At 40.6% G+C, this 258,565-nt stretch overlaps 4 protein-coding genes across 5 annotated transcripts in view; all 4 read right to left on the bottom strand.

Moving 5' to 3' along the window:
- Nucleotides 1–4,659, bottom strand: part of CYBB (cytochrome b-245 beta chain) — a 38,528-nt gene extending 33,869 nt beyond the window's left edge. For both annotated transcript variants that reach the window (XM_084790342.1, XM_084790343.1), the window contains exons 1-3: nt 4,430–4,659; nt 2,199–2,294; nt 482–592 (exon numbers count right to left, since the gene is read on the bottom strand). In XM_084790342.1, the coding sequence (XP_084646468.1) occupies nt 482–592; nt 2,199–2,294; nt 4,430–4,474 (252 nt within the window). In that variant the 5' untranslated portion in view covers nt 4,475–4,659. The remainder of the gene's footprint in view (nt 1–481; nt 593–2,198; nt 2,295–4,429) is intronic.
- Nucleotides 4,660–51,277: 46,618 nt separating this feature from the next.
- On the bottom strand, nt 51,278–88,143 carry XK (X-linked Kx blood group antigen, Kell and VPS13A binding protein). Its single transcript, XM_084790344.1, has 3 exons — nt 87,647–88,143; nt 80,458–80,720; nt 51,278–55,484 (listed from the first exon to the last, which is right to left on the bottom strand). Exons 1-3 carry the CDS (start codon nt 87,889–87,891, stop codon nt 54,652–54,654), a joined length of 1,341 nt encoding a protein of 446 aa, XP_084646470.1. The 5' UTR covers nt 87,892–88,143; the 3' UTR covers nt 51,278–54,651.
- On the bottom strand, nt 74,770–75,318 carry LOC311601561 (histone H2A-Bbd type 1-like). Its single transcript, XM_084789051.1, has one exon. The coding sequence runs from the start codon at nt 75,212–75,214 to the stop codon at nt 74,885–74,887; it is 330 nt and encodes a 109-aa protein (XP_084645177.1). The 5' UTR covers nt 75,215–75,318; the 3' UTR covers nt 74,770–74,884.
- A 1,701-nt stretch (nt 88,144–89,844) lies between the features above and the next one.
- Nucleotides 89,845–200,154, bottom strand: LANCL3 (LanC like family member 3). The gene is made up of 5 exons (XM_084790774.1): nt 199,243–200,154; nt 113,712–113,835; nt 109,868–110,065; nt 102,934–103,141; nt 89,845–97,897 (listed from the first exon to the last, which is right to left on the bottom strand). Exons 1-5 carry the CDS (start codon nt 199,813–199,815, stop codon nt 97,738–97,740), a joined length of 1,263 nt encoding a protein of 420 aa, XP_084646900.1. The 5' UTR covers nt 199,816–200,154; the 3' UTR covers nt 89,845–97,737.
- Between the last annotated feature and the right edge of the window lie 58,411 nt (nt 200,155–258,565).

The raw sequence follows: 258,565 nt of genomic DNA, 5'->3' as shown, positions 1-258,565 counted from the left end.
CATTGATTGTGCTTGAGATATTACACAGAAAATATGTTTTCTCTGACATAATTTTAAAAACATTCCTGAACACTTAGTTCCTAAATGTCATATGTCTGGCCCATATACTCCTACACATATATATTTAGTTCCTAAATGTCATATGTCTGGCCCATATACTCCTACACATATATATTTAGTTCATTACTATTGTTTATGCATAGTTTCATTAGCTGCTTTTCAAAATTTCCAAGTTAAATGATTGTTCCAGAAAACTCTACCCTCAAATAGTATAATATATATGTATGTATGTATGTACATTTGTATATGTATAAGTAGATGTAGATGCAGATGTCTATAATGTATATCACGGCACGGGGACGCTTATGGATATTCTACACAAGCGGAGCATCACAAAGCATTACTTGGCTCTTCCTTAGAAAGAGCATTTGGCATGATAGATTTGAAAAGGTGAGGCACGCAACAGAATGTTCACTCTTACCGCACTGGAACCCCTGAGGAAGGAGAGCAGGTTTCGACACACTGGCAACAGGATCAGCATGCAGTTGAAATTGAGGCAGGCTGCCGGTGCCCGGGCCAGAGCCAGTGCTGACTAGAAGGGAGGAGAAAAGACTCTGGTGAGGAAAATAAACATACTCCTCTTGCCTGGGACCCCAGAAAGCTCCTCCAAGGTTTCAGGAAAGGAATTTGCTTTGTAGCATAAGACTTTCTCTTGGGATCTATTTGTATGCTTTGTTTTAACCCAAAACTGCCTTTTGACCCCAACTCCACATTTGAAAGTTTCAAACATCAAGAGAAGTGGAACAAATTGACTTTGAGTTCTTGTTTATCCATCTCCCAGACTACACCTTTGAAATTTTACTATGCTTTATCACATATCTATCTCCCTCCCCCCTTGCCCCCCCCCCCCCGCCTTTCTCCATCAGAGGACATCAGCTGTCCTCCTATGTTTCGATTGCTCTCCACCTTACTCCTTTGAGACAAGGTCTCACCTTGAACCGAGAGCAAACTGTCTTTTGTATAGTCTGATGTTCAGTAAGCTCCAGACATGCTACTGTCTCAGCTACTCCCTTCTCTATCCAGTAGTGGGTATACAGGTATAGGTAGCATGTAGTATATAGTGTATAGTGTATAGTATATAGTATATGCTATAGGTACATGTGCTCATACTTGGCTTTTTACACGGGAGCTGGGGAACGAAACTCTTCTCCCCATACTTGTGCAATAAGAACTCCTATCCTTTGAGTCGCCCCCTGCCTCTTATATATTTGATACCTTTTAAAGTAAGTTGTATGCATCACTTTATTTCCTTGTAAACCTTTGAGCATGCCATACCATTAGCATGAGGATGGTATCAAAACTAGGTCTTTGGTTTGAAACAAAGTTCCCACACTTAGACCTTTACTGTAACTTAAGTTGGTATGATGTAATACTTGGGCAAAATTGGTGTAGCGATATCTAAAGATGTTGCCTATTATGCAGAGAGAACAGATCAGCATGAATACCCTAGAGACAATTTTAATAATGTCATATGCTTGTTTGATGATATTTATACATATGATTATAGCATTATTAATGTAAATAATTAATATTTTCAGCATTGGATAATAAATGGTGTGCTCTGGGAGTGGCTGCTGTTGTAATTATTTTCATTTGTGATGAAGAGAGCTGACAGTTCAAGGAAATAGATATTACTTAAGGAAACTCAAGGACCTCCACTCTGCTGGCCTACTGAAATGATGTAGTGCATGAACAAGTTCCTCAAAGTCTACAGCTGTAGCTCGAGCTTGACCTTCTCAAAATCATTTCACATGTCATTAGGAGGACAGCTTCCCCATGGGAAAAAAGTGATATGAACCACAACGCTTAGACAAAAGCACAGAGAATTTCACTTGCCACATCAGTGTCATCCTTGTATGGATGGCTCCCAGTAGGCTTTCCATCCTACAGATTCTATGTTAAGCTCAGCACATACTGGTGGAGAGGTATGTGGCTAGACCCTCTACCTTACTTCAGCTTGTTACACTGGCAGGCCCTAACAGACTCTTGCCAAGGAATTTGCAGTTGGGTGAGTAAAGCTGGTGGTGGTGTCTTAGTTGATCAGAATATTTACTTCAGATCTTAAAAGGAATAAACATAAGTACAACTGACCACAGTGGGAGCTGGACAATACTGCATGAGGTAGAAGGTATACTCACCCCAAGGAGTTTTCGGGTATAATTGTACTTAGGTCCATCATCATAAACTTTGTAGTAATTGATAAAGAGGAAGACGTTCAACCCCAACCACACCAACTGCACAAACAGAAAAGGTTGTATGAGGTTTATATCTCCCAAGAGGTACATTCCATATGACACCGGAGTCAAATCAAGGACAGGACTTCCCCAAGTTCAGACTTTGGCAAAGGTCTGCGTGCAACTGGCTTAGTGTCAAGTCTTTCCTGGTCCAGTAATTGACTTGTTTTGTGCAATTGCTTTACTACCTGGTCAACACACTAAATTAATAGCAGTCTTGTCTCTTTTCTCTTTCCTCTTCTTTTCATATTAACCCCAGACAAACAGGTAACAGTGGTTGCTAAGTAACATAAGAACGGATAGAAATAAGGTATAATTGCTGTCTCCCATCTTGAAGGCAAGGGGATGAAGGTTATGGAATTTAAAAATGAATATTCTAGATTTTAAGCTCACGTTTGATCCCACCAACAACTTTATCAAGGAATGATACTGTTCAATCTTCTACCTTCAGCTCCACTATGGCTTTTCTTCAATATTAAATTTTTAGTTATTAATAGTAGCTATTAAATACTCATGGATGCTTCATAGCAGTCTCTCTGTACAAAGAAGGTGCTACAGAAACTTCATTTCTTACTTGCCATTTTCCTTAACTCTGGATTTCTAAGCCATGTCTTTGCTTTCATGCATATGCATACATAATTTAAAAGATTACCTCCTGGGGAAACTATAATTAGAATGAAAAATATTTCAATTTGTTTCTTTTTTGTTTGTTTTTTTTCACCGAGACAGGGTTTCTCTGTGAAACAGTTCTGACTGTCCTAGACTCACTTTGTAGATCAGGCTGGCCTTGAACTCACATCAATTGACCTGCCTCTGCCTGGTCTGCTGGGATTAAAGGCATGTGCCACTACACCTGGCTCAATTTGTTTCTTAAGTAAGTAATCTTCTCTTAAAATGGTACTACATAGTCAAGACTACAGCTTCTAATCTTCATGTTTCTATCCTGCATTAGGATGTTGGTTTGGCATGAACTATGTTTCAATAAAGTATTTGATATTTTAATTTTAACTGTGCTAGTAATGTATTAATATCTCCAGAACTCAAAGAGTCCATGTATTACATGGTAAATCTTTACAAAACTTCTATTCATAAGTGATATTTGGTTTGCTTTTTGTTTTGTTTTGTTTTTTGTTTTTGTTTTTTGAAGACAGGGTTTCTCTGTGTAGCCTTGGCTATCCTGTACTCACTCTGTAGACCAGGCTGGCCTTGAACTCACAGAGATCTGCCTGCTTCTGCCTCCTTAAGTGCTGGGATTACAGGTGTACACCACTGTGTCTGGCTCTCTCATAAGTGATTTTTAATATCATGCTTCATTGGCTGTTTGCAAGGGTATTTAGATATCACATTTCTTCCTATTCAATTCATCCATAATTGCTTTGTTGAGAACACTAAGTGTTCAGAACAGAAATCAATGTGTAGCCAAATATTAGCTACAATCTTACTTCCAAAACTGTTTCTCAAGATACATTAATAGGCTTAGATATAGTTGAGTATTATATACATACTTTATATGTCCATAAACTAATATAATATTTAGTCTGCATATGTATGATTCTAGAAAACTTATTTCAATTATTTCATCTTGATTTGTTGTAAAAATTCACAAACAACTACATTTCATACCTCATAAGGGGGAAAATGTACTTGTTTTAAAAAGAAATATGAGAACTCTAATTTTTCAGTGTTATGCCTGAAATAAAGACACGTTTCCTATCCAAGTAATCCATAAGAATAAATGTTATTCAGAAAAGAGTACAATTTTACTTGACCATTTTAAGTAGTTAACATAAAAACTGGAGAAATTTAACTCTGAATAGTCAAGAAAAAAACATTCTCAGAATTAGAGATCTTTAGTATGAGCTATCTTTTATGCTGTCTGCTAAATGCTAGCTAACCTCATAGTCTTAGGAAATCAGAAATAAACAGGGAGAAATGGGAGCTACTGATGCATATTTTTAATTAAGAAGCTTTGGATGGGAGAACTAACTCAATCTACTTACAAATACATGTTTGTTCACAGAGCAAATACATTTCTTAAGCAAATCACAATAATAAAATCAATCGCTCTATTTGAGCTTCTAACCGAACCCAACATGTCCAAAAAGCCTTGTAATGGATCTGGTTTTGGTACTTACAATGACAAAGATGGAGAGCCCCTCATTCACAGCCCAGTTCCCCATGGCAGCGAGGCTTATGTGTGCTGGGCCTGCCTTTCTCCTCTGCTGGGCTGCTTCTTTGCAGGAGGAAATGAAAACAGTGGCCTTGGGGCAATAGGTTTCCTTTTCTAGTATCAGAAATTAGCTAATCATTGGTCAACTGCAAGCCTGTTTCCATAACAAATTTACATCTTCAAACCACACAAAAACTACAGAAAGAAAAAAAAAAGAGATCCCATGATTCGATCACAAGTAAATACACTGGAAAAGGCAACCAACCAGGTTTTACATTTTGTTTTATTATTTGCCAGATTATTTGTGTAGTTTATGGATGTATTGTACACAGTGAATTATTATTTTTTAACTAACTAGTCACTTACTAGCAATTTTCAAGTTATCCAGCTAGCCATGTCTTGGTGCTGGGTAAAACATATTAAACACATATGACATCTTTGACAGGCTTTACAACCATATTTATTCTCATTGGGTAAAGTAAAAAAAAATTATATTTTAAATTATATTGTGTTTGCGAGTTGGAGCATACATATACATACACATGTATGCACATACAGAAACATTCTTGTGTACACATACACATGTAAAGTAGGTTCCATTTTGTGATTACATTTACAGATGAGGAAACTGAGACCCTGAACAAGTGAACTTACTTGGACCCAGTTACAGTGCCAAGGAATAATGCAGCTGGTTATTTGAAGTCCAAACAATCGACGTCACCTGTAAAGAAAGATACCAGAAAAAAAGCTAAGTGTGTAAACATGGTCAGATCAAAGGCATGTCAGCGTGTGGCAGATGCTAAAGCTAGTCTGTCTTCAAGACATGAAACACAAGGTTCTGATGGTGAAAGTTGACTGACTGTACAAACATGGCTGTTCACTAGTTACAGCTGATAGAGAACTTCCAGAAGCAAAGTGGAGCAGTGGAAGAGGACGAAGGAACAAAAAAACACAGGTAGAAACTCTCTCAGTTGCTGTCTACAAACTACATGAACAGCTCCTGGGATTGTGGCAATTAGTAAAACAGTGTTTTTTGTTTTTTGTTTTTCACTGCATGATAGTTCAAGAAAGGTATTCTGACCTTCTCCGTGGCAAGTAAAACATGTAAAACCCACAGAAAAGCAAACTGACCTCCTGGGCTCATTCCCACAGTCGAGAGATTCCAAGAAGCACAGTTAGAAAATCAGACCGTGGGCAACTTTTGTGTTTCCGTGTTTCCTGATCTGTGGGCCTACTCTCTCCAGCACTGCTGTCTGTCAGAGGGAACTATATTTGTCAGCCAGGTTAGATTGACGTCTTCTGGTTGGTTTTGCTAAACTGGAGTAGAGGAGAGGCCACACTCTCCTCCTGCGGAAGAGGCATTTACCAGGTGGACTCACTTGCTGCCGCCTTCAGCTTCGCCGAGTTAGACCTCCTTCAGTGTACTGAACACCTGCTAGGCAGTGGCACTGCAGGGCTCCACGCTGCCAGATGGCCCTGGCGCTGAGTGGGGGTGGGGGGTAGGGTTAGACAACCTCCTCCCAGTTCCTCTCTCGCTGAGAAGCAACCACTTCCTGTAGTGGCTCGCTCTCGCTCTCTCTTGCTCGCTATCTCTCTCTCTCTCTCTCTCTCTCTCTCTCTCTCTCTCTCTCTCTCTCTCTCTCTCTCTCTCTCTCTCTCCCTCCCTCCCTCCCTCCCTCCTCTCTCTCTCTCTCTCTCTCTCTCTCTCTAAATGTTGCCTCTTGACCCCTGCTGGGATTCTCCACTTTTCCATCATTCATGTAACACTTTCCTGCTATGAAAGTCCCGCTGTTGAAATAGAGTAGTTTCTGGCTTTGAATTGGATTTTGAAATAAACCAATTCAGTTGAGGACTTATATTTGTTCATGTAACTAAGGAAGTGGAGTCATATATGCCTAAACAATAATAAAAGATCATAAACCCGAGTTCTCTTTATCTTCGCCGCTCTCTAGACTCCTTCTTCAGGATGAATGCTGATCCTTCCAGCTTTTCAAAATGTAACAAGGTCTTCTCTCCTGTACCATCCCCATCTTTTCTCTTTCCCTACCTAATGGTTCACCGTCCCTTGCTCTAAGGCTTCACGCTTTCCCTACCATTTTTCCTCTGCTTCCTGAAGCCTGTGCTCCTCCTGAAGAAGACATGAGAGCACCATGAACGTTCGCATACGAAGAAACAGGATTTTCTATTTCTTATAAACACATTTCTTGAACAACTCCCCCCCCCCTTTCCTTCCCTCTAAAAATTCAGAAGAAATTTCAGAAAAAGGAAGTATTTTTCCAGGGGTAAGCAGCCATTCCCTTCTACTACTGTCCTTCCCCTTAGGAAAATAATCACAAATCTCTGAGTAGCATTTTCATGAGTGCTTAAGGGCCTCAATCAGGTTCACAGCTGGAGAAGATCACTTGCAAGGAAAAGTAAAAATCTTTCTTCCATGGAAACTAACTTCCCTCTTGAGAAGACTTTAAGAAAGCTGCATTGAGGGAAGGGTGATAAAGGAGCAATGGGATTAACTGTGTAGCACTGACTACACAAGGAGAGAACGGAAAAAGTAGAAAAAGTAAACCTCTGTATTAGCTAATGGGTGGTAGCTAACGGCTCATCTTGTCCCAATCCCTTCAGCTTCCATGGGCTCTTGAAACTGTTGGCCTTCAGTTGCACTGTGGAAAACGTAAGCATAAACTCACAATCCCCTTGAGACCAAGAAGAGAGGCAGTCCCAAGTTTCAGAATATTCCCTGATTTCGCCTCCTGGACACAGTTCTGTCTTTTCTGTCTTGATAGCTCAATTTGCAAATTAGGTTTCCCACAATTTCAAGAAGAGCAATTCCTATAGAAAGGGAGAAATGTAACTACACCAAAAGTCCGGATGAATTGTGTTCCTGGTGCTGCTGACACTTCTTTTGTAGCTAGCTTGTGTATGCTAGATTTTCCAGAATTGTCATGTTCTGGCAAAATCTGCAACTATGAGCTATGGTTGTTGGCATATAACCAACCTGCCTCTAGGTTGCTTAGCAACCTCTGATGTCACCTGCCAGGGGCCCAGGATAAAAAGGACAAACCTGCCACTCCAACTCTCTTTTACTTTGTCTCTTGCCCTTTCTTGAAGGGGCAACCCCATTCCCCTTTCTCTCTCTCTCTCTCCCATTGTCTCTCTGTCTCTGTGTCTCTCTATACTCATGGCCCACTCAGGTTGTAACTCCCTCCCACTTCCTTTCCCTCAAATAAATCTCTCCATATCAGATCTGTTGCATGTCGCTCTTTTTATTTTATATCCTAACAGTGGTTCCATATTCCTTGCATAAGGTTTTGCTACTGAGAAGTCCCTTTGGACACAGTCATTGTCCTATGTGTGAGCACTTGATAGAAACAAAACCATTCAGTGTTTGTTTGTTTTCATCCTCTGGTGGACTTTTTATTCTGGAGAAACAAAAACAAAACCTCTTGCCTCTTCCTCTTTGTCAGTGATGTATGCCTGGTGTAACCACAGTCTGTCTCTACTATCATGTGCTAAAACTCTGGATTAGAATTTTACCAGGTCATGGAGGAACTGAGTTAGAACCTCACCCCTAAGGACTAGCTCGCACAGTATCAGAAGGCACTATGAAGCTTCTGAGGGTGAAAAGCAATCGAAACTCCTACCCAGATGTAAAGCCTACAAACCACAGCAGTGAGTGGCCAGGCAAGATATCCTCAATTGTGCAATTATGGCACTTTTATCTTTGGGTAATCAACCTCATTAGGAAGGAACTCATGTCTAGTACCATGAGCCTAACCAACTACTAGCGACTGGGCTGGTCATGGACTCTAGAGGAGAACCTCATATTGTCATTTTCCTGACCCAGTGCATTTCTAACTATATTCCAATCCACTTATCATTATATCAAGAGATTAAGTGTGGCTCTCTCCCCTCAGCCAAAGAAGCTTCTCTTTTGCAGCAATGGCTACTACAGAGATCCTCAACTGGGATGCCTGCTGCTAGATAGCATCTTCTAAACTTGACAAGGATGCTGTACTCATAAAATCTCAATAATACAGTTGCCTAAATAAGACTCACATAATCGCTAGGCATGGTGGTGCATGCCTTTAATCGCAGCACTCAGGAGGCAGAGGCAGCCCCAAGAGGAGGGGTTGGTGGTTGGTGGTCATTTAGGGAGGTTGGTTGAGGTATGTTAGTAGTGCTCAAAGAAGAAACTAGATTCAGGGGTCTCTATCTCTATCTCTCTCTCCTCTATCCTTTCTCTACCTAGTGAAAGGGGGTGAAATAGGGGTGGGAGATAAAGGATGAGAAAAAGAAGAACCCACAAAGTAGCCAAGCTACAAGGCAGAGTTCTTGGAGGTAAATATTCAAGGAAGGAAGGAAAGGCTAAGAAAACAGGAGTGGGCCACAGAAGAAAAGCATTCTCATGCAGCAACATCAACACCTCAGCAATCAAGTGGGGAGATGTGAAACTGGAGTGACCCTGAATAACCTTGAGGAATATGACTCCAGAGTTTAGTGGTTTGGTTTGGTTTGGTTTGAGAGAAAGTCTTGTAACTATAGCCAAACAAGCCTGAAGCTCACAATGCCTCTCAGCCTTGTGAGTGCTAGGACTCCCAGCATGGGACACCACACCTGGCAAAGATGGTTTTCTCTGAGACAATCTACTCTGTGAGAAATTACACTGCACACTTAAAGCTGAAGGAAAAGCTCCTTACTAAAGTACCTGCCCTACTAGGTTCATGCTCAAATAACTCTCAACTGTGACTAGAAGATGCCTCTAGCTTACATACCCCTTAGGCTTATGAATTTAACAAACTAGTATTCCCTGGCATCTTTAAATCTCTTTTAGGTCCACTTTGAACAATTTAAACAGAGACAAAAGTCTGCAAATCTGGACATTTGGTACACAGCAAAGACATTGCCAGAATTATTTCTTAAGTACACCAATTTCAGAGTAGTTGTTGCCCAGGTGTTTCCTGCTAAGCTTTATAGTGCTTGATTATCATGTGTAGCATCTTAGTTCAACCTCCAGTTCCCTGACAAGTAGAGGAAGAGATACAAAAAGTCTCCACATGTAACTTATGTGAGCACATAGCAACTGACGATGTAGATACCTCTAACCAAGAAGAAACCAATGCTGACAATTCTTTGATCTTAGTATATAAACTTTTGGTTTTCTAAGTCATCCAGTCTATGTAAATTTATTGACAAAGTTAACAGCTAGGTGGAGTAGGAAAATCCAGAAGATCCCACATAAGTCTGAGACAGGATACATGTCCAGGAAAGACCTGAGATCACAAGGGCTGACCTCTGACTGATTTCTAAGCCCAGACCAAGCAGAATGATGATGATAAGGCAGGAGGCCAGTTCTGGGAAGGACTGATCAATGGGACCCCCAAATAGGACGTTCAGAACAATATACAATGCTGATAATTCCAGATGGCCCTACAAACAGGGCATAAAGAACAGTAATAGGTGTGATAGAACATTCTTACTGAAGGTGAACCACTCCCAATAGCTTCAGCAACTTCCTTAACAGGAAAACATATAGATAATGCTGTTGCCCTTTTCCCCAGTGACTTTTTAAATTAGGCACTTATGCATATTCTTGTATCTTGTATATCCACTTAGAATGAATTTTTGGTAAAAATAGGGCTCAGAGAAATGTATGCCCTTTTCCTGGATGCAGCCACTCAGGAGGGGGGCAAAAGGAGGGAATAACACAGGAAAAGAAATATAAGCCCCATCTGCCACTGTAGTTCAAAAGAATCCAATACCCTCTTCTGGTCTCCAAGGACACTAGGCATACATGTGAGGCACAAATATACTTGCAGGCAAAGCTTTCCTATCTATAAAATAAAATAAAGAAGCTCTCCCCAAAAGAAAAGCAGCTAATACAGAAGAAAATATATGACGAAATAGTGGTAAAAAGGACTCTCCAAATGTGGCAACCGGCATGAAGACGTTTAGCTCAACAATCCCCACATAGGGTGATGCAAGAAAAAAAATTCTATTCATAGAAGACCCATAGTGAGTTTGAGGTCAGCCTAGGTTCCATAAAACCATGTCTCAAAACCCCAAAACTAAAATGGAGAGATAAAATCATTAACAGATAATGGCAAACTGAAGGAGGGAAACTCTAGTAGGACCTACCTTATAAGAAGAATAGCTACAATGACACCTTCAGGCTGAAATGAAAGGTTGTTAAATACGATTGGGAAAAAAAACAAAAAGAAAAAATATGATTGGAAGGTAAACAAAGAAAGAAAAACTATTAATACAAGTGAGTATTGATTACTTACTTTTTGTATGTTTTGCTCCATATTTTATTACCTAAAGTTGTGTTTTTAATCCGTGCATACGTTTCATTTTAGCTATTAATTTAAAAATTGTAAGTTAAATGGAGAAACATACACACATTTATATGTGCACAAGCACATATAGATAGCAAATGTGTTAACATTTATCTAAGAAAAGGATTTGAATCATATCTTGGTTTTTCGATCATGCATTGTTTTATGGATTTGACTTGGAAAATATGAAATCTTTCATGTAGTTGCCACTCGATACAATTTTATAGTTGAAAGACTATTTCTAAAAGTCAAAATGAAACTAATGAATCTACAGAATGGAACTTTCCTTTGATTAGCAAATAAAAAGACCTTGTTTGTTTTCACAAAAACCCTGCCATCAAATGCAGTTTCTTTTACTTTTGTCACAAGAAAAGAAAACAGACCTATTTTCTGCCAAACAACACAAGGACACCAAATCTGGTCAGTCTCTCATTAGAAGTCCAGGTGTTAAGAAAATATAGCCATTATGACACTCTTTCTTGCTAGATCAAAGGATAATTGCAGTGGCTTTTTCAAAATATAAAGTTGCCTAAGAGTTTAGGAACCAAAGATAACCAGTCAGAGGAACAGCTAGGAAATATTCATCTCACTCCTGGAGAGGACTGATTTTTCCCTCTTTCATCAGCCACTGCCTCACAGCAGCTCTTCACGCTGGGGGTGGGGGGCAGAACCATGTGACTTTCTCCTGTTGACGCTGGCATGACAACTGAGGCTACCGTTATGCCAGTCTTTTTCAGACAACCACGTTGTTGAGATGTCATGGGTGTAGGGGACAGTATCTTAGCAGCACATGTCCCGGTCCATTGGCTTTTAAAATCTTTTCAACACCTTTTCCTCAAAGTCCACTGAGCCTCATGTGCAGGGGTTGTGTTGCAAGATGTTTCAGTTGGGGTTGAGGACCCCACAGTGACTTTTTCTTTGTACTCTGATAAGGTGTATATCTTTGTAATTAATGAAGAGAACAGGGGCACATCAGGAGTTGAAGGAAGATGGAGGTGAGGGAGGGAGGTAGATTCGGTATGTATAAAGTTCTCAAAAGGAAGGAAGGAAGACAGACAGACAGACGTCTCCTTTTACTCAGTAAGGGAGGTAAAAAAAACAGATCAAAACTAGTTAGAATACTATCTGCCTCATCTGTGTCAGTATTAATAACAAGCTCTTCCTCTAAGTCATATCCTTTTTTTTTTTTTAGTATAGCACAGTTTACACTTTTGACTCAAGTTGCATAAACGAAGAGTTCTAATATCACAGAAAAAGGTGTCACTGCAGGTGAAAGTCAGCTGCACTCCTTTCAGCTGAATTGATCCCTTAGTGGAAGTCTGACAACACAGGCACCAGGATGGATGGCAGGCCAATGTGTGCTCCATTACTCTGCACCCTCATGCATTTCTCAGTACACTGCTTGCTCCAAACAGCTACTGCAACTAACAGAAACTGCCTTTGAGTAACATCATCACAACATAATCTATAGCCGGGTCTGCTGGTACAGAACTGTAATCCCAAATACTTTGCAAGGCTAAGGCAGAAAAATCTTACATTCAAGATTCATGTGGAACACTTAGTTAGCTCCTGTATCGTAATAAACAACTAAAAAATAAAAAGTGATAGGGCATCACTTGGTGATAGATCACTTGCCTAGAATGAGGAAGGACTTGGATTTGACCCCCAGTATCGCAAAAACAAATAAAATTTGTGGAAAATGTATACAATGCCTTATAGAATCGATAGGGAGGCTAGATAGGTTAAGTGAAAGAAAAGGTAAGAACAAGCTATGCTAAAATGATGCCAAAGGACAATGTTTGGGTAAGGGGTGGCAGCCACTAACACTGACAGCAGCATAGGTTTTACACTCTTTGGATTCCTCTTCTTGTCAACTCCAGATGCAAGGCAGGTCCTACGCACACCTCTCTATGTTTATGCTCTTGCTCAAGCTAACAGGGATCAAAGGGAATATGTCTTTCATCTTTTCATCTACTAATAAAATGGTGCGTTTTTCAAGAAATTGGGCTTGTAGATTGGGTGTCAGAAAAATGACATATTTCCATTATAGCAATAATGAGACCATATATGTCATTTTTTAACTTAAGAAAATACCATCTATAGAAATAGTGTTTAGAAATTTGTATGTCCATAGGAGACATTGTTTTTCTGACTCACTTTAGCACCCTAACCAGGTGGTACATTGGCTTATCAAATAGAAGATGAGAGAATAAAATAATAAAATATAAAAACTATAGATAGAAAGGCCTGCCCACTGTCATTCAGTGTGAGCAGACAGAGGACACCCAAAGGCCAGCTGCCATGTGGTGCATGTGGGCTAGTGGGTGCCAGTACAATGAGCAAGTATGTGCTAAAGAGATGAGAGAGAAAGAGAAGAACAGTTTCTGCACTATGATGAGAGGAGGAACTGGAAACATGAGGGTGGTAAGGATCAGCCTAATGTGAGTACCCTGTGCTTCCACCTGAGGTCATGGTAATATCCTGCCCCACAGTGCTACTGAGGGACATATCTGGGACCATGGCCCTATGGTAGCATTGGTCTGTGTCAATATCTGTGGCCCATGTTACCACCAAAGGCGATGTGGACATCTCTAGTTTGGGCCTCTGCCTGTGGCCATGTTGATGTCCAAGAGCTGCACAGGGCTGACCCTACCCCTCACAGGCTATAGCACTCAGAAGAGTGCCTCTTCCACCTGGGGGATATGTACAGGTAAGTAGGCCCCTAGGATGAACACTTGGGAGAGCTGGACCCTTCCCTTGCTGGAGCCATGCTAGAGAGCTGGCACTGATGGTATGAGTGCAGGAGAGCTTACCCTGTTCTTTGCCAGCTGCTACAGGCAGGAGAGCTGACCCTACCCTTCCTTGGGCAAAGTGCGAGAACTGGCCCCAGTGACACAGGCACAAGTCAGCTACCACCCAGATCCAGATGCAGGGCTTTAAGTTGGCCTACCCCAAAATCTACCCCATCTATGAACTGCTGAAGCATGTGAAGATCCTGCACAGCCAAAGCTTCAGGATCTCCATGACACAAGGAAAAACAGAATACCTGTGAGGAGTTCCAGGACTCCTGGTGAGGCTCTAGTATTGATAGTGGAGAAGAAGCCAGAAGCCTCGGATCAGACCAATAGCTCATTGCAATGAACATCTGCAAATAAAACTGTTTGGGCAAAGGTCATGGTAATGGGATATACTGTGTGACACACCGCAGCTTCAACAGTGAGATTTTTTTCTTTTCTTTTGATGAGAAAGTTGCAAGGATATAGGTTGGATATGGAGGGATGGGGAGATCCATGAGATGGGGGTGCATGATGTGAAATTCACAAAGACTCAATAAAAAGTTTTTTTTTAACCTTTCATTTTGTGGCGATTTGAATGAGAATGGGCCCCGCCTATAAGCTCATATGTTTGAATGTTTTGTCCCCAGTGAAAACAATTTGGGATGGATTAGGAGGTATAGCCTTTTGGAAATAGGCATGGCCTTGTTGGAGGATGGGCTTTGAGTGTCTCTCTGTCTGCTGCCAATAGATCAAGATGGACAGCTCTCAGCTACTACTACAGTGTTATGCCTGTCTGTTTCCTGCTATGATGATCATGGACTAACCCCCTGCCCCCAAATCTGCAAGCAAGCCTCCAGTTAAATGCTTTTATTTATAAACTTTGATCGTGGTGTCTCCTCACAGGAACAGAACAAGGGCAACTCTCTGGCATGAAGGACAAATGGCTACAAGAACATAGAATCTTAGTTCTGTTTAAACCAGTCATGCTTTGTGTCTCCCTTGTATCAAGAAAAGTTTGGGTGCCAGATAGCTAATATTCATGAGGGTGCAGTACCTGGCCCTACAACAGACTCAGAGGAAGACCCATGTTTGGGTCTTCAATGAACCTGTCAGAGGGGGGAATGCAAGGACCAAACTAATGCCATGTTCTGTATTTTCTGTGAGAACTTGTTCTCTAGGTGGCCCTTACTTCTCCCTGCATTCTGGGAATGACCACAAACTGCTGTAAACTGCACCTGCCAGCAGTCTCCAGAGAACTCCACCTGAACAATTAGAAACAATCAGCATCCAATGTTCCTCTAAGATAAAAAAAAAAAACTTCCTCTTGAGAATCAGCCTCCACCAAACCTACCTGAAGTTCAACACCCCTGTGTCCCACAACTCTCCCCCGGCCCTCTGCTTACAGTTTTTCCCTTTTATAAACCCATTGCCCTTGAAGCTCCAGTGTCACTCTCCTATCCTGTTGCATCAGGGAGGATCATGACCCGAGCTCAAGCCCATAATACAAGACCCTGTGTATGTTGCATTGGTATCGAGTCCTGGTGGTCCTTTGGGGGGGGTTGTCTCATGATCTGGGTGATCTGGATATGACAAAAGTAGTTGGAGATCTGAAGAGCACTTTGACACCAGACATGGAGATGCAGAGTTTGGAGTTTTCCCAGCTGGTTTTAGGTCTTGCTTTGGCCTAGCATTTCATCACTATGCCCCCTTTTACTCTCTTTTGAAATGGAGTGTATAAACTGTGCCATTGTATACTGGAAGAATATGGTCTACTTTTTTACTTTGATTTTACAGGTGATTACAGTTATGAGACTGCCCTGAGAGATAAATGTTGTTTTTATCTTTTCAGATGAGATACGATGAGAGCCATACCCAAGCTTTATAAGTACATGGCTTGGGAGGAGCCCGGAGTGTTTCTAGCTAATTATCCCTAAAGCATAGGTCTGAAAGCTTCTGGCCTTGATACAATATAATCTTTGGAAGGCCCTGGCCTTGGTTCAGCTTCTAGCCTTCATCTGCTAACCTAGACCTAGAATGTTTTCAGCCTCCAAGACTTACTTCTGAAAAAGCTCACCCTTTCTAGTTCTTTCTGAACTCTGGCTGGCTGGTTCAACTCAGCTGGTGTAGCTCAAAACTCCTCTGCAAGCCGATTGATTCAAAATGGCTTCTCTCTGCTTCTCATTGAATTTCTCTGCTTGGAAAAACTGACTCTGAACTCCATGAACTAAACCACACAAATTCAACTGCATTCAACTGAACTGCATCAAACTGTACTGTACTCCCAAACTCTACTGTAATGTCTTCACAAACTTCACTGTATTGCTGTACTGTACTCTCTTTCTATCTCTGTACTGTTTGTCTAACTCCTTCTCTGTGTTGCTCTTACGTAGCACAGAGGGCATATCCTACCTCTGATTCATGCTGTCAAATCTTTCCCTGATTCATCATTTTGTCTGTCCTTCAATTAGACATCATTGTTTGGAACTAAAAGTGTGTACTAAATTCCATCCAGAGAGATTAAAGGTGTATTCATGTCTATATTGCAGCCAGATCACACTGACCTATGTCTTTTGATCCCTTGTCAGAGCAACCATGTTGCTTGATTAAAATTCCTCTACATTGAGTCTCAAAAGAGACTTTGGACTTTTAAGCATAGAATGAAAGAATATGGAAACTTTTGAAGCTGGACTGAATGCATTTTGCATTGTGAAATGACTATAAACTTATGAGATTAAAGAGTTTAATGTGTTGATTTATATGGGAATGGCCCCAATAAGCTCATAGGCTCGAATGTTTAAAACACAATTAGTGGAATTGTTTGGGAAGTATTATAAGGCATATTCCTGTTGTGATAGGTGTAGCCTTGTTGGAGGAGTATGCAACTCGAGATGGGTTTGAGGTTTCTGAACCGTGTACTAGTCTCTCCCCCCTCCTCTCTCTCTCTCTCCCTCCCTCCCTCCCTCTTAGCATTATTGGGACAATGATTCAGAACACAATATGGTGCTTGGCAAAAAAAAAAAAAATCAAGCATGTGCGGATGCAACTTTAAGGCTACTGTCTTATTAGTACTTTTAATATTAAGTAGGAAAAGTTAGCCGGTTACATAATCACTGTACAATGAGTACCATTTCATTTGAGGTATGGTTCAAATCACAATTTATTAAATCCCATCCTTAAGGAGCCATTATCATTCACATTTTCACAGAAATGTGCCCTTAAAATGTAAGTCTTAAATATATCCACCCTATGATAGGCCAATTAGTCAATAGTTTAAGACTAACCTAAGCTATGCCAACTAGATTATTTCATCCTGGATTTGAGGAGCAGGGAATATCTTTCCCATAGAGTGGCTGAACCAGTAATACCTAAACTTGGAGGTACTGACATGGCCATAAATTTGTAAGTAAGAAGAAGCAAAAAAAAAAATTACTGATTGGATTTGGAAAAACAAATATTTCTGATGTACAGAGTGAAATAGATATGAGAAATTGACTGGAAGTCATGAATTGTTTTAACTTCTAGTTCAAGTATGCTTAATGACATAGGCAAAATCACTAGGCAATATCACATCTTGGTGTGTGCATCACAATTACATTCACAACAAAGGAAAATCCCATTAATTTGAAAGCTACAGAATCAATGTGTTTCAAGTTATTTTTTTCTGTAAGTATCATATCTATACAACAGAGTGACCCTTAACCAGGTCTAGGAGATAAGGAAATATTTCCTAGGAGAACTGATATTAAGAATGATGTCTGATAAATGACTAGGATTAGCAGCCAGAAATAGCCTATCAGAAATGAATGCTGCACTGAATAGAACTGTGTCTCCCTCAAAAATAGATCAACCTATCCTAAATACCAATACCTCAGAATATGAACTTGTTTTTAAACAGTGGAACTAGAGGTGTAATTAGTTGATTTTAGGTCATACTGGAGTCAGAAGGAACCTTAATCTAACAGGTGTGAAAGCCTAAGATGAGAACTGCACAAGAGGGCTGCAGCTGAAGTGCTGTTGCTGCAAATCCAGGGTTGCTAGAAATTTCTAGAAACTAGAAGGAAGGAAAGATGACTGCTTACTTCAGAGCAAACATGGCCCTACTGACACCTCGAGTTCAAACTTCCATCCTCTAGAAATCTGAGCTCATAATTTCTGTGATTTAAAACCACCCAGTGTTTGACTGTTTGTTAAAAGTACTTTCCCCGTCTGGTAAGGAAAGTACTATGTTCAAAGATGTACAATGAGAAGGAGATTCAGAACAGCTCATCTGGGGCAGGCAAGCAACTCAACTGTGAAATCAGGAGACAGAGAGTGGCAGGTGGTGCCAAGAAATGAGGCTGGCCAGAAGAAGGAGCAGGGGATAGATTATGCAGAAGCTATGATTTAAAGGTCAAGTTCTTTGAATAATTTAAGAAGGAAAGTCAATGACTGAGTGCTCAGTTTTGTGCCGTAGAAACGTACTATGCTGCACTAAAAATAGATTACATGGGTCTGGGAGGACAATTCAGACCATGAAGTGCTTGCTGGGCAAGTTTGAGGTCTGGAGTTTGGACACCAAGCACCCACATAAAAGCTATAAGTACCAAATGTGTGTGGCTTCCTACCTATAATGCCAGTGTTTAGAAGGGGAGAAGGGAATCCCTGGAGCAAGGTGACTAGCTAGACTAGCCCATATTAGTGAGCTCTGGGTTCAATTGGGAGATTCTAACTCAATGAGTTAGGTAAAGGTGGAGGAAGAAAACTTCTAGTGTCAACCTTGGGCCTCTATACATACCTGCATACATGTAGACCTCTAAATGTGGAGCCCTATGCATGAGAATATGTACATATACATGTATATGCACATCACACAGACACTTAAAAAGAAAGACATAGAGAATATGTTGGATAAGAGAAAAAGCTAAGAGGTAAAAGATTCTATCTGGTTGAGCATGTAAATTGATTATTACCATTTGAGAAGAGACTCAAAGCTTAGTGGCTTGAAACCAACATCCAAAAATGTCTCCTCAGAGGGTAGTTAAGATAGATGATTAATGTAAACGGTTTCTTCCTAGGCACCTGCAGTAAGCTGAGAGGAAGGATCGGGCTTGTCTGGGACTAGCTCTACACATTATTTTACCTTCTCTTTGGGAACAGTGAACAAATATGGGTAAGTCTTTATTATAAAGATAGAAGACCAACAAGAAGATATGGCTAACATGTAAATATTCCCTCAAGTCTATACAAGCACAGTACCTCCTGCTCCCATTAGCCAAAGCATATCACAAGGCTGAGTATAATTTCAAAGGCCAGGAAAAAGTATTCTGCCACTTGATGGGAGGAGCTCTAAAGTCATATAGCAAACGGTATGCATATAGTGAAAAGGTAAAGAATTAAGGTCATTGAGGCAATAAATCCACCTATTACATGGGAAATTACCTCCAAGTACATTTACGAAGTAAGCCATCCCAGAGGTCAAGGAAAATACCTAAAAAACAGTAATGTTGAATAGTTTATTATTGGCATTTTGAACTTCTAACTTCGAGAGCGGTGAGAAACACATTTTAAGCCACACTATAGTGTTTTATTATGGTAGCACAGGAAAACACCATAGTAAGAAAGGAGGCATCTCCAGAGAGGAACACTCTTGGAGATTTTGAGTTGAAGAACAACAAGAGAGGAGGACTTTGAAATGCAGGGGATGAACAGCTGTCATAAAAGAGCACATAAGCCTGGAGGGACAGGGCTTAGCATCCATGAGAGATGCCAAAACCAGTTATTTGATGCCAGGAGTTAAGTAGTAAACAGATTAGCAATTGATACCTGGGATAAGCAATCGGAAGCTATTAGTGACCTCAGTAAGAGCTTTCACTAGAGAGCATGAGGGGAGCCAGAAGCTGTGGATGGATGGAAGCCAAGCACTGAGTCCCCCCAAGATGGCCAAGAGTGTGATAAGGAAGAGAGAGCTTGGTTGCCATGGAGAAGAGATGTGCACAACAGAAGGATTTAGTTTCCTTAGTGAGGTTTGTAAATGCTGTGTAACTGGAACATGGACAAAAGAAGGAGGCTGAACAGAGAAAAGTTTGGCTAGTGTAGGTTTCTAAGCACAGGGGAGAAAGGAAATGGAGAGTCCATGGGAAGAGGTACCTGTTTGGTGAAAGCAGGGAAAGAGGGTACAGATACAGGAGGGTTTCCAGGGCTGGTGGCAGGAGAGTGAGACTCTTCCTCTTTGTGGTCCCCATTTGCTTTGTGAAAGAAAGGGCAGGGTCATCTGTTGAAAGTTAAGTGGTGAAGAGATATTTCAGAACATAGACACTAGCTTTCAATACTATAGTTGCACCTCAGAAGGGGAGATATTTGACTGGAGAAATAGAAACCGATTTGCAGGCTGAGTTAAATAACCCCACTTGAGCCTGGAGGTTATAAATCAGTAGAGCCTATGTACAAATGCAAATGAAGAAAGATGCATGGATACCAGTTGGGTCTTACCTGACAAGCTGTTCAGGAGGATCCAGCATGAAGGAAACACACACACATACACAGACACATTCACACACACATACACACACACATTCACACACACATACACACACACATTCACACACACATACACAGACATATTCCCACACACATACACAGACACAGACACATTCACACACACACACATACATATTCACACACACATACACAGACACATTCCCACACACATACACACACACATATTCACACACACATACACAGACACATTCCCACACACATATTCACACACACAGACACAGACACATTCCCACACACATACACACACACACATACCCAGACACATTCCCACACACATACACACATTCCCACACACATACACAGACACAGACACATTCACACACACACATACATATTCACACACACATACACAGACACATTCCCACACACATACACACATTCCCACACACATACACAGACACAGACACATTCACATACACACATACATATTCACAGACACATTCCCACACACACACACACATACATATTCACACACACATACACAGACACATTCCCACACACATACACACATTCCCACACACATACACAGACACATTCACATACACACATACATATTCACACACACATACACAGACACATTCCCACACACATACACACACACATATTCACACACACATACACAGACACATTCCCACACACATACACACACACATATTCACAGACACATTCCCACACACACATTCCCACACACATACACATACACAGACACTTTCACACACACACACATACACAGACACTTTCACACACACACATACATATTCACACACACATACACAGACACATTCACACACACACACACACACACACACACAAACGCACACGAGCTGGGAGTGGTGGGCAGATTTCTGAGGTTGCTTGGGCAAATGCAATCCCAATTCCCATTCCTACAGCCATCGCCTGTGGGTGGAGCCATTCCTGGAACTGAGTTGTCTTTCTTTACTGTGTACATTTACAAAGCGCTTAGGCTTCCTTCTGCACCATGGGATAAGAAGTCCAGACATGTATACAGTGGAAAGTGTTGGAGGGTTGGGAAGCCAAAGAGCCATGGCATCTAGTAGGTTGCTCCAATGCATTGGGAGACTGGGAAGAGGTGGTGTGTGTATTCAACCCTATTCCATTGTCACCCCAGGAGACCCATAAACATATTACGACAGAGCCTGCCTCTGTTCTTTTTATTCAGATTGAACAGATGGCTAGTGCGATGTTCCCAGATGGCTCAGTAGCTAAACACCTCTTGCTCTGCTTACCCTATTTCAATTGTGAAGTTGGTGGAGTATGTAAGCTCTCTTATTGCTTTGGCAAAATACATGAAAAAAAATCAATTTGAGGAAGGAAGCACCACCGCTACCGCTACCGCTACCACCACCACCACCACCACCACCATCATTTGGCTTAGAGTTCCACAAGATACAGTCCATTCTATCTGGGAGGCATGCTAGCAGGAGCTTGAAGCAGCTGATGATAGTGCAGGCACAGAAAGGAGGTCTGTGTGGTGGGGGATTCTGGTGCTCTGCTGCTTAGCTCATTTCTCTCTGTCTCTCTCTTTTTTTTTTTATTCACTCTAGAACCCTACTCTGTGGAATGATGGTGCCTACAGTTATAATGGGTCTGCCTATCTCAATTATCACAGTCTATGGGAAGGATTGTAAGCTTTGTCACAGGTAAAAACAGTCTTGGCGGGCTTTGCCCTTGGACACACCACGGATACTCCCTGAGATTAACCTTGAGATAGACTGGGTGGAGCCATCCTGGGCCTGGAATTCAAGAAGGGGACCAAGGGACTCCACCTGGACTATTGTGTTTCTAATCAACTCTCAATAGGACAAGGAGACCGCCCCTTGCACGTGAGAGACAGGCAGGCAAAGAGGACAGAGAGGAGCAGCAGGTTCAGACCTGCTCCAGCGCACTTATCGGGAAGAGGATCAGCGAACAGGCCAGACCAGCGCACAGGCCAGAGACACCTAGGGACCCATCCCATGGAACGGATACCGAAGGTTCACTCTTGTTTCCCTTTAACCTTTTTCCCCTTTTGTGTAAGCTAGTTGGGTTGTATAATAGAGTTTAATTGATAAGAAACAGAACCAACACACAGTCTGAAACCCCCCTCATAGGCATGCCCACTGGGTATCCCTCTTATGTGATCCGATAGTCTGTCAAGTTAAATCAATAGTAACCATCATATGAAGTTATGCATAACTTGTTTGGCTCCTAACCCCTGCCTGCGCTTACTAGTTTTGTGACCTTGGACAAACCTCTTTTCACCTCCTTCTTTTAGTCTCCTTATCTGAAAAATATGAGGTTAATATAAAAACTTTGCTGGATTGATGGGAAGCTTAGAATTAAGAAAGGTTTCTAGGTATGATCTGACTGGTCAATGCTGAAGTGAAATCTTGACTTCCTGTGTTGTGGAAACCACAAGTCAATGGTGAAATTCCACCCCAACTGTGCTACCATTCTTGCCTCACTTTATTGGCTCATACACAAGTGTGCAATCAAGTACAGCTTCATGGTGGGGTTATTTTATTAGTTTTGTGGGGCTGCCATACCAAAGTACTTCAGGCTTACATAACAGAAATTTAGTTTTTCAAGATTAAGGGTTTAGCACACGTGCTTTCATTCTCCTTGTTTTTGTTTTATGGTAATCTTCTCTCCTCCTCCCCCACCATGGCATTTTTCCTGCCCAAAACTCTTGTTCCTTGTTAAGTCAAGAACCACATTGGATCAGAGCTCCATCTATTTCTCACATTTTCACACACATTAGAAGCACTCCAAAAGCTCAAAAGCTAAAAGAAAAAAAATGTACATTGCATTTTGGTAACATAATAAGGGATTGACACTCTTTGTAACAAAAGAATACATCTTTGAGTAAAGAGGTAAGCAAAACAGTCATCATCTTTACCAAAACTTTTAAAAAAATATGAACTGGTGAGAGTCTAAGGAGCTGAAGAATATAAGTAAGCAAAGAAGAAAAGAAGAAGAAGAAGAAGAAGAAGAAGAAGAAGAAGAAGAAGAAGAAGAAGAAGAAGGGGAAGAGGAAGGCTGGCTTGGGGGCATGTTCTTCCCGCTGGAAAGTGAGCATTAGAGCATAAGTATATTTTGGGGTTTTATTTCTGGAAGAATCTCTGCTCAAGAACCACAAAGTACTGCTGGTGCCCTGTAGGTTATGCACATGGATGTCCTCTTAGACATGTTGAAGAGATTACACAAAATCATCTAAATTTTCACCAGCTCTCTTTTAAGTTAGAAACACTTTTGAGTTGAGCACTTACTATATGGAAGGGAAAAGCTGTTTTTTGAACATTAACTACTAGCAGGTAGTGTAATAACTGCATTGTGTTTATTAATTCTAATATATGTATTTTTTCTTGTTCCCCACTACACAGTAATACGTTCATAAAAACCAAGTAACATGTAAAGGTTCAGAGTGGTGGACATACAGGTATGCTTTAAATATGGATTTGTCTAAACATAAATAATTAGTACCTTTGATTTGATTATACATTACGAATGGTCTTCAACCAGCATTGCCTAACTGGTATTCACTAGGTATAAGTGATTCTGTATATTTAAATTAGTTTAGATAAAAAATACCAGACTAGGAAGATTGCTCAGTGTGTAAAAGCTCTTACCATGAAAGTCTGAGGAATAGAACTGAAAACCAAGATTCCACAGAGTAACACCAGATATGCCTATAATTCAGTGCTCCTGTAGTGAGACGAAAAGCAGCTACTGGAAACTCTCTAGAAAGCCATGGGCCAGCTATCCTGGTTTACACACCGTGCACAATAAAGAGATCCTGTCCTCAAAGTAAGGTGGAAGGCAAGAACCCACACTTGAGATTGTTCTCTGACCTCCATCCTCACGCCATTGCACACCCCCCCCAATCTCACAGACAAAAATTAGTACACAGGGCGAGGGGGGAATGGGGCAGGGAGAAAGGGAGTGAGGAAGGGAGAAACCATACACACATGTGCAAAAGATAAAAGGCAATTAACATTGTAGTTCTTCAGCTGCATTGGATGCATTTCAAATGCTCAGTTACCCGGTGTGAATAGTAGCTCCCATAGTGGACACATAGAGAACTTTGCCATCATCGCTAAAAGTTGTGTTGATGTAGAATTACGTGGTCCCAACATGGTTAAATTGTATAATTACATCCTTGAAGTTCTCACTGACAAGATGTTTTACTGCAACTAATAAAGATGGAGAACCAGCTGTGGTGGTGCACGCCTTTAATCCCAGCACTCGGGAGGCAGAGGCAGGCAGATCGCTGTAAGTTCGAGGCCAGCCTGGTTTACAAAGCAAACCCAGGACAGTCAAGGCTACACAGAGAAACCCTGTCTCAAAAAACAAAAACAAAACCAAACAACTAAACAAGATGGAGAGTTGCAATTTCACATTTCATACCAAGGGACCTCAACCAATTTGGGGTAAAAATTATTGTTGAACACATGTACACACCTTAGAATCATACTCTCCTAATGAGATCTATTTTCTTTCCTTTCTTTTTCTTTCTCTCTGAGACTTAGTACTTGTGATTCCTCATACATGTGAAATCCTTGTTTGCCCTTCTGTGTCTGGCTTATTCGAGTTACTCTAATGCACTCTACGTTCATATTGTCCAGATGGCAGTTTCCTTTTTAAGACAATAATACCCCATTATATATGCGCATCTATATAGCTATGTCCATGTATGCCACTTCTTCTTTATTCAGCTATCTGTTAATGGACATTTTGGTTGTTTTCTCTGTGCCTTGTCTGTTGTGAATCATGATACAACAAACATGGGAGTTTAGATACCTCTTCAAAATCTCAAGTCCAATAGTTTTGCATAAACACCTTAAAGTAAAATTGCACCATTTGTAATTCTAATTTTAACCTTTCTAGAAGCCCTGCTTCTGTTTCCCATGGTGGCTGTATTATTTTACGTGTCATCAGCAGTGTACCAGTTTCCCTATTTTTTCCTATTCTAGATACCACACATTACCATTTGGGTTTTTTTTAAATTCAGTAACAACAACCCTATCGAGTATTCAGCATCTATGTATCTGTTTGTTGGTCATTTGAATGCCATCTTTGAGAAATGTTAAGTCTTTTTTTATTCTTTATTTTCTATAAAGTTTCATTTAATTTTTCATTTTTTACATTTTTGTGCATGGTTTCTTTTTTCCCCTTGAGTTGTGAAACGTTTAGAATTTGACTGCTATGATGTCTTCAGTGTTGAGGGAATGGATGTAGGACTTGGCATACGGTAAGCAAGTACTCTACACTCTCTTTTCTCTTTTACAAAATTTTTGCTGTTGAGTTATAGCCATCCCTTATAGATTTCAGACAATAATTACTCATCAGATATGGGTCTCCCACTTCATACTGTCTGTATTAGTCAATTTTCCACTATTGTACTTATTATCTGAGATAATGTCAATTCAGGAAAAAAAAGTTCTGTTTTGGCTCATCATTATGGAAACACTGCCCCTTAGTTGGTTGGTCCTATTGCTTTTAGGTGGGAATGTGTGGTAGAGGAAAATGTTAACTTTAATGCAGGAAGGAGGAGGAGGAAGAGAAGAAGGAGAGATGTGTGTGGTGTGTGGGGGGGAAGGTAGGGAGGGAGAGGGAGATAATTTTTCTCCATTTATCAATAGCTCTACACTGAAAAGCAAGCTCATAACACCTGAGCACTTGGAGGGTAGCAATGGATACAAACTATATTGCCATTTAACTTCATTTTTGCTTCTTTTGGTATGCAGATTTTTGTTTGATGTAGTCATATTTGTCTGGTTTTGCTTTTGTTGTTTCTTCTTCTTCTTCTTCTTCTTCTTCTTCTTCTTCTTCTTCTTCTTCTTCTTCTTCTTCTTCTTCTATTACAATTTATTTACATTTCATCCCTATTGGAATCCCCTCGCTCTTAATTTCCTGTTCCCACCCTCCCTCCCTCTTCTGCCCTATTCCCCTCCCCTAGACCTCTGACAGAAGGGGACCTCCTTCCCCACCATATGACCACAGCCAATCAGGTCTCATCCCGATAGCCTGCATCACCCTCCACCTTCCTTTGTGTTCTCACAGGTCTTCTCCACCAAGTGATCAAATCTCAAGGTATCAGAAATCCTGTCAGAGGTACTCCCCTGATTTTCCCCGCTTCCCCACATGGAGAATGAGCATTCCACGTGCTACATCTGAATAGGGGGTCTCCGTTCTCCACTTGCAATGTCCTTGGTTGGTGCATCACTTTGTGCAGGCCCCCCTGGGCCCATATCTGACATCCTTGATAGTCCCCTTGTGGTGCTTCTGACACCCTGTCCTCCTTCCTTCCATACCACATCTCTTCCATACAACCTACAGCACTTCACCCAGAATCCAGCTGCAAGTCCCTATATCTGTCCCAATCCCCCTCATGGTGGAGTCTCTCAGGGGACATCTATGTTGGGCTAATATCTGGGTAGGGTTACCTAACTCAGGATAATCATTTCTTTTATTTTTTATTAATTCATTCATATTACATCTCAATTGTTCTCCCATCCCTTGTATCCTCCCATTCCTCCCTCCCTCCCATTTTCCCCTTATTTCCCTCCCCTATGACTGTGACTGAGGGGGACCTCCTCCCCCTGTATATGCTCATAGGGTATCAAGTCTCTTCTTGGTAGCCTGTTATCCTTCCTCTGAGTGCCACCAGGCCTCCCCCTCCAGGGGACATGAAGATAATCATTTCTATTTTCATCCATTTACCTGAAAATTTCAAAATGTCCTTGGTTTTGATTTGCTTTTGTTTCTTATGCTTTGGCTTCATATTGAATAAATTACTCATTACAAAGCCATTGGGGAATTCCATTATTTTATATTTATATTACGTCATTAGCTTAGTAGAAGTTATGCTACCTTGCTTATAAAATCAACCACACAATGAAGTAGAACTCTCACCATAAGCTGCCCCTGTCTCTTCCTCAGAATTTGGGACTGTAGCCCAATGGCAGCAGCAGGAGGGGGCAGTTGGTCATGGTGCTCTACAGGAAAACAAGGCCAGTGTATGAAGGATCTCACCCAAGTAGGCAAAGGCCATCCACATGCTTCTCCACAGCTGTAGGAGTACTAGCTCCTTTCTTCATCTCCAGAGTCATTGGTGTCACAATTTATTTCCTCATGGATCCTTTGCAGAGTTGTTCTTCCTTGGAGTGAGGAGAACAACCAAGGACTCAGAGGAGACACACCCTAGCTCTGAATCAGGAGACCAGACACCACTAAGCTCCCTTCCTGTTCCTCCCTGGACATCAAACCCACTCAGCCCCAGGCTACCCTGTAGACAGAGCAGATTTTGTTGGCCATTTGCCCCCGGGCTGAGGTAACTTCCTGGGTATTGTTAGGCCTCTTTCTCATGTTACTGCAGATGGAGCTGAAGTAAAGGGCCTCAGCCCTTCTGGGATGCCAGATCAAGTGGGCAGGCTTGATTTCCTCTGCATAACTGTGAGCTTGTGGGAGTTCAGGCAGAAGGTGGTGATAGCATCATTGAAGTTTAGGCTCTGAAACCAGAACATGTGATAGCCTGGAGGACTCCAGGGAGTGGGAGACTAAAAGTGTGATGTTGAAAGAGAGCCTGGATGTAATCCTGGCTCTTCCTCTTACTGAGCACATGACCCTTTTTTTTTATTATTGTTTTTCCAGACAGGGTTTCTCTGTGTAGCCTTGGCTGTCCTGGACTCGCTTTGTAGACCAGGCTGGCCTTGAACTCACAGCGATCCACATGCCTCCTGAGTGCTGGGATTAAAGGCGTGTGGACCCTTTTTAAACCAAACTGTGGTTGCCACGTATAAAACAGCATCTGCCTGCTCTGAGGATTACATGACGGGTGACGCATATGGATGTGTAGCTTCCCAACTCGTAGCATGGGTTCGTTAATGGTAGCTGCTGTAGTTATAACATTGTTATTCTTCTCACAGTGGGGCAGAGGAGCTGGTGATAAGACAGTGCCTTCAGGAGGGCAGCTAAATGCATCATGGAGCATCTGAGCGTGTGCTAACCCAGAAACATGTATTCCTGGGCAAGCCAGTGGGTTTTCTCTTGTTATATATTAGGCACAAGCCTCTGGGATAAATGTGCTTAAAAGGACCCTGAAGTCAGGGCAAATGCCAGTGTAGTGGGGGACCATTCTTGCCTACACTGGATTCATAGGGGGTGTGGCAAACTAGCTTGGACTTTAGCTTTCCTAGTCTTTCAGGGCATAATATTTACTTTTTCATGTTTCACAGACTGGCTTATTTTAAACCCCGAATTCTTGTTAGCATCTCAGTAGATAGATGGGTAAGGGATTAGGAAGTTAAATCTCCAGCTCCTTTATGGAGGGCTACAGTATATAAAGCACACATTCAGGGGAATGGTTAGATGGATTTTTAGAGATAAGTGAAGCAGAGAAGTGGAGAGAAATCAACAGCCAGTCAGAATAAGAAGACTGACAAAACTGTTAGAACCTGGGCAACTTCCAAACAGTCTAAGCTCTTGTGGCCAGAGTGCTAATGCCAGAAGGGCCTAGGCCTGGATGGGCAAACACTGCCACCTGCTGGCCATGGAGAATACAACTGTTGAGGGATTATTTGCAAAACAGCACACATGAAAAACATAGAACAGGGATGAATAAAGAGAAAAAAGAAAGCATTTAAAGACGTAATGTTTTTCCATGTATGTGTAAACCATGTGTGTGGTTGATATATCCAAACCATATAGCAGAGGCAGTAGGATAATAGGTAATTTTCTAATGTGCATCCATTTGTTGTTGCTGTTCCTTCTGAAGAAAATTTGGACAAGTGCATGCCACTGCAACCGGCAATCACATTCTAATTTTTAGCAGCTGATACGTAGTAAATAATGACAATGTGAAAACAAGTAGTCTGACTTTTGCATGTATTGTATTCAATACATTTTAGATCCATGCAAACACACACAGGATGGATTGGTGACTAGTTCTAGACAAAGTCGATCACCAGAGAACTGAATCCATCAGCTATCAACCCACATAGGGTAGTTCTGAGCCAAAAACTACAGGAAAAATAGAAAAGAAGCAAGGGATTGAATGCAAATACCAGAGGCGAAGAGAGTATGCATGTTGGGCAAAGAGAGAAATTAAGAGAACACAGGAAAACCATTTCATCTTCCCATAAGAATCAATCCACAAATATATACTGAGCAGCTCCTATGTGTATAGCGTGCTGTGTCCTGGAATGTGGGCCTCCAAACCTGACACAGGATATGGTCCTTGTCTTCAGGGAGGTCTGAGTCTCCTTGGGGGGCAGTCAGATATATGCAGTAGATATAAAGGCACCATAGTAGTGTACAGGACTGTGGCAAAGTGTATAGGGCGGGTAGGTGACAGGCAGAGGGAATTGCCAGGTAGCAAGGAGTGAATTTCTAACCGATGGAGCCTTTTACCATAAGTAACACTAGGTAAATGGAAGAGTCTGGAATTCCAAAGGGCCTAGAGGAAAGGATTAGGATTTCACAGTATCAGGCTAGAGACTATCTAAAGAGGAGGAGCTTTACTGATGAGTAACCAGTTAGCATAGTCTCCCGACACATGCATTTGGCTTAAACATAGGGTAGATCTCTTGAGCCTCCCATGCCTAAATGCTATATTCCTGCAGCACTTTATCTTTGTGTCACTCTAGAAGCACATCGGGGCTAGAGAAGAGCTCCGAGGGTTCTGGAAGCCAGGCTACAGTCGTGTCCTTGCTTGGCATTTAGCAGCTGTGTGACTTTGGGCAAGTTACTTAATGTCACTGGGCCTACCTTCTCATTACATTGGATTCAGGACTAAGATGGCTTCATTCCTGTGAAGCACGTAGGACAGAACCTTGCAGTCAGGGACCAGTCTCTCTGTGGTTGTGCTAAGAGCAATAATCTTAAGATACATTTAAGTGAGCTCTTCTCTTCTTCGTTGTTTGATCCAGCCTCTTAGTCACTGTGAGTTATCATCAACCTGGGAGTGGGGAATGGAAAGATTGGGTTTAGAGTATTTGAAGGAAAGTAAAAGGTTTCCTTCCATTCAATGGAAGTCATGACCTTGAAGTTCAAGCTTTGTTGTGAACAAGAACCCTTGTCCAACTTCCCATGGCTCTGGCTTGACATACCAAGGTCAACCACCTAGGAATGAGGCTACGTTGCTCCACAGTGAGAAAGAACACTCCTCTCCTCCAGAATGGGAGGGGGCATAGAGAAAGGAGAACCTAAGAGACAAGAGGTCAGTGTGTGTGTGTGTGTGTGTGTGTGTGTGTGTGTGTGTGTCTGTCTGTCTGTCTGTCTGTCTGTCTGTCTGTCTCTGTCCCTCCGTTGTCTGTGTGTATATTTAAGGATCACATGAGGTCCACCCATCCCTAAGGAGGTACTAAAAGTTAATGATTCCCTAGGGAAAGGGTGTCATTTTTCTCAGGTGTTGTAGTCACTGGTAAGTCTTTCATGGTTTTGTAAAACAACTCCCTATGCATGCTGATACAAGCTACTCTCATTAAACTTACCCCTTGGAGAAGAGTCATGAAAGTAGAAAGGAATAGAGAAAAAGAAAGGCAGTAGTAGGAAGAGGATGAGAAGGAGGATGGGGAGCAGATATAATCATAGTACACGTACAAAATCAAGATATTCCTTTAAAAAATAACAAAATAAGAAAAATGACTTGAGATGACAGAAGACTAAATTAGTGATATTGATGGAAAGTTCTTTGTGCCTTAATGGACTCTCCCAGAACTGTATCTGAGAAGAGACAATATCCAATTTGGGGGCTTTTGTGTCACTTTCTGTTAGTGACTCTCTACTGGATGCTTCTCAGCCCCCTCTAGATCCTGAATCCTCATGAAGGAAGGTAAGCCAGCCCTTTGGTGAGGCTGCATGGGATCCAAAAGCCCAGCATTACCCAGGGAGGATAGGATGTAAAGCTGCAGGCTGAAAATTGTCTGTGGTGCCCTCTTCTAGGAAGAATTGAGTCCGTGGGTCAGAAGAAGGATGGAGGGTACACAAAACAAAGGAGTTAAGAGAGAGAAAGCAGACCCTCACCAGTACCTGAGCTGAGGGCTGGGAGTGTGTGTGTGTGTGTGTGTGTGTGTGTGTGTGTGTGTGTGTGTGTGTGTGTGTGTTAGAGAGAGGGGGGAGACAGGGGGAGGGACAGACAGAGAAAGAAGAGAGAGAAAAGAAAGAGAGAGGGGAAGGACAGAGGGAAGGACAGAGAGAGAAGAGAAGGGGGAAGGGGAGACAAGAGAGAAGAGGAGAGGAAAGGAGAGGAGAGAGAAGAGAGAGTTGAAGTTTCTTGCTGAAGAGGATTTATGTGTTCTCTGCTGTGAGTTCACAATGTCTTCCATATTCACGGTGGCTGCCTTCTCAGTGAGAGGTAAAGGTATCTGGTTCTTTTTTCTTTAACTGTTGTTTATAAATTAGCTTACAAAGTATCAGGTTTCCTTATGACTTTTCCATGAGCACTTAGTTTTGGTTGACCCTCTCCCATCGCCCTCTACTTTCCCATCTCCCTGCTCCCATCCTTGGTCATATTCTTCCACGCCCAGTATTTTCCATACCACTTCTAGATCATATGTATACTATTACCCTCCCTACTTATATTGTTTAAAGCCTCTTTTTGCCCCTCTCACGGACCTTTTTCTGTTTTCCTGGCCTCTATGCATACTCACTGTTATATACACATATATAAAACTTAGAAGCTAAGATTCCCATGTGTGAGAGAAGATGCTGTTGATCTTTCTGAGTCACATTACCTCACTCGGTATAATACTTTTCACCTCTAGCCATTTCCTGCAAACTTTATCATTTCATTTTTCTTTGCAGCTTAGTGAAATTCCACTGTATATAGGAATCACATTTTCATTATCCATTCATTGGCTGATGGACATCTATACTGTTTCCATTACAATAGAACAGCAACAAACAGAGATGAACAAGTATCTCTATATTAGGATGTAGAGTCCTTTAGGTATATACCCAGAAGTGGTAGAGCTGGATGGTATAGTAAATCTATCTATTGATAGCTTCTTGAGAAACATGCACCTTGACTTCCATAGTGGCTTCCTTAGTTTGTACTTCTACCAGCCTCCTGCCCAGCATTCATGGTCAGCTGTTTGTGGAGGAATGTTAAGTGAATGTATCAACCATCAATAAAGCGCTGTTTAGCCAATCAGCTGGGCAGAAGGACAGGAAGTGGAAGGCGGAACTTCCTGGAGGAGGCGAGAAAAGTTTGACGGTTGGAGAGGGAAGAGGATTTTTGGACAGTTGGAGGAGGACGGTGGGAACCGCACATGGACCAGCCCAGGGGTCATAGTGGCAAGTGTTTGGAATATATATATGTTATAAGGTTTAGAGTAGTTTGTTTAGTTTATGAGTAGATTAGAATCAGTTCAGACTCTGCCCGGCGAAGTGCTGGCAGCTTTAAAATACATTTTAGTCTCTCTGTGTCAGTTATTTGCTTTGTAGGCCAAATGGATACAAAATACAGTGACAGCTGTTTTCTTGCTCTTATGTCTGGGCTGAGAGAAATCTCAAAGTACTTTTATTTACATTTCCCTGATAATTTAGGATATTGAACACTTTAAAAATATGCATTGGTCATTTGTATTTCGTCTTTGGAGAACTCCCTGTTCAGTTTACTAGACTATTTTACAAATTGGGTTTTGTATTTTTTTTTAATGGGCCAAGCAAGATGGCAGCTGAGTAAATCTGCAGGCAATCTCTTCCCAGACATACCAAGCAGAACAGCTATTCTTACACCAAAATAACTTTACAAGGACTAAGGAAATCAGGTAAGAGAATGCCATCTCTCTTGTACCATAAAAAAAAAATTGAAAGACTTGCTGAAGAAAGTGGGAGGAAAAAAATGTTTCCCCATTGCTCCCTTTGTAGTAGTTACTTTTCTGTTTGATCAAATGCCATGACTAAAGGAACTTAGAAGGAAGGATTTATTTGAGCTTCTGGTTTCAGAGGCATAAGAGTCCATGGGGGGAGGGGGGAGCAGCACATAGCAGCTACAGGCATGGTAGCAGGAGCAGGGAGCCAAGGGCTCACATTTTCAAACACAAGCATGAAGCAGAGTAAATCAGATGTTTGAGGCTTTTCATTTCAAAGCCTGGCCTTCAGTACCTCAGTAACATGCCTTCTCCAGCAAGGCTGCATCACTTAAACCTCCTCAAAAATGGCAAGGACCAGGGACCAATTATTGGTCTGTGTTAAGCATTTCTCATTCAGACTCTTAAAACTTTCCTCCATCTCTATGAAAACCCCAGAGAGAAACACACATGTGTGTGTGCGTGGTGAAATAAGTCTAGGCCTTGGACTTGAAATCCAGGATTAGCACAGTGACGCTCTGCTGGGAGAAGTCCCATGATACCTGCTGTTAGGTTAGTACTTGAAACCTGAGCCTCTGTAACTGTTTGTGGCAGGCAGTAAAGACTCCGCTAATTAGTCCCCCTCTGTAACCTCAGGCAGTGGGGGGGGGGGGGGGGCAGAATTGCATGAGCTAAGGAACATGGTAGGGAATCTAGGATAGGGATTTGTCTGAGAGTCTAGTAGCAGGCTCAATGTGATCCCGAGGCTTAAGTAAAAACTGAAGGTTGTAAACCAATGATCAGATGGAAATCTGTGTGCCTGTATGATAGGCCTTCAGTTTTACCCAAAAAGTAGGCTTGGGAAAACCTGGCCTACATCGGAGAAAAATCCAACCCTCTGTGGTTGATATATAGATGTGAGTGACCCAGCTTAGCACCAGCTTTTGTGGCCAGGGGACTGTCTCCACCGTGTGTACCCCCAACTTTAGCTAGTACAGCTATTAGCAGAGCAGTACTCATATACAAGAATCTTGAGCTGCCCCAGAACTAACTCCAGAACCACTCCATGTATCAAGTGGGACTGATTTGTAATTTGGCCTGCATCACTGCTACCTGCAGAGTCTAACATGAGATTCAGGTGCAACCCAGCTTAGGCAAGGTTCCACTCATTGATGAGTAGCACAGAGGAATAAAGCATACAAGTCTTTGCCCTGGAACCTGCTTAGGTTGGGCAGTGGTCTCAGGAAGTAACACAGAATACGGCTCTGGTGGACATTGGAGCTTAGGGCTGGTCCATTCACAATGATTCTTAAGGGTCTAGCCACAAGCCATTAACTGTAAACAAGGCTCCAGGACCACTGCTGTAGGGACAGACAACTCTCTCTAAGTACTCTACTGCTTGATTTTTAATGGAAAATTTGGGGAAAGCTCAAATTTGCCCACAGTACTGAAATAATGACAACACACCATTAGCAGACTTCCGACAGATCTGTACCTTGGCACTATATAGTGCTTGGATAAAGCAGGTGACTAAGATTCCTTATAATTTCTTGAAAGACAGGCATATACAATGCCTTATTTTTCAGTGCCAGATGACGTCATATGCCAACAAGCATCACATGCTTTTGGAAAACCATGACCTCATCTAGTACATACAATGACAGAAACTGACCAGGCAGTAGCCAGTGTGAGAGTCATCTCAGAGAACTTAAAACAGTTGTTTAGAGGAAGCCAGCTTTATAAGCTTGAAGAAAAAAAGAGAAATATGTCAATAATATAACTAAGAAACTTAGGGCTGGAGATATAGCACAGTAGTAGAGCACTTGCCTAGCATGCTTGAGGCCCTAGGTTTAATCCCAGCACTGCAAAACAAAGCACAACTAGGAAACTTAAGAAAATATTGGAACAATTTAATATTCAAATAAAAAGTATTCAGATGAAAGATATACTTAGGAAAATTTTAAATGTGGTGTAAGATCTAAATAGAATAGACAAAAACCAGAGTAAATGGGCTAGAATATAAAGCATTTGAAAATATAGTTTGAGAAGAAAAAAAGAGGAATAAAGAATACCTTACTGGTACTTTAGAATCAAATATTTATGATACTGGGGTTTACACAAGAAGCACTCCAGAATGGAAACGGATCAAAAACCTTGTTAACGGATTAGAAGAATCACTACTGTTTAAATGCCTCCACTTCCCCAAACAATTACGGACTGAATACAACTTCTATAAAATTTACATTAGCTTTCTTCACAAATGTAGTAAAAATCTTCTAAAACTTATATGAAACCACAATAACTCCCAATAGCCAATAACATTTTAAGCAACAAGAACAAAGCAGGAGACAGTGGGCTACCTGACTTTAAAAGATGTTATAACACTATCATAGTCAAATCAGTGAAGTAAACATGGACACACAGTACACTGGGAAAGAATAGACAGCCTAGAAGTAAACTCACTGATCACCAAATGACTTCTGAACAAAAGTGCCAAAAATATACCGTGGAGAAGAAACAGCTCCTTTAACAAATGGTGTTAGAAAAACTGCATATCCACATACAGATGAATGTTTAAGACCGTAATATAAGGTACAACTTCAACAAACTACTCGAATACAGCCTAAGGGAAATGCTTCACAATATTGAAATGGGCAAGATTTTTAGGACAAGATTCTGCCCTCCAATGCATACAATGAAAGCAAAAGTATACAAAGGGGATTGCATCAAATGTAAAAGCTTTAATACAACAAAGGAAACTTTCTACAAAGTGCAAAGATAACCTACAGAATGAGGCCACATTTTTATTTTTGACTATATCTAAAAACATGCTGACATCCAAAATGCATAAGCAATCCTAAAAACTCAACAGCAATTAGATAACCCAATGTCAAATGAGCATAGATCTAAACAGATAATTCTCAAAAAGCGTGCAAATGGACAATAGGTTCATGAGGAAATAACATCAATAATAAACAGGGAAAATGCAAACCAAAACTACTACAATGAATTTCACTTCACTTTAATAAGAATGAATAATACATTTTTAAAAAGATATTAAGTATTGGCTAGGATATGGAGAAAGGGTAATCCTTATACACTATTGCTGGTAATGTAAATTAGCTCAGCCACTATGGAAAACAATATAGAGCTTTCCCAAGTTAAAAAAAATGAAATAAAACTACAAGGAGAGGATCCAAGATGGTGGCGCTGATCCTGCACACTATCTGAACAGCAGAACAACAGATATTGCAGAATGACCCCCAGGCCATGTTCTGGACCCCAAAACTCCAGCATCTGTGTTTCCCAGGTGATAGGAGAGCCCATGGAGAGGAAAAAGAGTGGGTCCAACCTCAGGTTACCCAGCTAATCCTGAAAAAAGTCCCCAGGCTCCCTCCAGAGCTCAGTCTCAGCCTCTGACCACCAGCAGACTCTCCCTGTCCAGTGGGTGGATACCATCCAGTTACCTGGGCATGGGTTCCAACCTTGGGCCTCCTGACACCCAGGATCCAAGGAGACAGCCCCAGCTGCTGCTCCAAAGAGACAGGCCAGACCTCTGAGCTCACAGGTTTCCAAATTGGCTGCACCCAGTGAGCACAGTGTCTCAGCACAAAAAGTGCCTGGGCAGCTGGAGCTCATTAACCTCAGAGCAAGAAATCCAGTGGTGGTACAGCTGACTCTCAGGCTTCCTCTGGTGAAAGGAGGGGCCCCAGGCTCCTGAGGAGCATAGTTGGTCCTGAGGATCATACAGCTAAAGAAAGCCACAGGTAATTCCCTGAGAACTACCTGCCAGTCCAAGACCCATTACCACCAATTTGCAGGAACATCCAGCTTCTTGCCTAGGGCTCTTCCCATACCCTCAAGAACTCTAGCAGGCAACAGGAGCTACCAGCCAATGCCAGAGACAACTAAAGGCCAGCATGAAAACACAATCAACAAAATCCAGAGAAATATGGGATCTCCAGAATTCAGTTATCCAATGGCAAGCAGCCCTGGATACCATAACACAACTGAAACACAAGAAAATGACATTAAAGATATGCTAATAAAGATGATAACAGCCGTTAAAGAGGAAACCCTTCAAGAAATACAGCAAGATATAGTCAAACAGATTGAGGCCTTAAAAGAAGAAATGAATAAATCACTCAAAGAAATACAGAGAAATACAAACAGGGAAAGGAAAGCAATAAAGCAACTCAAGATCTAAAGATAGAAATAGAAACAGTAAAGAAAGCACAAACTGAAGAAATCCTGGAAATAGGGAACTTAGGAAATAAAACAGGAACTACAGAGGTGAACATTGCCAACAGAATACAAGATATGGAGGAAAGAATCTCAAGTGTAGAAGATACAATCGAAGAAAATGTTAAGTCTAAAATTTCCTGACACAAAAAATCATGAACACTAAGAAAAGACAAAACCTAAGACTAAGAAGAACAGAAGAAAGAGAAGATTCCCAGCTCCAAGGCTCAGAAAATATTTTCAGCAAAATCACAGAAGAAAATTTCCCCAACCTAAAGAGAGATGCTTATAAGCATACAAGTGGCCTACTTAACACCAAATAGAGTAAACCAGAAAAGAAAATCTCCCTGCCACATTATAATCAAAACATTAAATGTACAAAACAAAGAAAAAATAAGTTGCAAGGGGAAAAAGCCAAGTAACATATAATGGCAAACCTAACAGAATCACACCTGATTCTCCACAGAACATAAAAGCCTGGGCACACATCTTACAAATGCTAACAGACCATGGATGCCAATCTGGACTACTATACCCAGCAAAACATTCAATAACCATAGATGGAGAAAACAACATATCCACGACAGAATCAAATTTAAACAATATCTATGCACAAACCCAGCTCTACAGAAGATACTAGAAGGAAACCTCCCACCAGAGGAGGTTAACTACACCAAAACAAACACAAGATATAAATAACTTCACTACAGCAAAACCAAAAGAAGACAAGCACACAAACACACTACCACAACCAACATAAAAATAAAAGAAACTAACAGTCACTGGTCATTAATATATATTAACATCAATGGACTCAACTCTACAATACAAAGACACAGACTAACAGAATGGATGCATAAACAGGACCCATCATTCTGATGCATACAAGAAACATACCTCAGCCTCAAAGCTAGATATTATCTGAGAGTAAAGGGCTGGAAAAAGGTTTTCTGAGCAAGTGGACACAAGAAGCAAGCTGGAGTAGCCTTTCTAGTATCTAATAACATAGACTTTCAACCAAAATTAATCAAAAGAGATGAAGAAGGACACTTCATACTCATTAAAGGAAAAAAATCTACGAAGATGACATTTCAATTCTGAACACCAATGGCAAATGCAAGGGTACCCACATTTGTAAAAAAAAGAAGAAGAAGAAGAAGAAGAAGAAGAAGAAGAAGAAGAAGAAGAAGAAGAAGAAGAAGAAGAAGAAGAAGCATTGATAAAGATTAAACCATATATTGAACCACTCACATTAATAGTGGGAGACTTCAACACACCACTCTTACCAAAGGACAGGTCAACAAAACAGAAACTAAACAGAGAAATAATGACATTAACAGATGTCATGAATCAAATGGACCTGACAGACATTTAAAGAACTTTTCACTCAAGCACAAAAGAATATACCTTCTCATCACCTCATAGAACCTTCTCCAAAATTAACCAGATAGTAGGTCACAAAGCAAGCCTCAACAGATACAAGAAGACTGAAACAATCCCTTGTATTTTATCGGACCACCATGGACTAAAGCTGGACCTCAACAACAACAGAAGTAACAAAAAGCCTACACGTGCATTGAAACTGAACAACTATCTACTCAACAACAAGTGGGCAGGGAAGAACTTAAAGAAAGAAATTAAAGACTTGCTAAAATTCAGTGAAAGTGAAGGCACAACGTACCCAAACTTATAGACACCATGAAAGCAGTGCTAAGAAGAAAGTTCTTAGCACTAAGTGCCCTCATAAAGAAATTGGAGACATCTCACACAAGCAATTTAATGGCATATCTGGAAGCCCTAGAAAAAAGAAGCAGACACACCCAAGAGGAGTAGTAGATGGCTGGAAATAATCAAACAAGGAGCTGTAACACATTGGTATCATCATGGGCTTGTGGGGCTCCTGATTCTCCACTGCTATCTGAGACCTGCAGCCTCATTCTGAAAGAGCTAAAGTGTAATGCTCCATGGAAAACTCATTTTCCTCCTTCCCCAGTGAGACCAGGAACCTGGCCAATTGCCCAGTCCTCATGCATCACCCTGAGTGCTCTGAGCTGTCCCTGAGCAAGAAACAGGACCTTGAAACTTTTGATCTTAAAGTCTGTCCATTCTTATCCTGAGGCAAGCAGCACATGGACCAGCCCGCCAGACATGGGACCTAGGATACCCATAGGATGCTGAATGACAATTCAAATAAACAAAATCAAAAATGAAAAGGGGGATAAAACAGACACCAAGGAAATCCAAAGAAATGTTAAGTCTTACTTCAAAAGCCTATATGCAACAAAATTTGAAAATCTAAATGAAATGGACAATTTTCTTAATAGATTCTACTTGCCAAAATTGAATCAAGATAGGGTAAACAAATTAAATAGTCCTATATCCCCTAAAGAAATAGAAGCAGTCACCAAAAGTCTCCCAACACCACCCCCAAAAGGCAGCCCAGGGCCAGTATTTGAAGAGCTAATACCAAGACTTTTCAAACTATTCCACAAAATAGAAGCAGAAGGAACATTACCAAACTCATTCTATGAGCCTATAGTCATCTATGAGCCTATAGGAGTGATACCTAAACCACACAAAGACCCAATAAAGAAGGCAAATTTCAGACAAAATTCTCTTATGAACATTGACACAAAAAATACTCAATAAAACACTCACAAAGTGAATCCAAGAACACATAAAAAAAAAAGTAGGCTTCATCCCAGGCATGCAGAGGTGGTTCAATATATGGAAACCCATCAATGTAATCCACCATATAAACAAATTGAAAGAAAAAAACCACATGATCATCTCCTTAGATGCTAAAAAAGATTTTACAAAATCCAACATCCATTCATGTTAAAAGTCTTGGAAATATCAAGGATATCAGGCACATACCTAAATAGTAAAGGCAATATACAGCAAGCAGATAGCCAATATCGAATTAAATGGAAAGAAACTCAAAGCAATCCTACTGAAATCAGGGACAAGAAAAGGCTACCCACTCTCTCTATATCTCTTCAATATAGTACTTGAAGTCTTAGCTACAGCAATAAGACAAGTAAAGGAGATCAAGGGATACAAATTGAAAAGGAAGAAGTCAAAGTATCACTATTGCAAATGATATGATTGTATAAATAAGTGACCCCCAAATACTCTACCAGAAAACACCCACAGTTGAGAAACACCTTCAGCAAAGTGCTTGGATACAAAATTAACTAAAAAACAATCAGTAGCCTGTTGGCTCTGTTTCTTAACAATTAAACTTTATTATACAACCCAACTATCTTACATAAGAGGGAAACAAGGTTAAAGGGAAACAAGAGTGAACCGTCCAGTATCCATTCCACAGGACAGGTTCCTAGGTGTCTCTGGCCTGCGCACTGGTCCGGCCTGTTCGCTGATCCTTTTCCCCGATCCATGTGAGCTCGAGCTCGGTCCGCACCTGCTGCCTCCTCTAGTCCTCGCTGCCTGTCTCTCATGTGCAAGGGCGGGTCTCCTCCTCCCATTGAGGGTCGATTAGAAACACAATAATCCAGGTAGAGTCCCCAGGTCTGCTTCCTGAATTCCTGGCCCAGGATGGCTCCACCCAGTCTATCTCAAGGTTAATCTCAGGGAGTATCCATGGTGTGTCCAAGGGCAAAGCCCGCCAAAAATGCTTTCACCTGTGACAAAGCTTACAATCCTTCCTACAGTACCCCTCTTTTATACAAACAATAAACAGGCTAAGAAAAAATTAGGGAAACAATACCTGTTGAAATTATTTTTATAAAACTGTGTTTGTTTCTTTTAGCTTATTTCTTAACCTGGCTACTACACAAATAATTGAGACTCTTTTATAATACAAGGCTTCACAACACAATCTGAGCAGTTTATGTCTGTTCTTAACCCTCTATGCTATTTGCTCTTACTCCCAGAAAACATCTCAGTGATAATTGCACTTTTGTAGCTTTCCAGGGCTCCAGCTCCTTCCTCATCTTCCTCTACCCATGGCTGAATGCCCTAGCTGAATCTCCTAACACCTCTTCCCCTGGCTGGCAAGAAGTAGTGCTCTATTCTTTGCCCTGATCATTGATTGGCTGTAAACTGCTTTATTGACATAACAGGGGGTTGATTGGGGAGCAGAATTTATACAACATTTAGACAGGAAATCAGAATTTGAACTACACAAATAGCAATAGCCACAAAAAATAAATATATTGGTGTAACTCTAACTAAGCAAGTGATTTGTATGAAAATAATATTCAAGTCTCTGAAGAAAGAAATTGAAGAAGACATCAGAAGATGGAAAGATCTCTCATGATTATGGATCTGGAGAATCAACATAGTAAAAATGACCATCTTATCAAAAGCAATTTGCAGATTCAACACAATCTCTATCAAAATACCTACACAATTCTTTACAGACATTGAAAGAACAATTCTCAATTTCATATAAAAAAAAACTAAACTAAACCCCCAGAATTGCTAAAAAAAAAAAATCCTGTACAATAAAAGATCTTCTGGAGGTATCTGTATCCCTGATCTTAAGCTGTACTACAGAGCAATAGCAATAAAAAAAACCCACATGGTATTGGCATAAAACCAGACTGGTGGGTCATTGGAATTGAATCGAAGACCCAGAAATAAATCCACATACCTATGGACACTTGATTTTTGACAAAGTAGCAAAAAAACCATACAATGGGGGAAAAGATGGCATCCTGACAAATGGTGCTGGTCTAACTGGATATCTACATATAGAAAAAGGCAAATAGATCCATATTTATCACCCTGCACAAGACTCAAGCCCAAGTTGATCTAGGACCTTAATATAAAACCAGAAACACTAAACCAATTAGAAGATAAAGTGGGGAAGAGCCTTGAACTCATTGGCACATGAGACAATCTCCTGAACAGAACACCAACAGCTCAGGCCCTAAGATCAACCATTAATAAATGGGACCTCATGAAACTGAAAAGCTTCTGTAAAGCAAAGGACTTTGTCAAGAGAACAAAATGACAACCTACAGACTGGGAAAAGATCTTCACCAACCCTATATCTGACAAAGGGCTAATATTTAATATATGTATATAAGGAACTAAAGAAATTCAACACCAACAAACTAAATAACCCAATTAAAAAATTAGTTACAGAGATAAACAGAATTCGTTACAGAAGAATATCCAATGGCTGAGAAACACTTAAAGAAATGATCAACGTCCCTAGTTATCAGGGAAATGCAAATCAAAACTACTCTGAGACTCTACCTTACACTTGTCAGAATGACTAAAACTCAGGTGACAGCACATACTGGCAGGGATGTGGAGAAGGCGGAAAATGCCTCCATGGCTGGCGGGAGTGAAAACTTGTACAACCACTTTGAAATCAGTCTGGTGCTTTCTCAGAAAATTGGTAACAGCTCTATCTCAAGACCCAGCTATACCACTCCTGGACATATACCAAAAGATGCCCCATCATACAACAAGGACATTTGCTCAACTATGTTCATAGTAATAGCCAGAAACTAGACACAACCCAGATGTCCCTCAACAGAAGAATGGATAAGGAAAGTGTGGTGCATCTATACAATGGAATACTATTCTGCTATTTCAAACATGGACACCATGAAATTTACAGGCAAATGGATGGAACTAGTAATCCTGAGTGAGGCAGCCCAGACCAAGAAGGACACGCATGGTATATATTCACTTATAAGCAGATATTAACCATATAATACAGGATAGTTACACTACAATACACAGACCTAAGGAAGCTCAGTAACGAGGACTCTAGGGAGGATGCTTAATTCTCACTCAGAAGGGCAAATATAATAGACCCTGGAAGCGGTTAAAGAGAGGGAACAGGATGGGAGCCTACCATACATGTTCTCCGAAAGACTCCACCCAGCAGGGCATTGAAGCAGATGCTGAATATCACAGCCAAACTTTGTGCAGAGTGCAAGGAGTCTTGGAAAAGAGTGAGAGGATAGAATGACCAGAGGATATGGCAGCTCCACAAGGAGATGAACAAAGCCAAGAAATATGTGCCCAAGGGGGCCATCAGAGACTGATGCACCAACCAAGGACCATGCGTACATGGAGAGGACCTAGGCCCCCTGCTCAGATGTAGCCTATAGGCAGCTCAGTCTCCATGTGAGTCCTCTAATATGGGGAGCAGGAGCTGTCTCTTCCATGCACTCTGTTGTCTGCTCTTTGATCACTTCCTCCTTCTGGGTGCCTTACCAGGCCACAGAAAAAGAGGATACAGGCAGTCCTGATGAGACCTGACAGGCTAGGGTCAGTTAGTAGGGCGGAGGGCTCCCCTTTTCTGTGGACTATGGGAGGGGCATGGAGGGAAAGGGAAGGAGAGTGGGACTGTAAGGAGATGAGGCTACAATCATGATGTAAAGTGAATACACTTTTTAAAAATAAATTTAAATTAAAATCAATAAACAAAACTACCATATTGTCTCACAATTCCACTACTGTATATATAACAAAGGAATGGAAATCAGTAAATCAAAGGGATCTCTACATTCTCAAGTTCACTATAGCACTATTCACAATATCCAAGAAATGGTAAAAAGTCAAGTAAGTGCCTGTCAACTGATGAATGGATGAAGTGATACATATATACAATAAAATACTGTCCAGTCATGCAAAGGATGAAACATTATTGTTTGTGACACTACCATCAGTTACTTCAGTCAGACCTTATATCCAGATGAGGTTAATTGGGGCGTGAAATCTGAGAGGCACTGTAGAGAACACCATTTACTCCCCGGCTCAAAACACTCTGTGGGAACAGAGAAGTGACAAATTAAGATGACAAGTCCCTGTTCCTATTGGAAACACTTTCTGATTCAAAAAGAGGAAAATATCATATGAAGAACAGATCTTACCTGAATTGGTACTTTTGAATGAGTTTTGCATTTGTTATTTTGAAAAATAGGTCTCGTACACTCGGGAGTAGTGGTACATTCTTATGGTCCTGGCACTCAAGGGTAGAGGTAGGAGGCTCATTATAAGTTTCATGCCAGTTCAGTGCACATAAGAGTTCAAAGACTGTCAAGGTTACATAGTAAAACCCCTTTCCAAAAGAAAGAGATCAGGATTTCTGGTAAGGCCATACGGAAACATATATTAGAAGCTTCTTAAATTATATATATATATATACCAAAGAGTGCTTCAAGCAATGGAGTAAATACTGTTCTCTACAGTAGTTCATTTTTTTCTTTTTTCTCTTTATTCTTCTCTCATACAATATAGCTCAACTACAGTTTTCCCTCCCTCCACTCCTCGCAGTTCCCCCTCTACCTCCTCTCCCTTAGATCCACTGCTCCTGTTTCCCTTCAGAAAACAGCAGGCCTCCCAGAGATATTTACCAAACATGGTATAACAAGATGCAATAAGACTAGGCACAAACCCTCATATCAAGCCTAGACAAAGCAACACAGTAGGAGTAAAAGGATCCCAAGAGCAGGCAAAAGAGTCAGAGACACCTCTACTTCTACTTTTAGGAGTCCTGCAAAAGTTCCAAGCTAAAAAACCACAGCATGTGTGTGGAGAATGTAGCTCAGATCAGTGCAGGCTCTTTAACTGCCGCTTGAGTCTCTGTGAGCCCCTATGAACCCAGCTTAGTTGCCCAATGATCATCAGAGGGGCTTTATCTGGCAGCTGATGGGAGAAGATGCAGAGACCCACACTCAAACATGAGATGGAGCTTGGAGAACCCCCATGGAAGAAGGGAAGGACTGTAGGAGCCAGAGGGGTCAAGGACACCAGGAGAACACAATCCACAGAATCTACAGTGGATTGGGTCTATTCTTTACATAGACAATTATATATATATATATATATATATATATAATATATATGCCTCTTTTACAAGTCATAGGCTAACAGAGAAAAAGCCTTATGCCAAATGTGTATTATTCCTCTTCTAGTTGTTGGTCAGAGGAATCCCACAGTCTATCAAAATAATGCAGACTATTACCAATGCTCTTGGGTACCAACCACAACTTAAAGGTAAGAGGCTATTGCTGATGACACTACATACTTGAATCATAAGACAGAAACTTCAAGCTGGTATACCAGCCTGGACATTTCATCACTACTGGCTAGCTTTCACAGTTCCACAAGGTATTATGCAAGCACCTATGGAAGAAAAGTCATCCACAGTCTTACCCAGTTATGAATGCTGCAAGCTACAATAGCAACCAACCTGGTGAAATCTTCCCACAGGCGTAATAGTGGCATAAATGTTATAGAGGTAACTAAACCACTTTCCAATTGGATTTAAGTGCTACTCTACAGGATAAAACTCATGTCTGGTATTGTAAATCTAGTCAAGAGCCTACTACCACTAGTTTGCTAACTGGTATCAAACTGCCCTTTAAACACATATCCTTATACCCATAGATTAGTATATCTCTCAACCTTCTTTAGAGTTTTTTTTTTTTGTAGTAGATGCTGGCAATATATGGATCAGTGATAAGAATAAGGAATTATGGAGTGCTCAACTCTAAATGGGACAACCTGTCATGCCTCTTCCTCCAAAGGCTGGGAGCTCATTGCAGATATAGTAGCAGCAAGATTCTGAGAGCCAGAAGTTGTGGGGGAGTGCTGCAAAGGTGTTTGAAAATGATAGGGCTTCACATAGGAACTTACAGTTTCTATGACTGCATGCACAGTTCCACATCTGGCCTGCACACAGTCAATCCAGATCAACTTTATAGCATAGATGAGGGAGAAGTGGTAGTGGTTATAAGAGGCATTGGAGGGGAGGGAGTGGGTGATAGATTTGACCAAAAACACCTTGAAAGCATGTATTAAATTCCATCCCCCAAATGAAAAATAATTAATAAGAGAAATACAACAGGTTTTTCAGGACAGCATTCATCAGGCTACATGTTTGAAGCAGCTCTGTCTATTTCAACACAGGCCACAGAAGGGAGTCCAGTGAGCAATTCTAAATGCCCTAGCAGCTACAATATATAGGAATTTGGAAGACGGATTAAAGCAATTTTATTAAATGATGTAAAGTTAATTGTATTTCTGTTATTCAGACCAGTAAACTCCAAATATTTGACTTCATCATGTCATCCAATGTAAAGGTAATTGTTGTTAATATTCCATTACTTTGTTTTGGTACTAAGATTTTAAGATATTCATGTTTTCTATTTGCACATTTTAATTTGAAGTAGATACATTTCATATGTTTAGTAATCATAAGTGCTTAGTGGATGCCGTATGTGACAGTATTGGTGCAGACATAATAGCATTCATTAATATTAGATGCCAAATATGAGTGCTATCTAAGGACATGACATTCTAGCATATAATTAATTTCCCATTGGAAATGTGTACATAATATCAGGGCCTTAATAATATTAGTTTTATCCTATAATTCCAGGCAACTCTGTCAGGGTACAAACAGCTCTGCATACCTGAATAATTCTTTGGGGCTTAATAGAAACCTTGCTTATCTTTTTTCCTTCAGAATCAGTTCTCCAGAGAAAGGAGAAAATGAATTCAATGTGAAAGGTAGAAAATGGGATATAAAGGAATTCTAAGGAGCTCTAAAAACTAGGAAACGAGGTCAACATTCAGGCAGAGGAATTAGAAATTTGTTTTCAATGTAACCCTGGATGAAAAATATAACTCTGGTAGGTGAAGACCACTCTGCCTCCTAGACTTCCTAAGCCCTTTCTCTTCCTTTTTTTTTTCTTTTAAAATATATTTACTAGAGGAGAGAGCAAACAGTCTCCCACTACCAGAAATTATGCATTTGACTTTCCCACATTCAGGGACACTACAGGGATCAACACAACTGGAGTGCAACGAATAAGCCTCATCCTTGGGAAAACATGGTATTACTTCTGCTGCTCCTGGACCCTAGACATATGCATACAAATAAAGAGAAGCTCAGGGTCAAGATCAGGTTTGAAATCCAGGATTAGGTAACAAAACACCTTTTACAGGAGAATGATTTGCCCTCTGGTAGAAGTGGCTGAACCTCCACCCCCACTCCCCCCACTAATCTTTTAAGTCCAAAAATTGACAGAAGAATACATATATGGAATACTTTTAAGAAATATAAGTGCAGGTCATATAGCCAGCTTTTAAACACAGAAATTTCTTGAATCTTTCTAAACTGGTGAAGAATCCTTCTGTATGTGTCAAACCACCTAACTAGATGTTCCGTGGAGGTAGGAGGAAACAATAAAATATTTTGTTTCTCTTTTGCAATTTTTTTTTGTTCTTAGGAACACTGAAGCTCCCTTGATGGTCTAGGTAGGTACTGAATTATTTTGGGGGCCTGTGAACTGATACTAAAATATGGCTGACTATAAACCCCTTAACCAAAGGATTTTTTTTCACACTGGGAGCTCTTAGTAGACAGAAGAAACCATCCCAACTGAGAAATTGCCTCAGAGAATAATAGTCCCATAGTTTCACATTGTCTTTTAGGTTTAGCTGCCATGAGAGTGGCTCCATTTTCCAAGTTTTAATTCTTGTTTATGGTACATGCTGAGAAAACTATGACGATTAGTTTGACTACAGTGACAGTTTTCATCTATCACTCAAAATAGCATCTCCATTGGCTTGAAAATAACTGTACAAGTGTGTGCTAGATGTTTCTGGTTACTAGAGTGGATGGCAATTCTTCCACTCCATTTAAGAAGCCCTCTTGGTAGGAAAAGCACATTTCAATGTGCTGGTAGTGGTGGTAGTGGGGGATGGTCTTGAAACCTTGCTCTGAAATATAAAATATCCTGTTTTGTTTCTTGAGTGCTATCACTCCTAAAAGTGACTCATTAACTGTAGACTTGAGGTGATTAAGATCAGAAGCAAACTGTTAACAAATGAAGCCAGTATGCATAGTGAAGATATATAAAGAGGGTGGTATGACCAGTATTCTGGGAAGTAGGCTAATCAGCTTTCAACCAGAAACTCATCATTGGGAGAGAAAATTAATTCAGGATGAGAGGCAGGCAGGGAGGAAAGGCACACACAGAATCTTTAAATGTGTCTGCACACATCTTTGCTCTTTGAAGGGCATCAAGACTTCGAAGGTGTTGACATACTCTAGTCATTGCTGAAAGGTTTATCATCTGCAGTAGAGATGCTGCTGTGTGCAGTTATACATGCCTCGAAGATGTTCTTGGTTCCAAACCCTGCTCAAACCAACACTGCTGGAAACCTAATGATTTGCAAAGAAAATACAATGAGGTTAAAATAAGGCATTTCCTAGCAATTGTGCCCAACCTTTAGACATTGTACAACACTGTCATCTATAAAGTCCATGCCTTTGAGTCATGCAATCAATTAAAAAAGATTGCAAAAACACAAATCATAATGCTTTAAATAAGTTTATGATTCTTTGTAGGACCTCCTGCATTGGTATCTTTCCTGTAGTGATGAGCACATTGGAAACACCTGGGGTCTAGAGGGCATGGTTCTGCAGAAAACTCACCATCTTAGCATATCGGGACAGGGCTGGTTATATACCGGAAAAGGAGAGATTAAGGGTTTTTGGATTATACACTAGGTTTTAATGCTATAAACTATCTCTTCCTGAAAAAGAAAACCTGCTAAGAATGTTATTCATTAATTACAATGTATGGTTGGCATGTCTGAGTGCTTTTTCAGTTGCAAAGACATTCATAAAATAGATATGCCCATTAAGTTATAGTTAGATATGAAAAGTAATTTCTGGTGTTCTATTGCACCAGTGGGTAACTATAGATGGTGACACTGTACTATGTTTTATGAAATATCTAGGGAAAAATAGATTATGAATGCTCTCATCATAAGAAAATGACAAATGTTTGAGGAGATAAAACTGGTTACTTCTGATCTGAACATTACACAATGAGTACAGATATTAAAATATCACATACCTCCTCGTAAGGATGCATAATATTTTGTCCCACTATGCATCCTTGGGTAGCCCGGAACTCACTATGTAGCCCAGAGCCTGCCTCTGCCTCCTGAATGCTGAGATTAAAGACATATGCCACCATACCCAGCAGCCTGTATATCTTTTGTTACTTATAAAAAACACCACCTTCTATGATAAGGACACGAAGAAATATGGTCATAGAAGAATAGCTATAATATCTACTCCCTTCACCTCATTACCCTAGTTGGGCGGTGGTGGCACACTTCTGTAATCCCAGCACTCGGGAGGCTGAGACAGGTCAGATCTCTGTGAGTTTCAGGCCAGCCTGGTCTACAGAGTGAGTCTAGGACATCCAGGGCTACACACATAGAAACCCTGTCTTAGAAAAAAAAAAAGAAGTAAAAGGAAAAAAAAGAAAATAAATCCCCCTTGCCCAACTCTCTCACAGATCCTCCTTTTTCTCTCTCTTTAGAAAAACAAACAAAAAACAATTAAAAATACAAGATACACACACACACACACACACAGAGAGAGAGAGAGAGAGAGAGAGAGAGAGAGAGAGAGAGAGAGAGAGAGAACCTATAAAAAACACAAAATTGGAAGCCATAATACACAAGCAAAAGACCAGTAAGACAAAAATGAAGTGCACAAACAAAGCAATATAAGACAAAGTCTACAAAAATCCCATTGAGTTTGTTTTGTATTGGTTCCCTACAAAGCATAGGTGGGGGGTTATTGAGAGGGGTGTAGTAGGCACTACTCCCTCAGCCTACTGCACCTGGAAGGCATTACCAGCATGGATGAGGGCTTCCCCTTGGCTGCATATAAAGAACCCTGTAGATATATACACATACAAGCTACTCCTCCCCTGCCCAGGACACAAGCAGTTGCCAGTTGATAAGAAGCAGTTGGTAAGGAGCAGTTGGTCTGGGGGTGGGGGTATCAACTGTCAATAAGCCCAGCTGGGAAGATCTTATGCAAGGGGCACAGTTGAATGCCTTAAGATGGCAGCTTCTTGGCTTGGAGGTCAGTCAACATAGCCCCTAAAGTTAAAAAAAAAAAAAAGAACTACCATATGATCTTTCTGGTAATATGGACTAAATAAATAAAATTGAGATGCTTAGGTGACAACTGCACTTCAATGCTCATTATAATAGCATTCCCAAGTCACAATAGGAAAAGAATAAAGAAAACATAGTATATACAAATAGAATATTCTTCCAGATAAATAACTTTCAAAAGAAGGAAGCTAATACTTCTGTCAACACAAAAATCTGGAAGACATTATATTAATCAAAATAATTCAGACATAGAACAAATACTTTGTGGCTGTACTTAAATGAGGTATCTAAAATCATTAGACTCACAGACACAGACAGATAGCAGCGGTTGCCAATGACTATGGAGCAAACCATTGTTACTAGATCCATATGAAAGTTCAACTTTATACAGTTATAGGTTCTAGAGATCTGCTACATGACAGACCTAGTGCGTAAATGTTGCTAAAAGAGTATTATGAACTTTAATAGAGTATTGTTTGTGTTGCGCTCTTCCAAAAAAGAGCAATAAAAATGAAACACAGTGAAACCTTTTGAGGTGTGGCACCTTGCTTGTGGCGATAGTATCACCACAAGCAAGTGGTGTTTGTAAATGTCTGAACTCTAAACTGTACACATTCAATGTGTGTGCTTTTATGCAGCAATTATACTTCAATAAATCTATTTTAATAGAAAGATATGCTATGGCTACACCTTTGCATACTGAAAGGACGCCATCAAAAACAAAGGAAGTATTAAAACAAACCATATCTAACTCATGTTCTTCAATGGCCCCTTTCAATGAGTGACATGTTTCCTAACTCATTTTATTTATATGCTTATGTTCAAACAAAACCAACGTCATGTCATCCTACTTGTATTTTATATTTATCAATTATCATAACTCATGTTTATCTAATAGTTGTATGTATCTCTGTGCCATATGCAACTGAGATAAGTCAGCAGAACTTTAGTAGCAATACCCAGCAGCACAGCTTCAATACATTGAGCAAATTCGTACAAGAAAGCGGTGTTTTCACGGACAAATGTTGTACTATACGGCTGAATCTTAGCATTCTTCAATTTCTCATCCTATTGAATGAATTTCCATTTTACATTAAAATATAATCATAACAAACCACTATTAAATTTGTCTTTTAATTAGACATAAGTTTAAAAAAAGATGTCATTTAAGGACTATAGAAGAAATAAAATGCAAGAGAAATTTGAAAAAAAATTAATTTATTATATGAAGAAACATGAACAACATTTGAGTCAATTACTCAAGAGAAACAGTCCACAAAAGTTCATATCCACAATCCACTGGCTGAGATGTACTGGCGCATACAACCATACTAATGCTATAAGATAAATACCAAGAAAATGCTTGTTGTCAAGACAATCAATGCTAATGCTTATTTTCCCATTTATAATATTGAACAGATTACATTCACATTTAATTAATGCTTCAAATCATCCATTTAAGTTGTAATGTACAATCATCAAAAGATGCTGCTACATTCCTTATGAAAGATAATATCAAGACAATAAACTTACCTGCCATCAGAAGCATTTTTTTAGATTCACTATGTCTTTTTTTCCAACCAAGTACTCAGGGGCTTGGAGGCTATTTTTAAAATATGTAGTGTGTGTGTGTGTGTGTGTGTGTGTGTGTGTGTGTGTGTGTGTGTGTGTGTGTGTACACGCACCATGGTGTGCTTGTGGAAACTATTTCTCTCCTTCTACCGTGTAGGTCCCAAGGATGGAACTTGGGTTGTTGAGATTGGTGGCAAGCACCTTTCCCTGCTGAGCCATCTCACATGTCCTGAGTACTAAATTTTGTAATCACCTGATAGTAAGAGAGGGCAACTGCAGAGAAGACCAAAGACCTATATGTTCACTCAAGACACTCATGTGGATGGAACTATTTATTTCATTTCAGACAGTAAAATAACAAAACACAACCACAAACAATAACCTGTTTATGGACTTGAATAATATAATAACTCTTGCACTTTGAAAATATTTTCAAAATATTTTTGTACCTATTACTTAATGAAATCTTTCCAACAGGTTTGTGAGGTAAGTTGGACAAGTGTATCATGTTAACTTGGTGAGTTAGGAAACTGAGGCATAGAATAATTAAGCTTGTGGAACTGCACAGATTGAATGCCTATATACCAAGACAGTGAATTTAGATCTAATTTGCTAAAATAAAATAAAAATAAAAATAAAATGTCTTTTTAAAGCATGAACTGCCCCTCAGTGTCTAACAGTTTATCACTGCTAATTTGGTTTGAGGTCATTCAAGATGCTTATCAACTGTCTAAAGTAAAATGGCTTACAATATATTTGAAAATTAAGAACTTAAAAATATTTTTGAGTCATGTTTCCAAACCAAGGATGGAAAAATACAAGGGTCTTCACCCTTGTCTACTTCTGAGCCTGCTTAGGAAGTGACAGGTAGCTGACTCTAGTCTCACTCCCAAGGCCCTGCAAAACTTCAAGAAAAGGATGTACTTCACATTAAAAACTGAAAGCATCTGCTTCTGTAAACATAATGAAATGATTTGACAGAGAAGAACATTTTGGGATGGCTTAGGAATGGTCTTCCTACTCTTTTAATCATTTTGAACTTCTTAAATTATGAAATAACCAAAACAGGAGTACTTTAACATCTGAACTTTCTTTTACCTGTTGTTGTTATATATTTTCAAAGACATTTTCCCTGTATTATAGTTTTGTACCTCTGAACATGAAAAGTACAAAGAAATGTCTATAATATAGAGTATAATTTTGATGATGTCTGCTAGCTATGTCTAGGTCTATTAAAAACAGGAAAAGTGGTGTGTGGGTCAACAGAGAACAGAGACAACCTTCAGCTTCATTTCTATATGTTAAAAATAGTCAAAAGGGATGTACTGCCTGCACATTCTCATAGAATTAAACCACAAATACTGACAAACCAGGAGAATTATAAATGAAGAAAAAGACCTCATGAAAATAAAAAGGTCGTTCTGTAGTTTAGGACCTTACTGATGTCTATGCATACAAAATAGTATAAATTTTAACAGTGTGAATGATATGTCAAAGAATATTTATGATTTTAAGAATCTTCTAGTATAGTAAAATTTATTTACCAAATTGAATTTTTATCAGTTTATGAAATTACTCATCAATTTGATACCAAAAAGAGTTAAAAAGCAATTATTAGACATATGATGGTGAGATAAACGTGTTTTACGAATTTATGTAGTCAGAAAAGTAGATGTCTATTTTACACTTTAGAATCACAAATAGAGGTACCTTTGAAATTTTCTTAAATTTTATTACAATTCTCATTTTAAATTGGTATGAAGTTTATGGTTGGTCACCTGCTTCTAGACATTTCATTATCCAAATTTTAGTTGTAGAAATAATAGCATTGATATAGGCATTTTTGTCAGACTATTGACAAAATTCTACTTAGCCCCTTTAAATGAAAATAAATAGTTCCAGATTAAAGAGAAATTATACAGAAGATGAAATGGTGTTGAGGACAACACTGAAGATCTTATGAAAGTTAATTTATAATTATGTCAAATCAAAATATATTTCATGAAGAACAAAACCTTCTGATCATTTCATTATTTTCTGTAACTTAAAAGTTTTCAGAAGTCAAACTTCCTAACGAGGGGGTGGTAATGAGGAAACCACTTATTTTTCTTACAAAAACGAAAACTAAAGCATCCTATACACTTGCATTGGCGAAGAGCTTTCTCTAGGGCTTTCTAGAAACAACAGTACATAAACTGATGTGAGTCTTGCTGAAAACTTTCCTGACAGGCAAGGAAGCAGGGGATAGAAATGAAGAATATTAATTCTTTCTTAAAATATTGGTCTGAGAATATTCTATGAGAATTTTCCCAGAACTATAGGATACTGTTATTTGTATAAGCTTCCATCATTTTGATGTTCAAACAATTATCCCAGTCCATCCTGGCCCCTAATGTCTTCAACATGTAGAATGAAACATAGCTTTCTTAAATAACTGTACCAATAGATCCTAGGGAATAAAGTCCCCAAATCCAGGCCTTTGAAACCAATTGCAGATTACATGCCAGAGACTACAGTTGGTTATGTACAAAAAGTCTTAATGAGGTGAAAAATGGAACAAACTAATAAAACAGACTTAAACAGCTCTCCCTGAAAGATATGACTGAAATGAGGCTGTAAAATCCCTAGTAGCCTATTCTGGCTTTCATGGTGACTTCTGTATAAAGCTATATTCAGTAGTCGTAAAGCATCGGGCTACTGAGACAACAGTCTAGGAAACTAGAAAACAAGCATTTTTCTTCATTATACTTGATGAGGATGACCAGCTCAACTGGAATTTCAGGGGTATTGTGTCAATCAATGAAATGACCAGCAAGGCCAGAAGATTTCACTAAGTGCTCCCAAAGCTGCTTCGAAACCAAGAGCTTTATAAACAGCAGCAGCGCACAGGGAGTTGACAGATAACTTCCAGCCTTATCCCTGTGCAGGGCTCATTACTTGCATGAAGAATAGTTATTAACCCAGAACACAATATCCCCGCCTTGTAAGAAGCCTCAGGTTCCATTAAGCAGAGCACAGGTCAACAGCACTCCACATCTCAGTGGGCTCAGGACTCATTTTACTGGTAGAAGGTGTTGCATCTTGCTCTGTGCTTGACTTAAAGTCTGTATCTGTCTTTGTTACTGTCTTGGTGGGCTTTCCCCTTAAGCAGGACAAGCAGACACACCTGAGACATGACATAAAGCTTTCAGAAACGCTGGAAGAGAAGAGCTTTTTGCAAGGATGGAAGAACTGATAGAACACAAGCATGAAAAGAATGCCGGTGCAGTATGCAATGAGCAGCTGCACAATCAACAGAGGCGCACACACATACATGTATATGTCAGTTTTGAAAAAATACCACAGGAGCAGGAGGACAGCATTCTCGATGAATCGCACCATGTAGTAGATCAGCAGCCGGTACCAATTCTGAGACTTGCTGATGAGGTCAGGATTGTCAATTTCCAGCTGTACAGCTGACCAGCAGAACATGTTGATGCCAGCATAGAGGAAAGTGAGGAAACAGAGCACGATGGTGGTACCCACCCTACTTAGGGCCTTCTCTATGTTCTCAGGGAATGGGGAGCCGCTGCACCAAAAAAGGATCCAGGGGTAGAAGAAGAAGCTGAAGAAGTTGACAAGTATGATTACCAACACCCAGATCTTCAGGACAGAGGTAAAGAGGACCAGGACGATGACCCGTGTGGCGATCTCAAAGCTTCTCCAGAGGAAGATACAGATATAGGCCAGGGGCTTGACTTTGACCTCATACTCATCATACTTGATTTTGATGGCTAAGATGTTGCAACGTAAGGCTCCATACACAATGGACAACAGGGACAAGGTCATGATGACGCCTGAAGAGAGAAGAGAAAGAGCACTGTCAAATCTCAACCTCCACCAGGAATCCTTTGGCCAATGCTCTGTCATCTCCCTCCCACAGGCCTTGGACTCCTCAGTATTACCTGTGCAGGCTAACTTCCACCTGGTGGTATCTGAGACTACTTGAAGACTTTTTCCAGAATTACAGAAGGCTGCTATGCACACATTCCTGGCAGGCTGAAGCATCAGGGAATGAAGAGCCATGGGTGAACCATTTGATAACCCAATTCTAGCAACTGTAAGAGCTAGTTTCCTCATTTGTTATGCAGAATAGGTCTGAGAGATGTGTTCCAGTGTTTACTCCGAGGCTTTAACTTCTAGTCGCCTACTGTGATTTTTGTCTTATAATGACCCATCTCATCCCCTTTGGTTCCAGTCCTTTCAAATGCATGGCCTCTAATCCTCTCAGGGTCTGCTTCAGAGGTAACTCAGACTGAAACTCGTTCCTGATGCCAGTCTTGGTCAACGGGAATAGATGAGTCCTTCACATTGTTTGTTTTGTCTTGTCGGTTGGTCTATCAGGTTCTGCAGAACCAAGACTGTGTCTAGCATTTCTTCAGTTTTTCCTTTTTCTTTTTTTTGTGATGTTACACATACAAAGCCATCACCAAATCTTAAACCCTTGAGATTCTCCCATACAGCATTCATACTATTTTGTACTATACATTTAGGTTTCTTATCTACTTTGAGTTCATCTTTATAATGAGTGAAAGCTTTGTGTTTAGTCACATGTTGCAGTTATTCCATAGGGGGATATGTACCAGTTGTTGCAAACATTCTTTTCCAATTGTGTAGTCTTTGCTCTTTTGTTGAAGATCAAATAATGCTGACTCTAAATGGATCTATTTCTGAATAATATATTTTCTTCAACTGATCTATTAGTCGGTTTTGCCAATATTATACCACCTTAAGTACAGTAGCTTTATCCATGCCTGCCTCTTAAAATGCACATCCACGTATGTCCATACATGTTCTAAAACTATCTATTTCTAAATGATACATAAAGGAAGGTGGCAAGAGTCCTCAGTAGGTAACGACGTGTACCACTAAAGTCTGACAACCTGAGTTTGGGACCCACATACTAGGAGTGAACCAACTTTGGCCAAGTTGTCCTCTGGCCTACATATATGCATCATGATACACACAAAAATAATTTAAAATGACAAATGAGTACGTCTTTCCACTCAAGTGGAGTGGAAAAGCATATACTTGATGAACCTAAAGACTCATCTGCCTTGGTTTTAAATTTGTCCAAGGGAGGCTGGCATCTACTAATGACATCTAAAAGCTACAAACACCAGAGCAGACTAGGAAGTAGCTGGACTGAGTTCTTTTTCTTGAGAGGATAATTCAGTGAATGCTGCAATGCAGAATATTTGTGCGGTAGTGTTTATATGTGTAATTATAGATGCTCACATCCTAAGGACCTAGTATTGAAGCCTTTTCTTTCAGTACTATATTTTTCCACTACAAAAATACTTTATATGCAAAAATACTAGTCATGCATAGTGAAAATAGAAATTATACGATCATACACATATATTTGTAATGTTATATTTATGATATTTTGACTTGAAAATATAGTGCATTAAACAATACAAGAGTCCTAATAATTTGTAGAATCAACTAATTTGTTTTCTTGTAAGGTCAATTATTTCCAAATAATATCCTTTTCTAGGTCAAGAGAATTATACAATTATTACCCACTTGGTCCTAAGTAATCAAGCACAGAACTTTGAAAATGCAAAGAAATTATCTTTAAATCAGATGCTTCAACAATACAACTATAAATGGCAGATGCTTATTGTAAAATATAAAAATTGGAGCAAGAATGGTAATGCCCTCAGGCAGTGGCTCTCAACCTTCCTAATGTGTGTGTCAGTTGTACCTAAAAAGTATCCTTCGTTCAAAAAAACAGAAAAATGTTTTGGGAGATTTCTGTAATAATAAGGAATAGAAGTGGAGAACAGAGGGAAAGGAAAATGAAGAGAAATGGGAACAGAGATAAGCAGATGAAAGGAGGTCACCCCTTTTGTAAAAGTAACTTTTATTCGCCTGATTCAATTGTCATCTTGGAGGTTTGATGCCTCTGTCTGCTATCCTAGACCTAGGCCTAGGCCTGGAAGCTTTTACTCTCTGTACAATCTAACCTAGGCCTAGATAGAATGCTTTCAGCCTCTGAAATTTACTGCTGAATAAGCTCACCCTTTCTATTTCTTTCTGAGCTCTGACCGGCTGGTTGAACTCCACTGTTCTGGCTTCAACTGCTCTCCCAGCTGACTGATTCAATCTGGCTTCTCTCATATTCTGACTGAATAGCTCTGCTTGGCCTCAAACTATCTCTAGTAATCTGTCCTAATTGGCTAGCTTCTTCTCATTGTCTGGCTCATTGTGTCTTCACCTATGTCTGTCTAACATGTTCCTTCTTTCTCTCTGGAACCTGTCTTGGTATAACTGTCCCAGTAAAACTGCCTCCTCTCTCCCTCTCCCCCTCCCTCTGAGCTGCTCCCTTTTAAGTCCTCTCCTTCCCCTCTGCTCTCATGAAAGTTGGGCATCTCCTATTCTGTCAGATCTTTCTCTGATTCATTACTTTCTCTGCCTCTCAATTAGACATCGCTTTCAAACATGGCTGCTTCCTTTTACAAACTAACTTTACCTTCACTGTTTGTGATTAAAGGTGTGTACTAAGGGCATGTCTGTATTCCAGCCAGAGTAGCCTTGTTGCTGGATTAAAATTCCTCTACACCTTTTTACACTGTTTTTCTTTTACCTGCTACTATATATACCCTTGGACACTTCAGGCAATCCCCCTAAGTGGTTTCTAACCAAAACACTCACTTCTTAACCCTCCACTCCTTGCTGTCTGAACCAGTTTTGAATTCCTTCAAGATGTATCTTTTGGTGTTTAGTATCATCTTCTTCCAATTCCGCCTATTAACATCAGCCACAGTGTTTTCTATTGATTACCTTCTCACTTTCATGGTATGCCATATTGAGCACATCTATTTTCTTTTCACTCAGGGAACAGTCTCATTTTTTTCCCTCCTATGCCTGTTTTATTTCTCTTGCTAGATACCCTGTAGGTGACTCAAAAAACAAAATACTCCTTCAAAACACACAAAGAAAAACTTTTATTTCCCTAACAGTCTCTTACATCTCACCACATACATCATCCTATTCATATATCTGCATTAGCTGGGACTCTTCTACCTTCCCCCTTTATTATACCCAGATAGAGAGCTCAGTTCTTACTATTCAGAATAGCTATGAGCCAACAGCTTTGGCATAAGGGCTTTGCTAGAAGGATCCCAGCTCTTGACGCTGAGCTACAATTTGTTTTCACGGCATTTTCCAAGTGACTTATAGGAACATTCAAGTTTTAAGATGTCTGGTTCAGGAGATTGGGACAGATGTGAGGACATCCCAGGGGACTTTAGGTAAGACAAATAAAGGAGATGGGGAAATAGAAGGACATAGAGGGTCCTAGAAACCTACAAGAAGAACATTGTGATGGGTAGATCAGGGCCCAGGAGGGTCTGCTCAAACTATTGCACTAACCAAGGACAATACAATAGTAAACATCGAACCCCTACTCTGATCTACCCAATGGACAGGACATTCTCCACAGTTATGTGAAGAGCAGGGACTGACTCTGACATGAACTCTGGTGCCCCATATTTGACCGCCACCCCTTGGTGGGGAGGCCTGGTGGCACTCAAAGAAAGAATAAGCAGGCTACCAAGATGAGACTTGATAGCCTATGACCACATAGAGGGGGAGGAGGTCCCCCTCAGTCTTAGACCTAGGGAAGGGGAATAGGGTGAAAGCGGGAGGGAGGGAGGAACAGGAGGGTACAAGTGATGGGATAACAATTGAGTTGTAATCTGAATAAATTAACAAAATAAAAAAAGATGTCTGGTTCTCAGATTTTTATCTCCTTTTCTCATTCTATCATATGTATCATATGGCTTTTGCCATGTGCTCCTATATTTCTATACCACTCGCCATCTTCTACCTCTTCTATCTGCCTAACTAAACCTTATTTATCCTTTTTTTTTGAGGGGAGGATGTAGTGTCTCATGTAGTCCCAGCTGGTTTTGAACAGGTTATATAGTCATGGATAACACCAAATTTCTGGTTCTACTATCTCTACTTCCCTAATGCTGGCATTACAGGAATATGCCACCATGCCTGGCTTTCCTCATTTATTCTTGCTATCATCTTCTCAGTGATGCCTTCTTCAGCCATCATTCAACTACACATGTCTAGGTGTGCTAAATGCTTCTAAGACTTTCCCAAGCTCAAATAACTATTTATTGAGCATTCACAGCCTTTATCTCAACTACCTGACTTGTGTAAGTTACTTTCTTTGCTATTAAAATGCAATTGCATCAAGGTAGCTACTCTTTCATACAGACTTTTATCACTAACACCTAGAGCAGTGGCTGGTACAAAAAGGCAACAAATCTATGTGAGCATAATAAATGAATAACTAATTGCACGTAATACAAATAATCTCTTTTCACTGCTGATGGTATCCTTGAGCGTCAACATTCCCAAGGAAATAGTTGGAGAAAACAATAAGAACTCTCAACTCCCTTTACCATATGGTTATTTATGGGGTTATGGATTTCTTATGTGAATCCAACTGCCTCCATGTATTTCCCTAAGTTAAAAAGTTGTACCTTTCTGCAACATTTCCAGAGAATTCGAATTCAAATTGGAAAAGATATTTGAGGTTTAAGCCCAATAATCTAAAGATGCTATTTGAAGTAAATGAGAAGCCTATTACATAGGAATATTTGGGAGCAAGGTAGTCTCTTCTGACCTTGAGAGTAATTAAAGAAGCCAAGTAAGTGTTGCTTCAGGATATGGAGCCCAGTCAAGGGCTAAAACAAGACTGAAATATCTTGGTAGTGTTGTGGTTTCCTGGCCAGGTAACTGATTACTGTTCTTGCTGGAGTCCACTACCTGCATTTTGGTGTTAGCTTTGAATACTTATTTAGAGTCCAGTGTTATTCTAATTTAATCCCCAGACTGACCCTGAAGCCCTGAGCAAACTGAGGAAGCCATGGTTGAAAACAAGAGGGGAGATCATCATCATCATCATCATCATCATCATCATCATCATCATCATCATCTTGTTCAAACTTTTGCCAACATTCCTCATGGTTGTATTGCAAATTATTCTTTAGTCCTCCTATCATGGACCAATGCTCTGCCAGCTTTAAGCAACAATCAATCTATTTTCTGTTTTATATATTTCTTTATTCTGGAATTTCATATTAATGGAATAATATAATATGCTGACACTGAACGACTTTTTTTTTTTTGCTTAGTTAATGGTTTTAAAGTTCATCCACGTAATAGCATGTATCAACTCTTCATTCCTTTCTATGGCCGAGAAACATCTGAGTTGTTTCCAATCTAAAGCTACTGTAAATAGTGCTGCTTTAAATAATTATGTAAAACTCTTTCCATATACACATCTCCCCCTCTGACTGGATAGGAGGAGAGTTATTGGATGGTATAGTAATTTTATATGTTTTTTTTTTCAAAACTGCCAGCCCATTTTCCAAAGCAGTTACAGTATTTTATATCACAACAGAGTATAAAGATTCCAATTTCTTTATATTTTCACTAACATTGTTTATTAACTAAATTTTGATTTTAACCATTCTAGAGAATGTGAAGGTTTTCTTGAGATTTTTATTTTCATTCCCTGATATCTTAAGGGTATTTTTATGTGCTAACTAGACATTTGTATATTTTCTTTGGTTGTTTTTTTTTCTGAACTATGGATCAAATTCATAAATTTTTATCTTGTCAGATCTGTATAGACTGATAAACTAGAGAATAAAACGTGATATTTATACATACCTGTCAGTTAGTACTTATATAAATGAAAGGGGAATAAAACCAAAAACAAGAAGGGATTTTCATGACAGCAAAAAGCAGATAAATGTTTTACTCCAATATTCCTGCCAAGTACAACTAATTGGTCATGTGTTCAAATGCATCAGAAACTGATCAAAGCAATGAATACTTCTGGGGTTTAAGATATTAGAAAGAAGAAAGATCCCTAAGGAAAAATTTGAAGCTGCTTTTTTTCCCCACAAAATATTTACTCAAATGAAAGTGGACAATAAGAGATTAAAACTTGGAACAAAACTTTTAGCAGTCTCTCAAACCTGTTGAGTGTGTGAGTAAATATTGACATTCTGCCTCGAAATGGCCCTGGTAGATATCACAAGGCTTCTGGCAGCAGCATAAAGGACATTAGGAGCAAATATGACTGAAAAATGCACTGAGCCCTCATAAAAACTGAAGAACAGATTTTAATTGACTGAGGTTTTGATTTACCCAGGTTTGCTATAGTTCAAGGCCTTGACCTGAACAAAGTAAAATAACTTATCCAGAGCTTCAAACTATCTCTACTTCTGTATATACATATCTAGAGTAAGTTAAATCTAACATGACCTGTCAATAACAAAGTCGAAAAGTACCTATATCCAAGTATCATGGATAAAACACAAACCTAGAAGAGATGTACATTTAGAATTATATAATACAACATAAAACTATAATATGTCTGTGAACTTATATGGTAAAATGTGATTTTATCAGATGCTAGAGGCTATTTTATAAACTCAAATGGAAATTTTAGAACTGAAGAATATACTTAAACTTAAGGAATCATGGGCTGGCAATGCGACTTAGTGGATACAGGCCCTTGCTGCCAACTAGATCCCTGGAGCCTGTGTGGTGGGAGGACAGAAGTGAGTCATCCAAGTTCTCTTCCGACTTCCACACATGCACTATGGCACACATATGCAATCTACATAAAAATAAATGTAATAAAAGTAACCAATAGGCAGATTATATATATATATATTTTATATACAATTTATGGTAATTAGAAGGAAAGTTAGAGGTAAGTTTTCAAATGAAAAAAAAAAAATCAATGACCATGTAAAATAAAGGAGAAAGGACAGGAAAGAGAGAGGGGTAGGAAGTGAAAAGAGAAAAAGGAGAGAGAAGGGTAATATTTGAATCAATAAAAGCTAAAAATTTCCTAACTTGCTAAAATACCAAATCAGGCTCAGGAAATATAATAGAATAAACACAAAAATATGCATATTATGTTAAAATGGTTGAACAAGAAATCTAAAGAGAAAAGCAGTCAGAAATAAAATAAAACATGGCCCATCTCAACAGAAATAATGAAAATAAAAATGAGAACAGAAAAGAATGATAAAGTCAAAGTGACAAGCAAATCACTTCTCACCTAGACATTCATGTCCAAAGATGAAGAGAATGTTACCTTATGAGAAGAAGAAAAACAAAACAAGGAGAGGGACTGCATTACCAGCAGATTTGTTGTAAAAGAGATAGTATTTCAGGCTCACAGATAGTGACCCACAGGAAAACACTGTATGAACAGGACCAGAAGGATAAATACAACCCAATTTAGAAATATTATTTCCTTTATTTCTGAGATTGTATAGTGATTACATCATTTCCCCCTTCCCTTCTCTCCCTCCAAACATTCCCATATACCCTTCATTACTCTCTTTCAAATTCATGGCCTCTTTTTTCATTAATATTTATTACATGTGTATATATGTATGTGCGTGTATGTATGCATGGAGTACGTATAATGTAGTATTTGCACACACACATGCACACGCGTGTGCACACACCTGCGTGCACATCCCCATAGTGCTACTTGTATGTATGTTTTCAGAGCTGACCATTTGGTATTGGATACCAATTGGTATGCTCACCTCTGGGGAAGAATATTTCTAGCTCAGTATGCCTTAATTAACTGTAGCTCTCTCTCTCTCTCTCTCTCTCTCTCTCTCTCTCTGTGTGTGTGTGTGTGTGTGTGTGTGTGTGTGTGTGTGTGTGTGTGTATGAATGCCTGGTGCCGCAGAGGCCGGAAGAGGACATTGGATCTCCTTCCCTGGAGTTATAAATGGTTGTGAGTTGCTATGTGGGTGCTGGGACCCAAATTTGGGCCTTAAAATGGTATAAAAGACTAAAGTCACTTCACAGAGGAGTGGGGAGAGAGATCACAATAGCAACTATATGTGAAAATGAAATCAAATTCATCTGTCATTACAAAACAAAACTATCACAGGCACTAAAATGCACAAAGAAGAATAAAACCATAGCATTTGCAGAAAAGGGGATGGGACTGGTCATCGTTGTGTTAAACAAAGTAATGCAGACTCCGAAAGACAAATACTGCATGATAACTCTCATATGTATGCAAAACACTAAACATTTACTAAATTGAAAATTTAAAGACAAAAAAAAAAAACTATTCCCATTGCCATTATAAAGCTGCTGCAGAGGCATTTTCTGAGGCCTCTATCCTGGCACATGCCAAATAGAAAATAAACACAGTAGCAAGGTCACATTACATTATTGCAGCAAAGCCGAGTGGTGGTGGCATACACCTTTAATCCCAGCACTCGGGAGGCAGAGGCAGGTGGATCGCTGTGAGTTCGAGGCCAGCCTGGTCTACAAAGTGCGTCCTGGACAATCAAGGCTACACAGAGAAACCCTGTCTCAAAACAAACAAATAAACAAGCCCCCCCCAAAAAAATTACTGCAGCAAAACTTGTTTTACAGCTATACCAGTAGATATCCTAGCCAGTCAAAATATTCAAGTCTTAGTGATAAAGATATTACTTTTTACCATTTTTTTGGTCTTGAATATAAATTACTTTAACAGATGTTTACTCAGAAATTGAAGAGTGTTTTTTTTTTCCGGAAATACAAACTTTTATTTTATTGAGTTGTCAGACTGCCAGAACAAATATTTTGGCCCATCAGTTACAACCCACATGATGTCAGCATAGCTGTACACTGTACATTCCCTGGAGATCCTGCATCATTTTGCTCTTTTCCTCGCCAGACACACTTCAATTTCTTGCCTAAGGACTTCCATAAGACTGCCTCCTCCTAGTCTTTTTGTGCTCAAAAATATTGTACTTATTTCATGCCAAAGACTTATATTGTAAGAATTTTACAGGCGGTAATCACTTAATTCTACCACTGCTATAACCTCCCTCATACTGCTCAACTCAGTGAACAGTGCTTGAAACTTCACCAGTCTTGTTCTAAGAGTTTGGTCTCAACCAGTAGGCTTTCCTACCTAAATAAACATAACTGGGTCTATTTCTCAGTTTCTCCTCTTAAGTCTCTTTCATCAATAAGAGACAAGAAAGAGTCTGTTATCCTTACAACTACCCCGAGTCCCACTGGGAGTAGAGAACTTTCCCTGACTCTTGTCAAGTTGATCACACTTGTTTCCCCTGAGCCCACATTTCTACCTGTTTTTCTAGTATATGAATAATCCATATCCAAAGACCTTTTTGCAACTATACTGCCCATGCCCATAAAATGGATAAGCCTTACTTCACTAATCTCGTTTCTAGGAATCAGCTCTCAGGATACAAGCAATGCCCAGAAAGAAGTAGGGCAGGGGCACACTCCTCTATCTGTCCTGCCAACTTGTCTCCCTCCTTCCTTATCGTCTTGTCTCAGGCAGAGAGAAGCAGCATCAGTGAGTTGAACTGGACAAGAAAACTCTTTGGCTTTGATAGTCAAATGAAGAAGGAAGTTCCCACACTCCTGTACGGGACCCTCTAATATGCTGTCTCACAACCATTCCGAATGCAATGCAGAGGTTCTCCATTCAGTTGCATACTTACAGCTAGATCAAGGCATGGCAAACCCTCATAAATGCAATGTCCCATGGACAGTGAACTTTATAAACAATCAGCTATGGCCATTGGACCTACTGGAGCTAAAATAAGCTATTGCATTTTCCATCTTTGCTAACAAGACAGACATTCTAACCTCTACTAATCATCTCAGTGCCCAAATTTCTTTTTACCTTTCTCCGTTTTCAAATGCATTGTTCTGTGCTTTCTATGGTTAAAAAAAAAAAAAAAGACTTGGTAACTGAAAATTTCAATAGCCACAGCCTTCAATTAGCTCTTATTTTATCATTGTACCAAAACTCTATTTTTAGATAAAAAGAGGTATGTTAAACTGATACACCTATTGGTGGACAAAAGCAAAGATCTTGTATTATTCACTGATGTATGGTTATAATAAAGCATCTGAAACAATCAACTGTAAAAAATAAAAAGGTTTATTCTGGAGTCTGTGGCACAGCTGGGAAAATGTGGTGAAAGGGTCAACTTTCCTCATGGCAGAAAGCAAAGAGACAGAAAGGGATCAAGGACCCAATATCTCATTCAAGGGCATGCGCCTATGGTGTAAATTGGGAAACTGGGCATAATGGAATGTACTTTTTCCAGTAATGCCATAGGTTGGCAATCACATCTTAAATATAATGTCCAAACTATCTGTAGGTATCCAATGATTATTTATTGAGTAAGTTAATAACATTGATTTATTATTAAACCAATAAACATCATAGGTGAAACAATATTAATCTTCTCATGTACTAGTCCATCATCCGTGTATAGCTGTAGACACAGAATCATTCCCTCTAATTATGTTAATATTTGGATCCTGATCTACATGCACAATATGACACAGAAAATATCCATAGAAGTAGATAGTACCAGTCGCTCCATGTCTGGAAGTATAACCCAAAGGAAACTAATTCTCAGAGACCTAATGGCATAAACTTACTGTCTTAATTTCCTGTAACATAATGAATACCTAAAAAGGAAAAAAGAAACATATGTCTAAAGCAAACATGTGATGAGAAGATTTTATTAATAAGGCAAAAAGGTAGGTAGTTATTTTCTGATCCTATTTGATGATATATTGCAAATATTTTGTCTAAAAAAGGTACCTGTGATTATTATAGTCATTTGTGTATTATTATCAGCGAGGCCTCCAGCAAACAAAACAAACATTGTAGCTTGAGATTGTAATCCCAGGATTCTGGAAATCAGAGGCAGGAGGATTGCTGGGAGTTCTGGGCCACGCTGGACTACAAAGTGAGACCCTGTCTCTGGAAAATCCCCCTTCCCTAAATTAAGATGAAAAAACAAAATCAGATCAATAGATCATCTCCTCATAGTAACTTTATGGACAAGTTAAGAAACTGGAAAGATGCTAATATAAGCAGAACTTATATTACTATAACTAATATAAGCAGATATAACTAATATAAGCAGAACTTATGGGTTCAGAAGCAGTTAAACAATGTTTTTCAGGCTAAGGCATTTCTAGAAGTTGCAGAGCTTTTGACATTTGTATTTCATAATATCAAAGTTGTCAACTTTTGGATGAAGATAGACTGATAGCCTGGACAAAACTTAGAAGTTGTCAAATAAACTTAGAAGGCCTACGAATGTCATGATTCAAACTTTTATTTCAGTAATATCTTCCCTTGAACATGAATCCAAGAAAAGATAACATAACAAGAAAAATATCGAGTCTTTCATTTAAGTATTTAAAATTATACTATAAATGAGTACATCTATTTTAGAAAGCAATGAGGACACTCAAAAAGTGAACATAAATACGTTGGTTGATCAATGGAATTGAATTGACGACCCAAAAATAAACCCACACACCTACAGACATTTGATTTGTAACAAAGGAGCCAAAACTATAGAATGGAAAAAGGAAAGCATCTTCAACAAATGGATGTCTACATGTAGAAAATTGCAATTAGATCCATATTTATAACCCTGCATGAAACTCAAGTCCAAGTAGATCAAAGACCTCAACATAAAACCAGATACAATAAACCTGTTAGAAGAGAAAGTGGGGAAGAGCCTTGAACTCATTGTCACAGGAGATGACTTCCCGAACAGAACACCAACAGCCCAGGCTGTAAGGTCAAGAATTAATAAATGGGACCTCATTAAACTGAAAAGCTTCTGTAAGACAAAGAACATTGTCAACAGAACAAAACTTCAGCCTACAGAATGGAAAAAGATCTTCACTAACCCTACATATGACAGAGGACTAATATCCAAAATATATAAACAACCCAAAAAATTAAACACCAACAAACCAAATAACCCAATTAAGAATGGCACTCGCCAAACTCTAAAATCCAAGAATCAGCATTTTTTTTTACTAGATTGTAACATGTCATTATCAATTATACTGCCTTAAACCAAAAGAAGAAGTGGTATACGCAGTTATTTGCTGCCATCTCCAAATTCTTGGGCAATGTATCTCCTATGGTTGTCTAAGGCCCTACTGCTTACCGTTTCTGGGCTATATGCTGTCATGTCACTGATATAAACAGAGAATGCAATGTACATTGAAATTTCAATATTTTCCCTGCAACAATATAATAAAACAAAAATTATTTCTAATTATACAATTATTTTAGTATTTCTAGCCAACATTCTTCTACTGAACTGGCTATATCTGCCATTTCCCTTGTGAATAAATAAAGAACATATATACAGGTAACATGATTTTACCCTTCCTAAAAAAGTATCTTTTAAACACTTTGCAACACAGGAAAAGATGACTATATAACCACATTGAAGACAGGTTTTGTTGACAAGTACACATTATGCATAGTGAAAGCCTACCCAGAAAGTTTCTCCTTGACTTGTGTGGATGAATCCAGAGTGCCAATAGGACACTCCTACTGACTAAATTTTTAATGTTTTTACGCCAACTTTCTGTTTATATTTGTTTTGTTTTGGGGAGGGTAGTTTTGGTTTTGTTTGTTTGTTTTGTTTTGTTTTGTTGAGTCAGGGTCTTACATACTCATGTTGGCCTCAAAACTCACTATGTACCTATGGACAGTCAAACTCCTTGGTCCTCCTGCCTTCACCTCCCAAGTGTTGAGATTATAGTCATACACAGCCATGGCTATTAACATGATTTCCTATGACTGGCAGAATGAGGTGAGGATTTGACTTTAGGATCTGGGCATTTTTATAATTGTAACCATAGTTTACAGAAAATCTAGTCATTAGGTGAAAGCCAACAGAAATTTGGTCTGTTAGTCTTTTTATTCATTTGTGGATCGGTTAATACATTTAAATTTCAAGTCAACTAATAATTTCATGACATTCAGGAGGACAGCTATTTAGATCTTAACTAGGGAGGTTTCTGATTTTAAAAATATTTATAAATAGGATTAGATTTAAGAGTTTGATATTACTGGACGCTAGCCCAAGGGTCTTGTCCCATGAAAGTCTCCACTTTCTAGGAAAGTGGGACAGAGGGGAGGACATTCTATTGGGACTCTAGGTGAGAGAAACATGGGAGAATTGGGAAATAGAAGGATCCAGAGGGTCATAGAAACCTACAAGAAGAACATTATGATGCGCAGATCTGGGCCCAGGGGTCCTGCTCAAACTATGGCACCAGCCAAGGACAATACAGGTCGTAAACTTCAAACCCCTACCCAGATCTAGCCAATGGACAGGACATTCTCCACAGTTGAGTGGAGAGTGGGGACTGACTTTCACATGAACTCTGGTGCTCCATATTTGACTACGTCCCCTGGAGGGGAGGCCTGGTGGCACTCAGAGGAAGGACAGCAGGCTACCAAGAAGAGACTTGATACCCTATGAGCATATACAGGGGGAGGAAATCCCCCTCAGGAACAGTCATAGGGGAGGGGAGTAGGGGGAAAGCAGGAGGGAGGGAGGAAAGGGAGGATACAAGGGATGGGGTAACAATTGAGATGTAATATGAATAAATTAATTAAAAAAGAGTTTGATATAAATATCTCTTCTCTGAATTACCAACCAATGTTACATATAATAATACAAGCATACATTTAAAGTTTCTTGGAAATGTTTTCCTAAAGATATACATGTTCATGATGAAATGAGTTAGAATTACTCATAACAAATATTTAAGATTATAAAAATCCTAAATATATGTTAAAAATGAATCATTGTTCTGTTGAGTTACTATAAGATATTATAGTAGGCTATTTTGATCAGTATTTCTGAGGTTCTTAGAAAAGTAAAGATCAGATATTCAGTGTGTTTTTGAAGATAATTTCCAAGTAAAAACGGACTGGTAAGCATAACACCTACACTACAGAGAGGTTATACCCTTGGGTCTGTAAATGAATACAATAATTTTTTTTCCACACTATGCAAGTGGATAATGGAAGCAAGTGGTGTAGGGACATATTAGGTGTGCCTATGAGACCTACTAAGTCTGCTGAAAGGACAGAAATTCATAATTACCCACTACTCTTCTTTACTTCAGGAACCACAAGAAGCTACTTAAAAGTAATATGACTGAAATTCTACTAGGAACCTCAACATAAGGCTTAGCATCATTTGAGACAGTCACACACTGTAGCTCAGGCTGACCTGGAATTATGTCTCCCAGACTGGCCATGAAATAGTGGCAACAACTTAGGCATTCAAACTCGTAAGTGCATGGAAGGTTTGTTTGTTTGTTTGTTTTTTAAAGACAAAAAAGATAATGTGTCTGCCCTAAAGTACAGTGATTTGCTGCTCTACAATGGAAAAGGGGGAAAATGGTAAATGACAAATTTGAGCATTATAGAAAACTGCAAAAGCCCAACAGAAAAAGAATATAAAAGAAGAACATAGTCACAAAATTTTTGCCGTGTGTGTGTGTGTGTGTGTGTGTGTGTGTGTGTGTGTGTGCGTGTACACCAAAGAATTAAGAGTCATTTGTGGTTCCACAGGGTTAACTCACAAGTACTTAAACTACTGAAGTAACTGACTTCTCAGTCCCCAGCAACAGTTAACTGCCAGTATTTCCAGAGAGTGGAAGGTAACTGTAGCTACCTACCTTCTACAGTTGTATTGCTGGGCTACTGGATTCTTCTCTCATCTTGCTCAACTGCCTGTTAACTGTCTATAAGACCTCAGGGAGAGGACAGGCCTCTTGTCCTCTCCAATGAGGAATTGGTGATGGCCTAAGCTTATTCAAGGCTTGTATAGATAATCACAGCTGCTAATTTATTGGGTTTATTAGTAAGACAGTGAAAAGGCATATGTGGCTTCTTTATCAAAGCAAATCTAGAACCTGATTTCTTTCCATGAAAATGACAGCTATGGGGGTACTAATCTGCTCTTATCATGAGATCCTAAAACATTACTTATATTGCTTTTCTATGACTATTGTAACAAATTACCATAAATTTGGTAGATAAACACAACACATTTATTTTCTTATACTTCTGAAAGTAAGTAACTATGCTCCCAGCCTGGACTCTAGTGGAGAATCCACTTCCTTTATTTTTCCAGATTCTGCATCTATATTCTCTGGCTTCTGCTCCTTTCCTTCATCATCAAGGCCAGCAGTGCTGCATCTTGCTTCTTCAGTTACTCACACTATACTCTTTTTCATAACCTTAAGGTCTTACCCGGGCGTTATAATAAACAGAGGCAGTCTCATTATCCATAAATTCTTTTGCCATAGGAAGTGATAGTCACAAATTCAAGAAGACAGAACGTGAATTCAGACTAACATAGTATCTATGTCATCCTAGCCAAACAGCAAAGATTGAATATCTGCTCCCAGCGAGGGTTTCCCCCTAACATGACTATGCCCAGGACTACTCTCTTTAAAACGAAAGAAGCAGCACAAAGCCTACGTTTATAAATGTGCTAAGGTATTCCTTTTTACATTTCCCTAAAAAATTTTCACTTTAATTAATAGATAGCCAAGGTCAAACCTTCAAGAAACTGTTTAATTTTGTCTTTCAAAGTCAAAGTGGAAAATACAGTAAAAGAAATTTAAAAATTCATGTTATGTTTCATGGCTAACCTTGTCTTTAAGATTTCCAAAGAAACCTTGGAAACAAAGGATTTATTTTTTCAACTTATAAGAGGTGATACTCAGTTTTGTTTGCTATATCAGTATTGACAAGTCACATGGGGAGAGTCAACGCAGAAGAGGTGCTTAGCCTTGTCTATATTAACACCAGTGGGAAATGGTGTTAATGCAAGCATGGTTGGGACTCTTTATGTGCAGGCTCTCCATCTACAATTCAACAAACTGCAGACCAAAAATGTTGGAAAAATATATCTGTACTGAAGAAGTATAATTCTTATCTTTTCCTGAAAAATTGAGAATAAAAGCTATTTACATGTGACTTACACTGTGTTGTTTATAAGTGACCTAGACATGAATTAGAGGGAAGAGCCAAGTGTGGTGGTGGATGCCTTGTTGTCCCAGATACTTAGGAAGCTGAGGTAGGAGGATCACTTGAGCTCCCAAATATGAGATCAATCTAGATAATATAGCGAGGTCCTGCTCAAATAAAACTTTGAGATAAAGCCAGGTACGGTGGCGCATGCCTATAATCCCAGCACTAGGAGAGCACAGGCAGGTTGATCTCTGTGAGTTCGAGGCTAGCCCGGTCTACAAAGTGAGTCTAGGACAGCCAAGGCTACACAGAAAAACCCTGTCTCAAAGAAAACCAACCAAACAAACAAAAAATATTGAGATAAAACTTAGGGGACTATGGGTACATACGTAATATATATAACACCACTCTATTTAATGGACTTAAGCATGAGTCTGATCTTCATATCCACAAGGGTCCAGGAACCAATATCAGATACTGGGGGAGAGAAGTTTTGTACTTTACAAGTTCTAGGTTGTATAGGAAATTTCTAGAGCCCTACTTATAATTATTAGGGTCCATTGGTGCTAGGGTCCCTCAAGATACTAGGCAATAAAATTACAGGGTTATCAGTTGTTATTTTAGTAAGCTTTAAAAAAAACTCAAATATTCCTTTTTAAAATTTTGTTAGGTATAAAAGTAATTTTTGAATGAGGATGCATATCATACCTTTCTATAAAGCTTTATTAAAGCATACACACCTAGAAATTCTTATATGCATCTTTGAAATATGCTTAGTCATTAAAATTAGAGCTATTTTGGCCAAAATAATCTTTTCATATTAGTTTTAATATCTTATTTCACATATCACATTTTCTATTACTACTTCTACTATTATGTACAGCTGTATTATATTTATTATACACTCCCACCTGATTGTTCACTTGTGAAAATTATTACAAGTCACTAGTGAACTACAGGGACTTATGTTTCAGTTATTTCTGGCTATTTTTTTTTTATCTATAACACATCAACAAGTGTCTTAAATTCCAGTGAAAAGGGCCTTCAGTGACTTGAGAGTAGGATCTTAGGCACAGGCTCCTCATGCCATAATGTAAGTCCTTTTCAGATCATGTAAGTGGTCACTTTAAGAACCAGGGGCTGGAGAGATGACTCATTGGTTAAGAGCTCTTCCAGAGGATCAGGTTCAAATCCCAGCACCCACGTGGCAGATCACAACCAGCTGTAACTCTAATCCCAGAGGATACGACACCCCTTTCTCACCTCCAGGAGAAAGGCACACACGGCGCACAGACATACATGTAGCCAAAACACTCATACGTATAAAAATAAAACTTTTTTTAAAAAAAATTACAGAACAGTTTAATACTGGAAAGTTAGCCAATATCCAGTAGAACAAGACTTTGGTTAACAAAGCCTAACTCAGTCCCCTTTTCCTAACCTGTATGGCCTGCCCCAAGTAAGATACAACAAATGGCTGTCCTTCAGGGGGAGCTGTTGAGTACTTTCCTATCTCACCCCATGACAGGAGAGGGTGGTGGTTGACAGTTAGTAGCCCCAGTACCCAACATTCACCTGGGCACCAGACAGAGCTAACTGCTCTTTGGAAAAGAAGCCTGAGCATATGTGAACAAGGAAGGAGAAAGATGCAGCTATTTATAGGAAATCAAAGATGGGGGATTCTTACCTTCCAAGCTATACATTAAGAAGTCACTGCTCCAAGGAAACTGGGACTGTTGAAGCTCATGTGGAAAGGAAGTGGGGCATTGGGACCTGAAACTAAAGTTTTCTGATTCTGTTGTGAAAGCTGACTGGAGAGCATCTGAGAAGGTTCTTCCTAAAAGGCCAGCGGCAGTGGATAGGGGAACTCCAGGACCTGATAAAAAGTATAGACTTTGGTGCGGCTTCATGTGCTGAGGTGGGTTGGTAGGGGCTCCCCTTTTCTGAGGAGCGGGGGAGGGGGAAGGGAGAGAGAGGGAGGGTTAGGACCAGGAGGAGAGGAGGGAGGGGGACCACAATCAGGATGTAAAGTGAATACATAAATGCATGTTTTTCAGATGTGGACATTCACAGGCAGGGGCACAGATTGTCAGCTCACTTGATGTGTGCTGTACAGGCAGCACTTGAGAGCGTTATCCCATGCCTGTTCCAGGAACCCGAATTTATACAGAATACATGAAAATTCTCCGTGTACAGGCTCAGCTGTTTCCCGGAACATGCATGGGGCAACTGAGGATGTTCATAAGTTCATTAGTGTTCTGTAATTGTGTAGACCTGCTTGAATTACATAGCGGGCCGACGGTGAAATCTATATACTATTGTTATTTAGTTTACCAGTGTGCCCAAGACTGGTGGCACATAACTTAATTCTAGCACTTGGAAGACAGAAACAGTCAGATCTCTGTGAGTTCCAGGCCAGCCTGGTCTACAGAGTGAGTTTCAGGACAGCCAAGACTAGAGAGAGAAACCCTGATTCAAAAATAAAAAATAAAAAAATAGAATAAAAAGAATAAAAAGAAACGAAGAATATAAAAGTGTATATTCCACACAGCAGCATGGCACTATATACCTACTACTCCTTGTATAGATCATTTTATAATGAGGCAGAAAACTTAAAGATTGTAAAGGGAAATACAGACTACATTTCCTATTTTGTGTATTTACTTCTGGTCTCACCATCACTACCTAAGTGCTCTGTGAATGCTCCTGACCTTTGAACCTCACTCCAACAGTGTGCCACTCCCCATGCTCTCCCCCACTTAACTGCCATCATCTTCTAACCTAAGACGTAACCTCCAAGGAAGCCTCTTTCCTACCACAGTCCATGTCTTTATCCGCCCCTCTCACAGGGGGCGGCATCTCACAGGGAATCCGATGTGCCTGGGAGACCAAAGTCAAATTCCTGGCCTCCCAAGGCCCTTCCATAGTCACAGACTACCAGGACATCTTCTCTGCCCTCCTCCTCAGCCACCTCCTTCCTCCAGGGCAACCTGAGTTCACACTTGACCAGGACCTCCTCTCATCCATCTCGTCCCACCAAGACCAACTGCCCACACAGGCCCCATTAGAAATTTACCCTGGAAATCAAATCCCCTGTGGTGACCACAGCTCCAAACCCACGACCACCCCTTCCTGGATGTTCCCAAGGCACCTCTAGCTCAAAATGACAACGCAAAAGGAGTCAGAACCACTGCTTTCAGTTTAGACGCTTTATTGGCATGACTTATAAGCTGCCCTAGCTAGTAGGACGCTAGGGCTGGCTGAGCCTGAAGAGGCGGTAGCTCTCCAGCCTCCGAGACCCAGGTATTTTCAGTTGTCGTCATCTGGTGTTTCATCAAACAGAGTATTGGCGGTGGTTTTGAAGAGATGGTGGAGCTGTTCATTGTTTTTTACAACTCGGATGACGTGTTCTGGAGCTATGCGCTTCTTGCCGTTGGTATGGGCTTCCTCCCCAGCCAGCTCAAGGAGGTTGGAGGTCACGTACTCAAGTACACCAGCGAAGAACACGGGTGCAGAGGAGCTCAGGCGCCGGGAGTAGTTCCCCTCTCTCAGGAAACGGTCCACACGGCTAACCGGAAACTGAAGCTCGGCTCTTGAGGAGCGGGATACGTGTTTTCTTCCCCTTCTTCTCCCAGCCATGCTGCTCGATGGATGGATTCGGCAGAGCTTCACTTCCCTTGTGGCCTGAGACTCTCAAAATGATCAACTTTCTAACTGCTCATGTGCTTATCTTGGCTCCTCAAGAGAGGACTTTGTTACAACACAGACATTATGATGTCACTGATATCCACTGAGCTCTGATGTTCAGTGTAGAAATGCCCATATTAGGAAATTGCTCACCTTAGTGAATATATCCCCATTTTTCTTTTCCTATTTTCATGTGTATGAGTATATGTTTACATGTGCTCACGTGTGGGCATGCACATAAAGGTCTGAAGTCGATATCTGGAATCTTCCTTGGTCACTCTTCTATCTTATTTACTGAGAAAAGATCTTTCAAGCCTAGCCAGAGCTCACCAATATAGTCTCACTAGCCCCTTTGCTTTGGAGATCCTGCCGTAGCCTTCCATGGGAAGTCTGGAGTTACAAGCAGGCCAGCAAGTCCACCTAGTTACATCTACCTCTTTTTTTTTAAGATTTATTTATTATTATGTATACAGTGCTCTGCCTGCATGTACACCCACAAGCCAGAAGAGGGCACCAGATCACATTATAGATGGCTGTGAGCCACCATGTGGTTGTTGGGAATTGAACTCAGGACCTCTGGAGGAGCAGTCAGTGCTCTTAACCGCTGAGCCATCTTTCCAGCCCTACTCTTTTTTTTTTTGTTACATTTTTTCTCCTTTATTAATTTATTCTTGTTACATCTCAATGGCTATCCCATCCCTTGTATCCTCCCATTCTTCCCTCCCTCCCAATTTCCCCTTATTCCCCTCCCCTATGACTGTTCCTGAGGGGGATTACCTCCCCCTTTATATGATCATAGGGTATCAAGTCTCTTCTTGGTAACTTGCTGTCCTTCCTCTGATTGCCACCAGGTCTCCCCGTCCAGGGGACATGGTCAAAGGTGAGGCACCAGAGTATGTGAGAAAGTCATATCCCACGAAAGCCTTCACTTACCAGGAAACTGAGACAGAGGGGAGGACATTCCAGTGGGACTCTAGATGAGAGAATCATGGGAGAAAGGCAAAGTAGAAGGACCCAGAGGGTCCTAGAAGCCTACAAGTAGAACATTATGATAGGCAGATTTGGGCCCAGGGGTCCCGCTCAAACTAGGGCACCAGCCAAGGACAATACAGGCGGTAAACCTTAAGCCCCTATCCAGCCCTACTCTTATGGGAACCTTTTCTGTTTGATTTTTACATTCTGACCAGATCACAATAGAAAACTTCTGTCCATGGGATGCAATGTCTGGTTATTTATGCATCAAACTTTAGTTTTGCCTCAATTTACATAGTCATCTTAGGGCTCCTAATCAATGTTCCTGTTTCCATTGTTTACTCTTCTTTGAAGTTCTCATCACATTTGCCACTTTATTTAACATCTGCCAGCTATTCACATTACAAGTATTTAGTAGGTGTTCTTCTGTCTTTGAGTATTATGAGTTTACAGTTTTAGATCATCTATACCCATTTTAGGACTCCTTTTATGCTATAAACTTTACAACCATTTCAAGTTCGGTGACAGAAATGTAGTCCCAAGCCTATCCTTTTTAGCATTTCACATGAATCCCATACATTAATAGAGAACTTTGAAAAGTTACTTTTATTGTTGTTTTGTTTTTGTTTTTCAAGACAGGGTTTCTCTCTGTAGCTTTGGCTGTCCTGGACTTGCTCTGTAGACCAGGCTGGCCTCCAACTCACAGCAACCCACCTGCCTCTGGCTCCTGAGTGCTGGGATTAAAGGCATGCACCACCATGCCCAGCCTTAAAGTTACTTTACCACATATTAATTGTATAAGTCAATATATTTTATTATGATTTTCCATTCATATATATACATATATAAAGTCTTTCTTTGATTTATTCTTTTAATTTTTTCAACATTTATTTATGGGAGAGCATGAATGGGATGGCTTGCATGTGGGAGTCAGGGGACAACTTTCTGAAGTTGGTACTCTCTTTCCACCATGCAGAGGCCATTAGGTATGGAGATGAGTGTTCATAATGGTTAAGTCATCTCTCCAGCAGTGGTGTGATGTTCTTTCTGGCTCTGTTTTTATTATTTTGTTTTCCTGATTTCTATTTTAATGTTACTGGGGTTTGTTTGTTTGCTATCCCATTATTTTCCATTTTCTGTCCTGTTCTTCTCCATTGTTAACAATAGTGGTTGAGATTTTTCTGGCTCTTATTTTCTATTAAGATAAAATTTACATAACATAAAATTTACCATCTTAGCCACTTATAAAATTTGGTGTCCACTTGTGATGTCATGAAACTATTAGGACTCCATCACAGTCTCTACCTATACTATTGCCACTGGAAACTGCTTCCTGGAAATCAGATTCAAATGCCTCATGCAACTAAAACTCCCATACCTCCAATCCTTTACAGAGTAGGCTTTAGGTATTGTGAGGTCTGATGCCCCAGTCTGGCTTCAAACTCTTACAGAGACATGAATTACCTTGAACTTCTGATACTCCTGCCTCTGCCTCCCAAATGTTTAGTTACAGGCATATGCCACAATGCCTGGCTTATTCAATGCTACAGCAAGGGATCAAACCCAGAGCTTCAGGCACATTAGGCAAGCAGTCTATCACCTAAGCCACATTCAAGAACCCCATCGTCTTTTAAACAGGGTAACTGTCATGAACAGCAGGCTGGTACCAAGGCACCTTAGACTTCTGATCTTCCTATCCCAAGTGCTGTGGTATAAGTATGCACCACCACACTTGGCTTGTGTGGTAGTGGGGATTGAGCTCAGGCTCAGGTTTGCAGGATAAGTAAGCACTCTACCAGTTGGGCTACAATACATTCCTATCCCCTTTTGTGTTTCTTCCCTTTTTTTTTTTTGTCTTTCTTTTTATGTGGTAATGAGAGCTGAATTGAAGGTCATGAGCATGCTAGGTGAGCAGTCTTCTATTGACCCACATCCTTAGTCCTACCTTCTGACAGCCATTGAAAAAAGATTTACCTCCCTTCATGCACCCATTTCAATATTCCTTGTTATATCTCCATGTCTCTTCTTTGGTCTATCTTTTGAAGTAGTTTTACTATCGTTTTCTCTCATAATCTAAATATAAACTTTCAATCTGTTCATTTTGTAAACATTCCAAATCCTAAATTTAAAAAAAATATACCACAGAAAACTGTTCCTTGTCTAGACAGCTTCCATGACTGTAACATTTCGTGACAGAGGTCTGGAAACAGTCTTGGCATCTCTTCTGCTTTGCCTTCGTATATAATTAATCATCAGTCATTCATTCCTTTTCCATATCTTTACTACTGGTTCCAAGAACCCATTCTGACTATTCTTTTCCAACATTATCACCGTCACTTCAGCAGCTGGAACAACCCACTTACTGTCCTTCCTATTCATTCCTGTACCATCTTCAAATTCATTTCCTAGTGTAGTCATTTTCTAACACTAAACCTGCTTATTGCACTGTGTTGCTTAAAACTCATCAGTGGCTTCCAACTGCATGCAGATTAGTACTTCAAATCCTAAGATGCCTGTCTTAGGGTTTCATTGCTGTGAAGAGACACCATGACCACGGCAACTGTTAGAAAGGAAAACATTTACTTGGGGCTGCCTTACAGTTTCGGAGGCTCAGTCTATTCTCATCATGACGGGCAGCACGTCAGCATGCAGGCAAACATGGCGCTGGAGAAAGAGTCAAGCGTTCTACATCTTGATCCAAAGTCTAAAGGGAGAGACTGTGTTCCTCACTAAGCACAGGCTGAGCATAGAAGACCTCAAAGCCCACCCCCACAGTGACACACCTACTCCAACAAGGCCACACCTCCTAACAGTGCCACTCCCTATGGGCCAAGCAATCAAAGACAGCAGTCTAGGGGCCATTGCTATTCAAACCACCACAATGCTCTATATTGATTTTCCTTCATCTAGCTTCTCTGCCTCATAGGCAATTTTCCAATATAAATATATGCCCTGGAAAACTTTGCCTCATTTCCAGGCTTGGCTAGGATCCACACAGTCTCCTTACCTTATACTTTGTAGGACTTATCTAAAGTAAAATAAATACATGATTGATCATTCGATTTATGTCTGTCACTTTTCTTCTAAGATGACAGGAGCCTGTCCACTTCATTAACACTTTATTCTCAGAGACCGGTACAGAGAGTGAGCATATTCAACACAGAGCATATTCAACAAGTCTTCATTACATTCCTGAATGAAACCACACAAATCTCATCTTAGCCCATGGTCGCTTTAGTACACTGTAGGTAGCACATGCTATGAGGTTCATCATACTACCTGGCATAAAATAAGTGTTCATGGGACAATCATTACAGCCAACTTCACCTCCTATAGTAAAATACAGGATATTCTCAAGGCTGAGCAAGGCAAATGGTAAGTTGCCTGGACTTTCCCAGAGCAGAACAATCTTAGAATTTGATCCTGGGTTTAAGCCCAATACATCTTCGAAGATGACAGTGAGTGGAAGAAGCTCACAGGGACAAGATTTGTTATTTATGAGCCATATGAAAAGTTTCCAGTAGGACACAATGCTACTCACATACGTTAGACACAATAGAAAGCCATACAAAACAGCAAGATTTGAGGTTGTCAAGGTCTCGTTGGCAAGGAAAACAGTGACTGATAATGTGTAGGTTTTTTTCTTGACATGATGAAAATGTTCTAAATTTTAGAGTCTAATATGACAGGTAATGGTTATCTTCATACAACGCTGTAAATATACAAAAACTATCGAATTTCTGCTATGAATTAGACTGCATTTTTTTTAAAAAAAGAAAGAAAATAATCCTTCATCTGGCTCCCATGATTCTTAAGACAAGGCCATAGAAGATGGCACAGTTTCACACTTGGAAGCAATGCCATTCTATAAAGAAGCATAAACTCTTTCCATGTGGAAATGAGATGAGACTCCAAAAACATGTCAGTAAATGGGTCTGCAATGAATTCAGGCTCAAATTCACACATCTGAGGCACCTCAGCTGGTCTACACTAGAGTATAGGTGAATTTTTTCCTTTGAGCCCTGGCTAAATAGAGATTCATAAGACCCCTTCCCCCACAAAAATGTTATAATTTTAACTCACTGGAATTTTAGGTTAGCAAACGGAACATAAACTCAGAACAGTAAACATATAAATCGATTTCACCTGAAGCAAAGAATGTTGCTTCTGAATTTGAACCTTAAATGTAAGCAGAAATTGAAAAGAAAAGGATGCATACATACATCTTCCGGTGCTGATGCTCTGCTGCAAGATGGTAATATACAGCTGGAGGGTCAGTTGTGGGGCAGAACCTAGGAAAGCCTGGATCACTGATGCCCGGCTGAATGCAGAACGGTGGGTAAACAGCTTGCCTTCTGCCTGACCCACCTCCTTCTCGATCTCCTCTGAGAGGCCATCTTTTGGCATCTGTCGTTTCTTAGTGATGCTTACATAAGGTTCCTCATTTTGGCTGGATTGACAGTAGAGGCAAAACACTTCAAAACACCTAGAATCAAATTAATGAGTCATAGAAATTAGTGACTGGCAGAATTCCATCCTTTCCCAGTCATCCTGTTTTCACTTAGCCAGATTCTCAAACCCCTGCCTGGCTATTCTACATCTCTCCAAGGCATTCACTCTCAGGATCAGTTCTAAGGAGTTGGTGTTCTGCAAGCCTCTAGTAGACCAGTATGAATTGAGTGAGACTCAAGCAAAGTTGACATTGAAAGCTACCAAGGCAAAGAAAACTAGCGAATGGGGAGTAATCCACACTCTGGAGCCCCACAAAAATGCCTAGTTTTTCTTCCTGATACATATTAACTATGTGACTTATATTCTGAACTTTTCCCCTCAATCATAAAATAGAGAAAACACTTTGTCCTCCTGCTGTGAAAGAGAACGAGAGAGGTGTAAGGCTGTTTGTGTGTGCATGTTCCACATTAAACCAAGGCCACAAACCACCTTAGTTTAAAAAAAATGTGCAGCATCACTCCTATAACCTCACCACTCTCTAGATTCTGGAGTTTAGAGGCCAGGGCAGAATGATTGTCAAGAGTCCAAGGCCAGCTTGGGCTACACAGTGAGCTGCAGATGAGCCTGGGCTATATAGTAAGGTTGGGTGTGGGGATGAAGAACATGAAGATGAAAGTTGGCTAAGTGTACAGCCCAGAGTTGCTAGGCATATAGAATTTCACTGGAAGACCACAACATATTACCTATTTCTTTGTCCTGATAAGCCCATATAGGCCACAACTAAACTCCAACATGTCCAGCGCTTGGCAGACATATTATTTAGGGAATCCTAAGCCTGTTCTAGGGACAGATCTTTAACTAGTGACTAAAATTCCTCCCTCTCGATAAATAGATACTGACAGAAAGAAAAAAGACAGATGGATGGAGAAATGAAAGTATAAATGAATAAAATGTTAACTGTAGAATCTAGGTTGGGGTCTTTGAGTGTACAAGTCAATAAGATTTTCTTCTCATGTTTGAAAATTTTCACAATGAAGTGCTGGGAAAAACAGATTTTCCCTTGGGTTTAAACATTGAAAGACTTTTAACGCCCTCAAACAGAAATTTCATAACAATCTTACAATGCTGCTAGATTTTTATGGCTTCATCAGCTTTATTGAATGTTGTTAACTTTATACCATAACTTGGACATATCTGTGACAACCTAAGTACCTTTATAATTTTAAATAGTGAAATAAAGCTTTTGATGCATGAGGGAAAAAATAGGTCATATGTTGTGGTAATGACAGCAGATGTACTTTACTAAAATAGCTTGAAGATTCCCACTCCATTCATTTTGAGGTGTTCACTATCTAAATGGGGTACTGGGGCAATATTGATGCCGTATTTTGGCTCACATGATAGTTTCTGATACACCAGCTCATAAGGAAACCCTACTGAAAAAATTTAAGCCAGCATCATTTGTATTAGCAAAATAATGAGATTACTTTAGAGGCCCTCAAAGTGAAAGGGTAATTAAATATATCAAAGAACTTCTACTCAACTAAATACTATGTAGTTATCAAGACTAACAGTTTAGAAAAACATCTACTATAAGTAACACAAGACTTTTAGGCTGGTGAGATGGCTTAGTGGTAAAGGTACTTGCTGCCAAACCTGGGCACTTAAGTTTAATCCCTGGGTCCCTCTCACATGGTGAAAGGAGAGAACTGACTCTCTCAAGTTGTCCTCTGACCTCCACACATCACCAAGGCATGCGCACGTGCACACAAACACAGATACACAAATAATCAACGGATCAAATTAATTTTTGAAAAAATACTGGGCTTGGGATACAGCCTCCTTAGCATGTGTTAGGCCCTGGTTTCAATCCCCAACACATTTAACTAAATAAAATAAATATAAATATACATTTATCTTGTTTGATAAGGGAAGCAAATTGGAAGAGAAAACTTTACACACAGAAAATGTATACAAACTACACATACATACACATAAACAGTAGAATGACAGAATTTGATTATATTGATTCAAAAGAGCCAATTGTTAAATAGAAATTGTGTAATCAAGTTGTTAAACAACTAGTACCTTGGTCAGATTTGATGGGGATAAATACATTTTGGAAATTAGCAAACCCCTGAAATCCAGGCTCATTTTCCCTGACAGTTTACAATGATAGGCACACACACACACACACACACACACACACACACACTAAGGATATACAACAAAATCATTAAGAATTGTTCTCTTTAGGCAGTTCAGTTAAAGGTTTTTCCTTCACTGTAAAAATGATATTTTCTGTTTCTCTTTTATTTTAACAAATATTCTTTACTTGTGATATAAAAATCAAACTTCTTCAAACTTTTAAAGACCAAAACAAACAACCAAAGCATAGAGCATGCTAAAAGCTGCTCAATGAAATGAATGAATGAAATAAGGATTTGTAGAAGAACACAATTCCATTGGTGACTGAGGGGACTATGTGAAACAGGGATCATTTATAGAATTGTTAAATGAAACTTCAGAGATCAACTATGCAACTGATAAAAAAGTTTCCAGGAAAAAAATGGCCCAGATAGCCCTAAAGGTGGAACCTCTCACAATCCACTGCTTTTCTTAAGAGATACATTTGCCTTTTTCCCACTTTGAGACAGGGTTTTTCATGTCGCTCTGGCTGGCCTAGAACTCACTATCTAAACCAGGCTGGCTTCAAACTCACAGAGATATACCTGCCTCTGTTTTCTGAGTGCCGAGACTAAAGGCATGTAGCACCATACCTAGCACATCTCAACATAGCTTTCTATATCATATCTTATAAATTTGTGAACCATCCCAAGACCTCTTTCTACTAGTATTTAGAAAACTAAGAAACAAACTACTACTGCTGTCTTGAAATTCTTCCAAGACTTATCCAATAACTCCAAACTGTTTAGACAGTTTGTTTTAATTGTTGTTTCTCTGCATGAGCTACTTGAATGAAATCACCCAAGGTAAGGGCTAAGGATGTACTTTAGTGGTAGAAGACCAGCATCTTTCATAAAAATTATTCAAGGTAGTTTGTCAGTATCATGTACTCCATGGCGCAGGAAGCCTTTGTGTAATGTATGTACAGGTAGGTATTTTAGGCTCTACAGGCCATGGTCTGTGCTCAACTCTGCCTCTGCACTGCTAAAAGTAACAGTCTATAAAGGAATGACTATAGTTGTGTTCCAAAAAAAAAAAAACAACTTTATTTACAGAAACTGATGGTGGCATGATTTGGCCACTGGACCATAGTCTGCAGGCAGCCCCGTGATGATCCCTGCTGAAGATAAATAGTAATTTGACGCAACTTTTTTTCACTTAGTTCCACTTTCAAGCATAAGACAACTCATTGTCATAACCATAACAGCAGTTTGTTCCCTAGCATGTTGATGGCAGCACAAACAACTTGAGGTACCAAGAATCCTAATGGAAATACTTTTTTCCAAAGAAACACTATGATTTCTCATAAGCCACATTATGTGCATGTGAGATATATGCTCTGAAACCTACACTAGAGAGCTATACTGGTTAAATAGAAACCATTGTGAAACCTTTCACAACCCATTTGCTTAATCTCCTAGGCTGTAGAAGAAGACCATGCCAGTTAGTGCACAGGGTTTTACTTCAAATGGAATTAAATAATGGGTGTACTTTGCTTTTCAAATATGGACTGTTATTAAATTATTTTTAAGTTTCCCAATAGAGAAATACTACTTTGAATTACTTTGCAATGTTCTATAATAATTTTAGACTGTTTCAACCTACATCTTATAAACCTACTTTTTTTAACCTTTAATTTTGTTTCCTAAATTGTGCTAGTAATAAAAATGAGGGGATTTCTTGAAAATGTCACTCATTTATATTTATTCCTCTCAATTAACTTATGAAAGTTAACACAACTGTGAGAATAATAGAAAATAGAAGGTAAAATATAATCTCCCTTCTGTTTTTCCAGAATATCTAAAATAAAACTTACAGTAAGATTTTTTCCTTCAAATTGAAAACAAAGGTAATTCAAGACACCATGCAAACTTCATATTTAAACCCTTATATAGAAAGAACCATAGAAACTACAGCTATACACTTAAATATAAGACTAAAATTATAATATATAAATGAAATAAGGAGCTCTACCAGTACCTCCCTGACAGAAAGGGCAAAAGTGAGTTAACAGTTTTAGTCCACAACTGTTGGTGTAAGGTATCTCAGGTCTCCTTTTCCCTATCCTGGGGACCTGACATAGAGCTTCCAGCATGTTAAAGCAAGCACTATATGCAGTAAACTACTGTAGTCACTTTAATTGAATCATCATATTGTAATAATTAAAAAACATCTTCCTAAAACTGGTGGTTTGTCTAACTTGAATAGAAGTAAACTGTCCCCCCAAATCTTAATTAATATTAAAATACTAGTAAAAACCATTACCAAGGAATAAAAGGGAGAAACATTATGACATATTCTAGTTTGGGAGAATAATTTGATCTTTCTGAAAAGCTGATGATTTAAGAGTTCAAATTAGGGAGCCAGGTGTGGTGGCGCATGTTTGCAGTCCTAGCACTTGGGAGGCAGAGGCAGGAGGATCTCTGTGAGTTCAAGGCCAACCTGGTCTACAAGATGTCCAAGATAACCAAGGCTACCCAGAGAAACCCTGTCTCAAAAGCAGTAACAAAAAAAAAAGAGCTCAAATTAGAATCAGTCAGTAGGAATAAATACCATTTAAAGTCCTGTTAACCAAAAAACAACACATTGTTTTTCCCTTTCATTTGGAAGCTAAGGATCTTGGAACTACATGTTCCGTATCTAAATTCAAAGATCCTAGGTCCAGTACTTTCTTGACATAAATCAGCTATATCAGAATGTGAGACTCCTTTCTTTAACAATTTTTTTAAATTACTGTGATAACTGAAGAATACCAAAGAGTTTATTTATAATAAAGGAGAAAATTGTATACGTTCATGTTCAGGAGGAAAAAACTATACTCACACTCTGCCACTCTGTAATATTATTCTAAACAACTTAGTGTATTTCCCTGAACTCCAGCTTATCATTGCCATGCTGTTTTTATATGTGATGGTCTATTCGCCTTGTCTTGAGTAACTCCTGATTTTAAGAGACACTGCTAAATGACAGCAGTGACAGAGGATTCTTCCGTGGTTAGTTTGGTTGCTTATTTTTAATTCAGTCCACAAATGACCAAACATTTAAAACCTTAAAGATGGAATTGCTGATAAAATGAACTGCACAGTCCACTTTCTTTTACAGTGCACAAAACATAATGAGCCTAATCGCGTTTGGAAAGAAAGCCTTGGGAACCCGTTCTGGAGCTTCATTTGTCCCCATGTATAAAATGGGCTCAAGGATTGAGGGAGCCTAGAGCAATAGCACGCCCAAGGCTCTAGCACCAACCTCCAGCACCAAAATGCTAACTATGCAAACAAATGCTGTGAGCACAACTGGGTCTACTTCACGGCAAGTGGTCGATCAGCGAAGGCATGGTAGGGACGAACCAAACCACTTCCCACAAGGAACTTTTTGAGAATTCTCAGTTCCCCAAGTCACTCCAGCCAAATATGAGTGTCCTCCCCACAGATGACATAACAGGATGAGTGCCTTGTCTAAAGTCAAATGTCACTTACTGAGTGGGGACACTTGCAGGACCATGGGGCTTGTTTAAGAACGTGGGTTCTCTACCAGCTAATTAATTATAAGGCTTTATAAATACCCCCGTCCCTCCTTTTTTTTTCTGATCCCCCCCTGACTGTCAGGACTTCAGCAGCAGTTTCTCACTATTGCCAGCATATGTATCTTATCTTTTGTAGGATTCTGTGGTTCTTGAAAACCAGGAAACCTGTTTACCAAGTTTTCTATAATTGTGTTAAACTGCAAGTCCATGCAGTAAGGTAGAAAGGTTGTATTTAAAATGGCATGCAAAGTTTTAAAATCGTGAACATGATTCTTTTTTTTTTTAACCTGAGCATAAAATTTTGCTTTTCCTACGGTAGGAAAACAATATGTTTACATTCCCTTCAAGTTCTGAGAGTTAAGTCAAGTCTGTTTTCATTCCTGTGTGTATCTTCTTGCTTTGTGTTCGTAAAGAATAATTTCCAGGCCTAAAGATGTCGCTCATTTGCTCAGCCTGTCCCAGGCCCTGGATTCCACCCACAGCACCACAAGCAGCAATAACAACAAAAACAGTTTTATTTTTTCCAGAAACAGCATTAACAGTGTTTCTTAATAGAAAGTGCGTCCCTGTCGTCAAGGACCATTCTGCACCTGATTTCATGGCCATGGTAAAAAAAAAACAAAAAACAAACAAAAAAAAAATAAATAGGGCAGAATCAGAAAACATCTCTGGTATTACATGCGTCTTTACTCTAGAAAACGTTCATCGCGCCAAGAGAAAAGTGGAGTGTATGGATTTCTAGATTCCAGTATATGAATTAAGTGCATTTTTACAAAGCACTTAAAATAGTGCCTGGTACACACTTACGTGCCACATGCTTGATAAACTAAATTAAATGACGCATAAGGACTCTGACTTTAACCATGCTTGAAGTAACTTCCAAAGGTTTGTACCATGGCCACATATGCCAATCCTGCGGAAGTCCACTTGACCACATAGAGAGCCACATAGTGACCAAAAAGGACCAAAAATGCTGCTCCTTTTTTGGGTCAAATTGGGGAAACCTTTGGCAATTCCATACGATGACTTCTGAAATGCAGGGCATCTCAGTTTTAGTTAGCCTCAAGCTGGGATCCTGTCTCATTCCCAAGACTGGAACTGGAAGGTTTGGGCAGGCAGGGTGAGTCAGCCCTGCTCTGGCCACCTGTCCGCCCCCCCCCCCCCCCCGCCTTCAGGGAGGCCTCTCCGTCAGCTGGGGCGGTGGATGGGGGGGACAGGCAGGGCTGCGGCCTAAGGGGTTCCACACGCACCTGTACAAGGGCCCGAGCTGGAGCAGGTGCATCAGCAGCACCAGCGGGCGATCGCGGCTGAGGTCGCGGTGGATGAACAGGAGCGTTAACTGCACCAGAGCACAGGGCATCAGGGAGAAGAACAGCGTCAGCGCCTGCCACATGCGGTCCCCGCCCGAGCGGTAGGTGCTGCTCAAGTAGAGCGCCGCCGTCGTCTCGGCCACGAACAGGAACAGGGACGCTAACACCGAGAACGGGAATTTCATCTCCGCGCCTCAGAGACTCGCCTCGCGGGTGGCGGAGGCTGAGGCGGAGGCGGCGGTGATGGCGGTGGTGGTTACCAGAGCGGTTCCCAGCATGCCCGGGCCCGACCTGCTTGTGCGCAGCGAAGCCCGATCAGGGCACGCGGGCCAGGCCAAGCGGCCGCCGCGCTCTGGAGCCCGGCCTGGGGGCAACCGACACGGGGGGTGGGGGTGTGGGTGGGGCGGCGGCGAGGGCCCGCTCGGACACGCCCACGCGCGCCGTGCGCAACCGCCCGCGCGCGCGCCCCATAGCTTGCTGCGCGGGCGCGCGCGGCCCTGAAGATACTATTTTGAGCTGGCCGCGAACCTGTGTCTTCTAGCGCAAAGTACCCCAGGAGGCCACCAACCAAGTTGGCCCGCTTGCAGCCTCTGGGTCCTAGAGTCGGTTTGTTCTGTGTTGTCTTGGGAAACCTGTCATGGCCAACTTAAAAAACTACCACCAGTAGAAACTAAAATTGGAGGTGGAGGAGTCTGAACTCCTGATCCTCTGTCTGGTTTTTTGGTTTGGTTTGGTTTGGTTTGGTTTGGTTTGGTTTGGTTTGGTTTGGTTTGGTTTGGTTTGGTTTTGAGGGGGCCGAAGAAACCCCTGATGAAAAGTTCAGATTTTCCTCCCAGTCCAAAATAGGCAGAGCCACTGAGATGCACTTCAAAGAGCAAGCATGCTGTCATCATGCACTGGACAAACTGGGAAATACATTTAACTTTTCACTGAAACCCTTGAGAATATTGTTCGTCTTTCTAGTACAGACTTCGAAGGAGCATCAAAAGAACTGTGGGAGCCAAAGTTTCCCCTCCCAGATAAAACTGCTTCCAAAATATATCGCTGTATAACTGTGACTAACTCAAGACAGGTCAAAGACCAGAGCCTAATAAGGAAACAGTTTGCTAGCCCAACACATACCTCTGTTGGTGTGCCAACCCTTAGCTGTTTGCTTAAGTTTTTAATACAATATATTCTAAATATATTCTTTTCCCTACCCTACTCCTCCCACATCTTCCTCACCTCCCTACCCACTCGACTTCATGCTTTCCGCCCTCAAAAAAAAAAAAAAGGAAAAAAAAACTACGTAAAACAAAAAGCAAATAGTAAGTCAAACAAATGTCAAAACCAACAAACAACAATCACACACAAAAAACCATGGGGTCCATTTTGAGTTGGCCCACTACACCTGACCATGAGGGCCCTGCCCTAGAGTGTGGCTGATATACTTACTCACTGGCAGTTGAAAAACAAAACAAAGCAAAACAAAAACGAACAACATTTTTAAAAAAAAAATAGAACTTCACCCCTCCCAGTATGTATCAGTTGCAAATACCTTCTTGGTCAGGGGTTGGAATTTGTGTCTACTTCAGTTTTCAAGTGCTGGGATTTTGTCTGGTTTTGCCCTGGACACATGTCCTGAGTATGCTGACTAAACTCTTGGACATCAAGAGGGACGCCCCCTGACCAACACACACATACACACACACACACACACACACACACACACAGAGAGAGAGAGAGAGAGAGAGAGAGAGAGAGAGAGAGAGAGAGAGAGAAAGAGAGAGAGAGAGAGAGTCCCTCATACCTTCTAAGATCATTTTCCATGAAGAAATTGGGTGATTTTAATTTTCAGGCATCTTGGGCATTTTTCTATTTTGGAAAATGACGTAAATAAAATGTGAAGATTCTTAAGCTGTCAAGACAAGACTAAGCATAGAAAGAGCGGACAGGTGGGACTGTTTACTGGGTTGGTGCCTTGACATGGGGAAATCTATTTAAAGGTCTGAGGGGAGATTTCAGCCAAGGACTGAGAAGTACCAGGCCCTTTCTCCAAAAGGATTACGAATGCCTATTTATAGAAGCCAGCAGGCCACCATGACTTGGATGCAGATACACACAGGCACAAACAGAATAAGCAGCAGCACTCTGCAGAGTATTAGTGTAATATTTTATTTGACATCATAGTTAAGCTTTAAAGGAAAACTAACGGGGTAGCTACGAACGATTCATTAAGAACACAGTAATTATTTAGCATCTGATTTTAAGGCAAAGGATTATCACAGGTTTTACATTATGAAGCGGACCGTGTGGAGCAGTTGGGCAATAAGCCAGAGACGTACGTCACTTTTAAACACAATAAAGTCCAGTTTGTAACAGATTGTTTTCTACAGTACAAAACTAATGCAGAAAGCACATTGGAAAGATCACAGTGTTTTGGGATATTATAACAGCAGTTAAAAGTTTCTGAGTCAGTCTTGCTGCTCAAGAGGTTTTATTACGCCATGCAGTGGACTGTTAGCAACCTTCTCTGTGAAGCTGAAGCAAATTCAACTGGCAATTGTCCTTCCTGCTCCTGGAACAACAGATAACAAAAGCTAAAATCTGATGAGCATTTCTAAGTTGATTCTTCTTAGTCACAGTCTGCACATTAACTTATCATAGGCACCGCATCTTTCTGAATTTTCCTTCAGAAGAACATATACAATTGGAGGTTAGTTTCCCTGCTAAACACATAAGTGGATTTTCATTAAAAATCAACATCATATATTGCAATATATTTCCTCACTAGGAACAAAATACCCACTATGGGTTTTTCAAAGTACGCATTGCTGTAATAGACTTATAGAAAATGCTGTTTGGGTATAATCATATGTAATATGTCAGAAATCATATGTAATATGCCAGAATACTTGAGAATTTGGTTTTATTATAAAATCCCATAGTACAACACTTTGTAATATAGTAAAATGCTTAGTAAAATGTTCTTCTGCACTAAGTTTAGAACTGCCACTGATAGATCTTTCAAACATCTCAAAGTACTAAGGAAATATAATAATTAGCAAGAAATGAAGTAACATGATTTTGGCAAAAAAGCATCTTTACAAAGCCTCTCAATTGGTGTGCTAGTATTTCAAAATTCTTGCTACATACAACACATAAGTGATGTTGGATTTAATGTTAATAAAAATTAAAGGAATTTTTAAAAGTACTAATAACTGTTTCCTATTATTTGGTTCATTTTATGATTTTGTTTTACTCGTAATTATACAGACAAATACAGAAAAAAAAAGCACAACTTTATTAACAATTCTAATTTATTGAACAGTCTTTGACAGTGAATAGTACGTTAAACTATGGTGCTTGTTTGATATTAGGGATAATTAGCAGTAAGCTGTTATACCATAATGACAATGTGCTATTTGGTATGACCCTAAAAGATTAAGGAATTGCACTGGTTTGCTGCCTATGAAATGTACCATTAGGAAGATGAACTTTTTAAACCCCATAATGATACAATCATGTGTTTATAAATACTGTGAGCTGTGCATAAATGAAAACCATTTTGGTGACGTAGATTCTCTTCACACTAGTAAATGATGCTTGACCATTCCCCGGTTATATATGGCTTTTCAACCTGTAGCACTGTTTCTACAAAGTCCATTTTTAAAAATTCTCTTGGTTTAGTGTCACTACATCCAAGAGATTAAAATTCAGACCTATCTTCCAAGAGCTCCCCCAAGAAGTTTCGAGTTGGAAGAGCTCTTCTGTTATTAGAGAGTGGACTGTCCTTTACCAGATTCTGAGACCAAAGTATTGCACTCAGAGCACTCCACTGGTACTCCTATATGGAACATCTAAGTAATACAAAATATACTGAATTTCAAGAGGAAAAGGAGTCTACTGCTGCTACAGTCTTCAGAAGACACCTCTAATATCAATATACTAAAGTCCTAAAAGACAGAGGCAAGACGATTATGTGAATCGATCTGCTTATTTGAATATATCCACATGTAAGTATTACTACTTTCAACCTGAACCTAATTCAGTGGCATAACTTATTTTAATGATAATTGCCACTTACACACAGATAGAAAAGCATCAGGGGATGGTATCAGACATCCCACTAAAATACATTGTAGTACGGTCATTTGTTGAAGACAGTAGACATGCAACAGAGTTTATGTCTTCTTGCAACTGATTGCTACATCACAGCTACTTCACACACAATGCAGGGCTATATGCTGAGGAACATATCACACCCAAAAAACATGAGGAAAATTTCAGCAGAGCTGCACTAGTCTATATGTATGAATTGTTTACACATATACACACTCAGATGTTTCTCCCATCTCCGCTCTCTTGGAGTCCTTCCGGAAAGCATGAGAAGAGAGGGTGTATTGGGGTACTGTTGAAGATCTGTTTCTATATGTAAGACTAAAGCCATATCTGCTGGTTTCAATTTAGTAAGTGATCGTTCTATAACTAATGAGCTGTCTTGCCTTTTAGATGATTCTGAGTATAAAGAAAAGTCTGTTCACTGGAGCCATACAGTTTACCAGCTCTCCTTCCACCCCAATGCAGAACAAAACTACAGGAGATTTGGTTTCCCATTTAAATAACGTTTCAAAGTTCATTCAGAATGGGTGACTAACAGGTGCCCCGAAAGGAAATAAAGATGCACAGAATCCCACAGAGGAGACTTTGTTATGCGTATAGGGATCTAGATAGAAAGGACAAAGTTCAGTATTTAAAGAAGAGGACAATTAACATCATCACCATCACCCATTAGGTCCCAATCCATTAATGTTTTCAATTTCAAAGTAAGGGGAGAGATTGCACCCCCGATCAAGGACTTCTGACCATGGGCAAAGTCCATATAGGAACAACTTCAGTTTCTGTCTTTTATGACACTAAAAACAATATGACCAGTCCCTTTGATGGGGCGGAAGCACAACACGTGCAGTCACAACCTTATTCTCACAGCACGGGTACTCTTGTGGCAGCTTGCCCTAGACTTGTGATCTGACCTTGGAATACTCCCAATTCTTGCTGCTACTGACCTTGAAGTCAGCCCTTTTGTCCAAAGTGGAGTCAAGTGTAAGAGCCCTGTGCTCTTAGCTAAGAACAGATGTGGACAGGAGTAAGAAGGAAGCCTGCCTTCCCAGGAGAAAAGAGGTCATGTGTGTGATTAAACAGACGGAGAAGAAAATCCATTATCCGAACGAGCTATTTAGAGATAGAGGATGAAAAATGCTGAATTGAAGGTGGTTTAGGATTAAAGAGATTCCAGGGAGCGAGAAAACCCATTGGTAAGACCCACTAAGCACACATATGCAAATTCCTTTCAGATGCTGGGCTTTGGGAAGCATCCCCTAACCCTTACCCTGCCTTCTCACCTGCTTTCCTAGCCAAATTAATGCTAAGATCACATGGCCTTAATAAACTTGAGGGCTAATCACTCCAGCTATTAATTTCAGACATATTCAATAAATAATTTAAGGGAGGCCTCAGAAGCAGTATAATTCAATTCTTGTAGGTCACACACCTCTGAGGACCACATTAAAGTGGGGATCAAAGTCAATGTGAAATTATCCTTATTTCCCAATTCATTTTTTGCTACATAGATCTGGCCTGGCTGCCCCTTTTCTTGAGTTATTGACACGACAGTCCTTTTTTCTCAGTAAGTGAAATAAATATTTGGGTTACAAAAAAATAAGGCTTCTAGGCCACACCAGGCAATCCTCTGGGGGTACATTCAGAAACTTCTGAGGTGCAAACACCACAGTCAGAATTGGTGGTGGAATATAAAATGAACACACTTGGAGTTTACCCATCTAGTGACCTGGACCTTAAGCCCTGCATCAATACATGACATGTGGTCTTTTGCTTGTTCCTTTTTAATATTAACTGAGCATAACTTTCTCTGCACATAGTAGGAACATAAAATATAGAAGCTTTTGTAAGTAATAAAGAGCCTGTATATTACAAGTTGCCCCTATGACAAGCCCGTGAACTAGACAAGGCACCTACTGTATACAGTCACCTCAAGAAAGTGGCAGAACAAGGCTTTGGAATTCCTGACGTGGTTCTCTGGACTTTGCTGTTTCCTTCCAATTGTGTATTTTCTTTTCTTTCTCTCTTTGTTTTGTTATTGTTGTTCCTAATGGTAGAATAAGTACCTAGGGCTGCATGCATGCTACAAGTGTCCTACCACTGAGTTTCACCCTCAGCCTGTGTATCCTTTCTTAGCCTAGTTACACATCCCAAACTTGGATTTCTTGCACCAAAATTACTGAGCTTTGCTCTCTACAAAGCCAAAACAATTTGCATAACACTTTGATTAAAAATCTCAAAGAAAGCTAAAGAAGTCAGTTGCCAGAGGAAGAGATGGGAATCACTATGGACCCAAAAAATTGTTCTATCTGTATAATGAATTGTCATAATTGAAGACTGTTATCTTAACAACATCGTTAATTGCCGAAAAAACAGTGGGAAATATACAGTCAGACTTCTATTCTATTTAAATATCAGGTTATAAGCTGACAAGAAGTTAAATGCAACGAGATTGGGTAAAATAAATACAGTTAATGTGTAGAGGGAAATGTCTAATTGTATTCATGCCACATCCTGCAGTGTTTTACAAAATATATTGCTATTGAAGTATAAGGTCGCCTCCTTCCTTATTGTTAAGACTGCTTTAATGAGCCCTCAAACATCTCCACTCAGCATTCATAATTGTTTTTGTCCTACAGAGTAAACAGTAGTAAAGCTTGAATAGTGGTGGACATGTCACACAGTAAGAGCTGGAGGGATGGCTCAGCAGCTAAGAGCATGGGCCCTCCTCTTGCTGGAGAGCCAAGCTGCATTTCCATTCCCAGAATTCACATTAAATGTCTCAGAACTGTCCATAACTGCATCTCCAAGGAGATATAACACCTCTGGCATCCACAGGCACCAGCACTCTTATGCACATATCTACACACATACATGTGCTTTAAAATAATTTTTAAAAATCTTTTCAAAATGCCTATTGAAGGTAGCAGCAAGCTTCAACATTAAGGATATTGCCACACATGAAACTGATAATGAAATAAATGACATGACTTACTTTCCTACTAAAAATATGTGTCTTTCCTCCCTCTCTTGGGAAAATAAGATAGAAGAGGGTCCTCCCAAATAAATAACACTTTTCTCTCAGGAAAATGAAAAGTTTCAATGATAGGCTTAACAGCCAAATAAAAGTATATTCTTGTTTCAAATTTACTGAGATGGTGCTACAGAAAGACCACACCCAAACATGATCACTATTTGGATATGATAAAAAAAAAAAAGAGTAACCTTTTCATAGTGATCATCACAAAGTTACAGTAACTCTATGACAAGTTAAAAACGTTAACGGCACTGTCTGTTCTTCCAGAGGTCCTGAGTTCAATTCCCAGCAACCACATGGTGGCTCACAACCATCTATAATAAGATCTGGTGCTCTCTTCTGGTGTGCAGGCAAACATTTGGGCAGAATACTTTATAAATAATAAATAAATCTTTTTTTTAAGGTAGGTCCAGTTCTTCTAAAGGCTCCTATAAATTTATAAATATAACAGATACAACACATCTATGTGTTGTTTCCTAGTCCTCTGGGTTTGTATTCTGTATGATGAATGGTGGAAAAGGGTGGGCATATTTTAAGTAAGAGGTACCTTTGAGGGGATGGGGTAATTTGTTTACTGTGGTGCTTGCAGATTTCTAATCTAGAATATTGAGCAAACAGACTTGAAAGGAGAAACCTTTCTGTTTCTGCTCCTTCCTAGCTCTAAGTCTTCAGGAAAGTCACCATAACACACACTGAGTGGCTTCTCAGACACAATAAAAAGCATGTATTCATGTAATTAAAAAGCCCGAATTTTGGCTGGTTATTACCTTTAGCCTGGAGGGCCCATGCAAAATTCATTTAAAATGAGATGGTGAAGTGCTGTCATTGTCCTTTCAAAAGGAGTCCATTCTGTGGACAGCATCTTCCTTAATAGTTTCCAAAAGGTGCTTGCCCTTCTCAAAAAAACAAACAAACAAACAGACAAAAAACAAAAAGCAACAACAACACACACAAAAAAACCTTTCTGGAATCTAAATTTTACCTAGAACACTATTTTCACAGATATGCAATGGAAGCCAATTTTATATGTTGAAATCTGAGGGTGTGAACATGGGACAATATGCCAACAAGGTACATATTTTGCAAAACTTATTTTGTCCGAGATTGTGTTGATGATTGTAAACATCAAAGAGTCATAAAATATAAAAAGACAGTTCTTTTCTTTGGTAAGATTCTTTGAGAATCCTATGAATACAAGGGGTCCTCTATTCCAAAATAAGATCATACATACAACGTGCAACCAAAGCCACACAAATCCATTGGGTCACACACAAGGCAGCACACACACAAATGTTTCCAGGCAGTAGCTTATTACCTAACTCCTTCAAAGTCTACCTACAGTTCAAATAGTGTTTCAGCTTATATGGGGATAGATGTTGCATACACACACACACACACACACACACACACACACACACACACACCTACATACATATACCTATCCAAATATCTAATGATACTGAAATAATGGCATCGTATATACCACAACTGTTTCCTTAATATGATGTCTGAACTTCAGTGGTTAGATACCAGGACTGCAGAAAACTCATGTTCTGTGTATTGGCTGCTATTGGTGTTCAACAATCCACTATGGACTTGAAGCATTTTTATAACTTGCATTTATAGCAGAAGTAAACTTGATATGACACCTAGTATCAACTGAGGTGATAGCTGGTGTCTAGCATGTCCTGTGGTTGTCAAGGCAAGGTGACCAGCCAGGGAGTTCATGCCACTCTTAGCCAAACAGGAGGAAATGGAGTAACATGCTTTCTACAACCACTGCTATTTTTCTCATCTCGTAGCTCTCACAGTAACCTATGAAATACAGAAATGAATTACCCTGATTTTTGAGATGAGCTCTATTTACCGAGAGCATATATTACAGTCTAATAGCTTCAGAGAGATTACAAAGATAAAGGCATTTGAAAAAATTCTAATAGCCACACTATACAGCTTATATTTCAAATTGAGACAAACACATGACAATAACACTTATTTGCTAGGTATGAATTGTCCTGACTTCCGGTTTTTCTTTTCTTTTTTTTTCTTTCTTTCTTTCTTTCTTTTTTTTTTTTTGGTGTTTTTGTTTGTTTTATTTTTTGTCTTGTTTCTTATTTGTTTGTGGTGCTAGGCACAGAACTGGGGCTTTGTGCATCCTAAACAAGTTACAGACTAAGCTAGTAAGCTACACACCTGCCTACCCTGAATCTTACTATTCTGAGCTCTAGGAAAGAGAAGGGAACTAAGAAAAGAGATATTCTAAGGCCCACGGCAGCTTCAAATTTCAGTGTTCAAAATAAGTTATGTATGATTTTTTTTAAGTGCCCAGGACAGTGATTTTTAAAAAATGCACAGATATGCAAATATCTCCACTCAAAAACATCATGAACTTCAGTAAGTAAAGGCCTAGGACGATCAATTGTTTCTGTTCATGTCCTTCACCCTGACACTTGCTCCCTGCTAACAGTTTTTAACAAGGCAAAATTACTTTCGATCCCGGTGGCCTTTACTTCTGAATTTAGGGTTAGAGGGAATACACAGATGGTCAAATTTGCTCCTCAGTTTGAAAGCATTGGCATTTTATCCCCACCATCTCCGGGTCACTTTTGTCTTGTTATTTTTTTTCCCCTTTTCTCTTGGGGGGGTTTTACATCTCTCCCCTGAAACGTTAAGTCTGTGGTTTTTAGATGAGGTGTGGCATCTTTGCTTGGCAGGCTCTCTCTCTCTCGATTCTGGTATCACGCCGTCCTCAGCAGACTGATCTCATGCTTCTGGCAGCAATGTGAAGGCTCATGGTTGCGATACCGTTGGATGTGGATTTACGTGGAAAACTGCCTAGAGGAGGCTCAGGAAATCTCAGAGGCCTTCAGCCAGCTGCAACAGGAGATGGAGCCTTTTAAACAAAGACGCTGAAGAGAGGGAATTCAGCCTGATTGGGCTGTAGCAAATCAATGAGAAAGCAAACAGTCCCAGAGAAGCCTTCATACAAGCTGTATATGCTTTCAAGAACCCGTGAGCCGGCTTTGAATTCTTCAGTGAATAAGAACTGAGCAAACCTAAAAAGAAAAAGAAAAAAAAAAAAAAAACAGGAACCGTTTCAATATGAATGTGTTCTTATGACCAGCCACGGGATGCTGGTCTTTTGTGAAGTTAACGTTTCAGTGTCATTTTCTTTTCAGAACTGTGTAATTAATTCAAGAAAACTCTGTTCTTTGGGGGGGGAAAGAGACCAGTTACATAAGTGTTTATGTTTTGCAATAGGTTTTGTTGGCACACAAATCCAACTATTTTTAGAAGTTGCAAATCAAAGTACATTGGCATTGTCTGAAATTTTGTTCCTTCCATTGTCCAATAATTAAAAGTAGAAAAGTCAGCATAATCATCCTACTTATATTTGTCTTGAACTGAAGCAAAGTGATAGATCACTGGCCCTTTAAAAAATCTAAATATATTGTGTTTCTGGAGACATATTATTTCTGAACTAGGTTTCATTTATATGTGACAGACAGCAGAGGCTGAAACTAAATGTACAGAATTTTACACAGTCAGCTGTGGGCAGCGAAGGACTAAGATGAATGGGAAGATGCCAGCAACGTTTCATAATGATGACATCAAATAGCAAATTCAACTATGAAGCATTGCTGTTAAGACAATCCACCTTTAGAACAAGCCACTGACCTCGAAAATCTTTGACTTTTACTTCTTATTTAGATTAACTGTAGAGTAGTTGACAGCCTTTCAAGTGCTCTCACCTATGTCATTGTTTTTAACTGATTTTATTCATTTTTTCATCAACAACAAAAATAATCACCACTTCTGATGCTGGTGAGATCTGAGACGTGGAACTGTCATAAATTTATATTACTGCTGCCACCCAGGGGTCCTAGAATAAGGAATTGCTTATTTAATCTTTTCCAGGGCCCTCGGACTTGTTGCAGGCATTCTAAATAAAGAGGAAAAAATGCAATTTCATTCTTACTTATTTTCTATCAACTGTTTCCTTGATTATGTAAGCACTTAAATAAGATTTTATACTTTTAAACAACACAAAATAAGGCATTTTAGCCGGGTGTGGTGGTGCACGCCTTTAATTCCAACACTCAGGGAGGCAAAGACAGACAGATCTCTGAGAGCTCCAGGCCAGAGAAACCCTTTCTCGAAAAGAAAAGAAGAAAAAGAAAATGAAAGAAAAAAGGAAAAAAATGCCTTTTAAGAATCAATCAAAAGCAGGGCATGGTGGCACACGCCTTTAATCCCAGCACTCGAAGGCAGAGGCAGGTGGATCGCTGTGAGTTCGAGGCCAGCCTGGTCTAGAAAGTGAGTCCAGGACAGCCAGGCCTACACAGAGAAACCCTGTCTGAGAAAAAAAAATGACCAAGTGACATTTTAACAACTTAAATAAATGGAAACGTATACCATGATCTTGAATGGGAAACTTTGCTATTTTAAAGACATTAATAATTCTCATGGAAATAACCTGTAATTTGGTGAAATTCTTCCAAATAGGACTGCTTTTAAAGCTGACAAATTGGTCCTAAAATTGGAAAATAAAATCAAGAACAGTAGTAAGGAAAAATTAGAAGTAAGCAATAAAATATAAAAGTAGCAAAATGGCACGTAAGAAAGTCCCCCAAACAATGCGGTTCATTCATAAAACTTCAATTTGTGATAAATATGAACTGTCAAATCACAGTGCTATGCTAAGAGTTTTTCATCGACCAAAAGTAGAAAACAGTCTAGCACCAATGAAAAAATCATATCTAAGCCTGGCGTGCTGGTGCACGCCTTTAATCCCAGCACTTGGGAGAAGCAGGCAGATTGCTGTGAGTTCGAGGCCAGCCTGGTCTACAAAGCAAGTCCAGGACAGTCAAGGCTACACAGAGAAACCCTGTCTCGAAAAACCAAAAAAAAAAAAAAAAAAACCCCCCAAAAAAAAAGAAAGAAAGAAAGAAAAATCATATCAAGATGAATAAACTCTTTGCGTGTTAAAATAAAATCACGGGGCTGGAGAGATGGCTCAGCCGTTAAAGGCTAGGCTCACAACCATAAATAAAATCACGAAAGAACAACTGTCAGTATTAATTACCTTTTGTTATAACAGTAAAGATAATTTTATAAGTAATACAAAGTACAGAAATCCTCACAGGAAAATTGATGACTTTCACAAGAACAATACCTAGTGCTTTCATATGACAAACGTTTAGGAACAAATGGGGAGAAATGGTAAAGAAAGGGGCAGGAGAGATGGCTGTGCAGCTAACAGCATTCGCTGTTCTCTCAGAGAGCTAGGGTTGGATTCCCAGCACCCACGTGGCAACTCTCACTCACTGCCTCTCACTGTAGTACTAGGAAATCTGGTTTGTTTCTCTGGCCTCTGAGGACATCAGGATCACACACGGTACACAGACATATATAACAGGCCAAACATCCACACAAAGTACAATAAAAAATTAAAGGAAAAAAGAAACAGCAATAAAGGAAAATATTTACAGCAAATTTTGTGCAAGAGTTACAATCACTAATATAATCAGCATGATAAGAAAAGGGGGGAAGGGAAAGGATAAAGGTAGGCTTATTTTAGGCTAAGAAACACTTATAAACCTGAAGATTTCGATTCTAAACTTTTAGGCCAGGGATAGAGTCCTCAGTGATAGACAGCTGGCCTGCATTAGCATGCATGAGACTCTACTTCCATTACTTGGAGATAAAAAAGGGTATACGGAATTTTCAAATATTTCCTACATAAATGCTTCTACCGCTATCACATATATATGTGTATATATATATATAATAGCTTCATTATATTCAATGTATATGGTATAGTTGAGGCAATTTTGCCTTTATTAGTAAATATTAAACACATGACAAGTTTCTATTATTTCAAGTTGAATTAATTATGGTACAACTTCATTGAACAATCATTTAGTTGCTTAAAACAATGAAATAAATCTATGCAAACTAAAATTATTCATTTAAAATTTTAAGTTAAACCAGGCGCAGGGGCACACGCCTTTAGTCCCAGCACTCAGGGAGGCAGAGGCAAGCAGATCTCTGTGAGTTTGAGGCCAGCCTGTCTACAAATCAAGTCCAGGATATTCAAGGCTACACAAGGAAACTCTGTCTCCAAAATAAATAAATAAATAAATAAATAAATAGCTAAGAGCAGTGGCTCACACCTTTAATTCCAGCACTTGGGAGGCAGAGGCAGGTGAATTGCTGTGAGTTCCAGGCCAACAGGCTCAACAAAGCAAGTTCAGGACAGCCAAGATAACAGAAAGAAACTGTCTCAAAAAACAAATAAACAAATAAATAAAATAACACAAGTATTTACATGTGTTAACTTATTCAAACTAGCCAATACCACTGAGAAGTGGCCATTATTTGCCATACGTTACAAATGAGGAAGTTGTGGTCACACAGCCAATATGATTCTGGGCATATCCCTTTCACAGAAAGTATCACAACCACGAGGGACTATTCTTTGGCCTCTACCAAGTGACAACATGGATACAAAGGAATCAAATCATATGGATGATGGGGTGGGTCAATGAGAAGCCTCCTAGCTGAGAAGCCATAAGTGCCACACAGGAAAATCCAGACCTCTTGTGACAACTTAGATAGACAGCTTCCAAGAGCCTTCAAAGGGGATACTGATTTCATGCTGCTCGGGTTTTACCAGTTCATTTACAGTTCATCCAGAGTTTTTCTGGCACAGTAAATAAAGTGAATCAGTATGAAGTTATTTCTTTTCCGAACAATTCTGTCTGTTCTACATCTGATTTTCCATCTGTATCAGGGCTTCAGAGAATAAAGTCCACATATATATTCTTAACTGAAAATTTCTACTTCTAGGAATGTACTTGTTAACAAAAGCAGTATCCATTACAGAAGCAAGGGCAGAAACAAGAGAAGTGACAATTATTGATAGAAGTTATTTCCCCAAAATGGCAAGGTCTGGAAGCTCACAGTGAACGAGATTAGTAATCCAAGATGACTGTGCCTCCTTTGTAGCCTACGTTCCTTCCTAGACAGCAGGCAGGAAATGATAATCCAACCATATGTGTAATAAAAGGTAGCACTATTTATAATAAAAATATTAGAAACAATTTGGAGTAAAATATTTTTTCTTTTGGTTTTTCAAGACAGGGTCTCTCTGTGTAGCCCTGGCTGTCCTGGACTCACTCTGTAGACCAGGCTGGCCTCGAACTCACAGCGATCAGCCTGCCTCTGCCTCCCGAGCGCTGGGATTAAAGGCGTGCACCACCATGCCTGGCCTAAAATAAGAATGTTTAACAAAAATGATAGAAGAGGCCCTTTATGCATTGATCTAGTATAGCAGCAAAATAAAAAGGCACTAGTACCTGTATAAAAAGGACAGAGTTTGATATATATATTCCCATATGTTGATTTCACAGACAATATTCTTGTTGCCTCCAGGAAAGTCACCTAAATGGCTGGAGGGCCTGGCTCCTGTGTTCCTGTTTTACACACTTGAAACTGGGTAGCTATATTGCCGACTTAGAAAATTAATTAGATTAAGATGTCAAGTTTCAAAAAATATAAATAAATAAATAAAATAAAAGATTTCAAGTTTCATCTGGGTGCTGTGGCTCACGCCTTTAATCCCACCCAGCACTTGGGAGGCAGAGGGAGGCAGATCTCCATGAGTTCAAGGCCAGCCTGGACTACAAAGCAAATCCAGGACAGCCAAGGCTACACAGAGAGACCCTGTCTCAGAAAAACCAAACCAAGCCAAACCAAAACAAAGCACCAAATGAATGAACAAACAAATGAACTAACTAACTAAATAAATAAATAAAAGAAGGAAGGAAGGAAGGAAGGACAAAATGATTTCAAAACCTAGGACTCAGAGTGTAGCTCAGTGGGTAGAGTACTAGCCTAGCAGACAAACTGGTGTGGAGGGGACACCTGTGATTCCAGAACTTGGAAGATGCAAGTAGGAAAGATCAGAAATTCAAGGTCATTGTTTCACTATATAGTGAATTTGAGGCCAGCCTAGTAAATGTGAGATCTTGCCTCAAATAAGGAAAATAAAAGGATTTCTAAGAATATGCACATGGAAACAGCTGACCTTTGGGCCCGGTAGATGTATTTCGAGTTTCCTGTAAGTCGGTAGAGCAGAAGGAAGACGTAGGCACTGCCAGCTACCCCGTGGCAAATCCCAGGCCCCTTCTTCAGCAGGCCTTTCTGCCATGTTAGCTCCCCACATCGGATACACGTGTCCAAGTACTGTGGTTTCTTGGAAACGAGATAAGCTTTGGCAAACAGATAAGCAATTCCTGTAAAAACATCAAAAGACAGTAAGAGGTGACTTTCGAGGTTTTTAATAACGCACAGCTTCTCAGAGGTGGACGCCTCACAAATCTCCAAGCATTCTAAGACAGTGTGTCTAAGATGTAGCCTGAGACACCGCATTTCCTTTTTGTTTTCTTTTGTTTTGAGACACCCCTACATTTCCAGCAAGCCTACTTCTAGGCACTACGCTTTCAGTAGCAAGACTATAGAATGTTCTACAGAAGAGTGTGTTTTTTTTCCAGTGTTATTAGTTTAAGTTGTTTTAATTCTGCCATGGAGCTGGCTGCTGGAGAAAGAGAAGCCTTTTGACTGAAGTATCTCGACTAATATGATCTATTTTCTTTACAAATGACTTAATATTTAATGATGCATACATACTGGGAAACATTATGCACATGGGCTGTTTTAAAGGGCAGTTTACTCAGCTTACTAATTAACCCCATAGACGGTCAGAATTTGCAATGTTTACATATCTATTACAATACCCTTTTCCTTAAGAGCAAAACTAGGAGTCTTTCCGAGAATAACAGCGCAAAAATCAAACAACCTCAGTAAGACTTCGACTTCAGCTTTGAAGTGAGTCCTTCCCGTGCCCAGCATTCCATGGAAAGACACATTCCTTCGAAACTTGCCAACAAAGGCAATGCACAACCCGGAAGCAAGAGAAGAGACCAGACACGTGTCAACTCTTAATTGAGATTCTTTTCTCCAAGTTGCAAGGTCTGGATGTTCATAAGGGAAGATAATAGTCATCCAGGATGACTCTGCCTCCTGGATAGCCTACTTTTCTCCAATACAGAATGCCCAAGGGTCTTTTAAGAACTTGTCAATGGACAGAACATTCTCCACAGTTGAGTGGAAAGTGGGGTATAACTTTCACATGTACTCTGGTGCCTCATATTTGACCATGTCCCCTGGAGGGGGAGACCTGGTGGCACTCAGAGGAAGGATAGCAGGCTACCAAGAAGAGACTTGATACCCTATGAGCATATACAGAGTGAGGAGGTCCCCCTCAGTCACAGTCATAGGGGAGGGGAGTAAGGGGAAAGCAGGAGGGAGGGATACAAGGGATGGGATAACCATTGAGATATAACAAGAATAAATTAATAAAAATAAAAAAAAAGAACTTGCTTAATGGTAGAATACTGATCTAGCAAGAGTGAGGCACTGGAGTTCATGCCCAGCACCCTCCAAAAGTACATATAAAAAGTGGGAAGCCATGGCCTTGAATGGAGTAGATATCTTGAGGAACTCACTCACTAAGATTCGCTCTGCCTTTCATTGCTTTGAACAAAGTATTTATATACCACTTGATAGAGAAGCGTTTTCTGTGTGGCCATAATGCAGGGCAAAAGGAGCTTGCCTCTCAAAGGGCCCTATGCTGGGTTTCTGCTGTTACTATCTTGAGATTCCTAATAGTGTTTTTTTAATTATTATTAAGCGCTTTTTAAAAATTTTGTACTGAACTGCATAGCTAGTCCTAGCCCTGGGGGATGTAAAAGAAATGCTAACGATGGCATATGCCCTTTACTAACAGAAAATAAGGCGTGCGTCCGTGTTGCTACTGGGACATGTGGTGAATGGTAGTGTCAGTAAAACTAGGGAGATGAGCCAAGTGAAATTGTCTTGAGGGAACCGGTCAGGAGAGGCCTTGAAGGGAAGAAGGGATTTTCTGCTTTGTAAGCTGCATAGGAAACTCCAAGCCCAAGAGGAGGCAAGCAAAGCACATCAGGCACCAAGATCACAGAGACGAAGGGGTTCTGAGACATTTGAAGACTATACACCACAAGATCAGTGTGGCAGCATCCTAGCCAAGGGGCCAGCAGGGTAGAAAAGTAGGCATGAGTTCAGATGATGGATGGTGTGATAGTTTCTGTTAGGCCTGTTAGACTGCATACTGTGGGTAATAGGAAACTACTAGAAGTCGCTGTATTATAAATTGGTTGATTTTGATTTTTGCATAACAATGTCCTTATCTTTATACTGTATTGCAAGAAAAGACCTAAAGAAAGGCAGGATAGCTCAGAGCTTGTTTTGCTAGCAGAAAGATGGAAATGAAACTTGTCAAAGAGTAACTTCATAGGATGTGGTGGCTGTTTCGATGCCAGTTGAGCATGAACTACATGGCAAATGCCGATTTCAAAAGGCCACTGTCTTTAATGGCTTTTGGAGATACAAACTAGGCTGTGTGCATACAAATACAGCTATGGGACCACACAGGAGGGTCCTTGCCCTATAACTGCTGGAAGGCAAGGCCTATTAGACTGTTATCATCTGAGTGCTGGAGGATGAGCAGAAAACCAGGTACCTGGCTCAGCCCCCCTTTATCTTACCAGCAAGTACACGATGTCTGAGTTCTTGTAACAGCTGGCTGCTAACAAACCTCCTGGATTCTCATCTTTGATGACTTCCTCACGGGCAAACAGATAGTAGTAGCATGTACTCAGGCCTCCAAAGTTGACTATCATAGATGGATCCAACCAGCTTGCTCCATTGCCTCAAGACAGAACCAGGTTTTGGGGGGGTATATTTTGTGTCCATCAGCATCCACCAGAATCAAAGTAAAGCTAGTCTCCGTGAAAGTCACGCCTCTCTGGCTTTTCTTTGTTTGTCTGTCCTACAACCCTGCAGCCTACTAGGTTCCCCCAAGAATGTGCTGTTTACAGACACTCAGAAAGTATGCTGGGTGAGAAGTGCTTCTGCCAAGGAAAAGCTAAAGGGCTTCCTATTGTAGAGGTGTCTTCAAATGATACAGAAAGCCCTTTGTGATCAACATCCTGCTCTGCTTGCTGGCCTCTTCTGCATTTTCTGATTGAAGCTTTTCCCTTCTGTAAAACCAGATTAACTGCGGTGCTTCTACACTTCTCAGTGCCCACGTTATTCTTAGAAGATGCCTTCTATTTTTCTTGGCACAACTTAACCCAGGAATCGCTTTCTTTAGGAAGCCTTCTCTGACTCTGGAGGCAGCATGAGAAATCTCTTTTCTTGGCTCCTATTTCATGCTATTCATAGCGCAACGCATATACCTAACCAAATGAAAATGATCTGTTTCTCTGTTTGCCTCCCCTAGTATAAGTCAAACACCAAAGAGCAGGGACTTTATCCTATTCCTTTCTTTTCTCCTCATCTGTGTTGTGTTGTTTTGCCACCATATAGTGCCACAGATGTCCACTGGCTCTGTGATATCTCATTTATCACCTAGCAGAAGCTGGCACTGGAAGCAGAGTAGAAAAGAAGATAGACCAAGATGGTTTAATTTCTATACCAAGCAATTAGCCCCGGAAGTCATAAGCTGTAGACCCTATGGCTCTAGCCAGAGTACCAAGTACTCTTTTCAAAGCCCGGGATCACAGAATGATATATGTGTAGCGACCTTGAAAATGTTCTCAATTTCTTAGCTTCCACTATGGCCTAATTGAAACCATCCTAAGGCTTCCTGACTCTCTTAAGGAAAAGGGTGTCAGGTTTCTTTGACAGTGATAGGAACTTTCACAACTTGTTCCCCCCCCCCTTCCGGGATCACTAATTAGCATTTGACAATATGAAACACAAGTCAGTGACAGGGTATGACTTTGTCAAACAGAGCCAGGAAATTAAATTATAATTTAATGCAGATGATTTGGGAGACTAAATCTTTGAAATGTGGGATCTCCAGAGACTTGTGCCGCATAGAAGACACTGTCTCAACCCACGGGAGCATCATCACCCAGGTTCATGCTAGGATGTGTAATTTTGCCAAGTCATTTACAAAATGTGGTTACCAACCTGTGCTGCAGAAGCTTTGTTCTTTATTCAAAGTCACCTACCCAAGAGCCTTTGGGGAATGAATTTTTAAAACTGCTCACACCTGTGTTTCACACGGAGTAAAGGAAGTGCACTGTCAGTGTTACCAAAGTACTGATGTAACCTGATGCCGTGGAGGAGGTTATTTTAGCCACAGCGTTTGTTTTTAATGATTTTGCAAATGACTTCTATCCTGTATTTCAGAGTGCTCAAGGTTATGAAGGGATCACATGAGTCTTCCTGCAATACTTTATTACATTTAGTGAGGGGGGGGAAAGCTATATGTTATTGTAGGTATTTATAAATGTGGGTGTTTCTAAAAGCATCTGAGTTATAGCCCTTAGGAATGGCAACGGTCCAGGTGTAAAACTGTGTCAATGGTGACAAAAATACCGAGATTCACTACTCCACTTCAACATGTTCATTTCAGGTTTTTAAAAAAGTGACTTTTCTCAAGGGCACTTAGCTGGTTAGTGATAGAACTACAGTTAGACCCCAGATTTGTTAACCTATAGTCAAGAACTAGTTGTACATTTCATACATAATAACTTGGGCAGTCACTGGTTGGGGTTGGGTGAAAGAAAGTCAGCTGGAAACAGTGGCTCAGATAAAAGAGCATTAATGTTAAGTTCCATGTTGTAGCTTCTCTCTGGCAGGGTTTTAAGCACAGGACTGGACTGTCATCCCAAACCATCTGTGCTGCTCATACATCTATTCTCAAGATATTTTTTTCTCAAACAAATGAAATTATTTTTCTAGGCCATTTCCTGTTAGAGTTGGGTTTTTTTTTTCTTTTACTGTAGTCAACTCTAGCAAGATCTTGACTGTCTTTGACCTGCATTAACCAGTTTTATAATCACTCCTCGGTGAGAGTCGAGGCTAACAGAAATAATGGGCCTCATCCCATTAGTGAATCAGGGTTTTGTTTTTTTTTTTTTTTTGATACTTCAGTGATTACACAGATTTAATGATTTTTGTTTTGAAGCAATATATTTATGCCACTCTTCTCAAAACACTTAGCGTGAATGCTAAAGGATGATAAGCAAAGTCTCCAGTGTCATGAATCCTACGCTGCAATGTCATGGCCCATGATCTGCTGAAACAGAGGACATTTGGCATACATAAAGGGCAGAAAAGCAGTCATTTAAACACCTACATCAAGAGCAGGCTCATTCACCCCTCTTAGTAAATTATCTTCCCACTCTATTAAGGGTTTTTACCAGCACAGTGAGTCTTTTTAAACTATTCTATATTCTAAACTAAATATATTCTGTATTTGGGACATCTCCAAAATTTAAGGATCCTGGCATGCTTGGAGACTATCCAGAGACCATCACTGACAATGATTAAGGAGAATAGGAAATGGAAGTAGTGAACATAACAAGAAACATAATTTCCAGCGTGGTAAGTAACTGCTATGTTTCCCCCCTGAAAAAGGTCAAACCAAGAAGTAATGGGCACAAATTATACCAGGCAGCAGTTAACCTGAACATAATGTACTAGGTCCTGGTCCTTTTATAAATACACAGTTTGCCATTCCTTCCATAGTTAAATGTGGCAGGCAGAGAAAATATGGCAATAGGCAGTGACTTATATTATTCATCACCTCAAACTGTATCAAGGAGAAAGCAGAACTCCAGTTTGAAAGGAACATTAATTAAAGGGGGAAGGGAAGCAATAAAAATCAGGTAAGAAGACAAAGATAAATCAACTGTAATCTAAAGTTATGCTCTTTTGTTTGAAGCAGTCTTGCAAACTGAATTAATTCATAATCAAAAATTTTAGAAGGCAAAAGTAGTTATAAACCACTATATGGGCATGAAATTGTCAAGGAACAGACTTAATAACTGTTATTTGATATTTCAATCCCTTTGTCAATTCACTGACTTTGTTTGTTTTAGCTTCTCTTAAATTATTCCTTCTCCAAAGTACTAGTTAACGCTGTAATGAGACTTGAAAAAGGTGAGCTCGGGAGAGGTAGGTAATGAAGGTCTAGCCACGTTTGAAGGCTCAGTTTCTGAATTCACTGGGGATGGATTTTCATTTCCTTAGAAATTTCATTAGCTATTCCTAGAAATACCCAGTTGAACAAGAGTTTCAAAGCTGCGCATCTCAAACTTAGAGATTACAAATTTCATAAGGATACTGACTGAGTTACACATTGTGATTCCCTGGGTTGCGATGGGCCTGAGATTAGAAATTTACAACCAGCAGTCATGTTACCAGACCAGGGCCCACCATATAAATCACCAGGCTGCAGATGTATACCTTCTCTAGTAAAAAAAAAAAAAAAGAAAAAAAAAACACATTGAAAGGTAGCATTTGATTAGCATGTTACATAAGTGTAACAGCAACACTGAATTTTAAACCTTGCAACATTGTAAAGAATGTATCCTATCGTTTTTTTTTCAATGTTCTGGATTGAACCCAGGTTCTTCTTTGCCCCAATCAAGTGCTCTACCAACAGTGCTGTGTCCCTAGCCCAGCCACCTCTATATTGAAATGAGTAGCCTACTGAAATAATGATATATGGATTATATATTATCGTCAAAATGAATTCGATCCATTTCCCTTGGCTTTTGATTCTGGGGTCCTGACTCTATTTTTTGCATGCATGCTGGGAACCAAGACCAGCATTCTGAACACAGTAATCACTCGTTCTACCACTCAGAGACCCTACAAGTTTGGACTACATTTGTGATTCACATTATATTTTGAGGGAATGCTTGTTTAACATTATGGATAAAGTTAGGCATTTTTAAACCCATGGAATCCTTTAAAGATCGAGATATTCTTAGTTTTCAAATCTCTCAACTCGATAGCTAGGACTTATGATGAGAAACACCCCTCAAAATCTCAGAAAATGAACCTCGCTTTGGGTAAACTCAATGAAAGACCCTGTTTTCAGACACCAGTGTGTGCGAGACCTGGAGCGCCATGACACCAGTGGACCAGTTCGTTCTCTCTCTCGATGGTCTCTCCAAGCTCAGGTGGCCAGTTGCAATTCTGTTCCTGCTCCATGAGGAAGTCCACACTCTGCCACACCAGCTCCCGATCCGAAGGCTTGAGGTGCTCATGGTAAGAAAGAAGCATCTGGAGAATGGATGACAGGCCGTGAGCTGCCCCTGTATGGACAAACAAGGAGAAACAGTATAATTTAATGAAAAGAAACCCATGAGCTTTTTTTTTTTTACATTAAAATATTATTTGAAAGCCAGGCGTGATGGTGCACGCCTTTAATCCCAGCACTCGGGAGGCAGAGGCAAGTGGATCTCTATGAGTTCGAGGCCAGCCTGGTCTACAAAGACAGACCAGGATAGCTGAGGTTACACAGAGAGACCCTGTATCAGAAAAAAAAATTACTCAAAAGCACATATAGTACTATAACAACTGAGTTGATAAAAAACAAAACAACCCCCCCCAAAAAAAAAAACTACATAAAAAATACAGCTTGCAGCCCAAAACTGGCTCACTGGCTACTTTTGTGAATCAAGTTTTATTGTAACATAGCTACATCCATTCACACACTGTTCTCTGCTTCCTCCATGTCATACAGCAGACTTGTATTTATGTCTGAAACCATATGGATAGCAAACCCTTAATAAAACTCTTAAGCTCCTCATAGAATATTTGATTTTATGAAAATGTTCCCAAAGCACTTGAAAGACAATTTGGTCTGGATATCCTAATAATCCATTAATCCATTCAAAATATAAGCATTAAACATCCACTATGCACCAGATGCTATAGGTCCTAAGGACAGATGAGTGAACAAAACAGAAAAAGTCTTTTCTTTGGCAACATTTCTCTTTAATTCTTCACAATTAACACTTGTGTTTGGACATTATGTTACCATGGAGATACAGAGATGCATATGAGTTTGCTTCTACTCTTGAAGACCTCTCCCATTTAGTTCAGAAAACGAGCCATGTTTGAAAACAAATATTAGAACATAAGCGGTGACGTACTCTATAACAGATGTGTACCCGGAGAATGATGAGTGACTCTATGCGGCAACTCAACTGGACAAGATGTTGCCTGGCGATTTTGTTAGACATTATTTCTAGGTATGTCTTTTTGACTGCTTGTGGAAACAATAAATGTAGAACCTGTGGGCTGATTAATGAAGATTGCTCTTGTCAATTGTAGACAATCCTCATCTACTCATCAAAGGCCTGAATGGAACAAAAACACTAAGAAATAAGTCTCCATATAATCCTTTAGGCCAATTCCTCTACTAGCTCTTCATTATTTATACAAATAAACAACATCATATAAATATTTTGTAATACATGACATATACAACTTAAACTATACTATTTAGTTTTATATTAAAACATATTATACATATATGTTGATAATAATTCTTAGAAAGAATCATGGGTTTTCAGGAAAATATTTACACATTTACAAGAAATTTGGCTTGTGATATGTGTATCAATGGCCAAAATCACCAGTGATGCTCTTAAAAACAAAACAAACAAACAAAAAAACAACTATTAGCCAAGCATGATGCATGCCTATGCCTGTAATCCCAGCATTCAGGAGGCAGAGGCAGGCGGATCTCTGTGAGTTCAAGGCCAGCCTAGTCTACAAAGCGAGTCCAGGATAGCCAGGGCTGTTACACAGAGAAACCCTGTCTTGAAAAAAATCATAAATAAATGAAAGTTTTAATGAAAGAACTTTAAAAAACACTGCTAGTATTTTGACACACTTTGCACTCCATACTTCCTGCCTTAAATATCTGTTATTTTTGTCTCTGGCCACAAGAATATACTCAATACACTGTGACAAGGCAGAATTACCAGGCCTGGAGCAGCAGCAGCCACTGAACCAGAGAGCACATAGATAAATGGCTGAATTTCCTCAGCCATTGGGTAAGACAGTTCTGAGACATGTCCCATATGGCTGCTAAGAGTCCTCAGTGGCACTAAGCCGGTTCCAGTTTGAACGTGAAATATTTTTCATCAGATTATACAGTGAATTCTTGTTCTCCAATGAGTGGTGCTCTTTTGGGAGATTGCAGAAACGTTAGAATGCGGGGCCTATCTGAAGGAAATAGGCTACTTGGTGTCTATCTTTGAAGGTCTTCAGACCCTTCCAGTCCCCTGATATCTTATCTACCATGAGAGGAGTAACCCCTGCCATATGCTTCTGCTACCACGATGTTCTTCTCTATTATGAGACCGGAAGTGACATGGCCAGCTGACAACAGAATGAACCTTCTGAAACCCCAAGCCAAAAAAAAAAAAGTCTTTCCTCCCTTAAGTTGTTACATTAGGCAATTTGTAAAAGCGACACAAAAGTCTAACACAGAGCCTCCGTTATCCAGCACTGCTCGTTATTTCACAGTAAACTAAACTCTTCCTCTTCCTTGTTTCACTTCTCCACCCTCCTCTCAATGCTTTCTAGGATCACATTTCAAATACATCTTTTGTATTCAAATCCTGTTTCAGGGTCTGGGCCTACAAAGACTTAGAAAAGAGTGTAGAACTTCTTTGAGAAAACTCTCATAGACGTTCCTAATTAGCCATCCCTCCGCTCATCTGGGTCCCCTCATTAAATGCACGCTCTGTGGCAAAGGTCCAAGGATCACAAAAGCTAAACGAATGAAACCCCATCCTGAACGTGCGCAAAACCTGACAGGGCAGTTGAACAAGTGAGTCACACATTATAGTATGGTGCAAGGAGGACTCCATTGACAGTGTGGGCATGATGTCACCCGGCTTGCTTCAGGGGGAAAATACCTGAAACATGTCAATGATTCTCAAGATAGACTTCAACAGCCTCCTCCCTAAGCCACAGAAAGTGTCTTAGTACATCCCATAAGGTTTCCCACAGAGTTTTGTAGTCTGGGTATTCCAAGGAGATGAAGGGCTTGTGGGCCGTGAAACAGTCTAGGCAAAAGGAACATAAATAATAGTTTAAAGGTAAGAGGCTGTTTTGTGTGTGGAGAAAAAAAAAAGTACGGTAGACAGAAAGAGACATGGTTTAAGGGTGGCTTCCAAAGGGCCTTACCAATCTTGCTCGGGGCTGTAAGAACTCAAACTGGGAGGAACTCATGTTTTCTTCACAGGAGTCAGAGCTCAAAATCAGAGTCAAAATCAGTTCAGTTGCCTGTTATGCATCTGCTATCACTAAAAACTTAGAGGACTAATTTTATTCCCCTATGCAAAACCACTACTTAGAACCAGCGTGACAACTCTTCGCTGTATCTCAACAAAGTTAAGCCATGTCAGGAAGCTGAAACAGAGTATCTGACAGCCTATGTGATGTATTGAGACTTCTACCTCAACTAAATAAAACAGCCGATATAATAAAAGCTTTAGTCTTCAGTGAATATAAATGCTAAAATACTGACATTTTTATCATTCAGACTATGAAACGATATTACATTATATCTCAACTTTGGTTTTCTTTTTCTTTCTTTTTTTTAATTTTGGTTTTGGCTTTTTTGTTGTTGTTGTTGTTTTGTTTTGTTGTTATTGTTTTGTTTTGTTGTTGTTTTGTTTGTTTTGTTTTGTTTTTGCTATCCTGGACTCACTCTATAGACCAGGCTGGCCTTGAACTCCCAGCTATCCTCTTGCCTCTGCCTCCCGGGTATTGGGATTAAAGGCGTGTGCCACTGTGCTTGGCTCAACTTTTGGTTATCAAATGTCCTAAAGTATTTCTGGTTCATGAATAATAATGGCCTATAGCAAAACTGAAAGCACTCCTTCTTTACTCAGGGTTACTATTAGCGGCTCTCCAGCCTGTGTGTGTGTCACTCACCCAAGTATTCGGTTCCATAGTAGGAGTACATCAAGGGGAACGGTTTTCTTTTCTTTAGCGCATACTGCTTCCCAGAGTCCAGAATCGCCTGGCATATGGATTTAATTTGTGCTGGGGTCAGTACCTGAATAAAGAAAGAAATCAAGAAACCAAAGTCAAAAGAGGACCTCTATCTCTGTCCTCTCAGACACTAAAAAGGCCACCAGCATATCGCCAGCTTCCTTTCCTATATGTAAAAACCTGTGGGATGCATTCCACGTTTTCCTGAATACTAGGTAAGCACTGTAACAATTAAGTTACATCCACAGACCCTAGAGATAAGAGTTAACCCATCAGGCTGTGGGGGCACACACCTTTAATCCCAGCACTCAGGAGGCAGAAGCAGGCAGATCTCTGTGAGTTCGAGGCCAGCCTGGTCTACAAAGCGAGTTCTAGGACAGCCAGGGCTATACAGAGAAACTCTGTCTATTAAAAAAAAAAAAAAAAGAAAAAAGAAAAAAAGCTTTGTTTTTATCACTGGTTCTTCTTTTCATTCAAGTTTGTCTATCCTCTTCAGAACACTTTAAAACAGACACTTTTGCTGTGATAGGTTGTTATAAAATGCAAAGACCACCATCTAGATGTTCAGTCATTAATCCTTGTCACTGGAACAAGAATTTGCTCAAGAAAGAACAAATAGTGTTGCTAATGGATAAGGCTTAACAAAGCTACTACTCCTGATACAATATATGCTGCAGGCCTGGCCCACACATCAGGTCTTTGGTTGGAGGCATTTATTTAGGCTGTGCTTATAAAGCCATGTCCCCACAACAAGCTACTGCACGGCCAATTCAGAGCAGCCACTTGCATTCCCAGAATGAAAGCAAAGTTAGTTGTGCCAAGACAAAAAAAAAAAATCACATTAACCAAAAAAAAAAAAAATCACATTAACATCAAAAGGACTTGGAATAAACAAAAGCTGACATGGAAGGACTTAGAGTCTTTCACATTTTGCTCAATTGTCTGTAATCAGTTTTAGGACTATGAAGAAAGATGAAAATGTTCCCAAGCCTCCTAACCGTCAGGGAGTTTGAGTCTCCTCTGGTTTGCACTGTGTTCTGTGACCTGCCTTCCCTCAGGGGCCAACTGGATGCTTCCTTTGGTTTGTTTCCTCTCTCACCAGGCTTCCTGCTATGATGCAACACTCAAGGCTGTCTTAGATCTGTATCTCACTAGACTATCAGTCCCTGGAGAGGAAAGATTGTGACAGTTCATCATTTTGGATCCTTGGTGCCCAACACAGAACTGCGGTTGGGGGAAGAGGAGCCTTTGGTAACAGATGAGTAAGTTCTACATGAAGTATAAAATACAGAGTCCTCTTTGCCTTACCCCAACCTCCCTTTCCCCCTTTCTTTCACGAGCATTTCTTAAGCTTATACTGCAGTCTCTGCAAGCTTACCATGGGTGCTGGCACTAAAGACAATGAACATGATAGACACGACACTGGCTTTGGGGACACCAAGCTTCCAAAAAGGCTAATGTGAATAGAAAAGTAGTGGTTAGGGTGACCTGGAAAAAGTGATCCAGCCTGATTGAAAGAATCTATAATCAGGAAAAAGCTCACTGAATTTTGGCCCCTCTCCTAAGATGCATATATTATATTTCTTTATCTATATCTGTAATTAGAGCAACCAATTATTTTTAAATAAAACACTGATCATGGAAGCCATAGCTTTCCTGTTTTACCCAATATTAGGAAAGTAAAATACAATCCAGTTTCTAGGTTCCTCGAATCTAAGACTTAGTTAGAAAAATAATTACTGAGAGAGGAAATAGTTGCTCGGTGTGGCACACATCCTATAGTTCAAGCACTTGGGAGGCTGAGACAAGAGAATCTCATGTTCGGGGTTTGCCTGGCCTATATACTAATGCCCCATTTCACAATATATATTTAAATATATTAAAATATAAAAGGAAACTATTCATTAATTTGCCAATTAAGATTTATTGAGCTACTATTCTAGTAAGGCCTTCACAAGATATCATACGAAAATTCTTGAAAACATGTGTCACATTTTGCCCTATAGGGAATTCACTGTTTGTTGATAGAGATGAGAGGTAGACAACAGTCTACTGCAACAAGTAAAGCTCACAAGCCTAGAGATGGAAAGAAACATGGATGGTGAAGTGCTGTTCAGCTTCCCTAAGATTTTACTTTCTCCTCAGTTCCACTTGCTCAGAAACAATAAAACACGGATCATGGAAGCCATAGCTTTCCTCTGTTTCACCCAATATTAGGAAAGTAAAATACAACCCAGTTTCTGGGTTCCTCGAATCCAGATACGATTTCATGGCTTTCGATTTCAACTTTCCTTTTTATTAGTTGCCTGTCTTTGTCTCTTGATCCCATCTCTTTTTTTCTTCCTATCAAGGAGAATGCCATCTTCCTACAGATCATCACTGTCACATCCACTCAGACTTGGGGCCTTCCTTTACCTTATAGCATATTTCTTCTAAATGATTTTCCAACTCTAAACTTACGTAAGTTGCCCCCACCATTCATCTGTCATATGAAAACATTCTGTTTTTTAGTTGGAGCAACTGATTTTATATTCGATCTTGTTGTTTAAAGTTTTCATTATATTTCTTTGGGAGGGGGTGGGTTTCAAGACAGGGTTTCTCTGTGTAGCCCTGGCTGTCCTAGAACTTGCTCTGTAGTCCTGGCTGGCCTCGAACTCACAGAGACCAACTAATTAAGCAGGGCTCAGAGGGGCTCACAGAGACCGAAGCAGCCATCACGAAGCCGTCATGGATCTGTGCTAGGTCCTCTGCATAGATTATGGTTATGTAGTTTGGTGTTCTTGTGGGACTCCTGACGGACTAGTTTTATTGCATCTTGCTCTGCTGTGTTCAGGTGATATCCTGGGAGGCCTGCTCCTTTCTGAAGGGAAACACAGAAGGGAGTGGATGTGGGAGACAGGGGAGGTAGGAGACTCGGAGGATTAGAGGGAAGAAATGTGTTGAAAACAAAAGAAAGGCTTGCGTCATAAATCTCAAGTCGGCCCCTCCATTACAGTTTTCTTTTAGAAACTTGCTAAGATCCTTGGAGGGTTTGGACCTAAGAGGATTCTATGCTGGTCCCATCTATCCTCTATTTTCCTAGGAACATATCTTGCTTCTTGACTCTCTACAGATCTTGTCTGTCCTGTATTGATTCTGAGTCCCCCTGACAGACAATTATTTTTTGTGTGTGGTAGAAAACGGCCGGTGAATTTTCAGAGATGCACTCACCAGAATTCCTAAATTACCGCAATTTTTCCTATTTGCTTTTCATAGTCAAAACTGAAAGCTGTCTTCTCCTTTCTTCAGTTGAACATGTATTCATTTTCTCTTTGTTTTGAAGCCAGAAAAAGAAATCAGCTTGCCCCGTGTCTGGCGTCCTCCCCTATTCTTTTCATCCCACAGCTCAAAACAGGGAACGAATTTATAAAATATTCTTTCAAAAACCTTGCCTGCTCATGCGTCATGTCTGGGCGGTTTCTTCTTATCTCACAGAAACACCATGAAAAACAAAGAGAGCACCGGAGCTTGTTCAGCTGGATACAGAGTAGTTGTGCGTGCACTTCCTTATCTCCAGGAACAGACAAGACCTACCCTGGAGTTTATTGATCAGCAAATAAAAACTGGAAATAGTTCTCCTTAAAAGTCTGGGTGTGGGAAAGAATATTGAGAGAGAATATTTGTCCCTCCTTCCCCCCACCCGCCCCCCCCCCAGCCCCTTAACAAACAGTACAGAACAAAAGCTAAGGGTCAGGGAGGAGTTGGGAGTGAGTCTTAAGGGTAAGGGCCTGGGGGCGGGGATTGTTCTCTATACATCTGCTCTGTCAAACAACCCTTCATTTCCTGTTCCAAGCAGTCAGGAAGGTGAATGTGCACACCCTCTGAGGAGATGCCCTCAGGGCACATACACTCAGATATCCTGGAATGAGGAAGCAGCATTTCCAATACGGACTGTGTGACAGGAAGCTGCCTAGGCTCTCCCTGTTCTTCAGAGCTCTCCTAAAACAAGCCTGATCCCTTCTCCTGGATTCCTAACACTGAAGGCCTAATACTGTGTTGATACTTTGGCTTAATTAGGCGTTTTTCAACTTCCTTTCCCTACACTGAATTAAAATAAAGATCTCTCCAGAAAAAAAAAAATGCAGAAGCAGGTCTGTGGCTGTTTGCTTTAAACAGTTTCATTAGTCAAATGATTCACGTCACTGACCCTGTAACATAGTCTTATTAGCCTGGCCTCTGAGTATGAAGAGATGAAAGAGCAATAAAAATAAATTATATGTTTCTGGGTCCTGCCTGAAGGCTATGACTGAACCACATCCGTGCAGAAATGACCTTCGCTCAGGAACCAAATAGAACAGACTAAGCTGCGAGATGGTGGCCCCACACTACAGCCTCTGTCCTGGCACACAGGCCCCTATGAAATAGCAATCTTTGTTAGCTATATCTCTTTGTCTGGACATCAGATACCATTGGCCCTTCCCCCATCAGCAGTAATTGGATTCTCAGATAGCAGCAGTGAAATCCTAGGTTTATCAGTGTGGTAAGGCATCCTACGCTATCAAAGTCCTCTTCTCAGCAATTCGAAATGGATATTGTAAAAGAAGTGGAGCTGTCCGTAATCACAGACTTGGTGGGTTAAATATGCAGGAGCTATGAGGGAGAAGATGGAATAAGCCACCTTGAAGTGAGAGCGAAAAGAGGCTGGGGCAGGTACACCAGCAGAAACAATGATGTGGAAAGAAACGTAGAGACAGGTAGCTGGTCCCCATAGCTCTGAATTTCCCGGCAGTTTAGGGAAATCCCCTTTAACGCATCCTGCCACGGTTTTTTATACAGCACACACACTCTCATCCATTGTCCTAGCTGGAGTTACTTTAAAAAGCCTCAGGTGTATTGTCTCGCCTCCTCCCCAGGCCCAGCAGCCCCGATTGGAACAGCAGCTTGGACATAAAGCCAACTCTTTCTTTATTCACATCTCCATCCTCCAAGCAACATAGCAGCTCCGCTGCCTGCCAGTCTAAATCTTCCCAGACAAAACAGTGATGAGGCCGGAATCTAAGATACACGTCAGAGACTTCTGTCTTCCTCTGTCCTCTGTCACTGGGCATTGTCAAAAGCTCATTTTAAACATCTGAGATCTCAGAAGCATCTGCTCCTCAAAGTGTGGGCCACAGACCCGAAGTCTTGCCCTCAGCTAAGAACCTTTGGAAATACAGATTCCCAGGCCCCAGTCCACAATCCACCGTATCAGAAACTGAATTTTAACAAGGGCACCAGGTGGCATGAACTCACATTCAGGCTTGAGAAGCACAAGGTTTAGAGTAAGATATTATCCGTGAATTCCTAAAGGCCTCTGATGTTACACGAGGTCCTGATGATAACCTGTATTTAAATTGCTTAAGTCAGACTTAGTATGTTTTCAAAACTGCTTAAAATATTTTATTTTTAATATTAAAATTTTAATAGTTTATAAATATGCATGCATGCCTGAATATATGTCTATGATGTGCCACATGCATGCAGTGCCCAAGGAGGCCAGAATTGGGATTGGGTCCCCTAGGACTGGAGTCACAGACAGTTGTGAGCTGTCATTTGGGTGCTGAGGATCAAAGCCTGGTCCTTTGGAAAAGAAGCCAGTGCTCTTAACTGGTCTCCAGCCCCCAGCCCCCACCTCCCAACTGTGACTACCATATCCTTGGTTTCTGTAGCTAGGAAAGGAAACTGACAAGTTTTTGCAAACAGGTATTAAAGATAGTGCTTAGAGGGTGTCATCAACTCCCTATAAAACTCCTTTCATGACCCACTTAAGAAAGCAACAAATTAATTAGCTTTGATTTTATTATAGAGGGACAGCAATAACACCGTCTTACATTTTCTAGACCACGAGACAGAAATTTGAAAGTCAGCATGGAATTCTTCATTTCCTACTTACACATTTTTTTTTTTTTTTTTGGTTTTGAGACATGGCCTCACTATGTAGTCTTGGATAACATGAAACTCACTATGTAGACCAGAATGGTCTCAAACTCATAGAGGTCGGACTGCCTCTCCTTCTGGAGTGTTGAGATTAATGGTGTGTGCTCCTTTGCCAGGATGTTACCTACACCTTTTTGTGTCAACTTAGAAGAAATACTATAACCTCTTTCTCCCCCCTCCCTCCAGATAACAGTGTTATTACAAGTAGTTGAGACGTATCCTCCCTCCTTCCTGGTATTCAGGCACATGGCAGCTTCACCATTGTGTCTCTTGTCTCTAGGTATGGTACCAGTAACAGGGACAATAGCACATGGCATACTACAAGACAGAGATCAAGACAATTCTGTATTTCTAGTGGGTACCAGGGTAGAGTAAAGTAGCATCCTACTCTCCATTGTAAACTTATTTTTTAATTATCAATCTAAAGAATGTCAATGTAAAATGTTAGGAAATTTTCTATAAGAACAATATTCACATGTGGATATTTGCACTTCTGCTTTTGTTTGTTGGGGGTTTTTGGTTTGTTTGCTTGTTTGTTTGTTTAAAATAGGGTTTCCCTTGTAGTCCTAGCTGGCCTGGCCTAGCTGTGTAGACCAGGCTGGCCTCGAACTCACAAAGATCTGCCTGCCTCTGCCTCCCAAGTGCTGGGATTAAAGGCGTGCGCCACCGCACCCGGCCTCACATTTGTTGTCTCTGGAGCTGTAGTCCACTTGGAGTTCTCTGGGTTACTTAGAAAAGCCAAGCCTTTCATGAAATGTCTTTAGTGGGTAGATATTTATATAAGGTAGCGAGAAGACAAAACATGGAACAACAATGTATACACAAATCAACCTGAAGCTCTTGATAGACATGAGGGTTCTTTATCTGTTACGTCTAAAGTGAGCCTGGGATTCTCCATTTCTAACAACTAACCGCCAGATGATGCTGAGGCTGGTGCTATCGCCTCTGGACCACACCTGAAGAGGCAAAGGATGATGGAAGCAGAGGGGCTGGTTTTAGTACACAGGATTTCTTTCTCTTAGGAAAGGTGAGAAATCTAGAATGAAAGAACTATAGGAAATTTGAAAAACAGTTAAGGGAAGAAAGAGAGTGTGCCAAGCATAATGTTATACAATCATTAGATTACTCAGAAAAAAGAAGCAATGTGCTGCATGCAGGAAAAACATGCCTACATTTGCAAAGCCCAGTGGGGAGCTCTCGTAGCCACTGTGGCTAGGCTTGTTATTTTCTTAATTAGTCTCCAAATGGAGCATGTGTGCTGGTGCAGAATGAGCAAGTTCCTTCCATCTGGTTTTCCTGATGCTCCCTGACTATTACTCTGCTGGGCAATGAAGAATGAGAGGCAGGCTGCTAGAGCAATGCTTAGTCTCTGGTCATTAAAGGAACTCAGCAGGGAACTCCAGTTGGGAACAGTAGGTCCACTACCATTTCACTTTGTTTCTATTTCTCTCTCATGTCGAGAAACATGAACCTACGAAATACAGCAACCGGAAAAGAAAAACAGGTTTGACTTCATTTTTGCAGACTACTGACTTTAAAGACTCAGAGCTACTGATCACCCAGTCAGGATCCAGTGTCACTACAGGAGGACTCAAAAGGGGATCAAGACACTTACCACACCTATCTCCTCAGGTACTGGTAAGACTCCCATAAAAGGGTAGTTGGTTTTTAGTATATGGTTGCACATTGCAATCACTGAGGAAATATTGAAAATTCTTGCCTTGTTTTTTGTTTGTTTTGTTTTGTTCTGTTCTGTTCTGTTCTGTTGAGACAGGGTTTCTCTGTGTAGCTCTCGCTGCCATGGAACTCGCTTTGTAGACCACACTGACCTTGAACTTACAAAGACCTATCTGCCTGCCTTTGTCTCCAAGTGCTGGGATTAAAGGCATGTATCATCACTACCTGGTTTAAAAATTCTTAACACCTAGACCTAAGGCCAAACTAAGGGCATCTGCACATGTTTTTAAGTTCTTCAAATGATTATAAAATGTCAATGTTGAAAAGTACTGCCACAAAATAGTAAATTACTACAAAGACATATAAAGACAATATGAAAAAGAAGAAGGGGGAGGAGGAAGAAGATTAAATGGAAGATAAGCAATGGGTGCAATACGTATGGAGAAACAGCCTTTACTGTAAGACAAACATGAATAGAAGCGACGCACTGACGTAAGCATAAATGGCTATGCTGGATCAGGCTAGAGGTCCTCCAAACACTACCCAGTGTTTCCAAGCCATCTAACAATATACCACGTGATGGAAGCTAATGAAGAAACCATAAAACACAGCAGACTGTGCACTGGACTAGTAATCAGGAGATCTTGGGTTTGAGATCCAATTTTGGCATCATAATCATGGTTAAGTGCTCAGACTTCTCTTCTGTCTTTTTGTCAAATAAAGGAGTGAAGCTAAAATCTGTCCACTACCTAAGTGGTCTCATTTTGTGTGTGTGTGTGTCTGACTACTGGGCTTACATAAGTCAGGATCACCCATCATGCATGGGGAAAATGTTCAGGGGGCCTTACCATTCCTTGATGAACTACTGAAAATTGACAGATTCTGGAAAAGAATCAGGCATAGTATCCAGTTCTGTATTCACTGATGAGCCTATGGACTCTAAGGAATAGTTCTAAACACACGGTGGCACAGACACCCTCATTAAACTCTGCAATACACAAAACTAATGTAAGGTGAATCTTGGAAAGAGATTTGCAGGAAAGAGGAACTGACAGAGGTAGGAGTGAGATCAGAAAGGCAGTACAATAAGTTGAGGTAAACCTTTGCTACATGACAGCCTCTCTTAAAAAAAAAAAAAAACAACTCAACAAAACAAAAGCAAAAAACATAAGCATGGAGTTCAGAGTCAGACCAAGACCTGGATCCCAAATGTCAATTTACCACTTGCTAGTAGTGTGGATTGGGGTAGGTTACACAACTTTTCCTGTTATGGTTTACATATGAAGTACTCCTTAAAGAAGCTTTTATATTAAAGGACTGGGGTTGCTACTTTGGAAGCCATGGAAACATTGGGAAGTGAGGCTTAGAAAAAGCAGGTCAAGGGGAAGGGAGCGCTTGTCCTTAGGGCTGTACCTTCTCCTAGGCACCTAGGCACCTGTCTATCTCTATGCTTTCTGTATGCTCCTCCCAGGCATGATGCTCTGCCCACCTCTGGGCTTAAGAGCACTGTCTGTTCTTCCAGGGGTCCTGAGTTCAATTCCCAACAACCAAATGGTTGCTAAACAGAAGTGTTGCCCAACCATAGGTGAAAAACTGAAATAGTAGGTCAAAATAACTATTTTCTTCTTGTAAGATGTTCTGCCAGATGTTTTGATACATTAATGAGAGTGTCACATATTGTAGGATTGTCACTGTGTCCAAACATGAGCAGGTTGTTCAGAAGCCTTTGAAACTGGTAGGAACTCAGATGATTAGTCCTTCCCGCCTGCCTCCGAGACAGGGTTTCTCTGTATATCCTTGGCTGTCCTGGACTCGCTTTGTTGACCAGGCAGGCTACGAACTCACAGCAATCCACCTGCCTCTCCCTCCCGAGTGCTGAAATTACAGGTATGCGCCACCATGCCCGGATAGATGATTAGTTCTTTAGGAACGAAGGTTATGCTCAGGAGGTTTCTGGAAGAGGCAAATGTTTTATTGGAAATTAGACTGGAGGAGAATCTTTGGGGATTCCTTTGTGTGTGCGACATCAGATGTCTTCCTTACTTGTCTACTTTTTTGTGTGTGATAGGGCCTCTCACTGAACCTCCAGCTCACTGATTTACCTTCACTAGCTGGGTAGCAAACGCCTGCCATCTGCCTGCACCTGTCTCCCTAATTCTGGGATTACAGGTATGCACTACCTGCCCAGTTTTTACATAGGTTCTGGAACTGAACTCGGGTCCACATGCTGCTGCAGCACTAACTGCACAGACTGAGCCATCTCTCTAGCCATCTCACATTATATTCTGACAAAGAACTTGCATACATGTCCCTGTCCCCAGGACATTGTAGGAATCTGAGTTTAAAGGCTACAGGATAATCTGGCCCAGTACATATCCAGGTGGCATTTCAGCTGCACTATAATTGTTGCCACTTGCATTTGGCCAGGTTCATGGTAAGATTCAGTAGTGAAAAGTAGGCCAGAGAATCTTGAGATACAGGGGGTAATGCTGTGTTAATGAAGAGAGTTTCTAAAGAGACTAGCATCCTTTTTAGTAGAAAAGGGCTTCTTCTCTCTGATGATTAGGGGAGGGGAATAGGGGGCAAGAGGGAGGGAGGGTGGGACTGGGAGGAGACAAGGGAGGGGGCTACAAACTTTTAAAAATAAAGTTACATTTTTAAAAAGACTGGAGGCTGGAGAGATGGCTCAGAGCTTAAGAGCACTGTCTGTTCTTCCAGGGGTCCTGAGTTCAATTCCCGACAACCAAATGGTTGCTAACAACCATCTATAATGAGATCTGGTGCCCTCTTCTGGCGTGCAGGCACACACGCAGGCAGAATATTGTACAAATAATAAATAGAGAAAGCTTGGCCTGCAAGCAAGCCTGCTGGGTATATTTTTAATTGCTTATTGATGTAGAAGGGCTTATCCCACTGTGGTCAGTGCCATCCCTGGGCAGGTGGTCCTGGGATGTATAAGAAAACAAACTTATTGGGTGGAAAGATGCCTCAGCAGTTAAGAATGCGCATATCATTCTTCCAGAGGACCGAAGATTAATTCTCAGCTCCTATTTGCAGCTCACATCTGCTTGTAACTCTAGTTACAGAGGATTTGACACCCTCCTCTGGTCGCCTCGAGCACCAGGCATACACATGGTACACAGACATACATGTAGGCAAATTACTCATACAAATAAAAAGAAATAAAATTTAAAAACAAGAAATCAAATTGAGTAAGCCAGGAAGAACAAGTCCTCTATGGCCTCTGCTTTCTATCACATCAACAGAGTGAAAACTGTAAGCAGGTTACTTATCCAAGAGTGGACAAAAAGCAGAAAAAGAAGAAAGAAAGAACTAGGACCAGGTATATCCTTCAAAAGCATCCCTACTTTCTCTAGCTAGGCCCAAACTCCTAAATTCTCCAGCATCTCTCTAAACAAGGTCACTAGCTAAGGACCAAGATTTCAAACATAAACCCGTGGAGCACATTTTGCATTCAAACCATTAACTCAGACACTTAATGCATACTACACATTAGGCCCTCCCCTGTAAGCCAGTGATAGATGAGGATGCCATTGCACTATTCTCAAGCCACGGCCCATCTTTTCAAGTAAAGATAAGTTTGTAGGGGCACCTACTGTCAACCAAGCCAAATAAGTTGGATAGTGGGGGCCCACATGGTAGAAGGAGAGAACTGATTCCTGCAAGTTCTTGAAACTAAAGCTATTGATTGGATGGAAGGGGAGGATGAAGGAAGAGGGCAACTATGGTTGGAAAGTTAGAACTTCAGGTAATTTGGAGCATCAGTAGATGATGTGCACATGATACTGTGCTAGAGGGATTGGTGTAAAAGTGACTTTTATTCCTCTGATATAACTGTCATCTTGGAGGCTTACTGCTAACCTAGTCCTAGTCCTGGAAGCTTCTAGCCTCTGTAAAATCTAACCCAGGCCTAGAATGTTGCAGCCTCTGAGACTTACTACTGAATAAGTTCACCCTTTCTAGTTCTTTCTGAATTCTGGCTGGCTGGTTCAACTCAGCTCTTCTGGTGTACACTCTTTTCCAAGCTGACTGATTCAACCTGGCTTCTATCTTGGCCTTGGACTGAATTGCTCTGCTTGGCCTCATACAAACTTTGGTAAAATGTTCTAATCTTCTGGCTCCTTCTCATTCTTTGGTTTGTTCTGTCTTCACTTGTATCTAGCTTGTTCTCTCTTTAACCTCCCTATAAAACTCTCCCCGTAAAGCTGCCTTTGAATTCTGTGAACTGAACTGCCACAAACTCAACTCCACTGCACTGCCTCTCAACTCACTGACTCCACTGAACTGCATGAACAGCACTGACTCGAACTCACATCTGCATGCCTCTGTCTCCTGAGTGCTGGGATTAAAGATGTGTACCACCATAGCTGGACTTAAGCTTTTTACCTGAAACTTGTTCTATACCAGGCTGGCCTTGGCCTCAGAGATCTGCTTGCCTCTGGAATTATTCAAGCCAGAGTAGCCATGTTGCTGGATTAAAAGTCCTCCGCAGATTAGAACTACAGACATATGTGTTTACTTAGAATAGAATAAACAAAAGAAGCCTTTCCTATCCTAAAAGGCCAATATTGCTCTGCATTTGTGACTTCCTCTCCTGGTTCCCTACTTAACATTCTCACATCATATCCCTTGACAAATTTCAATTTTGTTAGGAAGGCAATCCTGTGTTCAGTCCCTGTTCAGATAGTGAATAGCCTTAGCCAAACACTACAACCCCCTTGTTCCTTGAAAGACAGTATTTTTATGTCTAGAGTTGGCAACAGATTTTGATTAATGTGTAAATCTGCAGGAACTTCTTTTACACACTTTTTCTTCATAATAGGTAAGAATAAAATGGATGGAGTTGGCTGTCATGGCTGTCATTCTGATGATTTTGTTATTTTGAGTAATACACAAGATCTGATGGAGAGACATGTATCTTGTATCCTGTGGCAATCAGCATGTGGGTGAAGAGGCAATACTAAAGAAAATTATGAGGGATAAAGGAAAATCTTAGGGGCTTGTGTACATCATTAAAGCATGTGTACCACAACCAGGACTACCCATCTTCATACTCCCGCCATGAGAAAGTTAATCTCTTTTGAAAAGTTACTCTTCGTAGCATTATTTAAAAACTTGTCAACTTGGTAGGCAGCTGCCAACCAAACAGCATTGCAAGCATTCATCTCCCTGTGTGCCCATGTACATCTGCTTATGCAAAATCCTATACTGCTGGAGCTCTCTAATTAGGGGCCAACAGCCTAAACAGGCAAATTCAAATGCTATGTCCACTTCTGTCTGTACTCGTGATGGACTCTTCTTCTAGAGCTCAGGGACAAGGAAAGGAAAAGAAACTGTCACATTTGCTGCCACTGTCCTAGATGATCCCTCCAATGTGCCAGCCTGACAGTTGATCTTCAAATCCTCAAGGCTGCATTGGGAAGACAGAGGAAGCTCATGGAAGCCTTAGCAACAAGTGCTGTGCAGCAATTATCTCCTTTTTGAGGACTTGCTGTCCTCTCAACTGAAGTGACTCTGTTATGTAGTACCTACAATTGACACCTCAGAGAACGATTCATGAAAATGATTCTTGATGAACGATACTTGAACAAAGTGCAGTATTTAAAGGCTATTCCTTCTCATAGAGGCTTTCCAAAGGAGTAGCTAAAAGAGTTGTTTTTGTTTGATTGAAAACTGGCGAGGGAAAGTGAAGAGTCTTTTAAACTGCTTAGATCTTTGTTCCTTTCCCCTAGTACCTTAAAATACATTTTAATGAGTGTGCTTCTCAGTGTGATATGGAGCTGGCTTGGTCATGAATGGTACCTTCTGCATATGCATTGGACAGGAGGAGAGGATGAAGGAAGAGGGTAGCTAAGGTTGAAAAAATCTGAACTCCACACTTAGTCCTTATATTCCCCTCAACAATTTAATCTTTTTGACTTCATTGTCCTTATATGTAAAATGAAGTGGCTGACTTATCAACTCTCTTTGGTTATAACAATACCTGAATAAGGTATTAAAGAGAAACCGTCCCTTTTGTCCATGCCCAAAGCAATGTTGTTGCATTGACATTTTCCAATAGTTTAAAAGGAATAGAAATTACCAACTGCAACAGGTTTCTAGCTTGGTGAGTGCAGAGCCAAAGTAACCACGGTGAAGAATATTTTCTAGCATGGAGAAAGATCCATTACCTTCAGCATGTACGGAGAATTCTCTCTAAAGCTATTCCTTTGGAACAAAGGAAGTATGAGGAGTTTATTCATCAGGGAGGCTACAGTCATTCATACAGCAGAGCACTGCAGGGGCGGGCACCCTCCTGAGCACATTCAATTAAGAGCTGTATTTCTTAAGCATGCTTAGTTTGAGGTTACAGTTGAAGAAGGAGAAATGGCAGTCATGTTTTTGTGCAGACTTATCTCAAGGTCGCACAAGACATGTTTGAAAGGATAATGGTAGACAGGAACCCTTATAGATATTCTTAGCTTACATAAAAATGGCGGACAGGAACCCATCCGGGCATGCTCAGAACTTTCCTCATGAAGCTGTAGTGAACAATTAGAAAAGGTACTTTGGAGGTGGGTTAATATCAGAGTTTTTCCTTGGAAGTATATTTCTAGGTTAGCAGCTAATAAAATGATTCTGGTTCCTTTCCCCCCACCCTGATTTCTTTTAAGAAAAAAAAAAAGGTTTGCCCAGGGATCTTTAGGAAAACTAAATTTTAAATTTTTAGATAGAATTATTTTCTATATAAATGGCATATTGAAAAAGGAAATGTGAGGTGTCCTGAAAATAAAGATATAATCAAAGGATCTGCTACCACCCCTGCCTGATCAAAGTGGAGGCTTGGCCAGGTGGCTCTTAGTCACAATGAGCAGAAACATTTCTGAGGCTGGTTTCAGTTTTAATGCTCTGCCTACGAGGAGGAAAGGGGCAATAGACAACGTCAGGAGGAGCCCACTCTATGGCCGAACAAGAAATGTTTCCAAGAGGACTCCTTTGATTGAGCTTTGAGAACATCCAAACAGTTAGCACTGACTACAGGAAGCAAAGCAGGCATCTGTTCCTCAGCAAGGTGAGAGCAGGTAGCTAGGAAGTACAGCAAGTACTAAGCAAAGCAGCATTTACAACCTTGCATGTTACTACCTACAAGCTCTTGTCTTAAACAAAGCCTTCTGCTGTAAACATTTATGGAGCCCTAGTTGAGACTCACTAGGAGAATAAGGAACAACAAGAGAGAGAAATCCTTGCTACCATGGAGATCTAGTGGACAACCTAAATAAACTCATATCTGGCGCTGTATTCTATTCCCCTAATATACCTTCTTTTGCCAGTCTCCATAAAGAATGACTGTTTTAACAGGGCTGTTTTGACAAAGGAATGCATCAGTAAATGTACAGAGTGTCTCATCTTATGTCGTTCATGGAAACTTCAGCAGGAAAAGAAATCCATTCTGTCACCAGTGGCCTGGTGGCCATTCAACTAAGGCCATTAGAATTGTAAATACGCACATAGGAAAAAAAATGGCCAATTGCTACAATGTATAATTAGATGGGAACTTTTGAAAAGCGGAGACCACAAGGATAAACTCGTGTTCCTTAAAATTTATTTTTTGGGAGGAGGGGTAATTGTGGGATCAAACACTTTTCAAAAATCCACTTGTGATTTTTGATCACATACCCTGGAGCCACATACCCTGGAGCCACATACCCTGATTCCCAGGGCTTTGCAATGCAAACAGAGTGCTGTTTATTATTGCAAATCACACAGGTGGGTGCCACAAGGAACACATACGAAACACTTAATTAGAGGCTTAATAATAGGTACCCTCCGGGTAAATGTGCCTCATTAGCTGTCCTGCAAAAATATTACTGACCCTGATCGCTTACTACCTTTTAACTAAACAAAAGCACGCCACTCCATGAGAATGCAGAGAGGAACCTCATGCTTAATATGTAAAAGGTACTGGTACACTCAAAGTATTAACAGTTAAAGGAAGGCACTTACAAATTAGCTCTGCCGAATTTATTCTAAGAAGCAATAACTAAGACAAAATTTACCTAGGCATCTGAATGTGCTTAAGTGTACTTGCATATATATATATATATATATTATTTATAATGCAGACTTCTATTATAGTACATTGCTGTACATAGAAAATAAGTACTTCAGTTCACCCACACAGGGATGTTAATAGTAGCAGAGCACTTACTGACATCCTGAGCTCAGTCCCCAGCACCAGAAATGTAGATGGCCCAAAGTAGCATAGCCATATAGAAGCAGATTCTACACACGTGTTGAGTAAAAGAAGCCATACTCAAGAGTATTTGCTCTATTATCCCATTCATAGAAAGTTCAAGAACAGGCAAATTTCAAATATGCTCATTAAAGATAAAAAAAACTGCTTTTCCTTTTGTATCTGTGTGTAGTGAGGGAGGGGTGCATTGATTATTGAGATAACAGTCCTCTCTAGGTGAGTAGAAATGCTTTGTGTTTTTGGTTTTGGTTGGTTTTTGTTTTTTGTTTTTTTGTTTTTTGTGTTTTTTTGTGTTTTGGTTTGGTTTGGTTTTTTTTAGACAAGAGTCCCTGGTTGTCCTCGAACTTACTCGTGGACTAGGCTAGCCTCAAACTCAGAGATCTGCCTGCCTCTGCCTCCACCTCCTGAGTAAATGTTCTGTAGTTTGATACATATCACCTATATATGAATTATGTGGTTAAATCATTGGGCTACATAGTTAAGATATTTTATGTATTTTGCTATATGCAAATTGTACCTCAATTTTAAACAAGTAAAAATAGGTCACTATATTGAACACACACACACACACACACACACACACACACACACACACACACACACTCATGCATATGACAAACAAATGAACAAAGAAAGAGAAAATGAAAAAATCTAACATGCAGTGGCTCAATTACACAACATCATCTTTCTTACACAAGTCTAAAGTGGACAACTGCTGATATTATTCGATGACTTGTGGTATCAGAACCAGGATGATGCAACGCCCTCTTTCTTCGTTCATTTGGACTCATGGGCACAAAATAACGGCTACAACTCCAGATGATGGGGGCGCTTTCAGCAAATATGGCCATTTGGACCCCTTGTGTTCTATTTGACAAAAACCTCTCCTGCTCCCTCCCTTTCGGTGACCTCTCGGAGAACTCTCCAGGAGACCTCCTGTCTTCAGCTTCCTCAATAACCAGATAGAGATCTGTTTCACCTAGGTTAGCTCCGGTCCTACTGTCCTGTCTTCAGCTTCCTCAATAACCAGATATAGATCTGTTTCACCTAGGTTAGCTCCAGTCCTACTGCACTGGGCTACCTAACCATGAAGGGAACATTGTGTGATATGCAGCAGCAGGGGGCTGACCTCACTCTCATCCTAGTTCCCCTTTGCCCCCACCCCACATCCTGCCTTGTGCTTATAAGCAGCCTGAGAAAAATAAAATTTTGTCAGCTTGATCAGACTCTTTGACTTGCTGTCCATTCCTTGCGTCTCTTGTCCCCCCATTCTTTCCCTAGGGGTCCGTGAGTCTCAGTGGACTGTCCGGCGGGTCTGGACATCCAGATGCTATATCCAAGGCAGAAAGAAATGGAGAAGGGCAGAACGAGCACGTATAGTTTCATGGCATGACACTAGGAGTTTTTGCTTCGCATGACCATCCATGTTGAAGGTTAAAGATTAGAAAAGCAAGCAATGATCAGAGAATTACCATGCCAATCAAGCCTCAGGTTCCTTCAGCAAGGCAATGGCAAATGCGGGCCTGGTAGATAACAACATATCTGTGGCCACACTGGATTCTAGGAATCCATATTATCTGGAAATGTGTTAGCTATTCATGAGCATGTCTAAACACGGAAGTTATGAATGGCACATTTAATTCTTTTTAAAAATGCATTGCTTCTCGTGGCACACTAAGCTGCTATCCACTGAACTTCATACTCTGTCACCTAGGATGCTTCAACTATGATTTGCATTGCATTGCAGAAGCTGTGGTGCAGGAACTGCTCAAGGCCTTTTCTCAGCTTCCAGCCTAACTAAGCAGTGTACAAATACCCTTTCTATCACAGTAACAGAGGATTGTAGGACGCATGCACAAAGGATGCTTAGCTTTCTCGAAATATACTGCTATTTCAGAAATACCTAATCATTATGATTTCAACATGTGAAGAGAAATAGTATTTCCTTTACATTTTGATCTGTTTGAAAGAAATGCAAGAGAAAAGGGAGACTTTTAATTCACCAACTAACCAACTACAGTCTGTCTTCACCTTTAAGATGAGTGGGTGGTAAGAAGCAGAGAGATGGCTCAGTGGATAAAGATGCCTGCTGCCAACTTGATGACCTCATCGCAAGCCCCAGGACATACATGATTGAAGGAAAGAACTGGCTTTAGCCTTTGACCTCCACAAATGCACTGAGGCACTCCCGTGTATGCATGCTCATGCACAGGCGTGCCCTCCTTCCCTCCCTCCCCCCTCACATATGAGATAAATAAATATGTAATAAAAATTTTTAACAGATGAACCTGTGGATCGCATGGCTTCTCCGCATTCTTCAACGTCTGATGTGACAGTTTCTAAATCCACTGCAATCAAAGGACTCTCCAAATCATGAGGGATATTTTCTAGAATGGTCCAGATTAATGTTAGTTTTCAACTGAGAGTCCCTGCCCTCTTCTAGGTAAGAAAACACCATGGAAAAAGATAGAATGTACCCACTCATATAGTAAAAAGAGAAATTTAAATCTAACTGACATTTGCATATAAATAAGATTGTGGGGTTGCGTTTTGTTTTAATTTTTTGTTCTGTTTTCTTTGCTTTCAAGATGGGTCTCATGGACCACACACTAGCTTAAACTTACTGTGTAGTCCAGGATGACTTGACTTTCTTGTCCTCCTACCTCTGCCTTCTGAGTACTAGTATTACAGGGGTCTGCCACCATTTTTTGCTTCTGGTACCGAGGATCAAACCCAAGGCTTCCTGGATGCCAAGCAAGCCCTATCAGATGTGCTACATTTTTTCAGCCACCGTGTCAGTAAGATTGTGTTGAAAGAGAGACTTACCAGTGTCTTTGTATGTTTAAGAAAATAATTTTTTGTTTTTGTTTTTGTTTTTCCACACCAGGCTTTCTTTGTGTAACAGCCCTGACTGACCTGCACTCACTCTGTAGACCAGGCTCAGCTCAGACTCACAGAGATGCCCCTGCCTCTGCCTCCTAAGTGCTGGAATTCCAGGAGTGCGCCACCATGCTCAGCCCTAAAATTTTTATTTACTTTATACACCTTTAAGTATTAAAAAAATATGGTGGGTGTGATAATGGAGAGATGTTTAGATATTTGTTCACCAAATATATAGCAATATTTCCTTTTCATGTTGATTTTGTTCCTATTTCAATTCATGTTCTTAAAAAATAATAAGGAAAAGAACAAACATCAGACATCTATTAAATAGTCATGCATTTGCCAATGGACTATTCCACTGGACTTTTAGGGGAGGAGGCATTGAAAAACCAGCATAACGTGAAGTCTTGATGCCTGCAGTCGGAAACTGTATTGACTAGCTATATATGAACCCTTCTAAATTAATTTTGTCCTCTGGATTACACCCAGAGACCTTAAAGCACACTGTTGTTCTAAGGGTCTTGGTTTCTGTTACTCTCAAAGAGGTCGATCTGGATAGGAGTTTGCTCTGATGGCATGAACCCTCACCTCCAGCTCCCTACTCTTCTGGTCTTACATCTTTTTCTTTAATTCTCTCAGGCTCCTACTATTCTGCTATTGATTCTCCCTTCTATTCTAATATGTTTTAATATGTGATCCCAATACAGCACATTTTCCATGTATTACTTACACATAGTTTTTATTGCTTATTAACATTTTGATACATTTGCATTTATAATCTATCTGGGCAATGAGGCATTATAGAGTATAAATTGTATATATAATATGCCTTTATCTAGAAATATTTCAGTGTTCACATTATATAATCACAGATATTTTCCCACCTAACTACAGTGTAATTATCAGTTGGAAAATTTAACCCCGATATAACATCAATACAGTCTATATTAAATTTTTTTCTGATAATCCCTATAATGCCTCTTAAAGCTATTTCATTTTGGATACATTTTTGGCCACACATTGTCATTTACTTTAAAAGGGACATTTAACTGTTATGTCCCCTTACACTTCATTGATGTGAAAGAAATCTGCAACCCCTTTCCCCCCTTGACTTTAATTTTTTAAAAAGAGTATGAGCAATTTATTTAATGAGCTGCCTGTTAATTTGAATGTTCCTCATCATAAAGTTCAGTTTGTACACGTGAGATAGGAAGACGCCAGAAGTGATGTGATATTCTTGTAGAACATAGTATTGAGAAAGACACAGCACTTAACTCAGATTGGTGCTTCCAATTGCTTGAGAGTTTAGAAATTGTGACGACTCTACAATTTCATTGCTAATGACTCAGGCCTTTTTTTTTTTAATTAAACACTGGTTCAACAGTAAGGTGTGTCATTGCTTAAGCCTGGCTACTTCCCAAATGAGAAGGTTCAGAATTTCAGACTTTGGGTCAAAGGTGAATAGTCAATAAGTTCAATGTGGTATGGAAGTTAGGTCTATCAGGCAAGTCACTGGAGAGGCAGACAGATAGGTGTAGGAAGTCAGAGTGCACTTAGTCAAAGTCAGTGTGCACCAGTCAACGAGGATCACAACCTCTGATTTCAGGGCAAGGGTTGTGGGCACGATTCCCAGTGTGTTATAAATTCCCAGTGTTATAAAGCTAATGGGTGAAGTGGCTCTGAGCCAGCGGGTGTTAGTCATCGGCTTTAGCAGAATGCAAAGTAAGGTGTTCCTGACTACAGTGGAGTCTGGTAGGCGAGTGCTATCCCATTCTCCTCCTCACTGTTGCCATTACCACATTTTCCCCTTCCTCCAAATCAGGGTTGTGCACATTGTAAAGTGTATGCCCATCCCCTAGCAATCTTGTGTCCGTTCAGCATCCAGAGCAGCAGAACCAGTGTGTGGCACAAGATTATATGTCTCCTACAAGTCCACAGATGATGCTAGTAATGCTTGTTCTGACCGTCCTTTGACTTTCAAATCTGTAAGTGGGCTATGTCTGAAAGACCAGTGCTATAAATATCCACATAATACAAGAGTCAATATTACTGTGGAATTACTCTCCACACCGCTATATAGAAGCTTCTTTGAATCAGTGAATTCAGAAGTCCCTTGAATGCTGTACCAAGTCCTTTAAATGAAAAAAAAAATCCTAACAGAGTAGAATAGTAAGAAAAGAGAACAGGGGCTGGAGAGATGGCTCAGAGGTTAAGAGCACTGGTTGTTCTTCCAGAGGTCCTGAGTTCGATTCCCAGTAACCACATGGTGGCTCACAGCCATCTATAATGTGATCTGGTGCCCTCTTCTGGCAGGCAGGTGTACATGCAGCCAGAGCACTGTATACATAATAAATAAATAAATAGTTTTTTAAAAAGAAAAAGAAAAGAGAACAAGACATACATGGCACGTTGCCAAAGCAGAAATGAAGCACCAGAATAGTTAGGCAATGAAAAGCAACTTCATTAAAAACAACAACAACAACAACAACAACTCATAAGACATGTCCTTTTAATAGCCTTAAGAATGAATGTGTCCCACAAAAGAAGTAGCTCCTCCTAACAGGGGAAAGGTTGACTTTGCATCCATGCTCACCTTTTACATGGAAAATGATAGTCTACTTACAAAACACAATACACCTGGTGACTCAGGATAATTTCCTCTTAGCAAGTACCTCTAAATAGGCCTGTCACAGGCTTCCCATAATACTCCCAGATGGTCTAAAACTGTGAACATTAGAACCGAAGTAACAAGGGCTTCCATTACTCACAGGAAACAGGGATCTGTTTATTATTAACAATTCACATTTCTTGAAATTTCTTAAAAATCAGGCTTTTTTTTCTTTTTTGGTAAGGCTGTATTTTGAAAAAATAATTAGTAGCAATGTGTATATACCACTGTGACAGGTCAGTTCTGGGCACCCTACCAGAGACACTATATGAAAAGGTAGCTTAGAGATGTTGTAAATTGTTTATTGCTGTTTGTGTTCAGCTCAAGGGAAGGTATTTTTACCTCTTGAGAACAAAATGCTGGTTGACTCCAGCAGAGGGAGCCTCTGAAACAGCTCAAAGCAAGCCTAAAATGCAGCGGTGCTCCTGTGTTTTTGTCAGAAAGAATTAAGGGTCATTTGCCAAAGAAAAAACAGGACAAAACAAAAAACAGAAAGGAGGTTATAGATTATTGATATGTAAAAATGTAATGACCTCAGGCAATCAATACTTGCTTAGTGAACGGATTGTGTCTTTTGTGAGGGAGCTATCATCCGGGTTATTTTCATACACTCATCATAATTTATACCCCTGACTTCTGGGAAGAACTTAAGCAATCATGCTTTACTGGGGGTGAATCTTTGTTAAGGTTCTCTGAAAGCAAATGGCGGCAAGAGTAATGTTCGTGCCAACTCAAGGGAAAAGGCTCAATCCTGATGTTATTAAAATTCTGAGATGCATCAGGCACAGTGGCACACGCCTGTAATCCCAGCACTTGGGAGGCAGAGGCAGGTGGATCGCTGTGAGTTTGAGGGCCAGCCTGGTCTACAAAGCAAGCCCAGGACAGCTAGGGCTAACACAGAGAAACCCTGTCTCAAAAAACCAAACCCAGCAGGGCGTGGTGGTACACACCTTTAATCCCAGCACTTGGGAGGCAGAGGCAAGTGGATCACTGTGAGTTCAAGGCCAGCCTGATGTACAAAGACAGACCAGGACAGCCAAGGCTACACAGGGAAACCCTGTCTCAAAAAACAAAAACAAACAAACAACAACAAGATAAAGTTCTGAGACCCTAGAGATTTTGTGTGTGTGTGTGTGTTCACAAAACTAGAGAGGGTAATTACCTGGTGTCTTCGTTCTACTTTGATAGAACTTTATGTTCTCATCTTTGCCATATATCTGCCCAGCTACTCATGGTTTTGATCATTTGAGCTGCTTTCCATTATGTTAGTGACATGATGGAAAGTTGAAAATGGCCTGCATAGGTTCTACTCTCTGAAACACATGGGGACCAGCAGAACATTACTCATAGCCCTGTAGCTATTAATACAAAATATCAGTCTTTCTTATTATGAATCGTTGACTACTATAAAGCAAAATTGGACTAAATACAACAGCTTTGCAGACAACTCCAATCCGTAGTTCAGAATACTGAAGGGCTGAGACAGTGGGTTGCTCAAACAAAACACAGAAATTCCCAGGGCCGCCCAGCAGGTCCATTCTACTGCATCATTGTCCAGAATGGTGCGATGTGACTAGCTATCATGGTAAAAGGGGGAGGTTAGGAAAGGATTGAGTATTGTAAGGTTCTCCTGGAGATGTCAAGATCCATCAGTACAGAAGGAAATGGAGCTAAGAAGTTGTGTAGTATATGCCAGTGTTGTCAGAGTCTGCGATGCATGCATGCACTTTCTTGTACCTGTGCCCTGTGTCAATTCCATGCTTTAGAATGGGTGTTCACATGGCCTGGGTGATTTAATATGGTGCTGTAGTTCTATTTGTCCTCTGGAGTTTCTGAATTTGTCATGAGAAGGACATAATACAGGTTAATGGTGGTGTAACGGGAACCAAGAGACTCATGGAACCAACATAAATCCACACAGCATATCCCAGTGAGGTAGGGGAAACATAAATACTCAGAAGTCACTAAGACTTAGGGATGTTTTGTTAAATATTTAAAAAATAATTAATCGTGGTGTTGTGACGTTCTCCCACCTGATTGTCAATTCCACACACTCCAAACAAGTGGTCAATGTCCATTTCTAAGCACTCAGAGGTACAGCAGGGTAGCTACCAGACCAAAGAGTTCCCCGAAGACTTTATAAGACACTTCTTTCTTTCCAGTACCTGCATTCTTCCTGGTTTATAATGGTACAGGCTTTCCTCCATATAGAGGCAGTCTCACCCAGGGAAGGCTTTCACAAGAAGGTAGTGAATGCGAACCAATCCATGTCCTGTACCCAGTGGGGACAGGAGGGGGGGGGGGGCGGGGGGCGGGGCTTCTGATGCTCCTCAGTGTGGTGGGGGAGGAAGCACTGCAGAATAGGGTTCTCTGCTTCCCTGGATATCTGATAGAGGCGCTAGTCCTCGACCACTACCGACTGCTTGCTGCTGCAAGACAGTGCATTGGGATCGCTAATTTTCTCCAAAAGTCAGGCCAAAAATATTTGAAAAGGAAACCATGAAAAGGAATAGCAACAATAACAACAACAACAACAAAATGCCAGAAATGTGCTACTCAGTACATTTGGGGCCACAGCTGATACTAAATAAATGTATCAGACCCTATGTGTACAATGGTTAATAAAGTAAATTTAGCTCTCATTCTTTTGGAACTTAAAGCATGTCCAATTATATCATTTTTACAATAATTTAATCAAATAAGACAATTTCCAGGTGTATAAAACATTTAAGCCAGAAAAAGAGTAATCATAAATGTATAGAAAAAAAACTTGCTGGGCATGGTGGCACATGCCTTTAATCCCAGCACTCAGGAGGCAGAGGCAGGTGGATCAATGTGAGTTCGAGGCCAGCCTGGTCTACAGAGTGAGTCCAGGACAACTAAGGCTAACACAGAGAGACCCTGTTTCGAAAACAAACAAACAAACAACAACAAAAAAAACTCTCTAGGTGAATGACTACATTTGTGTTGGGAACTCTATAACAGATGATATTAAATTTGAATTTTATAAATTAGAAAAAGAAGAAAAATTCTATGGAATAAGTGGGAAACGAACGTGCAATATCACATATAATGATGTGCAAAAGGCTTAAGACATATGCACAGCTTATCTTCATAATTAGAAATATGCAAATTAACATGAGATACCATTTTCAATCTAACAGAGTAGCATAAATTACGGAAGTTAAATTGACAACTCAGGCAATTGGTGGGGAAAAGTCACTTTCATAGTTTGTTGAGGGAGAAGGCCAATATTTGCTATCTCGTTGGAAGATTAATTTGGCAACACTGATAAAAATGACCTTAATAATTCCAATGACGATTTGTTGCAGATATAAAAATCAGTATTTCTTATGTTCTGCAGTATTGGGTGCTATGGGACAAACAGAAACAATACAGCACTCATTAAATAAAGCGCAATGCATTGTTGTACAATGAAGTACTATTTAGGCATGAAAGAAAAAAGTATAACTATATATGTAAATGTGGAAATTTTCCTAATAAATAGGGTCAACGAAATAAGCATGGCACATATAATGTGCATTGTATGCATGTTCATGGATACTTTTAGAAAGGTTTGGGTTAGATTCAGCAGAAGTAGGTAAAATTAGTTATCTTTAGAGATATAAGGATGAAACCTGGAAACTGGGAGTCTAACCTTGAATACACTTGGGTTTGGGTTTTTTTTTTTTTTTTTTTTTGGTTATTTTTGTTTTTGTTTTACCAAGTGCAAGAAGTGCTTTCACAAAAAACCCAGTTAACAAAAAGTTAACAATAGGTTGGGCCTGGTGGTGCACAACTTTAAGCCTAGCACTGGGGAAGTAGAGGAAGCTGGATCTCTGTGAGTTTGACTCCAGTTTGCTCTACACACAGGGGGAGGAGTCCCCCTCAGTCACAGTCATAGGGGAGGGTAGTAATGGGAAAACGGGAGGGAGGGAGGAATGGGAGGATACAAGGGATGGGATAACCATTGAGATGTAATATGAATAAATTAATAAAAAATAAAATAACACATTTAGAAAAAGAAGAATCAAAAAAGAAAGAAAGAAAGAAAGAAAGGGAGGAAGAAAGAAAGTTCTAGGCTAGGTGGACAGTGAGAGGCTGTCTCAAAACAACAATAAAAACTATAATAGACAAATAACTGAATTGCCCAAAAAGTGTGCAGTAAACAGAAACAATAACCTAGTATAGGCAAAAGAAATTAATGTTTTTAAAAGACTAACTTTTTTTTTCAAACAACGATCTATTGATCAGACTGTGGAAGGTTGAATTTTCAAAGGCTATCGACATGTTTTACTCAGTAGTCAGAGACTGACATGCAAACTAATGACAGTTTTTCAGTTAGTAGGGGAAGTGGGTTTATTTACATAACTCTGAGGACACAGAAAAGATAATGTTGGCTTTATCTTCAAGACTCATCTTCTACTGGAGAGAGACGGAAGGCTTAACACCTGCCTTTACACCTATGCTATGACTGTTTGGGGGCAATTAAAGTGTTTCTCAAGCACTGAGTCATGGTGAAACATCGAAACAGTCATTTCCTGTTGAATTAGGAAAAAATAAAAGCATAACATTCATGTTATGCATAAGTAGAAAGGCTTTTGTGGGGGTGGGGTGCAGAGCACATATATTTCAGAGGACTGAACTGCACTTGGCTAAATAAGCTGCACTCGGTGCAAAAGACTGGCAAAGGGTACTGTTTCAAGGCTGAGAAGATAGCTCAAAACATGGGGCCTGAGTTCAATTCCCAGCATCCCTGTCGAAAAAACTCTAAGTGTGATGATGCCTGCTTGAAATCCCAATGCTAGGGTGTCAGAAAGAGCTCTCTGGCTAGGTAGCCTACCTACATCCTTGGTAAGTTCCGTGCCAGTAAGAGACCATTTCAAAGTGCATTACAGCACCCAGGGAATGACAGCTGAACTTTTCCTCTCTCTTCCATACACATGCATGCACACATGTGCCTACACAACACACATACACACACAGGGACCCAGACACATGGACACACAGACAAAAAAGAAAAGTTGCTTGCTTAAGTTGTATATCCTTGGAAGGAGCTAAGAAGTAGTCCAGTTGATGGGATATGTCAAAGATGCCTTATAGGAGTATTCAGTTATATCTGGGACAACATGAGGTGTTCTTTTTTTCTTTTTGAGATTTAGCACTGGCTAGTCTAAAACTCTCTATGTAGACCAGGCTGGCCAGAAACTCATAGAGATCTGCCTGACTCTGCCTCCCAAATACTGTGATGAAAGTCATATGTGAGCAATCACAGCTAAAATATTAGATTTTAATCTTATGCAGTGCAGAATCCAACCTATGTAGTTGGGGAGGAACAGACAGGAGGCTTCACACAGGATTTGTAACATCAACTGTACCTAAGTATCCAAGCAGGCAAACAAGAGCAAAAACCTGAGGATCCAGAGGGCCCTAGAAACCTACAAGAAGAACATTATGACAGGCGGATCTGGGCCCAGGGGTCCTGCTCAAACTATGGCACCAGCCAAGGACAATACATGCAGTAAACTTCGAACCCCTACCCAGATCTAGCCAATGCACAGGACATTCTCCACAGTTGAGTGGAGAGTGGGGACTGACTTTCACACGTACTCTGGTGCCCCATATTTGACCATGTCCCCTGGATGGGGAGACCTGGTGGCACTCAGAGGAAGGATAGCAGGCTACCAAGAAGAGACTTGATACCCTATGAGCATATACAGGGGGAGGAGGTCCCCCTCAGTCACAGTCATAGGGGAGGGGAATAAGGGGAAAATGAGAGGGAGGGAGGAATGGGAGGATACAAGGGATGGGATAACCATTGAGATGTAATATGAATAAATTAATAAAAATATCTTTTTTAAAAAAGCAAAAACCTGCTGGTAGGCCACTGGCAAACTGAGTAAACAGACCCCAGTGAAATAGCATACTGTATAGTGAAGAAAGGAGTGTTCAGGTTGGCTGAAGAAACTTATTCTAGTTGGCAGTAGCCTTAAAAGGCAGGCGAAATAGAAAACTAGTGTGTCAATTTATAACATTCTGCTTACCAGGTGGAAACACGTAATCAGCAGATGGAGAAGAGGGCGTGGAGGCTCTTGTGAGTAAATACTTGGGCTCCTCATAGCAATATGAGTGCTCAATAGTGAGCTAGCTACACAGGGCTGGAGAGATGGCACAGTGGCAGAGGACCTGGGATGGATTTCTAGAACCCAGGTGATGGCTAACTAACCAGCTGTAACTTCAGTTCCAGGAGATTTGGTGCCATCTTCTGGCATCTGTGGGTACTGCAGGCATGTGGCATGCAGAGGCACATACTTAAAGCATATCCTGAAGCAACTGCAGAAACAGGGAGAGTAAAAAGGGGCCGCTTCTGAGGTAGGGGAACAATAGGGAGTGGAATACCAGGGTCCAAGGAATCTGATGGGGGAATAGAACAAATGGGGGAATTTCTACTTAGGCAGGGGCAGGGGAGAGAAATACAGAAAGAGACAATAACCATAAGAATGTCTGCAAAAAATACATAAGAAATCATATTAGTAACTACCTACCTAAAATACCTACAGTGTACGTAATTCTGTGCATAGATATACATATAAATAACTTTTTTCCTATCTGGGCTGTCAATACTCCCTCCAAGAGCCCAAGACCAACTATCAAAGCCTCCATCGTTAACACAACCCCAGCCCCCAAGGCCAGCAGGCACTCCCTGGGAACCCACAGGCCACTTTGGCCAGGGAAGCAGGAAGACTAACTGCAGATCTTCACTTGTCCCCCCCACTTCTCCTCCAAGTCCACTCCCCCAATCTCCTCCCTGGCCCTGAAGAAAACCACCACTGCAGCTTCACCTTCCTCCTTGCCTCCATCTCCAGTGGATCACCCAGATCTTTCCTTCCAACCTCTCTCCACCTCCACTCATCCCTATGTCTCAGCGCAGCTCCAGTAGGCATTGCCCTGGAAGCCACCAGCCAAGCCTGCCAGAGGAGCAAATGGGCCAGAGAAGAGGGTGGGTGAGCTTCAGATCTTCACGCTCCCTCCACTCGTCTGTAGCCAATCCACCAGTCTTATCCCCAGCTCTGTAGCAGACGATGTAACACGGCCTATCTGCACTCTTGTGTTTCCACTCTCAGGGTCTAGCAGACCTCGGGTGGAACACACTGCTTCCTCCCACATATGGAACCTGTCACTTCCCTCTTCTCGGCCCTGAGGGCAGAAGCCTGAGGCCTGGGGGCAGAGGCCTGAGAGCAAAAGACTGAGAGGAGAGGCCTGAGGCCTGAGGGTAGAGGAAGAGGAAGAGGCAGAGGCCCAAGGACAGAAGCAGAGGCCTGAGGGCAGAGGGCAGAGACCTGAGGGCAGAGGCCTGAGTGCAGATGCAGAAGGCAGAGGGCAGAGGTAGACATCAGTTCACAGGGCCGAATCCAAGGGCAGAGACAGAGGGCAGCTGCCTGAGGCTAGAGGGCAAAGGTCAGAGGCAGAGGGTAAAATGCAGAGGCAGATGACAGTGGTCAGAGGGCAGAGTCAACGGACAGGGGGACGAGGAAGAGGCCGAGGCAAAGACAGGTCATACACAGAGGGCAGAGACCAGAGTCAGGCCAAAGGCACAGACAAAAGCAGAGGCAGACTTCAGAGCTGAGGTTAGAATCAGAGGCAGAGACAGAGGGCAGAGTCCTGAGGGTAGAGGCCAGAGGCCAGAGGCCAGAGGGCATAGGTCAGAGGCTAGAGGGCATAGGTCAGAGGTTAGAGGGCATAGGTCAGAGGTTAGAGGGCATAGGCCAGAGGGCAGAGGCAGAGATGCAGAGGGCAGTGGCTGAGGGCAAAGGTCCAATTGTAGAGGCGGAGGGCAGAAGATGGCAGAGACCAGAGGGCAGAGAGTAAAGGGTAGAAGCAGAGTCATATGGCAGAGGGCATAAGCAGAGGAAAGAGGCAGAAGAAGAGGCAGAGACCTGAGGCCTGAGAGCAGAGGTCGGAGGGCAAAGGCAGAGGCAGAGGCAGAGAGCAGATTTAGAGGCAGAGGGCAGAAGCCCCTGCCTCTGGCTCTGCCCTCAGGCCTATTCCCTCAGGGCTCTGCCTTTGCCCTTAGGCCTCTACCTTTCCCTCTGCCCTCCTCCTCTTCCTCTGCCTCAGCCTCAGTCCTTACCCTCAGGCCTCAGGACTCTGCCATCATAGGACTCTGCCCTCTACCTCTGCCTCTGCCCTCTGCCTCTGCCCTCTGCCTCTGCTCCTGACTCTGCACTCTGCCTCTCCCTTTCTGCCCTCCTTCCTCTGACAACTGACATCTGCCTCTGCCTTCTACCATCTGCCCTCTGGCCTCTGCCCTCTGGCCTCAGGCCTCAGTCCTCTGTCTCTGCCCTTGAAATCGACCCTCTGCACTGACCTTTGCCTCTGCCCTCTGGCCTCACACCACTGCCCTCTGTGTCTGCCCTCTGGCCCATGCCCTTTGCCTCTGTCTCTACCTCTGCCTCTGCCTCTGCCTCTGCCTCTGCCTCTGCCTCTGCCTCTGCCTCTGCCTCTGCCTCTGCCTCTGCCTCTACCCTCTGCCTCTGCCTCTGCCTCTGCCCTCTGCCTCTGCCTCTGCCTCTGCCTCTACCCTCTGCCTCTGCCTCTGCCTCTGCCTCTGCCTCTGCCTCTGCCTCTGCCTCTACCCTCTGCCTCTGCCTCTGCCTCTGCCCTCTGCCTCTGCCTCTGCCTCTGCCTCTACCCTCTGCCTCTGCCTCTGCCTCTGCCTCTGCCCTCTGCCTCTGCCTCTGCCTCTGCCTCTGCCTCTGCCTCTGCCTCTGCCCTCTGCCTCTGCCTCTGCCTCTGCCCTCTGCCTCTGCCTCTGCCTCTGCCCTCTGCCTCTGCCTCTGCCTCTACCCTCTGCCTCTGCCTCTGCCTCTGCCTCTGCCTCTGCCTCTGCCTCTGCCTCTACCCTCTGCCTCTGCCTCTGCCTCTGCCCTCTGCCTCTGCCCTCTGTCTCTGCCTCTGCCTCTGCCTCTGCCTCTGCCCTCTGCCTCTGCCTCTGCCTCTGCCTCTGCCTCTGCCTCTGCCCTCTGCCTCTGCCTCTGCCTCTGCCTTTGCCTCTGCCTCTGCCTTTGCCTCTGCCCTCTGCCTCTGCCTCTGCCTCTGCCTCTGCCTCTGATCTCAGGCCATTTGGATCTAAGGCCAGACACAGACCACAGTTATCATTTAATACATTAACATTTGCCACAGCAAATCATTTAATTGAAAGAGTAGGGAGGAAAGACAGACTCCTCCTGCGAGCTGACGGAAAAATGAAAAAAAAAGCACCATTATTAATGTAAGGCAGCAAAATGTTATCAATATTCTATTTAATGCTGCTTTTACTATTCTAATTCAGTAAATGTGAAAGTATTTATAATGGATTGCCATTGATCCACCAACACTTATTTCCACCATAAGGTGACCTTCAACTAAATGTTTCTTTCCCAAAGAAGTTTTCTGGAACATAGTACTTGTGGGAACAGAGTGCTTAAAGAATCAGTGCCCTTCAGAAGCAAGCAAACATGCAGAATTTACATGTAAGAGTCAAGCGACAGCATCTGCGTCCTTGGCAGATGCGGTGTAGTGTTCTGTGCTGTCTGAGAAGACGATCAGAGACAGTGGATGATATCAAGGCATGAATACGGGCACACCAGAGGAAGGGTCACTCGACTAGTACAGGCTTCCCAAAGAGCAACGCAATGTCAGGAAAACATGGCTGTTTGTTCTTCAGAGCTCCCAAGCCAGCTTGACACAATGTGGAAAAAGGACATTTTGTATTAAGGGTTCTTAGTTGGATTAAATTAGACAAGGAAGATATCAATGTGTCAGAAGCAGGACTGTGATTTGTAGAGATCTATGTAGAAAAGGCATAAGCTATAAGTGTACTGATGCTTCGCCAGGCTTTTGTGTTATTTCAGGGCTCTATTATTAAGGAAAAAAATTGGAATATGATCCTGGATACAGCATCTTTAAATTTTATTCTACTTTTATGTATACGGATGTTTTGTCTTCATGTAAACCTATATATAACTTGTCTATCTGGTGCCCCCAGAGGCCAGAAGAGGGCTTCAGGTCTTGCCTTCTGGGTGCTTGGAATTGGGCCCAGGTCCTCAGGAAGAGCAGTGCTTTTAACTGCTGAGCCATCTCTCCAGGCCCTAGAGACAATATGTTATTACTCAGTACAAAATATGTCTCATTTCTAGATGGAAAGGATTAAGGAAAGTAGCCGAACCCTCAGTCTAGGCCATGATCTCATGCTTAACACTACAGTGTTGACCATAGTTTTAAGTGCTCCACAGCTTTGGGAAGTAAGAAAGCTATAGAAGTGCTGGAATTCTTCGCTCTAGGAGTGGATGGTCTGGGGAGAATTTTGTACTGAAGGGATGTGTAAGTCCAGGATCCATTTATGTCTTTGGAACGTCTCAGCAACTTATCCCAGAATGGAAAACCACATGGATAAAGGAGTTAGTCCCTATTTCCTCAAACCTGATGAGAAGTCAATATTTGGATGTCACTGACTTAGGATCAGTGATTTAAGAAAGCCTTCATGAGATATGAATCAACTGCTGCTGACTCATCCTATGTCCAAACCCCAAGACTTTAAAACTATCGCTTCCCCACCTTGAACATGCTTTTAGTAGAGACTGCTTTGCTCTTTAGCTTGCCCTAGAGGTCAGTTGTTTCTTTTGTTGTTGTTGTTTGTTTCTTGAGACAGGGTTTCTCTGTGTAGCTCTGGCTGTCCCGGACTCACTCTGTAGACCAGGCTGGCCTCGAACTCACAGTGATCCACCTGCCTCTGCTTCCTGAGTGCTGGGATTAAAGGCGTGCGCCACCATGCCCCGCCATCAGTTGTGTCTTATGAAGGCATGGTTCATATTATCAGTCAACATCTCAATACTGCTGAGCACCTCAGGTAAGGCAGACAAGTCTGAGAGAACCAAGCCACCATGTCAGATGAGACTGTTTATCTACCTTTTTGGGGGGCTTCCTCATTTTCTACCTTCGTATCATGTGCTCCAGAATGCCCCTTGGGTGAGTCTCAAAGAAAGAGGAAATACAATTAGACAGAACATTAAGAGGGAAAAGTCAGGCTTCTCTGAGGATGGGGCTCTGAACTAAGGGAGAAAACATCTCTGAAGAGGAGAAATGAGGGATAGATGGAGATAAAGGAAGGAAGTGGGGGTGATGGGAGCCAAGGTCTGGACACTCAGTGAGCTGGGCGGGGCTTCTGAGCAGCTGCTTTCCATGCCCAGGGCAAATGGGATGAGAAACAGTTTCCAACGGAGCAGCCCTCCTCCTACCTGACAGCACAACTGCATGTGAGAAAGTGGAGACTGCAGACTTCTTTTCCATCTGTAATCAAGAACAGGTCGTCACGTCCCCTTGATGGGGAGGCCTGGTGGCCCTCAGAGGAAGGATAGCAGGCTACCAAGAAGAGACTTGATACCCTATGAGTATATAAAGGGGGAGGAGGTCCCCTTCAGTCACAGTCATAGGAGAGGAGAGTAGGGGGAAAGAGGGATGGAGGGAGGAATGGGAGGATATAAGGGGTCGGATAACAATTGAGATGTAATATGAATAAGTTAATAAAATATATTTTAAAAAAAGAACAGGTCATGTCATGAAGAAATAGTGTTCAATTAGCAGGCTTCAAAGTTTGGTACTAAAGTCCCTACATTATGACCGTATAACCTCAGAACAAATTGGCTCAGTGAAATCTTAAGCCCATAGTTTTAAATGTCCCAATCTTCCCCCAAATGGTGACTTTTAAATTTCATTTTCTTTTCTTCAGTTCACAGTCATTGTCGCTATCTTCCCCTGCTAGGCATCCCTCTCTACTTCTGACTAAAGCATGCTTTCAGCTTCTCTGTGAACTGAGCTTCGACATGAGATTTCAAATGAAGAAAAGGCTCCAAAGAATTATTTTTAATTTAGTTTATTTTTTTTAATTATTTCTTTCTTTCTTTATATATATGAGTGCTCTACCTGTATGTACACCCGCATGCCAGAATAGACCATCAGATCACATTATAGATGGTTGTGAGCCACCATGTGGTTGCCAGGAATTGAACTCAGGGCCTACTGGCAGAGCAGACAGTGCTCTTAACCACTGAGCCATCTCTCCATCCCAATTTAGTTTATTTTTGCAGTTCTAGAAAGAAAACCCAAGGATTTGTGCGAGCTAGATAGTATTTCTAGTCCCCTGTACTTTTAAGTGGCTCACAATTCTATTGTAAGTCTGCGAGGTCTCCTTTACACGCACTGAGTAACTATTTTACCCCTACACTTCACCTTTCGAGCCTCTGTTCAGGTTTTTCTCCTTCCTGGCACTGCCCTTGCCCCTGATTTCACCTGTAATATTAGTGTCTTTCCCTGTTGCCGGGACAGAATAGCCTGACAAGAGAAACACAGTGAAGAACAGTTTGCTCGGCTCACAGTTCAAAGATGCAGTCCATCGCAATGGGGGAAGACAGAGTAGAGCAGCCTGCGCCAGATGGTCACATGGCAGCCGCAGTCAGCAGAGAAAAGTGCGTGCTCCTTCCCAGCTCTCCCTCTCCACTTACGCAGTCCCTGATCGCCTGCACTGGGGATGCCCCTGTCCACACAGAGGCCCATCTCCCGGGTGACTCAAGATGCTGTCACGTTGACAACTAACAGTAGCCGCCACATCTACTAAAGTCATCTTGTAAAATACACCACCGAGGGCTTATCCTAAAACTCTGTCACTTAAGAACACAATGTAACAGTGAAATCCTCCTTTCACTACAGGGTGGTGTACCTAGTAGAAACAAAAGGTAATCCAGATCTCAAAATGCTGGAAATTATATGTCCTGGTTGTAGTCAATGAGATCCCGGGAAGACTTGCTCAGAGGCGTCTAGACATGATTTGTCTCTTTGATAAGCAAGCAGAAAGAGGGATGTTTGCATTTGAATATAAATGGACAAAGATGTGATTCTTAGAGCTCCAATGGCTCTCATGGTTATGATCAGTTGGAAAGAGCGGACTACACAAGACACTGAGTCAGAAACTAGTCCTTCAATATCTGAAAGGCACTGGCAATAACCAACTCCAGGCTCCTTCTGTGAGAAGGGACAACTCTTCTCATGGCATTCTCAGTCAACTTTTCTGTTCTAATCAAATGCACTTTGAGCTGATAACCTTTCCCCCATCCTCCAAGGGCCCCTAGGAAACATTTCGTAGACCTTCCAACCCGTCGCCAAGCAAAATACCTGCTTCTCTCACCTTTATTCTTGCAGACACATCCACTGCTATTTCTTTCTCATGTTCATGTTTTCTCTTTGAATTGTAAGCTTCTGTGGACATGATCTTAATCTGCTCATCCTCCAAAGAAATTGATCTTCTAAAAGCATGTTTATAAAAGCTCAGTGGGCATATATATATATCCTGTGAGGATCCTGTAAAACTGCAAAGTCCTGGACCCCAAACCACAGAAGCTCTGATTCAGTAGGTCTAAGGTGTAGGAGGGCGGGGCTCAATATGTGACTTTAAAAATAATTCTGATATGTCGTCAAACTATCTTCTGAATATGTATGTTTATACCCATAGGCTAGCGCTGCCCTCCACCTTTGTCAGAGAAGCTATTTTCTGAAGTGAATGCGTGATTAATACAGAGACTTGTGCATGGCTGGTCAAGGTGCCCAGAATAAGTGACTATCCAGTGTTCAGCATGAAAAAGGACATTCATATCACTTCTTCCAGGGCTCAGGGGTGGGGGGTGATAATTATAGGGAGTTATTGACTGTGGTTGCTAAGGGAAGGCAAGTCATCCACTAGTGGGTTGCCCATACCCCACTGCATAGCCCCACATTCATGTCCACATGTGTCATGGGAAAACAAAAGCAAAAAGACACAAAACTTGAGAAGGGACTTTTTGAAAGCAGAAGGGAAAGGAGCTAGTGAAAGTGCAAAGGGGCTAATGGTATGACCAGGAGGTAATATGTACGAATGGAATACGGATAAAAATAATTAACTAATGACCTCAATTTTAACCTCTCCCCAGATTACAATGATGTGCTGGTCCAGAAGCCATCCTCTCTGAAGAAAAACTGATAGAAGACACTACATAGTGTTTATATTATATATTTTTTTATCATACAACATTTTTTTCCTGGTGATCTCCTTCCTGTTTCTACTGTGTCCCCAGTATCTGAACTCTTTGAAGGCAGAGACCACATTTTATATTCTTTATTAAGTCTGAAGAGTGTCTAGCCCAGTGATACACAAACACACACAACCAAGCCAATCCCTTTTTTCTTCTCCTCCTCCTCCTCCTCCTCTCTTCCTCTTCCTCTTCTTCTGACAGGCTTTCTATCTGTAGTCTTAGCTGCCCTGGCCTCACTTTGTAGACCAGGCTGGCCTCAAACTCACAGAGATCTGCCTGCCTCTGCCTCCTCAAGTGCTGGGATTGCCGGCGTGTGCCACCGCACCCGGCTCCCTTTCCATTCTTTTGGAAAGTTTAAGGGTTCCGTCTCAGTGGTGGAACTTGTGTTGAGTATATATGAGGTCCTAAGTTCCATCTTAAGCACCACACATACAAACAAAACCTTTTCTGAATGAGCAAGCAAGCGAGTGAGTGAAGTGAATACAAACACTACTCTGTAGATCAGGGCAGTTATTTAAGCATTAATAAGTGAAGTAGACCAGTACTTCGCTGCCATTTATTCAGAGACTTGAGGTTTTCACCCCTGATTTCTGTTGAATGGGGTCACATATTTTTATGGGTCACATATTTTATATTACACATTCCACTCCCTCCACTTTTCTGAGACAAGAAATGCTTGTTAAAAATAATCAAATAAGTAAATAACTTTCCTTCCCAGAAAAGGTTCTGTGTCACGTGTTTGTATTATTTGGTTGCAAAACATTATCCAGAATGGTGGGAAGTGAGTCGCCAGTTCTTCCTGGAACATTAATGGTCGAATTGCTGTAGGGAACATAAAATTTGATTATTATTTTGCTGGGCCTTGTTCTTGAAAGGCCCTGTCATGAGGCAAATTTGTGATCTGAGGACACAATGCGGGGGTGCAGGCCTAAATTGCATATATCGCACAAACGTGTTGAGTGTGAGTCTAGGTTACTGATGGAAATACTTGCTTTCATCCTATAATGCAAAATAACCTCTTTGCTAACCACAAAACCTTACATCATGACAGTATCTGTGAACAAATATTGCTTCTACATCTGCTGGTATTGCTGTTCGGATGACTTAACAAGAAATATTCACATCAGCAGGATGCTCGAAAAATGCTACTTTTTCCAAAGCAAAGGCAACGATAAAAAAGACTCACGGAGTAATATTCTCAATAAAAACTTGCTGAGCTGTTTCCTTTTGATTCCTTGTTAATGCAAGGGTCAAACAACTTGTTTAAACCATTACAAGAAACTGTGGCAAAGGCAATGGCTGATGCTAGATTTATTTCCAAGGTTACAAATTTGAGATGAAAGGGTACACATTACTTGGAGTCTGTTAATTTATTTTCAACTTTTGACTATACAGTGGTAGACTGGTGACCCCAATTCTGAATGACAGTTGAATTATTCATTTAACAGTCATTTACAAGGCCTCTAATCATAGGTGCTAAGTGATCACTTTTGAGCCTCAATTGCAAGAAAAGTGAAGTACTATCACTGTGTATTTGCTACAGGAAGCTAGAGAAACCACTATACTCACAAATTCCCATAGTATTCACCTGAAAATCGGGATAATATAAATTACCTCAAAGGGTAAAACCTCATTCCTCACAGTGGGGTCCATGAATCTGCGGCAGCACCACCATCTACGTCCCAGTTAGCAATGCAGGATGTTGGATCCTACCCCAAACCTACACTGCTACATGATCCCTAGGGGACTTTTCTGCACAGAAGAAAGCAGGGTGTGAGGCCAAACTGTGTGACTCCCAGTCCTCACACTTGCCTCTGTGAGGCCCAGGCATGAGTGGCACTTTGTGCCTTGTTGTTGTTGGGTTTTTGTTTGTTTGTTTTTGTTTGTTTGCTTGCTTTTTTCTTACAACCTGGGGATGATAATTAAAAACTCAATGCAAAAGGCTGTTGAGAGAAGTAAATTAATCAATATATTAATACATACACAAAACTTAGAACAGGGCATAGCACTCAAAAAAGTATGCATCCAGATTGCAGTTGTTATAGTGAGGAGGTCTTGAGTCATAAGTGCAGAGAATAAATAACAAACTTAGAAAGTATTGCATAAACTCTGGGTGTGCTGCCTTAAGCCTGTACTCTATCATTTGGGAGAGAGAAAGATTAGGAGTCAACACCTAAGATCAATACACAAGACCATGTTTTCAGAACAAAAAGGGAAGCAGTGGGTGGCAGTGGACAGAATATAGTTGAATGCTGTCAGGCAGGTGATTAAAAAAAAAAGAGTACACAAAGTTGGGTGGGTAGGGAAAGCTGATCTAAAGGGAATTGTAGGGGAAGGAGGGAGTTGAATGTGATCAAAGAATAAAAATGAGTAAAGAAATAAAAAAAAAAGGAAGGGGCAGAGGAAGGGAGAGAAAAGAAGAGAAAGCCAGAGAGAAGAGCAGAGTCTCCTTTGAGAGGATTATGCAAAGGAGATAATGATTGTGAGGCCAGCCTGGGCTAAATAGTGGTGATCCTATCTAAAAACAAAAACAAACAAACAAACAAAAACCCAAAAAACGAATGGGCTCTTACCTTACAGTGTTTGTAACTTGGATCTAATTTTGCTTCCAGGTGGTCCCCATTGGAAACAAGAAAAGTCCCGGCAGTCTCGTAAGTATCCATTGAGACAGTTACTCAAAGCTTCCTGCCAAGAGCCTAGAGCTCACATGAAGATTCTAAATTATAATCCATCAGTCCCACCTTAACTAATGCTGCTCTAGACAGCACTAAATGACTAATGGGTTGGAATAAAAAATCACATTCCCTAACTTCTCCATTTTAACGCAGATCTCATATAAATTACTGTCTGAGATTCATAAAGCTGACAGCATTGAGGAGAATCCCATCTGGCAAGCTGCGTGGAAACAAATTGGTTCTGCCCGATGTGGGTGAGGGGCTGGAGGGGAAGCCTACATGTCTGCACTATTTCCTAAAACAATCTGTGTCATGCAACGGCTCTCAAATTTGGCTATCCATTAGAATTGCTGGCGAGCTTTTCAAAAATACTGATCCCTGGGTCTCAACCCTGAAGATGCTAATTTAACTGTTTCAGAGTGGGACATGAGAACTGTTTTAAGATCCCCAAGTAATTATAATGTGCAGCTCTGGTTGAGAACTATGGCGATCAAACACATTAGGGCCCAGAGATGTAGCCGCTAAGACTTAGTGGGTAAACGACTAAGTGACTTCCTTTGACTTAGTGACTAGTGAAAGAAGATAGCATAAGACAAGAACCAAGGACAAAAGAAGGGTTGAAGAAAAAGGTTTCAGGAGGGCGTGCAAATGAGCATTTGGTTTTTATGGCCTGAGATGAACCAGCAGGAATGTGAGAGTTCCGTACCATCAGTGCAGCAGTAGTTTCTTAAGTCTGATTTAGGTTTGGACAGACATCACAAATTAAGTACAAAGTGAGTCCAGGACAGCCAAGGCTAACACAGAAGAGACTTTGTCTCGAAAAAACAAAACAAAACAACAACAACAACAACAACAAAAACAAAAAAACAAAAAACCTATAAGAGAAAAGGGAAATTTGTAGAAATGTAAAACTGACCAAATGAAGAATTGAAAAGCACCACCCAATAACCCAATACAGTTGCTATCAAATCTATCTCCCAAACAGCCTACACATTAGTAGAATGGACTAAATAAATCTTTATCATTCACCCAGTGAAAATCACAGGGAGTAAAAAGGCATGACCTTCTAGAGTACAGAGCATGGTGAACTTCTCTGGCTCAGTGTTGACAAGGCTGAAACCAAAGAGCACGAGAAACATGAATCAACTTATATAAAACTTAAAACTCAGAAAAATCAATCAATGATTAGTGAGGTTTGGATGTGTGGTTATCTTTTAGGGAGGTCCTGACCTGGAAGTATACGAAGGAGCTTGCTGAGTGGGGAGGAGTTACAGTGTATGCACATATACCAACATTCAGTGACTCAAACTATTAAGATGTGCATGCTTTATTACATGTAAGGTTCACAGCAATAAAAAAGAAACCAACTTTCTATTCATAAAGATGTATGTATTTATATGTAAAAGAGTGTTTTGCCTGCATGGATATCTGTGTACCCCATGGGTGCTAGGTGCCTACAGAGCACAGAAGAGGCCACTGGATCCGCTGGGAAAGGAGTTAGAGATGGTTGCAAGGTGCTGCTAGGTGTTAGGAATGAAACCCACCAAGTCCCTCCAGCATCTTATTTGCCATTGGTATCACTCATGTTATAAATCTTACGAGCCTACATGCAGACAGGCCGTGTTCTGGTTGTAGGACACAGCGGCTTCCTAAATGGACAGAGCCCCCGCCCTCCTAACTCCTGTGTTGTATTGTAGAAATCAGACTATAGACCAGAAACAAATGTGTGTACCATGATGTAAATAAGTGCCACAAAGAAGCATAGTGTGAGGAAGGCAGAGTTTGTGTGGAGGCCGAGTATGCTACTTTTTGGTGGCATGTTCAGAGAAGGCCTTTTTGAGAAGAGCAATCGTTCAGAAAGTCAAGATCTCTGGTTTCCAACCTGTAGTAGATTAGAGGCATCACGTTGTCATCTGAAGTCATAAAAAGTCAGAAGTGAGTACCAACTAACAACATGGGTCGACAGCCCCGGGAGCTACAGTCTGGCAGGCCTAAACACTCAGGGACCAAGCACTCTACTACTCTTTAGAACATCCCTGTGATGAAGGCAAAACCCTGTCCTACTACTTCTTTAACTATCTTATCACATTTTCTTGGTCTCTGGTGAACTCGGCAGTGAGCCTCACAAATGCAGGGATGTAGTCCTCCTAACCTTCTCATATACTCAGCAGTACTAAAATGAGGTGACCTAGTGAAGCCATTAATAAACCTTTCCTATCTACCTGGCTGTGTGATGACATGGCACACGATCAATTCCATAATTGTCTGCTGCACAATGCAATACCGTTCAGAGTTAAGGATGAATAACACACCGATTTTTAAACTTTTGACATTGGGAATTTAAAAGAAGAAGAGAGTCTCAACAATCTAGAGGACTCTCTTACAGTCAACTACTCTCAAACATGTTGGAGAAATGAGGTGTAACTGCACCAACTGGTCCTGCCTGAATTCTATCTGAGTGATTTCCCTACCATTTCATCCAGAGAAATGCTGTTTAAACCTCATGATTGTCTTGGTTGGTTTTTTTGTCAACACAACACAACCTAGAATCATCTTGGAAAAGGGAAAATCAATCGAAGAATAACTTCCATCAGAATGGCCCCATGGGCAGGTCTATATGGCACCGTCTTGATTATTTATTGATGTACGAGGGCCCAGAGCACTATGGGCCATTAGTAAGCAGTTAGTCCTGAGCTACATAACAAATCTAGTTGAGCAGAAGCCAAAGAGGGAGCCAGCAAGCATCATTCTTCCATGGTTTCTGATTCAGTTTCTGTCTTCAGGTTCCTGATTTGAGCTCCTGTCTTGCCTTCCCTTATTGATGGACTGTAAGCTATACCTATAAGCTAAATAAACCTTTTCTGCACCCAAATTGGTTTTGTTCAGTGTTTTATCACAGCAACAGACAGCAAAAATGGACAATGATGCACAGAAGACTCCAGTCACACTTCTAGGTCATACACTATGTAAGGAGTACTGGAATTTAAACTCAAGCATCATGGTTGCGAAGTCTATTCTCTGAAACCTCTTAGTCTACTGCTTCTCAATAGATAGTTACAACTAGTCAGTCAAGTCGTGCTTGTGACCTGGCAGCTTCTTTTTAAGAAGAAATATTTGGTATCAGGCCTTTCATTCATTCTCTTGATCTCCTATCTATAACTACTTTTACAGTGATCTTGAGTATCTTAGTCACTTTTCTATTGGTGTGATAAAACACTATGACTAAGACAACCTATAAAAGAAAATTAATTTGGGGCTTACAGTTTCAGAGGGCTAGAGTCCATGATTTTGGAACAAAGGCATAGCACAGAAAAAGCTGGGAGCTTACACCTTTATACCTAAGTTGTAGGCAGAGAGAGGGGGGGGGAGGAGAAGGAGGGAGGGAGGGAGAGAGAGAGAGAGAGAGAGAGAGAGAGAGAGAGAGAGAGAGAGAGAGAGAGAGAAGAGAGAGAGGGAGAGAATGGCATTGTCTTTTGAAACCTCAATGCCCACCCCCCAGTGACACACCTCCTTCAACAAGGCCACACCTTCTAACCTTTCCCAAATGGTTCCACCAACTGCAAAGCAAGTATTCAAACATATGACCCCATGGGGGCCATTCTCATTCAAACCACTTCACTGAGCATTGAAGGAAACCTTCCCCAGTCCATCTAAAAAAGAGATCATGTGCCTTATCTCTTAGGTTTAACCTCTGATGAAAAACCCAGCAGGATTCACCCACCCACTCGTGCTATGCCTGAAACCTTCCTTTGGCTTCTGCAGTGTCCTTAGCTTTGATAAGCATATTTCTTTACCTTTCTTATTTCTCATACAGGACTCGTCTGGGTGCATTTATACATACTCTCTCAGTTTTCCACAGTAATACCTTGCTTATGATCACACACTCCTTCAGTATTCTTGCTGGGATCACCTTTCAAATACTGCTCTTAAATTGTTATTTCAGAGTGTACTTTTTGGTAAGAAAAATTAAGATAAGGAATGTGGGGGGGGACATACATACACACATACATACATACACATACACAGACCACAGACACATAACTACTACACGTAGGAATGAAAGACCCCCGAAGGGAGACCCTCACTCAAGCCTCGGGATGGCGCGCACCCAAAGACACACAAACGACCGTCTTGCTGTAAACACATGAGGCAGTCTATTGGCGGAGCTCTGGGTCGACACGTATCTCACGCAGGAGACAGAGGGGTCGACCCAGAAGCCCAGGGGTTAAGGGTTTATATGGGCAAGGGTGGGGGGGGGGAGTGGGAAGTTTTGGCGCGCCCACACAAGATTGGTTGTTTCAAACATTTGAACATCAGCAAATTGGGTAGGCAGATCTGGGGTAAGCTCAGACTTAATCACATGAGAACAGTCCTTGGTTCCTGTTTTTCTTGGAACCCAAGGGTAGATGTTTATCTGAGCTAACGACACATCTGGTTAAACTCAAACCTGGAACATTGTGAGCCGGCCTCAAGGGGGGGATTAAGCAGACACCATAAGATCGGATGAGGGGTCTTGGCTCATTACTCACTCGACCATGTCCGGTACCTGTTTCTCTCAGGAATTTGTCCTTGTGTATTCTCCCTATCTTTTATGGCCAGCCGGTCCCTGGAACACTCAATAGGCCTTTGTCTCCTAGCTCCGCATTCTTTGTGACTTATCATCTGGGACCTTGGGCTAGCATACCTGTCGACCTGCACTTATGAGTTAGAGAGCTCTGTTGTTCTGGTTGCTTTAATGCTAATTAAAATTTTTCCCTTTCAGGAAAAGTTCTAAACTTGGTGGATTTCTTAATATGCTGAGGAGGGCCATGGCTGCTTGGGAAAGTGACCGGCTAATGCTAGCAATTTCTTCTGTTTTGTCTGGCTGAAAACAGAAAGCAGGGAGGTTTCCCAGCCTGATGAATCCTACCCACACTGCAAGCTTCTGGGCAAATTAAATGATTGTTGTTATTTTGAACTGTCACTACCCCTCCAGTGGAGTCTGTGTGACAAATGTTACCATGGTACCGAGGCGATGACCCCTACCAAGGGAGAGCTTCCTGGAACTGGTCTGATGTTCTTGCCAGGAGTAACTAATCACAGTCCCCCTCCTTTTTCTTCTTATCACTTATTGTTTGGGAAACATCCTGGCTGTTTTTCTGAATGCTTTTCTCTTTCTGTCTTGTTTTTATTTTCCTTATCAAAGAACTTTGCAGACATAACTGTGTTGCTAAGCAACCCTTTACTTGAAACTGCAGCCAAGGGTCATTCAGTCAAGTTTACCACTAAGTTCCATTCCACTTATTAATGAAAACATGGATAAGAATTAATCATAGTTCATATTATGACCTACAAATAAAAATTTGAAAAATTTCTTAGCAGATGAGCTAAGAAAACACACTGTCTTGACGCACAGATGTTTGGCATAATGAGAGAACATTGACCTTTGATAAAGAGAGCACATGCACTGATACCAATCTAATGACTTATGAATGATTATTCAAGACTGATGACAACATAATTACACTGCATCCTGTACTTTTGATTTGTATGGAAAAATAATGTAACCACGAGCATATACCCCCCCCTCCATCTAAAAATGTGTATATAAATAAACCTGGCTTGCTTCTCTCCAAAATACACTCAGAATCAAACAGCACCTCTGGGTTTGTTTCTGTTTGTCACTCGCCTTATCTTTGCCCACTGACGCTTCGAGAACTCCTGACCCTAAGGACCTATATCCGACTGAGATGGTCCGCAGCATTGAACTGTTAATTTTTGAAGTCATTTTTTTAAATATACAGCTGTAGATAACAAATATACTTTGTTCTTGGGGAATAGAAAGCAGGCTGAAATTTTTTATCAAACTTTTAAGTCACAGTGCATTTTCTCATTTTATGAAGGTTGCTATGGCAAGTCCTCTCCTGTATCATCTCCATTCTTTTATATCTCTAATTCTACTGCAAAACAGGAAGAATTTCCTGCATCACCAACAGCAAGTGCTCTCAGGTGACTGTAAGTATTGGCTAATTGATAATGTTGCTTTTATCCCATCCATCCTGGTTTCCTTGGAAACTTAATTTTCTCTCCGAAAAACAGATTTTAGTGCACCAGAGACAGAGATTTCGGTACATTAGGTAGACTTAATAATTCTAAGAACCCACACGGTCCAATCTTGGGATAATGCCTCCTTTAACAGCCAGAGTTAAAATGTTTTTAAAGCTCCTTAAAAAAAAAAACTTATCTTTCAATGTACAATAACTCAGTCCACAATAACATTTCTGCAAACCCCTTCCCCATTTTGCAATGTCTTTGTCTTTCACAGCTGTTAAAACACTCTTTCACACTTCAGTGGTTTCTCAAGTCCCAGAATACATCTGTGTTGTTTTTATCCCCTTCTCTATTTCCTCTTTTTCATCCTATAATCATGAATTAGTCTCTATCAACAAGAATTCATTTTGTTTCTTTAGGAAGGTGAAATGGACCATAAAGGGGGATTTACCCAAGAAAATATTGGTCTAATCAATGGTCCTGCCAAACCCCATACAAAGAACTATAGGCAACTGAGAAAAACTGGGAGCAGAAGTGGCCTTCCCCACAAAAGAGCACACCAATTGGTTGTCTGGTGCCAAATGGTCTACCCTGAAAACATACATACAGGTAGCATTAGACAAACTGAATAGGTTACATTTAGGAATACACACACACACACGCACACACACACTATACACACATATATAATCTATATATAATAACATAGTATAAATATAATATATTGTTTATTGTATATGTGTGTATTATATAATATATACACACACATATATATATATACAAATGCATATGTGCATGCAATAGCAATTATTTTTTAAAAGACCATGAATTTGAAGGAGAACAGGAAGGTATTCAAGTATATAAAAAAGTTTGGAAGGACGGAAGGGAAGGGAAAAATGTTGTAATGAAATTGTAGTATCAAAATTGAAAACAGAAGATACATAAAAGAAAATATGGGCCTTTTTTTAGCAGATGGAAAGTTGTTGGATAGAAGTGGGAGGGACAAATATAGCTATACTTTGGATATGAAGTATTCACCCTCACCCTAAAGTTTTACCACTAAAAAGTTTGATTGCTCGCCAAATGACTCTGAGGGAGTAATTGAAGCATGAGTTCTCTGATCTACTCAATCAACTCATTCACTGAGTCTCTCACTACTGAGATGCGGTGGAAACTATAGACGGTCAGGTCTACTCAAAGAATGGGCTCGGGGCTGCTTTTGAAGCTTATATCTTAGCTCGGGTCTTAGCGTTTGTCTCTCTGTTTCCAGGCTGCCATGAACTGAGCTACTGTATTCTAGCACACACATGCTCCTGTCATGGTAATGTTCCATGCTCAGGCCCTGGAGTAACACAGCTAACTATGAGCAGAAACTTTTGAAATTGGGAGATAAATGACACCCATTCTGCATTGAACTGCTTTCTCAGGTACTTTGCCACAGGGCAAAAAGTATGACTAACACAGTTGTTAGGTAGCTTAGTTTCACAAAGAAGTTTAGTATTTAGGGGTTAAGATGTTTTTAGGTCTAGACAGATGTTTTAAGTTGATAGAGATAAGATATGATAGACACTGATTTTCATTCAGAATTTTAGATGCACCAAGATAGGAAAGATGTTTTATTCAAGGCTGCCAAATACAAATAAACAAAACACTAAGAATGTAGCATTTATATAATTTCTGATTGTGTCATGGTTCTTTTTGCTATAGGTAGTTTATTGTATATATGTGTAATAATATAAATGTATATGTAAAAAATAAAAGATGTTTAATTAATTAAAAAAATAAAACAATTCAAAAACATTTTAGCTATAGATCATATTTTATCTGTACTGGTTATTTTTATGTCAACTTGGACACAAGCTAGAGCCATTTGTGAAGGGAAACTGCAATTGAAAAAATACCCTCAGTAGATTGGCCGTCAGGCTAGCCTGTAGAACATTTTCTTGATTCATGTTTGATATGGGAGGGACCAGCTCACTGTGGGCGGTACCACTCCTGAGCTGGTACCAGGCCCTGGGTGCTATAAGAAAGCCATGGAGAGCAAGTCAGTGAGCACCCCTGTTCCATGGCCTTGTATCAGTTCCTGACTCCAAATTCCTGCCTTGAGCTTCTTTCTGTCTTGACTTCCCTAGAAGATGGGCTACAATCTATTAAGATGAAGCCATTTGTACTTCAAATTGATTTTGGTCTTGGTGTTTTATCACAGCAATATGTGATGTGTTATACTCCACTGAAAGAATTTGGTTTTCAAATTTAATCGTACTATCAGGAAATTTTCCCAGTCTGTAGTATCTAGGAAAATTAGAATCATGTTTCTGGCAACTAATGTGTTAAGTGGCGCTGACAAACAGTTTCTGATTATTATATTCTTATTTTAAGTGCAATTTTCTCTGTCAATTCAACTGCCCATTTCTTTTTTGTACGTTAATGTGAAAATTCAAAATGAAATAAAATTAACCTGGTAAAGCTTAGGATTCTAAAGAAGTATTTACTATCACTCATTGCTTTATATCATTTAAAAAACTTGTTAGATATAATCCATACCTATATAATCTCATTGGCATTAATTTGCCAAGATCTATTTTACTCAAGCATTTTCTTGGTGGAGCCTGATTTAGAAATATATAAGAAGTTTGTGGGGGCACTGAAGAGATGGCTCAGAGGTTAAGAGCACTGGCTATTCTTCCAGAGGTCCTGAGTTTAATTCCCTGCAACCACATGGTGGCTCACAAGTGTCTACAATGAGATCTGGTGCCCTCTTCTGTTGGGCAGGCACACATGCAGGCAGAACTAAGTCCAGTTCTAGGGGATCTGATGCCCTCTTCTAATCTCTGTGGACATCATGCATACATGTGATACACAGACATACATTCACACACAATATTCACACACATAAAATAAATCTATCAAAGAAATCAGTGAGATAGCACTATAGTGGTAGTTAAGCCAACAAATGTCCCAGCCGACTACTCCCATTCCCTCAGTACTAGGGCGTACAGGACTCACTCAACTCCATCCATCCATCCATCCTTCCATCCATCCACTGAACCACTATTTTCTCTTAATCCTACAGGAAACTCCACATTCTGTTTCCTTGCTGTCTTGTCTACATTCTTCTAGACCAATGGTTCCTGGTATGTTCTCTGAACAAACACTATAAGCCTATGACTTGAGAAATCTATAGAAATGCCAATTCTCTGGCTCTATCCAGACATTTGGAAATAGAAACTAGTATAGAGCTCAGCAGTGTGTATTAAGAAGGCCTTCGGGTGATTTGGATGCCTGCTGAGTTGTGAAAACCATTGCCTTAGAATGTAAAAATGGACCAGAGTGGTACAGTGATCTAAGATGCACTGGACCTTGAGTTTACTTCTAGGTTCTCCTATTAGTTTACTCTATCAAGTTCAAACACCTCTTTGGACCTGATTGTTTTTAATCTACAAAATTAAGGACTTGGGAGATGAAACTTATATTGCAGAAAGTAAGAAAACCACCTCAGTCAAGAGCTCTAGATGGGTACTATATTTTGATATGTGATTCCATTTGGAGAGGCGCCATTTTTAGGTAAGGTCTCTTGCAGCTCAAGCTGGCTTTCAACTCACTATGTAGCTGAGTCTGGCTTTGAATTCCTGAACCTCCTGCCCCTTCCTCCCAAACACTGGTATTACAGATCTGAATCACTCTACATAGTTCATCTCCATTTTTTATGAAAGTTTTTTTTTTAATGTTTCAGCAAAGGCCAACCCAACCTTGTCAAAATGACTAACTACCTCAAATAACTAGAAGCTGAATTTAAAATATTTCTTTCAAAGCCAAGCAATCTGTGTAGGTTGCTGATGAATGCTCTTTGGCACTTTATCTCTTCTAGAATTTATTGTGTCACATCCAGAAATACTAATGCATCTGATCTACTGGGGACTCTTGGGGTGAAATTATTTTTCTTTATCTTTCAAGAGATTCATAATTACACTTCAGCTTATAAGAAATAATTCTCTCTGAACAAAAATAACTCAACATTAGTTATACTTGTTATTAAGTTTCAAATATAACACATTATATTTAAATAAATATTTCAATACTTTCTGCAATGATATTTAAACTTAATTTTAATGACAAGCGTGAGATTTATAGTCTAACATGATAGTGTGACATTCATTTTAGAAACCATTCATTGTTCTCTACTGATGAATTCAACTGAGTAGTTTTTGAGCTGTGACCAATCTTAAGCAGAAAACAGAGCACGGATTGGGTGCTATTTGTTTAACTTAAACAAATGATTCACCCCATCCATTAAAACTTCAGAATGTGACAAGCAAATTTATGGTGAAACAGACTCTCCAGATGGGCTAAAATCTTGACACAAGAAGCTATGAAATTAGCTCAATTTTTCTACTACTGAGCAAGTTCAGGAAGTGAAAAATGAGGTTTTTACCTAAAAAGTCACGGATAATAGGTAAACTGAAGAGCTTACATAGTCACAATGAAAAATGTTCCAGGATCAGCAGAGAACAAAGAAGTAAATGTACTTCATATGGAAGGGAAATCCTTGGCATGGCGCTTTGCCTTTAAGAACAAACATTAAAAGAAGACAGACAATGCTGGCATGAATACCACAACCAGGGCCAGGAAAAGTCACAGGCATACCTGGGCCATTCTTTAGCCCTAACTAGTTAAGAGATGTTTAATGGCAATAGAACACTTTATTCTCTGCCAGGCACTAATGATGGCAAAACAAAAAGGAGAGGAAAAAAACCCATAACAAGAGACTTGGACCTTCATGAAAGAGATAACTAGATTACTCTGGTCACGGTGTTCCTGAGCAAAGGAACTCTTGAAGACTCTTTTCCAGCTCGTCAGCTGAATGACTCCATCATACGGGTTTTAAAAGTTGTTGAAAAGATGCACTTCCATGTAAAACCATCACAAAATCCTATTACAGTGTGGAGATTAGGCTGATGTCAGGCTCCCTGGGCACGGAATTGCTTGGTTGTGAAAGGTGAGCTTCTGATGATTCCAACTCCCTGTGGAAACAAGTTAGGGAATCTTTTCCTTTGCATGCTATTTCTACCACAAAGAATTTAACAAACTCTGTGTTTCATTCATTTGTTCAACCAGCACTTATTGATAGCCCATGGCACGTTACACATAGTCCTCAGGGATACACGGTGGAATAAAAATTAAAAGATGATCTTCACTCTATTGCTCTCTCTTGGGCAATGTGGCAGGTGTGGAGAACCTGGACCCAGATGGCAGGGAAGAAGGAACCTCCAGCACAGCCAAGGAAGCTGCCAAGAAGACGGAATAAAAAGAGCAATGGGAATGTGTCCATGCAACAAGAACCCGATAAAGAACCAGGAGCCTCAGTGGATGAAGTTGGAAGACTGTTCTCACAATCTAATAAAAGAGGAATGGATTAAATGCAGGCCAAGTGTTTCCTACTGGATGCTCTCTCAACAACATGCCAATTACATGACAGTCTTAAAGTATGATGGCATCTGTAAGATAGACTTTGGAACGCATATAAGTGGTAGATTAATTGATTGTGGATTTACTGTTACTTTAATCCCAAATATGGAATATTATTAAAAGCTGTAAAAGATGCCACTAATACTAGAATGAAGTTGATGGTCATCTCTGTGATGTCAGTGATGCCATTCAAGAAGTTGGAACACATTATACCACAAGTAATTTGCAACATGTTGTCTGTTTTAACAGTAAATCCGTGTAATCCCTTTGCCCATGTTTAAAGGAGTTTGATCAAAGGTAAACTGACTACATGTAATTAACCAAGGAAAAGGCTTTTAAGACTTTAATGTTAACTGTTTTTCCCATCAAGGAAACGCTGTACCCACTTACTAGTTAGAAATTCCTTAGACATTTTGTTTTGAAGACCTAAGAGAGGCTTCTGGGATATTTATATTGCCATATTCTTACTTGGATTCTTTGAATGACTGCACCTATGCCCTCTGGTATTGTTTTTTAACCTTCCTGGGATTCATTTTCTTTAAAAAAAAAAAAAAAGATATTTTAAGAACTGAAAAAAAATGATCTCTGTGCTCAAAAAGTTTATACTCTTGCATGATGCAACCATTGCCAGGACTGGTAAGAAAACCTCACTGTACCTCAACTGTTCACTTTGGGAATCTGGAATTGTGGTACATGGTGGGAAAAGAGTCCTTACTTGAACAGCCTCTAATAAGATCTTCAGGCACTGCGTGCCAATGAGCTTCCCTGATAAACAGTGCTTCACATGTGCTGTCACTACTCAATGCTGGGGGAATTAACTGCACATTTTTACTTCACTGGCAGAAGACTCTAGAAAGCCTCTATCTAGTTTCCCTTAGGCTTCACTCCATGCACTTTTTCCCTTTACTCATTCTGCTTTCTATCTCCCCAATATTAAAGAATCATAGCAGCAGTTGTGACTATATGCCAGCTCTTCTGAGCTCTTCCGGTGAGTCATATATATCCTGAACTGGCATAAGATCTACACATGAAGGACGAGGATCAGGACAACCTGCAGTTTATAAATGAATAAGTCATATAACATGCCAGTTGGCATTAATGTAAAGAAAAATAGGCACTGTGAAGCATGAAAGACAGCTCGGGGTAACGGAGTCAAAGGGTAGTAGTGTGCTGTAATAAATAAGGAAATAAGTATAGACATCATTATCTGACCAAACAAGTAAAGAAGATGAGGAGATTAAAGCACCATGTAAAGGAATGTTTGTTAGGCAGAGGCTATAGTTTGTGCAATAGCCCTAAGGTGGGGTGCACCTGTTTCTCAAGCTTCACTAAGAATGATAATTTGTCTGAAGCCACTTGAACCAGATGGGAGTTGGAGTAAGACTAGATAGGAGTTGAGGCTCTACAAGTAGGACCAGGAAGTGGTGTCCATTTAGACCCTTGCATGTTATCAAGAGGATAAATTGAACTAAGGACAAGAGAAGGATGACTAAGAGAACGGTAATTATGAAGTGAATATACAAAAGACATTCACTATTGATGATCACAGTCATTAAATGGTTTGTATTTGTATTGGCAGGAAGAGTTACTCACAGCTGTTAAGTCATAATATGTCAATCTTAACGCTAGTACAATGGGGAAGTCAAAATAATAGCTTAACGATTGGACTGAATAAGCACTATTCATTTGTTTTTTTTTTTTTTTTTGGTTCTGAACACAAACAATAAATAACAAGTAGGTATTAGTGAGTGCCACACTACATCCATCTGGTCTCACTCTGGGTTAATAGACATTTAATACCTGGTACTGGCTCTGAGAAAGTAGTGGTAAATAGTTCATGATACCTGTGAAGTGAACAAAGCAGGTTGGGATTCTTTATAGCAGCCCCCACGAAGAGGTGATGGATGCAAGGTGACACACACCTACATAAGTGTGAAGTGCTACTCAGGACCTACCTTCTACACTTTTCCCACCAGACGTGTCTTTCTATACAACTCTGAGAACACAATCCCATGCACTTATTCTCAAGAAACTATATCCTGCTACATTACCTCCTTTGGCACATTGCAAAACCTATCTAATGTCTTTCCCTCTCTAAATCCATTGCTTGCCATTTGACTTTGTTGTTTTTCCCACACAGGGAAAGACAGTCCAGTTGTCACCTTTTGAAATTGAACTGCCCATATGACTTGAGTGGTTCAATGAAATGTTGTGTCAAGAGAGCGTACAGGCTTCTATCCCTACTCTTGGAATTCAGGAGTCCCTATCCTACCATTCTACCGCCAAACTGGCTAACTGAAAGATATAAGGAAGCCCATTCATTCTAGACCTGCCAGCACTAGCTCTTCTTGAAGCTCACTATAGACACATGAGAAAATCCAGGCGAAGTCAGCCAAGCCGGTCACGAATCAGAACCACCAGATGACCTGCAGACTTGCCAGCAACAGAAACAATACCACATGTTCCACACAATTTGAGGTCGTTTACGATAGGGCAATAAATAACTGACCAATGTAATCCAGGCTTGACTGTCTTGGAACAGTTCTCTAGATACCTCGCAATAGGACTTCCACAGTTAAAACCGATTGATTAAATAATCAGTGTGAGCTCATTGGCGACAAAGCGATAATATATAAATGCGGGTTTATTGGAAGCGGCATGGGAGGGGCAGGGGAAGGGAGAGCGCAAACTGGGGCTTGGGGGAAAGGGAAGGAGAGAGGGCAGGGAGGTGGGGAAAGGGCAAGGGCAAAGGCGGGTAAAAGGGCAAAGGGGGAACCAAAATGTTTGGTTTATATGGTGAGTCTCTGGGAGAGGGGAAGCCCGTAGGTAGAGGGCAGGCCGTGCCAGCCACGCCCTGCAAGAGGACCTAACAAAAATAGCTGGGAAAAGTATCCCACAGCACCTCTAAAGAGAAAGGCAGATCTGACTACAACTTCAAAGAAGAAGGACCCAGAGAGAGGCCACTGACTTCAAAGATGTGGTGCTGTGCTTAACGTTAGGAGAGTCCTTATCTTTTCGCTGGAAAGTCCAACAATTGTCATACTGCATTACGCTCTGTCTTCCATAACTCACCGGGAAAAGAGCGATTAAATGTTGGAATCATTGCCTGCTGAAGTACAACAAGGGGCTGAGGGGGAGACTGAGCCTTTGGCCAAGTGGGAACAGCAGGAAGGTCACCGAAGGTAACAGAAAACTCGGTGCCTAGGTGAAATGTCAGCAGGCTGCCCAGCAGGGAAGGCGGCATCGCTTCAGCATTGCAACTTCATTTTATAGAGCTGAGATAATATTTTTCATCTCCCAAGAACAGCCGACTCACCCATTTCATTGTCTATTTCTTAGGCAGCAAAATGCAAAGGTAATTTAAAACCTGAAAGTATCTGTGATGCTCAAATTGCACATTGTTTCCTTTCTTCACATCCCATTCACTTCCACCCCTACTTTACTGACATACAAGGTCCCTTTAATTATTGTGCCCTAAAAGACAAGTTCAATATATTTCTAGAACTTTTCAAAGTCTTTCAATACAATGTGATTAAGAACAAAGGAAAGTAGACACAGTGCTACATCAATTCAAACAACTGCAGTAAGTTAGTTTTCATTCATTCATCAATTTACTGGACATCAAATACAGTGGTGAATGTGATTTAAAAAACAAAACAAAACGAAACAACAGTCATTGACCCCTGGAGCTTGAGGTCTTTGGTCTCCATTCAAAGAGCTCTTGACACAAAAGATCAACTCAAACAAGTTCCAAGTCTTATGCAGAACAAAAAGAGGGGGCAAAACTTATATGTCAGCCAAAAAAGTGGAAGCAAGATGAAATTAAAAGAACAGCATTTCAGCCGAGTGGTGGTGGCTCACGCCTTTAATCTCAGCACTTGGAAAGCAGAGGCAGACAGATCATCTCTGAGTTCGAGGCCAGCCTGGTCCACAAAATGAGTCCAGGGCTACACAGAGAAACCTTGTCCCGAAAGAAAAAAAAAAAAACCAAAGCAGCATTTCTTTTCCATTGTTCACAACGCCCAGAAGCTGTAACTTCCAGTCATGTGCTCTGAAGTCCATAAGAAATTGTCTGAAATTCTAGTTCTGCTATCTCTGCCACACTGTTCCAGCAGGATCATGCCCATGATGTAGGTCTGGACACAAAATATTTTTCACTACCTTTTGAAAGCATGAAAGGAAACTCTCTAGAAAGAACCAAGCTAAGTCTAAATGTTATCAAAAAAGGCTGCTGTGTTCTTTCATGGTCACTAGTCCCACTAGTCTCTGAAACACCTTATATGAGAATTTGTGAAACACATCTAGTTTTCTTAGATAAGTGTAATAAAATTAATTTGCTTTTCATCTCATTTTTCTCCAGAAGTTCTAGAATACGTACAATATGGAAATTGTTCAGAGCCAGCCTGGGGTCATTCAAGGCTAAAAGAGTCTACTGGCTATGGAAAGATACTGATGCCCCGTTCCAAAGCTAACTTCCTTCTTTCAGCCTCTGCAAATGTTGTTTAGCAGGTTAGCTCGGGACTTTCCGAGAGATGGTTAGCTAAGATAAGATAGAAATTGTTCCGAGAAAAACCACAGGATGTTCCCCTGATAGTATTATCTGGAGACATTCTCAGGCCCCCCCTACTGCTTAGTTCCTGCCTCCACCCCATATAAGCTTTTGCTTTTGATTCAATAAACGGACCTTGATAGGAATGCTACTTAGTCTCACCTCTTTCTTTCCCGTCTCATCCCTCAGGTATGGCTCCCCTCGCAACCCCGTAATTACTGGTCCTGCTGGACAGGACAGGAAATCATTCCTTTTAATTCATTGACTATAGTATGGACAAAAATGTACGAGCTATTCTGAGCCAAAAAAAATACAGAGGATTAAACCAGATTATCACCTTCAAAATATTATAAAAAGCAACACTGAAAATGTAAACTTAACTGTAAAATTGTTTTTTTTAATCGAGAACATAAAAAAAAACACTACAAAAAGTGAAAATTACAATTTCAAAAGAAGAGTTAAATCACTGAAACAACTAAAGTATTTTAGTAAGGTTCAATGAAGGGACACAAGTAGTTAGATTCAACAGTTGGCAAAATCAAATAAAAATCTAATTAGCATTAGTTGATAAAGTAGAGAAGGATACCTAAAACTTAAAATGAAAAATACACCAAAAGTACTAGAATAAAAGCCATCAATAATCAAAGAACATTTTTAAAAAGAATATATACATGATCTCAAGATTTGCATGTTCCATCCTGCTTCATTAGAAAAACAAACCGTATTGATTGCTCTTTATCAACAGCTGAATCCTGAAGCATCCCAAGAGGCATTCTAATTATAATTAATAATGCAAGGTTTTCTTTCAGAATCAATAGGGATTCATTAAGCTGACAGCACAAGCTGTTTAACACTTGACTTTCTAAAAAGATGGCAGGATAAGGGGGACCACCATGACTGTGACTTTGAAAATTCTGCTGTTGATTTTCAAACCAGATTTGTCTGCAGGGTGCAAGGACCATTTGTGGTTTCTTTGAAATCCAGGTAGAATTTGTGCTTTCAGATATATATATACATACATACATACATACATACATACATACATACATACATACATCACCAAAGAAAAAGGAGTTTGGATACTGAAAACCTGTTTGACCTTTGTTTCTCCCCACTATCAAATATCTCTGCTATACATTCTATTCCCAGAAATTAAAAACGCATTTGGCAAAGAAAAGAACAAAGTTGTATCACAGCAGGAAGGGGAATTCTGCTTCTAGGTAATTTGGGTATGACACACAGTGCATACTCAAAAGTTGTTTTGTGGGCTAGGGCGATAGCTCAGTGGGTTGAGGCACCTCCACCAAGTTTGATGACCTGAGTTCAATCCCCAGGTCCTACATAGTAGGAAGGACGGAAGTAACTCTTACAAGTTCTCCTCTGACCTCCACATCCACTTGGTGATGTGATCCCCCAACACACACTCAGAATAAATAAATAAATGTAATTTAAAAATTTTAAAGAAGGCTATGAATTCTTCCTTGTTTGTGAATGGGTTTCAAGGCAGTTCAGATCACTGCAAGCTTTTCCTGATATCCTCATGTGGCCATGCGATAGCTGTAGTCTCACTTTGGAGGGGAAATTAGTTAGAGATTTATTGGACAGCTGCTGTTCTTCGGGTAAGCTGAGTACCTTTTCACTTTTACTCACTTTGAACACAGACATGGTCTCTGTGTTCTGCATGCATTCTGCAACCGTGATGGAGGAAGGAGAAAGAAGTGTACAGCTAAGGCACTTACGCCGCTCACTCATTGAACAATGGCCAACAGTTACCTACTTTCAGACTTATTTATGCATTAGAAAAGTCATCCTGATCCGCCCATCATAATGTTCTACTTGTAGGTTTCTAGGTCCCTCTGGATCCTTCTATTTCCTATTCTCCTTTGCTTATCTTTCACACGAACTCTGGATGGGGAGGCCTGGTGGCACACAGAGGAAGGATGGCAGGCTGCCAAGAAAAGACTTGATACCCTATGAGCATATACAGGGGGAGGAGGTCTCCCTCAGTCACAGTCATAGCAGAGGGGAGTAAGGGGAAAATGGGAGGGAGGGAAGAATGGGAGGATACAAGGGATCGGATAACCATTGAGATGTAATGTGAATAAATTAATAAAATATATTTAAAAAGAAAAGGAAAGTCACCCTATTTCAAGCCACTACAATTCAGGCATTTTACTACTTTTAGCTGAAAACCTTGCTAACTGATGCATTTGGCGAGGAAAAGAGTCCAGCGCTCACCTTCAGATCTGAATATATTTCATTGTCTGAAACAATCCCTATTACTTTACAGTAATAGAACCTTTGGGAGGAGAAGTGTGTATGATGGCTGTCTTAGGGTTTCTACTGCTGAGAGGAAACACCATGACCAAAAAAGCAAGTTTCAAGAAAAGGGCTGATTTGGCCTACACTTCCATATCACTGTTCATCACTGAAGGAAGTCAGGACAGGAACTCAAGCATGACAAGAGCTGATGCAGAGGCCATGGAGGGGTGCTGCTTACTGCCTCACTTCCCACAGCTTGCTCAGCCTGCTTTCTTATAGAACCTAGGACCACTAGCCCGGAGTGGGAGGTACTACCTACTATGGGCTGGGTCTTCCCTCATAGATCACTAACTGAGAAGATGCCTTATAGCTGGCTCTCATGGAGGCATTTCCTCAACTGAGGCTCCTTCCTCTCTCATGACTCTAGCTTGTGTCCAGTTGAGACACAAAACCAGCCAGTACAGTGGCCATATATAAGTGCAATAATAGTTCTCATGATTCCTGTTTCACTCGTGCACAAAGCAAACAATGAAATGCTCATTGTATTATAGGAGTACCCATCTCACGCACCGCTGGCCACTAATAGCTAGTTGAAGGTTAACAGATGAAAGCCAACAACATCAGTGAGTAACACATTGCAAAGACCTCATTTTGTCTTCTCTTAGAGATGGCAAATTCTCTCTGATGGCATGCTTTAGACTTACCGTCAGCATAGCATGACAACCATGATAACCTTTCCCTCCAACAGCATTTTCCTGTTAGAAATAAACCTGACAACGTTTTGATGAGGATTGTTTCCAGGGATTTACACATGATATGCATATGTCCTGTCATTGTGTGATAGATGCCCTCAGCTTCTGACCTAGGAGAGTTTAACAACTAGGATAAAAAGATCCCAAAGGGTAAAGATATAAAGGGGGTGGTTTTTAAGATGAATACTCTGTAAAAAAAAAAAAAGTTAAGTATTATTGTTCTATGAGTATAAGGATTCAGATAAAGACTATCCTGGGTGACTAGCATAAGCTTCTGGTGGAGGGTTACACTACTATCCCATCTATTAGTTCAGAAGAGGGGTTGCCATATGAAAGAAGAGGTTCAACACCAGTTAGCACCTTGCCACGTCACATGTGGTCCTTAGACTAAGGAACACTAGCATCAATAGAATGCTATGAACAATTAGTAAGTAGGCTGGGGCCCCATCCAAGAACTTTAGCATGTTTCCCAGACAAGACAGATGCAAGTGGTTTGAGAAGAAATTTTCTCACAAGTTATAAAACCCAGAATCATGAGAGGCCAGTTCCTACCACTTCAGGGAAGGGCAGACAACATCTAATATTTAAAGGACGATGGATACTGCGAAGATGTGCACATTTGTCATAGGGACAGGAAGGAAACAACTCTTCCTGCAGCACCATCAACTGATGCATTTGACAAGTCCAAAATTGATTTCCACCCAAGCTCATTTTATAAAAGCTTTTAAGGTTAGTACATACTCAGTACGATGACATGTGATAATAGTTATTCCTGGAAAGCATGCAATGCAAATTTTCACTAAAAAAGTGCCTAAGTCAACCTCCAGAAAGCAACACGAATATCTCCAAATCCACTGTGCTGTCTCTTTTAAACCACACGAAAGGCTACCCCAGGCATTTGTGCTACTTGAGCAGTCAGAAACTCTACAGTACTGCCAACAGACTGTCTAAAAAAAATTTTCCAGGAAAATCAGGAGCTTATTCACAGCCAGTCATGGCACCAATTCACCTGAGAAGTAAAACATACACATCTTACCCTTCGGAAAAGAGTGTGAACATCTCATCAAACATGAGCAAACATATTCTGCAGCCTCTCCTAAGGTTGACAACTCTGAAGGTCAGTGGTACTCTAACAGTCTCCAAGGAAAGATTCACACTAAGGTTTAGAAAAGTCCATGTAACTTCACTAAACACAAGCATGGTCACTGGAAGAAGAAAACCTTTCTTTTCGTTTTTGTTTTTGTTTGGTTTGTTTGTTTGTTTGTTTGTTTCGAGACAGGGTTTCTCTGTGTAGCCCTGACTATCCTGGACTCACTTTGTAGACCAGACTGGCCTCGAACTCACAGAGATCCACCTGCCTCTGCCTCCTGAATGCTGGGATTAAAGGTGTGTACCCTTTATCAAAAGAGCATCAGGAGGTCAGTACAGCAAGCCAGACTGGAAATCTTTGGCAACAAAGTTTCTGAAGCCAGCAATCTTGGGCAAGAATCTTCAAAGTGTCCCTGGAGCAGAAATATAAACACCATCTGGGAGCTTGTTAGAAAAGCAAACTCTCCCACTCCCTGCCTCCACCCCTGTGTAAAACCACTACCCTATGTTTTATTAAGCATTACAGGTGATTCAGTGAATGTGAACTTTTGAAAAGCATTAGAATCAATACCATAGAAATTGTCACTGGTAAAGGGCTAGTTACATTTTGCTCATTTTATTTCTAATGGGTCATGGATTGCTACTTTCCTAAAACAACATATTGATTCATTGGTACAGAAAAGTGAAATTAAAAGAGATATACAAAAATACAGTCCCAATTTTGTATTATTAGACGCAAATGGCAAAAAAAATTTACACAGTTTAATTGTCCAAAAAGTTCAATACTTACTTTTTTGTGCTTACATCCTTGTAAATCAATAATATATTCACAAAATGGCATTGGCCATCGAGGTACACTCTGAACAGCACTGCTCTATACACCCATAAGTGACCTACCCTCAACACTAAATAATTTTCTCAGTTCCAAGATGTACTTCTTTTTTCACATTGCAACATAAGTATTGGCCATAAGGTAGCAGGACTTAGCTCTTACAGCCTACATTAGTGCATCAAAACTCTAAGTGATGTTAAACATGGGTTAATATAAAATGATGGGGGGTTGGTTTATAAGAAAAAGAAATGCTGAATCATCAGTCCTTTTGTGTCACAAAGGTGATATTTTGTGGAAAATCCTCAGTAAGGAAAAAAAAATAAACTAGGTTAGTGGTGTCTACCATATTAGGGTGGGGAATGAGGGGGTAGGGCATACCAAAAGAGACTCTGATAATAGCTTCAAGGTTACTTTTCCTCTAAGATGATACGAACATTCTGAATTTACTGGCTCGACGACTATACAACAATATAAATATGTTGAAGCCACCAAATTGTATGTTTTAGTGAGGGAAGTCTATGTCATGTAAATGACATCTCAAGGTAATTGTTAAAATGGGAGGCAATGTCTGAAGAAATGGAACTGATTAAAGTTATAAATCCACAAATACAAAAGGCATAACACATAACAAAGGGGATTTTAATTAAAGGTATACTAAACATACTAAGGCTGGAAGTGCCAACAACAAAGAAATCTTAATTTCCAGCATCTTAATTTCCCAATGAAAGAACTTCAGAACAAGAGGCTATTCAAAGGGTATCTGGTTTCATTAGTTTTCTGTTGCTATGACGGAAAGCAACTTGAGGGAGGACAGCGGGGGGGGGGGTCTGCTTACAGGTTCATCACTGAGGGAAGCCAGGACAGGAACTGGAAGCATCAACCATGGATAAATACTGCTTATTGGTGTCTCCTCCTGCCTTGCTCATCTCCCTCTCTTATATAGCCAAGATCCACCTGCCTAGGGATGCTAACACCATCAGTCAGCTGGGACCTCCTACAATTAATAAAATGCTTCACAGACATGGCCACAGGCCAATCTGACTGAGGGAGTTCTTGTGTTGAAGCTCTCTTGCCAGGTGACTCTCAATTTGTGTCAAGGTGACTGCTGAAGTTAACTAACTATAACAGTAGCACTCATGCTTGAGATCTCTTGAATAAAACAACACTAACAAATAAAACAATATTGCGCTGCCTTTGGCTTTCATTTGGTGTGTCAGGACAGGCACATGGCTTGCCTAATGTAAACTATAAGATCCCCAAAGCTTGAAAACCAGTATTTAAAGCCACGTGACACCAGTGTTAGTTGGAACCTCTAAGAAGTGACCTGCCCAAGGGGAAGAATGAGATACTTTTATATGACTGATGGTGAATTACCTGTTTAGTCAACCTGTAGTTAAATAAAAAAAAAGCAACAGTTGTGCCATATGGGCTGTCACCTCATTAATTAAAAGCTCATGTTACTGGGGGCCTCCCTTTCTCTGAGAAGGAAAAGACAAGGGGGAGAGGAATGGGGAGGGGTATGATGGTGGGGCTGGGAGGAGAGGAAGCAGGGGCTGAGATCAGGCTGTAAAGTGATTAAATAAATGAATAATTAATATATATATATATATATATATATATATATGGAAAAAGTAAAAAAAAAGCTCAGAGATACTACAGTAAAGAAATACTAAGTTACTAAGCTACACTAGAGAAATATTAATTCACCGTGTGCTCCAGAAATATTCTGAAAGTTCAGCCTTCTTTCAAACACCTGGTTTAACTATTTGTTCAGGTGTGTGTTTATTCAGGATTAGAAGAATATGATTCGGTACTCATTTCTTTGCTGTAGTACAAGGACAATTACTAGAAATCAATTTTGAATCTGTGGTTTATGATTCATATTCAGCAACTACTTAGGGAGATGGTGCTTTACTATAAAATTAAAGCCACCATCTTCTATATAAAGTTCACCTTTCTTCTTTTAGGAAAATTGTGTGTGTGTGTGTGTGTGTGTGTGTGTGTGTGTGTGTGTTAGAAAAAAAACAAAAAGAAGAAACCCTAATTGCTCATCTGTCAAGAGAAAATGCAAACCTTCAAATAGTAAGGTAAAAAGGTTCAGAAACATATGCAGGATTTTATCACCTACATGAATATAAACATAATGGAGATTGTTTTAAAATGCAAAATAAAAGCTTTTTAGATGCAAAGCACTGTGCAGCCCAACATCATTCTTTTTTAGATGCCGTCCTTAGTGTTAACAAGCAGAGTTCTAGTTGTTATCACAAAATGGCATGAATGGATCATTTTGACCTGTTAAGCTAGCACATTTCCCATTTTGTAATGAAAAAGGCAAAATGTACCATCCTGTGACTGCCAAAAGGCTGATTCTAAGTGACGATATGACAATGTTCATGACTAACCAATAATTGTGCCCATCAAATACCAAATCCTAAGTGTCCCTGCTGTCAGATCCTTACGGGTAAAAACGCACTTAGGAAAAGAGCTGGTGAAGCGTCATATTCAAAATATGGCTCTCCCTTATGGAAATTGCATAACTCAGCCTGAAAAGGGTTATTGGGTTTCATGAAATTAAAAGCATTTCACCTGCTTCACTTCTTCTTTGAGGAAGTATGGACAGAGACTATTCTGTTTGCCAGGGAGCTAACCAGGACTCCTCTTGGTAGTAGTAACACATTGATGGCAGTGAAGACTATGGAGCTGTCCTGTGTTGACGCAGGAAAGGCCCCATAGGATGTATGTGTGTGTGTATATATATATTATATACATATAATATATATTATATATACATTATATGTATCATGTGCAGTATGTATATATATGTATGCACATTATATATATCATGTGCAGTAAAGAGTACACACAAAAGAACACCTAAGGACATATGGAAAGGTACTGAGAAATATAGAAAAAAATAAGAAAAATACTAAAAGAAAATCGGAGCAGATGTAACATTGGAAACTTTCTGCTTACTGACTTCCCACCTTACCATGGCTTATGTAGGCACCATGCTTCTTTCCATCATAACACTATCAGTTAGTTTTCTATGTTCTATTCAGAAATGTCTTTCTTGTACCCAGATGCCTTTTAGATACCTCCCCTCTGTGAGATTTTGTAGACAACTAGTTAGGTCCTAAATCCTCAGATTGGTCTAAAAGCTCCAAATGGTCCCCTGATGGGCCTCTCAATAAACAGAAAACAAATTATTTACCATTTTTTCTCAGTATTTATTGACATACTCAAGGAATAAGAAATTTTTGAAGATTTTATTTATTTCTGTGAGTGCTCTACCTGCATGTACACCCACAGGCCAGAAGAGGGCATCAGATCCCAGGACAGATGGTTGTGAGCCACCATATGGTTGCTGGGAATTGAACTCAGGAGCTCTGGAAAAGCAGGCAGTACTCTTAACCTTTGAGCCATCTCTCTATAAGGAATAAGAAATTTTATTTAATGCATATGTTATACTAGATGAGTGATACAAAAAGATCACAACACTGGAAAAGAATTTGGGTTCTAGACTTGACTCAATTCCTTATCAATGTGAAATTATAAAATATAGAGGTCAATGTTGGTTTGTAGAGGTTTTTTCTTAGATTCCCAACTAGTTGATGCCTATCATGTACTTAAGCTGTGCATGGTGGCGCACACCTGTAAGACCAGCACTCAGGGAGGCAGAGGCAGGCAGATCTCTGTGGGTTCAAGGCCAGCCTGGACTTCAAAATGAGTCCAGGACAGCGATCAGCTCACACAATGGCTCATGGCAAAGCATCCCAGAGACAGTCTAGTTTGGGTCCACAAGGGATAAAACAGGAAACTCAGACTAATATAAAATGAATAATTAATTTATACTCTGAGGAGCCTAACAGTTTCCTAGTGTGGAGCTCCCATGGAAACTGAAAGGTAATTTAATCAGCTTTAAATAAATAGCACAAATAAATTATTAATTAATACTCAGAACAGCCTACAGTTCACAAAAGCTGATATGGACTCTAACTAACACAAAATACTTGATCAATGTCTTTAATCCAACCACTCTGGAAAGAGGCAGAGCCAGGGCTACACAGGAAAACCATGTCTCCATAAAAAAATAATAATTACATCTCTATAAAATATATTTTAACTCCTTACAATCTTGTTCTAATTTATCAACATAAGAATGCTTGCATAGTCAATGATAATATTATTCATTTTCTTTGAGGAAAATAAAAATGTAACAGACCTGAATAAGAATTAGACTGCTAAACTGGATCGTTCTACTGGAGGGCAAAAACTGTAGTATGTTGGAAGGGAAGTTTTATGTTTATGTTAACAAGAAAAGAAAAAGGGCTTTAGATTCCACTCAAAGTAAAAAGGATCAGATATGACAGAGGGAGATCTCCTAAATATCTGGGCTACAGACACAAAAAGAAAGAAATTAAGAAGACCAAACAGAATAGGTGACAAACTGCTGAACCCTCCACATGGGAACAGCTCTAAGACTGATGGAGACATAAAAATGTCTCCAGCCAGTCCTTCAACTATGGCCAATAAATCCTTGGCTACAATAACAAATGTTTATCAGGTCATACCATTAAATTAACAGCAACATTACCAAATATCCTGGCAAAGGTACTTAAGCTCTTTCAAATGTTTCCTCTTTTCTGATCTGAAAATGAGAGAAGGGGTTTCTAACCTGGCATTTCATGAGAACTAAATAGGATAGCTCATGTGGCAACATATTGCTTCGTTAATTAACTACTACCAGTAGAATGGGTTAGAAGCATTTCTGGATTTTGAAGCATCTGAATCATGGATATGAGAAACTTTTTGTCTCATTGTGTGTCATGCCCATGGAAAAGCTTAATAAATTTATTTTTCATGATTTTACTCAGTACTTCACTAAGACAGACTTTTAAATTAAAGCATATGAAGGGTTAAATTGGCCCAGGGCTATAAGTTCAAATTCACAAATATTGAAATGTCAGTTTTTTCATTAAATCTTAGTTAAGTGTGACTCTTACGAATATAAGGATTATAGGAAACCATATTTCTACTGTTAAACATGGGTTGATAGCATTCTTTTATAAATGGCTTCATTGTTTAATATATGTTCTCCAGGAATATTATTTCATTATTGGGCAGATACAAAGGTACAGATATGCAGGCTGAAGAAGCTTAGGGAGCTAATGTGCATGATGCAGGCCTACAGGTGATAAAAATTATTCTGCTTGAGACCCATGTTAGATAACAGTCTAACATCTCTTGCCACAAAAAGGAATGAAGAACATTAAATTGGGTGAGTCGGATGTGGGGAGAATCTAGGAGGACTTGGTGAGGGAGATATGATCAAAATACATAGTATAAAAATTAATGAAAATTAAAAATAAAACAACGTTAAGCCATGCACAATGGTGCATGCCTTTAATCCCAGCACTCAGGAGGCAGAGGCAGGTGGATCTCTGTGAATTCAAGGCCAGCCTGGTCTACAGAGTGAATCCAGGACACCCAAGGCTACACAGAGAAACCCTGTCTCAAAAAACAACAACAAAACCACACACACACACACACACACACACACACACACACACACACACACGTAAAACTAAATGAACGCAGTAGGTTGCATACATGCATATATGTAAACACGTAATAAGAGGTCAGGTATAGGAAAAGGACTGGGGTCATGGGGGAGTTAGATGAGGGAAAAGGAGGGATGGGAATGACATAAAGACAGTACTCGTGTATGGAATTTTAGACATTTTAAATTAAAGACAGATACTAACCTCTGAATACTACTCAGTCCCAGCTAAAAGAAAACAAGGTAAGTAAATAGGAAAATGAAGAAAAATAAAGGAATATTTTTATAGGTATAAGACATGGGTGGCTAGAGTTAATGGTTCACCACAATGTTGAACAGAAAGAGAATAAAGATTTAAAAGCTTCCAAAAAGAAAACTAGAATTGGTTTCATGCAAGAGTCAGTTAACCCAGTACTTTTCATAGCAACTTAGGAAGCTAGATGATGGAACAGAAGTCCAAATTTAAAAAGAAAGCTATACCTTAATTGGAATTTTATAGCAGCTCAAGTTATCTGTTAAGTATAAAAGTACAAATGTTGATACTAAACATCTCCAACCTTAAATCACCTTTGGTCCACGAAAAAAAGAGACCGACCCAAGAATAGAAAAGTGTAGGTATCTCAAAACCTGGGGTGGCAAAAACAGATGTGGTAAAAGGAACCTATCAGAATAGTGCTAAAGGACCTTTTGGATGATGGCTGAGTATAAATGCCAAAAGGGAAAATGTAGTAGAGAGGAAAAGATAATATCAAATATGCTAAGTATGAGGAAGTGTTGTGATTGGTCCAAACACCAGCCACTACTTGCATATAATGCTTAATTCTGTCATGATTGGTCCAAACAAAATCCAACATTTGCAGAAATGCTGTTTGCCATGATTGTTCCAAACATAAGGTATCATTTGCATAAATTTCTTACTTCTGCCATGATTGGTCCAAACACAATGCATCATTTGCATAAACACATACTTTGCTGTGATTTGTCCAAACACCAGCCATCATTAGCCTTAAATGTTTATTTCTGCATTGATTGGTCCCAACACAAGCCATAATTTGCATAAAATGATTTTACTGGCCTGATTGGACCAAAGAGAATCCATCATTTACATAAAAGCTTACTTCTGCCCTGATTGATCCAAACACAAGCCATCATTTGCATAAAAGCATACTTTGCCCCAATTGGTCTAAACACAATGCAACATTTGCATAAAAGCTTACTTTTACCATGATTGGTCCAAATAGAATTTGCATAAATGTTTACTTTGCCCGGATTGGTCCACAGAGAATCCATCATTTGCATAAAGGGGTACTTTGCCATGATTGGTAAAAGCATAGCCATCATTTACATAACCCCCTTACTTTACCCTGATTGGTCCAAACACAATCTATCATTTCCATGAAAGTTTACTTCTGCCATGATTGGACCAAACCCTTACTTTACCCTGATTGGTCCAAACACAATCCATCATTTACATAAAAGCTCACTTCTTCCATGATTGGTCCAAACACAATCCATCATTTGCATAAAAGCTCACTTCTGCCCTGATTGGACCAAACCCAATGCAACATTTGCATAAAAAATAACTTCGGGCATAATTGGCCCAAATAGAATTTGCATAATAGTTTCCTTTTTCCTGATTGGTCCACAGAGAATTCATCATTTGCATAAAAGTTCCTTCTGCCATGATTGCTCCAAACACAATCCATCATTTGCATAAAAGCTCACTTATGCCCTGATTGGTCCAAACACAATGCAACATTTAGATAAAAACTTACTTCTGCCATGAGTGGTCCACAGAGAATCAATCATTTGCATAAAAGCTTTACTTTACAGTGATTGGCCCAAACACAATGCAACGTTTGCATAAAAGTTCACTTCCAGCATAATTGGTCCAAAGACAATCCATCATTTGCACAAAAGCTTCCTTCTGCCATGATTCGTCCACAAGCAATCCATCATTTGCATAAAAGCTTCCTTCTGCTATGACTGGTCCAATCACAGCCATCATTTACATAACCCCTTACTTTCCCTGGATTGGTCCAAACACAATCCATCATTTGCATAAAAGCTTTACTTTACCCTGATTGGTCCAAACACAGCCATCATTTACATAAACCCCTAACTTTACCCTCATTAGTCCAAATACAAGCCATCATTTGCATAAAAGCTCATTTCTGCCCTGATTGGTCCAAACACAAAGTAACATTTGCATAAAAGCTTACTTCTGCATGATTGGTCCACAGAGAACCCATCATTTGCATAAAAGCTTCCTTCTGCCATGATTGGTCCACAGAGAATCCATCATTTGCATAAAAGCTTCCTTCTGCCAGGATTGGTCCAATCACAGTCATCATTTACATAAACCCCTTATTTTCCCTGGATTGGTCCAAACAAAATCCATCATTTGCATTAAAGCTTTACTTTACCCTGATTGGTCCAAACACAGCCATCATTTACATAAACCCCTAACCTTACCCTCATTAGTCCAAACACAAAGTAACATTTGCATAAAAGCTTACTTCTGCATGATTGGTCCACAGAGAATCCATCATTTGCATAAAAGCTTCCTTCTGCCGTGATTGGTCCAATCACAGTCATCATTTACATAAACCCCTTACTTTCCCTGGATTGGTCCAAACACAAGCCATCATTTGCATTAAATGCTTACTTCTGGCCTGATTGGTCCAAAGAGAATCCATCTTTTGAATAAAACCATTACTTTACCCTGATTGGTCCAAACACAATCCATCATTTGCGTAAAAGCTTACTTCTGCCATGATTGGTCCAAAGAGAATCCACCATTTGCAGAAGAGCTTACCTCTTCCATGATTGTTCCAAACACAAGCCATCATTTGCATAAAAGCTTACTTCTACCATGATTGGCTCAAACACAGTCCATCATTTGTATAAAAGCTTACTTCTGCCATGATTGGCTCAAACACAATCCATCGTTTGTAGTAAAGCTCACTTCTGCCATGATTGGTCCAAAGAGAGTCCATCATTTTCAGAAAAGTTTATTTCTGCCATGATTGGTCAAAATAGCTAAACCAAATTAATAGCTAATTATAGATAGGAAAATGGCTATATAAGAATTTCATTTTAATATATAGAAGTAAATTATTAGAAAAAATCCATGGTTTGTAAAAGTGGTTTAGTTTTTACCTCAAATGAGTTAGAGCATGTGTGGAGAGAGGTAGAACAGGGACCTCCTATTATTTTGGAACCCTGCTGAGTGTCTTAGATTAGCTAGTGTGATCTTTTTGAGAAATATGAATAACAGGGACATTTTTCTTTAATAACCTTACCTATATGGTAGGCTAAAATCTTTCCACAATTTATTCTGTATTTTGCATTTACCCTTTTCACACTGATAGTTTTTTAAAATAATTTTTGTTATGTACAACTAAGATACCCAGCACAATGTTTAAGGGATGTATATAGATAGTTTAAATGTTGTTATTTTTAAGCAAATTAGCTGATCCACTGTGTTAGTATAATTACCATTATATTATTTATTTACCTATTTGTTTATTTATTATTTTTAAGTTTTTTAAGATGGGTTTTCTCTGTGTAGCCCTGGCTGTCCTGGAACTCTCTGTGTAGACAAGGCTGGCCTCAAACTCACAGTAATACACCTGCCTCTGCCTCCCAACTGCTGGGATTAAAGGCGTGCACCACCATACCTGGCTAGTTTTACATATGTATATATGTTTAGGGATGACCACTTGGGGTTTATAAACCTGAAAACAATTAGCTGTCCCTCTTTCAGCAGTCATTGGTTGCTCTTCATCTAGTGATGTGGACTTCTGATGGTTTTTCCATCAAAGTTGACATAATCTACCTATTATGTCAATCTTACTGACTTTTGGTTAAACTTTTAGGAGTCTCTGTTCAATAATGTTCTAATCCTTCACTGGAAGTATTTTCATTGCTAACATTGTTAATTTCTCAGAGTTCTTTTCCTCTGATTGTCCTTCTCAATAATATCCGGCTTTGTTCTCTACATGTGGTCACTTTCCCTCTCACTATCTCAATTTGCACATTGGAAAGTGTTAGTTAGACATTTGTGTTTTCTTATGCTCAATATTAGTAACAAAATATTGAAAAGAACTCTGCCTCAGTTTCAGAGCTTTCATCCCATATTTGGTGGACTGATGGTTTTGGGGCCAGTTGTGAGATGGTACCTCATGTTGGAATCATATAATGGATAAAGCTCTCTCTCCTCAGAGCCAGACAAAGAAGGGAAGGCGGTTTGTTCCCACAGTTCCATCTGAGGACACCCCTTCCCTCCCCCAAACAACCAAATCCTCTGATTAGGCCCTTCCTCTTAAAGGTTCTACCAGCTTCCAATAGCACCAGCTGAGGACAGAGGACACTGGAGGCCCAAACTATACATGTTCCCAGTATTACTTGTTTCCTCCAAGTTTTCACTTTCTTTGTTTGTTTATTTTGATAAAATAAGTGCTTTTAAGATCAAATGTTTTAGCCAGGCGTGGTGGTAGTGTACACCATTAATCCCAGCACCTTGGGAACTCTGTGAGTTTAAGGTCAGTCTGGTCTACAAAGAGAGTTCAAGGACAGCCAGGGCAGAGAAACCTTGTCTCAAAAAACCAAAACCAAACAAATAAAAGACCACATGTTTTATTCAAATGTCTTTTAACAGACAATTGCTTTTTTAGCTTCGATGTTAAAACCTCAAAAGGAAATTGGGGCATAAAATGGGTTGGTGGTGGCCTTTATATTGGGTGACGAGGCAATGTAGCTATAATTACACTAGGATAGAGTATTCTTCCAAATACCAGTATCTAGGGCTATATTTTTTTCTAGAGTCTGAACTCCATACCTACTCTTTTAACTTCTGTTAGAATCCAAGCATGGCTGCCAATGTGGTGGAAGTTGATTCAAAGAAAAATCTAAGTATGCTTGCATGTGTGTCATGAAGTCCTCACAATTGATTCAGCATGGATATTTGCATATCACACTGTGATTTTTCTTTTTAATGACCTAACTTCTACTTGTAATAGAAGTGATACATTTATCATAGTGGCTAGCATATAGTAAGTTCTAGTATTTGACCTAATTTTCTGGGGTTTATACTAAGTTTGTGGCACTGCTATCATATGTCTTCATCTAGTTCCCACACTTTAGGGATGTTTGCACAAGTTTAGGCTAATGATGCTCTCAAGAAATATTGTCCAAAGCACCAGCAGTAACAGACGCACAAAAGTACAAACTCTCAGGCCCAGCTGTATACCTGCTATGTCAAATCACTGAGAGTAGAAGCAGCCATGCGTGCTTCACAAACGCACAGTGATTCCGATGCATGCTCAACTATGGGAAGCATTGGACCCAGAGGTAAAAAATATAACCGACCAACACAGATCTTAAAGGCAAGACCTAGACTTACTTGGTGTGATCCTGAAGGTCATTAGCAGAACTAATGAATCCATATAGGACTTTGCTGACTGTGGATAAGGAAAAGTCACAAGTACTAATCATGAGTATTGTAGTTATTAGTACCAAACGCATTATTATTAATGACTGTATAGGAGATAAAGAATGAAATGCAGATTTAGTTTATAAAATCAACGATGAACTGCACTATGGTTTTCTGACACAAATCAGAAAGTGAATCACTACAAAAACAGTTCACTCCACTCTTTTTTGTTTTGTTTTTTCCGAGACAGGGTTTCTCTGTATAGCCTTGGCTGTCCTGGACTCACTTTGTAGACCAGGCTGGCCTCGAACTCACAGCAATCCTACTGCCTCTGCCTCCCAAGTGCTGGGATTAAAGGCGTGGGCCACCACCACCCGGCTCATTTCACTCTTTTAAGGCTGAAGAAATACCTTGAAACAATCATTAATTGTATTCATCCTTTTCTAAAACAGGCTACCGAATATACATGGTCAGGATCATTGGCTGAGGAAAGGTTATTTGAAGTTGTCACTTCAACAAACCACAACTACCGAAATTCCTCTAAAATTCTGAGTTAATACTGGGCAAACAAATGTGCTTCAGAAGGAAAATAAAGTTGGGGGTGGGTAGAACAAGAAATCAACATTGCAACATCATTTTCTTGGCATTTAGCAATAGCTTTAAGTCAATAAGATGATTTCCTCTAGGGACATAGCAAATCCAGCCCCTGTATTAAGTTCGTAAGTAACCTGTTTTCTTTTAAACAGAAGGGAAAAGCTTTTTCCCCCAGAGGAAAGGGTAGCTCGTATAGATTCATATTTCAGGAGTGATGCCCAGGCACTCGATTTACTTTGACACATAATCTGTCTGAGCAGCTCAGTTTAATCTCCTGTGTGGCAGAGCACAGGATATTCCCCTCTAGCCCTCTGTGTCCTCTGTGAGAGACCTCAAAGCTCTGCTGTCACTATTCAAGATACAACAACTATATAAAAAAAAAAATCACCTCAGGGGAATTGCAGGCAGACTGAAGAAAGTCCAAAAAACCAAACCTGTACTGTCTGCTCAACAGCATTCCACATCACATTAGGGATGATGATATTCAAGAGCAGAAGAAAAGAAAGGTTGACATGCAAGATCCGTCTCTACACCAAGAGGACCCCTCCCCCGCTCCCCGCTAAACACACTCTGAGCCTATCCCCAGTGGGCTCATCCTAGCACCCTAAGAGGTCAGTCAGTGTTGTTCAGATTAACCCTCACAAATGAGAAAATTCAGCCTTGAAAATGCTAAGCAGCTAACCTAAAGTCAACAACTGGGCTGCGCTGGAGCCAGGATTCACGCCAAAGCTAGCGACCCTGAGAGCTCTGCCTTTAACTATCCCACTTAAATACCTTTCTGAGGCTCCAACCTATTTCAACAGCTGTAATTTGTAACACACCAATAATCCCTTCTGCTTCACAGGCCACTTAGATAAAGGTTTTAAAAGAGAAATTTATCAGGAGTGGTGACACAAGCCTAAAATCACAGCCCTTGGGAAACTGAGGCAGGAGGATTGCAAGTTGAGGACAGCCTGGGCCAACACAGTTCAATACCAGCAAGAGCTATGCAGAAATTCTGTCTCAAAATAGCCCACAATTTTTTAAAAAACAAAAAAGAAAATGCACATGTTGAGGATAACATTTCCTTCCTGATTGTGTTTTGGATCTCTTTGAGCTTAGTTAGATACCTGCAAAATCGGCTAAGAATGTAGTTCCTTCCTAAAGTCATTGTATGAGTGGAGGGGGATTCAGCTGGTCCCTACAGTGCTTGCTTTCAGACCAGAGATGCTCTGGTTGCCATGGACACGAGATTTCAACACACCACTGAGCACTGGAATCTATTCTGAGCAAAGAAACCAGCCAGCAGACAGACACAGTGCCATCTAACTGTACATTAATGCTATGGCCAATATTTGTTTTGCCACCTCTCATTTAGGTGATGTTCTCTCCAGTGAAGTCTGCAATACTTTATCTGTCGCCTGGAGACAGTTTTCTTATGACTCAGATAACAATACTCACCCTTCAACACATCAAAGCCATCCATTGCTGGAGTTGTTGGATGGTCGAAGCTATTCATAAAGAGTAGTCTGCCCCTTACACAAAACAAATGGATGAGATTAGTTCATAAAAGCTGAGTTTGCCCAAGTGGCCAGCACCCTGAGTATAGGTGGTCTGTTAGCTTGATAGGTTTCCCTAGTAGTTAAATTCACAAAGAAAATAATTAGAATGAGATAAATATCATTTAGATACCTATCTATCTACCTGAGTACAGTTTTAAATTTATATATAGATAAAGATTATATTATATACATAAAAAATTTTAAAGTTAAAAGGAAAATATTTAACCACCTTCAATTTCAGTTTTTACTGAGGGAGAATTGGTGCTTTCTGTCATACAGATAAAATGAATTGTACAATTAGAGAGAGAGAGAGAGAGAGAGAGAGAGTGAGAGAGAGAGAGAGAGAGAGAGAGAGAGAGAGAGAGAGAGAGAAGAGAGATTTCATGAAAGCAACATGTTTTATCTGGTTGTTTTGTTTTGTTTTGTTTTGTTCTGGAACAAGCCACATGTACAGGGGATTGTGTACTTAATTAAAGACTGTAGGTCAGAGATCAGTTTGTGAATCTAAGTCATGTTAAAACACAATTGGACATACCAGAGACTGTTCATTCAGTTTAATCAAGGCCTCATTTCTACTCTATGAGAGATGTGAAAAAAATGTCCCTACACCCTTGGATGAAATTCTCTGTGTAGCACATGATCAACACCAGTCATTATATATTAACTATCATAAGTAAAACTATCCAAGAGTTAATGAAAAATTAATATAATCCATCATTTTCAAATGCAGAGATTGATAAGTCTAGTACAATTTCATTAAAACCATCTTCTTATAGTACAATGGCAGTTTGTTACCGACAAAATTCAATACATTTAAAGTTTAATGTACTTTAAAAATCTTACTGTTTTTACTTTTCAAATTTATTCAGTCACAAAACAAAATTAACCAAGCTCTCGTCAAGTAATTACACTGTAAAGAACACTTTTGAGCTTTAAAGGGATATTTACATCAATACCTGAAAAGCTATAAATTATATCTAAACCTAAATGGGTTGTTTTGTTAAGTTTGTGTTTTGACTTTATCATGTCCATTAAATACTACATCAGAAAAGCTTTAAAAATTAAAAGGAAAATGTTTGATCGCCTTCAATCAGTTTTTATTGGGGGAGAAGTAGTACTTCCTGTCACACAGGTAAAATTAATTGTACAATTCTAAAACAGAAAGTGGTATTGAGCACATGTTTTCTCTTTTATCTGGGATGCTACAATACAGAGCTTCTTTTTGTGTTATTAAATAATTCAAAGTTTCTAGTATGTGGTTAATTAGGCCCTTTAAGAACAGAACCGTCTGGGGCTCAGAAGATGGCTGAATGAATAATAGTATTTGCCACGCAGGCACCACATAAAAGCTGTGGGCTTTGGAAAGGTGACCCTGGGATCTCACTGGCCAGCCGCTCTAAGCTTCTGATTCAGTTTGAGGCCCTGCCTCGGGGGAATAAACAGAAGAGCAATGGTGTGATGTAATGCTGTAGTCTCTGTATGCGTATGCTCACGCACTTGCATACATGCAACACACACACACACACACACACACACACACACACACACACACACACACACGCTACACAGTTCCCTTCACCACACACAATTTAAAAAAAAAAAAGCATTCTGTACCCAATGGAAAATGATTATTAGGAAAAAGTCCGTGCTTCCATCTGTTCATTCAACATGTTAGTAGAATCCCTAAGCTTGTCAGGTCATGTGCTCATGCAGTGATCTTTCTTTCCGTCAGCAAAAACTGAAAAGTGCAAAGCTGATAATTGTGGCATCCATGGAAAAAGGTGATTCTTAATAAAGGACAGATGGTGAAAGATCATGACATTTGGGGGACATCAGTACAACTTATTGATAGGAAATCCCACAAGACTGGGAGATTTTGTATTCACAACTGCCCAACAGACCAACAGTAGCAGCATTACACATAGGCTTTCTAAAAAGACAGAATTGTGTCTCAGTAAGACCCCCCCTGGGCGCTGGTTAATTGGCTCTATTGGTCTTCTTGTGGATGTCCTGACCCCTCTCTTCTATTCTCTCTCTCTCTCTCTCTCTCTCTCTCTCTCTCTCTCTCTCTCTCTCTCTCTCTCTCTCACACACACACACACACACACACACACACACACACACACACACACTTCCACATCTCCCTGCACTCCTCCCAATGTTTGGCTGTGGCTCTCAGCATCTGTTTCCATCCACTACTCGGTGGAGCCTTTCAGAGGACAGTCTGCAAGCATAGCAGAGAATTGCTATAGTGTCAGGGGTTGGCTGTCTCCCATGGGGGTGGGCCTCAGGCTGGGTCAGGCGTTGGTTGGACATTCCCTCAGGCTCCGCTCTATCTTAATCTCCCTGCACATCTTGTAAGTTTGGGGTGACAGTTTTTGTGGGGGCATTGGTGTTCCCCTCCCTCCACTAGGAGTCCTGTCTAGTTAGATAGTGGCCGCTTCAGTATCCGTGACCCCTGCTAGTAGGTTTCTCAGCTAGCGTCACTCCCAAATCCTCCCAAGAGCCTACCCTGATGTAGGTCTCCAGCTTGTCACAGAGCTGCCTCCACCCACAGTTTCTCTTCCCGCCCCTTTCTCTGTAGGTCTGATCCCCACTCTCATTTCTCTCTATGCTTCCTCTCCTACTCTGTTCTCTCTATTCAGCCCCCTCCACTGTCTATTCTACGTCCCCTTCTGAGTGTGATTTAAGCATCCTCGCTTGGGTCCTCCTTGTTACTTATCTTCTTTGGATTGTAGTACAGTTATCCTGTACTGTACAGGAGCTCCACAAGAAGACTAACAGAGCCAACTAACCAGGGCCCAGGCCGGGAAACTTATGGAGATTGAAGCACCACCCAAGGACCAGGCATGGATTGAACCTAGGTCCCCTACACAAATGTAACTGATGGGCAGCTCGGTCTTCGTATGGGTCCCCCAATAAGGGGAGCAAGGGCTGTCTATGACATGGACTCTGTTGCCTGCTTTTTGATCACTCCCGGGGCTGCCTTGCGAGGCCACACAGGGGTGGGGAGGTGGGGGAGGATGTGTTCAGTCCTGAAGTGACTCTGTGTTCAGGTGAGTTGGGAGGAAAGGAGCTCCCCTTTTCTGAGGAGTAGGGGGGGTAATGGGGAAAGAAGAAAGGAGGAGGGACTGGGAGGAAATGAGGGAGGGGACTATGATCTGGATGTAAAGTGAATAAATAAATAAATAAATAAATAAATAAGACAGAATTATGGGTCTCACAATAGACCCACAAATCCCAAACCTGACTTTGAACAGGTGTGAGAAACACTAACTGAAAGCACATAGTTGACAACCAACTAGTGGAGCTTCAAGTCTCATGTCTACCACTGCTCAAATGTGCATTCTTCAACCTCCCTGTGCCTCAGTTTCCTCACTGGGTATTAGAAACATAGTAGTCTTGCAAGGTTGTTCGTAGTATTAAGTAATGCATACATATGGAGAAAATGGAAATAAGTTTAATAGGAAGAAGAAGCTTGGTAATATAGCACAAATGTATATCATCGATATTAATATATTTCATGTTTCACTGCTTAAAAGTGAATTGAAAAAATGCTCACACACTTGACACATGAGTGTTTGTGGTGATAGATGTGTTAATTAGCCTCATTTGCTCATATCACAATGTGCCAAAATATTACATTGTACCAATACATATAAATAATTGTTTTTGGACTTAAAAATAAAAGCAAAAATTTTTAAAGTAAATCAAGTTACACTTTACTGCACAAACAAGGGGAACATTAATATACTCAAATTGCTTACATCATGTATGGAAATAAGTGATTATGCAGTGTTAGTCTCTTTTATGCCTTTTAGCATATGTAAGCACATAGTTGTGCTTATGCTCTAAATTGTAGCCCGTAAACTCATCCCACTTCTTGGAAGTTCTATAATCAAGCAAGTAGGACTTGATTATACTGGGCTTGACTGGCCTACAATAATCCAGCTTCCCCAATACTCCTGTCATTTGAAGGCAGTCTTTAAGGTTCATACAAGCAGCGTGCAACACACACCTGATTTTTTAAAAAATGTTGATTTCTCATATCCTTTACCTGTATATTGCTGGATAAGAACTGACATAAACAATAACAGCACTCATTCTCTACCATAGACACACCCATCCTCATTTCATACTTATTGGTTAGATGCCCACTGAATTCTATTTAAATCCTCTATTGAAAAGAACATGAGAACAGGGGCATCCCAAACCCTGGTGATGGGAATGGAAATCGATGTTGTTGTTGCTTGCTTTGTACATTTTTTTTCCAGCTGTACTCTATCTTTTTCCTTTCTTTTTTTTATTAATTTATTCTTGTTGCATCTCAATTGTTATCCCATCCCTTGTATCCTCCCATTCTTCCCTCCCTCCCATTTTCCCCTTATTCCCCTTCCCTATGACTGTTCCTGAGGGGGATTACCTCCCTCTGTATATGCTCATAGGGTATCAAGTCTCTTCTTGGTAACCTGCTGTCCTTCCTCTGAGTGCCACCAGGTCTCCCCCTCCAGGGGACATGGTCAAATATGTGGCACCAGAGTACGTGTGAGACAGAACCTTACCATGAAGCTCTAGGTGGTTTGGAACTCACTAGAAAGCCCAGGCTTGCTTTGAACTTACAGCAATCCTCCTACCTCAGCCTCCCTTGATGTAACATCTTTGAAAAACAATCTGATCATCTCTAGCAAATTAAAAAAAAAAAACCCCACACATGTAAATTTTGACTCAATCTCAAAAAGTGTTTCCTGGTTGCATGCTTACAAAGGTAGGTAAAAATGAACATATACAAATGTGAATATATATAAACTATGTGTGTGTATTTTATACATGTATATACATACATGTATGTTCTTTTTTAGTGATATTTGTTATAGAAGAAAATGGAAAAAGGAAACTAGGAAGTGTAAGTGTCCATCAGTAAGGTTAAGACTTGTCACAGCCAAACAGAACCAAAATAAGAGACAAAGAGAACCAAACTAAAGAGATATTTCTCTATATAAGATAGGCAAAGATGTCAAAAGTATATTACACAAAAGAACTATGCTTCAGAGGACATATGTAATATGATTATTTGTGGAATGAGATGGCTGAAAGTACATTCCCAGTATCCAAATCAAGCAGGTCACACCTGCCTGTAACTCCAGCTCAAGGGGGATCTAACCCCCATGTCCTCTATGGCACCTACACACACACACACACACACACACACACACACACACACACACACACAATTGGAAATAAAATAAATAGTAAAAATGTCATTATCTGTGCACGTGAAGAAAACACACGAAATACACTTTTGTAAAAAAAAAAAAAGGAAATTTAAAAAATTATTAGTTTGTAGAAACCCCCTTTTACATTATCTCCTTTAGCTTGTCATATGAATATAGCAATAATAATCACTAAGAAAAATGGGGGCCTGGTAGAGAGCTCCAATTTAGACTCTCTCCACACAATGTCTGGCTGTGGGTCTCTGCACCTGCTCCCATCTGCTGCCAAGGAAGCCTCTCTGATGACTACTGCACAAGGCAGTGATCTAGGCCCCTGGGCTATCCAGCCTCTGCTTCCTGGTCTCAACATGAGGGCTTTTTCCATGTCTTAATGTATCGTGTTTTGTCATGTTTGGTTGTTGTCTCTTGGAGGCCTGTCCTTTTCTGAAGGGAAATGGGGGTGGGGTGGTGAGGGGGATCTGGGAAAGAGGGGAAGTGGCAGGGGGAGTTGAGAGGGGTGAAGGGAGGGGAAACAGGCTGAGATGTATTGTATGAGAGAAGAATCTACTTTAAATAATAACCATAACAATAACAACAACATCAATAATAAACCTTTTTATGTGACCTCCCCCCAAAAAAAGAAAGAAAATATGGAACATGATGAATAGTTTCTGCTATAAAATACATTCTGAATATTTACTAGCATACATTTTAATTAAGTTAATATCATAGCTTATGTTTGATTAATAGCTAGCTTAACAGCAAAATCAAGACAGTCTACATTTGGCATGGCACATAGAGGTGACCGAAAAGGGAAGGGAAACACTGACGGCAGGAAAAGTGAGAGGTCACAGACAGATCATGTCTTGGGAAGCCAAGAGTTGGCAAACCTCCCCGTAGCCGTTTCATTCTCTCTCCTTCTTGTCAGAACCTGTGTCCAATTTTAAAGGTTAGAAATGAAAGGCAACTAGTCCTCTCTGCCTTCCCTAAAACTAGAACTGGCCAGGCACCAAGGGATGGGCAATGAGTCAGAAAGGAAAGTCTTCTAGTATAGAACCTTTTACATGATTAAAAAAAAAATAGATGCAGGGAAAAACACAGACTTTCTCCCCTGTACTTAAGCTATACAAGAGCATGATGCTTAGAATAGCAGCAGCCATCTTGACTATAGAGGGATGGTATAGCTCACACAGGAGAATAGAGGTGAAAATAGGAAGGGTGTGGCTTTTTGGTTGCCTAGCCAACCTAGGAATGACTTAACTCTACACTTTTTTGTTAAAAGAGGTAATGAATGTTCTCCTTATTCCAATCATATTTCCCTTAATTGTTATATATACATAAACATATATACACATATAAATATACATATACATATACATAAATATTTAAATGCACCCTGATTAGTTAGCTTTGTGGTTCTTCTATGTATGTGGTTTCCCCTCCTTTTTGAGATAGGAGTCTCACTATGCTACATAATCTGGTCTCTAATTCCTGGGTGCAAGTGTTCTCCTCCTTCAGTTTCCTGTGTGCGGGGACTATGGGTATGTACCACCACTTATGGACTCAATCATGTTTTCTTGGTCATTCTGTTATTCTCAGATAAAAGCATCTCAATGTGGTGGTGTGGATGAGGATGACCACTATAGGCTCATATGTTTGAATTTTTGGTCCTCAGTAGAACTGTTTATGAAAGATTAGGAGGTGCAGCCTTGTTAGAGGAGGTTTGTTTCCAGAGTGGGCTTGGAGATTTCCAACACCCAGTCTGGCCTTGATACATGATCCTCTTGCCTCTGTCTCTTCCGCACGTCCTAGCTGTTCACTAGGAGTTGCCTTATGAATATGCTGAGGACCCAATTAAGATCTTGGCAACTTTTGAGCAGGGTGTGGTGGCGCATGCCTTTAACCCCAGCACTCAGGAGGCAGAGGCAGGCAGATCACTGTGAGTTGGAGGCCAGCCTGGTCTACAAAGCGAGTCCAGGACAGCCAAAGCTACACAGAGAGACCCTGTCTCAAAAATAAAAAAACCAAAAACAAATGAACAAAAAAAAATCTTGGCAACTTGTAAATCACAGCAGGCAGATGGAATCTTGTATAGGAGCATGGCTTTTCTACCTGATATTCAGGGTTACACTGGATTGTCTGTTAGTAGGAACAGAAAGGGCTACCGTTACTTTTATTAAGCAGTTACTATATGCCAAGCATTTTATCTAGTCTATCACATCAACTTGCAAACATGCCCCTTTGGCTGGGAAAATAAAAGTACATCTGTTTGTTAATTCATGTACAATATAAGCTCAGCATGATGCCTTTATGTCTGTAATGCCAGCGCTTGGGAGACTGGAGCATGAAGTCTGCTATGAGTTTCAAGGCAGCCTAGGCTACTCAGTGAGTTAAAGGCCAGCAAGACCCAGCCTCCAAGGAACCACCAACAGAACAAAACAAAGACCAAACCCAAATATTGGGCTAGGCAAAGAGAGAGACAGAGGACAAAGAGAAAGAGAGAGAGAGAGAGAGAGAGAGAGAGAGAGAGAGAGAGAGAGAGAGGACAGAGAGAGAGGAGAGAGGGAGAGAGAGAGAGAGAGAGAGAGAGAGAGAGAGGACAGAGAGAGAGGAGAGAGGGAGAGAGAGAGAGAGAGAGAGAGAGAGAGAGAGAGGAGAGAGAGAGGAGAGAGGGAGAGAGAGAGAAGAGAGAGAGAGAGAGAGACAGAGAGAGAGGAGAGAGGGAGAGAGAGAGAGAGAGAGAGAGAGAGAGAGAGAGAGAGAGAGAGGAGAGAGGGAGAGAGAGAGAGAGAGAGAGAGAGAGAGAGAGAGAGAGAGAGAGACAGAGAGAGAGGACAGAGAGAGAGGAGAGAGGGAGAGAGAGAGAGAGAGAGAAGAGAGAGAGAGAGAGAGAGGAAGAGAGAGAGAGGAGAGAGAGGAGAGAGAGAGAGAGAGAGGAGAGAGAGAGAGAGAGAGAGAGAGAGAGGAGAGAGAGAGAGAGAGAGAGAGAGAGAGAGAGAGAGAGAGAGAGAGAGAGAGAGAGGGAGAGAGAGGGGAGAGAGAGAGAGAGAGAGAGAGAGAGAGAGAGAGAGAGAGAGGAGAGAGAGAGAGAGAGAGAGACCTTGACCCCAAACCCAATTTTAATTAAAATTGTAAAAATGCAGACTATAACCACCAGTAATACTTGGAACTGTCACCTACAGAAGTCAAAGGTATGTGTGTCTCATACTGCAGTTGTTAAAGATCTCTCAAAGTATCATAAGATTCATTGTAAAACTCCTAATGTGGTCCTTAAAAAGCACCTATGCTGCTGCATTCCACTTTTAAATGTTTGGGTCTTGGAATTGAATACAATGGGTTTCTTTTGATAGTTCTAATTTTTCATTTATATATTTGTAAATGTTAGCCCGAGAAGTCCTGGAAAGCTCACCAAACCGACAAAGGAGTCCTTGGTGCAAAAAAGATTTTAAAAGAGCCACATAATTATGTCTTGCACGTGTCTGTGTGCACACTAGACATACTACACTCCCATCCCCTTATCATTCTTAATATGAACTATCTACTCAACATACAGAAAATCAGTGATTTTTTTTCAAAAGGTAAATAAGATCAACATACTCACTCCTTTGTTTAAACACAGAACAAATGCAAGCCTCTAACTTTGGCTTACTTGGCCCCAAGTGATAGGATTTTAATTTGCTTCGCCATCTGGGACCTTCGCACGCCTTTTGAACTTCCTTATCTCTTATTCTGTTTCATTGAGACCCCTAGCCTGGATGGTTTGGTCCTTGCTGGCCTCTCTGCCAGAATGGCCACTCTTAGGGCCAACCACTTAATTCTCATGCTCCAGTTTTGAGACATAACATGCCTTCACAAAATAGCCTTTCTACCATCCATTCCCAAACAGCAGCCCAGCTTTCTCTGACCTGACCCCTGCTCTACTGTAGCAATTACCGATTACTGTTTACTTCCTTCAGATGAGTTCTTACAGTCAAAGCACAGCTTGCTGCTTTTGCTCACTGCTAAATCCCAGCATCTAGTGCGGTGCTTGGTACAACAGAAAAACCTAATACTCATTTAATTAACGAAAAAACGCAGAAAAGTTCAGTGATGAATTGTTTTTGCAAGGCTCAGCTTATCTCATCTTTTAAGATGTATTAATCTAATTATGAATGTGGAAATCAAGGCTCACAATTTTGAAGCTATTTGTCCAAGATCACTGAATGACAAACTTATTTTCATGGGTGCCCTAGATCTCCCTTAAACCCTGTACCATTCCCTCCTTCCTTGTTCTCCACCAATCAGAAGATGGCAGAACAGGCTGACTGCAAACATTTATGGAATGATTTCTTGGGATTTCAGTGACCTACTGTGTAAGCCTTACACACTTCAAATCCACTTTCCTTAAGTATTTCTCAGAGGGTTAAATTCACTGGAAATGTTATATAGATAGGGTAATTTGGTGTCTATGCTTGTTTCTCTCTATATATAACACATTTAAAACATTTCTCAATTATATGAACACAAATAGAAACTTCAAACAATGAAGTGAAAGGAAGAAGAGTAATCTAAGGATGGAACAAATCAGATAAACCTCTAGGTGAGTGCTGGGGTATGAAAATATATACGGCATCGTGTTGTAGGGCCTGTGATCTATAATTCTGGCCTTACGCTTTCTAGTAGGTAACAGAGACTGGGAAATACAATCGGTCACAAGACATATTTCAAAGACTAAATTGAGTCTATCAATTGTGAGAAAGAACACAACTGTTTGTTTCCACCTCCAGAGACAAATACCTCTGTGGACCATTATAACAAAAGCTCAGTATGGGATTGTGATGAGCCTTCTCAGTTACAGTCCCAGAAATCAATACAGCAAGCTTCATACAATGAAGTGTTGCAGCATGAACGAATGGACATGGCTGGTGTGATACCCAAACCCACACAGCATCCTATCGCTTTATGACCTAAATTGTGATCTATGAGTCAACCATGTCAGTCTCACCTACACCCTATTAGAAATGCAGAATCTCAGGCCCCAACCCAAGGCTACATCAGATTTTTTTTCTATATTTTGCTATGTATTCATAATATTTATGGCAATTTTTCTGTATTTTGCTGACAAGATCTTCAGGTGATTCCCATGCAAAATAAAATTTCATAAGTACTGTCCTAAGTGGGTCAGTTTGCTTTGAAGAAAAATTTGTAAGAAACTATAATTTATTCAAATCATTCGTTCAATAAATATTTACTGAGAATCCAGAGGTAGGAAATGCTTTCTTTAAACATAGCACTAGAAACACTAGCATAAGGGAAAATATTGATAAACGAGATGCCATTTTAAAGGTAGGTTGGCAATGTACATAACACAGACAATATTTGTAACAATACAGAAGTGAGGTACCTCTACATATGTGTTAGGCATACGCATAGGCATAATATTGAAGCTACAGCAACATAAAAATATCCCCGTCCTATGGAATTTATAGCCTAATTAGAGAAGACATAAATAAACAGACTGAGTAAAATAAAGCAGGGAAGGGGGTAACTTTAAATAGGGCTCACAGGAAATGCCTCAGTAAGGTGGGAAGACCTATCCAAGGTCACAGAGCTAGCTATAAAAATATCTAGAGGAAGTGTTCCAGGCCGGGAGAACAGAGAGTACCAACCCCCTGAGACAAAAAAATGCCTAAAACAACAAAAGGCTAGTACGGTTTCTGAACATTGAAGAGGACGCAAAGTAGGCTTGATCCTGTGAGGCTTTCTCGGCCATTTTAAGTGTCAGTTTTAACTACGAGATGGGAAGCCACTGAAAGACTGCTGAGCAGGAAAATGACGTAATGAAAAGTGTCTTTAAGAAGCCAGCTTTTGGAAAAGGCTGATGAGTGACTTAGGAGGGGGGAAAAATTGGCTCAGAGTGATTCACTCACTCCATTACTTATTACGTGGCACAGATGTGTCAAATAATGTGAGAAGGATCTAAACCAGGGTGCTAAGTAAGGGAAGTGACAGAGGAAGGTGAACATAAATGACATTGAATGAAAAAAAAAAAGATCCTGGGACACAATGGCAGATTATTTATAGAGAAATGACACACAAGTTAGAAATTCAATTTAATCAAGGTTCATGGATCATGTAACTGAGAGAAAAGCTGGCAAGGAGTTAGGGAGGGGGAGGTGTGCCAGTCCCTGCCCTACACGTTCAAAGCCTCAATTTCTTGCATTGCTGAAACTGAGGTCAGCACTAGGAGTAAGTGATCTAACAAATTCAAAGCTGTTCTTTTAAACATCTTCGGAGCGTCTTCTCCTGTTCCGTCTCCTGGGAAGCACCAGAGGACCTCAATTTGATTAGTACAAAAAGACAGATCCGGGTTGGTAGGAGGTCAGAAGAAAGATCTTAAGTGGTTTGTGTGTGTGTGTGTGTGTGTGTGTGTGTGTGTGTGTGTGTGTGTGTGTGTGTGGAATGGGCTGTGGACTGTTTGCGGACCACCAGTTTCTGTGCAGAGCCCTCCTGGTGATCTGGCTGATTTTCCACTCTGCCAATTTCTCTTGTGGAGAAAAAAACTCGAAGGCACAGGCAAAAGAAGAAACAGGCTTAAGGAAACCAACTGGGAGAGAATGCTTAAAAAAAAAATCTACCATCAGACTGCAGGGTCTGGGAAGCAGATGCAAATTTAATGCAAATGAATGTAAATCTCTCTGTGGCCTTCTAAATGGTTTTCTACCACGGGGAAGGGCCCTTGGGAAACAGCTAACAGATAACAATGACTCAGAAGCAGTGCAAACTATTTCAAGACAACTTTGTCACGTGGCCCATTGCTGCCCTGCTAGCTTAACGCACCCTTTAGTAATTTTTCCCCCTTCACTTGAATCAACTTCACCTGCTGTAATTAAAAAGAAAAATCAAACCTACCTGTGTACTGATTATCTAAGCTAATTATACATTTAAGGTGCTCTGTATACCTTTATTTTTTTCTCCAAATGTTTTTCTCACCATATCAAGCCAAGTTAAATGTGTCACTTCCTCCCAAGAACAGTAGGTTGTTTCACTTGATTATGAATGAAAGCGCCTCTCTTTCAGTTCTAGTTAGTACAATGCTTTATAGTTGTTTTGTTTTTTTAATTTCCTCAACTCCACAGGAACTAGCAGATTTTCTTCTAATGTCTACATACCACATTCAAAGGCAATTCAGAAAAATGTGTGTGTGTGTATGTGTGTGTGTGTGAAAGTGAATTGCCTTCAAAACGCCCCTGAAAAAGCTATTCATCAAAAGCTGCCTGGTCACAAATGCTGTGGTTTGGTCAACCCAAGTAGTGATTTTAAAATGGAAAAAAAAAGCACATTTGATTGAACTGAGTGTATTTCTGCTTACACTTAGTTGTTTTACAAGACCATACTCCCATCAAATACACATTTATTATGAGTCACAGGGTGAATTTAATAGTAAATAATACAGCATACACATCCGACCTATGGCTGGCAGCTTGGTTATAGCCCCCAGGAGTTCAAATGCAACTTTTCTGCACATCACTCCCTAAAAGTTTTATTACTATTTTAAAATCTAATGTTCAAGGGTGCTAGCATGGTTCAACGGAAAGAAAATAACTTTTTCCCCGTTTTTAAACATTCATTTTTATGGGCCACAGGGTCAACCCCTAAAAAGCTATGGGGCAAAGAGGCATCTAGAGTGATGCCACCAAGTTCATTGCAAAAAACAGGAACAAAGCACAAATCCAGGCAACCCAGCGAACAACAGAGCTGGGAGAAAGAAAAAGGATGGACAAAAGCAGAAAGGGATAAAGAAAGGACAGTGCCAGACAAAGAAATAACAAAGAAGAGAGGAGTGCTCGACCAGGGAAGGTGCAGGGAAGGAAGCTTGGAAGAGTTCGGAAAGCAGGACTCCCCCCGGGGAAGCGGGCAGAGGACGAGCGCCCCCCGGCGGCTGGGGCTGCGTCTTACCTCTTGAGCGAGTTTCTGCTTGAGCACGAGCGCGGCGCACAGGTAGCCGGCGCGGCCCACGAACAGCTCGTCGGAGCCGCACTCCAGGAAGGAGACGGGCGCGCAGACGGCGCACAGAGCCCGGAACTTGCCAAGGGGCTGCACGTAGTCGGAGCGACCCAGGGCGTGGTACACGAGCGTGGCCACCGCGTGCACGCCCGCGCCCCCGAGCAGAAAGGCGGCGCGGGTGTCCGCGTCCGGCTCGCCCCACTCCTCGGCGCGGGAGCACGCGTCGATGAGGCGCTTGGCGGAGCGCAGGTAGCGCTCTCGGGCGGCGGCGAAAAGCGGGCTCTGCGAGACGTGGTAGAGCATGTAGGCCACCCCGGCCACGCCGCTGTACAGACCCCCCTGGCAGCTGCTGCCCGCAGCTGTCGCCCCTCGGGCTTCAGCGCCACCCCCCAGCGGGGGCAGCTCCTGAAGGATGCGTTCGATGGTAGAGGTGACCAAGGGCGCCACCGCCTCCTCACACTGGCCCGCCAGCAGGCTGCCCTGGTAGTCATCGAAGCGGTTAGCGAAACAGCGCTTGGTGTCCATGCTGTCGCCCGTGGGCCCCCAATGTCGAGCTGGGGACCTTTTGAGGGTGCGCCCTGCAGCCCGGCGCCGCACCTCCTGCTCTCAGAGGCGCTCGGATGGCTGTGGATGCGGTGGGGACGGGCGGGGGGGGGTTGGAAATGGAGCGAGGAGGGTGAGACGGGAGGTGACAAGAGGAGGCAGGCGCACTGAGGGATCACGGAGTGGGTGGCCAAGTGGGGCAACGGGCTGCCGGGAGGCTCCTGAGTGGCCCGAGAGAGCGCGGGGAATGCGTGCCGCGCGCCCCCCTCCCAGAGGCAGCGCCCTCGCCAAACCGCCCCCCTCCTGCGCCGCCGCAGCTCCTAGTCTCTCCAAGGGGCCGAGGTGATCTCCTCAGGCTGGACCCACGCGGGGCCCGCGCCACTCCTCCCGCTCCGCCCCCGGCTCCTCCCCTCCCTGCAGAAGGCCTGGGACGTGCAGGGCAAGGATCCGGAATGCTGAGGCTGGGCATTAGCACACCTGGCAGCCAAGGTGATGACTTCCAGTCCCTTGTGTGTTCAGAGTCTTTGCCTCAGTTCAGCACCAGCCGCACCGCAGGTTTCTTTCGCCTCGGACTTATTGAATAAAAAGTCTGAACATATAGCAAGAGCACTACGTTATAAACATTCGCAGTAAAGTTTGTGGAGCCTCTGAACTAGGCTAAAGTGCCAGAAAATACGCAACGGGGAGTCATCTTTCAAGCTTGGCCACAAGGCATTCTTATTCCAAATGCCTCAATACCCAGGGTATTGAGTATGTGAGGGGTGGTGTGTAACGAGTTTTATGTTTTTAAAGGGAAAATGACAACTCCTTGGTTGCCTTCTACTCTATTAGCTTGCCGTGCCCAGGAATCAAACCCCAAAGAACCCCACTAGATTTTGGCAAGGGAGCGAACCCCCCTACCTGCACCTATCCCTGCTCCCCCATGAAATTAGTAAGAGGCCAATAAACATCGTTAGTCTAATACATAAAGCTTAGGTAAGATTTAATTTATCCTTTGACCAGCCTTCCTCTCCCCCCACCCCGCCCCCGCCACCCGCGCCCCGTTTCCTTAGCTTACTTTTCATTTCCTTGTTGGTTCCCTCCTTTTTATCCTTCACAGGCGACACTCCCAGTCTGGTCTGCTATGTGCTTCTGAACCTAGTAATAGAGTAAGTACACACGTTCCAGGACCTCCTGAGGTGTTAGGTGAGTGAGGAAAAAGACGGAAAATAAACACATAGCACATACTCTCTTTGTCTTTCTTATGCTTAGCTCTTTTAAAATAATTCTTCCTTTTACAAAGTCTTGCCTGTTGAAGGCTAAAGAGGCATGTGCATTTTCAGAAAGACCGCGAAGACACACGTGTAAGTTACTCATCGGAAAGTTTTTGCCACTTCGTACCGAAGGCAACTATGTCATTTATTGTAAAGGTCGCGTTTGTTTGGAAAGCGTGTTTACCTCCAAAAGCACCAGTGGTTGCCATGTGTGAAATAAGTCATGACGATCCATTCTCAGTACCAAGCGTGTTTAGAGCGCGCCGGAGTACTGCAGAGGAGCAGGAGGCACTAGGCCCCTGGCTGGCTTAGTTGGCAGCTGGTGCCTGGTTTTCTAGGTGCTCTCAGTTCACCTTAGGTTAAAAAGTTGCAGGAAATCTGCTACATGACTGAGCCTATACACCAGAAAAGAAAAGAAAAAAAAAACCTGGAGAGTTGGGTCAGTACATAAGAGCACTTGGTGCTCTTGCAAAGGCTCCGGGTTCAGTGTTCAGTTGCCAGCACCCATATGGTGCCCCCCGCAATCTGAGTCCAGTTCCAGGGGATCCAACGCCTTCTTCTGGCCTTTGAGAGTACTAGGCACACACATAGTGCACATGGGTACATGTAGGCCAATACACCCACACACAAAAATACAAATAATCATTTAAGCAAAGCTAAAGAAAAGGATGAGATCTAAAGCCCCGGTATATAAAATAGATAAGGCTTTGCATCTTGTCTCCGTCGTTGGGAAAGGAACAATACTAGACAGCAGAAAGGCCGCCCCTCCCTGAGGAGCTCAGCCAGGTGGCAGGAACAAGTTAGTTAGAATAGAAAAACCAAACTTTACACCAAATTGATGCACCAGCCATTTTTGCCTGACTTTGCAAGGTCACAAAATAAAATGCTTCCTTTTTTTTTTTTTTTTTTTTTTGCTACTCTGAGTCTCCAGTATGTGTATTATAAAGTAAAGAACATTGTTTCTTACAATTTGGGAGGAGGCACTGAGAGAATTTCTGTATGTGATAAGAGAACATCTGGCCTTTGTGTGTTCTGCTTTGCCAGACCTTGGTCTCTTCCCAACACTTTAGATAAGAGCAGAGGTGCAAAGCAGAGGTTTCGATAGATGACAGGGGCTGTGTATTCCCCTGGTTCTAGCTAGAATAAAGAGGAGGGCATAACTCCAGAGTTGGCCAAAAAAAAAAAAGTCTTATCTTTTTACCTCCACCTCCATCCCTAATTCTATCAAGGATTCCCAGTGGGACCCGATGTATAACTATAAGAACCCTTGACTCCCCTTCTTTCCAAGGACGTTGAGTGCCCTCCTCTGTACTGTAGCTAAAGCAATGGGAGTAAATGTCTTCTGCCATCTAAAACTGCAATTACAGGATTAATATAAGAATTTCTGGCTCTTTATGTGATTTCCTTTCTGCTCGCCTTTTCCTGTTTACAAGGAGTTTCTCACTTCTCAAGGTCATTGATGGCTCCAAAGGCTCTTGCAAGAAAGTAAACTTTCTTTCATTCCCAGGCTAAAATAGACCGAAAGGGGGAAAATATAAAAATTCAAGTTGAAAGAAAATTTGCCTGAAACTTGAAACTCACAGCACCATAAAAGAGACTTGTTTTCCTCCGCTTCCTCTTCCTCCTCCTCCTCCTCCTCCTCCTCCTCTTACTCTTCTTCCTCCTCTGCTTCTTCCCTCTCCTCCTCCCCCTCCTTCAAACGGTCTAAGTAGCCCTGGCTGTTGTAGAAGTTGCTATATCGACCAGGCTGGCCTCTGCCTTCCTAGTTCTGGGATTAAAGGCATGTGCCATCACTCTGACAAGTGGCTTTTTTTTTTAGGTCTGTGTAGAATATTAATTATTTACAACGTGCCATGTATATAATTTGGACTCACTTCTTGTTTAAGGAAATAAAATAAGAAACAGTAAGTAGAAGAGAAAATTTAAATTATTGCAAATGAATCAGCTACGTCATTATATTTTTATAAAACAGTTAAAGAGAAAGGAATAGTCTATATAAGTTTGTATTTTGTATCACCAAGTGACATTTTGTCCTTGGACTGAAAAAAATAAATAAAGACAAAATCAAGAAAACTTAAAGCCCAGATGGGAACAGATAAAGAGACCCACAGCCAGACATTATGCAGAGAAAGAGTCTATATTGGAGGTCTCTAACAAATCCTTCCTCTCAGAGCTCAGGGGATCCCAAAGAAAAGGAGGCAGAAAGAGTGTAAGAGCCATCAGCGATGGAGTACACCAAGAAAACAAGGCCCTCTAAATCAACTGAGCAAGGTGCATATGAGCTCCCAAAAACTCAAGTACCAAATACAGGGCCGGTATGTGTCTATACCAGGTCTCTGTATTTATAGCATAGCTATTAATCTAGTGTTTTTATGGGAAGTCTGGCTGTTAGAGTGAGTGAGTCTCTAAGTCTTTTGCCTGCCCTTGGGACTCTTTTTCTCCTGTTGTGTTGCCGTGTCCAACTTCCATATAATAGTTTCTGCCTCATTTTATTATATTATATTTTGCCATGTTTTGCTGTTATCTCTTAGAAGCGTCTTCTTTTCTATTGAGAGACAAAGAGGGGGTAAATCCAGAGGTGACAAGAGGTGGGGAGGAATTAGGAGGAGTAGACTGAGGGAAAACCATAATCAGAATATATTATATGAAAAATAATCTATTTTCTATAAAAGAAAAAAAGAAAGAAAGCCACGTTGCAGAAAGTCTGAATGACTTTATGGAAGACAACACTTAAGGCTGAGAGATATTTGATAATTAGAGTTTATGAAAGTTCCAAAAGTTAATTTTAATATATAAATGGTAACACTTGCAAGAGTTGGTTTAAGAAAAACAAAAGATTTATGTCTTATTAAAATAATCATTGGGGAGGGGTGCTGGAGAGATGGCTCAGCAATTAAGAGTACTGGCTGCTTTTCCAGAGGTCCTGAGTTCAATTCCCAGCAACCACATGGTGGCTCACAACCATCTGTACTGGAACTTGAATCCCTCTTTTGGTGTGCATGAAGACAGGGCACTCAAATTAAGAAAGAAAGAAAGAAAGAAATCTTTAAAATATTAAAAAAAATCATTTGTGGTTTTGCTAACTTTGTTAGGCTTTTAACACTTATGAAAATTCAGCCCTAACAAAACCATGATTCACTTTGGGTTGTTTTCCCTAAGCTTTATCTAAATGTTACACAGAATTGAAAATGACAAGATAAATGAAAGGACAACTGGTAAAGTTGTCCTTCTGGGTGTTAAGCAGCTGAATATTGGAAGCCTATACCAATGATGATAAAGACTCAAAAAGGACAGCCAATATTTGAACTTTTTCCTCCAAGTTCAACCCGGACTCAGGGGGATGATAGGACCCCTCTGAGAAGTCACCATGTCCTCTTAATAAGATAGACCATAAAGGGTGGAGATCAGGTGGTGGGAGAAGGAGGGTGGGAGATAAGGGGGCTGCGAGAAGGAAAACCAATGGGGATGCTCCTCTGGGACAAGCTGTAGACCTGTGATGGGGCTCCTGGGTGGATATGAGAATGACTCTAGCTGAGACTCCTGGCTGTGGGGGATATGGAGACTGAAGTGGCAACCTCCTAGAGCCAAGTAGAACTTCCAGTGGAGGGAAGGGGACATCAAGCCACCCATAAATTTACCCTGCCAACAAGATGTGCAGGGATAAAGATAGAACAGAGATTGAGAGAATGTCCAACCAATGCCCAGCCCAGCCTGAGACCCACACCAAGAGAGAGCCGACTCTGACACTATTAACAATACTCTGCTATGCTTGAAGACAAGAGCCTAGCATAACTGCCCTCTGAGAGACACCACCCAGCAGCAGATCGAAACAGAGGCTGAGACCCGCAAGCTTGGAGAGTCTTGTGGGAAAGTTGGTGGAAGGATAGAAGGACCTAGAGGGGACAAGAACTGTACAAGACCTACAGAGTAACCTATCCTGGGCCCATGGGGGCTCACAGAGACTGAAGCACCAACCAAAGACCACACATGGGCTGTACCTAGACACCCTATACATATGTAGCAGATGTGTAGCATGGTCATCATGTGGGTCCCCTAACAATTAGAGCAGGGTCTATCTCTGACTCTGTTGCCTGCCTTTGGGTCCCTTTCCCTTAGCTGGGCTGCCTTGTCTGGCTTCAGTGGGAGAGGATGCACTTAGTCCTGATGTGATTTGATATTGAGGGGACAGGGGGAGTTGGTAAGGGGGCTCCCCTTTTCTGAAGAGAAGGGGAGGAGAGACAGGGTAAGAGAAGGGGGGCGGTGATAGGGATGTAAAGTGAATCAATTTTTAAATTAATAAAAAATAAGAAAATATAGAGGCCAAAAAGTCTCCAGAGATTGCAATCTAACCGGTGCACGTGTTGTAAGAAAAGGAGTCACAAAAACACTCGGGCTATCTGCAGTAATACAAAAGTTATCATTGTGTTGGGCTCTACACTATTGGAAACTAGGTGTGTGGGAGATGTGGGTCTTACCAAAATATAAGACAAAAATACAATTAAAAACAAGCCCCAAATTAGAGGACTTCTAGGATGACACCCTTCCAGGGTGTACAAAGAAACATTAAAGAAACATATAAAGTAGAAAAACGAACACGTGTACTCAGGATAGTGGACCACCTCTCTGGGTGGATAAAGGCTATCTCCTTCCCAGTTGCTATTGTTGAAAATGTGATTGAGATTATCTTAAAATAAATCATGCCATATTTGGCATTTTAGAAAATATAAAGTCAGACAATGGTGACCACTTCACTTCTAAAGTATTGCGGGGACTTGTGAAAGTTTATGAAGGTCAGGCTACCATGCCTAGTGCTTTTCCTCATCCGTGAAAATAGAATGAGTAAAACCTTTTTTCCTCTTGGTTGTTTTGGTTTTTGGTTTTTCAAGACAGGGTTTCTCTGTATAGCCTTGGCTGTTGTCCTGGACTCACTCTGTAGACCAGGGTGGCCTTCAATGCACGGAGATCCACCTGCCTCTGCCTCCCTGGGGACTGGGAGTACAGGTGTGGGCCAGCCCCATCCAGCTAAGAATGAATATAACTCTTAAGTAACCTCCTACATCTCAGTAGATCCATGGACCTCCCTCACCAAAGAAACCAAAGACTAATTTTGGAAAAATTGTATTTTGGCTATCTTCTCCAAATTGTCCCTCATGTCTAAGGGACTTCTTGTCTAAGCCTCATCTTTGGAGTTTTCAGTCTATCGGTTCCAACTTCACCAACTGGTACTGATACAGACCTGGAGAGAAGACAAGCTCCAGACCAGTTGAGGAGGTTCTTATCAAATGTGTCTGACCATCAATACAGGCTGCTGGAAAGGCAAAGACCTACCACACTCTAGTCAAAAACCAATCAAGGAGGAGTGAGGAACATTTGGGCCTTTAAAGTAATTCTACAAAAAGCCTCATGGTACCTTTTTACCTCATGGGCAATAATGGTGGTTTGGCTTTGTTTTTTCTCAGCATACTGCTTATGTTTCTGCAATTGTGAAGCAGAGAATCCTCTAAAAGAATACTTCGGCCCACTTTTTAAAGCCCTTAAACCAATTTAGTCTTAGAGCTCTGCATTTCCGTAAGAGAATCCCTAGTTGCCTCTCTCTCTGAAGTCTAATATATGTACAGTAGATTACTGCTGTACAGAAAATAGAGAGTTTTCAAATAGGCTGCAGGAATGGCCATATATGTCTCCATATTCTTTGCCTATTAACTTAATAATGGGTGAAACTAAAACCTCATTACCTCTTACTGTAAAATATGATGTCTGCCAAGTTTTACATTATAGGAATCTCAAAATTCAAACGCAACAACAAAGATGATAATTAAGGACAAGGACATAAGACAGACCTTAAAATGTAGAAACTGGGCACGTGGAGGATTGAGTTCCTGTGTGAGATGGGCAGAGTCTCCAAAAGAGCCCTTTTGAACATTGTTGGTGACAAATAAACACCTGGTCACAAGGAAGATAAGAATGGATGATTTGGGAGAAGCAAGAAGTTGGCAATGTCTAGAAGCCTGCTTTTTTGTTGTTGTTTGTTTTTGTTTGTTTGGTGGGTGGTTGGTTGGTTGGTTGGTTGGTTGTTCGAGACAGGAATTCTCTGTGTAGCCCTGACTGTCCTGCATCTCACTCTGTAGACCAGGCTGGCCTGGAAGTCACAGAGATGTGTCTGCCTCTGCCTCCCAAGTGCTGGGATTAAAGGCGTGTGGAGGGAGGCAGAGGCAGGCAGATAGCTGTGAGTTTGAGGCCAGCCTGGTCTATGAAGCAAGTCCAGGACAGCCAGGGCTATGCAGAGAAACCCTGTCTCAAAAAAAAAAAAAAAAAAAAAAGGATAGAAGCCTGCTTGAAGCTCCTAGGCTACAGACTTCTTGAAAGGCCGTTTTCTGATGCAGTCAAGTGGCAAAATGCAGCCTCAACCTATCCTCCCGGGTATAGTGGATTCTCTAAGCCATCCAAAGTCCCACTTCTAGCTGTCATTTAATTAGCAAGTGGTGTTACTTATTTTAATATCATTACTTCACTAGAATGTCATCTTCTGGAAGGTAAGAGATTTATTTACTGATATTCACCCAAAGCCTTAGCACAGCCTTAACTTATTCTCTGACATAGAAAGAACGGACTAAAAGTTTATAAAATGAATTCACTAGAGTAAAAATATCATTGTTAAAATGCCCTGAAGTGCATGATGCAACGTGGGATCTTTGTAGGAACTTTAACCTGACATGCTTAAATGCTTACATCATTATTGAATCCTTTTGATCTTGGAAAGGTGAGAAAGTAAGCATTTTATACAATTTCTGCTTCTTTTGTCAGTTCCCCCCCCCAAGATTTGGTGACCTCTGTACTGTACCTTGAATTCAATTACTTCACACATTCTATTTTTACTAACTAACCCTGTGTGACAGATATACTTTCCCAATATGGCCACAGTGTCTCCTATACCACATGCCTCACTCCGAACAATCAATGTGACCTTGGCATTCCTCTCACTAAGAAATAGACACATGCCATGTCCTCTTCAATTTGGGTAGGCTTGTGGTTCTCATTCAATAGATTGCAATGAACAAGTCATAGCATGGCATCCAAGGCCTCACAGAAGGTGAGGCATCTTCCGACTTACAAGCTAGACCATTCCCATTTGGAGCCCTAAGTGCTCTTGTGAAAAACTGTCTACCCTGAAGTTGCTGTATTGTGAGAAAGCCCAGACAGCTGACATCATCAACTGACAGGCAGATCAATGAGCCATTTTGGAGATCCAACCCAGTGCAACCTTCAAATCACTGCAAGTCCAAATGAGCATCAATCTTCCAAGCCCATGCAGAATTTCCCAGTCACCAAATTGTGAGCAAAACAAATTAATTATTGTAAGCTACTAATTTTTAGGATAATCTCTATGCAGCAAAGGTAGCTAAAATATCCTGCTAGCTTCCCATCATCCAATGCTTTGTTTATTTTTTTATGTGTATTGGTGTTTTTTGCAAGGATGTCTGTGTGAGAGTGTCAGATTCCCGGGAATTGGAGTAATAAACATTTGTGAGCTGCCATATAGGAATTGAATGCCATATGCTGGGAATTGAAGCAGGGTCCTCTGGAAGAGCAGCCAGTGCTCTTAACCACTGAGCCATCTCTCTCGCCCCACAGTCGTCCCTTTTTATCAACAGCACCTACTTAAGTGGGGAAAAGATAGTTGGTGAAATCATTATCTCAGAGGAATCTAGAGGAAATAGAAGCATAGAGATATGCAGAAAGTTATGTCTGAAAATTTCTGTTGATTTTTTAAGAAGTAACGATTACTCAACAAAAAAAAGTGCAGCCTAGAGAAAATCTTACCAAGGCCATTTATTTCACTCTTATCTGCAAGATTTACCCTGATAGTCGCAGAATTTCTAGCAGCATTTGCTGACACATGGCTCCCAGCATGCGGTTTCTACCATTTTGCTGAACTGGCCAGTTCGAATTCTTCCTCAGTATTCCATTATTATGTGAATTGTGCAAAACCATGGGTAGAAAGCAGTTTCTGTGCTGTTACCAAAAAAGATCTCATAAGATTATGCACAGTGTTGCAAGAAAAAAGAATATTAAAGTAAAAAAGGTCTTCATGCAAAGTATTGATCTCAGAGCAAATATAAAAAATAAATAATTTTATGTCTTATAAACCTGGACTCTTTATGTTATGGGCTAGGTAGGCTATCTTTTGTTGTTGTTGTTTTTCAAGACAGGGTCTCTCTGTGTAGCCTTGGCTGCCCTGGACTCACTTTGTAGACCAGGCTGGCCTCGAACTCACAGCGATCCAATCCACCTGCCTCTGCCTCCCAAGTGCTGGGATTAAAGGGGTGTGCCACCACACCCAGCATAGGTAGGCTATCTTAAAATCACTTTAAAAAATATTCCAAACTTTTTCTCCAAGGATTCGCCTTCAAAATGGTTGAAGTGACTGAATTTCACTGTATCCAGTCTTTATACTCTGCCCTGTGTGAAAATTCATCCTTGATTTCTAAGATTAACAGCATAACTGGACCCTTATCATTTCTTCTGCATTCTCACCCTGTCTTTCTATTGATGCAAAGAGGCACCATGAGCAAAAAACAAGTTGAGTAAGAAAAGGTTTATTTGTCTTACACTTTCAGATCATAGTCCATCATTGGAGGAAGTCAGGAAAGGAACTCAAGAAGGGCAGGAACCTGGAGGCAGGAGCTGATACCGAGGCCACGCAGGGTGCTGCTTACTGGCTTGCTCCTGTGGCTTTCTTATAGAGCCCTGGACCATCAGCCCAGGCATGGCACCATCCACAATGAGCTGGGCCCTCCCATACCAATAACTAAGAAAATGTCAGATTTTATTAAGGCATTTCTAAAGTGTGAGGTTCGCTTTTCTCAGATAACTCTAGCTTGTGTCAAGTTAACAAAAACAAATAAAAATCATCAAGCAGAGCACTTAGATTAGGGCAATAATAGAAAGAAGAGAGAGATTTGGAAAATACCAAAAGATAAAAGCAGACAAAATACACATAGTATGATGACCAACTCAATGGGGGAATAAGAGAAAAGCATGAAGACTTAGGTCTTTTTCTGCTCTGAGTAAGTGGGTGAGTGGAAGTAAATCCGCCAAGTAAAACAAATATGAAGCAGAATAGCAATGGGGTACAGGATAATGGTAATTCAGTTTTTAAACCTGAGTGTGATTTTATAGTAATGTGGTAGAGAAACAACTTGCACCTATATTATCATACATAAACATCATCATACATAAACATAACCAGGGTACCACAAGGTGAGCATCATGTAACTGCAGGAAGAAAGCGAGCTAAATGTAAAGCCATACAGAGAGAAAATCAGAACCAGTTAATAAAAATGACTTGGAATGACACAGCACACGTGTACATTATGTATTTATATGTATATCTAAATATATAATCTCAATATGTCCAAAGATAACACCAAACTTCAAGGTGCAAGGGTATTGATGGAGCTGAGCTTTGGAAATGAAGCACTCCGTGGTGAGCATACAAAGGTGAGATGGATAGCCTTCATCATGAAGATCATTTACACAGTTTAAGGATGTGCATGTGTGCGTGTGTGCGTGACTGCATGTGTGTGTGTGTGTGTGTGTGTGTGTGTGTGTGTAAGTATATCACAAGCCTGCCCAACTAGAAACAATTCTGAGCTTCAGTATCTAGAACCATTAGGAACTCTGAAGTGAAAAGGATTAACCTGCAGCCACTGGCAGGCTCCATATGGCTGCAAGAAGAAAGTATGCTAAGGGTAAAGCCCACACAGAAGAAAGCAGTAGTGAATACTAAACTCAATACAAGTACAACCTGCTGTGGCTGGAGTTCCCCTACCCGGCCTTAAAAAGTCTTCTCGCTTACAGAGCCTTTTAAGTACAGGACACAAAAGCAAAGAGGTCTGGCTTCTTGCAGGTTTTCATCTTTTGTGTTTCTTCTCATTATTTTTGAGACAAGGTTTTGCTGTGTAGCCCTGTTTGACCTGGAAATTTCTATGTCATCCAGGCTGGACTCACACTAACAGAGATCTGCCTGCCTTTGCCCACCAAGTGGTGGAAATAATGGTATATGCCACCACACCTAGCATTCCTTTAAAAAAAAGATATAATTAATTAATTATATATGTGTTATATATAATTAATATGTCATCATATCAATTAATTTGTGTGTGTGGACAACTGTCTGTGTGCAAATAGAGGTCAGAAGAGGGTTTTAGGTTTCACAGAATTGGAGTGAGTGATGCTTGTGGGATGTTGGTGAAGGTCAAGTTCATTGCATATGTGGTAGGATCTGAACTTTGGTCCTCATGATTGCCCAGCAAGTACCCTTAACTGTTGGGCCATATCTCCAGCCCATAGGTTTTGTTTATTTGAGGTAGCATACTGTGCTTTGTTTGGAGAAACTAGATATCTGCAGAAGGAAGCAAAAAAGAAAAGAAATGATAATGTTGCCAAAGTTACATTTAAAAGAATGATGGAGAATAGCTATGTCTACAGACTCTTGAAGAATGAGTGAATTGTGGTATTAAACTACAACCTGATATCTCATTCTTGCTCCATCAAACCTAACCATATGACCTTGAAAATGCTTTTTAATTTTCTTAAGCGTTCGTTCTTTCATCTGTAAATTGACAATTATAACAGAATCTTTCTCATAGGCTGAATGGCTACAGTAACACGTAAAGGGTTAAGCTTGGTGGGTGGTTCTGCATAGATGTTCAACACTGATCTCCAAACCTTCTTGGTCTGCATGTGCTTGCTTCAATAAACTGATGACTACTGCCCACTTATCAACCGGTTTTCGTATCTGCCTAAATCAGTTCTCCATAGAAAAAAGTCAGAGACTGGGGCATTATTTTTTGTTTTGTTCTTCCTCAATGATTCTTAAATCAAGTGTTTTCCAATCACAAGCCTAAAGTAAGTTTGTGTGTGTGTGTGTGTGTGTGTGTGTGTGTGTGTGTGTGTGTGTGCATACTCGATGGGGGAGAGGGAGGGAGAGAGCTTCAACTTTTAAGGTGAAAGAAGAAGAAACTATGCTGATAATAAAGATTCAAGATGACAAATTTCCTTGTTGGTGCATGAGACAGAATAAAATTAATCTTTTTGCCAGGCTGTCTGGCTCTGCAGTAGTGAAACTAAAACTGTGTGACGGAAGGTCATGTGTGTGGGCAGATCTGTAACAAGGGATTAAAGGGTATGAGAACGAGCACTCTGCCTCAGTTCTTTTCAGCGCTTCAAATACTGTGGGCGAATTCTATCATTTCCACTTACTTTACTAATGGCTCATAATTGAAAACTGTCCTGAAAGTGTCTTTGGGTTTTCTGTAATTTGAGCTGCTTCTTGAAAACCTGAGAGACGGTAACCAGTTCGAACATAATACAAGTCAGGATTAGTTAAAAAATAAGAGAAAAACCTCAGTTTCTTCAGCTTCTAATTATATTTTCTCTTTCAATTAAAATATTCCAGAAAACCATTAATCTATTCTTTCAAGATGCAGCCCAATGCCTCATAATTGGTAAAAAACAAAACAAAACAAAACAAAACAAAAAAACCGCAATCACAAAGTTAAAACAGCCCCAGCAGGACTACATAGTGAGGCCCTGCCTCCGAAAATAAATAAATACCCCCAACATTCCCAAGCCCAGTACAATTTTATCTCCCTCTCCTTTAAATAAGGCCTAAGGCATAGAGTAAAATCATCACATGGGCAGGGCAGGAAGCCCTTGGTCTTCCTTCGTTCCACAGAGACACAGATTCACACAGATACCAACTAATGCCATCTGTGAGATGCCCAGATATCAGGGTCCTGTTCCCTTTACCAACCACTTTAAAGCCTGTGGAAAATGTCTGGTACTCTCATCATAGTCTCTCTGCCCAGTAGAGTGCAGTGTTATGGGGAAGACGTTCCTAATTCTGGGCTCCGTGTTTATCCCTAGAGACGGAAAGAAACCACTGAGCTGTGTGTGTATCCGAAATTTCAACTTTCTATGGGCTTGACTGAGAATACGTGTCAGCCTTGGCTGGCAAGAGCACCGATAGCAGTCAGAAGCGGCCTTCACTACAAGGGAGAGAGGCGAGTATATCACAATCTAACAGCTAACCTTTCAGGCTTTGCGCTGAGACACTCACTGGCTTGTACCGAGCTTGACTTGGGAGCTGACAGCATCCACCAAAGTTTAGCCTCTTTGAGCTGCTGAGGGCAAAAAGGCTTAGAAGGCATGCCGTGCACCTTCAGATGGTAGAAGAGCAGACAGACACAGAGAGACCTTGAGATTTTACTTCCTGCAAACAACAACCTGGCAAATCCTCTGGCTTAAGTGCCTACACACATGCGTGTAGAGAAGGCATATTCACACACACGAAGATCTGAAGCCTCTAGAATCTTTTGTCCGTGATGATCAGTTAAGTCTTTAACCCGTGTGAGCCCTATTCATTAATGACTGAGAGCAGCGGTTGCCTGTTAAAATGCAAATACTAACGCAGGATTGCCGGAATCCTATAGATGCAGTTGAGGGGGCTTGCAGGGTTGAGAAAAGGAGTTTTTTCAAAATCCTGGAATCTGAATCTATAGAAAATAAAAGCGTATGAAGTATAAGAAAGGTATAGCTGGCATGAAAATGCTCCATAACCTCATAAAATGAGCAAAATTAAAGGTATACTTATATATGAAAGAGCCAAGGAACTATTTTAGAACCAAAATATGAAATAAATAAGAAATTTGCTAAAGAAGTTTGACAGCAGACTTGATCAAGTAGCATAAAGAATTGGTGACTTTGAAGATGAAATTATCTCATTTGAAGTGAACTCATAAAAAGAACGAAATGAAAATGAGGGAACAGACTCTAACTTTAGATGTATGTAGCTCTCCCTTCCTCCTCATCAAAGAAGATTTTGCAGAAGACAGAAACTGTTACAGAAAGGCACACTGGTCAAGATGCAGAGGCCCCTAGGTGATACATGGACAATAGAGTCCTTACCCAGAAGGCTCAGGGAACATTATGAAGGAAGAAGCAAATTGTAAGAAGCAGAGGACCCAGGCTAACTGCTGCAAGATATTGTGTTCAATGTACCGTAGGAAACTGCACCCATGAAATCTCAACAATATGGCTGTCTAAATAAGAGCTGAAAAAAAAAAAAGAAAATACCACGTGGAAGAGAGAACTCTCACAAGGCCCCACCCCTAGATGAAGAGCTACAGGCAATTAATAACTCCTTTCTTCAATTTTTCCACCCTGTATCTATAGGGTTCTGGCAATTCTGTGTTAGGATTTGCGTTTTTGAACAGACAGCTACCTCTCTGTCATTATGAACAGGACTTAGACAGGTTTTTAAAAACAACAACAACAACTAACCAGTCACCATGGGTAAAATATCCTACAGGCTTTTTGTTGTTGTTTTTGTTTTTTACAGAGCTGAGGACCGAACCCAGGGCCTTGCGCTTGCTATAATGTGATCTGGTGCCCTCTTCTGGTGTATGGGCAGAATACTGTATAATGTATAAATAAATAAATAAATCTTTTTTAAAAAAGATCCTACAGGCTTCACATCTTTGTGCGAACATGTCTTCTCTGACTATATGACCTTAGGCATCTATCTCAAAGGAATTACCTTCGTTGGGGGTAGGAAGCAATGATCTCAAGTTTTCTCTGGGAGGGAGAATCGGTCTTCTCCAGGGACAGGTCCCCTGAGAGGCTATCCAAACCTAAGCAGTCAGACTAAACTACACATGCACATGAGCAACACCAAATGAACTCAGAACGCTGTATCTATAAATTTATACGTAAATATGTAACAATAATAACGAAAGAACAAAAGGCCATGAATTTGTGAAGAAATGACTGCCTGTGGGAGAAGCTGGAGTTGGGGGAAATGTTGTGAATATAGTACTCACATATGAAATTCACAACATGGCTTATAGAAGACCATCAGATGGAAAAATATATGTTTCACGGGAGTTTTACACAAGAAAGAAAGTAGAAAAAAATTAAAGAAAAACACACACACACATACACACACACACACACACACACACACACACACACACACACACACTATTATAGCAAATCCTGCTAACTAAAATCCCATATCTGGAAATGTTTTTTTTAATACATTTTTATTAATTTATACATATTACATCTCAGTTGTTAGCCCATCCCATGTATCCTCCCATCCCTCCCTTCCTCCCACTTCCCCCCCCTACTCCCCTCCCCTATGTCTGTGTCTGAGGGGGATCTCCTCCCCCTGAATATGCTCATACGGTATCAAGTCTCTCCTTGGTGACCTATTATCTTTCCTCTGAGTGCCACCAGGCATCTCCATCCAAGGGACATGATCAAATATGGGGCACCAGAGTTTGTGTGAGAGTTAGATCTTCTTCTCCACTCAACAGTGGAGAATGTCCATCGGCTAGTCCGGGTAGGGGTTCAAGGTTTTTACTGCCTATTTTTTCCTTGGCTGTTGCCACAGTTTGCAGAGGACCCCAGGGCCCAGACTCGCCTGTAGTTTTCCAGGACCCACTGGATCCTTCCATTTCCTCTTTCTCCCAGGCTTCTCACACCTAAAGTTTCAATAGGATGTCCTCCCCTCTTACCCATTATTCTGGTAGGTACAGTTTTTCATGGGGACGTACACCTTGGGCTAGTGTCTCGATATAAGTGAGTATATACCATTTAGCTCTTTTTGCTTCTGTGTGAACTCACTCATTATGACAATTTCTAGTTCAAGCCATTTGTCCACAAATTTTGGAAATTCCTTGTTTTTAATAGCTGAGTAGTATTCCATAGTGTAAATGTACCACAGTTTCTTTATCCATTCTTCTGTTGAGGGACACGTAGGTTGTTTCCAAGTTCTGGCTATTATGAATAAGGCAGCTATGAACATGGTTGAGCATATGTCCTTGTTGTGTGGTAGTACATCCTCTGGGTATATTCCAAGGAGTGGAATAGCTGGGTCTTGAGGAAGCCCTATTCCCATTTTTCTGAGAAAGCACCAGATAGCTTTCCAAAGTGGTTGTACTAGTTTGCATTCCCACCAGCAATGCAGGAGTGTTCCTCTTTCTCCACACCCTCGCCAGCATGAGGTGTCAGTTGAGTTATTGATCTTAGCCATTCTGATGGGTGTAAGGTGGAATCTCAGTGTCGTTTTGATTTGCATTTCTCTGATGACTAAGGAGGTCGAGCATTTCTTTAAGTGTTTCTCAGCCATTTGATATTCCTCTGTTGAGAATTCTCTGTTTAGCTCTGCGCCCCATTTCTCTATTGGGTTATTTGGTTTGGTGGTGTTTAATTTCTTAAGTTCTTTATATATTTTGGATATTAGACCTTTGTCAGATGAAGAGTCGGTGATGATCTTTTCCCAGTCTGTAGGCTGTCGCTTTGTTCTCTTGACAGTGTCACCAGCCTTACAGAAGCTTCTCAGCCTCATGAGGTCCCATTTATTAATTGTTGATGTTAAGGCCTGGGCTGTTGGTGTTCTGTTCAGGAAGTTGTCTCCTGTGCCTATGAGTTCCAGACTCTTCCCCACTTTTTCCTCTAACTGGGTTAATGTCTGTGGTTTTAAGTTGAGGTCTTTAATCCACTTGGACTTGAGTTTTGTGCATGGTGACAAATAGGGGTCTAATTGCATTTTTCTACATGTAGACATCCAGTTAGACCAGCACCATTTGTTGAAGATGCTGTCGTTTTTCCATTGAATGGATTTGGCTTCTTTGTCGAAAATCAGGTGAGCAAATGTGTGTGGATTCATCTCTGGGTCTTCAGTTCGATTCCATTGATCCACTAGCCTATTGCTGTGCCAGTACCATGCTGTTTTAATTACTGTTGCTCTATAGTACAACTTGAGATCAGGTATGGAGATTCCTCCAGCGGATCTTTTATTGTAAAGGATTGTTTTTGGAAATGTTTTAATTCAGAAATGAGGACAAGGACAATCCTAAGTGCACCATTATTGGATTTTCCTTATGAACCATGCAAAGTTGAATTGAACAATAATGAGTACAGCAACAGGGAGCTCACGAGTGTGCCAAGTTTTATGACCAGGAAAACAATATAGACAAATACATAATGTTGTGATACTATAATGGTGCTGCTCAAGTCACTTTTGCTCATTGCACAGAAATTAAAAGACAAAAGTCTAACCTATAACTACAAATTATGTTCAATGGTCAGTAATATAAAAGATTTAATTTGGAATATGGATAACATAGATAGGGATGGGAAAGTGAGGGTTTTGTGTGTGATTAAAGTTAAGTTGTAGTCTGCTTACAATAGCGTTCTAGAATTATAGATATTTTATGTAAGTCCCATGGTAACCACAAGGAAGATGTATATAGAATAAAATGAGAAAATAATCACATCCCAAAAGAAAAAAAAAGGAATCAAAGCTCATGACAAAATAAAACAAAAGCATAAAGAATACTGTAACAAGGAGAAGAATGACAAGCCCTACAAACTAGAAAATAATGAGCAAAGACTTTCCCGAGCAATAACTGCATTAAATGATAATGGATTAAAAGTGCCAATTGAGTGACAGAAGATGACTGAATGGATTTTAAAAATCAATATCCAATTATACACTGTCTACAAGAGACCCAATTCATAGTCACAGGCTGACAGTCAAGGGTTAGAAAAGATATTCAAACCATAAAAAAAGAAGGTACAACTGGCCATAATTAGGTAAAACAGAGCAGACTTGTAAAAACTGTCAAATAGGAAAACAAGGTTATTATACCACAGTCAAACAGTGACTTAACCAGGAAATTAAGCAATGATAAATATGCATACACTACTATGAGAGCATCTAAATTTGTTAAGAAATGAAGAAAGAAGTGACAGTGATAAAATAACAATATGGGATGTCAAGAGACTTTGGGAGATCGACAGGAAACAGAGGACCTAAACAACAATATAGACCAAAAGGGCCTAAACATACAGAACAGTCCGCCGAACCATAGCGGAACATACATTCTTCTTAGGCACATATGGAACATTTTGTATGATAGAGTATGTGTTATGTCACTGAAGAAGTCTTAAAATGTTTAAGAAGATTGAAAACACAGCAAGTATCTTTTCTAACCATAAAGATAAGATTGCAAATAAATTGTAGAAGGAAAATGAACAACTGTAGGGATAAAATGACAAAATAACAAACACTCGCATACTTAGAGAATAAATTCAAGGCGGTAATAGAAAGTATTCTAAGAAACATAAAAATAGAGGACACCAAAACATATATATTGTAGCCAAAGCAATAGTAGGAGTTAAATTGATAATAATGAACACAAAGGTGAACACTCACATTATAAATGAGAAAATAAATCAAACAATCTAAATCCTCACCTCCAAAGAAGTTGATGCTTAGATTCCCAGTGTCTGGGAGGCTGAGGCAAGGGGATTGTGAGTTCTGTGAGTTTTAACCCAGTTCTCTGGGCTACCTGAGGCCATCTCCACAAAATCTGGAGGCCAGTTAGTTGAAGAGAAGGAATAAATGAGATTAGAAATAACACACATGAAATGGAGAAGTGACCGCTAGCAGGTAAGCCAGTGCAGATAGGTGTGTTCTTTCTAGGTCCATAAAATTGACAAACTTTTAGCTAGAAAAAGAGAAGGCTCAAACACATAAAAGAAAAAATTTAGGAGATGAATCACTATTGATGCCTCAAAGGTACAAATGTATAAAGGATTACAGAAAATGTATAACAATAAATCAGAAAATTGAAGAAATTAATAAATTCCTAGAAACATAAAGCCCACTGACTGGGTTATGAAGAAGCAGAAAATATGCCAGATAATAGTTAAGAAGATTACATGAACAATCAAAAATCTCCCAACAAAGTAAAGCCCAGGACCAGATGGCTTCAGGAGGGGCCATAATTCTGAAAAGAAAAAATAAATTCTGGCTGCCATAACCATAAATTTTGAAATATAAAAATTCCTAAACATCTAAATTCTGGGAAACTCAAAGCATTACTGTTTTTAATACTGACTGGGAATATAAAGATGTTACTCTTGACTGAAAATCTGTACTTTGCAGGATAAAGTAAATTGCAAGGCACATCTTTTTCTATCATAGACACTCAGGCTTCTTTGTTCACTTTTTTGTTCAACTTTATTTTTATTAATTTATTCTCTCATATACTACATCCTGACCACATTTTCCTGTCTCTCCCTCGATCCCCCACCTCCTCCCCCCCCCCCACCTCCTCCCTCCCCATCCACTCCTCATCCATTTCTTCTCAGAAAAAGGCAGGCCTCCCAGGGATGTCAAGCAAACATGGCATATCAAGTTGCAATAAAATTACACACAACCTCTCATATTAAGACTGGAAGGAGGAAAAGGGTCCCCAAAGCAGGCAAAAGGGTCAGAGACAGCCCCTGCTCCCCCGTTAGGAGTCCCACAAGAACACCAAGCTACACAACCATTACATATATGCAGGGGGCCTATGTCAGACCCATGCAGGTTCCCTACAGTTCAGTCTCTCTGAGTCCCCTATAAGCCCAGGTTAATTGATTCTATGGGTTTTCTTGTGGTGCCCACGACTCTTCTAGCTCCTATAATTCTTCCTCCCCCTCTTCATCAGGACTCCTCAAACTCCCCCTAATGTTTGGCTGTGCTTTCTTGATGACAGTTGCATGGACATAAGAGCTACGAGTAGATGAACCATATTCATAGTTAAAAAGAAAACAGAGTCTCAGTGGGATGTCCTCTGGATGAGAGAAGCATGGGAGAATGGCAAAGTAGAAGGATCCAGAGGGTTCTAGAAACCTACAAGTAGAACATTATGATAGGCAGATTTGGGCCCAGGGGTCCCACTCAAACTAAGGCACCAGCCAAGGACAATACAGGCGGTAAACCTTAAGCCCCTACCCAGATCTAGCCAATGGTCAGAACACTCTCCACAGATAGTGGGATATTACTTTCTCATGTACTCTGGTGCCTCACCTTTGACCATGTCCCCCGGAGGGGGAGACCTGGTAGCACTCAGAGGAAGGACAGCAGGTTACCAAGAAGAGACTTGATACCCTATGAACATATACAGGGGGAGGTAATCCCCCTCAGGAACAGTCATAGGGGAGGGGAATAAGGGGAAAATGGGAGGGAGGGAAGAATGGGAGGATACAAGGGATGGGATAACCATTGAGATGTAACAAGAATAAATTAATAAAAAAAAGAAAACAGAGTATGTGAATGCATGCGACTATGAATATACTTTTGTACACTTAGATGTATAACTATAATTGTCTGACATATTGGAATGAACAAATCAAACACTTTTGATGAGATTAATAAAAAGCCATGATAAGTTACCAGAACATATGTACCTGGCCAAAGAATAAAAATCAGAAGAAATTTGACCTTTCCTAAATACAGGTGTGTAAAAGTGACATCTCTTCATCTATTAGGAAAATTTAAACATGTTCACATACAGAAAGTCAATGATGTGATAATGTATTTTTATGAAACCAAATCTTGTCTGCTCTAACCTCTTACCTGAGGAGCCTGCCTCAACTAAGGCAGACATTTTCTCCACCTAGTTCCTTCAGATGCATACTAATGCCACAGCCAAGCACAAAACAATGGTCTCCCAGGTCTATAGGTATTCATCCCGCCTGACATGGTGCATCTATCTTGTGTATACCTGGAAATTAACAAATGCCTTCCTTAGAACTTCGCTTTCAGGGGCTGGAGAGATGGCTCAGTGGTTAAGAGCACTGACTGCTCTTCCAGAGGTCCTGAGTTCAATTCCCAGCAACCACATGGTGGCTCATAACCATCTATGATGAGATTTGGTGCCCCCTTCTGGCATGCAGGCGTACATACAGGCAGAGCACTGTATACATAATAAACAAATCTTTAACAAACAAACAAAACTTGCCTTTCAAGCCAAGGCGTGATGGCGCACGCCTTTAATCCCAGCACTCAGGAGGCAGAGACAGGTGAATCGCTGTAAGTTTGAGGCCAGCTTGGTCTACAAAGCAAAGCAATTGCAGGACAACCAGGGCTAACACAGAGAAACCCTGTCTTAAAAAAAAACCAAAACAAGACCTAGGGAAGGGGAATAGGGTGAAAGCAGGAGGGAGGGAGGAACAGGAGGATACAAGTGATGGAATAACAACTGAGTTGTAATCTGAATAAATTAATAAAATTAAAATAAAAACAAAACAAAGCTTGACTTTCTTCTATTGTGTGCCTCCACCACTGGAGACTGTAATTTTCACTTTTTGGGATTCTAAGCATTTGAGATTTTTGACCTTTGAGGCTTTCAACATTTCTGATTATGACATTTGGGGAATGTGTCATATTTGAGCCTATAAAACATTTTAAAAGGCTGATTATCTAAATTGTGCAAAAAAATGAAACCAAAGCATGACTTCCTGTTACAGTTTGAGTAGAATAAGTACTACACAGGTTCTTACATTCAATGCTTCATCCCCAGCTGGTGGCACTTTTGGAAGAAGGTGAAGCTTTAGAAAATGGGATCTATGGGGCTGGAGAGATGGCTCAGTTGTTAAGAGCACTGACTGTTCTTCCTGAGGTCCTGAGTTCAATTCCCAGCAACCACATGGTGGCTCACAGCCATCTACAATGAGATCTGGTGCCCTTTTCTGGTGGGCATGTGTACATGCAGGCAGAGCACTGTATACATAATAAATAAATAATAAATAAATAAATAAAATGGGATCTAGCTTCAGGAAGTAGGTCATAAAAGGGGCTGTTTAAAGATACCCCTTCCCCCAATTCCTGTCCAGCATCATCATGCTCAGCTGTGTTCTTGTCCTGTGCATGATCTGAGACTAAAAAAGTTCAAGTTTTTAACTGTTTTGTATGCCCAGTGCTAGAAAACAAAGGCAGGAATGTGTGCTGCTGGGCAATAGTCTGCCAGCAGAGCTACTCCTGCAGTTCATCTACGGTACCTTCTTACAGAGATAGAGAAAAGTTCTAAACTACATATGAAACTTCAAATAACTCTGATTAATCACAAAAGAACTTGGGCATAAAGTCTTGCTCTTTTTTTTCTTGAGAAAGAAAAAAAACATCTGGAGGTTTTACATTTTCTATTTTAAAACATATTATAAAGCTAAAGCAATCAAGACAGTTTGGTACTAACTTAAAAGTAGACATCTATGTCAGAGGAGCTGAGTAAAAACCCAGGAATAAAACTAAGTATATATCATCAACTGGGCTTCAACAATGGGAACCAGGTAGTCTCTACAGATACGGAGAAAACTAGATATCGCATCCAAAAGGATGAATATATAGGTCAGTAGTAAAAATTAAATAAGAAAGGCTGCCCCTGGCAGCTGATGGAACAGATGCAGAGGTTCCCCAGCCAGACATTAGGCAGAAATCAAGTTAGAGATCTCCATTGGGTCCCTTGGGGAACCCACAGAAGAGAGAAAGGAAGAATTGTAAAAGACAAACAGAACAGAGGACACCAGGAGAACATGGCTCACAGAATCAACTAAGCAGGGCTCACAGAGACTGACATGGCAGTCATGGACCCTGCATGGGTCTGTCCTAGGTCTTCTGCATATACATTGTGGTTGCTTAGCTTGGGGTTTTGTGGGACTCCTAACAGTGGAAGTGGGGGCTGTGTCTGACTCTTTTGTCTTCTCTTGGGAACCCTTTCTTTGCATGGGGTTGCCTCACCCAGTTTTGATGTGAGGGTCTGTGGCTAGTCTTACTGCATCTTGTAATGCCATATTCAGTGGATATCCAGGGAGGCTTGCTCTCTTGTAAAGGGAAACAGAGGAGGAGTGGACTGAGGGAAGTGGAAAATGAGCTGGGAAGAGTGGCGGGAGGAGAAACTGCAGCTGAATGTATTGAAAACAAAAAGAAAAAAAAACCAAAGTAATTAAACAAACAAAAAAATCAATCTGAATGGAAAATAGGCAAAGGAATGGAGTAGACATTTTTTTCCAAAGATATATAAATGGAAAATGAGAACACTAAAAGATGAACTTCACTAATCATCAGAGGAAATGCAATTCTAAACCACAAGATATATTCTGTGCTTAAGATGGCCATTATGACAGAAAGGAAAGAAGGAAGGGAGAGAGGGAGGGAGGGAGAGAGGGAGGGAGGGAGGAAGAGGGGAGGGAGCAAAGCACAGAAAATAATAAGTATTTGTGAGGAAATGAATACGTTGCAAAGTTTTCATCCTATTGTTCAGAATATATAATTTTATACAATGTAGAAGCACTTAAAAATTTAAAATATAGCTGTCATGTTATTCACCAATCATACTTCTGGGTTTTTTCCACAAAAAAGAATTGAAATAAGCAATGTGGAAAGATATTTGCATTCCTATCTCTACTGTAACACTATGCACAATAGCCAGAAGGTAGAAACAAATGAAATGTCCACTGACAGATGAGCAGGTGAGGAAAATATGGCGTGTACACACAATAGGACATTATTCAGCGATCCAAAGAAGGAAATGCTGTTATCCTATGGGTGTGGTGAACCTTGAGAAATTATGCAAAGTAAAATATTCCAGTCACAGAAGGACAAATGCTACATGACCCCCCTTGTAAGATGGATCTAAAGTCCTCAAACTCTGGAGAGAGAAGACCAGTGCCTGCCAGTGGCTTGAGGTGGAAGGAAATGCAGCTGCTACTCAGTGAGCTAATAGCTTCAGTTATGAAGAGGAAAGAGTACCGGAGAGCTCCCTTAGCACATTATGTTTTAAAGAGAGTAAACAGCTGAGAGTATTGTTAGAACTGACGCAGTCCCAGGCACAGAGGCAAGTCCTATATGGTGATGCTGTAGTGTCATTTAGGGCCTAGGACCTATTTTTTTGTTCTAATGTTGGTATGGTACAGCTTCAATTTTCCGAATCCCATCATGGTCAAATATGACTCCTGTAGCTCGAGCCACACAACTTAGACTCTAGGTTTGCAGAAAGGAGGAGAATTAGGGGAAGACAACAGGTTGTTCTTCTGGCCTGGAACAGCCCTTCAAAGATGTCTTCTCTGCAGTACCACAAGGTGCTTATGCCATGCCACCATAGTGAAGTTCAGGATGGCTGAACATCAGTCTGTCTGTTATGCACATCACCATTTTATGTGACGCTAGGTTCTATTACTAAAAAAATAAATCCAGAAAAGGTCTTACAGGGCTCATCTAGCCTATAGAATTAAATGTTCTATATTCTTTACATTATACATTGCTATTTGCACTATGACCTAGGATCCTTTGCCCCTTTGTGATGAATTTATCCAGACATGAAAATCGTCCTGACTCTGGTGATAAGCCTTTACATAGAAGCATACCACAGCTGTTAAGAATGCCTTGTCTATACCAATTGACACACCAACATGAATAGAGAAATTCTCATAAGGCCCTAACTCTAGTAACCCTAAAGAGCTATAAGCAACTGATGGCTACCGAGAGAGAGGGGGGGAACAGAGACAGAGACAGAGACAGAGACAGAGACAGAGATATCTACTCCAAGCATGAGCCTCTGATAGGTCAGCTCAAAAACTATATACATATGAGCAACACAAGGTCAACTCAGCAAATTGTGTTTATAAATTTATATGGTTTTGTAACAAGAATAATTAAAAGGATAAGTGGCTAGAGATTTAAGAAGAAGTAAGGGTATATGATGGAAATTGGATGAATAAGGTGGAAGGCCTAAACGATGTAAGTGCAGTACGTAAAATTCATATATAAAATTCCCAGAAAATACATTAATTAGCCTCTGGGAGCTGGCTAGGTTCCCAGTACTGGGCATGGCTTCTCTTCTGTTGAGTGAGCCTTTATTCCAATAAGAGAGTTCTTGGCTGCCACTAGCATAGGAGTGGCACTTACTGCACCTTTATTCATATCTTACCACTTTGGTAATTGTGGCTTGTCGGTGTTGGAGCTGGGAAGAACTGTTTAAATGTTTCCTTCCCTTGGCAGCTTCCATGGTATGTTCTGGAATCATGAAAGCTAGACCACCAGGAAAGAAGCTTTCAGGTGAGATCCAGCTTGAGTCTTAAGAGTGGTGTGTGCTAAATGTACACTGTCACCATCAATGGGGCTAACCCTTAACCCCTGAACACCAACTAAGAAGTATGTCAATAATCTATTAGAATTTTAGGAGTCACTTGAACTTCTTTGACCTACCATTCGCAAGGAGATTTCTTGTACCTGGAACTAGTTTGCTGTTGTTGTAGTTGTTGTTAGTCTAGAATCTACTACTGCCGCTTTGCCAGACCAGCATAATTCCCTACTATATTCTGAAAGTGATTCTTATACCCACAGATAAATGTAGCTAGCACTCCCCATCAAAGAAGCCTATACTGACAGCAAATGGAGACCATCACCAGAAACCACAACTGGACACAACGCAAAGATCAACAGACGATGACGAGCCTCACCCCAGTGGATACATCACAGCTCCTGCATCTATGCCTCGGGGAGAATGGAGAAAGAAAGGCAGAAAGCTTTAAGAGCCAGAATTCCAGGGAGCCTCCTCTAGACAAAGAACTATAAGCAGCAATAATTATTGGGAAAAGGAGAATAATTCACCTCTCCCAAAGATGAAACACCTTATTGTTTGTCCAGTGTGGGATGGTCACCCATGTAGCTATATACACACCACCAACAAAAGTGGTGTTTTTAGTTTTACACACACACACACACACACACACACACACACACACACACACATGCACACACTTGTAACAACGATAATAAAGAAAAGTATCAACTTGAGGGGCTGCACAGGAGGGGTTTGAGGTAGGGTAGTTGGGAGAGGTTGGACAGAGGAAAGGATATAATTCAATTAAGATCATATACAAAATTAAAAGTAAAATAATAAAATATCCTTCTTAAAAATTAAAAAACCCAACTGATTAATAAAGAAAGCATTGTCTATATTGAGCAGGTTCCATTAACCCCACTTTGTTTTTCTAGAAAACTTGTAGCAACAGACCAATACTGATGGAATGAAAATGTGACTGTGGGGGAAAACGGAAGGGAGGAAGGAATGGGAGGATGCAAGGGATGGGATAACAATTGAGATGTAACATGAATAAATTAATAAAATATATTTAAAAAGAAAAAAAGAAAATGTGACCGTGAGCTGGAGCACACCATCAGGAAAAACGTTGTCATTCTAAGATTCACAAACTGAAGAAAAAGGATGATTAGTCTAATGTATTTTTACCCATTTCCTCAGGGTTTCTCCCTCCCTTGTCACCCCAACCCCGTGTGCTTGTGTTTTGTTTGTCTGTGTCTGTGTGTCTCTCTGTCTCTGTCCCTGTCTCTGTCTCTGTCTCTGTCTCTCTCTGTCTCTGTCTCTGTCTCTCTCTGTCTCTCTCTCTCTCTCTGTCTCTGTCTCTCTCTGTGTCTCTCTGTCTCTGTCTCTGTCTCTGTCTCTCTCTGTCTCTGTCTCTCTGTCTCTGTCTCTCTCTCTGTGTCTCTCTGTCTCTGTCTCTGTCTCTGTCTCTCTCTCTCTCTCTCTCTCTCTCTCTCTCTCTCTCTCTGTGTGTGTGTGTGTGTGTGTGTGTGTGTGTGTGTGTGTGTGTGTCTGCAGTGAATAAACGGAGGTCAGGGAACTACATCGTGTCTATCTTTGTTGCTCACTGCTGCGCACTGTTAGCTGGCTTGCAAGCTTCCAGGGATTCTCCTGCCTCCCATTCACCAGTAGGGGAGGAGTGGGATTACAGACTCTTGCATTGCTGCCTCGGGAGTTTTATGTTGGTTCTCAGTATCCAAACTCAGGTCCTCAGGTTTTCAAAGCACATGATTTACCCACTCCGCTGAACCTTCTCAGTAGTGCTCGGGTTTATTTTTGTAAATTGGCTCAGATTCTTCTGATATCCTAAGGATTTCAGTTGTTGATAATTCTCTTTTTTTAAATTTTAATTTGTTCACTTTACATCTGGATCATAGCCCCCTCCCTTGTCACTTCCAGGTCCCACTCTCTCTCTCTCATCCTCTCTCTCCTAGTCCTCACAAAAGGGGAGCCCTCCTCCCTAGCATATGACCCTAGCCTATCAAGTCTCATCTGGACTGTCTGTATCTTCTTCCTCTGTGGACTGGCAAGGCCGCCCTGCCATGGGGAAGTGATCAATGTGGGGGTGGGGGGCCGAGTCCATGTCAGAAGTAGTCCCTACTCCTCATATTATGGGACCCACAAGGAGACTGTGCTGCCTATTACTACAACTAAGCAAAGGGATAATTCTCTTACAACTCCACTGGTTTCACTCCACACATGCCCAACTAAAGTGAACAAATGTGTTGTCTGATCTATATTACAATGTGAAGAAGTTTTTGCTTGTTCTTTTTATCTGAATTGCTTCACATTCATGAGGAATCCAAACTTTTGGCATTTTTCTGGAAGGCAGAGCTACTTCCTTTCTACATAATTAAGAATACTAGATTTGGACTGGAGATGATGGCTCGGCAGTTAAGAGCACTATTCTTCCAGAGGACCCAGGTTCACAGACATACATGCAGTAAAAACACAAATTCACATAAAAATAAATAAGCCATTTTTTAAAGTACTGAATTTATAGTTTTCAGTGTCCCTTGTAGCTTAAATCTAAGTAGATGACTAAAATGTACCGACAGATGGACTTGTCAGTATAACCAGACTTTGAACTAGAAGCAACATTATGCACATCTTCTCATTGGGTGATGTCTGTCTTACTTTTCTATTGCTGTGACCAAAACACCAGGACAAGAGCAACAAATAAAAGAATACATTTAATTGGGCTTACCGTTTCCAAGGGTTAGAGTCCATGATGGTGGAACACAGGCATAATGACAGGAGTAGCTAGGGTTAGCACTGATCCATATGCAAGAGGCAAGAGAGCACACTGGGAATGGCATGGGTCTTTTGAACCCTCAAGGTCTGCTATCAGCTACACACCTCATGCAACAGGGCCAAGCCTCCTGATACTTCCCAAACAATTTCACCAGTTGATTTCAAGTATTCAAATATATGAGCCTATGGGGACATTCTCATTCAAAGAATCTCTTTTAGTCAATATTCTCTATAATAACAGAATATATATATATATATATATATATATATATATATATATATATATATATATAGTGTGTGTGTGTGTGTGTGTGTGTGTGTGTGTGTGTGTGTGTGTGTAAGAGAGTGAGGAGGGAGGAAGAGAGAGAGGAGGGATGGATGGAGGGAGGGACAGAGACAGAGACAGAGACAGAGGATTTATTAGAATGACTTGCAGGCTGCAGCCCAGCTAATGCAACAATGGCTGGCTGTGAATGAAAGGTCCAAGAATCCAGTAGGTGCTCAGTCCACAAGGCTGGATGTCTCAGCTAGTCTTCAGTATACATTGGAATCCCAAAGAAGGAGGCTGTAATGCCAGTGAAGGAACGGATGTGCTAACAAGGTAAGAGCAAGTAGGCAAAAAGCAAAAGCTCCCTTCCTCCATACTCTTATGTAGGCTCCCAGTAGAAGGTGTGGCCTGGATTAAAGGTGTGTCTTCACGCATCAAGAACTGAAACAAAGGCCTGTGTCTTCCTACTGCAGAGGTCTGAACTAAAAGTGGATCCACCCACTTCAAATCACGCAGCAGAAAGTCCCTCACAGGTGTGCCCTCCATTTCTGGATTCCAGGTAAATCCAGATGTGGTCAAGTTGACAACCAAGAATAGCCATCACAAGGCCACCACTTGTTAACTAGACACACAATCATATCTCATTATGCCCTGATTAACTTGTAAATGAGAACAATAACCAGGTCAACATAACACCTAAATATAATATAACTATCTCACATACAATAGCAAATGCATTTTATATTTAACCAGGTCATAATTACACCTAACATGATATAACTATCCCTCACACAAACACGATGTATTATAAATTTAGAATAGGTAGCAATGTCCCTTGAAGACATTCTTTTAGTATCTCAAACTAAAATATGATAACCACTGGTATTCTCTTAATCGGTGTTACATCACACCACAAAGAAACTGAGAAAACCCCACAAATATCTGTACAAATGCATGCTTAACAAACTGTGACAGAAAAACACACATCTCAACTATAATCCTTAGTTCTGTAACTGGTCACGTGGCCTTAGCTGGCACTTATAACCACTTTCTTCTACTACCTATTCTGCATTTCTTCCACCCTTGGCAAGAACCCCAGCTGGCCTTGTCTCTTCTAGCATGCTTTTTTTTTTTTCAGTACAGGAGTGACTCATATCTTCTTCATTCCTGACAGGTCTGTGTCCTTTGTCATCCTGTTTTTATTAAGCTGTTGCAGTTTCCCATTGATTTTAATCACAGGACACAGTGACACCAATAGATGCCCTAAAGGATCTCCTGCACTCCAGACATAACGTTTCTTACCTCCAGTGTGGAGAAGCAATCCAGTTTCCCCGTGGTAATCTGGACCAGTCACCCTCCTAACACTCTTGTGATTCCTTCCTTAGCCTGTTGGCTTAAGGGCATCAGAAGCCCACAGCGGCCAGGGGGAGGCCTGAGCCTCCAGGTCAATGGAATGCTTGTTGTGGCTCCCGGCAGGAGTGCTCCCCACTCAGGAACCAAAATTTCCAGGCAAACAGAACTTAAGTTGCAGGAACAAGAAGCAAATTGTTCTTAGTGGGTCACTAGGGGTGATAGTGAATGAAATGATTTGCTTTCTCACCCCTTGAGCAATGGGCCCAGGGATCCTAGCTATTGGAGAATCCATACCAGGCAGGCAGATCGCTGTGAGTTCGAGGCCAGCCTGGTCTATAAAGTGAGTCCAGGACAGCCAAGGCTACACAGAGAAACCCTGACTCCAAAAAACCAAAATAAAATCTATGAGCCTATAGGGGTCACATCTACTCAAATCACCACATTCTACTCCTTAGTCCTATGGGCTTGTAGCCACAACATAGTGCAAAAATACAGTCAATTCAACTTCAAAAGTTCCCATAGTTTATCACAGTCTCAGCACTGTTTAAAAGTACAAAGCTCAAAATCTCTCCTGAGATTCATACACTTTTTAACTGAAATCCCATGTAAAATCCAAATAAAAAAGCAGATCACATGCTTCCAACATGCAATGGCACAGAATATGCATTATCATTCTAAAAGAGTGGGAAGGGAACATAGTGATGAAACACTGGACCAAAGCAAGACTGAAAACCAGCTACATCTCAGTGTCTGATGTCACAGTGCTCTTTAGACCTCCCTCCTGTTTCCGCTTTGTTGACAGCAACACACTTCACTCTATTGAGCTGGTTCCACACCAGCTCTGCAGCTCTCCCTGGGAGGTATCCCATGACTCGGACATCTCCAACATCTTGGTGTCTCCAAGGCAACCCAGGCTTCATCTTCACAGCTTCATACAATGGCCTCTCTGGGCCTCCATGCAGGGATACCCCTGATAGATGCATGGCCTCAGTGGCTCTCCTTAGTTGTGGAAAAAGATTCAATGCCCCTTCTTGTAATCTTGACTCTGAAGCCAAAGCTACCAAGATGTTTACTTGCTAGAGCTATGAACATGGACATTTTGGCCCTAACTGTAATAGTGGAAGTTGGGTCTTCAATGACTGATTCTATTGGATGCTTTTGAATACTTTTCTAGGCCCTTGGCAGGTGCTCAGATTTCTAGATACTGCACCTGCCCCCAACTGGCTATGGGATACCCAGTCTCCTCCTAATAAAGTCGTTTGTTGTTGTTGTTGTTGTTCTAGTTGACCTTGGTTGTTTGGGGTTGACATAACTTCAAATCTCTAAAAATGTTCACAGTTTCTATTTTCTGCTGACCTTTTTTGTTATAATATTTTCTATTTAAAACCAATATTCCCGAATGTGAAAACAAATGCAAAAGCAATGGGATAGTTTTATTTTACTATAAGCAGCTGTTATTGCTCAACTACTATTTCTATAAATTTTCATATTTTTCTCATAATATACACTAAAACCAAATTATTTCTCGATATTGTACATTTACTTAACATTTAAATTTTTCTGAGCTGTTTAGACGTGATCGTGTGTGTGTGTGTGTGTGTGTGTGTGTGCGCGCACACACACACACACACACACACACTCATTCCTGTGTGCACACATGGAGAACAAAAGTCTATTACTCTTCACCTTGAGACAGGGTTTCTCATTGCATTTGAAGTCTTCCATTTCTACTCGACTGTTTGGCAGCAAGGCTCTAAGACCCTCTGGTCTCTACCCACCAGGGCTGGTGCTACAGATGCAACTGCTGTACTTACCTTTTCCTGTGCATGTTGACATCCGAGCATGTGCAGGGACCACTTTACCCACTGAGTCTTTCCCAAGCCTCCTCTGATGCCCTTAAGATTTCATGTTATTCTTGCCTATTCATATTTAGTTGGTTATTTCCATCTTGTCTGTATTTTTTTTATATATTTTGTTGCTTGGTAAATTCACTCTAGAATTTCACTGAATTCTTCAGATACTCCTATATTAGACAAATGAAGCTGAGGTTTTGCTAAAAGGAAATCTGTATATGCATAACTGTCCTCCTCTGTACTCCCAGGCACATCTGATTCATTTCAAAGCAGTTTTTATATATAGCTTAACAATCTTAATTTTAAAAAAGGTACTTCTTTGAAGGCTTTGATTCTTTGGCCTGGTTTTAATCACATGCTAATTACAAACTAATCTAATTCACCACACTTCTGGTCACATGCACATGCTTGATAATATTTTTGGAATGAGAAGTAATTCTCCATTGAAAATCATTGTATTTATTTCAAGGCAAAGGGTGAAGGATGGTGGGGAAACAAAATATTTCCAGCTTTTCTGTTTCTCGTGTTCACACTTAAGCCAGATTTCAAAGAGATAATTTTGATTTTTTGACATTTGCAAGGTCTAAGTCAGGCAATATTTATTGCAATGTATTATTCCTTCAGATCCCTAACACTTTTGGATCAGCATCATGACCACAAAGCTCTTCCTTGTGGCTGGATGTAAGTCATCTGCAGTGGTTCCCTTATTATCCCCACTCTCTGTTGATGATACCTTCACTAGAGCAAGCCAAGACTTTAGCAGATAATTCTTTCTTTAGTAGACTATGATTTTGGCAAGTGTCCATGGCTTAAATATCTCATTATTGAACCACTTTTGCTAATGCTAAGCTGGCCAGAAAGCATGGCCCTGCTGAGCAGCTTTAAGGAAGGGAAGGTCTTTTGGATATTAATCATCTGAGGAGGTGGAGCTGGTAAAAATCTTTTCCTAATCTGTAGGCTGCCATTTTGTTCTACTGACAGTGTGTCCTTTGCCTTACAGAAACTTTAAAGTTTCATGAGGTACCATTTACTAACTGTTGATCTGAGAGCCTGAGCTGTTGGTGTTCTGTTCAGGAAGGTGTCTCCTGTGCCAGTGAGTTCAAGGCTCTTCCCTACTTTCTTTTCAATCAGGTTCAGTGTATATGGTTTTATGTTGAGGTCATTGATCTATTTGAAGTTGAGTTTTTTACAGGGTGTTATTTGTGGATCCATTTGCATCATTCTACATGCAGACAGTCCAGTTAAACCAGCATCATTTGTTGGAAATACGTTTCGCCCACTGTGTATTTCTGGCTTCTTTATATAAAAAAAGTGCCCATGGGTGTATGGATTCATGCCTGGGTCTTTAAATTGATTCCATTGATGAATGTGTCATTCAGGGGTGCAGTATTTGAATGCAAAGTTTGCATTTGTTAGATGAATAAAGGAGCAGAAAGGAGTTTTCATTCAAAAGGTTCCCCCATTTAAAGGTAGGAATATTGGGCTGTGAGTTTAGCTTGGTGACACAGCAGATGGCCAATATGTATGAGGCCTAGGATTCAACTCCAAGCACTAAAATATAAGTAATATCTGATATCTAGTATTTGATGAGGGCTTCCTCTGACTATGCTGTGAAAAAAATATGAATGAACATGGATGGATATTGAAAGACCTTGAGGTTTACCTATGATGAGACTATGAAGTGAGCAGAAGTTGCAAAAATCCTTGGAGGATTAAAGCTCATAAATGGTGGCTTAATAATTACTACATTAACTGGCTGTTTCCCTGGGATAATGAGGAACTGCTAACAAGTAATAAAATGTTCTTTACCTTTGGGAGATCATCATAAGCACACATCTACCAGTGGACACAAAAGGCTACCTATATATCTGACCTGAAGATTGGGTTATATTAAATCAAACGCTGCCTTAAAGGCAGCACAGCTACTGGTTGAATTTTGATCATTCATCCGAGCACACTTGGTGGATAGTGTGTCTTCACCCTTAAATGCAGGCAAATCATTTGGGTGTGGTTAAACAGCATATTCTAATTTAGTTGCTTTGGAGTGAGGCCTAAGAAGCAATAATTCTAATAGGCTCTTGAATGACACCAATGCTTCTGATATGTGAGCGCCACACTGGCAATCATAAGCTTGTCTACTAGTTCTTAGCACTAAATGCACCTCAGGCCTATTCGAGGAACTTTCTTTAAAAAAAAAAAAGCTGCCCTCAAGGCCAGCTAGGTCTTCAAAGCCAGTCCAGGACAGCCAAGGTTACACAGAGAAACCCTGTCTTGAAAAACAGAAAGAAAGAAAGAAAGAAAGAAAGAAAGAAAGAAAGAAAGAAAGAAAGGAAGGAAGAAAGAAAGAAAAGATGGAACAGAGATTGAGGAAATGGCCAGCCAATGACTGGCCCAACTTGAGACCTACCCCACGAGAGGGAGCTAACCTCTGACACTAGTAATGATCCTCTGCTATGCTTGCAGACAGGAACCTAGCAGAGCTGTCCTCTGAGAGGCTCCACCCAGCAGCTGATGGAAACAGGTGCAAAGACCCACAGCCAAATAGGCTGAGCTCAGGGAGTGTTGTGGAAGAGTGGGAAGAAAGATTGAGGGAGCCAGAGGGGTCAAGGACTCTACAAGAAGACCTACAGAGTCAGCTAACCTGGGCCCATGGGGGTTCACGGAGACTGAACCACCAACCAAAGGGCATACATGGGCTGGTCCACCCAGACCTTCAACACATATGAATCTGATGGGCTGCTTGGTCCTCAAGTGGGTCCCCTACAAATTGGAGCAGAGGCTGTCTGTGACTTAGACTTTATTTCCTTCCTCTTGATCCCTTTCTCTAGCAGCTGCCTTGTCTTGCCTCAGTGAAAAAGGAGGCACTTAGTCCTGATGTGACTTGATGTGCCAGGGTGGTTTGTTGAAGGGGGTGAGGTGTGGGGGAAGTGGGTGGGAAGGTAGGACTGGAAAGAGAGGGGAGAGTGGTGTTGATGTCCATGTTCAGGGCAACCAACAGGGCCGATGTGGATGTCCAGGACCCATACATAATTGACTCCACTCCTCACTGGATGCACCATTCTGGAGAGCTGGCCCCATCTTCCACGGGCAGCAACACTCACTCAGGACAACCGGCCCTGCACTTTGCCTAGGCAGCACAGTGGAGTTGGTCTTGGTGGTGGAGGTGCAGGTGAGCTATGTAGGTGAGCCGCCATGATGTCTCAGGGCACGAGAGCTAGAGAGTTGACCCTGCCTCCTGCCAATGGCAGCATTGGGTGGCCTAGTTGTAGCAGTGCTGCAGAGCTCACCCTGGTGATGTAAAAAAAGGAGATTGCACAGGCTAACCAGTTCAGCTACCACCCAAGCCCAGATCCGGGGCTCTGAACTGGCCCATCCTAAAATCTATATCATCTGCAAATGCTTGGGTGACATGAAAGGGCCAGTCCTGCTGTTCCAAAGTTGTAGGATCTCCATGACACAGGGCAACAACAGGATAACCAGGAGGAGTCCTAATGAGGATCCAATATTGATGGTATCAGAGAAGCTAGAGACATCAATGCAGACCAATGACTCATTGTAATGATCATCTGTAAGTGAAGATGTGTGGACAGAGGGATAGACTGTGGGAAACACTGTGACACACTATAGCTTCCACGATGAGATATTTTTCATGCTTTGTTGTTGCTGTTGTTTGTGTTGGGGGGGTTGGACGGCAGGAGGGGCAGATATGTGTGTGTGTGTTAATTTGGGGAAAGATTGCAAGGCCTAAGGGCAGATGTGAGGGGACAGAGAGATAAGCAGGAGTGGAGTATATGATGTGAAACTCATAAAGAATCAATAAAAAATTTTTAAAAACTTAATTATTTGATTTTTTTATAAGTCAGCATGGAACATGATACCCAACCCCATTTATTGACAGAATGACCCAATACAAGTCAGAGCAGAAGATAAAGTACTTTAAACTTTTACAAACTGCCAATCTTTTTCATTTATAAAAGTAAAGACTCAGGATGAAGCCTCAGGATGAAAACTGAATGAATCTATAAATGATCTATAATAAAAAATAGTTTTGTTACTGGTAGTGGATTGGGTTTTACTTCCTATCTGGGCAAAGGAGGCTTAGAGTGAAAACATACAGCATTCCATACCTTTCTTGGTTATTCAAACATCTAGTTGCTAATTCGGATATGACCAGTTGTCAAAAAGATATATATGAATGCCTCAAGATCTCATAGATACTTAAACTAGCTATGCCATGTTATGAAAATAGATTTTAAAAAAGTGTGATCAGTGTCACTCTAAATGATGTGAAGGAGGAGTCTTTCTTATTACTAGGAGTAATTTAATAATAACTTCCATTATTTAGTTTGATGGCCTAAACACATTTTTTTTTCAAATGTGCACAGAATGTCACTTGGTGGCCCTACTCTTCTATTAACACTCCCTTAACACTTCATATATATAAAGCAATCGGTGCTAAGATTATGAAAAGAGCCTTATAGTTATTCACTTATTATTGTCTTTAGTTGGATGATTTGAAAATTATACATTATCAGCTGGGCGTGGTAGTGCACGCCTTTAATGCCAGCACTCAAGAGGCAGAGGCAGGCGGATCGGATTGCTGTGAGTTCCAGGCCAGCCTGGTCTACAAAGCAAGTCCAGGACAACCAAGGCTACACAGAGAAACCCTGTCTCGAAAAAACAAAAAAACAAAAATTATACATTATCAGATATTTTGTATGCTCTCACTTTAGAGATTGCTGCAGTCCTATATTTCATGTTTTTTATTTACATTAACATATAAGATGCATATATAAGTCATATATATTTATTTTAGATATTGATAACCTATATTATACTCTTAATAACATCTTCAAGTTCCTTTCCTGTCAATGTGGGGTTTTTTTTTAGATAGATCTATAATAATAGTTGTGGCTCCAAGTCATTCACACACACACACACATATATATTGATATTGATATTATATAAACAATATGCTACTACAACAGGCTTATCTATTTTTCATTGATAAATATTAGAGACTCTTTAGTTATTCTCCTACTAAATGGACTCATTTTTATATATGAAAAATTCTTTAGGTACTGTGTTAATCAGTTTTGCAGTTAATTATAAAGTCAAGTGAGAAAATAAGGAGAGTTGTTATTTTGTCTTATGTCTTCAAAAGTTTTTCTTAAGTCTTCAAAGGTCTTAATTTACAGAGACATGGGTTTTTTGTTTTGCTTTGGTTTTTTTGTTTGTTTGTTTTCTGTGGGTTTTTTGTTTTTGTTTTTGTTTTTGTTTTTGTTTTTGTTTTTTTGCTTTTTTGCCTATGATAGGTAAAACAATATGGTTGTAAAGTCATAATTCTCACCACATGATGATAGCTGATTGAAGGAAAGAGATTGGGGGGGCAGAGAGAAAGAGAGAGAAAAAGAGAGGGGGGATTCTGCTGTCATCAGATATCCCATTAAATTATTAGCTCACAAACAGCTTAATCCATTGATGAGGTCAGATCACTCATGATTCATTTATCTTCCCAATTTCCCACTTTTTAACATTGATGCATTAGAGACCAAGCCTTAAACATGTGCACATGTAAGGAATAGTAGTTCAAATCCAAATCATGACATGGGTAGGTAGTTCGGTAGATACAATGCTTGCTTGGCCATTGTGAGGAGCTGAGTTCCAATCTCCAGAACCCATGTAAAATCTAATTGCTGTAACTGAGTCTATAGTGCTCCTATGTGGGCATGGGAGGCAGAGACAGGAGAAGGCCTGGAAGCTCATGGGCCAGCTACCTTGGCATACACAAATGCAAACAATAAAAAGACACTGTCCCAAAGAAGGTAGAAGGTAGGGACCAAGACCTGAGGTTGTCCTCTGACCTCCACAAACACGCCATGCCACACACCCTCACTTACACATATGAATACATGTATACACTTATACACATATACATATCACACACACACACACACACACACACACACACACACACACACACACACACACACCACACACTTTTTAAAAAGAATAAAATCCAAATCGGGAAAGGTCAGAAATGTTTGGGTCATAAGATAAGTACACCACTTTCCTAGAGATTGCCAAGTGTTAAGCAAAGTAGACAGCTAACAAAAGCAGAGCGATTGAATTACTTCACATCCTCATCAATTTGTGTACAGCTGATTGCTGTAAAACAGCGCTCTACAGTTAGTTGCTAAGGAAGCTATTAAAAACACAGACTATTGGCTAGTTATGTGGAGAGCAGGAACTGACTCTGACGTGAGCTCTGGTGCCCCATATTTAATGACCTCTTCTTGATGGGGAGCCCTGGTGGCACTCAAAGAAAGAATAGGCAGGCTACAAAGATGAGACTTGTTAGCTTGCGACCATAAAGTGGGGGAGGAGATCCCCCTCAGTCATGGACCTAAGGGAGGGTAATGGGATGGGGGTGGGAGGGTAGGAGGAACGGAAGGATGCGAGTGATGGGAGAACAATTGAGTTGTAATCTGAATAAATTAATATAAAAAAACCCACAAACTTATTCATTGCCTCTTTCTGCCTTTTCTCTAAGTTTTTTTTTTTTTGTTTTGTTTTGGTTTTTTTTTTTTTTTTTGGTTTTTGCTTGTTTGTTTATTTGTGGTTTGTTTGTTTGGTTGGTTTTTGGTTTTTCTGAGAAAGGATTTCTCTGTGCAACAGCCCTGGCTGTCCTGGACTCACTTTGTAAATCAGAGTGACCCTGAACTTACAGTGATCCACCTGCCTCTGCCTCCCAAGTGCTGAGATTAAAGGTGTGCGCCACCACGCCCAGCCTTTTCTCTAGTATTTGAATGCACGTTTTTATGTTGCTTAGTTGTATGTGTTGTAATGGTCTTCTCATGTTTGCCTTCTTCTGTGGTATCTTTTGATTTGCAAATCTTTGAATTTTTTGCAGTTAAATTTACCAGTCTTTTCCATCATGCTTCACAAAGAAAATGAAAAAGAATAAGCATCTTCTTTCTAGCTGCCTTCTAGACCTTAGCAAATTTTATTTTTTACACATTTAAAAGTTATAATGGAAAAAATTGTATTGACATATGGTATGAGGTATAGACCCACTGTTTCTGATGTTGCTAAGCAACGGCCAGATGCTATTTATGGACTGGTCACCCTTTCTGTACTTATCTGCAAGAGTACTTTGTGAATAGTTCCTGTATTTTCACCATGAGGCTTATCATATCTGGCTGTCTTGCCTTTTGTGAAAATAAGATGACCCTGATGACTGCTACTTGTATCCACCCCATCATTAGGAGGTCATAAAACATCCATTCTTTATGTATTGCTGGAGGATCTCTAAGGACATACACACAAACTCCTTCTTGAACTACTTGGTTACTCTGACATACAATGCATACAGAAAACTCAGGACAAATGCTTCATTTGTTACCATCATCACTGCCTTTGAGAATTGTTGCTTGGTTTTCTGTTTGGGAGATATTTAAAATCCTTGGTGTCGTAAACTGTTATTATTATTGATATTTCTCCATATTTTATAATTAAATTTATTTTAAACCAATGTTTACAGAGAATAGAGTCAAATAAATTTCCCTTTCAGCATCAAAGGTAACAAATTTCAAATCTTTTACAAGTCAGTTTCATCCATTACTATGTATTCTATTGTTGTATATCCTCTATTTTACATAGAGTTCATGTTTGCCACTGGTTGTTTCCTCAATTTGTTTTTTTACTTATTATCCACTCTATTCCCAACTCCCCATTTCATTGTACAAATCTCTTCTTAAGACTTTCTCTCCATTTGAAATCTTGAATAAGCTTTCTGCAATCTTTACACTGTACTCACTCCAGTGTTTAGGTGTAAGAATACCATTCTTTGGTTTTCCCTGTGTGGTAGGCTGTGAATTTCTGTTGCCTTTTCAGTAACATAATTCATATCTGGCTTCGTTATCTCCTTCCTCCTTGGTTTGTTTCCTCATTTTGATTATGTACTTTCTGTGTAGTATATGCTTGAGAAAGAACACATAAGAAATCATTTTGAAATTTGCATGAAAACATTTTCATTCCATTCCTACCCTTAGTTTATAATTGAATAGAATTCTGGCTTGGAAATTATTTACCTTTAGAAATTTGAACATTTTATTCCATTGTCTTTGACCTGTGAGGCTGTTGTTAAAAGCATTAATGGCATTTCTGATACTGGCCTTTTGAATATGAACATTTTATTCCTTTCTCCAGAATTAAGGCACATCAAATGTCTGCTCCCAAGGTTCTAAAATTTAGTAATAACATGTCTTGATATAGGCTATTTGTAGTTTGAAAATAGATGCCCTTCAGTTGTAGGGCATATAATTAATTGTTCTTTATTAATTGCTTCCTCTATATTTTCTTTATTATGCACTTTCTGGACTAATTAATCTGATGTATGTCTGTGCTTGTATTTGTGGTGTATGTATATAAATGTATGTCTCTGTATGTGTGTATGTGTGTGTGTGTGTAGTAAGAGTGTAAGGTGGGTGTGTAAGAGTGTGAGCCTGTGTGTAACATGTGAAGGCCAGAAGAAAACAAGGGGTGTCATTCTCTCTTACTTTTCACTTTATTCCCTTGAAATTAAGTTTCTCACTGAACCTGGGACTTAATCTCTCAGTTACACTAGCTGGCCAGTGAGCTCCCAGTGATGGGGTTACAAGGATACACAACCATGCAAGGCTTTTATCCATATTGATGCTAGAGATTTGAACTTGGGTCCTTCTGCTTACATTTCAAGTGTTCTTATCCACTGAATAGTATTTTGGGGACTTAATTGAATATTGAACTATCCTAATTGGTCCCTTAAGTTTCTTATCTTTTAATTTCATAAATAAAATACTCTCTTTTTTCAGATAATATTAATGAAATTCTCTTTTTTAACATTTTCTTGACCTCACAAACTTGTTTTTTTTTCCTCTCAACATTTTTATTGTTTATATGTTATTATGTTGGTCTCTAACTTTCAGAATACAGGCTTTCCTCAAAAGATTGCTATCTTTGGTCTCCTCAGCTCTATTGACCATGCCACTGCTCTGCTTGCCTTCTCAAGGAGGCCTACTGGCCCCAAGAATATCTAGGTTAGATCTTTTTATCCCAATTCCCTGCTTTCCAGGTGTCCCTGGGTACAGCCATCATCAGTGAACTGTGCTGTGTCCCCTGAGCTCCATCATACAGGCAACAGGTCTACCTGCTTTCTTGAGGAGGCCTACCAGCTCTAGGAACATCCACGAAGCTTATAGATCACCAAATAGATTAGACCAGGAAAGAAAATCCTCCCACCACATTATAATACAAAAGGTAAATTACAGAAAAAAGAAAGAATATTCAAAGCTGCAAGAGAAAAAGAACAAATAACATATAAAGGCAGACATACCAGCATTACATCCAAGTTCTCAACAGAGACTCTAAAAGCCAGAAGGGCCTGAGCAGATGTCTTGCAGCCTTTAAGAGACCAAAGATGTCATCACAGACTACTATATCCAGCAAAATTTAAATCACCATAGATGGAGAAAACAAGATATTTTATGACAAAACCATATTTAAACAATATCTATGTACACATCCAGCCCTACAGAAGATACTAGAATAAAAGCTCCAACACAAGGAGGCTACCTACACGCAAGAAAACACAAGAAATAAATAACTTCACACAAGCAAAACCAAAAGAAGGAACACACACACACATACACACAATACCACCACCAATGTAAAAATAACAGGAATTAACAATCATCTCTCAACATCAATGGACTCAATTCCTCAGTAAAAAAAAACACAGGCTAAGACAATGGATGTGAAAACAGGATCCATCATTCTACTACATATAAGAAACACATCTCATCAACAAAGATAGACATTATCTAAGAGTAAAGTGTTAGAAAAAGGTTTTTTAAGCAATTGGACCCAAGAAACAAGCTGTAGTAGCCATTCTAGTATCTAGTCAAATAGACATTCAACCAAAATTGATCAAAAGAGATGGGGAAGAACACTTCACACTCCTCAAAGGAAAAATCCACCAAGCTGATGTCTCAGTGTTGAATATCTATGCCCCCAAATACAAGGGTACCACATTCTTTCTTTTTTAAGTCTTTTATTAAATATTTTAAGGGCACCCCATTCTTAAAAGAAACATTATTAAATATTTCTCTCTCACCAATGAACAGGTCATTGAGACAGAAAATAAACAGAGAAATAATGACACTAACTGATGTCATGAATCAAATGGACCTAACAGATATCTACAGAATATTTCAGCCAAACACACACACAAAAAAATACCTTCTTCTCAATACCTCATGGAATCCTCTCCAAAACTGAGCATATAGTTAGTCACAAAGTAAACTTCAACCAATACACCCTTCATAATAGCCAAAAGTAATATAAAATATCTAAGTGTAATTCTAAACAAGCAAGGCAAAAACCTGTATGACAAACTTCAAGTTTCTGACGAAAAAATTTAAAGGAGCTATCAGAAGATAGAAAGATCCCCCATGCTAGTAGATTGGGAGGATCAACATAGTAAAAATGGCCATCTTACAAAATGCAATCTACTGATTCAATGCAATTCCCATGAAAATTCCAACACAATTCTTTAAAGACTTTGAAAGAACAATCCTCAACTTCAGATGGAAAAATAAAAACCCAGGATAGCTAAAACAATTCTGTACAACAAAAGAACTTCTATGGCATCACCATGCCTAATTTCAAGCTGTACTATAGGGCAGTAGTAATAAAAAATAAATAAATAACAGCATTGCATTTGCATAAAAACAAAAAACAGCTTGATCAATAGAATTGAATTGAAAACCCAAATATAAGCCCACAGATCTATGGACACTTGATTTTTGACAAAGGAGCCAAACCATACAGTGGAAAAAAATTTTTTTAAATCCCTAGCACCCTAGCATCTGGATCTTTGCTGGGGACTCACGTCACAGAGCTGACTCAGCACTTGGTGGCGGAGTTATGCTCCTAGAGGAAGCACAGCATGGTCTCTCACAGTGAGACTCCTTCTAGAGCAAGTCTCAGGCCCTCTTAGCCCCCCTATGGAGAGTCCACAAAACAGGGAGGAGCCAGATGCATTAAGTCAAAAACAGTCCCCTCCAATCCAAAGCACAGAGACACCAGAGCCACAGGGAAATGAAAAAACCCACCGCTGTGGATTCTGTTTTGTGTGTTTATGTGTGGCAGCTGTATGTACATGCTTGTGGAAGCTAGAGGTCAGCATTAGGTGTTGTGGTGATTTGAATGAAAATGGCTCCAGAAGCTCATAGGGAGTAGCACTATTGGGAGGCGTGACCTTAGTGGAATAGGTGTGGCCTTGTTGGGTGAATTGTGTCACTGGGACCTTCTTCTTTCCTGCTGCCTGTGGATCAAGATGTAGAACTCTGAGCTACCTCTTCAAGCACCATGTCTGCCTGGATGCTGCCATGCTTCCCGCCATGATGATAATGAACGAAACCTCTGAAACTGTAAGCCAGCCCCAGTTAAATGTTTTCCTTTATGAGAGTTGCCATGGTCATGGTGTCTCTTCACAGCAATAAAATCCTAAGGGGGGAAAACAGATTCCTACCTTTGCTTTGTCTGTCCACATTTATGAATTAAGTATAAAATATGACTATGGAAGTAGGTAGGTTTTGTTAAGCATAAGGAATGTGGTAATGTGGTTATGTAACTGGCTTATTTCCTAGGGTTCATCTGTGATGTTATCATCCACATAGAAGGATTATCCAGAGATCATCCTTGGGTAGAGGAATCAAATCTGCCATTTCTGTAAGGAGCCCATTGGAGGAAAGGGGCTGGTCTCTCATCTCAAATGGTCTCTAGTCCCTTACTTTTAATTTAGTTTTTCTAACAATAGTGCTTGATGTTTCCCTCCTTGATTCCCCTCTTACCTTCTTTCCAGGTATACCTTGAGTTTTTAATAGTGTGTAGGTGGGAGCTTCTAACAGTGAGGCCGGTGAGGCAAGGAATCTGGCTTCTAAAGGCTTCATACATTGCATTTCACCCAGTCATTCCGCCTTCAATTCTACCCTCACCTCAGCTTCTACCATCACTGTTAACACCAACTCCAAACACCTGCCAGGCCGTAGCCACGTACATCCGATTATTTCTCAGCTTTCCGTTATGTGAATTTAGGTTCAGGTTTTCTCTGCTCTAGTTGCTGCTTTGCACTTTCTAGATTCTGTTGTCGTCATCTTTTCTCTCCAGTTCCATACCCTTCCAAGTTTCTATCTTAAAGAGAAAGCCTTTCTCTCATTCAGAGGAGGTGTAGGAAGGATCAAGCCAAATCAAAATTTCTTTTGAAGTTGGACTTTTGTGTTCTCCTAGGTTATCTCTATCCCTTTGTTCCCTTTGTTCAGCCACTGATCTTCAAGAAATAGAATTATGTCCCCATTTTACAGATAGACTATCCGAAATGGGAGAGACCGAGTTATCTTTTCAAGATGACAAAAATTAGAAACTGACAGTAGCTCAGAGCGTTTGAAGGAAATACAAACTGCTGTAGCACTATGCGGTTGTTACAGTTCTGGTATCCGTTACTGTATTGTGCCTGCCTATGGCTTTTCTGATGACCTCTCCCAATGTCATTGCCAAGTGATAAAAGCCAGCGTCGGCTGCAGAATATAAAATGACCTGATGAAACATTCACACATTATTCTCTTCTACAGAAAAGAGGGACTAGCATGACCTAGTATTTTTCACGATAATGACTATAATTAGCTAACCAAGCTGAACAGAGCCTTGGAATGCATCTGAGAAAAGGCAAGCAGTGCCAGCTTTAGGAAGCTGGAGGCATGACCAATTTGTGAGTTAGGTCTTGTAGAGACAGAGAGAACAAAAGCTGAGGGCATCTAAAATTTAATTTAGCAGCTGAAAGTAGGTCTCAAAATGGAAATGATGCTTTTTCCCCTTTAGAAGCTGATTTTTCTACATTCCTATGCCTTCTGAAGTGATTTACTGCAGGGATTTCTCCTAGGTCAGTGTGGTAGTGACTCCATGTTTGAGCCAAGAACAGCTGACCATTAATTTTACTCAGATTCATTACTCTTGTAGCAAGCTGTCAACCTTTTTTGCATGACTAGGAGTAAGCCTAATATTGTCAGCGTATAATGTTATAATTTGTTGTTGAAACTGTTTGTTATGATTTTTGCCTTTTATTTATTTGGTATATAATCCAGAGTTCCCTTATGAAAATGTGTCTGATGTGCGGGGATAACCTTGTAAGAATACTTTTGAATTAGTTATGCTCTCTGTTCATTCAATTCTATTCTAACATACATTAAATAGTATTTATAGAGATGTCTTAAAGTTGGCTACTGGTGTTGATATGCATCTTTACTCTCAGAAGGAAAGCTACAATATCGAGCTGATCAATGCACTTGAAAGGGAATTTAAGGTTTGGTATTCTTGAGTGGAGATACAAAAAGAGAAGTCTTGCAAATTGTGAAACCATGAATGCCAATGAGATGTTACCTAGGCGAATGTTTTTATTTTATAGGAAACCAAGTTTCATGGTGATTCGGTTAACTTTACCCTGTGACATTCAATTATTTGATATTGTAGCTAGTTAAAGTGGTTCTTAGATAATTTAAGCGTCCTTTCCACTGTATTATGGCAGCAAATTTGCCTAGAAACATTTATTCCAGGTGTTTATTTTAAATAAAATTACAGTTAACACTTGGATCTTACAATTTTAATTTATTAATAATTTAAACTTAAATAATTGAATATATTAACGTAACAGTGTGTTTTGTATTAATTATTAGCATTTTCACACATGTGTTATATGTGGATGTGTATTTACACAGAAATATTTCAAGGTAAAAAAGTTGACAGTTGTAGGTCATTTCAACACATATTTCTTTAAAACAAGGAATCCTCTTGCAAAATCAGGGTTCATAAATCCTTTTATAAAATCATGGTACAACACAGTACCAACCAGTGTGAAAAAGGCAGGTCCTGGTAATATACACCATTAATCTTAGCCTTAAAAACAGAAGGAATGAACCATTAGCCTAGAAGTAACCCAAATCAGTGTTTACTGGAAGCTTTCTTTTATCACTTCCTGGCCTTGTGGCTAAGTAAGATCAAGTGTAGATGTTCCTATTGGTGCAGTAGTGGCATGTTGGTTATGCGGGCAACCAACTATTCTCTGCTTAGATATGAGGCCTGCTCTACAGAAATGATTTCATGCCTGGTATTGTAAACTTGGTCAACAGTTCACAACTGGAGAGATCACAGGCCATATGGGGAAACCTACTTGACAGCTTGTTGTTGTCAACCTGCTTTCTAAATATTTGTGTTTATGTACATAGATTTGTGTCATCTCAATCTTAGTCAGAGAAGCTCCTTTTTTACAGCAGAAATTTATAACTGGTCAGAGCGCTTAGTATAGGTAACTGAGTGTTCTTACTTGTGGATGAATCAGCTGTGGCAGTTCCCCCTGATCATCCAGGCATCTGGGAACACTGAAAAGGGGAGGTACTTAGAGTGTGAGCTAGTAAATGAGAGATCTGTGATCTGCTGAGTACTGGATATGGCATAGCTTGGTAAACATGCTGGTTTGTCTATAATTTTTAAAATTTATTTTTAATTTATATATTCACTTTACATCCTAATCATAGCCTCCTCTCTCCTCTCCTCCAGCTCACTCCCTCCTACCCTCTTCCCTTATCCCCTCTTGCCCTCAGAAAAGGGGAGCCCCCCCACCTCACCCCCTGCCACCAATCCACCCAAGCACATTAAATCATGTCAGGACTCAGCTCCTCCTCATCCACTGAGGCCAGGCAAGAGAGCCGAGTTAGGATGAAATGATTGAAAGCAGGCAACAGAGTCCATGGCATAGACAGCATCTGCTCAACTTACTAGGGGACCCACATGAAGATCAAACTGCCCATCAGTTACATATCTGTAGTGGACTTAGGTCCAGTCCTTGCATGCTCTTTGGTTGGTGCTTCCATCTCTGTAAGCCATAGGTCTAGGTTAGTTGACTTTGTTAGTCTTCTTGAAGTGTTCTTGCGCCCCCACCTCCTCACTCTCCTACCCCCCACCCTCACCCCTGGTCCTTCTATCCTTCCTTCCCTCTCTTCCACAGGACTCCCTGAGGCCCGCCTAATGCTTGGCTGTGAGTCTCAGCATCTGATTCGATCAGCTTCTGGGCGGGGCTCTCAGAGGCCCGTTAAGTTAGGCTCCTGTCTGTAAACATAGCAGTGTACCTTTAATGTTGTCAGTGGTTGGCTCTCTCCCATAGGGTGGATCTCAGGTTGGGCCCAGCATTTGGTTGGTCATTCCCTCAGTCTCTGTCTTTATCTCTGCACATCTTGTAGGTAGGGTAAATTTTGGTTCTAAGGTTTTGTAGGTAGATTGGTGTTCCCCTCCCACCACTATAGATCCTGCCTGGTTAGAAGGTGGCCTCCTCAACATTTGTACGAGCGAAGTCTTCTAGGTGTTTTAGTAGGATAATTTCAGCAGAACATGAAAAAGAAAAAGTCTACATGGAAGGAGATTCCTTCAACTATTGTGGGCCTGATCTCCCCAGATCTTTGACATAAACACAAGTTAGGTTTCTTATAGAAGACAATGCAATTTAGACCTCAGCTTTTGAAGCTTCTTTAGGCCTCTTCTTCACGCTAAATATAATATGCAATATTTATATACTATAAATTTTGAAAGCACTTAATTCTCTCTTTTTTTGGTAAGTAATTATTATATAGCTTCTCTTTCCTCTACAAGAATTCATAGAGGGTGTGGAGAGATGACTCAGTGGTTAAGAGCACTAGTTTCTCTTCTAGAGGACCTGGGTTCAATTCCCATTACCCATATGGCAACTCACACCCGTCTGTAACTTGTGTTCCAGGAGGTCTGACACCCTTACAGAGACATACATGCAGACAAAACACCAATGTGCACAAAATAAAAATAAAGAAATTATTTTTACAAAAAGAATTCACAGAATATTACCTCAAAATCTAAAACACATGAGTTGGGTGACATCATAACCCAAGATAAGTTTGCATAACTATTGATAAGTTGCAGGGATGTTTGGTTACCACGTTTAAAATTAAGTTTACTCATGTGGCAGGCAATAAGAGTGACGGCTAAGAATTTATTTCCCGGGAGGCAGAGGCGGGCGGATCGCTGTGAGTTTGAGGCCAGCCTGGTCTACAAAGTGAGTCCAGGACAGCCAAGGCTAACACAGAGAGACCCTGTCTCGAAAAACCAAAAAAAAAAAAAAAAAAAAAAGAATTTATTTCCAAAGGTTTTGTCTACAGTTCCACTCTCTTGCATGTCCCCCCTGCCCTCTGATCTTTCTCCAACCAATCTGGAATACAGGCTTTTTTTTTTTTTAAGTTTCTTTGAGTTGGTGGGAATATTCATTCTTGACCTCTAGAATATAAAAAGAAAGGTGAAGTCATACAAGACATACAAAGTCTTCAAATAGGAAATGCTAATGACTTTGGGAGCTGGTCAAAAACTAATAAGAATAGGATGAAATTATATGAAGCAATCTGTTTACAAATATTTCAGATCAGCTCTCCAAACTTCAAAGTGATTTAATGATGAATTACTATTGGGTATAGAGTTACTCACACAGTTTAGAATGCCATGATTCAAAAGTACTTTTATTATTAATGAACAACCTGCTAACTTCTTTAGTTTCTCAATTAGAAATTAGAGTCATCTTACATAAGGAGAGACATCAATTCAGTCTTCCAGTTGAGTCAATAGAAGTTAGCTTGGAAGCAACAGAAACACACTTGAACTGGCAATGACTGAGCTTGCGTACGTGGGACTGGAGCTCACAGATAAAATAAATACTGGGACTCATGGGGGTTTGAGCTAGAAAAGAGTTCTAATCGAAAATTTGCCTAGAGTGAGTCATTTATATTACTTCCTGTCTTTTCACCCTAAAGCTCCACAGTTTATGACTCAGCTACACACTACACAACTCCTTTCTGTCTTTCTCTGACTCAGTCACTCTCCCCATTTCCTGAGTAAAATAATCCGTTAGAACCGAGAATGATGTCTTAGTGTGATTAATCCTAAAAATAGGTCCTGAGAAAAGGATTTTGATACAGGTAGCTTATTGGGAGGGGTGGGCTGGAGTTCTAACCAATTACCACAGAACATGTGGCTTACGTAACAGAAATTCATTCTCATAATTCTGAAAGGTAGGAGTCTGAGCTCAGGGTGCCATGGCAGTTGGGTTTTGGGCAGAACGTTTCCTGGTTTAATGACAGAAGTGTTCTTCTCTTTTCTTTGTATAACAGAACAGACTAAAAAGAACTAAGCTCTCTCCTGTCTTATATCGACCTTCATGACCTAATTACCTCCCCAAATCTCTTTATCCAAATGCCATCACATTGACCTTTCCTAGCCCAGCACCTAAGTTCCATAGACAGGAAATGTCATAAGTCAGAAGCAGTCTCTTCAGATAAGATATCTGTGGTCACATGAGAACAAGTAATTGTTCACTGAAGCTGCAGACTATCTCCTGAGTAACCTTAGCTTCTCTGGATAGAGTATTAACTATAATTGATGCCGTAAGGAAGGAAGGCTGTGTGTGCAGGAGGGAAGCAAACGGCATCTAGACCTCAACAATAGCTGTCTGCAAGGCAGTTCCCAAAGCAGGCATTGCAGCAAAATTGGTACCCTAAAATCTGTCTGTTTAATGAGGAAAACTCCTAACATGATGATTAATATAAACCTTGTTTAGTGAGGTGAAGCATAATTGTCAAGCTGGTAGAATAGTACTAACACTTTCACTTTTTCTGTTACAGATGCTACCTCACTCACACAGCATGCTTCAGGGATGCCTATTCTCATAATGGCTGTCTTATGTTCTGCAACTTTGCCATCTGTTAAGTTTTGCCCTGGCCCCTTACATTCACCCTCCCTTAAGGTACCTTAGCTGTTGACCCTTCTACATCATCCCTTTTACCAGTTTGAATGTAGAGTAGCCTATAGCCTGCAACACGCCCCCCCCATGACACCTAACAGCAGTTAGGATGACCTCTAAGAGGGAAGATAAAGAACTAAGAATGAGATAGAGTCCCTGATGGGTACACAGATAAGGAGACCATCAATAGATAACAAAGCTGGCGAACTTCCAAGATGGCTGGCAGTGTCTTCACCCTCCTGATGAGAGACAAAAGCCTGGCAACTTCATATGAAAGCTTGGCAGGCATTTTCTCCCACCGGTAGAGACCCTTGCATGTGGACCTGTCTCACAAACTCAAGGCCAGACCAGAATGTGTTACCCAAAACTTGTGGACCTATCAACTTGCCTGTCTTTGTTCTAACTGCCAAGCCTTAAATTGAAGAACCTTAAATTAAAGACCTTTAAACCCACGAATATGAAGGAAAGACCAGGTTTTGTCCTTTTGAGCGCCCTCTCTGCTTTCTGGAGGGTCCTTCTCTCTGGATGCCTGCTGTATGTCTGTGTTTTGTTACCCCTAATAAGAGCCTTTTTTCACTTGCTGAATAAAGTATTTTTTTCCACTTATGACAAATGCGCACGCCAACATCCTAGAAAAGCCTCCTGTTCATGGTCCAGGTAGTCTATATCCATAAGTCAACTATAAGTCCACCTTCATAAGTAATTGTTACCTTTATCCATCATAGTCTGTCATTCTATTGAGCCTTTTATGGTAATGTGTTGGATTATTTTTTAAAAAATGAAATAATGACAAAAAGAACAGGAGGAATGCTCTATGTAATGTTTAGAAAATCGCTAAAGGATTGTTAAATTACATGTAATAATTTTTTATCATACTATGGATGAAGGGATGAATAAATGATCTCTTTTTATTTCCCCTGTGCCACAAACTAAATGAGACACAAAGCAGAAGAATAAAACGGAGACGAATAAAATCTCAACTTTCTCACTCCAAGAATGAACAGTAGAGTGAAACCGGATCCAATTACTCTGTGTGTTTCAAAACTTGCCTCCCTAAGCATATGCCCACTGACACCACCTCCTACTTCAGCGGAATATCATTCCCGACAAAAGTTAGGCTACGTGTGTGTGTGTGTGTGTGTGTGTGTGTGTGTGTGTGTGTGTGTGTGTGTGTGTGTATGAGAGAGGAGGGAGGGAGAGGGAGGGAGAGAACTGCATGTAAATTGCATCTTTGGATCTTCAGAAGGAAGAATGAAGCAGTGTTAGAAGGAAATAAAACATATTTGTGATGCTAAAACTTGTGAAAGACAAAACCAGGAGGAAGCACAGGAAAAATCTTTAAATAATGCTATCATCTGGCATCCATCCAGAAAAGAAAATTGGAGCAGATTTCAACAGGGAGAGCTTGAGCTCTTATTGCAGATTTGACAAGGTTTTAGAGTAAGAAGTGCCTTTAGTGGAGTCTCATATTAGCAAAAATTAGCCCGACTCTGGCATTTCTTGCTGTGTTTAGCCACTGATTATGCTGTGCAAGGAGGATGTGGCCTTAAAAATCTGGAGTCTTTTAAGTAACTATACCTTCTTGTCAACTTAGTAACCCCTAAGAACTGATATCACAGTTTTGTGTATAGTACATGTTCAGGAAAATTACTTGGATGATCCATATCCATAATAGATTCCTAAAGATTATGTAGCATAGTAATCAAATGAGAATCATTTGTCAAATATGAAATTATTTTACATAACATATCTTCACAGTGATAGTATAGGTTTCACTAACACAGCAATGACATCTTTAGTTCTGCCCCATGAACTCTTGTTTTCAGATATTTAACTGAAAGAAATTGCTAATTTAAAACCTGAGCCTTCACTGAATAATAATGAAACTAGTAAAAAAAGAAAGAATGTGCATGATCCATTTTGTAAATTAACTGGACTGGGTAGACTGCATATGTATATATAAGAATTATTTCTTGACAGATCAACTACTAAAACTTGGTTTTTACTTTGTCAGTCACAATTTAGTTGTGAAATAAAATGGGTGAGGCAATAATGACATTTCAGGGAAGGGCACAGAGACATTAGAAAGAACAGCCTATTGTGCATATTATTTCCACATATCATATCTACTTATTGTTTGATATGCTATGACATGATTTCTATTTCATATTAAGTTCAACTTTCTATTTCATTGACAACATATAAATTAGGACTTAAGGAGAGGTAAATGTGCATATTTGTTGCACTCAAGGATTCTGTGGTCTATTAGAGAGCACAAATGTGGAGAGTGGGGATGCCATACAGAAGTGTAAGAAAGAGTGAAGTCAGAATCATAGTAACACAAAAGAGACAGTATTCATCTGTATTTGATAATGAAGGTCCTTGGTAGCAGAATCTGAGATAAAGATGTGTTGGTGGTGCACACTCAGGAGAAACACATGTAGTGGGGTCAGGCAGGGCACAGAGTCAAGTAAGGAAGTGATGTAAAGCAATCTCTAACCCTGTCTCCATTGAAGAGAGATCATGGTACCCAAATCCGGTTGATTCTGTAGCTCTGTGTCACTGGATCTCTTACTGTTGCTGTGAGCCAAGGGTAATCCTTCTGAGAAGGACACAGGCATAAGCGATCAGCTGCAGTTCTCATGCACAGCTGGGCCTTTGGATGCCCCATTTGTCAAGAGGATCTGGGCAAAGCACCAGCTTCATCTACTAAAACAGTGTCAGAAAAAGCTAGATTATACATTCTTCCCTTTGGTCAATGCAACATTGGAGCATCTTTCCAGTTTAAGGAAAATCTTTAAGGCAAGTGAGAGAAATAGGGCCCACTCCATGGGAAGCTTCTTCATTTTTAGTTGTTACTGTTGTTTTGTTTGTTTGTTTTTGTTCTCTGAGAATAAGTTTGTGTAGCCTTGGCTGTTCTGCAGCTTCCCCTGTAGACTAGCGGGGCTACATTTACAAAGATCTGCCTGCTTTTGCTTCTGAGTGCCGAGTTTAAAGGCGTGTGCTCCCACCACCAGGCAAATCTCATTTTTTGACTTGGTTCTATAATTTTCCAAGAATGCTCCTGGCTAGGCTTCTAAATTTTCCTTTTTTTTTTTTTATAAGTCAGAGTCAAATTTTGCACTGTTTTAATGTTTTGGACATTATACCATAGTCTGAAATGTCCTAGACAGCTGGAATATAACACTGATGCCTGAATTTACACAATTTAACAGAGGTACTTTTCAAACACACACATGCACGCACTCGCGCGCACACACACACACACACACACACACACACACACACACACTTTTATGTGCTTTTATGCAGTCTGTTGCTTATCAGTATGGAGAGTGAAACACTGCCTGCAATCAGATCTGCTTTCTGTCACCTTTTAAAAAGATTTATTTATTTTTATTTTATGTGTATATGCATGAGTGTTTTGCCTGCATGTATATATGTGTACAGTGGTCATAACTGGTGCCCTGGGAGACAAGAAGAGAACATAAGATCCTCTGGAACTGGAGCCAAGGATAATTGTGAGCAGCCACGTGAGTTCTAGGAATGGAACCTCTGCAAGAGTACCCCGTGCTCTTAACCAATGAGCCATCTCTCCAGTCCCTCCTATCATTTTTTGTAAGCAATTTTTTATTGGAACACAACCAGCGCTTTCACTTACCTATTTCCATCTCTGCTTTTACACAACACCAGAGTTAGATTTTTGCACAGACCCACAAAGGTTAGAGTATCTACTCTTCAATCCTTTACAGAAAATCTTCGCCAATATGTGCTCTATAGCTAATTTGCCACCATTATTAATTCACCTAAAGCCTGTAAAAGTTGAAAGGCTTTCACCTTTATGTGTGTACTGACCTTCTTTTTGTTATGTATATGTATATGTATATATATTAGACTAATTCAGATATTTAACACATTTTGTTCACTTCCCTAACGGACACATTCACAGGATTGTGATTCACATCCTCAAGAATAAAATGTTTATGCAGTTCAGCAAGCCAATGTGTTGACTCTCTATTTTGTCTTTGGTAATTGAGGACCATTGCTCAAGAGGAACCATGCCTGACTAGTCTTTTTTTTTTTTTGGCTGATTCTGAATAATTACATATTCATCACTGAGGCTGCTTAAGGTGAACTCATTTTTAAGTCATTAAAATCTATTCCAATCATTTCTCTTGCTGTGAGGCATTTAAACTTTATTAATATGCAAAGCTACTTTCCTTGCACGAGGAGAAATAGACTTCCATTTTATCTGTTTTTCCACATTTGTGTTTAATAATATTGCTTTTCATTTATAGGCATTCCATATCATATTAATTGTACCATGTGCAGTAGAAAACATATTCTATTTTATTTTGTGAGATGATTTAATTAATTTATCTCTTTAAGATTTAGAGAGATTTAAAGATTTTTAATTATGTGGATGTCTGAGTGAGAGCATTCAAATGTATAGGTGCTTGAAAGAGGCAAAAGGAGGTCATCAGATACCCTAGAGGTAGTCTCTCCAGCCCTGTAGCCCTTGTAGGATGATTTTTGCATGATTTTTCCTCCTAAAAGTTTAGATTTTGCATGAAGTTTACTGAGAAAAGTCTCAATTTAATTTTAAGAAAAATAAAGAAATATACCTAAAGAAAAACACTCTATGGAAAAAGCATCCATCCAGGGTTTTTGTTAGGTTATCTTTTAAACTAAATCAACATTCCTCAGCAAAACATACCGGGTTCCGTGATGTGTTCTGCACCACCGTTCATCCCTTTACTGCCTTGCCTCCTGTCTCTCTTCTGATTCCTCGGCAGCAGCTAGGAATACCAAGCAGGTTCTCTCTCCTCTTCACCATGGAACTCCATTTCCCCCTTCACGACTCGCTGTCTTCCACAGTAGATGTTTCTCAACTCCTACAGGAGGAATTTCTCTTTCCTTCCCGCCATCACAAGGCACATCGTGCTTACTTCTTTACATCTCACCGCAGAGAAAGGTGATGGTTTGAGATTTACCAGGGCAGTGAGATTTTCAAAAGCTCTCCTCTAAGAGGCAGAATGGCTTGAGAAGTTCCATGTTGAACCTCAAGGAGATTTATATATCTCAGTTATAGCACTATCATTGCCTTCGTGCCATTCTGTTTGCTCTTTCTCTTCCCACCACTGACTACCAACTCTTGTCTCTTGCAAGCCCAAACATCTCACGACATTGAGGGTCAGAGTTGGCACTACATCTTTCTGCTCTTGTGCATTTTCAGGGTAAGAATAACCTCAGGCTAGAAGCTGAGACCTCAGTCAGCTTGAGTTGGAGATTATGTATAAAGAGTTCCTTGGTAACCTGCTGTCCTTCCTCCGAGGGCCATCAGGTCTCCCCCTCCAGGGAAAATGGTCAAATATGAGGCACCAGAGTACGTGAGAAAGTCATATCCAACTCTCCACTCTACTGTGGAGAATGTTCTGACCATTGGCTAGATCTGGGTAGGGGGGGAGGTAATCCCCCTCAGTCACAGTCATAGGGGAGGGGAATAAGGGGAAAATGGGAGGGAGGGAAGAATGGGAGGAGACAAGGGACGGGATAACCATTGAGATGTAACAAGAATAAATTAATAAAATAATATATATCTTGGGGGGAAAAAAAGAGTTCCGAGGGGGGAAAAGAAACAGAATTGGGGAGATTACTATGGCAAATTGCCACAGCGAGATTTGCCTGCAATCTCCTGATTGGGACTGTGAGAACAGTTATTACTTTTCCCAAATCTGGCACCTGACAGAAGGGCCAACAGCATTAAGGCTTTTCCTTTGGAGGTAGGCAGAGCAGCATACTGTTATAAATAAATGCAAGAGAGACCCCCAGTGGCCAAATGTGGATGTGCACTCTAGTCCTCAAAGCCTATGTGTCACAGAGCTTATAAGTCAATGATAGTGATGACTATGAAAGAGGAACAACACAGAACTGAATTAACCACCGTGGAAAGGACATTATTTTTTAATGTATATTTTATTTATTATAATTTATTCAATTACATCCCGATGGTTATCCCCTCGCTCTTATCTTTCCATTCCCACCCTCCCTCCCTCTTCTGCCTATTCTCCTCCCCTGGACCTCTGATGGGGTGGAAGGGCGGGGGCTCCTATGCCAACTGTCTGGCAACAGCCTATCAAGTCTCACCAGGATAGTCTGTGTCCCCCACTCCCTCTGTGTGCCCGCTAGGTTGTCTTGCCAAGGGCCAGTGATCAAATCGTGGGTCCCAGAGTGCATGTCAGAGGTTCAGCAGCAATTTCCCCCTCTCCCCCACTTGGAGAATTGGCAGCTCATCGGTACATGGGGTCTAGGTTCTCTGCATGCACTGTCCCTGTGCATCAGTCTATGCAGGCCCCCTTGCATCCAGATCCGCAGGCCTTATTGGTCCCCCTGTGGAGCCCCTGCTCCCTCCCAGACCTTCCATCCCCCCAACCCTTCCCTATACTATTCTTATGAATTATTTACATACAGTATCAGCTAGGCTCTTGTGTCACTGTTGCTAACTGTCTGCAAGATGAAAATTTAAACAAGACAGTTATTCTGCCTCAAAGTTCCAGAGGGTTCTGTCCATCTTGGTAAAGCACGTGTGCTGTTGTAGAACAGTTCACATCATGGAAGCCAAAAGACTGAGAAACGCGACTGGCTGAGATGGCTTTCTTCTTTTTCTCCTTTTATTTTGTCTATGCCGCCATCCTATGGGAAGGGGCCACCTTCCTTCGTGGTGACTTGCCCCACCTTTCATTATCTTTCTTGGAAATTCATCTAGAAGTAAGCTTTATTAAAGTCCTATGTCATCCCAAATCCAATCAAACTGACCATTAAAGTTAACTATTAAACATATACCTTAATTCATTTAGTCTCACCAGCTCAGTAGGTCTGATGTGTTATCCATACATTACATGCAAAGAAACAGAGGGGAAGGAGCTAAAGACTGACCTCGGATCACCCTAAGTAAGCGGCTAAACTGAGATTTGAACCCAGGGAGTCTGGGGCGAGAAGTCAGAGCACCACACAAAAGCAGGAAAAGAGAAGAGTCCTCTGCAAAGTTAAAATCTGAAACACTAAGACACCAGATGTTCATCATGTGCTTCCTTTTCTTTTTTATTTACTGTTTATTTTTTAAGTTTCATATGTGTGTGCTGTATTTACATCATCTCCTCCCAGCTCCTTCCAGACCCTTCACTCCCTCTCAAACTCAGAGCTTCCTTTACTTTGTCTCTGTTATGCATGCACACAAATTCAACCTGCTAAGTCAGGTTAGTGTTTCCTTGATGTATTTTGGAGGGACTGGCCTTTTAGTATTGAATAATCAGTTAGGAGGCTCACCCTGAGGAAAAATGGTTCTCCTTCTCTCGGCAGTGGTCAATTGCCTACCCTGAGGCCATGTTCACGCATCAGCTGATGATGTAGTGCTTGCTTTCCTTCTTTTTTTTAATTTTTAAAAATTTATTCACTTCACCTCCCTATCATAGCCCCTTCCTGGTCTCTTCCTGGTCCCTCCCTTCCTCCCTCATGCCCCCTCCCGACTTCCCTAGTCCCTCAGAAAGGGGGAGCCCTCCTGCTCTACCTTCTGACCCCAGCCTATCAAGTTTCTTAAAGGAAGCAGAGATCAGTGATTGGACACCTGTTTCAACCGGAAATATTGGAGGCAAATTCAGAGGCCCTCAAAGCAAAGAAGTACAGTAAGAAAACAAAGTAAGGCTGAGAGGAGGGGACAAATTTAGTGTCCATTTCATGGGCACCAAAAAAAAAGCCATAATCTTAATTTTTAATAAAATGTCAAAGTGTAATGAGAAAGATAATTATAGCACAGCTAAATGTGTTGGAATTTCAGCAAAATTTCAAAGTGGTCGTCCACATTTAAGAAGATGAAAGTAACACATGTGCCTTAGAGACTTTATCTTCATATTTGTAACCCACTTGTTGCACAGAAGAAAGTAAAGGTCTTGGAAATTTTGTTCATAGCCGTGACTAACCTTAAAGGTTCACGTGAGAGGAATTCCATGAAGTCAGTTAAAGATAGAGGAAGAGAGGGAAAATATTTAAAGGGGAACAGGAAAAAAGGAAAGTTAATGAAGTGTCACTTGCTTGTAGAAACTTGTGTTCACTGGAAGAAAAGCCCTTGGTCCTACTAGCATTAAGACAGGGCACTAAAAAATGCTTCCCCCATGTTGAAAGGAAACCCCAGATGTCATCCTAAGCCTGCCAGCAACAGACTAGTCTTGGGGTAGCCTTGGGAGCAGACATAGGTAACGTTAAAAGGAAATAATCAAAGCGGAAACAGCAGCTCTCTGTGTGCTCTAATAGATAAACCCTCCTCTACATGTCAGCTGCCAGTAGCCCGGACCTGGGCTTTCCATCCTCGCTCTCTAGGCCCATTTTCTGGTGGACTGTGCCTATGAATAGAAATGAATGAGCTTTAACCCAGCTTCCCCATAAACACAGTGCCATCCCAGTGGGTATACACAACATTCCCTTCATAGTAAGTCTGTTTCTGTCATTTTCCAAATGAAATATTTCTTCCCTTGAAGTGACCTGACACCACAAAATCTCTGTGACCTCCCTAGAAGGGCTAAAATACCTGGAGTCTCGAAGGTTATCCACATTTGTGGTATCAAATAAATAAATAAATAGTAATGAGTGACTCAGGTTGCTTTGAATACTATAGTGATATAGAAACATGGGGAAGGAGCATTGAAAGTGGGTAACTAGTTAGGAATCTGTTAGGGCAGAACTGATAGATTGGTTATTGTAAGTGAATTTATTGGTTTTCCTTATATGGTTAGAGGCTGGGAGTTGCTGCAAAGCTCAACTTCAGGCTAGAGATGTAAGGAAGGCAGTTGCTGCTCAGCTCAAGAATCTGGGAGCCTGAAGATCAGAGAAACCAGTGAGGCAGCCATGACCCAGTGCTAAAGATTTGAAATCTCCTCTGTTATAAATTGGAATTAAAAGGCTAAAAAACTTGGAGACAAATGCCCACAGGCTATAGAAGCAGCACCAGCAAAATAGTAGTAGTAGTAGTAGTAGTAGTAGTAGTAGTAGTAGTAGTAGTAGTAGTAGTAGTAGTAATAATAATAATAATAATAATAATAATAATAATAATAAACCTGTGCTGGGTAATTTTCTGTCAGCTTGACACAAGCTAGGTTCACCTGGGAACCACCACTCCAGCTGAGAAAACACTTCATCAGATAGGCCTGTAGGCAAGTGTGTAGGGACATTTTGTTGTTTAAGGTTAGATGTGACCCAGGCAACTGTGGCCAGGGCTACCCATGGGCAGGTGAGGAGGCTTGTATAAAAACGCAGGCTAGTAAGCAGTGTTCCTCCATGGCCTCTGCTTC

This window comes from Acomys minous (genome assembly GCF_964271855.1).
Source record: "Acomys minous genome assembly, chromosome: 7".
In the NCBI taxonomy this organism is placed as follows: Eukaryota; Metazoa; Chordata; class Mammalia; order Rodentia; family Muridae; genus Acomys; species Acomys minous.
This window is presented reverse-complemented; position numbering and strand designations above follow the sequence as displayed.

Excerpts from the sequence above, each read along its gene's own strand:
- LOC311601561 (XM_084789051.1), bottom strand. The coding sequence starts at position 75,214 with ATGGCTGGGAGAAGAAGGGGAAGAAAACACGTATCCCGCTCCTCAAGA.
- XK (XM_084790344.1), bottom strand. The coding sequence starts at position 87,891 with ATGAAATTCCCGTTCTCGGTGTTAGCGTCCCTGTTCCTGTTCGTGGCC. Across the intron at positions 80,721-87,646 it reads CAGCTCGGGCCCTTGTACAG|GTGTTTTGAAGTGTTTTGCC; the intron begins GTGCGTGTGGAA and ends ATTTGATTCTAG. Across the intron at positions 55,485-80,457 it reads GAGCATCAGCACCGGAAGAT|GCGTCATCATGACCTTGTCC; the intron begins GTATGTATGCAT and ends TTCTCTCTTCAG.
- LANCL3 (XM_084790774.1), bottom strand. The coding sequence starts at position 199,815 with ATGGACACCAAGCGCTGTTTCGCTAACCGCTTCGATGACTACCAGGGC. Across the intron at positions 103,142-109,867 it reads CTGGTGTCATGGCGCTCCAG|GAATTGCTTATCTGTTTGCC; the intron begins GTCTCGCACACA and ends ATGTTTTTACAG. Across the intron at positions 97,898-102,933 it reads TACATCTACCGGGCCCAAAG|GTTTGCTCAGTTCTTATTCA; the intron begins GTCAGCTGTTTC and ends TTTTCTTTTTAG.